Here is a 288358-nt window from a genome sequence, read left to right as displayed (position 1 = left end):
ATGGAAAAGTGTAAATACATACAAATAATTTCATTCAATCCAAACATGGTATGTGGGGCCAGGATGGGCCCTGTGATCTCCTCCATCAAGCTGCATTCCACACTGCCTCCAGCATGAGTGAAGCCATCTCCTTCCAAAGTTCCCATAACTACAGGTTCAAAGCTTCCTCCAAGGTCAGCTATAGCAAGAGCTGGTTGTGGAACACTCTTTTTGTACAACGTGAATATGTATCACTCTCACTGGTTCATAAAGAACTGATGTTTCCATAGATAGGCAGGATATTTCAGGTCAGGGGAATGCTGGGAAGAAGAAGGGAGGAGTCTCAGGAGTCGCCAGAGACATAAGAAGCAAGATGAACATGCCATGTTGAAAGAAGGTACCACCATGTGGCTGAGGGTAAATAAGAAATATGGGTTAACTTAAAATGTAAGAGTTAGCTAGTGACCAGGCTGAACTATCAGTTGAGCATTTACAATTAATAATTAGTATCTGTTTAGTTATTTGGGAGCGACTACTGAGACACACAGAAACTCTGCCCACAAGAGCTACTCTTCACACAGTCCAGTGTGGGATCAGAAGGGGCCTCTCACTCCTTTGACCCATAAGGCACCTTGCTCTGCCCTCCTCAGTGGTTCTCAGCTGGGCCCCATTTTCTATTCTATTTTTAAAAACGAGTTTCATGAGCCAAGGAGATGGCTTAGTCAGTAAGGGACTTACCACAAAAGCCTGAGGACCTGAGTCTGGGCTCCCAGTACCCACATAAACAAGCTGTGTGTGATGGCAAGTGCCTTTAATCCAAGGTGCTGGAAAGGCAGAAACAGGGGGGGTCCCTGGGGCTCACTAGCTGGCCTGCCTCGCTGAATCAGCAAGCTGCATGCTCAGTTAGAGACCATATCTCAAAACTGAAGGTAGAGATCGATAGAGGAACACTTCTAAAATTAACCTCTGACCTCCACATACGTGTGCAACCATGTGAGAACACACAAACGTATGCATATATCATACACACGCTCTTCATTTTCTTAATTTAAGTAGTCTGTAAGGAATATGGAGGAGCTAATTCACTTTTTAAAAGCCCATTGAGTCTGATAAGAGGCAACTATCTACCTAATGTTTGTCTCCTGACAGGGCTGATCAAGGGGACCTAAGAAGCTTAGCAGGAGGTGGTCTCTACAGCCAGGATGCATGCATACTCTATGATGCCAAGAAGTGACAAGGGTCGAGCTCCTGTCTCCACCCCGCCTTATCACTTTTTCTCCCTGCCCAGCCATATCACTTCTGGTTTCCTCCTCCCAAGTGCTGGGATTAAAGGTGTACGCCACCACTGCCCAGCCGCTAGTGGCTAGCTCCACACTCAGATCCCCAGGCAAGCTTTATTTGTGAGACCACAAGCAAAATATCACCACAAGGGAGTGTCCCAACCATGTAACTACCTGCAGGTTGTGCAGGGAGCTGCAGGAATTCAGCTTTTGTGAGCATCTTTCAGGCTGGGGTAGGATTTGGGGCCAGATACCAGCAGCCTTTGTTACCCAAATAAACTCAATGGCTCACCAACCCAGACTTGAAGGGAGTTATTTCTTCACTCTGATGTTGCCCTTCCTACACCATGGAGAGAACTAGTTGGTGCAGGAAAAGCACCACAGGTTACTGTCAACTCTCATTGAAGAGGAAACCCTGACTTTAGCAATGGTTCTCAATCTTCCTATTGCTTCCTAATACAGTTCTTCATGTTGTGGTGACCCCCCCAACCATAAACTTACTCTGTTTGCTACGTCATAATTGTAATTTTATAGAGGAACAGTTAGGAACAGTGTCTCAGTTCCTAAGACCATCAGAAATATGCCCCCTCCATGGCTGCGGACCCACAGCTTGAGAACCACTGCTTTAGAGGAACTGTAACATTGAATACTATGTTTGGGGGTTATGATTTCAACCTCAATGTTCAAGTAATTTCTTGTTCAGCCTCTGTTGCTCCCTATGGACCCCATGGCAGAAACCACATTGATCTTACACCCCAACTGTCAATAACTTGTTACATTATTTCATGAATAAATATTTGCAGAAATAACATGCCCTGACTATGCATGCTGGCAGAAGTCAATAAATGGAAGCTGTTAGTTTTAATGAGTAAATTCTTTTCCCCAAAAGGGAAAGCTCAAAGGAAATGTAATGAAGCAATCTTCTGCAAAGAGACAAAGCCAAAGACAGAGACGTCAATACTGATGGACAGGAAAGATGCCCTGGTTTTCTCATGAGCTTCAAAGTTTTATTTCATATGGGAAGCCTTTGGGAGAGGTGAATCCAGGCATCAGATTCTAGAATGGCAATGTTTTCATTTTAAGTATTACAGCTATGTATGAGAGATATGGCAACTATGGATGAGGTACCATATCCAAGAGATTCTCCTATGTGTAACACAATGAGGATCTCTTGCTGAAAACTCCATAGAAGCTGTGGTCAGCAAAAATGAAAAGAGTATGAAAAGCTCTAAGAAAGCTTACAATCTTACAACTCAAGTGGAAAATAAAGAGAGAGTAACAGAACACGTCTGATATGAAAAAAAAAAAATGGGGGGTGACCAGGAATCTCCAATTGGGATTAAAACTTTAAGCAGGAGTCCGGGAAAGGAAATGGGGTAAAGAGGTATCCTGAGTGGGTAGACAATGCTTCTCTCATACGATATGAATTATTAAATGAAACCTCACAGCCAGGCGTGGGTTACCTCTCTACGAGGTATTGGTCAGGAAGACCCCAGAAGTTTCCAAAACAAAATATACTGTTGCCGTTACTCTTGGTTGGCCATGTACATGATAACATCCTATTACTTAAGACACCACATGCAGTGCTGGAGAGATGACTCAGTGGTTAAGAGTATGGCTGCTCTTCCAAAGGACCCAGTTACTGGTTCAATTCCCAGAACTCACATGGCAATTCACAACTGTCTGTAACTCAAGTTCCAGGGGACCTGGCATCCTCACACAGACGTACATGCAAGCAAAAGCCAAACGTACATAAAAATAAATAAATACTTTTTTAAAAAGATACCACAGGCTTTGGCTGCAAGATACAGAGAAATCAATCTCAAAACGACGAGAAAACTTTCTTCTTGGTGGCTAACTAAATGATGCGAGGCAGGCCACAGAAAAAGAAAAGACATCAGTGGCCTTCCCCTGCACTGAACCTTGCCTGCTCTAATACTGACCTGCTGGGACAGATGTGTCCACTGGGGCGGTAAAGGCATGACTGTTATGGGCAGAAGGAACTGCTTTCTGATCTGCTTCATAGGAAGAAATTCATGACCGCTACTATAAACCTGGCCCAAGTTCATGGCTGGGGAAGTCCTAGGCCGCACTAGACGACCTACTGTTGTTCGGCTACATAGTCATCTTGTCAAATTGCCTTCTAAATGTTTATGTTGATACCCATAGACCTGGGCTACTCTCAGCATGGGTGGCAGAGGGACCTCTGAAGCTCCACCCCTCACTCAGGAGCTATTGACAGTTGATGGCTGCTGGGGAAGGAAGGATCATTTTTATTTGGAGGTGTGTAGCCACTGGTAGGTTGCCCACAGCACTAATTAGACTCAGTGGGTTATTGAAAAAGTAGTAAGGATATGATATTGGAAGGGAGGTGTGTTGCGGGGAGCAGAAGGAAGTTGAAGGGTGAAGAATTGAATAAATGTGATCAAAATACATTGTATATATGTATGAAACTTTCAAAGAAGAAATGAAAAATATTATTTTTTAAAAGGAGAGTCTATGGTTATTGTTGCTGATTCAGGCATGTTATTCCATTGGCATATGTATTCTTGTTCTGGGTTCCTTGTAGTCATTTATGAGGTCTTATGTATTACAACTAGACTGCCTTGATGTCTAAACTATTTTAAAAGGAAGGAGAATTTGCATCTTTAACAGTTTCAAAAGGAAAAGTCCAAATACAAGTCTCCCTAAGCAGAGATGACACCTGGTCACTGTCCTATCGCTGTGAAGAGACACCGTGGTCAAGGCAACTCTTATAAAAGAAAACATTTAACTCGGGGCTTCCTTACAGTTTAGAGGCTTAGTCCATTATTATCATGGTAGGGCATATGGAGGCAGGCAGGTAGGCATGGCGTTGGAGAAGTAGCTGAGAACTACATACTGATCCACAGGCATTAGGCAGAGAGAGAGAAAGACATTGGGCCTGGCATGAGCTTGTGAAACCTCAAAGCCCACCCCTAGTGACACACTTCCTCCAAGAAGGCCACACCTCCTCATCCTTCTAACCCTTCTCAAACAGTTCACCAACTGGTGAATAAGCATGCAAACATATGAGCACATGAGGGACATTCCCATTCTAACCAACACACCCTCCACTGTAGGAGCTCACAACTGACTCGGTTTCTCAATTTGAATCTGAAGTCTATTCTGAGTCAATAGAGTTCAAGCTTGCTTGCTCCAGGGCTGTGAGAAAGTCCTGATTAGCCCACAGGAAGGAACACACTATCTAACTAGACGCAGGCTGCTGATGCCAGCTGGAGGTACATTGAGATAGAAAATGATACTGCCTGCTCCTTGACTCAAGGACGGGGTAGATAACAGTTGAATGCTTGTGCTATGCATTGTTCTACATCTGTCCTTCCAAACTGTATATAAGCTGGCTGTGAAATAAACCCAGGACTGTCCGGCACTGACCGACAGTCCTCTCAACTCTTTTCTGTCTTCTTCATTGTCTCTACAATCTGCATTCCTCTACCCAGATACCCAGCTGACTGGTCAGCAGGCTCTGACATTCCACCTTGTCTTTTACCCTGTAATCTGGAAATTGTCTGTTGTCAGAAAGAAGCCAAGTGTAGGAGTCACCAAAAGTCACCCTGAAAAGCTGAACTCTCAACATGAGGAGTGCCCCTGAGCCCTGTGGAAATGACAAAAACTAGATTTTAAAAACACAACCATTTAAAGGTTTCTTAAGATGGTCCTAAATGGACACAGCAAATGAGAAGCACTTCTTCAGTACAATCCGAAAGTTTTGGCCAGAATAGCATGTACAGTAAATCCTCTTGTCCACAGCTCTGCTTTCTGTGGTTTAGTTGCCCATAGTCCAGAGCAGTCCAAAATTATGAAATAAAACATTTAAAAAAATAAGCAGATGTGGTACAACACCTTTAACCCCAGTGTTGGGAGTCAGAGGCAGGTGGATCTCTGTGAATTGAAGGCCAGCCTGGTCTACCTAGCAAGTTCTAGGCTAGTCAGGGAGACATAGCAAGGCCTGGCCTCAGAAACAAAAAGAAAACAAATTATTCTGAAATCAAAGACTGCATATGTTTTAAATTGTACGGTGTTCTAAAGAGAGTGATTAAAGCTCACATAGACCTGTTTCTAAGAACAGAATAACCTCTGTCCAGTTCATCCTACCCTGTATTCCACCTGCTTGTTGGTCACTGAGTAATCACTGAAACTGTGGTTGGCAATGCTGATGCCATGTAAAGTTGCAAGAATGTGTTCATTTCTCCAATGGTCAAAGAATTAAAAAGCATAAAAGAAAGTTTGCAAAACCAAATTTTATTTATAATGAAAGTAACTGTGCTGGAGAGGTGGCTTGGGGGTTAAGAGCACTGACTGCTCTTCCAGAGGACACAGGTCCAATCCCTAGCACCCACATGGCAGCTCACAACTGTCTGTAACTCCAAGATCTGACACTTTCACACAGACACGCATACAGGCAAAACACCAATGTACATAAAATAAGAATAAATGAGTTATTTTTTTAAAAAAGTAACTGAGAAGAGAGGAACTGGAGCCAGTGTCCACCTTTCTCCCAGAGTGTTCGGGGCCTTTGTTGTGGGTGAGGGGACCCAGTCATAGAAGGACAAGCTTTTCCCATGTTCCCTCCAGAATGGTTCCCTCAAATCAGAAGGGCTGATTGGTACAGCCTGTGTCAGACTGCACAAAACCAATCCAGATGTAAAGAGCCCACACTTTCTGGTCTCAAGGAAGAAGAACCAGGAAGTGGGCACCATCCCTGCCACCTTAGGAGATGTCAGGATGAAACTGTATCCACCTAGAGCTTCCTTCCCCTCACTAACTACCTACTGAAAGGACTAACTAATTCCTAATATCTCTCAGAACTGCACTGCTTGTGTTCAGGTAGTAATACCGTATCTCACACATCTCACACAGTAACACCACGTCTCAAAAAACTCAAAGTGTCTTTGCTATGCATTCTTTGATTCACATGCAGACATTGGACTATGTTTTTAGATCTTTTAACCAAAGTTAATACTGCAGATTTTAAAAATTAAAGGAATAAAGTCTTGCGCGTGCCCTGTGTTAGCTTTCTCTGAATATTTCATACGTGCGTGCGTATGTATGTGCGTGCGTGCGTGCGTGCGTGCGTGTATGCGTGCGTGTGTGTGTGTGTGTGTGTGTGTGTGTGTGTGTGTGTGTGTGTGTGTAAGTGGGGGTGCATTATGCGCACATGAATGTGGATGCCAGAGGACAATCATAAGGAGGATAGCCATGGGCCTCCTTCCTCAGAGTACCATCCACCTGGGTTATGAGACTGAGTCTCTCATTAGCCTGGAATTCACCAAGTAGGCTAGGCTGGTTGGCCAGCTGGTGCCAAGGATCTGCCTGTCTTTACCTCCCCAGCACTGGAATTATAAGTGTGGGTCACTGGACTCAGCTTATTTTACATGAGTTCTGGTGTTCAAACCCGAGTCCTTGAGCTTGCAGAAAAAGCAAACACTTTACAACTGAGACATCTCCAAAAAACTAATGTTATGGTTTCTACATGTCAACTTCTCAACGTGTCTTTGCAGAGAAATACAGTTGGTTTTCATGTCGATTTATCTCACTAGATTTGTTGGTTGGTTGCATTGTGCTGTCAATGCACTGAATATCCCTCTTCTCCTATCTGGTCGAAATGTCTTGTCTTTCTTTCTTGCACCCTATGAGACTGGCTAAGCTTTCTAGTACAGCATTAAAAAGTGATGAAAGCAGGTGGGCATCTCCCATGCTATCTGAAATTAGAGGGCTGACAGTCAGATATCCCACATTAAATATGGTCTCACCCATAGGTTTTGAGTGGGTACTCTTTTCATTTAAGACAATCCCATTTATTCTTCATTAGTAAATAGTTTGTATTTAGAATAAATATCATTCCCACTGTTAGGAGTCCCACCAGAACACCAAGCTAACGAACATAATATCTATGCAGAGGACCTAGCACAGACCCATATAGGCTCCGTGATTGCCACTTCAGTCTCTGTGAGCCCCTATGAGCCCTGATTAGTTGATTCTGTGGGCTGTGTTCTCCTGGTGTCCTCAGACCCCTCTGCCTCCTACAGTTCTTTCTCCCTGGGATTCCACGGACTCCAAAGGAAAGGACCTGATGGAGTTCTCCAATCTGGCCTCTCTCTCTGCCTAATGTTTGGCTGTGGACCTCTGCACCCGCTCTGATCAACGCCAGAGGAAGCCTGATGAAGATTGGGTTAGGCACCGACCTATGAGGATAGCAGGATATCATTAGGAATAATTTTATTGATTTTTTTATATGAGGGTTTGTGCCTAGTCTTACTGTAACTTGTGCCATGTTCCATTGATTCCCCCAGGCGGGTAGAGTGGACTGCTCTTTTCTGAAGGGAAATGGAGGAATAGTAGATCTGGAGGAAAGGGGGGTTGGGGGGAGGCTGGGAGGAGTGGAGGCAGGGGAAACTGTGGTCAGGATGTATTTAATGAGAGAAGAATGAAAAAAAAAAGATTAAATGTCAAATTTTATCAGATGATTTTTCTACATCCATGGAAATGGTCCTGCAGATTTTACTTTGAAGTTTAATAAAATGTCAAAAAGCAATAATTAGTTCTCTCTCTCTCTCTCTACGTGTGTGTGTGTGTGTGTGTGTGTGTGTGTGTGTGTTTGTGTGTCTGTGTGTTTGATACAGTACCTATTTCTGTGTGTGCACACATACAGAAACCAGAGGACAACTGGACAACTGTGGATGTTGTTCCTCCAGCAATTTTTTTTCTGAGTCTCCTACCAGCCTGGAACTGAATAAGTAGGTTAGGCTGACTAAACAGCCCAGCCCCAGGAATCCCCCTGCCTCCACCTCCCTGGTGCTAGAGTTAGAAGTATGCACCATTGCACAGGCTTTAACACACACACACACACACACACACACACACACACACACACACACACACACACGTTCTGGAAATTGAACTCAGGTCCTCATGCTTGGCCAACCCAGCCATCTTCTGAGGCCCCCAATGATTGGTTTTCAAAGGTTAAGGCAATTTTGCATTCTTCAGATGAACCACACATGACAATGGTGTTTAATCCTTTAAAAACATTGCTGAGTTTATTCTGCTGAAACTGTGTTTATAATGTTTGCATCTTTTCTACCAAGTGATGGTGGTGAGCTGTTTCTTCAGAGATTCTTCCCCTGGTTTGATGTCAGGGAAGTGCCCACCACACCGAGTGAACTGGAGAACATTCCTACTGCTGTTCTGCATGACTGTAAACTGGATATCAACTTCCCCAAAGCGTTTCCCCATCTATGACCCACTAATGAAGCCATCTGAGCCCGGATTTCCTTTATGTCATCAACTGGACCTGTGAGGTGACTTAGTTTATCTGCCTCATCTTCAGTGATTTTTTTTTTTTTTAGAAATTTTTGTCTTTAAAGAGGTTTGTTTAAGTGGCTGAAGGGCTGGAGACATAGGTCAGTTGGCAGAGCGCTTGCCTAGCATGCATGAAGCCCTATGTTTACTTTCTAGCCCCACGTAAGACTGAGCATTGTGATACCTTCCTGTCATCCTAGCACCTGGGAAGTGGAGGCAGGAGGACCAGCAGCCATCCTTGACCACTTGGTAAGTTCAAGGCAAGCTCAGGTTACACGAGACCCTGAACCGTCAAAACACTAAGCAGGCGAATATATCGAGATAAAGTTGCACAAAGGCCCCTATAGCTGGAATCTGACAATGTCGTTCAGCTCACTATTCATTCAGGATGGTTCGTGCTATTGTTGTCAAAAGCGGCAGCTACAGAAACATTAGCATCACCCAAGAATCACAAGATGAATTCGCACACTCCATCCCCGTCTCCCAGAGCAGATACTGTCACCTGATAGGGATGTGACAGACACATCCTTAATGGACAGGGAAATGCTGCAACTATCTCAGCCAGATGCTATCACACACCAAGTCAGATATGAGCTCCAGGACTCCCCGGTGACTTAGCTGCAGGTGGAAAACATGAGCATGTACAAGTTCCCTCCTTGGGAGCCTCGGTAATTAGCTCCTGTGTGGTGTCAGGCCCTCGTGGAGCTCTGTGAAGCCAAGTCAACTCTGAGAGCAAAAGGATGCAGAGGCAGGCCCGCCCAGTGCGGGGCTGAGGGGCCCCGTGGGGGGAGATTATCGGAGCAAGAGTTGCTGTCAGACCCGCTTCTCTCCTGTTCCCCTTGCAATACCCAAAACTCATCACAAGTCCTGGTGCTGCTGCTCCTGGGGGCATTTCATATAAAAGGATTATCCAAGCATATGGATATTCCATCCCAAAGGATCAGAATTTTTCATTTCAAGCACAACAATAAAGTTGTAGCTCCTCTCTCTCTCTCTCTCTCTCTCTCTCTCTCTCTCTCTCTCTCTCTCTCTCTCTCTCTCCAATATTTTAACCAGAGGCATAAATAAACAAGCAACTGAAGCCACACTTTTCACAAGTAGAGGAGGAAATGCGATCTAAGCCCCGCTTGGCCTCCGCACATTGCAGTCACAATGGGCTGTCAATGGGCTGTGAGCCCACAGGGATCAGGGTGGAAAGTCAGTGGTCCGCTCCCACTCCTGTGACCGCCAGCTAGCCCTGTGGCTGGAAGCCATCAGGAGGCCCTCTCTGTCCCTGCTTGCTGTCTGAAGGCAGAGTCTGCCGAGTTTCTGAAATTCACAGGGGAGCGACAGACCAATCTACGTACAAGGAAATGAGGTGGCTCCCAACGCTTTCATCTTCATGAAATGTCACACAGTCGGGGCCTTCCTGTCACCATCAGCAACACCAGCCAAGTCATCAGTCCTGCTTCCCGCTGGAGAGCTTTGTCACCATCCTGGAAGACAGATCCCAATAAAAGGCACAGCGCATTGGCTAGAAAGACGGCCTAGAGCTTCTTGCTTCTTTCTCTAGACAAGTTGTGCCAAAGGGATAGTCCAGGATTTCAGAAAATGCAGCCAATGTCTACCTGGTGCTCTAAAGAGAAAGGAGTGGTCGGGGTCTCCCAAGCAGTCGGGGTCTCCCAGGCAGTCGGGATCTCCCAGGCGGTCAGGGTCTCGAAGGCAGTCTGTGGGTGGGAGCAAGCTGACTTTGGTGAAGACATTTTAAGGGGAATTTTGCATGGATATGAGAGGTCAAGAAAATGCCAAGCTATGGAGATGGCTCAGTGAGCAATGTGCTTGATGTACAAACATGAGAACTTGAATGTGAACCACCAGCATACATGTAAAAGCTGGGCATGGCCGCATGGTGCCTAGAACTGCAATGTTGGGGGATGGGCAGAAGCTTCAGGTTCAGTAAAAGACCCTGTCTCAAGGGAGTAAGTGACTGGACACCTTATATTCTGCTCTGGCCTCCTCACAAGTGTCCACACCTTCACATATACCACACATGCACACACACGTGCGCACACAAACACACATACACACACACACACACACACACACACTAAATAAATAAACAAATAAAATAATTTTTAAAGTAAAATTAAATAAGTAAACTAAATTTTAAAAATAAACTCTTGCTGGGTGGTGGTGGCACATGCCTTTAATCCCAGCACTCAGGAGGCAGAGGCGGGAAGATCTCTGTGAGTTCAAGGCCAGCCTGGGATATAGAGTGAGATCCAGGAAAGGCGCAAAGCTATACACTGAAACCCTGTCTCCAAAAACCAAATAGATAGATAGATAGATAGATAGATAGATAGATAGATAGATAGATAGATAGATAGATAGATAGATAGATATAGACAGATAAACTGTTAGTGGGGGGGATAGCTCAATGGGTAAAGAAAGGACTTACTGCACTAGCCTGGGGACCTGCATTTGTATCCCCAGCACCCACATAAAAGGTGGTCATGGTGATGTGTGCCTGTAATCCCAGTGCTGTGAGGAGCAGAAACAAGCAGATCTCAGAGTTTGCTGACCAGACCAGCCAGTCTAGCCTGATTGACAAGCTCCAAGTTTAACGAGGAACTCAATCTCTATTTTTAAAAAAATGAATAGCAATTAGGGACACCTGAAGGTGACCTCTGGACTCCTTACATGTATACACAGGTATGCATACCTGCACATATATATGCATGTATGCAACACACACACAAACACACACACACACACACACACACACACACACACACACACACCCCGTCCTCCTCCACCTCTCCCCATTCCAGGGATGGCTCCCATTCTCCAAGAGGAAAAGGGAAATGAACCTCATGCAGCCTGCCAGAGATGGAACCACAGAAGCTTATGGGGGGTGACCCCAAAAAGCCTCTCTCCTAACTGTTCCACACACCCCACAAGGGCCACCACTGTCCTTGCCCTACTTTAAAACTCCAGCTTGCCTGTGTCCATCGCCTCTTCACGAGCCTATCTCTCTTGCTCAACTAAGAGCTTCCCCCTGCCCCATTCACACCCCAAGAGCAGCACCATGCCAGGAGCACACTGCCCCACTAAAGCATCTGAGAGTGTTCAACCAGAGATGAGACATCAACCCCCAAATCCCACACCAAGGCTTGGGGAACATCACTGAAGATGGAAGAAGAGTGGAGGAGCTGGAGGGCAGAGAAAAGGCGTGTGAAATGCTATCTTCTGGACGTTACATCCTGTTACACACACGATCTCACAGCGGTTGTGGTTACCTGCACAAGATCAAGCCAGTCAAAAACTCCAGCATGGATGGGCACAGAGCTACCAAGACCCTATTCCTAGCAGAGACACTACTGGTAGTTGATGGCTGCTGAGACAGGAAGAGTCACTTTTCTTTGGGTAACCACTGATAATTTGTCCATGCTCCAGTGGACGTCTACATGCTCATGTGCATATGGGCAGCACCAACTAGGCTCAGTGGGTTAAATTATAATTGGTTGATTGATTGATTGATTGACTGACTGACTGACTGATGGATGATTCAAGAGAATTTATGCAGAGAAACTTACTTAGCTCTCCTCTGACCCCCACATCCGGCTCCTGTAGTTTCCAGAGCGAGCATGTGACTGGACTATGCCCATTTCAGCCTCACATGGGTCCCACAGATCTTTGAGGACAACAAGCCTCTGCTATGCCTAGACTTTGCTGGCTCTGGGTCTTACTATCCCTCCCTTGAGGTCCCACATTCCAGCCACCTTTGCAGTTCAGTAAAAAAATGTTCTAAAGAGCATCCTGAAGGACTAGTGGGAAACAGCCACCTGTACCACAGGCAGGAGAGTAGAGAGAAACCTCAAACCCAGAAGGGATCACCCCTCTCTCTTTGCCATCGTATCCCCTGCACACAACTTTTTCTGTGTAACTTTGACATCAATTAGCACTTATTGAGCACCTACTGCATGCCAGGACAAGCCCTAGCAAGCGATCAGTAAAGGACCCAAACTATGAACAGTGACACATTCATACAGCTCTCATGGTAAGGGGACCTCCAGCTGGCTACAGGGCAGAGTGGAGAAGGGTCCTAAATGTATCCCAGGATGGGGTTATGTGCAGGAAGAGGAGGCAGAGGACAGGAGTCCTGCAGGACTCTGGAATAGTAGATGTTAATTCAAGGCACATAGGGAAGTGTGAGTATTGAGAAGGAGAAATGTCACAACCCCCTCCTGACAGGCCTTCCTCCAGTTATTCCATGAGGATTCAGTGATGGAATACCATGAAATTCTGTGATGAAATGTTCCATTCAGGGTTGGGGGAAGAATATTCTGTAGATATTTGTTAGGTCAATTTGAATCAAAGAAAACCATACAAAGGATCAATGGATCTAAGAGTTGAATCTTTGAAATGATTAAAAAAAAAAAAGATGTACAGACGTTTGGCCCAATTCACCAAGGAAAGCAAGAGAAGACCCAAATGAATGGAATCAGAGATAAACAGGAACTGAAGAAATTTTAACTATGTAAGGAGTACTTTAAAGACCCACACATACCATTTAGAAAACTTAAAATGACTAGGTGAATCACTAGGTTAATCTAAACCACCAAAGCTAAACCAAGAAAAGATCAACAACCTGGATGGACCAATGTCAAATAAAGAGATCAAAACAGCAGATAAAAAGTCTTCTGTCTTAAAAGAAAAACTTGCAAATTATATATAGTCACATATCTAGAAGATCATCCACCACAACCTAGTTGGCTTTATGCCAGAGATTCAGGGATGGCTCAACATACATGAGTCAACAAATGTAATAATTCATAGTAATGTGTATCTAGGGTTTTCCTGCCTGGCCCAAAGTCAGGACAAATCTCTCTCACCCACCAGTCCCACAGCTGCTCAGACCCAACCAAGTAAGCACAGAGACTTATATTGCTTACAAACTGTATGGCCATGCAGGCTTCTTGCTAACTGTTCTTATATCTTAAATTAACCCATTTCTATTAATCTATAAGTTGCCACGTGGTTCGTGGCTTACCAGTACCTTACATCTCACTTTTTTCATGGCAGCGGCTGGCAGTGTCTCTTTGCCTCCGCCTTCCACTTCCCACAATTCTCCTCTCTGCTAGTCCTGCCTATACTTCCTGCCTAGCTACTGGCCAATCAGTGTTTTATTTATCAATCAGTCATCCACAGCAGTAATGTACTTTTTAAAAAATCACATGATCACCTCAATAGCTGCAGAAAAAGCAACATGTATTCATGACACGTTAGTGTGTAATTCTTTGGGGAAGATAGCAAAGATGTGAACTACTAGCTTTGTATGCTTTCGGTTTTAACAAATACAGCCAGTTTACCAAAGACGTGGAGCCAATTACATCTGCACCAGCCAGGTAACTAACACAAGGTCTTAGTTGGCAAAGGCTTTGATTTTGTAGGCTGGATATTGCCTGCTCACTGTGGCTTAATCTGATTTATTGACAGTTTACGTAGGTAAGCATGTATTCAATTTTTTTTTTTTTTTGGCTATTTGGATATTCTCTTTCTGTGGAGTTTCTAGTTTCATTTTGTGTTGGTTTGTTTTATTTTCTCTCATCCCATTTTGTGTATACCTTTTCTAAATGATTTGCAGGTTTTTGATTGTTATATGTATTAAGATATATTCTCTTGTTTTTGTAGATGAGTTTTTATTCTCTTTTACTCAATTCCTTTAGAAGTCCTTAAGCTTGGAGACTGGAGAAATGTTGTAGGCAGTAAAGTGCTTGCTATGCAAGTATGAGAACCTGAGCATGCACCTAACAATCCAGGCTCAAAGGTGTGTGTCTGTAACCTCAGTGCTGGGGGTCATAGACAGGGGATCCCTGAAGCATGATGTCCATACAGTCTTGCTGAATGAAAGAGCTCTGAGTTCAGTGTGAGGCTCTGACTCTAAATAGATAGGTGATGACAGATAGATAGATAGATAGATAGATAGATAGATAGATACATACATACATACATACATACATACATACATACACATAGATAGATACACAGATATAGATAGATAGATAGATAGATAGATAGATAGATAGATAGATAGATAGATAGATGATAGATAGATAGATAGATAGATAGATAGATAGATAGATAGATAGATAGATAGACAGATAGAAGCAGTTAAGGAAGATATATAATGTTGACCTTGTCCTCCATTATCAAGTACATACCCAAACACCTACACATACCTACATACACACAGACAAAAAAAAAAATTTTAAGTCTTTAGTTTCTGACACATAAAACTTGCACATGTTTAGGAATAGTGTACTAGTTTCATACATACAAACAGTGTGTGATGATCCCATGCAGTTGGAATTTCTATCTCCCTTCACATTTATCATTGCTTCTTGCTTGGAGACTCATACACCTTTCTTCTAGTTCACTATAAAATATGCAATAAATTACTGTGAACTGTTGGCCCGCTCTGCTGTGCCCATAGACCACTGAAGTTATCCTTGCTATTTAATTGTATTTATTACCCATCATTCATCTCCCCCCTCCTTCTCATACTCTAGTGACCACTATTTCACTCTCTACTATCCTGAGATCAACTGTTTGGATTGTATGTATAAGTTAGAACATGCAATATTATTCTTTTGTGACTTAAATTTTAACTTTTAATGCAGCCTAGTTTATCACATTTTTCCTTTGCATCTACTACTTTTTGTTTGTTTGTTTGTTTAAGCAGTTCTCAGCACACATCTGTAATCCCAGCACCCAAGAGACTAAAGAAAAAAGATCATGAGTGCAATGACAGACTGATTTATATAACAAGCTCCAGCCCCACCCAGGCTACATACTAAGGCCTGGTCTCAAAAACAAACCAAACAACAGAAAAATAAATAGTTGGGAGAGTCAGGTGGCTCAGTGGAGGGAGGTGCTTGCCACTAAGCCTGACAACCTAAGTTTAATCCCCAGGGAACACATGGTGGAAGGAGGGAACCAACTCCTGAAAGCTATCCTCTGACCTCAACCCATGGGCAACAGCACATGTATGCTGTCCTCGCCCACGCCACCCACCCACACAAATACATTAATGTAATTTATTAAACAATTTTCAAATACAAAACAAATGGCTGTAATTAATCTTCATTTTTTTTCCATTCCTGGTATTTACTAACCCAACTAATTACATGGCTGTACTCAGCTGTAAGTCTACTGAGAAAAAGGCTATCCATGTACCCAGAAGTAGAGAGAGCTAGGTATCAGAGAACAGGAATCCTATTTGGCACACTCGGTTCCTAAGACACCAGGATTCACAGTTGTGAGCCTCATAGGAAACCAGCAAAATCCCCCAGAGAAAGCAACTGCTAGCTGTGCCTGACCCTGGCCTTGTACCCCACTTTCTCACAAGTTTCACTGGAGGCTGCAGCAGCAAGCCCATTGGCCCCATCCTGGTCTGAGCAGCAGCCTTCCCAGACTAGGCGCAGAGTGGTTGTCAGGACAGGAAGTGCCGAGGCTCTGTCACCACTTTCTTTCTCTTGTTTCAGGAGTTATAATTTTCCCTGGCAAAGCTTTGCATTGAGTAAGTCAGTGCTAAACTTATTACAAGAAAATTGCCCTTGGTAATGATCTGGACTTTAAAAATCCATTTTCCATTTCTGAAATAAGAGCTCAATTTCTCCCACATTCTATTTGTTTCATGACCCAGATTGGAAACAGTATCAATTTTCTGCCAGCATATTAAAACATAATTTTATTAACTAGTAATTGCAGTGAGACTTAGAAATCAGCAGCAAAATGCTTCTAGAGAATTGAAAAATATACATTTCTTACTTAGTTAATGAAAATTACAATTCTGTAGCTGCTTTAGGGCTCCTGTTCATACATTCTAATGCACAGTTGCATCACGGGAGTTTTCTCAACCTCTTCCCATAATTTCAGCATTGAGAAACCCAAGGTCAAAGGCAACTTGAAGACCACACATTAGCCTCATATAAGTACACTAACTGGATGAAGCTTGGTGATAATACACTTGCTTACCATGTGCAAGGTTCCAGATTTAATCCCTAATACTACAAAAGTAAATAATTAGTTCAATTTATATCAACCTATTTGAAAGTTGACTTTGTATCTGGGGAGATGCCACGAAAGCATGAGGACCCAAGTTGGGGAACCAAGCACTCAAGTAAAAAGCCAGGTGTGATGGTGTATGTACATAATCTCAACACTGGGAGGTGGAGACAGGAGGATCCCTAATACTCACTGGCCAGCCTAAGCTGATGAGCTCCAGGTTCAGTGAGAAACCCTGTCTACAATATAAGGTGAAGAAAGACTGATGGAATAATAAGTAAAACACTTGACATCAACCTCTGGCCTCCATAGGCATGCACATACAGGAACATCTACACACAAATACAACACACACACACATACACACACACACACACACACACACACACACACACACACACACACACACCAATAACTAGCAGTTTACAAACAAAACAGACATGGCTGATGAAAACTGGTCAGAACATCTCAGCGTGGGAAACAATGGGAAGAGCACAGTACCTATACACACTAGATCCAAGCACCAGCCTCACCAATGTGTGAGCTTGCAAAATCTCCCTGGGCAGAATTGCCTTGTCCACATAGTTGGAAGACTGAAATCTGATTTGTAAAATTTTTATTATATATTTTTGAGTGAAGGTCCCAGCTCCAGGGGTCCAACAGCCCAGTGAAGAAATCAATGTAATCAAAGAAATTAGCAGTGGTGGAAGGAAAAAAGCAGCATCAGGGAGCTGGGTAGTAAAATGTTGCATGAGGACCTGAGTTCTGAGCCCCAGACTTCCATTAAGAGGCTTGGCGTTGAGGGGCAGGAGAGATGGCTCAGCAATTAAGAGGACTTGCTACTCTTGCAGAGGATTCAGGCTCCTTCCCATGACCGCTTACAACTGTTTTTAAATCCAGCTGCAGGAGATCCAACATCTTCTTTTGGCTCCTTGGGCACCAGGCACACATGTGGTGCTCACATTTACATGCAGATAAAGCATGAATATACATAAAATAAAAATAAATTTTTAAAATTGTTTTTCAAGCTTGGTGTGGCTGTGTGCATCTGAACTCTCAGCACTGGAGGGGAGAAGGGAGAGTCCCTGGACCTCACTGGTCAACCAGCCTGGGCAAATCAGTGAGATTCAGGTTCAGTGAGAGACCCTGCCTCAGAAACTAAGGTGGAGAGTAACTGAGAAAGACACTTGATGTCAACACATGACCTCTTCACACAACTGTCCTCATAATCAGACATACCTGTAACCACATGTGCACACACATACACATGCATACAATATACATCCATGAAAGTGAACTTCAATCAGTATAGAGATACCAGGAAGACATGGAGACATAGCTATGTTTTGGCGGTGTTGGTATGTGCTTCAGGCTTAACTAAGAGAAGAGTTGGGGCGTAGAGCAAAAGGTATGCATGATTAAGCAGTCCTAGTCATATTGTGGTTATACTAGCTAGACTCTCAGCAAGACTACAGAGAGCCACCACCACTCAAAGATGAGATTTGGTTCCTGTCCTAGGTAATTTCTCCTGTACAACAGGACAGGCTTATCATGCAGGTATTTTCCCTGCAAGGCTCCACTATTCCTGGATAGTTTGGGAAAATAACTTCAGTTGTCCAGATGCTGCTCTTCAGGGTCTGTAACAGGATGTTATAAAAGCTGACAGGTAACAATCCTTCTAAGAACATATTGAAAATACCACAATTACTCTTATTGCTCTCTTCAGCCTTGAGGAAGAATAATAATACCAGCACTCAGTTGGCACTGTTCCAAAGCAAAACATGCCTAAGAGCAGAAGTGAGCCATCCTCTGGCCCAACGTTTAAAAATATGAGGCAAATGCAAAGTGAAAGTGGAGACGCTACATTCTACCTTGATTTTACTTACACACTAGACATCTGCAGACCCAAGTGAAGAGTCAGTGCCTCCAGCAATGCTGTTGACCATTGTACCCATGAACTTACAGAAACTGTGGTTACCTGCATAAGAGATGGCCTGGCAAAATTCCATCACAGATAGGGAAAGGGCTCATGATGCCCCACCCTTCCCTACAGAGTCATTGGTAGTTAATGGTGCTGGGGGAGAAGGAATCATTTTTTTCAATGGTGTAACCACTAGTAAGCAGCTCTTTCTCAACCCCTACCCGTGTTCATGAAAACAATCCTAAAAAAAATGCAGTGGACCACAAGCAAAAAAAAAAAAAAAAAAAATGTACATGAAAATAGAAAGGTAATTTGTTGGGGGAAAGGAAGGAACCATCGAGAGTCTGAGAGTAGTGAGAGAGTAATGGGGAGTAAAAATGGCCAAAATATATTACAGACATACATGAAAATATCAGAGATTCTACATTGCTGCTAAATATGGTCCAAAAGTGTTATGATATTAGTTGAAAAATAAATCCAATGTCCATCAAGATGCTGAACATAGGTGGTATTCCCATGAAGAAAGGAGGCAGCATCTTGACCAGGTAGGCATTGACAAATAGCATTACTGCTGAGAGAAGGTAGGTGTCCTGTGCTGGAGGTGGGATGCCTAAGGAGGACTCCTCCTTTCTTTTCCAGCATTGCTGTGGGATGTTCTGTATGTCCTGTGGGAGCCTGTTCTTGGGTTCCTTGTGGCGTTACCCAGCAGGTTTGCATAGAGGATGATTAGGACCATGGGCCTGAGTGCAGGTGTCTGAGATGGTCTGCACTTGGCTGTACTGGGGGATGGTCTGTATGTCAAGTTGCTCTGATTGGTCAATAAATAAAACCTGATTGGTTGTGGCTAGGCAGGAAGTATAGGCGGGACTAACAGAGGAGAAATAAAAGAACAGGAAGGCAGAAGGAGACGCTGCCAGCCACTGCCAGGACAAGCAGCATGTGAAGATGCTGGTAAGCCACGAGCCACGTGGCAAGGTATAGATTTGTAGAAATGCGTTACTTTAAGATATAAGAACAGTTAACAAGAAGCCTGCCACGGCCATACAGTTTGTAAGCAATATAAGTCTCTGTGTTTACTTGGTTGGGTCTGAGCGGCTGTGGGACTGGCGGGTGACAGAGATTTGTCCTGACTGTGGGGAAGGCCGGAAAACTCTAGCTACACAGCATTCCATATTTGTACAAATAAACTGGATCTATCCATTCTAAAATGAAGAACATTCTACTTTAAAAGTAAGTGGATGACTCCAAGTCAAGGCAACATCTCCCAACAGTCCCCATGGTTGGGGCAGGACCAAGGGGAAGACCAGCCCTGAAACTAGGAAGCCCTAGTTTTCTTCTCTGATGATGTGATAAACATCATGACCAAAAGCAACCTGGGAAGGAAAGGCTTTATTTACTTAAAACGTCCAATCACAATCCATCATTGAAGAAAGTCAGTGCAGAAACTCAAGCAGGGGCAGAGGCTGGAACCCTGGGCTGATTACTGACTTGTTCTCCATGGGTTTGGTCATCTTGTTTTTGTACACAACCCAGGGCCATCTGCCTAAGGGTGATGCAAGTTCCAGGACTCACAGGAAAATCTGCAGACCAAAGCAGGAGGCCCTACCTGACACAGGACAATACCTCAAAGAAAGACTCAAGATAAAGCTTCTGGCCCTATATAGCCATATCACAGAGGAAAAGAATACCTCAACTCTACCAGGATTTAATTCCCCGATGAACACTGCAAAACTAGCATTGGAAAAGAAAGAAATATGGTGATAAGAATCTTAAAAGTTAAAACTACAAAAGAAAGGGCTGGAGAGATGGCTCAGAGGTTAAGAGCACTGGCTGCTCATCCAGAGGACCCATGTTCAATTCCCAGCACCCACATGGCTGCTAACAACTGTCTGTAACTCCAAGATATGGTATCCTCACATGGCCTTACATGGAAGAAAACCACCAATGCACAAACAATAAAAATAAATAAATAATTTTTTAAAATACAAAAGAAAGAAAAGCCCAGTCGATTAACTGACTGAAGATCTGCAAGTCTCAGCCCAGAAGCATAAACATCACACAAAACAGAGACAACATGTCTCTTCTACACGTCAGTAATCCCACAATACTGGTACCTAATAACTTGGAGGAACTTTCAGACAAACAACTCAAAAGAATGCTTCTGAGTATGTTCAAACAATTCAAAGATATGAATATGCTATAAGAACAAAACAAGGAGATGAATAAAATAAGGAAGTTGAAAGAAGGTATGAAAATGGAGCTAGAACTGTTGAAGATGATCCAACTGAAATTATGTTGGAAATGAAAACCTCAATAAGCCAAATAAAAGCCTCAGTGGAAAGTCTCACCAATAGAATGGATCATGTAGAAAATAAGAGAGTCGGGGATGGAAGACAAGACAGAGAAGTTGGGTCACTCTGTAGAGGTCAATGACAATTTTTAAAAAATATGAACGGAAAGTAGGAGAAGTCTGGCACACCATGAGAAGATCTAACCTTCAGACTGTGCACAGAAGAAAGTATTCTCTATATGCTGAAGATACAGAGAATATTTTCAATAAGATTATAGAAAACAATTTCCCAGACCTAGAGAAAGAGATGCTCATTCAGGAACAAGAGACCTGACCTATCGTACTCCAAATAGACAGCATCAGAAAAGAAATTCCCTGTGGTTTCTTATGATTAAAATATTTTTTAAAAAAACACAAAATAAAGGGTTTTAAAAGCTTGAAAAGAGAAAAGTTACATCACTTTTAAAGACAAACCTATCAGAATAACTCCTAATTATTCAACAAAAACTTTTAAAGCCAGAAGTGCCTGCAAAGACGTATTACAAGTTCTGATAAGCAACCACTGTAATCAAAAATATTATACTCCATAAAACTATCTATTAAAATCGAAAGATAATTTTTCAGAATATCCATGCTGAAAAAGATTAAAAGAATTTATGGCCACTAAGTCAACAATATAGAGAATACTGGAAGGAATACTTCAGTCTTCAAGACAAGGATAAACATGCCCAAAGGTCAAAGGGAATCAATAAACAGTTCCAGACCAAGTATTCAAAAGATATCTAAGAAAACACTACAACAATAACAGGAATCAATACATAATTTCTCAACAATAACTTGTAATTATTAACAGCCTCAGTTATGCCAATAAAGACACAGACTAGCAGATTGGATTAGAAAATAGGATCTATATTTTTGTTGCCTCCAAAAAACAAACTTTACCATCAAATATAGATATCATCTTAGGGTGAAAGAATGGAAAATGATATTCCAAGCGAATGGAACTGAGAAACAAGGAAGCATAGGCATTCTGCTATGTGACAAAATAGACCAAACTAAAACTAGTTAGGAGAGCAAAGGAGAGCCATTTCATACTCATTAAAGGAAAATTTCTACAAGAAAATTTCTACAAGAAAATACTACAGTCCTAAAAATACACACACCAAACACAGGGTGCACTCAATTTCATGAAAGAAGTACTAATAGATCTAAATTCACAGAGTACCCTCAACACAGTGAGGGTGGGTGGGTGGTTTCCAATATTTCATTTTCACCGATAGACAGATCATCTGAACAAAAACTAAGGAAAGAAGCATTGCAGTTAAATGATGTCAAAAATCAAAAGGACCTAATAGATATCTACAGAACATTCCAGAAAAACACTAAAGAATACACATTCTCCTCAGCAGTCCATGGAACGCTCTCCAAAATAAACCACATATCATGACTCACAACAATCTTAACTAATATAAGAAAATTGAAATAACATCCTGCATTCTATCTTACAACTATGGAATAAAATTGGATGTCAACAACAATAGAAAGTACAAAAAGTACACAAACTCCTGGAAACTAGCCAGGCGGTGGTGGCGCACACCTTTAATCCCAGCACTTGGGAGGCAGAGCCAGGCAGATCTCTGTGAGTTCAAGTCCAGCCTGGTCTCCAAAGCGAGTTCCAGGAAAGGCGCAAAGCTACACAGAGAAACACTGTCTTGAAAAAACAAAAACAAAAACAAAAAAAAAAAACAAAAACTCAATAAAATACTTGTAAACCAAGTTCAAGATAATCAAAAAGATTATCTACCATGATCAAGTTCATGTCATTCCATAGTTTCAGAGATGCCTCCACATATGTAAAGCAACTAATGAAATCTACTACATAAACAGACTCAAAGACACAAACCACATTAGCATCTCATTCGAAGCAGAAAGAGCCTTGGACAAAAGTCAACATCTGTGGTAATATTTTGCTTGTGCTATAACAAATAAAGTTTGCTTGGAGATCAGAGTATGGAGCTAGCCACTAGTTAACCATAGAGGCCAGGTAGTGGTGGCACACACCTTTAATCCTAGCACTTGTGAGGAGGAAGCAGGAAGATCAGGAGTTTAAGACCACCTGGGCTATACAAGATTGATCCAGTCTAAAAGAGAAACAGCCAGGCAGTGGTGGCACACACCTTTGATCCCTGCCCTTGGGACCTCACTCCTTTAATCCCAGCACTAGGGAGATGGAGACAGGAAGTGATACGGCTGGATGGAGAGAGGAATATAAGGCAGAAGGAGACAGGAGCTCACTCCCTTTCAGGCTGAGGAGTTGGTGAGGTCAGAGGTGACTGTGGCTTTCTCCTTTGTCTCTCTGATCTTAGCCTGATCTCTGGCTCCAGGCTTTTATTATTAAGACCAATTAGAATTTGCACTACAAACATTGCTTCATAATAAAAGTCCTTGAGAGATTAGGGATACAGAGGACAGATCTAGATAAATAAAGAACGTATGCAACAAGTCTTCAGCTAGCATCATGCTTAGATGAAGAAAAACTGAAAGCATTTCCACTAAGATCAGGAAGAAGATAAGGATGCCCATGCTCTCCACTCCTCTCCACTCACTGTTCTAAAGCAGTAGGAAAAGAAGATATGGGAGATACAAATTGGAAATGAATAAGCCAAAATATCCTTATTTGCAGATGATATGATTCTATACATAAAAGACCCTAAAGATTCCATCAGAATTTTCTAAAAGCTGATAAACATATTCAGTAAAATAGCAGGATACAAGATTAATATACAAGAATCAGTAGCATTCCTTTATGCCAATGACAGACATAGGAAGTAAGAAATCAGGGAAATAATCTCATTAACAATAGCCTCAAAAACATCTGGGGATAAAACTAATCAAAGGAGTGAAAGACTTATGCAATGAAAATTTTAAGATACTAAAGAAAGAAACTGAAGAAGATACCAGAAGATGGAAAGAGTTCCATGGAAAGGCAAGTGCTTCTTCATGTGGGAAACATCTGACTGATGGATCAGTTTTTCACATCCATCTTACTAGGTCGACCAACTGTTCCCATTTGATGACCAGCCCTAGTTTATGTCTGTTCATCCAGAGTCATTAAGATAATTCTATTTGCTCCCAAAAGCCTCTTTCTATAAGATGTGTTATGTGGTCACCCTGCTTCAACTGTGTGATATAATATTAATTGTCCTCAAATGACTTTGGAGGAGGCACAACCATTCATCTGTTGGCAAATTGTAGTTGTTTTGAGAAATAACAGCTTTAAATCTTTATGTACTTTCAGATACACCAATTTTTACAATAAGAAAAATATTTATTTTATTTTAAACTACGTGTATGTGGGGGGTATATGCACATGAATGCAGATACCTACAGAGGCTAGAAATGGGTGTTAGAATTGTAGGAAGTTGTGAGCTACCTGATGAAGGTGCTGGAAACTAACATGGTCCTCTGCAAGAGCAGCAAGTACTCTTTCCAGCCACAGATACAGTGACTTTTGGCAACAAAGATGACCTGTATAACGAATGTTTGATAAATTCAGAGAGACTCAATGACTGATGGAAGCAGATGCAGAGATCCACGGCCAGGCCCCAGGTGGACTCCAGGAATCCAATCAGCGAGAAAGAGGAGGGTTTGTATGAGCGAGAATTGTTGAGACCAAGATTGGAAAAAGCACAGGGACAAACAGCCAAACTAGTGGAAATACATGAACTATGAACCAATAGCTGAGGAGCCCCCAACTGGATCAGGCCCTCTGAATAAGTGAGACAGTTGTTAGCTTGAACTGTTTGGGAGGCATCCAGGCAGTGGGACCAGGACCTGTCCTTAGTGCATGAGCTGGCTGTGTGGAACCTGGGGCCTATGCGCCTATGCAAGGACACTTTGCTCAGCCTGGGAGGAGGGGACTGGACCTGCCAGACTGAATCTACCAGGTTGAATTGAATCCCCAGGGAAGTCCTTGCCCTGGAGGAGATGGGAATGGGGGGATGGGCTGGGGGAGGGGGGGAGGGGAGGTGAGAGGACAGGGGAATCCATGGCTGATATGTAAAATTAAATCAAATTATAAAATAAAAAGAAAAAAGAAAAAATTTCAGAGAGACTAGTTGAAAGTATGTGACTCACAGAGATAAAGAAACTAATGCAGACACATGCCATATAACTAACTACATTTAGATCAACAGTAGATGGACCGGGGTGATACCGTAGTCAGTAAAATGCTTTCCTCTCTAGCATAAAGACCTGAATTCAAATCCCCAGAACCTTTTTTTTTTTTTTTTTTTTTTTTTTTTTTTTTTTTTTTAAAAAAAAGGCAGGTGTAATGGTTCATGCTTATAATTCCAGCACTGGGGAGGTAAAGATAGGTGTCATTTGCTGGCTAGGAAGCCTATAGGCAAACTCAGGCTGATGAGAGCTGTCTCAGGAAGGAAGGAAGGAAGGAAGGAAGGAAGGAAGGAAGGAAGGAAGGAAGGAAGGAAGGAAGGAAAGACAGAGAAGACAGAGAAAGGGAGGAAAGACAGAGAAGAGAGAAAGGGAGGAAGAAAGAAAGAGAGAGAGAGAAAGAGAGAGAAAGAAAGAAAGAAAGAAAGAAAGAAAGAAAGAAAGAAAGAAAGGAAGGAAGGAAGGAAGGAAGGAAGGAAGGAAGGAAGGAAGGAAGGAAGAAAGGAAGGAAGAAAGAGAGGAAGGAAGGAAGGAGAGAAAGAAAGAAGAGAGAGAAAGGAAGTAAGGAGGAAGTAAGGAAGGAAGGGAAGGAAAGAAGAAAGGAGAAGGAAGGAGAGAGAGAAAGAGAGAGAGGGACAAGGAATGGAGGGAGGGATGGACAGAGGGAGGGACAGACAGAGGGACGAATAGAGAATGGCAACCAAGGACTAACAGCCAAGGCTGTTCTCTGACTTCCACATGCATACTCAAGCATACATGTACACATTCATCTCTCACATGCCCCTGACACACATGAACATACACATACGCAAAATAAGTGGACAGTGAACTATGATGGTTAATTTCTTATTGTTAACTTGGCTGGACTTAAAGTCACCTAGATTGGTGAGGCATCCTTCTGGGTGTGTCTATAACAATATTTCACAGAGGAGTAAGGTCTACTTGAATGTGAGCAGTAGAAACCCATCAATGTCATCCTGGACAGAATAAAGGGAAAATATATTTTATTTGTGTATATGTGCACATATATGCTCATGTGGGAGTACATATGTGTATGAGGATACATGTATGTATAATGCATATTCATATGGAGACCAGAAGTCAAACCTGGGCATTATTCATCAGGTGCTATTCACCTTGTTTCTCTTTTAAAACAAGATCTTCACTGGCCTGGACTGATCTCCACTTAGTTACGTTAGTCTAGCTGGTGAGCAAGCCCCAAGGATCCACCTGTGTCCCTCTTCCCTTGCACTGATACTACAAGTTTGTGTCACCAGCCTGGCTCTATTTCACATGGATTCTGAGGGTAGAACTCGTCTTCCTGATTTGCAGCATTTAAATGAATGATCTGTCTTCCCAACCCAAGAATGTGTATTTTCTTGAAGAAGAGTACTTTTGAAATTGCATGTCTGTGGTATTGAATGTTTCTGATATCTACCATATTATTATCAGTTTCTGCCATTAAGCTGATCTACCAAGATGAACAGAAAATGTCTATGCTGTGAAATTTAAACTCTCATTGTTTTCCATGCAGATATGTTTCCTTAAACTTTGTGTTTATGTATTGCTTAGGAGGAATTATAAGTGTATATTTAGGATTTATTTACAACTTAAAGTGAGTGTTTCTCAAAACAGATGATTTTGGCAGCAGAGAACAGTCACACTCTCTTAGATTTAACAAGTATCAGAAATAGACAAACGCAGTTCCATCCCTTCAGTCCATTCTTTTATCAGGCTCCCTAAGGGAGCTAATTTAATTCTAAGGATCTGAGATACTGACTCCATTGTGTGCTCAGAGGGACATTACAGCTGAATGAAACTACTCATGAGGAAGCCCATCTTGTATATCTAGGAACAGTGAGATATACAAAAACTTCCTCACAAAGAAGCATCTATAAACCACAGAAGGATACAAACTCTGATTTTCATCAAAAACCCGGTGCAGGAGTTTTGTCTATAGAGAAGACAGAATATTCTGGGCATGAAGTTTTTGTCGGTGTTGGTCAGTTAAGTTCATAGTTACATCATGGGATCAATGTGCTCTCTAGATGTTATAGTCTTCACCTCTCATTTCATACAACTCGGTTCATAATATTTGGGAATTTAAGCCTCGCCCTGTGTTACATTAACTTTTCAAGGGAAGACACAACTAATGTCTAATCACTCCAAAATGGACACCAACAGCAGACCAAAGTTTTATTTCACCAAAGATCACCTTTGTGAGAACAATGAATTTGTTGGGCTTTCTTATAGATCATGGGTGAGGGCTTATTTGTAGGGTGTAGGTGACTCCAAAACAGCTATATCACTGCAAAGTGTCCTACCCCACCATAAATGGTGCCCTCATGAAAGCTGCAACATGGAATCTTGATTTTAACAAACCTCCCACTGCTTATAATAGTCTAGCATCTCTCGAGACCATTTGCAGGTTGGGGAGGGAGGGAGAAACAATTACCACAATTTAAAATAACAGTCTCCTGATGTTCTTTTACTCAAGTAACTAGAGAGTGTAAATAGCTGCATTAGCATTAGCATAGGCCTGGATATCATTATATTCATCTGTCCTGGTCACCCTGGCTGCTGGAAACAATTCCAACAATTCTATCCTGTTATAACCAGAAGAAAAAGTACCACACAAGATACCGAGAAAGAGAATTTATCTCATTCAGTGGATAGAGAAAAGACTAATGTTCTCCCTAAATAAGAGCATGATTCCATTGATCAATGTGTCTGTTTTTATGCCTCTAGCAAGCTGTTTTTATTACTATAGCTCTAGAGTAGAGCTTAAAATCAGGAATGGTGATACCTCTAGAAGTTCCTTTATTGTGCAGGATTGTTTTAGCTATCCTGGGTTTTTTGTTTTTCCACATGAAGTTGAGTATTGTTCTTTCAAGGTCTTTAAAGAATTGTGTTGGAATTTTTTTTAGGAGATTGCATTGAATCTGTAGTTGCTTTTGGTAAGATGGCCATTTTTACTGTATATTGCTTGTTGGCTATCGGCTTACTATATTTTGCTTTTATTATGTTTAGGAATGTTCCTTGTATCCTTGATCTCTCCAAGACCTTTATCATGAAGGGGTGCTAGATTTTGTTAAAGGCTTTCTCAGCATTTAATGAGATGATTATGTGGAGTTTTTTTTCTTGCAGTTTGTTTATACTGTGGATTACATTGATAGACTTTCATATGTTGAACCATTCCTGCATCTCTGGAATGAAGCCTACTTGATCATGGTAGATGATCTTTTTTATGTGTTCTTAGATATAGTTTGTGATTATTTTATTGAGTATTTTTGCATCAATGTTCATGAGGGAGATTGGTCTGTAATTCTCTTTCTTTGTTGAGTCTTTTTGTAGTTTGGGTATCAGAGTGATTGAGGCCTCATAAAAAAATTGGCAACATTCCTTCTGTTTTGATTATGTGGAATAATTTAAGAGCATTGGCATTAGCTCTTCTTTGAAAGTCTGGTAGAATTCTGTGCTGAAACAAAGAAGCCAAAATTAAACAAGTGGAAAAAAGAAAGCATCTTCAACAAAAGGTGTTGACATAACTGAATGTCAGCATGTAGAAGCTGCAAATAGATCCATATCTATCACCCTGCACAAAACACAAGTCCAAGTGGATCAAAAACTTCAACATAAATCTAGTTACACTAAAACTGATAGAAAATGAAAAAGAGCCTTGAACACATTGGCACAAGAAACAACCTCCTGAATAGAAGACCAGTAATACAGACACTGATATCAACAATTAATAAATGGGACCTCATGAAACTGAAAAGCTTCTGTAAGGCAAAGGACACTGTCAATAAGACAGAGTGAAAGCCTACAGAGTGGGAAAATATCTCCATCAACCCCACATCTGACAAAGAACTGATCTCCAAATTATATAAAGAACTCAAGAAACTAGACATCAAAAAAAAAAAAACCCAAATAATCCAATTAAAAAAATAAGATATAGATCTAAACAAAGAATTCTCAGCAGAGTAATCTCAAATAGCTGAGAGACATTTAAATAATTGTTTAACATCCTTAGCCAATCAGGGAAATGAAAATCAAAACAACTCTGATATTCCATCTTAAACCAGTCAGAATGGTTAAGATAAAAAACACTAATGACAGCTTATGTTGGAAAGGATGTAGAGCAAAGGGAACACTCCTCCACTGATGGTGGGAGTGCAAACTTGTACAACCACTGTGGAAATCAATATGAAGCTTTCTCAGAAAATTGGAAATCAATCTACCTCAAGACCCAGCAATTGGGCATATACCCAAAGGATGCTTAGTCATTCTACAAGGACACTTGCTCGACTATGTTCGTAGCACCATTACTGGTAATATCCAGTACCTGGAAACAACCTAGATGTTCCTCAACTAAAGAAAATGTGGTACATTTACACAATGGAGTATTACTCAGTTGTTAAAAGCAAATACATCAGGAAATATGAAGGGAGATGGATGGAAATAATCCTGAGTGAGGTAACCCAGACCCAGAAAGACAAAAATGATACCTACTCACTCATAAGTGGATATTAGCTGTAAAGTAAAAGATAACCATTTTACAATCCACAGCTCCAGAGAGGCTAGATAACAAGCAGGGCCCAAAGGGGGATGAGGATGCATAGGTTTCCCTGGGAAGGGGGAATATAAGAGCTCTCCTGGGTTGGTGGGGATGGGAACATGAGAGATTGGGTTGGGGATGTAGATGGAAGGAGAGAGTTAGGAAAGAGGTGTCTTGATGGGGGTGCATTTTGGGCTCAAGTAGAAACCTTGTTCAAGGGAAACTCCCACAAATCAACAAAGATGACCCCAGATAAGATTCCTGGCAACAGTGGATAGGTAGTCTGAACTGGCCATCTCCTGTAATCAGATTGGTCACTATCCCAATTGTCATCAGAGAGCCTTCATCAGTGACTGATGGAAACAGATGCAGAGATCCACAGCCAAGCACTGGGCCAAGCTTGAGGAATCCTGCTGAAGAGAGGGAGAAAGGATTGTAGTAGCCAGGGGGGTCAAGGTCATCACAAGGAAACCCACAGAAACAACTAACCTGGGCTCACAGGAGCTCACAGAGTCTGGACCAACAGCTAGGGAGTTTATGTGGAACTGACCTTGGCCCTCTACATATGAGAGACAGTTGTGTAGCTTGATCTACTTGTGGAACTCCTAGTGGTGGAAGCAGGGCCTGTCCCTAACGCTTTGGCTAACTTTCAGGAACCTATCCCTCATACAGGGTTGCCTTGCCCAGCCTTAATACAAGAGGAGGAGCTTAATCCTACCTCAATTTGATATGTCACGCTTTGTTGGCACCCATGGAAGGCCTGCCCCTTTCTGAGTCCAGAGGAGAAATGGATTGGGATGGGGGTGGGGGGTGGGGTAGTAGAAGGAGAGGAAGGAAGGGAAACTGAGGTCAGGATGTAAAATAAATGGGTAAATTTAATTTAAAAAAAAAAGAGCATGAGTGAAACTCCAGCTCACAACAGCCAAGACACCTTGTCTTTGAGAAAGCACTGGACTTTCCTACACTGGACCACCCCCACTCAAAGCAATGCTGTGTGGTGAACGCTGGCAAACTTTTATCAACCCCCTGGCCTTCACTGATAGGCTCACAGGAAAGGGTTCATATCCTGGAAACTTGTGTAGCTTTGTGCTGTGTGGTTGAACTCTGACACTAGACTGCTAATGAAAGCAAGGGTACTATACACCCCAAACAGGCTCCTCCAACCACTCTCTGTCTGTCTGCAGCCTCTATCCATGCACTGGGGAGTTGATATTTGGGAATGATAGGGAGGCTCTCGGGCTGGTCTGATACCTCACTTCTATGGACTAGGCACTGTGAGAGCAAGAAATAAAAGACTAAGGTATTAAGCCGTGCCAGTTAAGAAGCTGAAGTTTATGTTGTAATGACTAGCTTTTTCTTAACAGACAAAAAAAAAATGAGCAAGTATGGGTGGCACTCCCGCACTTAATGGTAATACCCCATTGCTGAAGATACCACACCCGGTGGTCATAGGACATGAGGAAATCATATCATCCCTGATGAAGATTCTTTCTGGATGGCTACCTTTCATAGTACTGGAAAATGCTATGTAGGCTGACTGGGTGCAGGGAGTTGGGGGGGTGGGAGGAGGAGCCATCAGTGGTCTTTCTCAGCTGGGAACCCTGTAAGCTGGAATAATGACCCAGGTGGATGGTGTCACCATGGACACAACAGCGGCACATGTGTTAGGAGGATGACCAACAACTTTCTCATTAGCTTTAAGGCCCACTCCACGGGAGGAAACGCATTAACTTAAAAAATTACTGGTACTGCAAATCTGGCCAAGAACCTGTCATTGGGAAGCTCATAGGCCCCAACCCACTTCTATCATTCTGCTAAATGGAAATGTATCAAACCGCCCTCTGAATTTGTATCTGTGTACCCACAGATTAGTGTGACTCTCAGAAGTCATCAGAAAAGTTTCTGAGCCATGGGCAATAGTTAACATAGAAACTCACAAATGATGTGATATTTCCAGCTGCTTCAAGCTGCTGCTGCCTCAGCTTCCCCCATCATGGTGGACTCTACCATTAAATCAGAACTAAAATAAACCTTTCTCCTTTAAGTTGCTTTAAAAAAAAAAAAACAGAGCAAGTAAAAGACATCATCCGCATTCCTTCTACTTAATTCCCTATGTATCCAACGGTGTCTTGTATGATTTTATGGAGGCAAAAAAAATGAATGGCATTATCTTATGCTAATGCTGCTGGCTGCACTTCGTCTCATGAATACCAAATTCCCAGTGACAGGCATGATTTCAGAACCTACTGGGTTCCTATCTCTGCTGGAGCTGGTAAAATATGTATAGTGTTGAAAGATATAGAACCATAATCCCAAAGTCGAAACTGGAAAAAGATTTGAAACTTGAGGATCCCATTAATTTTCAATTCATCAGAATTTAATCAGAAGAGAAAATTGAACACACCCAAGACAGGGGAATATTTGATTCCAATACTAATCTACTGACACATACACCTGCATGCACACCCTCTCCATCAGAAACTCACAATAGCCTCAGAGTGATGGACTACAGGCTATGGCCTATTCAACTATCAATATGTTGGCATTAATATCACTATTATCATATCTAAAACCTTACTTGTTTCACTTAAAAATTGCCTGCAGTGGCCAGGCATGGTGGCCTTAAATCCCAGCAGTTGGGAGTCAGAGGCAGGCAAACCTCTGTGTGTCTGAGGCCAGTCTGGCCTGTATAACAAGGTCCAAGACAGCCAGGGCTACACAGTGAAACTCTGTCTCAAGAAAAGAAATGCTTTATTTTTCCTACTGTGTCTTTTATCAAGTAAATTTTAAGCTAGAAAAAGATAGAGACAGAGCGAGAGCGTCTTCAAGGATATATCCTTCAGATTATACCACACTGGGGAAGGAGAATGGGAATCGTATAAGGCTGGATTTATTCTTTGGTGGAGAGGGAGCAGCTAAAATCTTGCACTAATGAGAAGCTTCCTTCATGCTCTTCTTGGTTTTATGTTATTAAACTTCATTTCCTGAAGTGAGATAAGGCAAATAGAGTTAGAAATCACCACATCGCCTGGCGTAATTGAGCTTGTGGGGCCCAGCACTCGAGAAGTTAACACAGGAGGGTTTCTGGAGTTCAAGGCCAGCCTGAGCTCTGATGTTTGTTTGGGTTTTCACTACCAAATTGGACACAAGACCTCTCAGAATGCCAGGTATAGTGGTGTACACCTTTGATCTCAACACTCAGGAGGCTGTGGTAAGGGGAGGAGATCTCTGTGACTTCGAGGTCAGCCTGATTAACACAGTGAGGTCCAGGACAGTCAGAGCTATCTAGTGAGGCCCTCAAGGTTTTAAGAAACCATAGTGAATGTCTTATGAGATAAAGGATGTTCCCCTCCAAACTTCACTGGTGTCTAATGCAGACTATCAAGAAGCCCAGGCCAGTCTCCAACTCACCATCATGACTTTGAACTTCTGATCCTCCTGTCTCCATCTCCCACGTGCTGAAATTATAGGTATGTGCCACCATACCCGGTTTATGTAATGCTAGGAACTAAACCAGTGCTCACTCAACTTCATCCATGTTGGGGAAGCACTTTAACAATTGAGCTACATCCCATGACCTTCTCTTTACTTCTGAGGTTTGAGTTTCCTGCCCGCAGCAGTAGCCTGCTGCCTGTGTCCCTTCCCCCATGAGTTTCTCAAGCTCTATGAATTCTCTGCTCCCCCAACAGATCAACGCAAGCTCAGAAGCTCACGCATCCTGAAGAGAAATCCCAATCCAGCCTGCACTGATTCCTTCCTGTGACAAATTAGAGTCGTCTAGAAAGAGGGAATCTTAACTGAGGTATTTTTAATTTCACACACAAATCTAAAAGGTTCCAACTGGATTCACAGCATTCAGCTTAATAATGCCCTAAATCTCAGCCTCTCGCACTAAGTCAGGGCCAAATGTTGGCATAAGGTCCACAACACTCCTCTGCATCCCAACTCCTTCTTCATCCTGAGATGTCAACACCATTCACACGTCCACTTTAAATCTAATGTGCCCAGACGTGAGCCTTGCAAGCCTGACCCTCTCTTCCTGTGCTCTGCTCACGAGTCTTCTAACTAAACTCCCCCTTCCCCCTTCCCCACCTTTTGCCTTCTAGCACCAAATGCTTCCTGAATATGTCCCCATTTGTCCCTGTTGAGGACTATGTCACATCAATCACAAATACATTCCTCTTTCTCAGACCCGGTGCACAATTATAAACAAGCTGTCTTCTCTTGTCACACTTCGGCACCTACAGAGGCTTTTCTCCTTGTTCAAGCACCGTCACTCTGCTTTTCTGGTCCTCTGGTCACGGGTTCTATTTATTGTGTCTGAGCAGGGAGAAGGCCCAGCTTCACACGGGAACATGCTTTTCCTGTCCTCGGAAGCTACCACAAGCAAATGGTGTACTTCCTGAGACACAGTGTCAAGACTTTTCAGCAAGTTATCAGGACCTCTTATCCGACCAAAGGCAAATTCACCTACTGCCAAAGCTCACTCAGCATACCCTTTCCTCAACGCCAAAATTCTGAGAACTGAAAGAAAAGAGCTATGAGCCCCAAATTAAATGTTTCCTTTTATAAGTTGCCTTGGTCATGGTGCTTTGTCATGGTGATAGAAAAGCACTCAGACTGTCAGTGAGGGCTTACTTTAAAAGCATAAGGATCTATGTGAGTTTGAACCCCAGAACCCACGTGGAAAAGCCAGATACGTAGCTTTCTTTTAAATACTTGTAATCTCAGTGCTGGGGAGGCAGAGGCAGGAATCTAGGGTTCACTGGCTGGCCAGATTAGCCTGTTTGATGAGTTTCATGCCAGTGACAGACCCTGTCTCAAAAGAAAAAGAGTGGATAACTTCTCATGAATGACACCTGAGGTTGTCCTCACGCGTGGGCACACATGCACAAGCACACACCAAGGAGACAATGGGTGTGAGCTGCTTGTGAGTCTCATGTTCTAGAAGCCTTTGGATGAGTTGTACATTCTTGCTGTGTTTTAAAGGATTGTGGCCTTAGACTTGTGTGCTTGGGCTACTTATTTACCCCTAAGGATATTCATAAGCTAAAGATCAGAGAGGATTTTTCGTCACGCCCATCACTGTGAGGACTCAGCTTCAGACTGCAGCCAAGGGGCCATGTCAGAGTCCAGGAAACACAAGGTATACCTTATTTTTATAGCTTCAAATATGCATATATGTTTACATACATCCATATGTGTGCATCCATACACATGTACACATCTTAAAATCAGGCATACAACACTCAATAATCTTAACAGTAGCCACAGGTCGTATAAAAAATTACATGTATGCCAGGTGGTTGTGGTGTACACCTTTAATCCCAGCACTTGGGAGGCAGAAGTAGGAAGATCTCTGTGAGTTCAAGGCCAGCCTGGTCTACAGAGCAAGTTCCAAGTCAGCCAGAAGCCCTGTCTCAAAAAAAAAAAAAAAAAAAAATCATGGGACACAGAACATCATGGACAGAGATGGCAAACAGCTACAGCATATAAAAATATGAAAATACACCGAAATAATATGATCACATTTAATCACTGAGAGACAAAAGGTACTGTGAAACTTTGATATGTGGGCCTTTGGCAAGAGTTTCGTGTACAAAGGAGGTGCAGCTGGGATTCGGCTCTGTTTTTCCCTCCCTGAAAGAGGACCTTCTCTATAGCTGCTGGGGTGGGGGCTCGTCCATCGTTATGAAGCTGAGGGCCGCACAGCAGGACAGGGGGGAAGCAAGGGCCAGGTAGGAAAGGGAAATAAGTGGGTTGAAGGCACCCCTGCAGGCTGGAAAAGTTTGGCATTCTGTGCACTGAACAGAGCTTTTTAAAAAATGTAATTCAGGGACCGGCAAGGAGAGACATCCCCAGTGTGCCCAGCATGGCATCCAGGTGAATGAAGTCAGACTTACCATTGCAGAGGGGCTGAGAAGTTGGTATTTGCTTTGATCTGGAAGTCTGGCTGGAGAAGTTGCCTAGAGATCTACGGAGGCAGTTTCTGGGCCAGGCACCCTTATGAAGGGTAGTGCTCACTCCAGTCTTAGGCTGCCTGGGGCCAAAAGAAGCAAGAAGCAGATGGAATTGGGAAGGTGTGAGGGTTTGAGATGTGGTGTAATGGTTAAGAGCACTTACTAGTCTTGCAGAGGACCCGGGTTACATTCCCAGCACCCAGAGGGTAGCTCACAACTGTCTGTGACTCCAGTTCCAGAGAATGCAGAACCCCCTTCCAACCTCCACAGGCAACAGGCACACACATGGTACACATACATACGTGCAGCAAAACAGTCATACACATAACATTTTAAAAAAGAAAGGGAGGAAGAAAGAAAGGAGAAAGAGAGAGGAGGAAGAGGAACAGAAAGAGGTAGAAGAAGGAGGAGACGACGATGATGATGATGATGACGACGACGACGACGACGACGACGACGACGACGACGATGATGATTTGGCAGAGAAGCTCTCAGAGAGAGGAGGAGAGTGGCCATAAGCCGCCACCACAGATCAGAGTGGGAGGAGCCAGAGTACAAGAAAGAGCCTGGCCAGTATCACCTGGTTAGAGCAGGGGTTTGCTTAGAAAGGAGGTTCTGATGAGAAGAAAAGCCATTGGAGGGAGCAGACAGCCTGAGCCAGCGGGAGGAAAGAGGCTTTTTTTTTATTGGAAAGCAACAAACAACTGACAGAGGATGAAATTTTTGTGGTGAGACAAAGAACAGGGCAAATTAGGAGGGGGTCAGATCTACAAAACAGAAGGGAAAGTTTAACAGGAGAATCTGAAAGACAGGGCAGGATGAACAAAGTACAACCTAAAAGCTAAGAGACATAAAGGCTCGAATGCAGGAAACCTTGGACCCTATTGACCCTGTTCCATTGTTCCAAGGTTCTTTTGAACCTGGAAATCAATCCTGTTTTCCAATAGCCAGTGGTAGCCATTATGGAGGGGTATGGCAGCCAGGCCACGATACAGCAGAAAGTTTTTTAATGTTTATTTTATTTTATGTTTATGAATGTGTACATCATGTGTGTCCTGATACCTGTTGAGATCAAAAGAAAGCATGGTATTTATAGATGGTTGTGAACCATCATATGGATGCTAGAAAATGAAGCCAGGTCCTCTATAAGAGCATCAAGTCCTCTAACTGTTAAGCCACCAGTAGGACGATTCTGAGGAGACCTGTCCCAAAGTCTCAGGAAGTTTGAGGATGGCTGATTCCTATAAAGAGGAATGAGAAAGGAGATTCTTCCAAACAGGACAAAAAGCAAAGGCATGACCCAACAATGGCTCTGTTTATTGAGAGGACAGGCATCTCTACTGCCCATCTCGAGAAAGACCAGAAGTTCAGTCAAGGGGAAACTCTCCACCTGGCAGATGGTCAGAAGGAAAATAATTTACAGAGAAAGAAAAGAAATCTTCTAAGTCACCGGAGTTGAATCAACCGTGATGGAGAGCACAAGGGAGACGTGGTCCATGTCAAGTTGCTCAAAGGAAAAGAGAGCATGAAGAAGAATGGGGATGAGAAACTTGGAGAGAAAGGAGCAGATGAGAGTCTCCATTTGGGAGCCCTCACCCCACCTCTCCCTAGGCAGACCCACCCAATGAAAGTCAGCATGAAGAAAAGACGGATGAGGGAATGAGTGACTTCGGGCAGTCTGTCTTTATTGCAGAGCCCACCGTCCCCTTAATAGCTGGGGTAGCTATAGGGAAAAATTGGGGATGGGGAAAGAAGCTGTAGTTTCTTCTTTCTGCCTGAAATTGGCCATTGTGAGACACAACCAGCCACTTAAAGAATATTAGACATCCCCAAGGGTGGCACTTTTATCTTGGGGTTAACTAATAGCTCTCTAATTTGGCTTAAAGCTATTTGCTTCGTGCCTGGTACCATAAGGCCAGGCAAATACCTGTGGCTGGAGAGGTCATAGACCCTAGAGGAGAACTACCACTGCCATTTCCCTAAACCAACACAATCTCTAACTGTGTTCTAAATACTTACCCTTTTACCCACAGGTAAGTGTAACTCTCACCCCTCATCAAAGAAGCTGCTTTTTGCAACAGATGGAAACTATTTCAAAGATCCTCAACTGGTCGAAATGCAAAGGATAAGTGGCTGTGGGCACATCTCCAGTTATATCTGAAATTTTCAAAAATCTCATCTATGTATCATGCATGTGCATGTCTGAATAAGAGTATTATGGGTATTTAGTAGAAATCTTTGCAAGTATATACTTAGATATTCTTTTACCTTCTTAAAACTTATTAACATAGTATCTTTGGGTCTATTAAATGTTTAAAAAAATCTTAAAATTCATTTGTTTGTGTAAAAAAAGTTCACTGGGGTCATAAGATAAAAGTTTTATTAGAGTTTAAAAGGTAGCATTGGATACAAAGATTTTAATTAAAAATAGCTAATTTTAAAAATTGTCGATTTCTTTTGTCTGGTAGTCACAGGTAACAAATGATAAGATGTAAAATTGTTTTATGTCAGCTGGGATGCTTCTGGGTAATGTAAGTTATAGATCTTTATTGGAGAAATAGTTAGGGACTTCTCTTTCAGAATTTACATCAAAGTCATGTCTTTGAAATACAGATCTGGGATTTAAAAATCACTAATGTTATTAAAATGTGATCTGACCAACAGTCTAACCCAAAACTAACAGGTGATTCAAAATCTGGTGTGCTTTTAGATTTCTCTTTGTGTGTGTGTTGTTTACATATATTTGGGTTTTAATACTGGTCACATTGTACAAATTGACAAAACAAGTAAATGGTCTTATTAATTAAGACTGTCAAGTTAGCCCAAATTTCTTTTAATTCATAATATAACAAAGTTTAAAAAAAATAGTCAAAAGAAGTAATGGTAGATTTCTTGGCCCCATATGGGACTCCACCACTCCTGGCCAGGACTCAGGGAACATTGCAGGAACAGAAGCAGCATGCAGCACAATGGAAGAGAGGGCACTGTAATGCTGACTTCCAGACACGACGTGGCTGTTATAATCTTGAACTCACAGCAGCTAAGATTACCTGCACAAGAGTGGGCCTGTCATAGGAAGGTAAGACTGGGGCTGGAGAAATGGCTCAGTAGTTAAGAGCCAGCTGCTCTTCGAGAGAACCTGGGTTCAGTTCCCACATGGCAACTCACAGCTGTCTAAAATTCTTGTTCCAAGGGATCTGACACCCTTGCACATACATACATGTGGGTAAAATATCAATGTACATAACATAAAAATAAATAAATTTTGAAAGAAAGAAAGAAAGGAAGGAAGGAAGGAAGGAAGGAAGGAAGGAAGGAAGGAAGGAAGGAAGGAAGGGGAAGAAGAAAAGGTAAGGCCATCACAGGACCTCACCCTACCCTGAAGACTTATATACAGATAAAAATCAATGCAGAAGGGCATTTTCTTCAGTGGTGTAGCCACTGGGAAGATGCTCCTGTAAGAAATTCTTGGGTGACCAAGAGAAGAAAAGAGACATAAAAGTAGAAATGGGACTAATTGGGAAGAGAAATAAGTTAGGAGGAGTAGAGAGGCATGAGATGAGATAAGGGGCATGATGTGGTTTGAATAAGAGTGGCCGACACAGACTAATATATTTGAATTCTTGGTTACTGGAGAGTAGCACTTTTTCAAAGGGTTGGGAGGTATGATCCTGTTGGAGGAAGTGTGTCACTAGGGGGTGGGCTTTGAGGTTTCAAAGGTCCAAGCTAGGCTCAATGTCTTTCTCTCTTCCTACTGCCTGCAGACCCAGTCTGCAGACTACCTGAAGAGCTCTCAGCTAACTGTCCCCTGACATGATGAAAACAGACTAAACCTCTGAAACTGTTAATAATCCCTAATTAAATACTTTCTTTTGTAAGAGTTGCCATGGTCATGGTGTCTCTTCACAGCAATAGAACGCTGGCTGAGACAGGGAGATAAGATAGAAATCCATTAGGTACATGTTTGGATATGTCATAATGAAGTCATTATTGTGTATAGTTAATATGTGCTAATAAAGCCAGTTTTTTAAAAAGGAGACCATCTCTAGAGAAAGCTATGGGCTAGGGTGAAAGCACGCTGAGTGATGTGCATGTGTCTCAGAAACACAATGGTGTCAGACCAGAATACAGTTTTGATCTATGATCAAATATATTGGACAAGGTGTGGATTAAACAAAATTCAGTAGACCTCCCTCCACAAGAGATCTTGAATTCTTCACTCACAGGGACAGAAACGTGACTATTGCCTCTAGTCATGAGACACCTTGAAAGAGCCACCCTAAGAGGGGTTTTCCATAGAGGGTACACAAAGCATGGTTGTCCCAGATCAAGTCCCAGTCTGCAAGAAGCACCCAAGACTCTGAGACATCAAAGAAAGAGGAAGGCAGGGGGAACTGTGCTCACTGAGAGATGCATAGGTCCGGGCGGCAGCAGGCCCAGGTCCATTCCCTCAATTTGGGTCAGAAGGAAGAGGAAACTGGCCTCCCACAGGATGCCATGCACCTGTGTATCTTAAACTAATATTAAAGCATCAGGCACATCTGTGCGACCTGGGCCATATGTGAAGCTCTGCCCAGCCCTCTTGCAGATGTGTCTGACCTTCCGACATCATTGACACAACATTGCCATCTACAAAGTTCACACTTGAGCATCTTGCCATTAAAAAAAAGGAAAGAAAGTCACAGAGAAACTCCATAATATTTTTAAGTAAGTTTATTGTCTTGTGTTGGGTCACTTTCTGGGGGTGCAAATGGCCCATGAGCTTTTGGGTTGGACAAGCCTGCAAGATGCCATCTATTGATGTCATCTGCTAGGGAACTGCGCAGGTAAATTAACCAGTGTTCCTTAGGGGTAATCGCGACAGTAATACTCCAGGTGGCTGCAGTCATGTCACTGGGTCCATGAAGCAGCCAGGTGGCCCCTCTCTCTACCCAATGCTCTGTTTGGGTCTTTCTCGAAGAGCACCTGCTGTCATGGACATGTGTGTGTGCAGCTCAGGTTCAATGGCAGCCACTGGAATCCCTTCCTCTGCCAGTGTGGTCACTGCAGGCACCTGGGGACCTGTGCATCATCAGGGATCCCTATGCGGCCCTGTCTCTGGCTCCCAAACAACCCACAATCCATGCCAGGGATGGACATCAGTGCCCTTAGGGACCATGGGAAATGGTCCCTAAAAACAGAAAATAAAAGTTGTTAAATTTAAAAGAGAAATATGAAGTAGAAAACATTCAGTGCCGGCTAATAAGAATTCCACCAGAATAGCATCTTCCCAAAGAGCAATAGCATTCTTGTGGGCATTTCATCTCAGAAGAAAGGAGCCTTATCCCGTGCTGAGGAGATGTCTCTGTTGGTGAAGTGCGAAGCACAAGGACCTGAGTTCCATCCCCAAAATTTATGAAAAAAATAAATAAATAATAAAACCAGCCAGGAATGGTAACACATGCTTGCAATCCCAGCGTTGGAGAGGGATAAACAAGAGGATCCCAGGACTTGCCGGCCAGCTTGCCTAGCCTACTTGGCAAGTTCTAAGCCAGTGAGAAACTCTGCCTCCAACATGGGAGCAGGAATAGCCAGGCACGGTCTGGAGACAGAGGCAAGTGGATCTCTGAGTTTGAGGCCAACCTGGTCTACAGAGTAGTTCCAGGTCAGCTGCTGGGGCTACACAGAGAAACCCTGTCTTGAAAGGAAACAAATTCGGGCAGAGGATAACATCTGAGGAACAATGCCTGAGCTTGTCTCCTGGCCTCTACACATTCCACACATGCACCCTCACATGAACACATACCTACACACACGTATGCATCCATACACACACAAACACACACACACACAACAGGAGACTCTTAGCCCCGAAAAACATCAGATTCTGAACAGGAGCCTTGAGCTCACAGAAAGGACAGTATTGCTTGTGTTTTTTAAGGTATATTTGGGAAATATGTAGATTTCATATCATTATAATTCACAGACACCTGTGTGTATAGTTTTAACTGATGGACAAGAGATGTATTTCCCAATGGCCTTGTTTAATGGTTCTAAATTACATTCATCTCCTTTACCGAGGAGACAATTTAATTGTCTCTTGGCAGTGAGACATTATCTGAAAATTAGTTCAAACAAGTTCCATGAACACAGCCCCATTTTTCAACCTCTTATTAATCATATTCCAAAAAGAAATGAAATTGTCTGCCTGAGGCGTTTCCAAATTCCTTCCAGTGTAGTTTTTTGATGCTTGTTTGAAAGTACTTGACAGAGTGATCCCAAAGAAGGTAGCCCACTATTTACTCTTTTGGGGCCTAGGGAAGCTGCAAGCGTCCCATGATTAAACTACTTGAACAGTCCTAACGGCTTGGCACAGACACTTGAAAGAGATTGAATTGGGCCCTGGCTGGCGATCAATTTTAAAAAGCACTAATACTGAAAAAATAAAATCACATTTGCCCATGTGTCTCTCTTCCAAAGACCTATCTAATTTCATGTTTTACGGCCTCTTAAGGACACTGGAGCTGGGGGCGGGGGTGGGGGGTGGGGGGTGGGGGGTGGGGGGTGGGGGGGTGGGGGGTGGGGGAAGGGGGGACACTAGAGAGAAGGCTCTGCGGATGAAAGTGCTTGCTGTGCAAGTGTGGGGACCTGAGTTCAAATCCCAAGCACCCACGTGAAAACAACATCTGTAACTCCAGTGCTGCGGGAGGCAGAGGCAGGAGGATTGCTGGGGCTTGCTGGTCACCAGACTAGTCCCAGGTTCAGTGAGAAACTCTGTCTCAAGGGGATAAAGGGGGAGAGAGATAAAAGAAGACAATCAATGTCTTCCTCTGCTTCAGCATGTGCACGGCGCATATATGCCCTACACACACACACACACATACACACACACATTAAAAAGAAGAACTGTAGCACAAATTGTTAAGAAGTCTTATTAGTAAAATCATTAGTGAATGCTGGAAGATCAGAGAAGCAAAACAAGCCACAGTCTCACCTTGCCAATTCCTCAGCTGATCCTGTTTCCTCAGACTGGAAGCTTCTGTGTCCTCATCCAAAATGGGTCTCAGCTGAACTGCTGCTCAAAAGCCTAAAAGCTTAACCAGGCTATATTTCCTTGTCTTCATCCTTAAATACCTTTCTGCCTCCTGCCATTACTTCCTGAGAGTCACCATGCTTGGCTGTTTCCAGTGTGACTTTGAACTCACAAAGATCCAGGCGGATCTCTGCCTCTAGGAATGCTAGGATTAAAGGTGTGTGCTACCACTGCCTAACCTCTATGTTTAATATTGTGGCTGTTCTGTTCTCTGACTCCAGATAAGCTTATTAGAGTGCACAATATTTCGGGGAGCACAATACCACCACAAAGAACAATAGCAACAACTTGGGAATGGAGCTGGGGTCCTACAGTGAAATCAACTGGGCTCCATTACTGTTGATACCATGGGTTGATAAGCATCTTCATGGGATGTAAATTGGGAGCACTTCTGTGAGAGGGTCTGTCTCCAAAAGAGAGAGCATTGCCCTGGCCACTGAGTGGTTCACCAAGTGCCCTTCCAAGGCCAGGTTCCAGAGGTGGAGCACAGACCAGCATTTTCCACCCCTGGGATGCCTACTTTCTTCCCAGTGTAAGGATGAGCCACAAATAACGCTAACAACACAGGAAGTGGACCGAAGGCCATACTGTAGGTGTGACCACAGCTCAGTTATCACCCTCATGGAGTCATGGCAGGGACATGTCTCTGCTTCCCGCCATCCCAGAACTCAGAACAGCAAGAGAGTCACATGGAAGCCACACTCTCTCCAGTACCTGTCAGAAATGACTGTAAAGGTTTTGTCTCCAAGACAAGGGGCCCAAGGCATGGTTGAAACTCAATGCAGCCAATTCAGTCTACTGCTTTGGGAAGGATTCAAGGGAGCCAGTGATCCAGAATCCCATTGCAACTGGTTAGGGCTTACCTTCTCTCATTTCTAAAATCAATGTCCAAATCTGTGCCAGGAACTGGAGCAAGTTATGGCCAGTCCTCAGTTTGGAGGAGGCTAGTGGTTAACCACCTGGCTTCCTCCTCTACACACATACCCAAGTCATCCAACAGCTGTGGGGGAAACATGGAGTCCAGGCATACACCTTTGGGAGCTCAGAACAGGGAACAGAAACTGAAAGATGCCAGAGCTTGGTCCATAAAGGAGAAACCCATTCTACTCCCTGAGAGCCCACTCTTAGACTGATACAGCCTAGTGATTCCCCTTCACACATGCCCTGGCACCCATTCTGGAAGCAAACAGTGCAGGAGACAGAATATCTTGGGCTTCCACTCCTCCGCTTGGGGTAGAACTGGTCCTCCCCATGTTTATCAGATGCAATCCTAGAGGGTCCATCAGCAGCACAGTACCCATCTGATACAGGGCTTTACCTATCGAATGCTCAGGTGCTGGATCCCTTTCCAAAAGCATTCTTCCATTCTCTTACTGTTTCATCTGTCTCTTGCCTCCCGGAAAAGGACACCTTCATGTCTGCCTTAGAGAGAAATGAGGCCAAAGCCTGAGCAAGAAAGGATTATCAAAACACTTGGGGCTTCTTCCATGATGACCGTTTCATCCCTGAATGTTACTTCCGTGGAGAGAAAGAAAGGATGATGGGCACAAGGGAGGAGAGAAAGGTGCTGGAGCAGGTGGGGAAGGAAGGAGAGCCAGGAGGGAGAGAGCGACTGCCTTCACCCATAGAGTAAGAGTCATTCCGGCTCCCGTCAGGGGTTTCGGGAAGGCTCACAAGACATGGCCTCAAGTGTCCCAGCTGGGCCACCACAGTGTTCCACACCAGCTGTCAGTGACATCTGGCCCAGCAAAGGTTGGGTCAGATGAAAGGAAAAGAGGGTTTGTGTTGGGTGAACCAACAAAGAAAAAGGTTCGAAGATGAGCTGCAATGAATCAGGATGCTCAAAATGTAGCTAAACCTGGCTTTATGGATGCCCCGCACCTTCATACACATGCATCATTCAAGTTCAACAGAAAAGTCCTAGTCTGAAAAAAAACAAAGCATCTGCGTAAACTTGGGCCCAGAGGCACATTCTCATTTGCGCCTCAACAAAATCTGCTTTGGAGCCACCTGCGGTTGGGAAGGCAGCAGCATCTGCTTCCCCTTGCTCACAGCAAGAGTATACCAGGACTGTCAGGGTTCTTGCAACCTTGCTCAGCTTTCTGCAAGCTCCGGAGTCAAAGGCTGGAAATCAGCGGCAGCCCCTGCCAACCCCAGCTGCCATGGGAGCACTACATTTCTGTGGGTCAATCTCAGGCTCAATGAAGCCGTTATACCTCTGGGCTCACTAAGGTAGACATGGAATAATGGTTGATGGGGGAATGGAAAGATATTTCATGCAATGGCGTAGCCACTGGTTTTTCACGTGCTCTGGTAAACAAACGGCTCTGATGAACTCACTGGGTCATTTTTTAAAAGGGAGCTATGTAGCAGGAATCTTAAAAGTTCTTATTAATAAAATCAAACCCGAGGCGAGTTATTGGGGTCCATGCTGGTAGATCAGAGAGACAGAACAAGCCACAGCTAACCTCACCTGGTCAACTTCTCAGCTGGTCTTGTTTCCTCAGACTGGAGGCCTCTGAGTCCTCATCCGGAATGGGTCTCAGCTGAATTACTGCTCAAAAGCCTGAATGCTTAACCAGACAAAATCTTCTAGTTTCTGGTCCTCACGCCTTATAGCCTTATATATCTTTCTGCTTTCTACCACCACTCCCTGGGATTAAAGGCTGGCTTTCTGGGATTAAAGGCTTGTGTCACCATGCTTGGCTATTTCCAATGTGGCCTTGAACTCACAGAGATCCAGAGGGATTTCTATTTCTGGAATGCTAGGATTAAAGGTGTGTGCTATCACTGCCTAACTAGTGGCTTTTCTGTTCTCTGACCCCAGATAAGTTTATTAAGGTACACGATATTTTGGGGAACACAATACCACCACAGAGCTATGAAAGTGGAAGGGGATAGAGACCAGCAGGAGGATGAGGGGACCATGGTGGAGATGTGGCATGAATATGATGAACATATATTATACACATGTATGAAAATACCATAATGAAGGGGCTGGATAGAGAGCGCAGTGACTAAGACACTTGTTGCTCTTTCAGAAGACCCAGGTCCAGTTCCCAGCACCCATAGCCATCTATAATTCCAGCTCCAGGGGATCCAGTGCCCTCTTCTTTCCTCCCTGGACACCAGGCACACATGTGGCACACATACATACACACATTCAGGAAAATCACTCATACATAAAATAAAATTTAAAAGTCTTTTAAAATATATCATAATGAAACCCATTATTGTATATAATTAATATATACTGAAAAAAACATATGCTAAATTACAAAATGTTGCAGTGGAACTAGTGTGCCACTGCAGGCTGGAATGGGCAGAGGCCCAGCACCAGGGTTTTCATCAGAAGATGATGAGGATTAGTTAAATCACATTGAAATGTTAGTTCTTGGCCATGAAGATCAGTAAGGAGCCTGGGGTCAGCCAACATCAGACAGCTACCGTGAAGAGGAACCCTTCCAGGGTGTCTTGGTCACTTATCTATTGCTCTGAAGAGACACCGTGGCCAATAAATTTATAAAAAGAAAGCATTTAACTTGGGGTTTCACAATTCCAAAGGGCTAGAGTTCATGACCATCATAGCAGGCAGGCAGCCTTGGCACTGGAGCAGTAGCTGAGAGCTCACATCTTGATCCACAAGCAGGAGGCAGAGAGAGTTAACTGGGTTCAGCCTGGGCTTTTGAAACCCCAAAGCCCATCCCCAGTAAGACACCTCCTCCAACAAGGCCACACCTCCAAATCCTTCCCAAATCGTTCCTTCAGCTGGGGAATGAGCAACCACTACATGAGGTGCTTCCTGTTTCTTGTTCTTATTTAGTAGTAATAGTTGTATGAATCAATGTTTTATTAATATATAAATCAGGATACAAATAATGGCTCTCCTTGTAGCATTTTCATGCAAACTTCGTATTTGGTTGATTCTACCCCTATACCCACTCTTCTCCCTTCTCTGCCTGGCCATCTCCCCATGGAGATCCCCTTCTACCACCTAGCAATCCCCTTGCACTTTCATATCATCTGTGTTCTATCACCCTCCCCTAAAGCCTTTTCCCGCCTCTCATGAGCCCCTTTCTTGTCCCTGACCTTTTCCCACACTTATTTCCACATAAATACATGTGTGTCAAATGGAGAAGCTAAGATCCTCATGTGATTTTGCCTTTCTGGGTCTGGGTTACCTCAAATTAAGAAAGTATTTTGCAGCTCTATCCCATCTTCCTTACAGAGGTACTTTCTAAATGAAATTGCAAGGAGGACTTTGTGCGAGGCCATGGGTTCAGTGGACTCTCCTGTGGAGATTCCTGAAGGATTTCACACAGGACAGCCCCTCCTTCCTGTCCTTTGTCTTCGTTTTGTCGGGGTGTGACACCAGTGACTTCACTGGTTGTCTTGTTTCTCAGACATGGTCTCACTAGATTATCTAAACCGGTCTTAAATTTCTGGGCTCAAGTGATGCTCCTGCCCCCAGCCCCCCGTTCACATGCTAGGACAACAGGCACATGCCATCCTTCCTGGCCAGTGATTCTTTTTCGATGTGACAGCTCTCACAGGAAAGAATGGCACCAAGTGGCCCATCATGTTTTCCTGCTTTTCCTAGGGGCTGCCTAGGCAGTGTGAACAGCTTCGTCTTTTACTCTGCCCAAGCCCACGGCCCTCAGAGCAGCTCTGGGCTCCCCTGGGAGCAGCTCGTCATGATAGAATCCCACCCAGCCCCACATCAGCCTCAGTCGTGACACTTTAATGAGCTCCCCAGGCATTTGGGATGTGGATACATACAGTCTGATGCCACATGAGACAGCCTGGCCTACAGCTAGCTCGCTGGTCTCTTGGCTCCTTCAGAACCAGGGCATCATTTTTCAGAAAATTGCTCAGCGCCACTGCAGGGCTTCTCTCCCAGGATAACCCCGACCATCCTGAACATCCAAGCACTCCTGGATGGCCTCTCTTTGGTGTCCGTGGAGTGATAGGGTCTTTGGTAACACAGACACAGATGATGGACTTGAGAAGAGAAGAGAGCTATCCCCTGACCACGTGTCTGTGCTCTGACGCCTTTAAAATGTGCTTCGTGGGGGCGGGGCTTATAGCTCAGTCAGTAAAATGCTTAAAATGTGAGCATGAGGACTTTTGTTCCCCAGAACCCACATTCAGAATGTCAAGTCTAGTGGTGCATGCTTACAATCCCAGCACCGGGGAGGCAGAGACAGATGGATCCTGACACTTGGCCAGCCAAGTGTTCCAGGCTGGTGAGAGCCTGTCTAAAATAAGTCCATGGCTTCCTGAAGAACAACAGCCAAGGTTGACATCCAGCTTCCACATACACACATGTACACATCCATACACAGGTACAAACATGTACATATCCATACACACACACACACACACACACATATACATTCACAGACAGGTACACACACGTGTACAAAACATATTGCATAAAAGCAGAAGCAATATAAGTAAAACTGTGTAAGAGGATGGAGGGAGGGTTTATGGGAGACTCATCCATGTTTCCAGAGAAAGGGCCCATCTGAAGCCAGGCTCTGTTCCAAGGAAAAACACTTTATGGCACTCAAGAGTTGTTATGGTGGAGAGCATCAACCTGAGGAGATATAGGAAGTCCAGGGAAGAGCTGGAGGGATGTAGTGGGGGAGGGGGAGTGGATATACATTGTATTCATTTTGAAATTTTCAAAGAATAAACACAACATTTAAAAGAGTGTGGTGTTGAATCAATTCCTAGACAGACTTTAGAACCAGCTGGTAGAAGACCTTCTAGGCATGTCTGTGGAAGGCTTATCTTGACTTCATTGGTTGATGTGGGAAGACTTGTCCCCTGCGGGTGTCGCCATTCCCAAGCTGAGATCTTGGACTGTATAAGCGGAAATGAGCAGCAGCGTGCATTCATCCTCCTCTGTTCCCTGACTATGGGTGTGACAGGATCAGCTGCTTCCAGCTCCTGCCTCGACCTCCCTGTCACGGTGGATTAAACCCTTGAACTGGAAACTGAAATAAACCTTTATCCCTTCCTCCAAAAAAAGTATCTTATCACAGAACAGAAAAGTAATTAAGACAAGTGTAATTTTATCTAACGTTATTTGTTGCGGGGCCTGATGCATGCTAAGCAAGCACTCTGCTACAGAGCTGTGTCTCTTGAATCCCCATGAGTCATTTGATTTCAGAAGTCCGAATTCTCCAGCAGTTCCCAGCTTCTGGACTGTCAGAAATTGCAAGAAGTCCAGTGATGGGAAAGTAGGTTAAATCAGCAGAGACAGAAGACGTTCCAGAACTACAGCGCTCCTTCTCGGAGTCTCACTTTCCGAGGGGCTGAGGTACAGCAGACCTTCCTCTAGAGGCCTGCTGCTGTGACTGAGCCAATTACCAAGACAGACGTAAGCGGGAAAGGACACCTCATAGACCTTAAAAAATAGCATCTGTCACTCATGGAGAGATCCGGAATATACAATGAGCTGGTCATGTGCCTGAGTTTGTCTTCCATCTCATAGACAAAGGCTGGACCATTTCTGGCGCATTACCTTTGATGTATATGGGCTGTGTCCTGGATTACGTCATGAGAGGCAATACAGAACAGTACACTACAGTGTAATAAACAGAACGGAGCTGGGGACACAGCTCAGTTGGCAAAGGGCTTGCCTGGTTTGTATTCTCACTAGCCAGTCAGTTGTCTAATTGGTGAGTTCCAGGCCAATAAGAGATCTCTCTCTCTCTCTCTCTCTCTCTCTCTCTCTCTCTCTCTCTCTCACACACACACACACACACACACACACACACACACACACACACACACACAAAGTAAAATACAGGACAAAATCCTGACAGCACCACCTCAGAGGCCCATCTCTCCGATGATTCTATATCCTGTTAAGTTGACAACACCATCACTATGATTCAGTACACAATATTTTCGTTTTATGATAGTACAAATGTGACCTGCATTCAGGAGAAGGTACAATACTCCCGATTTTGAACTGTCTCGGGAGACTGTGATACGTGGTTACAAGACTTTGTGATCCACTGAGTGGCAGCAGTGAGCCACAGTTCCCCCTCAGCCCAGCTATCACCAAAGGAGACAACCCACACACGGGCCGCATGTGGTGTGGCTGAGCTGCAGTGCCCACTGGGTTGCTGATTTACCAATAAGGGTTGGAGTAGGTACACAGGATGGATGGAACCCCATCGTAAATAAGGGTGTGCTGTGTAGTTCACTAAGGCTCGGCACAATACAATACAGTAGAGGGTGGGTGATGTGCTTAACTTGCAAGCAAGAGACCCTGAGTTCAATGACAAAAACCTACATTTAATTGTAGATGTAACCAATCGTATTATTAAAATAAGAAACACAGAGCCAAGGTAAAAGAGAAAAGCCGAGAGGTCAGAGCTCAGAGATAAAATCTTACCTCCTGCAGTGCTCCTAGCTTCCCCGAGAGAGGGAGGTACTTCCTGTGTCCCTGTTTAAATAATCTTTCTGTTCTGCCTTCTCATTGGTTGTAAACCCAACCACATGACTGCCTCATCACTGCCTGTAAGTACCGCCCTCCAGGTCTTAAAGGCGTATGTCTCCAATACTGGCTGTATCCCTGAACACACAGAAATCTACCTAGCTCTTCTAACCACCACGCTCTTACTATGGCTCTAATAGCTCTGACCCCAGGGCAACTTTATTTATTAACATAAAATTAAAATAACATTTCAGTACAAATAAAATATCACCACATTTCCCCTTTTCTATTTTAATAAAAAGAAAAAAGGCAAAAGGTTATAACTAACAAAAGAAAAACTATATACAAAAGTACAATAACTATATACAATATATACAAGTAACAAATACCTAAACGATGTCTAGTCCATTTGTATTTGACAAATCAGAGAAAATAATTTCCTTATCTATCCTATTTTAGTAAGTCCAAAATGTATCTAATTTACTTTCTATCCTAATTAATCTTCAACTATAACTAACTAATCTTCAACTCCCTCAGAGACCCAAGAAGGAAATAATATTAGCTAACAAAAATAAAAACAAGAAGTGCACAAAAGCAACTTCCAAAAATTTTGTGAGTCGACAGAAACAGCCAGCTGCCTGGACAGTCACCTGAGGTTTCTCCACAGTGTTGGGGCATCATCTTCAGCCTATAGGCTTATGGTATCTGACAGACTCATTTCTGAAGTAGGTTGTACACAAGGTCAACAGTTCAACCTCACACTGGGTGAGAGCAGTCCATGTATCAGAAACACCTGAATTTTACTAGTGTCATGTCATGATTCAGGATTTTAAATTCTGGAAATTGTTGATGGTTTTTGAATTTAGCTGTCCATTTTTCTTGGCTGTGTATATATGGCTTCATCTAAGCATCCCCTTCTCCACATCCCTCTATTAAATGCCAGTCTACTATTGAGAGGCGTGAGCTTTCAGTTGTTGTTCCATTGCACAACAGAAGCCATCGGCCCACTGCCTGTTCAGCTGCCTTCGAAGAAAAGGACACTGTACCTTTTCCAGATTGTGAAGGCGACTTCAGGGATGGTGCCATATTGTCCTGGCCTCAGAAGATGCCTTTTGATAAAGCCATAACCACACTTGTTTTGGCAGGAATTGGTAGTCCTTTGTTTCGTGTTCTGTCTGTCCATTTTTTCTGTTGATTTGGGATACTTTGTTGTCCAGTGGCTAACTTTTGCCACAATGAAAATTAACTCCATATGCAGTTTCTTCAATGCCCATATTTTCTCTGAAGTAGATTGGTACTGCCAGGAGCCGACATGTCTCAAAAAAGAAAAATTTTTAAGTTATTAAAACATTTTAAATGCCATATTCTGTAGATTTCTGAAGGGTTTGAAGATGACCTGTCTAAAATATATCTGCTCAATTTTTAAAACATATCTAATATGACTACAATTTCTATTGTAATGTCTAACTACTAACTTTCGTTTCTTTATATCCTAATAGTTGGTAATAATGTAAAGTATTTAAAACTAGTAATTGTCTTTTTTTTTTCTTTCTTTTTTTTTTTTTTTTAAACAAGAACCTTAAATCTAATCTCCTTTGTTTAGCCTTTTTCCTAACCCTTGACAACTTGTAACCTACCCCCCTAAATAATGAAAATTATCCCAGACCCAAAACCCATTAAAAGAACCAAAAAACCACCCGCCCCACACCACTTCTTTGGCAATGTGGATGTCATATTCTTAAAATTGCTTTCTGTTGGGTATGGGCGAAGTTATCTTTATCCTGAAAGAAAAATTTAGGTTAATTGTCAAATTCTAGGAAAGGTAACTGTATCCTTCATTATTATCCAGTCTGTGTATAAAGCCAAAGTTCAGGGTTTATCTCAAGTCCTTATTCAAGTAGTCTTTGAGACTGGATCATCTCAGCTAGTCATCTCAAAATTGTTCTGAGCACCTTGTAGTTTAAAGTTGATCTGTAGATGATGTTTGTCAGCTTAGTGATATTATTATTGTCCACGTGGAATTGTTGTTGTTGTGTTTGTTGTTGTGGGGCCCCATCTTCTTCCTGGAGATTTCAGTTGATGTTAGGCCTGGCCATGATTTTTTGCAGAAAACTGATAAGAGACTCGAACACAAAGACATATATATGCGGCTAATTGAAGCCTTTTTTTTTTTCTAGAATTAGTTAGTACTCTATATGACCATTCATATCTTAACAAAGTTTAAAATGTATATATATATAAATCTTGTAAATTTTGATATAAAATTTATACTTTAAGAAAAGTTTAAAGAATCAGAATAGAATCAAAGAGTTGAGATTAGTAATAGAATAGTCCCTTAATTAATTTGGCTTTTGTCCTGTCCCATAGCAGAAAATGGCTCTTTTATTCTGGCATGATACAGGGAGTTTGTATTTTCATTTTAACAACATGCTTGAGTTTAAAGAAGGAGAGAGCCATTCTCCAACTCCAAAGTCAGCTTTAAATTTTAATTGAACTGGGACTATTAGAAAACCAATAGTGTTAAATCTTTAGAGAAAAGCAGAAACAAACATTTAAGAAGACATAAAATTTTTTAGATAATATATACCCATACACCGTTTCACTCTGTTTCCTGGGATAGATGATTTGTCCCTTTTCTTCAGTTGTCTCATTTGTCTTGTGTTTTTCAGATTCCTTAACCTTCATTCTCCTAAAAGACAAAAACAAAAACCTTCCCCCAAGACTAATTTTGGGGATGTTCCTTTTTGGCAAGTTATTATCTGATTAAATGAAAAGACATGTGTTACAGGTACAAGTTAGTTTAAATTGGATGTTCATGCTGGTTGATGAACTATCACCTCCTCTAATTAAGAGGTTTCTCTTGTTCAAATCGAACCTTTATCAATTTTGATGGTACCCACAGCTTATCTTCTCCTATAGAAACAAAAGCAAAACCTCGTCCCCAACGTAATACATACCCTGGCTTTCATTCTGAGGTCAGCACATCCTTAAAGTATATAGGCTGATTTAATTCTGTAGTTTTTTTTATTACCCAATGTCTCTCTGCAGCTGTTGTTTCTTTTTCATTGGCATTCAGAAAATTCAAAGTTAATAGAGCATTATGCAGTCTATTTTTGGGGGTTTTTGTTACTCCTTTCTGTTTATTTAGCATATCCTTTAGAGTTCTGTTTGATCTTTCTATAACTGCTTGACCTGTAGGATTATGTGGTATGCCTGTAATATGCTTTATTTTGTAATAATCAAAAAACTGTTTCATTTTAACAGAGACATATGATGGAGCATTGTCAGTTTTAATTTGTGCAGGTATACCCATGATGGCCATAACTTCTAGCAAATGAGTGATTACAGAATCAGCTTTTTCAGAACTCAAAGCAGTTGTCCATTGAAATCCTGAATAAGTATCAATGGTGTGGTGTACATATTTCAGTTTTCCAAATTCTGCAAAGTGAAACACATCCATCTGCCAGATTTCATTCCTCTGAGTACCCTTTGGGTTACATCCTGCTGGTAATGGCGTTTGATTATAGAAGGAACAAGTAGGACATTTCTTTACTATTTCTTTGGCTTGTTGCCAGGTTATGGAAAAATCCTTTTTTAAACCTTTACTATTGACGTGATGTTTTTTATGAAATTCTGAGGCCTCCAGCACATTTCCTATCAATAATTTATCAATCTCATCATTGCCTTGTGCTAGAGGGCCTGGCAGACCAGTATGAGATCGGATGTGAGTTATATATAAAGGATGACTCCTTTTCCTGATTGTATCTTGTAATTGAATAAATAGTGAAGTTAATTCTGAAGCATCAGGGATAAATTCTGCAGTCTCAATATGTAATACCACTCTTTCAGCATACTGAGAGTCAGTTACTATGTTGAGAGGTTCTGAAAAATCCATTAATACCAACAGAATAGCATACAATTCTGATTTTTGCACTGAATTATAAGGACTTTGTACCACTTTACTTAAATTTTTTGATTTGTAACCTGCCTTTCCTTGTTTGTTGGCATCTGTATAAAATGTACGAACTCCAGATATGGGTTTTTGCCGTACAATTCGAGGCAAGATCCAATCAGCTCTCTTTATAAAATCAATTCTGTTGCTTTTGGGATATTTGCTGTTAATTTCTCCCAAAAAATTACTGCAAGCTCTTTGCCAAGGTTCACTTTCTGTCCATAATTTTTCAATGTCCTCCTTAGTTAAAGGTACGACAATTTCTGTTGGGTCTATACCTGCTAATTGACGAAGTCTCAATTTTCCTTTCCAAATCAAGTCAGAGATTTTCTCCCCATAAGTTTTTAATTTTTTATTTGGTTTATTTGGTAAAAATATCTATTCTAATATAATATTTTTCCTTTGTATTAATATTTTAGTAGGGGAATGCCTAGAAGGTAAAATAACCAAAATGCAATCCAGCTTTGGATCAATACGATCCACGTGCCTTTCATGTACTTTTTTTTTTACCAAGGCCAATTTTTTCTCAGCTTCAGGTGATAATTTTTTTGGACTATTTAAGTTCTTGTTATCTTTTAAGGTTTTGAACAAATTAGTTAGTTTATCATTTTTTACCCCAACAATAGTTTGTAGATGAGAAATATCTCCAAATAATCTTTGAAAGTCATTAAGAGTCTGTAGTCTATCTCTCCTAATTTGTACCTTTTGGGGTCTAATTTTTTGTAGCTCTATTTTATATCCTAAATAATTAATAGAATCTTTTTTTTGTATTTTTTTAGGAGCAATTTGTAATCTCCAGCAAGGCAAATTTTTTTTTACTTTTTTAAACATTCTTTTTAAAGTATCTGCATTTGAGTCAGTTAGTAAAATATCATTCATATAATGATAAATTATAGATTTAGGAAATTTTTTACGTATCATTTCCAATGGCTGTTGTACAAAATATTGGCATAGAGTTGGGCTATTTAACATTTCCTGTGGGAGGACCCTCCATTGAAATCTTTTAACCGGTTGAGAATTATTATAAGTAGGCACTGTGAAAGCAAATCTTTCTCTGTTTTTTTTTTGTAAGGGTATTGAAAAGAAACAGTCTTTTAAATCAATAACTATGAGAGGCCATCTTTTTGGTAACAGAGTAGGCAAAGGAATTCCAGATTGTAGAGAGCCCATCGGCTGAATTACTTTGTTAATTGTTCTAAGGTCTGTTACCATTTTCTATTTATCAGATTTCTTTTTAATAACAAATACAGGAGAATTCCAAGGGCTGGTTGACTGTTCAATATGCTGAGCATTTAACTGTTCTTTTACCAGCTCTTTTAAAGCCTGGAGTTTCTCTGTTGTTAAAGGCCATTGTTGAACCCATACAGGCTTGTCTGTTAACCATTTTAAAGGTAGAGCTGTTGGTATTTTTGGAAGATTATCAGTTGTTGTGCCCTGTTCTTGTATAATATGGATGGCTGGTGACCATTCAAAATAATGTCTTTTAATATTTTTCTCAGAAACATGTGTTAGTTTATGATTTGTTTCTGAGATTGGAGGGATTTTAATCTGAGTATTCCATTGTTGTAACAAGTCTCGACCCCACAGGTTCATAGCTATGTTAGCGACATATGGTTTTAATTTTTCTCTCTGTCCTTCTGGACCTATACATTCTAGCCATCTTGTACTCTGTTTCATTCCAGATAATGTTCCAATTCTTAACAGTTGAACGTTTATCTCTTGAAGAGGCCAAGCTGGATGCCAAAATTCTGGTGCAATTATGGTAATGTCCGCACCTGTGTCTACCAGACCAGACAACAAAACACCATTTATTTTTATCGTTAATTTTGGTCTCTGTTCATTAATAGAAGTTTGTCAAAAAAATTTTTTTATGTTTTTTTTTGAATTTTTTATTCTCTCTGTTTCATCATCCTGACCAGCATGATTTATTCCAATAATCATTTGGTTATTTAATCGCTCAGAGCAGGGATTTCCTCTACAGCTGTAGGAAAGGTTTGAACTGGTTTTGCTATGGGGGCCTGCATGAGGCCCCTCCGGGAGTTTCCCGAAAACTGAGGCAAAGGATTACCCTGTCTGTCCTTTGTTGATCTACATTCGTTGGTCCAGTGTTTTTCCTTACCATACCTTCTGCATACTCCAGAAGGAAGGGGCATTCTGTTGCCATTGTTCCTTGAAGAAACATTGTTTCTAGGATTGACCTGTTTGCAGTCCCTTTTAAAATGTCCTTGCTTTCCACACCCAAAACATCTAACACTCCTCAAACCTTTTGAAATTACTTTTCCTACCCACGTATCATGCTCATCAACCTCAACATTAATTGTTTCTCTAATCCAATCTTCCAAAGGTGTAGATCTTGCCCTTAACGGCCTGATTATTCTTTTGCATGCTGCATTCGCATTCTCAAATGCCAAAGCTTCAATTATTGTTTTACTAGCTTCTGATCCTGAGACCATTCTGTTTACTGCTGAAGCCAGTCTTTCTAAAAAATCTGTGAAAGATTCTTTAGGGCCTTGTATAACCTTTGTGAATGACTCATGTTTTTTTTTTGGTTCATCAACTCTGTCCCATGCATTCAAGGCTGCCATTCGACATAAAATTACGGTTTGAACATCATATAAACATTGTGTTTGTATTGAAGCATATTGGCCTTCTCCAATAAGCTGATCCTGACAAACTTGTATTCCTTTATCCCTCCATTGTGTTTCTACGTTTTTAGCTTCCTCCTTAAACCAAGTCAGAAATTGAATTCTCTGGCTGGGTTCCAGAACAGCTTGTGCAAGGTCCCGCCAGTCCTGTGGTATAATCCTATTATATGTTGACCAAGAGTTTAACATTTGTTTTACATATGGGGAATGCATGCCATAAGATACTATTGCCTCCTTAAATCTTTTAAAATCCATCAGTTCAATTGGAGCCCAGATATTTTGTGTAGCCATTTGATCAGGCATCTGCTGTACGGTTACAGGATAAATTAAGGATGACTGTGTGAAAACAGGCTTTCTTTCTGTAACCTTATGATCCAAACTTGAACAAACTTCACTGTTAAAATTAACAGGTTTTTCTAAAGCTGTTATCCTGGCACTTAAATCGACTATCTTTTTAAATAGTAAAATGAGAATAAGCATGGTGATTAACTGTATAATTCCCATAATACTAATCTTTTTATATAGTTGTTCCATTGTCAGACTGCCTAAAATTTTAAACAAAACCCAATTTTCTTCCAATGTACACAGGAAACCCATTTTTTTTTTTTAAATGTGGAAAAAATTTGTCTTTTAAATAGTTTCCTTTATGACTTACCAAATCTGTGTAGAACAGTAGAAATGCGAGCGAATTTCAAAAAAGCCACCTAGAGTCCTAGGTGTAAATCCAGAGAGAGAGAGGAAGAGAGAGAGAGAGAGAGAGAGAGAGAGAGAGAGAGAGAAACAGAGAAACAGAGAAACAGAGAAACAGAGAAACAGAGAGAAAGCAAGAGAGAAAGCAAAAGCGAAAGTGAAAGTGAAAGTGAAAGTGAAAGCGAAGGGGTAGCTGGCTAAAGCTTAAAGCCAGCCACTTGTTTCCTCTTGAGCCGAGTTAAGGATTGGCTTTACAGGCAGGGGCCCTGTTTAGCAGGGCAGGCCTGAGCTGTTTGTAGTACTGGCTTTAAGCAAGCAGCTCACAGTCCGGCCTGAGCCCAAGCAGACCTGGGCTGGGGCTAGGGAGCCGGCTGCTCCGGCTAGGGAGCCGGCCCCAAGCAGTTTTTAATGGATTCTTGTCACGTTGGGCGCCAGATGTAGATGTAACCAATCGTATTATTAAAATAAGAAACACAGAGCCAAGGTAAAAGAGAAAAGCCGAGAGGTCAGAGCTCAGAGATAAAATCTTACCTCCTGCAGTGCTCCTAGCTTCCCCGAGAGAGGGAGGTACTTCCTGTGTCCCTGTTTAAATAATCTTTCTGTTCTGCCTTCTCATTGGTTGTAAACCCAACCACATGACTGCCTCATCACTGCCTGTAAGTACCGCCCTCCAGGTCTTAAAGGCGTATGTCTCCAATACTGGCTGTATCCCTGAACACACAGAAATCTACCTAGCTCTTCTAACCACCACGCTCTTACTATGGCTCTAATAGCTCTGACCCCAGGGCAACTTTATTTATTAACATAAAATTAAAATAACATTTCAGTACAAATAAAATATCACCACATTTAATTACCAGGCATGGGTTGGAAAGATGGCTCAGTGGTTAAGAGCACTCACTGCTCTTCCAGAGGACCAGAGTTCAGTTTCCAGTGCCCATATTGTGTGTCTCACAACTGCCTATAACTCATGCTCTGGGGAATCCAGTGCCTCTGGTTTCTACAGGGCACTTGCACTCATATATGCACACACACACAAGCCTGTACACATGCACACCTGCACCCATACATACATATACACAAAAGAAAACCACGACACAATACACAACCATACAGTGCAATACAAAACAGCAAAGCACAGTGTGATACAGTCTTTAAGGACATGCAGTTCAGTCCCTCACCGGGCAACAGGACCTAACACCACACAGCGGCGCCACACAGCTCAGCACAACACGATGCAGTATTTGCTAGCATCCGGGTGGACAGAATATGATTGAAATTCTGACGGTGAGGAAGCCCCTGAACATCTTCAGTCCTCAGTTTGTTCCTGTGGAGGATGAGAACAGCAGGGGGAACCACTTCCAGAGCTTATGGCAAATAGTGGGTGGAGACCGGCATGCAAAGCTCCAGTCCCACCTTGTGTCAGCCTGCTGCTACAGGACCACTCTGTGCTTCTGGGAATGGAGCCTGTGCACAGGATGGCACGGGCTCCGCATCTGATCTCCCAGATGCCTCTCACGCTGGGTCACCTGGCCAGCGCTCACTCCCTTCCCATCCCGGCTTCCTCTCTGTGCTGATGTACCTTGGAGATGTCTAGCCGTCAGCAGACAACCTTGACCCTTCCCTGTCTCGGAAGCACGCCTGGGCCTTTTCCTGCTGTATTAGCCAAGTTTCTCTAGAGAAACTGAAACAAAAGGAGTATATATTATAAAGAGGACTTATTAGGTTGGCGGACATGATATGTACTGGGTAGTCCAGCAATGGCCTTCTGCGTGCTGCAGAGGATGAGGACTTGGTATGGCTGGGTGCTTCGGGGCTGAAGGCTCAGAGGATTCCTGGAGAGTGGCTGCCCCCAGCTTGACGTGGGAAAGCCGGGTGGGCTGAGTTCTAGCATCAGTGAGGGAAGGCAGCTGCATGGAGAGCAGCAGCGCAGATGCACTGGCCAGCAAGGACGGGAGGGCAGGTGAATGTAACGCTGCTCCTCCCTGAGGCCTCTCTGTCTGGACTGTGCTGCAGGAAGGTGCTGCCCGGTCAGAGGGGAAGTCTCCCCCTCTGTGAATCCTCCCATCAAATGGCCTCACAGACTCACCCACAGCAGCATCTCCCAGTTGGTTCCGCAAGAGGACAACCAATATCAACCGTCGTGCCTGTCATCCTGAGAGCAGTATGGCCTGAACCTCTTCTACGCCAACCCCAGAAGCTTCCCTGTCCTACAGCGGCGGTGAACTCGCCTCTCCAACTAAGTAAGCACCAAGCCTCACCGGCCGGCACCCAGCTCCACTCCTCACTCTGTATGTGTTAGAATGGGACCATTTACCATAGCCGGAAGCACTTTCCAGAGGGAGGCCTCCATCCTTCAACAGTATTTATGAGGTTGTCACCAGGTGGTGCACAAATATTCACCAAGATAAAAGGGCCTGCCTCCTGACAACTCGGCTTTACAGTGAGCTATGGGTGCAGACAGCTGGAGCTACACAGAGAAATCCTTCTGACGTGATGATCAAACCAGAACAATTCTTCCACATTTATGCACAGCGGCATCTCAAAAGTCACCCAAGAAGAGATTCTTTATGTCACTGCCAGCTCCAAGAGAGATGCCCCTAGTCACTCGGCTTTGAGCACTGCACGCCAGACCCTTGCCCTAGGGCAGGGGTGCCTAAGTGATGCACCGGGCTTACTGAGCACAGTGCCCCATGCCCAGGATCACAAACTGGTGCTGCGGCCACACCTGGCATGGCAGGTCCCTGGAGTGCTCAGGACTACACAGATGTTTTCACCACACCTGACCTTTGAACCATAGTAGAGGGCCAAGTCTCTGCCCTCTACTTCCATCCCTGGATCGCCAGCCTCCCACTCTCCCTCCCCCAAATGAGCTCATGTCAAAAAATGAGTTGCAGCCTTTAGTGAGGTCTACAGTGTCCCTCTACCCCTAAACACACCCCCAGTGGATTCCTTTTTCAAGGGGAGTCTTAAAAGAAAGCTTATATAAACAGGTAAGAGTGGTAGCTCAGAATGGGGGCCCCTGGTGCTCTGCAGTGGATGCCCTCCAAGAGGAAGAAAGGAGAGAAGGGGAGAGGGGGAAAGGTAGGTGCTCTAGCACCACACCACTCCTGCAAATCTCCTCTCCTCCATCTTTGCAAATGTTTGTCTACCATAACTGAGACTAGGCCAGTGGCGAGAGGAGCAGGGGATGGACATGGAATGTCATATGTTGGATGAAAACTCTGGAGATAGGAAAATTTAGGTCATAAGAAAGGAAGGGAAAGTAGAGGGGAAGGGAAGAGGAGAGGAGAGGAGAGAGAGAGAGAGAGAGAGAGAGAGAGAGAGAGAGAGAGAGAGAGAGAGAGAGAAGGAGGGGCGGGATGGGATAAGACAGAAGCAGGAATCTGTATACACACCCGGCCAGAGGGTACGAGCCACTGCCATCCAGATCCTGTAGAGACACCTGCTGAGGACATTGTACACAGGCACCACATAGACAGCCTCCTTAGTCCCCAGTGATGCCCACAACCCATTTGTCATCTTTCCTTTAATCTCTGCCTCAAATGCCAGGCTTGTGCTTTGTGTGTGGATAACATCCCCCACACCCCTGCCCACACTGGTCCATCATGTGCTCATTTTGATACCGTGTTTTGTCTGCATGAGACAGAGATCCTCCTGCCTCTGTCTTCTGAGTGCTGGGAATTAAAAGTGTTCATCACCATACCTGGCTTATTTTATTCTTGATAATGGCAGAGAAATTATTAGTTTTCTCTACAAACATATTCAATATCTTAATTTTACACCTGTAGTTGGATGTTTTCCTGTGTCCTGGCCAGCCAGTACTCGGGAGAAATCTCTCCCACTCATATCCCCCAAGTAAACACACAGAGGCTTATATTAATTATAACTGCTTAGCTATTAGCTCAGACTTATTACTGATTAGCTCTTACACTTAAATTAACCCAAAATTCTTATTTATGTTTAGCCATGTGGCTTGGTATATTTTCTCAGTTCTGCCTTGTCATCTTGCTTCCTCTGTGTCTGGCTGGTGACTCCTGACTCAGCCTTCCTCTTCCCAGAATTCTCCGTGTCTGCTAGTCCTGCCTGTACTTGCTGTCTGGCTACTGGCCAATCAGTGTTTTATTAAACCAGTGTACAAAAGCATTATCCCAAAGGATTTCCCCTTTTTTGTTTAATTTAAAAGGAAGGTTTTAACTTTAACATAGTAAAATTACATATAATAGAATATTTATCAAGCAAGAATTACAGTTATAATATTTAGTCTATTTATATTTTGTAAAATTAAAGAAAATATTCTGTCATCTATTCTATATTTGTGAGTCTAAAGTTTCTTATCTAACTTATCTTTTATCATAACCAAGGAAAATTATAACTATAACTGTTTAGTCTTCAACTACATCAAACACCTCAGAAAGATATAATATTAACCTAAGTAAACAGGAAGAGCATTGTAAGAACTTCCAAAAATATAGAATGACAGAGACAGCTGGCTGCCTGGATAATTACCCAAAGTTCCTCTATAATGTTGGGGCATCCATCTTCAGCCTATAGGCCTAGAGTCTTTTAGTTGCTTCTCCCTGTGTCCTATAGAATATTTGGCAGCCTCTTCTGTGAAGCAGAAACCTGAAGGACCATCTCATCTTGCAAAGTTCAGTGGTCAGCTTCCTATGGGTCCTGTATGTCCAGTCTATATAACATACTGTCAATCAGTTGATGCAAGGGTACTTTTTTGCCCAGTGGCTAACTTTTGCCACAAAGAAAACAAACTCCATAATGAGTTTATTCAATGCCCATCATTCTTCTTGAAGTAATTTGTGCTACCAGGAGCAGACATGTCTCATTGTCCAGAAAAGTCTAAGTTTTTAAAACATTTTAAATGCCATATTCTGTAGGTCTTTGAAGTGTTTGAAGATTGCCTTCCTAAGTAAAATATATCTATGTATACCTAGAAAACTTAACATGACTATAAGTTTGAGTATCATAGATGACTAATGATTAATCTATATTTCTCAACTATACACTACAATTTCAAATGAGTTGCACAAACAAAATGCTTTAAGCAAGAATAGAAATATACATATAGTATAACAAAATTAACCTTAAATTTGTATTAATAAACTAAAATCCATAGCAATGTAAAACATTTTAAGCAAGTTGTTGCTCTTTAAAAGTAGATTCGAGCTGGGCGCTGGTGGTGCATGCCTTTAATCCCAGCACTCGGGAGGCAGAGCCCAGCGGATCTCTGTGAGTTCAAGGCCAGCCTGGACTACCAAGTGAGTTCTAGGAAAGGCACAAAGCTACACAGAGAAACCCTGTCTTGAAAAACAAAAAAAGAAAAAGAAAGAAAAGAAAAGAAAAAGAATAAAAGTAGATTCAATAATATACCCTTTTATCCTGTTATATCTGTATCCTATATTTCTATACCATATTCCCCTTTCTTCTTTTAGAAAGAAATTGACTATGACCAATAACAATTTGTAACCAACAACCTAAATAAAGACAAACTTCCATAATCCATTTTTTTGGGAATGTGGGCATAGTGTTCTAGGCTACTTCTTACTGATAGGGGGCACTGGTAGTCTTATAGGGATCTTGGGAAAATTTGAGATAATGGTCAAGTCCTGGGAAGATCGGCTACAACCTTTGTTGATAGGAACCATCTGTTAAACTTCAGGAGGTCTGGCTTGATCAAATCTGATCCATCTTAACCTGGAACAAATCATAGCCTCTTGCTTCCTGTGGAAACAAAAGCAGAGCCTCCTTTTCAAAGCAACACATCCTTAGATCCAAATTTTGAAGTCAAGATATCTTTAAAATATACATATTGGTTTAACTGAGTAACCTTTACAATCAAATGTTTCTCTGTAGTTAAAAATCCCAAAGACAATATAATCCAGACTCTCTGTGTGACTTCCATCTTTATGTGGCTTATTTTTATATTACTTTTACTTTCTCTTTAAAGACTTTATTTTTTAAAACTTTCTATTTTTTATATAACTGCCTATACTCATTTTCTTCTCTCTTCCAAGCCTACATACATTTTTACACACATTGTAAACCATTTAAATTCTTATTCCATCTGAATCTGTTTTATTGTGAACCTATTGCTTCAAACTGCAGTGTGACTAGAACTGAAATGGCAGCTTTGGCTGCTGGCTCCACCCACCTCAGGTTTCCAACATGGCAGAATTATGTTTACTGCCAGCTCTCAGGGAAACATGCTTATTGCTGACTCTGTGGAGCAGTGGGTCTATGCTTCCATCTAGCAACGTGTAGCCCAAAAACCTTCTCTCTCTCTCTCTCTCTCTCTCTCTCTCTCTCTCTCTCTCTCTCTCTCTCTCTCTCTCTCCTGTACTAGCAAAAGCTAAATCCACCATGCAGCATACTGCACAGCTTGGTGATGCCTCTGTGTACTGTGGCAGGAATCTGCCATGTTGCAGGTCAAGCCCACATGCTGCTGTAAACCCACCATACTGTAACTCACAGCTTGCCCGAGAGACACAACTAGGAAACTGTTTTTAGCTCTGTTTTAGAATCTTTTTTTTTTAAGTCTCTCAGGTTTTAGGTGGAAACTCTTGCCCCAAGTTGGGCACCAAATGTAGTTGGAAGTTTTCCTATGTCCTGGCCAGTGGTCAGGACAAATCTCTCCCACTTGTGTCCCCCAAGTAAGCACACAGAGGCTTATATTAATTATAACTGCTTGGCCATTAGCTCAGACTTATTACTGATTAGCTCTTACACTTAAATTAACCCAAAATTCTTATTTATGTTTAGCCACGTGGCTTGGTACCTTTTCTCAGTTCTGCCTTGTCATCTTGCTTCCTCTGTGTCTGGCTGGTGACTCCTGACTCAGCCTTCCTCTTCCCAGAATTCTCCTCATCTGTTTGCTCCACCTATACTTCCTGTCTGGCTACTGGCCAATCAGCATTTTATTAAACCTACTCTTGTTTCCTAATTTGTTATTCTTTTAAGTGAGGAAGAACAGAGTGAGAACATTGATTTTTAATTTCATAACACCTTCAGTTTAGTGTGAATGGTTCTTTAACTAATTTGAATGTATTCTACCTATACACCAGTGTGACAGTGCTTGTGTGTTCATGAATCTGTGTGTATGTGTATGTGTGCACCTCTGTGTGAGAGTATAACTGTGTGTCCATATACATCTGTGTCTCTTTGTGTTAGTACATTTGCGTGTTCATATCTGTATATGCATGATTCTGTAAATGAGTGTGTGTGTGTATATATATATATATGTATATATATGTATATATGTGGATCTGCATGTCTATGTTTGTATATCTCTGTTTGAGGGATGTATCTGTATGTGTACCTATAGTATGCACATCACAAAAACAGACTAACGTGGAGGAGAGCCTTCACCGTGTCTTTTTCTTGTTATAATTCCCCCCTTACATGAGGAAGTTCATTCTGGGTGTATGGCTTATCTTCTGACCTTCAGTAAAGGCCACACATTGCAGACACCACTGTTTACAATCCCGTCCCACACATACTCTCAGGAATCACAATATATTCTTTAGTCGTCAGCCATCTTTGAGGTGTCTCCATACTCAGGGAGACAGTTCACTTCACTCCATATACAGGAAGACAAGCCACTCCAGTTAATCCCTCTAGGGACACTCTACTCTGAAATGGCTCACCCACAGCAGAGGTCGAACAATGGCTACTACAGCAAGAGGCCATGGTGTTCCACATCACATGGAGAAGATGGTGTTATGCTTTAAACAGGAAATCCTCTCCACAGGCTCATGTGTTTCCACACTTGGTCCCTAGCTGGTGGCACTGTTTGGGAAGGCTGTGGCACCTTCAGGGCATAGAGGCTCACTGAAAGAAGTAGATGGATCACTGAGAGCAGGCTGTGTAGCCCAGCTCTATGCTCACACTCTGCTTCCTGGCTGTGGGGCAATATGACCAGTGGCTCACATTCCTGCTGCCAGGCCTTCCCCACAGCGATGGACTGCGCCCTGGAGCTGTGAGACCTTCCTTGTTTAAGTCACTGTTGCCAGGGAATAACTAAGACAGACGGTTATCCTGAGGCCATCCACTAGCAATTTCTCCCATCTCAAATGGCTCGACCTTAACTGCGTATCTTATTATTACCCATTGCGTGGATAGTGCAACTGCTTTTCCCTGAGTCTTCTTTGACTCTGTTAATCCTTGTTTGGGCTCCAGTGGTTTGTACTGTGTGTGTGTGTGTGTGTGTGTGTGTGTGTGTGTGTGTGTGTGTGTGTATTTGGTGGGGAGAGGGGATGTGAACAAACATTTCTTTCTTTTCTTTCTTTCTTTCTTTCTTTCTTTCTTTCTTTCTTTCTTTCTTTCTTTCTTTCTTTCTTTCTTTCTTTCTTTCTTTCTTTCCCTTTTTTAATAAATGTATTTATTTTACATCCCTACCACAGTTTCCCCTACCTCCTCTCCTCCCATCCCCTCTCCCACCTCCCTCCTTGCCCTCCCTAATCTACTCCTCCTCTGTTTCTGTTCAGAAAGGGGCAGACCTCCCATGAGTGTCAACAAAGCATGGTATATCAAGTGGAGGAGGGACTAAGCTTTCCCCCCTGCCCCCTTGTTTTAAGACTGGACAAGGCAACCCAGTATGAGGAATGAGTTCCTGGAAGCCAGCCAAAGCATTAGGGACAGGCCCTGCTCTCACTGCTGAGAGTCTCACAAGTAGATCAAGCTACACAACTGTCACACATATACACCACCATCACCCTTCCCTCACGTTTTGTTTACTCGGGAGCACAGTATTTATTTCCGCTAGTTCTAAAGTGGTTCTTTGGGCCACGACCAACTTCCTTCCCATGACTGGAGATCTTCCCACTGTTCCAGTAGGAGTGATGAGCATCTTTGTGTATGAGACTTCTCCTCTTTGGAATTAGCTTTCAGGATGGCACCTAGAAATAGTGGGTCAGGGCTGGGGATATAGCTTAGTTGGTAGGGCACTCACCTAGCAGGCACAAAGCCCTGTCTCTAGCAAACCAGACACAAGGATCACACCTGTAATCCTGGCGCTTGGAAGGTAGAAGCGAGAGGGTCAGGAATTCATGGGCTTCCTCAGCTATATAGCGGGTGTGAGGCTAGCCTGGGCTCTATAAGACCCGATCTCAAGAACGAAGCGGGGAGAGGAAAAGGAGACAGAGGGGGTTAAGGGGTATACACATCAATCATTTCAATATTTGAGCTTCTCTCCATGTGCTATAGAGTTACCTGGGGAGACTGAACCTCGACCATGGAATTATCACGAGCTTGCTCTGTAGACTTGTCTATGGGGGATTTTCTTGATTAATGATTGGTGAGGGAGGGCACAATCCACTGTGGGCAGTGACACCCCTTGGCAAGTGACCCTGGGTTGTATAAGAAAGCAAGCTGAGTAAGACCATGGAGTGCAAGGTACACATGATGACTAATCTTGATTGTCAAATTGTCTGCATCTACAATTAGCTAAAAACCCAAGCAGCTTGGCCAGTCGTGAGGGATGTTTCTTGGTTGGATCATTTGAGATGGGAAGATAGGCTCTAAATCTGGACCATTTAAGGTGGAAAGACCCACCCTGGATCTGGGCCACCCCTTCCGGTGGCAGTGTATATAAAAGACATGGAAGAGGAAGCTTTCACTCTTGCCTGCTTGCTCTCACTCTCACTGGCATGATCATTGATCTTGCCGCTTAGGCATTCCTTCATCTGTATTAGAACCTACTTCTTCAGTCTATGGGACTCCAACATAGACTGAAGACCAGATGAGACCTCAGCCTTGTGGACTCAACAACTATAGGATTCTTGTGTTTTTGGACTTTCCATCTTGAGACTAGGCTGTAAGCCACCCTAATATATTCCATGTATAACACAATATTAATATAGTGTACCTGTTTTGTTCCTCTCAGGAACCCTGACTAATACAATAGCCCTGTGCATTTCCACAAGCAGTGTGAGAGGATGCTTACTACTCTGCAACCTCAAAATAGGCCCAGTGGAATCTCTGTATCCATGGTCCCTGAGCAGAGCCGGACTAGCCTGCCTAATGAGAAGCTGTTGAAGAAGCGCATTTGGGTGTGAACTCCCAGCTGTTTCAGGTGTGAACTCTGAGCTCTTTCAGGTGTGAACTCCCAGCTGTTTCAGTTGTGAACTCCCAGCTGTTTCAGGTGTGAACTCCCAGCTGTTTCAGGTGTGAACTCCCAGCTGTTTCAGGTGTGAACTCCCAGCTGTTTCAGCTGCAAACTCCCAGCTGTTTCAGGTGTGAGCTCCGAGCTGTATTGATTAGAAAGGGCGCTGCCAAGCACCTGCTTCTGGGAATCTCTGATCCTGCAGTGGGCACCAGGAAGCAGAGTCCACTGAGTAAACAAAAGAGAGTACATGCTATGTCCCGTTGGAGAGCAGGCTGTTTAACAGCAGAAAAAGTGAATTAAGCACTAGCGCTGATCTCTGTCCGCTTTCTCATGGTAGACACAGTGTGAGCAGCTGCTTCAAGCTCTGCCTGCCCAGTCTTGAGGACGGCGCCCTTGAAGTGTGAGTCAAGCGTAAATTTCCCCTTCCTTAAGTTGCTCCCATCAGGTGTTTTTATCAATGGTCTTGCACTCCTGGCTATAAACACCTCTGAGTGACCACCTGCATATTACCCTTCACCTTGCTGCCCCCCACCCCCCAAGGCCAGATGCTGTGGTCACCCACTTCACAAAGGAGGTTGCTGGGGCTGGGAGAGGATGTGAGTGGGGAACAGAGACAGCCCGGCTCTTCTTTCTCTAAAATTCTCCTTATTTCTGTACTCCACCGAACAAGATGCTGCCTCCTTGGGCTAGTGACCACAGTCCCTTACAGGCCCTCTATTGTCCTACAGGGCACATGGGCAACAAGAACAGCCAGGTCTAGGCCATCCACAGACACAGGCTAACCTCACACTGACAGACAAATGATCATCCGATAGAGGTAGCCGCCGCCGCCGCCTGCCCGCATGGAGGAGGAAGCTCATAGCCCACCCCCCACCCCCACCCCACCCCCGTGTGAACACACCTCACTTATTCAGCCTAGGGTCTACCATTGTGGCAGAAAGAGCAGGGAAGGGAGGTCCCCACTGTTAGGGCTTAGCACCTTTTTCTGAGCACCTCGTCCATCAGACACACCTTTGCACCTAGAATGTCAGCAACAGACAGGCTGACTTTTCAGGACCAGGAGGGGCGCGCAGTTCAGGTCAGGAATAGGAGTGCAGGGAGGTTCCTCCTCAGCCCTCACGCTGACCAAACACTACCTCCTCTTGTGTGCTAAGCCTCCATCCCAGCTCTAGGCCACTCAGCAGGGAGAGCTGCTGCTGAGGGACAAGAAGAGATTTTCCTGGGACCACTCTGACACCCAGTGGCAGCTTCCAGAAGTGGCAGCGCCTGGAGGAAGAACAGAGTGAACAGGAAGGTCTCTGGCTGAGGAGAAGCCCTCCCTCAACTAGTTTCTTAACTTGCAGTGGGCCCATGCTGGAGGCTGGTTTGGATTTGGGTCTGATGGGTTCTCAGAGACTGTGGGACTGTGGGGCTGGGATCCCTGGGAACCACAGGCCCAGAAGAGCAATGGAGAGCCTAGAGGAGAGAATCTGTGTACCTACTGCATGCCTGGGAGGTGGGACAACTACACACAGAGGAGGAAGCTGAAGGGAGAGGCCATGCTCATCCAGGTCTAGAAGAGCAATGGAGAACTGAGTTCAATACCCCTGAACATACACTTGCCCCACTGAGGTCCTTCCTGTTGATTCCATTGAGGAGGTTTCATCCTCCAAGTAGGTGAATGGAGGCAGCTTCTGAAAAAGGACTGAGAAGCCTCTATGGTAGCCTGATCATCATGTCTCCCCACCGGTATCCAAGGCTCAGCCAACCCCTACCCTAGGAACACATAAGGTGCCCACATGGTGTGCAGGGCTGCTTCAGAACACCCCTGTCTCATGGCCCACTGGTGATGACTCTGATTGCCAAGTTGTGCTGGTCCTCACTGAGCTGCTAGCTTTCTTGGGGGCCCAAGCTGAGTGACCTTGGTTTGAGTCTCATTGGACAGGTGTCTTTGTCTCAGTGGGAAGGAAGTTACGGTGGAGAGTGGGGGATTCCAGAAGCATCAAAATTAATGTATGAAAGAAACCAATTGCAGGAGACAACCATAACCACCCCACCTCTGCACACACACATCACCACCACCACCACCACCACCACCTACACCACCACCACCACCATTATTCCAGGCTGTGTGTAACAAAAAGCTGCATGCACAGAAAGAATGCATGATATGTGGCTGAGTACTTGTTTTGCATAGGCAAAACCCTCAATTTAATCCCCTAGTAATGAAAAAAAAAAAAGAAAATATATGTAAAATGACCCATGACCCATAAATGGTCACAGAACACACACACAAATACACACACACGCACACACAAATACATACACACATACACACACACATACACACCCTCTGGAGCCTGCATCCAGCTCCAATCACTTCTAAGCTTGCAAATGTTTCTCTCTTTTAACAACTATTTCCTCTTCTGTTACTAACCATGTATCTCTTTGTTCACATCGTTGTTCAGAGATGTGAGAACCTGGAAGCTTTGAATTTGGATTTCCACCTGTCACACCCAGAGCCAGGTAAACATAGTGCTAGGCACCCACTTCCCTTCTACTGGCTGGGTGACTGTCCCTAGGAGAGGAGGAGGGAGGCCAGGTTTGGCAGGCCTGGGTCTGCTGTGCCCATCCAATGGCAGCCCTTCGTGGTGCTGGAGGAAGGTGGGAAAGGCAGTCCAGGAGAGGACATCGCTCTGTACCTCAGGGTAAGGAACGGCAGGGAACCCCTCCTGGATTGGGCAGAGGAAGGCGTGAGTCTGAAGGACTAAGCAGGACCTGGGTTGGGAGCAGGAAGCACACAACCACCTTGCAGTGTGTGTGTGGGGGGGTAATGAAAATGTAATCCCCCCAACCCCCAGCGCAGACTCTCAGGACTCTGAACCTAGATCGTGTGTGTGTGTGTGTGTGTGTGTGTGTGTGTGTGTGTGTGTGTGTGTGTGTGTGTATGTGTGTGTGTGTGTGTGTGTGTGTGTGTGTGTGTGTATGCTGCTGTTAGTAGATGTAGAGGACAACTCAGTGTTATCCCACAGGGGCCTTCCATAATTTCTTAAGACATGGTCTCTCACTGGCCTGGCAATCACTGAGTAGGTGAGGGAGGCTGGCCAGCAAGCCTCAGGGATCTGCGTGTGCCCACTCAGCGCTGGATTTACAGGAGTGTGCCCCTACACCTAGCCTTTTCACATGGGTTCCAGGTCAACTCAGGGTCTCGTGCTTGCAAGGTAATCACTTTGCCGACGAAGCTTTGGCCACAGCCCCAAACTGACCAAGTCCCAATCCCCGCCCCCGGGGGGCTCAGGGATGGGGAACCAGCAGTTGACAGGTGCTACTAGTTTTACTGATCAGCAAATACTGTCAAAATGAAGGGTAATACAAACATGACTTCCATTAAAAGGTGAGATCATCATCTTTAAAAAAAAAACTGTGTGTGTTCAAATGCATGTGTGTATTGGGTGCACATGTACTCATGTATGTGTTGGTGTGTGAGTGTACAGGTCAGAGGGCAAGACAGCCTCCAGCGTGTGGTCAGGAACACTGGCCATCCCCTTCGAGTCTGAAACTCACCAATTAGGCTAAACTGGCTGGCCAGCGAGCCTCAGGGATCTGCCTGTCTCCTCCTCTTTGCTCTGGGATGACACAGGCACACCAAACATAGCTACTTTGCTTGGGTATTGTATTTGTGGACTTATATTTTAACCACATTCTTTCCCTTCTCCTAATTCATCGCACCTCCCTAACCTCCTCACTTCATGTTCTTCTTCTCTCTCTCAAAATAAAAGATGAAAATGTCAAACATGAACAAATTAAACCCTAAAATATTTTTAAATATCAATATAAAACAAACAAAAAACACAGAGTCTGTTTTGTGTTGGCCAAGTACTCATGGGCATGAGGCCTGCCCTGGAGTGTGATTGACACACCCAATGTCACTCCATTAGAGGAAAATGGTTCTCCTTCTCCCAACAGGTATCAACTGCAAATTATTTCTTGGTGAGGGGTGTGGCTTTGTGCTTGATTCTCCTTCTCTGTGCTGGGATTATGTAGGGCTTGGTCTTGTGCAGGTCCTACGACGTGTACTGTGACAGTCTCTTGAGTTCATATGGGCATCAGCTCCGACATGTCTGGAAGACACTGTTTCTTTGGAGCCATCCATCTCCCCCAGCTCTTCCAATCTAGACAGGGTCTCTCTGTGTAGCCCTGGCTGTCATGGAACTCGCTCTGTAGACCAGACTGGCCTCCAACTCACAGAGATCCACCTACCTCTGCCTCTCAAATGCTGGGATTAAAGGCGTGCGCCGCCGCCGCCGCCGCCGCCGCCGCCGCCGCCGCCGCCACCGCCACCACCACCACCACCTGGCAAAATGTCCTGTTTCTGTTGCTATTTGTTTTCACCTTGGAAGCTTCCCCTGAGGGAACACTCTGCTCTGCCTGGGGAACTGCAGCTGGCCACCTTCATTCCTTAGTCTGTTTCTGCTTCACGTTAAGACCCACGTTTGACGACGCTACCTTTCTGCCCATGTTAGGTCTTCTTTCACCTGCAAGCCTCGTCTGAGGGGATGCTCTGTCCTGCATCCCCCTCAGACTTCCTCCATGGGGTTTCCTTGGTCTGTTTTTGCTGGATGTTTCGCTGTTTCTTTTTGCCTGTTTTCTGTTTTATTCCTTTTGTTTTGGCTTGCTATATATTTAATAGTTTCACTCATTCAAAAAGTGTGGCTATCGTAGATCCCCTGAACCATACAGAACATTCATGTAGCCAGAGGGATTAGTTAGTAGGGACTCTCTGCCAATTTGACCTGCTCAAGCCAAAGTTTTCTAACAGCCAAGTGTGGCCACACAGGCTACCATGTGTTCTCGAACAGGCCATAGTGTAACATCAATGAAGACAGAAACTAAAATTACTGACTTTCCACTCCCCATAGTCAGCCTCTGAGCCTCATTCTCAACAGCTGTAACCTGAACAAAACTTCCCTTTCAGATACTAAGAATTTGTGAACTGGCTGGGTGGTGGTGGCACACGCCTTTAATCCCACCACTCAAGAGGCAGAGGCAGGCAGATCTCTGTGAGTGGGAGGACAAATTGAGTCTACAAATTGAGTTCCTGGACAGCCAGGGCTGTTACACAGAGAAACCCTGTCTCAAATAAAATAAAATAAAATAAAAAAATATAAACAAAACAAAAACAAGAACAAAAAAATTTTAGTGAGTTAGCAGATGGAGCTGAAGAGATGGTTCAGTGGTTAAGAGCGTGTACTGCTCTTGCAAGAAGACCTGAGTTTAACTCCTGAATGTGCATCAGGTGACTCACAGCTGCCTGTAACTCCAGCTCCAGGGAATCTAGTCCCTCTGTCACCTGTATTCATGTCCACACGCTCTTCTACAGGCACACACAAGTACACCTAACTGAAATAATAACACTCCAGGCATGGCGGCACACATCTGTAGTTCTAGAACTCACGACAGGTGGATGTCTGTGAGTTCAAGGCCAGCCTGATCTACATAGCAAGTTCCAGGCCAGGCAGGGCTACATAGTGAGACTCTATCTCAAAAATAAAAATGAAATAAAAGTAAGTCTTCAAAGAAAAAGAATGGGTGAGTTTCTTCTTTTGAAGTGGCAGTGCATCCCCAATACCTGAAGTCCTGAGTAAGTGAGAGTCTTCCTGCTGACATGTCACTATTTTCTTTTCTCCCTATGTAGTCCCCAAATGGTTTCAAATTTATAGTATTTTTGCTTCTACCTCCTTAGGGCTGGATTTAAAGGCACGTGCCACCACGGCCAGTAATTTTTGTGTGTTTAGGTGAAGATGAGCGGTTCATGTCGGGTGTCTTCCTCTATCATTCTCCGTGTTATCTTTAGAGACGGGGTCTCTCAATGAATCGGAGCTCAGCTGGGTGGTGGTGGCACACACCTTTAATCCCAGGAATTGGGAGGCAGAGCCAGGCAGATCTCTGTGAGTTTGAGGCCAGCCTGAGCTACAGAGTGAGATCCAGGACAGGCACCAAAACTACATAGAGAAACTCTGTCTCAAAAAACCAAAAAAAAAAAATTTAATCCAGAGCTCACTGGTTGGCTAGAAGGGTAGCCAGCAAGCTGGGGGGGGGGGGGGGAGAGTATAAGGGGGCCTGTCTTCTTTCCAAATCCCCAGTTCTATGATTACAGATGTCTGTAGCCATGCTCAGCTTTGGCATGGATGCCAGGGGTCTGATCTCAGACCCCCATGCTTGCACGGCGGCCACTGAACCCTCTCTCCAGCCACCCTCAACACAATGTAAAAATACAGCCGAAGTCACAACGAAACACAGTTGAAGGTTAATGATCATTTAATATTTTAACAAGTTCACTTAGAAACATACCATGTGCACACAAAAAGGGGCGGGGAGACAGGCTCTGCAGACACAACAGAATGACAGGAACGCAGAAGCAATCACAAAGAAGACCGACCGCCTGTGTTCTCTGCCTTTCATCTACATAAACTAGAAGGCAAAATGAAAGGTCACATAGGAGCAACAACACATGGAGAAAATCAGTCTGAGTCATCCTGTCTCCACCGCAGGAACGCCCTACACTCCAGAAGGCCACTGCGGGCGCTGATGACCTAAAATATGTAAAGTGGGGCCTTCTTGACGAGTGACGATCTGAGATGGATCCCAGGCTTCCCTCCTTCGTGCAGAAAGTTGTTAACTCAAAGAACTAAAAGAGCAATGAGAGCAGTCATGCACAGTGTCCACGGCCAACCTCTTCCAGCCTTGGGTCATTGTTTAAAAGGATCCATAGACATGAAATGCTCCTCAACCCTGAACAAGCCATTCCCTCCAACGCATGACTTATAAAGTGCAAAGTGACGTGGCTGAAACAACCAAAGAGGCAACATCTACAAAGGCAGGGGCTGAGGAAATGAAATGTCTGAGTCCATCTTCATACCCAGAACGTAACTTCATTCCAGAATCAAGCAACTGGTGGTAAGGACTGATCAGGCTCAACTATGGCTGCCTGTTAAAGCTAGCCCCACTGGGGTCAAGGTCTAGGCAGGACACACCCATGGGACAACAGGAGAAAATTCTGTTTCAACAGCACTTCAGGAGCATGACTCAATACTCTCTGGTTCTAGGAATCCCAGTAACTATGTTCAAAATTGATATCCCTGCGCAACACTGAAAACTGATTTAATGTCATGTAAGTAAAGCATGGAGCTTTAAGGATGATAACGTCAGAAAAAGCCATCCTTACAACACAGGATGTACAATCAACATTACATTTAATTAAAGTGACACTCTAAACCATCAGAACCATGTTGCCACATAGCCATCTACCAAGGATGACAGAGAAGCGAACTTCAACTGGAAATGGGCAGCACTGTGTCACCAAGTCCCCTAGGAGCAGCTAGAAAAACACGGTGGGTGCCGTCACAGCCACTTGGCAAATGTCTCACATGGGGATCCGTTCCAGACTTTAGCTGATGGAGAGAAAGCTGCCGAGCAGCGTAGCCAGACAGCACACATGTGCTGGGCTGGGCACAGTCCGGGTGTGCTTACGGGGCACACTCTGGAGAAACAGGACGAGGTGAGTCGGGGGTCGGGCCTTGACTGTGCGGTCCCGCCTTTGTGAAAGGGCACTGTTTAAAACACGCCAGTCACAAAGCTGGAATTAGGAGCTTTAAAACGTGAAAGGACAGAACATTTAAATATGTAGAACGTGTATTTTCTAATATTGGAAATACAATTTTTTCCCCCCAGAAAACAGGACTGTGGGCTTCCCAGAGCGTCACACATTTGGGGCTAGAAATGTTTTAAGCTTTCCTGTCATGAGTGGGGTCAGGAAGGAAAACAAGGCTGGATCCCCACTAACACGAGGGATTAGAACAAACCTCTGAGACTCCACCCAATCTCATTTCTCACTCAGAACCTGAGTTATCCCCACCCAGCTCTGGTTCGTCCCCACACTCTGGACAGCCACAGGGCCCTACCACTGCTCAGGACAAGCCTCTCTGGGAGTTATAGAGTGCCCTCGTACAGCTTGGGCCCCCAAAGGCCTGAGACAGGAACATTATAACTAAGGCTCTCCCCCATTCCCCTCACCATACTTTCTTTACAAGTAGAAAAATAGGCTATAGCCAGACTGAGCTGGCAATCAATACACCTACAGCGAACACTGAAAACACAGCCCTGGGCAGATGCCAGCCTACCTCAACCCACCTGTCACTCACTACTCTTCATTCAGCAGGGTTTAAAGGATAAGCCCCCAAATCCCGAGGCTCAAATCAATTCCTAACTCAAGACTATTTCCAATTATTCCCGGGAAAAGCAAACAGGAGAATAAAACTAGGCAGATTGCTGAAGCATCATTTTTAAAGGGAGCGAGTGCCCCTCTTCATCCTGAGCAGTCAGTCTTGCAGGTGCCTGGGAGCTACGGAGGGCAGATCACAGGGTTCTCACACCACTGCCCTGCAGGAGCTACCAACCCACAGCTATGGGGTAATATACAGTCAGGTCTAGAGTGAGATTTCACAGTTAAAGTAAAAGAAGTTGAATTCTTCTTTCCACACTCATTCATATCCTCCTTCATCAGCATTATTATTATTGGCATAGCAGGGAAAGTCATCCTTTAATTAAGTACTGCATCTAACTGAACAGAAAATGCCCTTTTGAATGGGTGTGTTTACATAAGGTCATCCAAGAGCTCCCTAAGAAAGACTTGGTGCAAGCCAGGACCCTGAAGAACTCAGGTTCTCACTCACAGCATACTTCAAGGCCTTCTCTGTGGTACCATGCAGGCCAGTCACAATCATCAGATTACCATCTTCAAAGGAACTATTTAAATTATTACGAAAGACACCTGTCACAAACAGAAATGCCCTGCAAATCAATTATTGCACACAGGACTAACAGAAGCGATGCACGGAACACCTTGAAGGCTCTAGAAGACCCAGAACAGAGACCCCAGGGCCATGCCTGTGGCTGCCCCAGCGAGCATGCCCAGGGCCAGGTCACTGTCATTGTCTCGGTACCGCTCACGGATGATGACCTGGTTGGCAGGCTGTTGTCCATAAACTCCTAGAAAAGAAGATAGAAAAGAAAAAAAAAGAGATCTTTAAGATGTAATTTGGAAATCCAACATTCACTGAAAAGATGGTGCTGTTGCAAGACATCTGATCACACGTATGAAGGTGTGTCTGTCCTTCCTCACCTGCCTAAGGCACCCTTGATGGGTTTAATAAAGAGCTGAGTGGCCAATAGCTAGGCAGGAGAGGAAAGGTGGGACTTCCGGGGAGAGGAACTGGGGGAGGGGGAGCTGAGAGGCAGATTTGCCATTGTGATACAGAGGAAGTCTGACATACTGTAATGAGGAGCAGTAACCAGCCACATGGCAGAACATAGATTAATATTAAGGGGTTAATTCAAGTTGTAAGAGCTAGTTGGGAACAAGCCCAAGCTAAGGTCACGCTTTCATAATTAATAATAAGTCTCCCTGTCATTATGCGGGAGTTGGCTGGCTATATGGTGCCCTTAACATGAACACTGTATCCACTCTTCATGTGACCAGTTTGTTCACTAGTTGCCCTTTGGGGTTTTTCACAAAAGTGTTAACAGGTGGCTCCAGTGAGTACAACCCAAAACTTTCCAAGACCCATCCCATATATGCTAAGGAAGACACTGTTGAAATTTATTAAAAAAAAAAAAAAAGATACATGATGGTCTGGAGACATGGCTTAGTGATTAAGAATACTTGTTGCTCTTGCAGAGGACGTGGCATCCACATGGTATCTCATAAGCATCCATAACTCCAGCTTCAGGGGATCTAATGCTCTATTCTGATCTCTGCGAGCATCAGAATAGAGCATTACATATGCATGCACTTGATACACACACACACACACACACACACACACACACACACACACACATACACACACACACACACACACACACACAGCCCAAACACCAACACATATTGAATAAATAAATCAAAAACTATATTTTAAAAGACGATGCATGAGGCCTACATAGTGGTGCACACCTTTAATCTCAGCATGCAGGAGGCAGGGAAAAGAGGATATCTGTGAGTTCGAAGCCAGCCTAGTAGTCTACACAGGGAGTTTCAGGCCAGCCAAGGATGCCTAGTGAGAACCTATCTAAAAGGCGAAAAGATGGTACATGCTTCTAGAGAAGAAGTTGATCACACTTCAGAAGAACTTTATTAGAAAAGTGTGGTGGCTGGGATGAGAATGGCCCCCTTAGGTTCACATGTTTAAATACTAGGTCCCCAGTCAGTTGAACTGTTTAGGAAGAATTAAAAGGTGTGACCTTGTTGGACAGAGTAAATGTGTCAGCAGAGCTGGGATTTGAGATTTCAAAAGCCCACACCATTCCCAATTAACTCTGTCTCTCTGCCCCCTACTTGTAGATAAGGATGCAAGTTCTCAGCTACTGCTCCAGCACCATTACCTGCCTGTGCCCTTCTATGATGGTCACGGACTCACCCCCTGGAAGGGTCAGCCCCAATAAACTCTTTCTTCTAAGTTGTCTTGGTCATGGTGTCTCCTCACAGCAATGGAAAAGTAATTAAGAGAGAAGTGTTACCAGGGAATGGGCTATTGCTGTGACAGGCCTGACCACGTGGGTTTTCTGGAAGAATGTGAGAAAGACTTGGGTCAAGGAAAGCAGTTGAATGCTGTAAGTAGGGTCGAAGGGGCCATGTTCATAGACACTTAAAAGACAGAGTGCTGAGAGCAATGTAGACTATGAAAGCTCAAGAGGTTTCAGAAGGGAACAGTATTAGCAACTAAGCTAGAGACTATTCTTGTGATATTTTGGCAAAGAATGTGGCTACTTTCTGCCACTGTCTTAAGAATCTTCCTGAGGTTAAACAGAAGACTTCCAGACTAATCTCATTAGAGAAGGTGATTTCAATACAGCCTAGGACTGATTATGTCACATGGTTATTTAGTGACCACTCTTACGGAGATCTACAATGAAAAAGAACATCAGGAAATGTAATGTTGGAGGCAAGGCTCATGCTGAAAGAGACAAGAGGCTAGATGCAGGCCAGATGAGGAATAAAGTGGTATGTTCAGGCAAGAACCCACCCAGCTAAGCTTCCAACTTGTAAAAAGTTTATGCAACAAATGAATGCAACAAACCAAAGCTCACAGTTAGATATAACTCATGGAGGGGACCAATTGCCATCCCAGGTAGGCAGCCAAACTTGGCAGCATCAGCCATGTGCTTTTGGCTTTAGAGTCAGGAAGGACACAGGGGCAACAAGGTAATCTTCCTCCATGTGTAAGGGAAGCCACTGAGGCCAGGCATGTGGCAGGGGAGTCCCTGCAGAGAGGCTCAGAGAGGCCACTGAGCAAAGCTGTGAAGGTGAAGCCTGGACTGAGTCAGAGACCCAAAGATGCTGGAGATGCCAGAGCCATGGAACGTCTGCCGAGGAAAGCTGCTAACAGGGAGTGGACCCAGCCCAAGAGCAGGAAGTGTGTGGCAATCCACAAAGCTAGAAGGGAGGAGCCATCTAAGCCCTCTGACATCACACACAGGGATATAGGATTTGATGTTTGTCCTGCTGGGTTTCAGTCTTGTTTTGCTTCAGTATTTCCTCACTGTGTCTCTGTTCCTCCCATCGTAGGAAGGACAATTTATTTCATACCACTACAGGCTGCAAGTATGTAAAACTTTGCTCTTTGATTTCACAGGGGGTTAAAATTAATAGATTGCCTTGTGAATGAAAAAATTAAATTAAAAAAAGGAAAGGACATGTGTAGCCAGAAGTTTTCCTGTGTCCCACCCGGTCCACAGCCGCTCAGACCCAAGTAAACACACAGAGGCTTATATTAATTAAAACTGTTTGGCCATTAGCTCAGGCCTACCACTGACTAGCTCTTACATGTAAACTCAGCCCATTTCTGTTAATCTATATGTTGCCACATGTTCTCTGGCTTTACCTGTGTGCCATTACATGCTGCTCCCTGGACAGTGGGCTGGCATCTCCTGACTCAGCCTTCCTCTTCCCAGAATTCTCCTTGTCTGCTTATCCCATCTATACTTCCTGCCTGGCTACTGGCCAATCACCATTTTATTAAATCAGTGCACAAAAGCATTATCCCACAGCAGACATGACTGCTCCTAGATACAATGGAGGAAAAAGTTTATTGTCCAGAGTGAACATGGCCAGACTGAGCCCAGCAATGGGAGGAGAGGGGGAGGGGAAAAGAGAGAGGAGCCGCTGACCAAGATGGGCGGCCTGGAGGGCAGGTAACCAAAATGGCTGGATTATATAGAAATGGGCAGCTGGGGGAGGGGCAGCTGAGCCCCTGGGCTGGAGAAGCTTAAGGCAGAGGGTGGATATGCCAGCCATACCCTGTAACAGGTAGGAACTGAGGGGTGCTGGGAGAACCTGGCAGGCAGTGTCCATCCTGATATGTTAATGTAACCTCAGCCATCTGTCCCAATTTTGAGAATAAACACCTTGAGTCTCAGAAAGGACTTGGAATTTGGACTTTTAAACTGTGTTGAGACTGAGAAAGACTATGGAGGCTTTTGAAATTGGACTAAGGGAATCTTACATTATGATGTGGCCACAAGCACATGGGGGCCAGGGAACAGAATGTGCTCGTTTGAATAAGAAAGACTCCTGTCAGCTCATATTGTAGCAGAAATATGCCCCCACTGTGAGAATTCACTCCACACACTCGGGAGAAGAAAGGGACAAAGCTCTTTACTGATAGTGGGTGACTGGCTCTGCCTAGCATCCAAGAGGAGCTGGCCATTAGTAGAAGATCCTGCTAACTTATATACACCTTAGGCTTATGCCTTCCACACATGCTGACATCCTAAAGCCTCTTTCAGGTCCCAGCCAGCCCCAGCTTACACTTTGAATAATAAAGACACAGAAGACTGGAAGTCTGGCCACTTCAGCAGATCCAAATTTACATAGCAAAGATATTACATATTGCCAGAATTATTTCAAGTCACCAGTGTTGCTCTTTTTTCCAATAGTTGTTACCCAGGGTCATCCTGTCCACCTGGCAGAACTATGCTTTTCTTAAAGAAACAACTGGGGCTTTATGGCAGGCCAGGACTTGACGGTTGTCATCCTGAGCAGCTCCCCCGAGTTACCCACGAGGGGCATATTTCTCTAACAGAGAACTGGGCCCAATGGCTGGCTGTAAGTCAAGAGCTATCTCCGGTTATGGGAATAGAGCCTATTAGCTGGTCAATCCTGGTGAACAAGCGTTTACATCCTGGCATTATGAATTTCACTTAGTTCTAACAGGCCTGGTTAGCACACTACATATCCTTGGGGTATTTGGGAGGCAGTATTCCTTCGGTAATTTCTACTTTGTGTGACTTAATGTCTCCTGAGAAGTCTATTAGTAAATTCTTTATAACATCAACTCTTTGAGTTACTTCTACATCAATATGTTTGAATACGATCCCTACTTGGTTGAGCTACTCGGGAAGGATGATGAGATAGGTCACTGGGGGTGGGATTTGAGGTTTTAAAAGCCCCTGACATCCCCAGTTAGTTCTCTCTCTCTCTCTCCTCTCCACCCCCCACCCGTGTGTGTGTGTGTGTGTGTGTGTGTGTGTGTGTGTGTGTGTGTGTCCCCTTCTGAAACTGTAAGGCTCAATAAACTCTTCTATAATAAGCTGCCTTGGTCATGGTGTCTCATCGCAGCAATAGAAAAGTTAACTAAGACAAATACAGTGCCATGACCACTGGGGAGAATGCCTTCAGTTCCTTTCAGTTCTGGGGAGACAAAGGAAGTTTCTTACTGGTAGGTTTCCAGGGGGCTGGTGGGGGTGGGGGTGGGGGTGGGCTCTATACCACCATGTGACCTAGCCTTCCTGCTCATCTTGCATTGATGAGCAAGAGCAAAAACTCCAGGCTGCCTTGGAGTTTGGAGGGAGTCAGGCTCACAGCGCTGCCAGCGGGAGGAATGCACTCAGCTGTCTGGAAGAACAGCAAGGTCTGCTTATCAATGCTGGGGAGAGAGCTGCAGGGGTGTGGCCGCTGGAACAGAGAGGGAGGGAGGCAGCGAGGACTCTCTAAGAGCTTACTGACAGGCCAGGGTCCTCTGCTTGCCAGGGCCAAACCCCAAAACAGTGCGAAAATGAGCGCACAGATAACCAGGGCCAAATCCTACCTGATAGATATGCGTGCGCGCGCGCGCGCGCGCACACACACACACACACACACACACACACACACACACACACACCGGTTTCCATGGCAACCTCCACACCATGCTTGCTGGGATTGACAGACAAATGGGAAGGATGTGGGAGTCACAGAGAAGCCTGATGAAAGATGAGTCAGCAGCCACCCATGGTGGCTCGCACCTGTAACCCCAGCCCTGGGGGTTTATAACAACTACACCAGTTGTTAACCATCTAATGTTGAGACAGGTCTCTCCCGAGGACTTAATTTTTTTTTTTTTTAAGAGTCCACTGCCCTGACTCTGTTGCAGACTTTTAGACAACGGTCATGCCTACACTAAAATGTTAAAAAGAAGCTTCTCATTCACAGTGTGAGCTAGGTACACCTGCCTCTCAATACCCCCAGCCCCAAAACATAGTTACTTGTTCAACAGATAGACATTGAAGGAGAAACCCACTGAGGATATCTGGGAACTTCAAAGGCCCCAACATCAAAGATATAATCAAAGAGTGCAGAGAATGTGGTATGTATACATTTGGGGCCAGAACGATGTGGCCCCGGAGCCAGAAGAACTCAAAGATACCATCTCTACGTCCTTAATCTACAATCAAGAATGCCATACTCTTAGGATTCTGCAGAATGAATTATGCAAGCTCCCAAGAAACCTAGAAGATAGTCTGGGGAAAATCTTCTTGTCCAAATTGCTAAAAGGTGTCACATGAATCTACAAATGTGCCTGCCTGTGCTGTGACCTGGAGAATTCTGATCTACACTTCCTCCCACGGTGCCACAGTCATCCATCCATCCTGTGCCACCTCCTTCGCTTCCTCTGCCCTGCCACCCCACCTCTGCCCACTCACCCCATTTCCTTCTCTGCTTCTACTTCCTCCTCCGTCCCCTCCTCCACCAGTACTGCTCAAATAAAACAGTCTCATTAAAGCACATCAGGCTGGACCACTCACGAAAGATAGACTCATACATGTCACAGTTAAAGATCTACTGAATGTGACATTAAAGAAGCCCCAGGAGACTAAGGTAGAAAGCAGCTTAAGCCACCAGGGAAGGATGACTCACCAGTTCCTCACTTGTAGTGAGTCACCATGAACTCTGATGCCCAAGTGTTGGCAACAAGCTAGAAATGTCTTTCTTAATTATGCCCGGGGAAAAGCTGAATATCTGTGTGGAAAACTTAGAGAGTTAGTTAGAGAGGGTGGATTTGGAGAGATGCCATGGTGCCTAAGAGTGTGCCCTGCTCTTGCAGAGGACCTGTGTTTGGTTTCCAGCATTCAGGTCCAACGGTTTACAACTGCCTGTAACTCCAACTCTGGCGAACCCGAAACCTCTGGCCTCCTCGGCCACGTGTACACTGTCCACACACATATAGATAATAATTTAAAATAATTTAATTTTCAAAAAGAGAGAACTCTTTTTAGGGGGAGAACTCTTCTCAACAATAAAGAAAACATGGAAACTGCAAGTGAGTTTTTGCTGGCTCACTCAAGAAGCACGACTTAAACTCTCCTGATGGAAACTGTCACTTTAAAAAAAAATGAATGTTTATTTATTTATCTGTGGGGGTTAGGCATGCACCACAGAACACATGTGTGTTGGGGGGGTCAGAGAACAACTTGGGGGGTTGGCTCTCTTCTTCCACTATGTGGACCTTAGGAATTGAACTCTTGGGTTGCCAGGCTTGGTGGAAAGTGCCTTTATCCACGGAACTATCCCACCAAACCTATCCCTGCCACTTTTTACAAGCACCTTTGATGACCCAAACCAATGCCAACGCTGCCCGATGTCCTGGGGTGATCCATGTAATATGCAGATAAAATCACCAAGTCTTTCTTAATGTAGTAGAGTTTTGTTGTCTTTGCTACTTTTCTGTTGCTGTGATAAAACACCATGGCCGGAGCAACCTACAGCAGGGAGGTTTAGTTTGAGCTTATGGTTGCAGAGGGACAAGAGTCCGTCACCACCACGTCACCGTCACAGCAGGAAAGCATGGCAGCAAGCAAGCACTAGGAACAGCTGAGAGCTCACGTCTCAAAACGCAAGCAGGAAACCAAGAGCAAATTGGACATGGTATGAGGTTTTCATTTATTTATCTTTTTCTTCTTCAGGGAGAGCACAAATGTAGTCTCCCTACCAAGTTATTCGGTAGAGTTTCCCACATTTGAGGAAATAGCAGGGGTCAGCACAACTGAGGTGCAATGGATAAGCCTTGTTCTGGGAAACCCACCCTCGTGATCATGGTATTTCCCCTACCAGGTTAAGTATGGCATGAGGCTTTTAAAACTTCTAACCTCACCTCCAGTGATGCATTTTCCCCGGCAAGGCCACAACTCCTAACCCTCCCTAAACAGTGCCACCAACCGGGAACCAAGTACTCAACTGAGAGTATGGGGGACATCTCATTTGAACCACCTCACTCCACTCCTTGGTCCCCACAGTCTCCTGGACATATTATAAAACAAGCTTCATCATGTCTAACTTCGAAAGTCCCTAAAGTCGTTCAGTCTTAACACTGTTTAAAATTCCAGAGTCTTTTTAGAGACTCCAGGCAATCTGTGAACAGTAACCCCCTGTAAAAATAAAAATAAATAAATAAATAAATAAATAAATAAATAAATAAATAAATAAATAAATAAACAAACATACTACTAATGTATAATGAATGGTACAGAGTATATGTTACCATTTCAAAAGGTAGGAAATGGGGATAGTGAGGAAATACTGGACCAAAGCAAGACAAACAGCACATCCCATAGTTCATGCCTGGTGTCAAAGTGCTTAGACAGCTCTCCCCTTTGCTGCCTACAAGATTCTCCCTCTCTCTCTTTCTGTGTGTGTGTGTGTGTGTGTGTGTGTGTGTGCAGCTCTCCTCAGCAGATGTCTCCTGCTGTGGGATGGTCTGTATGTCAAATTGCTCTCATTGGTCAATAAATAAAACACTGATTGGCCAGTGGCCAGGCAGGAAGTATAGGCAGGACTAACAGAGAGGAGAAAGGAGGGAAAAGGAAGACAGAGGGAGACACTGCCAACCGCCGCCATAACAAGAAGCATGTGAAGATGCCAGTAAGCCACAAGCCACATGGCAAGGTATAGTTTTATGGAAATGAATTAATTTAAGATATAAGAACAGTTAGCAAGAAGCCTGCCATGGCCATACAGTTTGTAAGCAATATAAGTCTCTGTGTTTACTTGGTTGGGTCTGAGCAGCAGTGGGACTGGCGGGTGAGAGAGATTTGTCCTGACTCTGGGCAAGGCTGGAAAACTCTAGCTACAGTCTCCAGCATCTCCAAGATTCTGGGGTCTCCAACACAACTCAGGCTTCACTTCCACAGCGTCACACAATGGCCTCTCAGGGCCTCCACGCAGAGACTACCTTCCCACGGGCCTGGCTTTAGCAGCTTTCTGTAACCATGGAAGAAGAGTCAACCATCCCTTTACTCAAGTACCTTTCGTGACTCTAACGCCAGCACCAGGAGGACACTGCTGCCAAGTCTGGCTGTCACCCTGAGATGGAATCTAGTCTCCTAGAATCACATCTGCAGCAGCTCTTGTTTGTTCCCTACCAGCTGCTGGAGCCTTGCCCTAAGGCACACTTCCCTTTAGTCCAGTGCTGACCTGGTCACTCTTTAGTCTCCTTATCTCTTTCCGCACCAGCCTCGGTTGCAACATTAAGTTTCCTGGGGCGCTTTCTCTTTTGAAACTACATTTTGTATTTCTTTCCGATCTGCTTGCTCTTCTTTATTGCAGACCTGGGTGAGAGGGAGCGCTAATAACCACATGATGCAGTCAGGATTAGTCTCACAGTCTTTTCTGCCAAAGAAATTAGTTCATGACTTTTAACGGAGCCTCAGGCAAGTTCTTAGAACAAAGACAGAAAGCAGCCACATTCTTAGCCCAAATATCATAAGAATGGTCTCTCGATCAGTTTCTGATATTGTTGATATTGTTCCCCTCTGAAACCTCTTGAGTTGGGCCTCCACAGTCCACATTGCTCTCAGTACTACTGTCTCCCAAGAGCCTAGTAGCTCGGCCCATTATGCTCTGCTTCCAACACTCAACCACTTTTCTAGGCCAAAGTTCCAAAGTCTTCCACATTCTTTAAAAAAGACAAAAACAAAAAACAAAAAACCTTTTTGGTCAGGTCTGTCACAGCCATAGCCCACTCCCTGGTACCAACTTCTGCCTTAACCTTTGTATTGATGTGATAAAACACCATGACCAGGACAACTTACAGAAGAAAGGAGTTATTTGGGGCTTCCAGTTCCAGAGGGATAAGAGCCCATCGTCCTCCTAAGGAGGAAGTGTGACAGCAAGCACCAGGCACGGTAGCTGAGACTCACACCTCAAACCATAAGCAGGAAACAAAGAGCTATGTGGATATGGTCCAAGACTTCTGAAACCTCAAAGCTTGCCTCCAGTAATGTACCTCCTCTAACATGGCCACACCTCCTAAGCCTCCCCAAACAGTGCCACCACGTGAGGACCAAGGATGTGAACATCCAAGAATATGGGGGAGTATCTCAAACCACCACAACTATGTATGAATATCCTAATATATTTCTATTCAAAGAATCAGAGTACATGCTGTGACTATACATACTGTGGCATAAAGTATATAGACAACTTTCTGGTTTTCATGATGACAAGGACCTAGTGGTAAGAGGCAATATGCAAAGTGGTATTGATTGGAATGGAATGACCCAATTTAGATTAGAAAGGCTGCTCAAGGGGGTTGGAGATGGCTCAGCAGTTAAGAACACTGATTGCTCTTCCAGAGGACCCAGGTTCAATTCCCAGCACCCACATGGCAGCTCAAAACTGTCTGTAACTCCAATTCCAGGGGACCCGACACCCATAGCAGAACACCAATGCACATAAAATAAAAATAAATAAATTTACGAAAGGCTGTTCAAATGTAACTGGGTAACTGGAGCTTGTACTACACCAGTGTAGCTATAACACAAAGAAAATGGCCTGGTTTCTGTTCACCCAGTGCATCCCGAGGTAACCAACAAGAAAAGGTCCTAAGGGTCATGCATTCATTACTACTCAATCCCAGCACTCCAGGGACTAGAGAGGAGGAACTCAAGGGGAAATCGATCTGGGATACACAGTGAGACCCTGTCTCAAAACAAACAAGCATAAATCTTCTAGGCTGTCTTCTCCTTCATCCTCCTTTTGCTGTTTATTTTGAGACATGTCTCATGCCATCCAGGACAGCCTTGACTTAACTCACAGCTGAGGAAAACCTTGAACTTCTGATCCTCCTGCCTCTACCACATCCAGTTTTATGTTGTGCTGGGACTTTATGCATGCTAGACAAGATTCTATCACCTGAGCCACATCCTCAGTCCTCTAGACTTCAATGCTGAAGAAATAAGGCAGAAAAAATACAATTTTTTTTCCCAAAAGATTTGGAAGCAAAGGCCCAACATAACCTTGAGTTATAGAACAATGAGTTGTCTCTCCAGTTTTCCTCTGACTTCCCCTCATGAACTGTAACACACATTCATCCACACACATATATACGACACACACAAAAAAAAAAAAACAAATAAAATGAATCTTTTTTTAAATTAAAATTACTCTATACCGTAAAGATACGTAAAAATCCAGAAGACCATTAAAGAAAAAAATTAAGCAAAAATCACAGTGATAAAGTGATTTGGGGTCTCCAGTAGAAAGTATAGCTCATTTAACTTCACACTGAAAAGTAAGAATCTCCCTTGTTCCCCACCCTATGCATAGACCAGGAGCAGCGGCCGGCATGAGTTACCTGCGTATGGGTACTGGTAGGGCACAGCATATGCTTGCCCATTGGCAGCATAGACGACTTGAGTTCCTGCTGGGTATGCGCCACTGTAGGGACCATAGCCATAGACCTGCGAAAAGAGGAAGTCCTGTGAGAAACACAATTCTGAAGGGCTGGTGACATGGCTCAGCGGGTAAAGGCACTTGCCGCCTGGCCTGATGACGTGCACTCCGTCCTGAAACTCACACTGTGGAAGGAATGAACAAGTCCTAAAACTCGTTCTCTGACCAGGAGTAGGGGTGTGTGGGGATGGAGAGGGGGGTGACATACATGGGAGGCATGGGGGGAGGGAGGAGAATGATGTGATTATATTTTAATCTATATACATTCATTCATACATACATACATACGTACATACATATGTGGTAATATTTTATTTGTGCTTTTTTTTTTAATTTTTTTTTCAAGATTTATTTATTTATTATGTATACAGCATGTATGACTGCAGGCCAGAAGAGGGCATCAGATCTCATTACAGATGGTTGTGAGCCACCATGTGGTTGCTGGGAATTGAACTCAGGACCTCTGGAAGAACAGTCAGCGCTCTTAACCTCTGAGCCATCTCTCCAGCCCTTTATTTGTGCTTTGATAAATGAAGCTTGCCTAGAGATCGAGGGGAAAAGGTCAGCCATTTTAAGTAAACAAAGTCAGGTAGCACACGCTCTTAATCCAATCACTTATCAGGCAGGGTCTCTGTGTGTTCAAGGCCATACTAGGGAACAGAACCAAGTGTGGTGACACACACCTTTAATCCCAGTACCAACCATAGAGACCTGGAGGTCTGTACAGACAAGGAAGTGAGGTAGCTGGGCTAAGGGCCAATGAGAGGGCAGAAAAGCAAGGCATATAAAGGTGCAGGTAAGACAGGAAGTAGCTCGCATTTGGAAGCTGCAGAGCTGGTGAGGTAAGGTTGGCTGGTGGCTTTCCCTATTTCCCTAATCTCTAAAGCTTTCACCCCTAGATTTGGCTCCGTGTTTTTTATTTAATAAGACCATTTAGAAATTTGAATACATACATACATACATACATACAAACATACATACATTGGTATCTGCCCACCTCTACAGGCGTACTATGGCATGCCCCAGATTGTACAATGGAGAAGCTAGTAACTCAGACATCCCAATGAGTGCAGACAAAAAGGGCCCCAGGAAAAGTCTGCTTTCTCTGCCCAAAGACCTGAAGAAATGACAGCCTAGCAAGAGGGAGTATTTTCAGACAGTAACTCCCCTGTTCTAAGCAAACACATATAAGAACCACCTGCAGGAACACGCTACTCCTGTCACCAAAGGTCAGAGGTGGAGGCCCTAACTAGCGTGCTCAGCAGCTACAAGCCTCCCCTGCTCCCTTAGAGTACAGCCAGAAGAGGAGGAGCGAGCAAGGAGCATCTGGACTTCATCCCGAAGACAAGACACCTACTCTAGCAGCAGCAGACTATGGAGTGGGCCATGGAGTCCACTGTGGCCGAGGAGAAGCAATCTGCCCTTGGAATCAATAAAGGCCAGGTGGGGAGTGGTGTACCGGAAGCCATGCACCTGTCAGTGGAGACACCGGAACAGTAACCGGGTGTCCTCTCCTCCCAGCAAGGTGTTCTAAGAGAACCTACGCTCCTGAGCTGGAAGCCATCCCTGGCTGTGGGCTGAGAAACTGGACTTCCACTCCCACCCAAACACACGATGAAAATAAAGCTCACAGTGTTTAAAATGTCAAGGCTCTGATCAGAAACCATTTGTCACACAAAAAGCCAAGAAGATCTCAAACAGAGTGATAACAGGAAACACCCACACTCAGACGGTAGGGATGTCAGTGGGAGGGCTGGGGTGAGCTCAGTGGACAGAGCTTGCTAGGCGTGGGAGAAACCCCAGATTCCATCTCAGCACCTGAGGGGAAAGATGCTAGAATTATCTAGAAAGAATCTGAATGTTGGGCTCTGGTATATGGGTGGTCTATGTGCAGTGTATGGGTGTGGATGCAAACATACATGTGTAGAAGTTACACATGCCTGTACATGCATCAGAGGCAAGAAGAGGACGCTACATGGTCTGCTCTCTCTCTCTCTCTCTCTCTCTCTCTCTCTCTCTCTCTCTCTCTCTCTCTCTCTCTCTCTCTCTCCTCTCACCTTATTCCCTTGAGACATCTCATCTTTTTTTTTGCAACAGTCTACTTGTTAGCCTAGAATGAACTCTCTATGTAGGCCAGGCTGGCCTCAAACTCACAAAGATCCACATGTTTCTGCTTTCTGAGTACTGAGATTAAAGGTGTGCACCACCACACTCAGCTCTGGAAAGAGTTTTAAAGTAACTACTATAAAAATGTTTCAGTCAGTAATTATGAAATGAATAAAAGTATGTGAAAAAATAAAAATGCTACCCAAAACAAAAAAAAATGTAAGAAAAATCAGTATGAGATATATTCACATTTTATATATTAAGACATAAAAAATACAAATTTTAGCTGCGCAGTGGTGGCACATGCCTTTATCCCAGCACTAGGGAGGCAGAGGCAGGTGGATCTCTGTGAGTTTGAGGCCAGCCTGGTCTACAGAGTGAGTTCCAGGACAGCTAGGGCTACACAGAGAAACCCTATCTCAAAACCCTTTCCTGCTCCCCCAAAAAACATAAAGAATACAAATTTTAGAACACGACAGGGTGTGATTCTATACAACTATAATCCCAGAACGTGGAAGTTCAGGGGAAAATGATCAAGAGTTTACAGTACACAGCCACTTGGAAATAATGAAATACTTACAAATCTAACAAACGTGTATAAAATCACTATGCTGAAAACTGTGAAAGGCTGACAAACAAAAAACAAAACACAAGCATAAAAGCGAAGAGGAGACAGAGAGAGGAGGGCAGGAAGCTCGGGGCAGGAGCAATACTTCTCTCTCAACATGATCCATCGGCTTAGGGAGCTTTTGTCGATAAACCTTGCAAGATTTTCCAGTAAACATAGATAAACGGATTCAGGGCTGGCCAGATGGCTCCCCGGATAAAGGTGCTCGCCTCCAAGCCCGTGACCTGAGTTTAATCCACAAGACCCACACAGTGGAAGGAGAGAACCAGTGTCGACAAGCTGTCCTCTGAGTTCTACCTGTGCACTGTGGTGTACAGGCACCACACACCCACACACACACACACACACACACACACACACACACACACACACACTCACACACGCGCGCACACACTCACACACACACACACATTCACACACATACACACTCACACACACACACACACACTACACACACACACACACATGCGCGCACACACACTACACACACACATACACACACACTCACACACATACACTCACACTCATATACACACAATTAAGTGTTTTTCCTTTAATTAATAAACAAATCTATAAACAAGGTGAGAGAGCTCAGTGGAAAAGAACTTGCCTAGCGTATGTGAAGCCTTGAGTTCAACCTCCATCACTCACATAAAGAAAAAGAAAATTTTACAAACAAAATTTTTGAACATGAATATATATATGTGTGTGTATATACATATATATATATATATATATATATATTAGGTCTTTTGTTTCTTTTGAGAGAGAATCTCTAGCTTAAGCTAGCCTCCTATGGAGCCAAGAACGATCTTGATCTCCTGACTCTGCAGCCTCCACCTCCCAAGAGCTGAGAGTCCAGGCATGTGTTGCTACCCCCAGTTTATGCTATGCTGGGGACTGAACCCAGGACCTCTGGCTTGCGAGGCAAACACACTGTCAGCTGAGCTCCATCACCAGCTCTAACAATTGCTTTGTTTCATCTAAGTAAAGAGGATGAGGAATATTCTGGGATAACGAGATTTTGAGTGTACTTCTAACTTCCCTGATCCTGACTCACGATTCAGAATAAAACCACAACCAAAAACAAAAGAGAAGACAAACAGAAAAGGCAAGGCAGCAGAGAGCCCCGGCTGCCCACACGGGCACCACCTCTGCTCCCTACCTCAGGGGTCGGTGTAGCGTAGGCAGCGTAGGGCGGTGGCGAGGCGGCCACTGCGGTCTCTTCAGACAGGATCGCTGAGCCAACGTAAGCCTGTGTGAGACAAGAGAGCTAGGACCAAAGGCACATTTTACTCAGCAAACCAAAGATCAACAGGCTTCAGCTCTCTGAGAAGGAAGGGCCTCCCCTGCTGTTCCAGGGGCAGTCTCCAGCCTCACTAAAACACCCTTTTAGTGCAGCAGCAAGGTGACGCATCCTGGCTCAGTTCCCAGCCGCAGCTGAGCAAGTGCTCCTGGCCTGGGAAGAGGCCAGAGGCTCCGCTGCTGCCCAGTGCCTTTTAGACCAAGAGTGACCTCTCTCATCAGTCCATCTGGTCCCGGTCAGAAGTGCACCAGGAGCATGCTCTTCCTACAGTTCAAAAACTACACCCTGGTGAAAAGGGAAAAAAAAAAAAATAGCTCTTCTTTAAAAATCCACCATGGGCAACTTACTGTGTTCGTTCTGGAATCCTGCAGTGTAAACTTCCATGCCCTGGAGAAAAACAAAAACAGGGTACGCTGAGGTAATCCAACATCCCAATGATTCTTAAAAGCGGGCTAGCGTCAGCATTCCTGGAAAGGCTTGTTTAAAGAGAGACATCTGGCCTGTAACCCGGCACTTGGGAGACTTCAACAGGAGGACTACCATGAGCTGAGGTAACATGTGCTGTACACAAAGACCCTGTCTCATACCACCCCACCCACACCAAAATAAACCAAAACAAAACCAAAAAAAGCTTCAGGCCTTACCCCAAGACCCACCAAATCATCTCTTGTTCAAGACATGAACTAAGAAAATATGTATATTTAAAGAACAGATTTATAGTCTATACCGTTGAAAGCATAATGTATACTATTTAATATTTTCTTCTCTTTAGCACATGTGAAATATTCTGTAAGTAATCTCATTAGCAGCCAACACTGGCTCAAAACCTACTCTGTAGTCTAGACTGACCCCGAATTCAAGATCCTCCCACCTCAGCCCACAGAGTATGGGAATTCAGGTGTATACCCACACCCTTCGTCCCTGCTTCATTTTTAGTGGCTATTCTATGTTCTATGATGTGAAGAGATTTCGATTGTCTTAGTTAGGGTCACTATTGCTGTGATGAAACTCCATGCCCAGCAGCACTTTGGGGAGGAAAGGGTTTATTTCCACATAACAGTTCATCATCAGAAGCAGGTAGGGCAAAACTCAAGCAGGGAGGATCTACCTGGAGGCAGGAGCTGACGCAGAGACCATGGAGGACTGCTGCTTGTCTCAAGAGAGTGTGTCAAGCTGCAATAAACGAGCCAGCACACCAGCGACATGTTTACCATCAAAAAGAATGCTCCCTGTTACCTCTGTGCTCATTTTTGTTTTTGAACTCTTGACCCTCCCACCTCCACCTCCCAAGTGCCAGGATGACAGGTGTACCCCAGCCCGGCCCGCCTCCCTTGCTGCTTCTGTAAACATTTCCTAATGATGTGATCAGCCAAAAGATGCACCCATCTCAGAAAGTAGACAATAGACAGACAGACAGACGGACAGACAGATGGATGCTTTCCCTTACTTCACTTGATAGTTGGAGAAGACAATCCAGACTTACTTCCCCATCTTTCCTCAGAGGTCTCTATAATGGACTGAATTATGCGCCTTCCAAAGACAGGGTCAAGTTATGGTCCCCAGTACCGATCGATGAGTGTGATTCACCAGAACATGGGGCCTTTACACATGAAATCAAATGAGAATGGGGTCCAACTGTAAGGTCCTCAGTCCAACAGGACCAATGAGGGCACAGACCCAACAGGAGAGAGCATTGTGACAACCGAGGAAGCCCATGTGCACCACACACACACACACATAGACATTTTAATTTTAATAAAAATGTAAAAAGAAATCCTAAAAACGTTTATCTGGGCATTGCAGCACATACCTTTAATACCAACAATGAGGAGACAGAGGTAAATGGATCTCTGTTGAGTTTGAGGTCTACACAGAGAGTTCTAAGTCAGCCAGGGCTACAGAGTCAAAATCAATCTCTCTCTCTCTCTCTCTCTCTCTCTCTCTCTCTCTCTCTCTCTCTCTCTCTCTCTCTCTCTCTCGTACACATTCATACACACATGCACAAGACCAGTGTGAATCTATCAATGAAAAGTGGCTGCTAACAGGTTTTGCCATTCACTCTGGGATCCTGCCTGTCTTGATTACAGTTCTATTGTTGTGAAGAGACACCATGACCATGGCAACTCTTATTTAAAAAAAAAAAAAAAAGTATTTACTTGGGGGTTTGCTTATAGTGTCAGAGGTTTAATCCATTATCACCATGGCAGGGGACCATGGCAGCATACAGACAGGAGCTGGGGAGTAGCTGAGGTCTCCATCCTGATCCACAGGCAGAGAGACCCTGGGCTTAGAACAGGCTTTTGAAACCTCAAAGTCCACCCCCAGTGACACACTTCTTCCAGTAAGGCCACAACCCCTAATCTTTTTCAAACAGTGCCACTCCCTGATGACTAAACATTCAAAAAATAGGAGCTGGGGGGCGGGGGGGGGGGGGGGGTGAGGAGGGGGACATTCTTATTCAAACCACCAGACTGCATGAGCAAGAGGGACAGAAATCAGAATAAAGGGTTCTAGGGAGACGGCTCAGTGGGTAAAAGCGTCGGCCATGAAGGCATAGGGACCTGGGTTTGAATCTCTGTAACTCGTGTAAAAAATTCATATGTGCAGCACTAAGAGATATAACCCAGCACTCCTATGATAGAGAAATGATCAGTGGAAACCAAAGCTCGAGGGAAAACACAATGAAAAACTGACAAGACCTGTCTCGTATTGTCTTCTGACCGCCACCCTTACGATGGCACATGTGTGTCTTTACACATATGCACATACATGTACATACACACAAGAAAGAAATTAGATCCAAGAAAAGCATCAGTTGTATTTCTCTCCTACAGTCCCAGCCTGGACTGGGAGTCCCATTCTTTTCCCCTCCTGACAAGTGGAAACGGGAGCAGAAAATGCTTTGTCACTTAATGAATCGAAATGAAATCAAAACTCACAGGCAATCGTCTGTGCTCTCCGCACAGAGACTGATGGTTTTCCCGTCTCGGCAGACGATCTGCAGCAGACAGTCTTTGGGCTTCCCATCTGGAGGCTGGATGTCTAGGAGAAACAAGCAGAATGGAGGCCCACTCCATAGCTTTTCTCCACCCCCCACCCCCCTTACACATTCTTAGAAATAACAACCCACAGAAGTGGAGAACAAGACAGTCCGTCTCGCTACATGGGAAATAATAACCTGGGGCCTCACTAAAAAACAGAAGGGAAACAGTCAAGCTGGCAGGCAAGGAAGACTCCATTTGTTCCTCATAAAGTGAGCATAAAGAAAACATGACCAACCCCAGCATCCCACATACTACACGGCTTCAAGCAACTGACCAGACTACCACATGCACCCAGTGTCTAAATCAGAAAATCAGCATGACCTAAGTGGGGGGGGGGGGGGAGGTTTCCACCTTTCTTAGGGTTGCTAGCAGTCTGGTTCCTTCTCCCAAGATAAAGGGATGCAGGCTGGGCCTAACTCCAATTTTTTTAAAAAAAAATCCATTTATCATGATGTTCATGATGGAGTGCCCAAGCCCCACTACGGCTGCCTGGACACAGCCCAGTTTGATACTGAAACAGACTCATTAAGGAAGGGAAGCATGGCAGTTCTGGGCACTGCTTACCCCGACACTCATGCCCCATGCGGATATTGATGCAGTCCACCGGCATGTGGACCTTATCCTCTATACTCTGCCGGGTCTGGTCATCATAGTAGATCAGGTGACCATCGGACCACAGGTCAAACCAGTTCTTCTTCCAGCGCTTCAAAATGGTACCTAGGGGGTGGGGGGAAATGGGGAAAGTCGGCTTTGGGTTAAAACAACAAAGGCTGTCCCCAGTGCACAGCAGACATAGAGGAAACCGGCCACCCCCACAGAATGGATGGAAACAGACGCGGCCGGGCCACTCCCATTTTAACAGCACAGGACGGCTGCCAAGCGAAGCAAAAGCCGTGAAATAAACCAGGAAAGGCAGATTGAAAATTAAGGCCGTACCCCTCCAAGGGAGTGTCAAGGAAGAGGGGACAGGACCCATGCAAAAGCCACAGGATGAAGAAGAGATCTGTGGAACATTACCACCCAGACACAACATGACTACTGAACTCATGAACAGAGCTGCTGTGGATACCTGCACAAGGCCCACCCAAGACTAGGCCTTTCAACATTCCATCATGGATGGGAAAAACATATATAAAAATTATAATGTAATGATAATGATAATAGCTTTAAAAAAAAAAAAAAAAAAAAAAGCTCAGCTTAATGCCTAAGGAGAAAACTAGAGGCCAGCCAGAGGGCTGGCAAAAGACTTGTCCTCAGGTCTGCCAAGGCGCCCATGCCTCCTGTCCCCAGGAGGTTGGGGGCCCAAAACTCAAGAGAAGGTAGCCCTCAGGGACTGAGGCTACCCTCTGAAATATCAGGTAAAGCCGGCATTAATCACTCTGTCGAGACTAAGGCTACCCACAGAGCTGGGGAGCAGAGCAGAGCTCCAGGTCTGGGAAGGGGTAACTGGCTCTCTCCCACAGTTTGCAGTACCTTAGAGTGGCAGTCTAGGAGATGAACAGCTGGCATATGAAGAACACGTATGTCCACAGCTGCCAGGTCTAGGAGACTGGACCTCAAGAACTGAGCTTCCACTGGAAACAAAAGGCCAGTGTGCCCACCAAGGCAAGTCTCCCTACTGATCCTTCACAGCCCCACATAAGACGGGCTGTTTCCCACACACAGAGGCCAGAGATGGAAGCCAGGTGTGCTCAGCCTCAGCAGCCTCAAGTCGACCCTTAATAATAAAGCACGGGACTGAGGAAAGAAAAAGGGGCAGGGACCTCCATGCTTCCCGGTTCCTATCACCTCTGTGTTTTCACAAACAGTTCACACAGCTCTAAAAGTCCCCAGAGGCGAGGCAAGGCAACAGCATGAACCAGACAGGAACTGTTTGCAAACGTGATCTGTTTTAGCAGACTCAAGTGTCTACTCACTCTGTCGAAGCAACCATCCACTCTTCACAAATGCCATCTCTTCAGCTGCAGGAGAAAGGACAGACAGGTTCAGAATTAAGAGTCGGGGAAAAGAACCGTTCATCTGGCTCAAGTGCCAACCCCCCTCTCCTCCAGGGTGAGCCCAGGTACAGCCCAAAGACATCTGACCTCACACTACTCCACATTTATCAAACGCCTCCTCCACAGGTCCACACCACCCACTGTCCCTCCCACCTCCCTGAGTCGCAACAGGCATGGGGCAGCCCCAGGAACACTGACACCCAGCTCTGATAAGGACTTAGGACTTTCCACAACACACCCAGTGTCCGGGAGACAGAGTCCAGCTACCTCAGCCTAACTCCTACATGTTCCACAGGCTAATATGTCTGGTCAGGCCTCACTGGTGTTAACTGACTGAGTGGCTAGATCAAGGCAGAAAACTTTGGGGGGTTGTTCGAATCTAGATGGTCTTTTAATAAAAAACCCGGTACCAGATACTGGGGTGAACACTGAAAGATCAGAGAAGCAGAGCAAGCCACAGCCAACCTCACCTTGCCAACTCCTCAGTCGATCCTGTTTCCATGAATCCTCAGACTGAAAGTCTCTGAGTCCTCACCCTTAACGGTCTCAGCTGAGTTGCTTTAGTTACTATTTCCCCCGCCTTATATACCTTTCTCCGCCCTGCCATCACTTCCTGGAATTAAAGGCGTGTGTGCTTCCCAGTACTCGGATTAAAGGTCTATGCCACCACTGCCTGGCTCTGTTTTCAGTGTGCCTTAAACTCACAGAGATCCAAATGGGTCTCTGCCTCCCAAGTGATAGGATTAAGTGTGTGTGCCACCACTGTCTGGCCTCTATGTCTAATCTAGTGGCTGGCTCTGTCTTCTGATCCTCAGGCATCTTTATTAGGGTACACAATATATCATCACATTGGGTCTTCAAGAAAAACACATATATTTAATTCCATAAAAGTAAGGATCTTGGGGAATAGAAAGATGGCTCAACACTTACTGTCCTTGCAGAGAACCTAGGCTTCATTTCCAGCACCCACATGGCAGCTCACAACCACCTGTAACCCCAGTTTCAAGAGATCTGACCCCGCTCTTCCGGCTTCCATGGATACTACATACACACAGTGCACTTAAACACAGGCAAACACCCATACACATAAAATGAAAATAAAAAAATGAAAACTATCTTGGGCCAGTGAGGTGGCTGAACAGGTGAAGGAGCCTGCCACTAAACCCAACAATGGGAGTTTAATTTCTGGGACCTCCCTGTCCAAGAGAATTTGTAGATTGGGTTAGCTGAAGTGGGACAGCCCATCCTAAATGTGAGCAGCACCATCCTGCAAGTTGGGGTCCCAGAACGAAGAAAAGGAAGAAATGATGGGAACACCATCATTTACCTCTGTGCTTCCCGACTACAGCTGCCTCCTAGTCCTGCTGCTCAGCCGTCCCATCATGATGGGCTGTATCCCTCCGAGGAAAGCCAAAATCAGCCCTCCCTCCCTTACGTTGCTTCTCAGGGAGTATTTGGTCCACAGCAGCAAGAAAAGTAACTAATACATCACCCTGATGCAGGGCTTTCTGCTAAGCAAAAGTGGAGGTTTGTATTTGAAACTGGTTTGTATTAGGTTCCCAGCGACGAACAGTATGAAACATTCTCCCAAGAGAGTTTCCAACAGTTACTGAATGAAATCAGCAACTAATCTCAGAGCACTGAATGTGTTCCCAGCCTCATCCTAGACACTAAAGACAAATATTGATGTGTTTATTTCATTTACTTTCTAGGTATGTATTCATGCTACAGAACCACTCATTGGGTTTAAAAAAAAAAAAAAAAAAAAAACTATTTTAAGCTACAAGAAACCGGAGGGCTGATCTGGGAAACTGATTCTAGACCAGTAGAATCCAGATTCAAAAAGGGACGAGACAGAAACACACTTAAAGACATATGAACATGTCTGTTACATGTAATGCTTCAAAAGTGTTTTCACAAGGAAAGGAAACTGGGATCCCTGGCTGGCGACAGGGCTCGGCAGGATTTTCTATGAAACATGAGAACCAGAGTTCGGATTCCTAGCCACCATCTAAATGCCATTTGGGCATGGTGGCCCGGGGTAAACCCAGCACGGGAGGTGGAAATGGGGTTCCGAGAGAAAGCTGATTAGATAGACTAGTCAAACTTGCAAGATCTGGTTCAAATAAAGAGATCCTGTCTCTCTGTCTCTGACACTTTTATTGGCTTTTGGGACCCTACTCCTCATCCTGGGTCACCTTGTCCAGCCTTAATACATGGGGAGGTGCTTAGTCTTACTGCAACTTGATAGGCCATGTTTTGTTTGTTGCTACTCATGAGAGACCTGCCCTTCCCTAAACAGAAAGGGAGGAGTAGTTTGGGGGGGGGACAGAAGAGGGATGGGAAGAGGGGCTGGGAGGAGAAGAAGGAGAGGAAACTGCAGCCAGGATGAAAAATAAATGAATAAATGTATTAAATACATATATAAAGAGACCCTGCCCCAATATATAAGGTGGAGAAACATCTCACATACATACATCTGCAAAAACATGTGCCCACACACAAATATACATACACATGCAAGGACAGAACACCCACATACACATGCAAAACTCAAAAATAAATAAGAAAAAAAAAAGAAAAGAAATTAGCTGTAGAACCTTCCTAAACAGTAGCTTCTGATGTAGGGACATCTGGTCAACCTTCAGCTGAATGCAAGAAATTCTTAATTATCCCCCAGTGTCCAGATGTATCTTTAATGCCACTGTCCTCTAGAAGGACCCAGTGCTTCTTGTGAATGAACAGGCTACCTAAGAGTTCAGAACAGGATACCTAAAAGGCCTTACTGTTAAAACACAGAGATGGGGCCAGCCAGATGGCTCAGTGGTTAAAGACACTGGCCACCAAACCTGACGACCTGAGTTCTATGCCCAGCACCTATAGGATGGAAGGGAAGAGCTGACTCTCACAAACTACCCTCTGATCTCCATATGTATGCTGTGGCAGCACAGGTATATACACACATCCACTCACCAGAGTGGGGCTGGAGAGATGGCTCAGCGGTTAAGAGTGTGTTGCTCTTACAGGGGACCTGAGTTTGATTCCCAGCACCAAAGTGGGTAGTGACACAGGACGATAATCCCATCGGGAGCTGAAGCAGGAGGACTGGAAGTCGAACAACTAACTGGTGACTAGGGTTGAAATTTTAAAATGGGATACTGCTAGAAAACGCTTGTCTTGGTTTGCTTTCCGTTGCTTCGATAAAACACTGACCAAAAGCAACATGGTGAGGAAATGTTTCATTTGCTTTACACATCCAAGGGCACAGTCCACTGAGGGAAGCCAAGGCAGGAACCTGGAGCCAGGAACTGAAGCAGAAACCATGTGAGAACTCTGCTTACCGGCTTGCTCCTCAGGCTTGGCCAGCCTGCTTCCTTATGGAACCCAGGGCCCCACACAGTGAGCAGGGCCCTCCAATATCAACCATTAATCAAGACAATACCTCACAGACTTGCCTATAGGCCACTCTGATGGAGGCAATTCCTCAAATGAGATTCCCTCTTCCCTTATAGGTCTAGGTTTGTGTCAAGCTGACAAAAATGTATGTTAAGCAACACAATGTGTTGTGGGGGGGGATGCATTTCACTATGAGCTTGAGTCCATAAAACTGAGGGGATAGGAAATGGAAAAAAACAAAACAAAACAAAACAAACAACAACAAAACTCCAGCACTATCTTTAATTCTATATCGTACCATCCTTTCACTCGCTAATTAAGATAATGGGTTGACAGGAATGTATGCTGCATTTACTATTTAAGATATTAGGATCTGCATGTGAAGACCAGACTTCTGAGTGAAGGGCTCAGGTATACTGAAACTGGTGTCAGGGAAACGCTAGGAACAGGCTTGAAGGCAACCTGAACTTGGGCTGCTAAGGAAACACCCCTTGGAGTAATGACTCTTAGGTTAACAAGCTGAGGAATGTACTGGGACTTGTTAGACGGGCTCTCACACACTGTCTGCATAAAGGTCAGAAGAAGCCATGTCAACGGGAGCACTCTGTGGCACCGATGGCTCTTCACCCAGGTCAGAGAGGATAGTCAGACTCAGGGCATACATATTCTGGAGGCACTGAAGCTGGGGCACGATGGCATGTGACTGGGCATAGGATACGGAAAGGTGTGCCATGTCTGTATTCTGGCCTCCTGAGCAATGCTCCTGGAACTCCTGCATGCGAGCACTGTTTACAAGATTCTACCAGCGGCAGCAGCGACCCCGGCCTCTGGCTGCCAGGCCAAAAGCAACGTGTGGCACCGACCAGGCCCTCCACACTGGTGAAGACAAGTTAAGACACACAGAGAGCAGGCTTAGCAAACACTGCAGATGGCTACTAATCCTGACCTCCAGCCCGACCACAAAGCTTTGGAAACAATGGTCTCTGGAGGACTGGGATTTTCTCAGGCGTCTCATGCTGGAAGGGAAAGGCTGAAGCCTGGTTCCACCAGAAGGAGGGCAAGTCTCCTGGAAAGAGAATACGTTCAGCTCTGACTTGTCAAACCACCTTTCGGGAGAGACCGATGCTCAACCAATGCTGAGCCAATGCTGCACACCTGGACCAGAACTGCTTAGCTAAGCACACTTCCTAACCTTCTACTTCAACCTAAACCTTGGGGCTGACAGAGGGCTGGGTAGTTAAGAGCAGGGCCCAGGTTCAAGTCTCAGCACCCACATGGGGGCTCACAACACATCCAGTCACAGGGCTTCCAACACCTTCTTCTGGCTTCTGAAGGTCCTATATGCATGTAGTATACAGAGGCCCACAAAATACCACGGCATGTAAAACAGAGGGATATATATATATATATCTCCTAAAGGCAGATGTGGTGGAAGGGGTATATGTGGCTTTTTCACTATCATCTGTCTGTCTAATTGGTCTATTAAGGACCAGTGGCCGTCTGGCTTGTTAGTGCTGCCATTGCCCAGGCTCCTGCCATAAAAACACCAGCATCATTACTGTCAAAGAAATAACACACACAGTATCCCAAAAAATCAAAAACAGAATGTTCTAAAATAAGAACATTCCGAGCTCTGAGTTAAAATAACCACAACCAAAAATGCGATAGGACTCGGACACGGCTCAGTGGCAGAGCACTTGTCTGGACCATGTGTACCCTGGGTTCCATTCCCCAGCACCAGAAAAAAAAAGGGGGGATGGAGAGGAAAGCAGGGAATGGGGGGAGGGAAAGAGAGAGGGAGGGAAGGGGAGGAAGAGGAAGAGGAGGCGGTGGTGGTGATGGTTATCTTTTTCTCAGAAAGAAAAAGGAGGGGCTAGGAGAGATGGTTAAAGAACTCTGCAGCCAAGCTTGGCAACCCAAGTCCAAGCCCCATTCCCAGGACCTAAAGGGGTGGAAGGGGAGAACCAACTCCCTCCCAGTTGTAATCTGAATTATATATAAAACACATACATGCCTCCAGAGTGCTGGGATTAAAGGTGTGTACCACCACTGCCCAGCTTAAATAAAAACTATAAAAGGAAAAACTTCTGCTAGGAACTAAGGCTATAGCCCAGCCATAGCAGAGCAGGGCATAGAAAAAGGCTCTGGACTCAACCTTCAGCATCAATAAATAATAAAGAAATAAATACATCGCCTGTTTATATGATTTTGGGAACAAACCACAAAGAGCAGAGAAAGAGCGTAAGATAAGTGTTTTCCAGAGCAACCCGATTCTATATTCCTTAGAAGGACTTTTCAAAGCTCCTTGGGGCTGGAGGGAGGCACAGTAGTTGAGGGCACACAGTGCTCTTGCAGAGCTCAGTTCCCGGCAGCCATGGCAGCCGGCTCACAACCACCTGCAACTTCAGCTCCAGGGGATTCTATGCCCTCTTCCGGATCCATGGACACTGCACACACATGCATGCTTTGTTGCTGTTCAAGCTCCTCAAACTAGCTGGGCTTGGTGGCGTATGCCTTTAATCCTAAAGTTCTTTCTACTGCCCAGAGGCAGGTAGATCTCTGGAAGTGCTCACACTGCTTTATCACCACAGTGAACTCCAGGCCAGCCAGGGCTATGCAGTGAGATACTGCCACAAAGAATAAATAAAAAGTAAGTAAGTAAGTAAACCCTCAGTAAAATAGACGATTGAAACTTTGGAATACTGGGGGGGGCGGGGAGCAGAAAGTGAGGAATCGCACCAAGGAGTAGCAATCTGCAAGGCACGAGACATCTTAATCAACAATGCTGAAAGCTGGGGCTGAAGAGATGACAGACAATCTGATGGGGAAAATTGAGACAATTTTCTCAACTGAGATTCCTCTTCCTAGGTAATTCTTACTTGTGTCAAGTTTACAAAAACCGACCAAGACAAGTGACCCCTTGACACACAAATACAACACTATGAAACCATAACCTTCCCTTCCGAGTTTGTCCTCAAGATCTCACAGTAACGTCAACAGCACAAAATAAAACATTTCAGTTTCTTAAAGGTCTTACATTGTCACTAAAACTTCAACAGTTAAAAGTCCAAAGTTTCTTAAATTATTCAAAGTCTCTAAAAATCAAGTCTCAGATATCCCAAAGTCTCTTATCTATGGGCTCCTGGTGAGTCTCCACTTAGGTATGGATCCCGTAACAGGACATACAGTGACATACACAAGACATAATAGTGACACACGGGGATGAACGATGGAGCATGTGGCACTCAGCATGCCAAGCGAAGACAGAAATATTTCTGTTCTTTCAGAGACTGATTCGGTCATGTATCCTGGGGTTACTCTCCCCACCCCGAGGGTGAGTATATTATTTTTCTCATGGCTCTAACAAAATAATTGACAAGGGCTGCTGAAGGAGGGGTTTATTTCAGGTTCCAGGTGGAGAGGACAGAGTCCATCGTGACAGGGAAGTCGTGGCAATGGGGACGTGCAGCACCCAGTCACATTGCATCTGTTGTCAGGAAACAGAGAGAGATGGATGCTGATGCTCAGCTCAGTTTCTTACTCAGTCCAGAATCCCAGCCCACTGGGTGGTGCCATCCACATTTAGAGTGGATTTTCCACCTTAGTTAATCCAGTCTACCAATCTAGAAACTCCCTCACAGGCAAGCTCAGAGACCTGTCTCCTAAATGATGCTAGATCTTGTCAAGCTGACAGTCGGTATTAATGATCACAGTGTGTGTGTTTAAAGTTGACTCTCGGGTTGGAGAGGTCGCTCAGAGGTTAAGAGCACTGACTGTTTCTCCAGAGGTCCTGAGTTCAATTCCCAGCAACCACGAGGTGGCTCACAACCACCTGTAATGAGATCTGGTGCCCTCTTCTGGCCTGCAGGGATACATGCAGGCAGAACACTGTATACATAATAAGTAAATACATCTTGAAAAAGATAAAATAAAATTGACTCTCACAGTACTTTTAACTTGCTGTAGAAGCAGCTACCTTGGGTTGAGTTTTTACCTGTCAGGCATTTGTCAAACACTTGTATATTTCAGCCATATTTTCCATAATCTTGTCAAGTAGATGGTATACCTTCATTTCACAGATGAAAAAGCAAGGCCCAGAAAGCCAAGTAAGCTGCCCAATGTGATGAATTGAGACAGAATTTGAACACAGGCCTTCTGGGTCCCAAGTCCATACCTAGAAACATCAGTCTCGATGAATTTAAAAAAAATATATGATCATAATCATGTTTCCTGACTTTCAGTTGCTATAACACAGTCACTAAAATTCCTCTCTCCAATTTGAAAGCAATGAGAATTACTAGAAAATGAAGTACAAGTAGGTAGATTTCATCTAGGTTGGGCTTTTTGCTTTGTTTTTTTTTTTTTTGTTTGTTTGGTTGGTTGGTTGGTTGGTTGGGTTTTTTAGTTGCTGTTGTTTTGCTGTATATCCTGTTTTTGTTTTGTCAAGTTAAAACAAACTAGAGTTACCTGGGAAGAGGAACCTCAATTGAAAAAAAGCCTCCATCAGACTGGCCTGTAGGCAAGTCAGTCTGGCATTTTCTTGACTAATAACTGATGTGGGAGAGCCCAGACCACTGTGGGTGTGGCTACCGAGTGGGTAGTCCTGGGTTGTACAAGCACTATCAATCTAATTACACCTTTCCTCTCTCAGTCTGTACTGTGTAGTTCTCGGGTAGTTGCTGACACTAATCAAACAATTCTTTAATTTGTCTGCCATCCACTAATGCAGAAGAAAGGCTGGAAAAAAGAAAGACATCACATATGAATACAAGTTAAAAGCACAGTCAAGCTTTCAGGAGTCAAGGAGAACTGACCTCCTACCTACCCATTCACCCATCTCTAGACAGTGCTCCAGGAGCAAATTTCTGTGTAGCCACTCTGACAGGAGAGGGGATGAAACCAAAGAATGTGCTATACTTATAGGATATGCTTTAAACAAACAAACCAAAAAAAAAAAAAAAAAAAAAAAAACTCAGCAAAACAGAACAAAAAAGTTCAGATTTCACAAAAGGCTAAGAGACAGTTCATAACACTGTAAACCTAACTGCTTACTGTTGCAAATGCTATGTACAGCTTTATGTTGGAAAGTCCCTTACAGGTATGAAGTCATAGAAGCGTTAACTAAACGCATGGTAGCAGGAAGCCACCGCCCATATGATACAGTACGCACAGATCTGACACTACTAACAATAGCGAATGTCAAGAGACAGGAAGAGCATATGGGAGCACTTTTATACCCTACATTTTAAGGACACGTTTGTAACACGTACTGTAGAAAGGAATTTTTACACACCCCCTGGTCATGGTTTTCTGTTCTGAGTTAACCCCTGGTCCAGGCAGCATCAGGAGAAACACAGGACTTGGCAGCCTTAAGAATGGCCAAACCCAGTTCAAGAGAGACTGTCCTGAGGAAGTGCCGACATTAAAGAGGAACGCAGACACCATAAACTTCAGGGACTAGGCAGACCTCCTGACCAGACTGCCTCTGTTTCCCCCCTCACCACACCAGCCACTGGCTGCAGCTGACTTAGCAGAGGGTGTTCAAAGGTATGAACACTGCCTCCCTCTCAGATCACATTGGCTTTCTGCATAAACTACAACTCAAAGGTTCAGTTTCCAGAGATAGAGAGGTAAGAGATAGAAAGAGGTTGGGGCAGACAGACAGACAGACATAGTGAGAGAGAGAGAGACATTGATTTCATAAATGCAGTCTTTATTATCAGGGAATTTACTTACAAAAGTGTGCTAACACCCTTAATTTACAGAACACCTACTATGTGTCTGACAGGAAGATACCTTAACCGAGTTTTGATTCCTGCCCTGAGGAAGATCAGTGGGTAATCTCTCACACACAGAATAAACATCACTGACACTACATAAACCCAGGCAAGCACCTGCCTGGCCAGAGGCTCTCTACCCAAGCCACCTGTCCTACCCATATCCTGCTGACCACCCTGAGTCAAAGCTGCCGGGGTCCAGGAAACACTCGGAACCCCCTAAGGAAGGAGCCAGCAGCAACAGTACTCCCAGCTACCTGCCCTTCTTCACTGAGAAGGCAAGCCCACAGCACAGGCTGGTGGACACACAACCATGTTTGGTCAATGATTGCTTCAGCAAACACTCATCACCCTGGGTAAGCAGCCATAGATCCCAGTTGCCACCTTACCATTTCCTGTAAAGTGGAACAAGTCACTTCCTGTACTGGTTGCCTCAAAGACCACAAGAGACCAGCCTCCCTATCCTGGTAAAATGGAACGCGCACGCACAAACACACACGCGCGCACACAGCTTCTTTGGAGGAATTAATCAGTGTGTTCTGAATTAGCCACGTAGTCTCTAGAATCCGTGACCTTTCCCTCTATTCCAAAACACTGAGAATTACTCCACTCCTTTATGAACTCTCTTTGTAAACCACTCTGCATCTAAGAGTTAGAGACAACAATTTCTGCTTCCCCCAAATAAAAATCCCTGACCTCCCAAGGTCTCAAGCTGGATAACAATGAATTGTACCAAAAAAGGAGTTACGCTTGTACAATCAAAACACCTGAAACTAAAGACCGTGTAAGACCACAGACCATGAAAGCGCAGGATAATAGGGGGCCCACCAAAGCTGGGCAACCGCAGGCGGAAGGTAACCCGAGGGTCTTAGTAAGGCAGCAGCGGTCGGTCCCTTGTGGGGCCACAGGGGCCAGAGAGAGCCCATCCTCAGCAGAGCGCCGCCACCACCACCACCTCACCCGCCATGGGGTGGGGGTGGGGGGGGGGGCGTCAGGACTAAGCGGCTCTACGGAAGATACCATTAGGATAGGGGACACTAGAGAAGGGATGCGCTGGGTTGGGGAGGACACAACCAGGGTGTGGGCCTGGAGGGAACGCGGAAAGGACCCTGGAGGAAGGGAAGGGGCACGAGACTGGACCAGACATAGGGCAGGGAAGGATAAGATTACGGAGGGGAACCCAGGGAAAGGGGGAGGGGCGCTAGGCTAGACAAAACATTAGGAAAGACTACGCGAGGAAGACAGATCAGGATGGAGACAAGGAATGGGAAAGGGGGAAGAGACAGAGACTTGGAGGGAGGGGAGGAGGCTGGAGATGGTGGGGATACAATCAAGATTCTGGACACTGGGGAGGTGCGGAGGCAGAGGCTGAGGTAATGCAATCAGGATATGGACCCCGGAGGAAAGGCAGGAGGAGCCGGCGGGGGGCGCGGATTCAATCAAAAAGGGCGACATTAAGGGGGGGGGGGGGCGTGGGTCAGAATGGAGACACTCGAGAAAGGAAAGGGAGCAAGACCCGGGGAGGAACTCTGGGGAAGGGAGAAGGAACAGGCGCTGAGAGGGGTCACCGAAGAAGAGAGCAGCGGGGACGTGAGGCTGAGGAAGTGGGCGCGGCCAGCAAGGTTGGAGTCCCCCAGAGCCAGGCTTGGAGAGGGGTGTCGGCGAAGCGGGTTACCCCGGAGGGGCGTGGAGCGGGGCCAGATGGGATGGGGTGCTCCGACAGGGGAGGTCCCGGGGAGGGGTCGCACGCGGGCGCAGTGGGGCACCGCGGGCACAGTCACCTGCGAATGTCCAGGCCGCTAGGCAGGGATCGGGCTGAGAATACAAGGTCGCCGGCTTCTTCTGCTCTTAGCTGAACGCGCAAGTCCAGGGCCTGCGTCACCGCCTCGCACGCATGCGCGGGAGGCAGGTGCCCGCCGGGATGCAGGGCTGGAGCCTGAAGGATTGCTTTTGACTGGGGCTTAGTTAGCAGCTCAAGGGCGGTTCTAAGCATCCTGATCTTGGTCTCTACACACAGAGCTTCGTAGAGACGTGCGTGACCGCCGGACTAAGGCAAGCTGAGCCTGGAACACCCCGGAGCCAGAAATGAGGACATGCGTGATCAAAAACTGAAAAATGGAGATGTCAAAACTGAAACAGCAACCAAGGAACAAAGCTGGGTGTCGTCGCAATAAGTCACATAGGATTGTTATAGCTTATAATATAAAACATATAAAGAAATAAATGAGGAAGGATTCGGGACGATAATCCCAGAACTAGGAGGCTGAGTCAAGAGGTTCATGAGTTGGAGGCCAGCCTGAACTACATAGTCATTGTCACAAAAACAAATAAACAAACATACTCACTAGGAGGGCATGGTGGTACACAACTGTAATCGCAACACTTGGGAGATGAGGTAGGAAAACAAGAAGCCCACGGTCATCCTTGGCTGCATAGTAAACTCAAGGCCAGTCTGGGAATTCATGAGATCCCGTCTCAAAAAATAAAAAAAATAAAAATAACAACAACAACAAAAAAAAAAACCTACCATACTGTTTGAATGATAGTGCCTTGTGTGTCTCATTATATTGTTTCTAGGTTGTTTGTATCTCAAACAATGAATTGGACAAGACATAGAAGTAATGGAAGTGTACATTTATTTAAAAAGAAAAATGTGTCGCATATACTCCCCAGAATGGGAACAGGCCTGAGCAAGCATAAAAACCAAGACCTCCATGTCCTTTTGGAGCATCCTTTTTTATGAGCTTGGGTAGAGGGAGGAGCAGATTCTCTGCATGGAAATTAGGTAGACCCCCTACCGTGATTGGCAGATGGGCTTAATGTTAAATAGCTTTGGGCCATCTTTAAATTGGTGGGTTGTATATCCTCTAACTTTAAGCATGTGCATACGCCCCCTTGTGCCTATACGTGAGACAGTAAACAGGAGTTTTCCTTTAATGGTTTGGTTCAAGGAAACACTTGCCCAAACTGTTTTAAGATGAACTTGTTTATCTGCCCTTCTACTATGAAATGCCGGACCCCAAAAGACCTACAGAAGAGGAGACGCTGGGTGCTGCCCCCATGGGGACGGAGACAGAGGGAAGGTGATTGCTGGTCATCAGGCAGTCCCTGTGCTCACCTGCATCAGTAGAACTAGAGACGCTGTGCTGGCTAGTTTTCTTCACCTTGACACAAACTAGAGTCATTTGGAAAGAGGAAACTCCAATTGAGGGAAAACAACAACAACAAAAAACCCAACTTCCATCAGAGTGACCCACGGATAAGTCTATGGAGGCATTTTCTTGATTGATAACTGATACTGAGGAGCCTATCCTGCTATGGGTGATGCAACTCAGGGGCAGATGGTCCCGGCTTGTATAAGGAAGCAGGCCAGTAAGTCAGCAGTGTTCCTCCACGGTCTCTGCTCCAGTTCCTGGCCTGGTTCAATTCCTGCCTTGGCTTCCCTCAGTGATTGACTGTGATCAAGATATGCGAGTCAAATAAACCCTTCCCTCCCCAAGGTGCTTTGAGTCATAATTTTTTCACAGCAATTGAAAATGCAGATGTTTTTTCTTCTTCCTACTTTCCTGCATCTACTGAATTTTCTCTTCATTTTAAGTTATACACACACACACACACACACACACACACACACACACACACACGTGTCTATATGAGAATATGCATACATAGTGCAAGTGCCTGCTGAGGACCAGTACTCTTAACTGTCCAGCCATCTCTCCAGCCCTACAAATTTTCTTTAATGAAGATGATAGATAGATAGATAGATAGATAGATAGATAGATAGATAGATAGATAGATAGATAGATAGATAGATGATAGATAGATAATTAAAATAATAGGAAGGTAATTTAAATACAGGAAAAAGTAGTATCTGAATACAGGTTGGTATAAATACGGGTTCCAGGGACTGGTGGAGATGCTGCAGTGTCTGCTAGTAAGTTTCCTGGCTTTAGTGAAATTGGCTTTGTGTCCCAGTTCCCTGCCAAGACGAGGAGGAAGGGCCACTGTAGGTGAGTGAGCACGGACATCTGCTCTCAGGCCCGCTGTGGGTGAGTGGGCATGGGCACCTGCTCTCAGAAGACCCGCTGTGGGTGAGTGAGCAGCCACTCTAGCCCACATGTGTCTGTGCTGAAAGCTTAGCTTCTAGTCTAAGCGCAACAGGGGGCAATGAGGAGCCACACTGGAATGCATACACACTCAGCTGCCTCTGCGGCCTTCGGTTTAGTCAAATGACCTCTGACCAGCCCCACTTCCTTGTTTACCCCAGTTATTAGGTAAGAAAGTGGGGTGAGACATCGTGGTGAATACCTGTGGCTTTAGTACCTGGAAGGCAGAGGTAAGAAGGTCTAGAGTCTGAGGTCCCTTCAGGACAAGATAGAGATTCCCGTGCTCAACTACACATTGTAAATTTAACTAGAATTTTAATTTCTCAAAAACGCTGCAATCTGGGACCTGTGAGATGACTCAGTGGATAAAATGCTTGGCAAATAAACCTGAGGACCTGAGTTGGGAAGAAGAGAAAAAACTCCACAAAGTTGTTCTCTGGCTTTTACAGGCACATCATGGTGTGCCCGTGCACATCACAAATACACAATAATAATAATACACCTTTGCCTCCAGCTAGATGGTTGATGTAAAAACATCATATTTTCCTATTAATTCTTTAGTTCATACAATTCACAACAAGTGAATTGACTAGGGAGACATTAAAACTCTAAAAAGTGAGTTCCCAGTGTACTTTTTAATAATGGCTGTGCTTGGGAAATGACAGAAATGTATCCTCAGGCTCTTATCACCATGAGCTTCCTTGCCTGTCTCCTAGTGATGGGTGCCCTGGAGCCTTGTTTTGGGTGGTAATCAGCCAATGGTTATGAGCATTTCTGTACACATCTTTGCAGGAATGTATGATTCCATTTTTTGCTGCAGCACAATTTGTAGGGTGAGTGTGTAGATGTATGTTTAGTTTTATATGAGGTAGCCAGACTTTTTCCTGAAGGACTGACATTCTTGGTACTTCCAGAAAAATAGATTTTTATTTTACATCTAATTGTAGATACATTGACATGATTCAAAGCTATAAAGAAAACTCTCATGAATATTATCTTTCTTCTGATTTTCCCCCTACACATACTTGCTCAGGTCCCACTTTTATGAGGGGACAGGGTTCTGTGCAGGCAATCAGTGCTCACCTGTGTGTGGGGTCTATCATCGTGTGGTGGGATAGATGTCCCTGAGGCTCAGGTATTTGAACATTTGATTCCTATTCCTTGGTGACACTGTTTAAGCAGGTTATGGAACATTTAAGAGGTTCAGGTTTTCTGGAGGAACTACGTCATTGAGGGCTGGGTTTAAGTGTTTATAGCCTAACTCCACTTCCAGTTCACCCTGTTTTGTTCACCTGATCACAGGTGGAGATGTGATCTGTCAGCTCCCTGCTCCAGCCACCCACCACCATACCCTCACCCCTCACGGCCCACATTATAGATGCTAAACTTCTGGAATTGTAAGCCAGAATAAACTCTTCCGTAAATTGCTTATGGTCATGATATTTAACACAAGAATTAAAAAAAAAAAAAAAAAAAAAGACTGCCTTTGGTTTCCTTTCCTGTTACTGTGAGAAAATACCCAGACAAAGCCAGGTGTGGTGGTGCATGCCTTTAAGCGCTTGGGAAGCAGAGGCAGGCAGATAGTCTGTTAGTCTGAGACCAGCCTGGTGTACTTAGGGAGTTCCAGGCTAGGCAGGGCTACATAGTAAAACCCTGCCTCAAAACAACAACAAAGCAAAAAAACAAATTCTAATAAAAGCAATTTAAGAAAGAAAGGGTCAACATGGCCCACAGTTCCAGGTTATATAGCCCATCATGGCGGCACAAGAACTCCAAGGAGTTGGCCACATTGTAGCCAGAGTTAAGAATCAAAGATGGAAGAATGTAGGCTGACTTCAGCTCACTGTCGCCATTTTATACAGTCCAGGGTTCCTGATGCTAGGAATGGTCCCATCCACACCTAAGATGGGCCTTCACACATGAATTAACACAATCAAGATAATCTCCTACGAAGGCATACCGTTTCCCTGGTGACTCTAGATTCCATCAGGTTGACAATTCACAATAGCCATTACAGGCTCATATCTAGATGGCTTGTCAGTTGGTTAAGGAATACTTTTGTTTGTTTGTTTTTGTTTTTTCAAGGCAGGAAGGAATAACTTTTACAGTGTGAGTTTTTTTTCCCCTTGGGATTGGCTTTGTAAAGACATCGTGAGTTACTAGGGGTCAAATGGATGACGGTTGGAGCCTATTGGCTAAAGTGTAGATTCTTCTACGGTAGTGTCATGATGCCCTAAGACAGATTAGAACGTGTTAAGGAGAAGTCTTTCAGACCATACTTGGAATGAATAGCAGCCTTGCTCAGATCATATCTTGTCCTGGGGCAGAAACAGCCCTATCCTTAGGCTGTAAAAGTTCAGCACAGCCGTTTGTCCCAGATACCAGACTAGCATCCAGAGCTTCCTGTACGTTCCTGTTGTAAAAGATGCTCTCCGGAATGAGCATGTACTTGTTGCATTTTATAAGTGTGCAATGGCTATTCTTGGTTATCAACTTGACTGCATCTAGAATTAAAATGGAGGGCACACCTGGGATGGACTTTTGCTTAATTTGAAATAGGAAGATCAGCCTTTAATCCTGAGGTGGGAAGACACACCTAGAATCTGGGCCACGCCTTCTGCTGGAAGCCTATGTATAAGGACATGGAAGAAGGAAGCTTTTACCCTTTGCCTGCTTGTTCTCACCTGGCTAGCAAGTCCATTCCTTCACTAGCATTAGAGCCTACTTCTTCGGGATTCCAGCGTATACTGAAGACCAGCTAAGACATCCAGCCTTGTGGACGGAACAGCTATTGGATTCTTGGACTTTTTGTTCACAACCAGCCCTTGTTGGATTAGCTGAACTGCAGCCTGTAAGTCATTCTAATAAATTTCCATATACGTGCGTGCGTGCGTGCGTGCGTGCGTGCGTGTGTGTGTGTGTGTGTGTGTGTGTGTGTGTAATCATTCTGTAAGTTCTGTTACTCTAGAGAACACTATACAGACAAGCTTTTCAGAAGTGGATTTGTTGGGCTAAAAGCTTTGTGTGCATTGATCTTGATACACATCTCAAATGGTCCCCTCTCCAAAACAACAATTTGGTGCCCATTTCCTGTGGCCTCACCAATAGAGGATATTGTCTTTTGGTTTTTTTAATGCTTCTCAGTCATTGGTGAAAAATCCTACCCTAACATTTGTTTCCTCAAAGTTTTGCTTTGTTGTTGTTGTAGTTCTTCTTGGTGAAATAGAATCTTGTTGGTCTAGAACTTAAAACTCACCTTGTAGACCAGAGTGCTTTAAGCTTGAGGCGATCCTCATTATCTGTGCCTCCAAAGTCCTGTGTCTCAAAATTTTAACTTGAATTTATCTTTTAGAGATAAGGTTGAGTTTTTTATATTATCAATACCTATTAGTATGTCCTTTGCTGTGAACTCTACTAATTTCTCTACTGACTGGTGGGACTGCTTCTTAGTGGCTTCTGGAAGGTCTCAGAATACTGAAGAGATTAATATAACCTTTTGTGGAATATGTTTCATTGTTAATCATATGCCTTTTGATATTGCCTAGGGTGATTTCTCCAGCCAATATTCATTTTCTTTAAATTTAGTGTGTGTGTGTGTGTGTGTGTGTGTGTGTGTGTGTGTGTGTGTGTTTGCATGTGCATGCACATGTCCATGGGGCCTGTGTGGACGTTCGAGAACAACTTTTGGGAGTCTGTTCTCTTTCACCCGCAGGGCTCTGGGGATCCACAGGTTTGAGTGGCAAGCTGTTTTACCTGTTAATCCGCTCACCTGCCTGCCCCTCCAGCCAATGTTTTTCATAGGCATTGTTTCTGGCTTTTGAGAGAAAAATTCTTTACTCCACATTTAAAAAGGAATTTCCCCATGTTCTCTTCTTTTTTATGTTTCCATGATTAAAAATTGTATGTTTTTTTTTTTTAATTTGGAATTTATCCAGGAGTTAGACTTACAATTTATACTGTTTCTGATAGTTACATTTTGGTCCTAGTACCATTTACTTTACAATCCTTCTTTACCCCAGCTAGTCATTGTTGCTTGCTGTGGCAAACTTGGTGAGAAAAGCCAGGCATGGTGGCACATGTCCTTAATCCCAGGACTTGAGAGGCAGAGCAGGTAGATCTCTGAGTCTGTGTAGTCTCTGTAGAGCCAGCTGTCATGCTGGCCGCCAAGACATTAACATGGAATTTTAGGCAAACGGTTACGATCCGTTTTGTGAAGTATGGCAAGATTTTAAATTAAAGAAGATAACACCCAGTGATTTTAAATACTTTATCAAATACCAACTTCTCCAAATTGTTTGAGTGTACTTCTGGATTTTCTATTACATTTCATTGGTTTTGTTTGTTTTTTGTTTTGTTTTGTTTTGTTTTGTTTTGGTTTTTTGTATCTGTACACTGGTGAGCTTATTGGCTGCAGCCTTTAAATATGTTTTTAGTATCTGGTAGGAAGTTAAATAGTCCCACCTTCATCCCACCCCACCCCCTGTTTTTGTTTTTTTGGATACAGGAATTCTATTTCTCTGTTTAATAGCCCTGGCTGTCCTAAAACTTGCTTTGTAGACCAGGCTGGCCTCGAACTCAGAGATCTGCCTGCCTCTGGCTCGGAAATGCTGTGATTAAAAGGCATTCACCACCATGATCCACAAATAGCCCCTCTTGACTACTCTATTCTCAAATATTTCCTGGCCCGCATTCTTTCTGTTGGCTTTTCTGCTGTGTAAAAATTGTGTGGTTTGGGGCTTGCTCTAAGTGCTTGGTATTTCCTAGATCTTGTGACAAGACACACGCTTAACCGGGTTTAAAAAAAAAAAAAAAATCTTGCGGTGGCAGTGGAATGGAGATGGGAGTTCAAAAAGAAAGGGGGGTGGAGGGTGCTGCTTGCTCATGCAGAGAACCCAGGTTCGATTCCCAGCACCCTCTTGATTCACAATCCTCTGTAACTTCCTCTTCTGACCTCTGCGGGCAGCAAGCGGGCACACAGCTGTGCACACACATACAAAACACTCACAGTCACACATTAAAAAAATGAATAAATCTTTTAAGAAGGCGGGTGGGGAGGCCCTGATTGGCTCAGAGCAGTTCCCAGCACTCACGTTGGGCGGTTCAAAACTCCAGCTGGAGGCGATCACAGCCTTCCTTTTTCTGTCCCGGCACTCAAAGCGAGCACACCCACACAGAGCTACACACTGATTCGCATCATTAAAAATAAAAATACCATCTTCGTACTGAGCATGGTGGCTGTTGCTTTAATGCCAGTCGGTATTCTAGAGGCAGAGGCGGGCAGATCTGTAAGTTCAAGACCATCCTGGCTCAAAACAAAACAAGAGAAAAGCTTAAAAGAAACAACAACATAAAACATAAAACGGAATAAACATAAAGCCAAAAACATAAAAAGGAACTAGTAAGTAAACATAATGCGAACCGACACACATCTCCTCCCGAAGTTACTACGGGCTCTAACATTTTCTACAACGCCGTTCCCATCTGGGTTTCAGCTCAAGCCTTGAGCTGAGAGGCCGGGAGCCTGGGCGCGCGCCCCAGCATCCGGGCACCTCGCGCACTCCTCCCGGAGCGCGATCGCGATCGCGCGCGCGCGCACGCGCCGCTGCGTCACGTGCCCGGCGCGCCCCCGGCCGGCGCGCGGCGGGCGGAAGTGAGGTCGTGGGCTGCGGTGTCTGCGCAGCGTCGGCGGTAGCCCGGGCCGCGGCCAGGCGAGCGGGGAGGCAGCGCGAGGCCCAGCGGTCGGCCGCCTCTGAGCGTCGTGTGGGCACTGCCCGTCGCCGAGCCACACGCCGTGCCGGCTCGGGCCGGCGCGCGCCGGTCCCGGAGGCGCAGGCCGCGGTAAGTCCGGGAAGCATGGGGGCGGCGGCTCCGGGGCGGGCGCGGGCCGGAAGTGCGGTGCTTTGTGCAGCGCCTGGTCGGGCCGCGCGGGGAGCCGGGGCGCCGCTTTGTCCGCGGCGGGCCGGCGGGGGGGCGGGGCGGCCTGTGCAGGGCCGGGGTGGGAAGGTCGCGGGCGGCTTGGGGTGCCTGCCGCCGCCGACCCAGCGTCCCCTCTCTTGGAGAAAAACGCAGGTTTCGGAGGGTCCCTTAAGCAAGGAAAGGACGTTCCGGGGGCACGGTCCAGGTTAATCTGGGGGGGGGGGGGCGAAGGAAAGGACATCCTGCTAGCGCGTCCACAGCAGGGTGTTCTCTCTTGCGGTATCTCTTGTATTGTGTGAGCTGGTGTTTAATCAGCCGCATAAATATCTTGGGGTGTTTTTCATGCAAGGTTTGCTAATGAAAGGTTCACACGTGCACATACACACATTAAATTTTATTTTTTTAAAGAAAAAGGTTGTATGGTTCCTAGTCCTTAAACTCGCCACTTCGCCTTGTGTAAGATGAGATTGCTTTGTGAAGTATGACAGGATTTTAAATTAAAGGAGATAATGGTTGGTGCATGCAATTAGACAGCCTATGAAACTTTGGTAGGCTCGGAGGTAAAGGGTGGTTTTGCTTTGACAGCTAAGATTTAAGAAATCTAGGTTATTTTCCCTAATGCCGAAGCTGCCATGGTGGAAGTTGTTCAAGATTTTGCTTAAGTCTTTCATATCTATAAAGCAGGCTTATTTTGGTAGTGTCTGTAGTTCAGTCGTGCAGCATTTTGGAATGTTTTGACATGCAAGAAAACCTTTAAGGGTGTTAAAATTAGTTGTGGCCACAACCAAATGAAAGTTAAGATCTGGTAAACAGGCACTGCAGGCTTTGAGTTGCTTGGTCGTGTGTTCACCTAGGTCGCGATTGAGAAGCAGTTGCTAGAATTGCCCTCCTCCAATCTCCTTATTGCCCTCCTCCACTCTCCTTGCCCTAAGAGTGCAAGTGACCCTCTGTATAAGGCAAGTGTCTGGAACCACAGAGGGAGGAGGAAGCTGCCACAGATTGGTTTGGGCTAACTCTACACCTGCCTTTTAAACCATTTTAATGTTAGACAGAATGGTAACATAGCCAGTGTATTAATGTGGTTTTAACCCCTGGGGGAAGAATAGCATCACAGTGCAGAGATAGGTGATTGGAGTTGAGAAAAATAAAACAAGAGCATTTTGAAAATAATTTTTGTAGATCCTGTGGCTTAAGGCAGTTGTCTCCCTAACTTGTCTTCTATCGATAGTTAATTTTTCTGGACCAGTTGAGAACAATTTCCAAGTGTGAGCATTTCAGTGTAGCAGTAGCAACACCTGCTTCTGTCTGTGTTCTGTATGTTTTTCGAGGTCTGAGTATTCTCTGCAGAAGTATGTGAAGCTGTCTTGGGAGGTTGCAAACAGCAGTGAGAGCTGAGTTTGGCGGAGTGGCGCGTTTTCTTGTAAAGATGTACTCTATCCTTGCTATCAGACGTCACTAAAACTTCCCACTATTGATTTTTCCCCCTAGTAAGTCTGTAGCTTATTTATTAGTGCCTCTGGATAGAGATGATTTAAAAACACCCTGAAATCAGTGTTGTTGCTATGAAACATTAAACTATCATAACCTTGAAAATTTTGCAATTACCACTTCAGCCAAAAACTATTGTTTAGGTCATGGTATGTTTTAAAACTCAAACTAGGCGCTGGAGAGGTGGCTCAGCAGTTAAGAGTGCTTCCTGATCATGCAGAAGTTCTTTTCCCAGTACCTGTTTCAGGCAGCTCACAACCGCCTGTATAACCCCAGCTCCAAAGCATCTGACATCATCTTTGACCTCCACAGGCACTCCCACACACGTGGCATTCACTCATAAGGCACAAACATAAATAAAAACAATACAAATCTATCTTGATTCCTTTAATTGGGGGAGTCTATTTTGTAATTTTGTTTTTTCCCATCCTGGAGCTGAGGACCTTAGGTACTCTAACCACTGAGCAGTCCCTAACCCCATAAAAACAAATTCTAGAAAACTCAAGAAAGTTTTTCATTTTAAAGATGTGCTTGTAATGATTGCTGAAGTTATAGTTGAGGAATCCTTGCAGTCTTTTCACAGGTAAGTGTGTGGTTGGTATGTTCTGGTGCAAGCGTGAAACCACCCAGTGTTTCCACAGTTGAGTCATTTCCAAAGGGAGACCTAAGAATTCTACCCCTGCATTCAGTTTGAGGTGGTGTATCTGGTCTGCACCAGCTCCAAATAGGGATTGGTAGTTGCTGTGTAACTGGCCACTGGCACCAGAAAAACAGGTAGATTGGTGCTCTGGGTCTTTGTGTGTTTGTCTTTTTTTTTTTTTTTTTTTTTTTTTTTCATTTTAAAAGTAGAGAGACACTGTATGCAGTCATATTCCCCACACATGGAAGTAAAGTTTATAAGCATTTTTAAAGAAATGCTTTAAATTACAGGTACCATTCATATTGTTATATTCTTTTGTCTTTCTAAAGATTTACATATTGGCATAGAAACACAATACCATTGCCATAAATAACAAACTACACTGTTGGGTACCCAGCCAGTGTTCACTTTTGAGCTATATCATTAAAATATGGAGGTGTTGGTTGTTGTTTTCAGATCTTTCCATGTAAATCAGAATCTAAACACAATCTACCTCTTGTCTTTAGTGTGACTCAGACACCCTCCCTCACCTGTGTTTGTACTTCTGAAGAACAGACATTTGTCCTTGACAGTGCCCTCCTTTGGGTGTGTGTGTGTGTGGTTTACCTCAGAGTCACATTCCATGTATTCCTCGAAGTCCTTGGCGTTCCTGTAGACTGGACATTAGGTATTGGCTCTGTTTGACTCTTGGAGCAGTGCACCTTGGGTGTAGAGAGTAGCACAGACTCTTGTCGTGTGAGGGTACATACAGTGTAAGTAGTTTGATGTCATAGGTTTACATTTCATGTCTGCTAATCAGACGTGCTTTGATAATTCCGAGTTAGACTTTAAATGCCTTGCGTTAAATTTTGTTATTGGGAGTCTCGTGTACTGTCTGTATTAGCCAGCTTTTTGTGAGCTCCCTCTGTGCTGAGCACTGTGAGATGCAGGGAGACTGAGCCACGCGAGGTAGTTCCCACTGCTTTGGGGCTCACAATCTTTGAGGGGAATCTCACCACTGAATAAATAATTTAAGGAAGGCTTTTGCATTTGGCCACAGACTGTTGCTGCTTTCCTTTCAGCACTCTTAAGACATTCTGCCAAATTGAAAGAGGAGCTGCAATGTTTTCTTTTATCAGTCTTGTACTAGTTTATCTGTTTCCCTTGGTGCTGGGGTAGAGCATGCTAGGCAGGCAGGTGCACTGCCTCTCGGTTGTATCCCCAGTTACGGCCTGCAGTTTTTAATTCCGCAGGACTTCTTAATCACATTAGGAAGCATGTGCCCTTCTTCGTCTCTGGAGTGACCTGACTTCCCTGAAGTGCCTCTTGTCCCTTCTCAGCTCTGACAGTGCTGCCATGGTTCCCATTGCTGCTCCTCCTTTTGGAGGAGCGCCACTACGTTTTACTCTCTGCATTCAATCCTCCAAGTGCCCTTTTCTTTTTCGTCCCTTAACATGGTTTGTTCCAAACCATCATTGATCTCAGTTTTTCTTACTCCTTAAAATAGCTCTAATCTACATGGTAAGTGGAATAAAAAAAAAAAAAAACCCAGCTACCGTAATTGGATAGCAAAGATCTTTCTGTTTGTTTCTGCAGAAAAGATTGGATGGTGCTTTTTCTAGACTGTGGACTTAGAAGGGAAAGGTGATTAGCCCTTGTTTTCTCAGTAGCCTTTACATGGCACTGTGCTGGTCTTGAACTTAATTAAGAGAGGAAAATGCAGTCACTGCTCCGAGTAGAAAATGAGTAGAAAGGAATTGACTTCTTGAGAGGTGACAGTTGAAACAGAAGCCCCACGCCGTTTAGAGGAAGGAGGATTGGTGTTTTCTTAAAGTTGACAAAACACACAACTGACTTTGCTGCTGTTGTGCCTTTGGCCCTTGTTTTCTTCATCTATAGGCCTGTACTGTCCAGTGCCTGGGAACTCACGATGGGAAGCAGGCTGGCTTTGAAATTGGAATCCTTGTCCGGCCCTCCCATATGTAATTGTAGGCTGCTAGGCCCAGACTTTATTTATGTTTTATTTTTACTTCGTGTGCGTGTGTGTGTGCAGTGTGCGTGTGCGTGTGCGTGCGTGCGTGCGTGCGTGCGTATGTGTGTGTGTGTGTGTGTTTTGGGACAGCTTTTTGGAGCCTGTCCTGGAACTCAATCTGTAGATCAGGCTAGCCTCGAACTCAGATCCACTTGCCTCTGCCTCCCAAGTACTGGGATTAAAGGCGTGAATCACCACTGTTTGGCCTATTATTTTTTGAAAAGAGCAATTTTGGGGGCTGGAGGGAGGTCTTAGTGGTTACTAACACTTCTTGTCTGGAAAAGAACCAAGTTTGTTTCCCAGCACCTTCAGCAGGTGCCTCACAACCCCCTGTAACTTCAGCTTCAGGGGATCCAACACCCTCTCTGACCTTCATGAACACCTGCATGCACATGTGTGCTTGTTCACAGCAAACTAAACAGTAGTAGTACCCCACCCCCTATACACCTCCTATTTTAAACTAAAGATAACCTTAATTTTTTTTAAAGATTTATTTATTATGTATACGGAAGAGGGTGCCAGATCTCATTACAGATGGTTGTAGGCCACCATGTGGGTGCTGGGAATTGAACTCAAGACTTCTGGAAGAGTAGTCGGTGCTCTTAACCTCTGAGCCATCTTCCAGCCCCTTATCTAGTCAGTGACTTACCAGATGAAGAATAGTACAAACTCACACTTGATCTCATTGGGCACTTTTTGGAGATACTAATGAAAATGTTACTTCTTTTGGAGATGGAGTAGAATCATAACTGTGCAAATTCTTGAACTTTGCAGGAGAAAAGATTAGTAAATGTCAAAACATTGAGCAGGTTAACAGTGTCTGGACAATAATCTTTTCGGAAAAATAGGTTTAAAAGAATAGGTTTAGTCATGATGGAGAAGTGGAAAAGGACTACCAACCCCTCCCCCCATGCCGAGTTGATCACTGGTCATGTTTTATGCGTTTCCTTCAAGAGTGACTATTCTTGTGCCATCTGTGAGTGCAGACTACGGCACCACAGTGCATGGTGCAGTCTTGTGCCCTACTTTTTTCACATAATACTCTTAGAAATCCGTTTGTTTATTGAGACAGGCTCTCACACAAGCCTAGAATGGTGTTGCCCTACTGCCTCAGACTCACAAGTGCTGGGATTACGGATACGAGCTGTCCTGCTAGGCTCACGACAGCCTTTTTTCCTAGTGGGCAATTGAAGCCAGGGCCTTGCTTGCACATTCTAGACCAGGACTGTCACTAAGAAGGACTCAGACCCTTTAAATGTCTTTAAAACAGTTGCATAATTCATGTTCTGGATCTGTTTTTATCTAACTGTGTTACAAGGGCATTGAGGTTAATTGTAGAATTTGCGCATCTTAAGTAGGGCTGTAGTCCATATCTTTTTTTTCTTAGTTCTGATGGATTGAAGAGAGTTATGAAGAAAAGACTGCTGGATCCTGACTGAGCACCTGTGGTTATTGAGCCATCCAGTGTTTATTTTCTGCTCTCTGTTGGTTGGAGCTGCAGAAAATACATTGTTTTATAGTGGACTAGAATAACATTTGCTGCCTGCTCTTTGGGACTAATGGAGAAAATTCTGGAAGCAAGAACTTGGCTAAATCACCTTTTTTTCTCCCTTTAGTTCTTGAAATCATGAATCCTGTTTATAGTCCTGGGTCTTCTGGGGTTCCCTATGCAAATGCCAAAGGAATTGGATATCCAGGTAAGCAAGTTGAATTTTGTTTTCATTATTAAACTTTGATTGTCCATGTAGCATAAAAATTTACAGTAAGCGTGCCAGTTAATTTTATGTCAGCTAGTGCAAGTTAGAGTCATTTGGGAAGAGGGAACCTCAGATGCAGAAATGCCCCCACCAGATTGCCTTTGGGGCTTTTTCTTGACCAATGGTCACTGTGGGCAATGCCAGCCCTGGCCCCAGCTGTATAAGAAAGCAAGCTAAGCAAGCCATGGGAAGCAAACCAGTAAGCAGTGCTCTGCCATGGCTTTTGCTTCAGTTTCTGCCCTGACTTCCCTTCATGCTGGACTGTAAGCTCTAAGATGAAATAAGTTCTTTCATCCTCCAAGTTGCTCTTGGACATGGTGCGTTATCACAGCAATAGGAACCTTAAGACAGTGGACAAACCTAACTTGAGTTGGGGAGGGAAGGGAGGGAGGGAGGGAGGGAGGGAGGGAGGGAGGGAGGGAGGAAGGAAGGAAGGAAGGAAGGAAGGAAGGAAGGAAGGAAGGAAGGAAGGAAGGAAGGAAGGAAGGAAGGAAGGAAGGAAGGAAGGAGATACATGAAAGAAAAGTCAAGAGGTATCTGTCCCTGCCCAGAGCTGGGAGCTCCTGTGGGTGGGGTCAAGACTGACTTTCTCTACCTCTCAGTCCATCTTGCTTTTCTCACTTTCTCAGTATTCATGAGGTTGAGCCCCTTTGAGTAGGAGCCTCATGGTCTCTGCCATATAGGAAAGCCCAGTGTGGTTTCACGGTCCCTGTTCACACCCTTCTTGGGGTTTGTCCTGGTTGAGCATGTCTTCCATCTCTACACAGGGAGGAGATCCTATGGAGTAACTAAGGAATATCCCGTATCCTCACTTTGAGTGAGTGAAGCTAGTCAGAGCTGAGCTGAGACCATCAAGCAAAACATTGGGGAACTGGGACTTTGGTCAAAAATTGCAGATGGTTGTCCTGATTGGTGACTAAACAGGAAGTAGCTATTTGTAATGTTAGAGTTTCATTGTGGGTCCTTCTCCTTTGAGTACTGATGATGGAACCCAGAGCCTTGTACATGCTACCTCCCTGTTATTGCTGACTGTATCTTTACCCCTTTGTATTTTGAGACAGGGTTTTGCTAAGTTATATAGTCTGGCCTTGAATTTGCTGTATAACCGAGGCAGTACTTGACTTTGCGATCTCTACCTCAGCCTCTGAAGTAGTTGGTGTTGGAGGCTTGTCACCATGCCCAGCTTTCATCTGGGGTTTGAAATACTTTGACTGGGGAAAAAACCATGTTGGGACAAAATTCTAAAAAAAGGGAATAAAACTGAATTTGGAAGAGGGGAGAGAAGTATTTGGCCATATTTGAAAGTGAGGCAAACCCAGCTCTCTGGGCCAGGGCATTGTAGATATCGTGTCGGCCCTGGAGGATCTTGTGTGCAAGGAGTTAGAGTCACTGGGGCTCTCTTCAGCAGTCTGTTTCTTGAGAGTGGTCCTCCCATCGAGGGCTGGGTAGAAAGTCTGTTTGCTAGTTCCACAAGGAGGCCTCTATGTCCTAAGGCTCTGAGAAGAGCAGTCTTTCCTAAGCGCTTGTAGACATGCAGGGGCATCGAGACTCTAGTTTGTATTACTTACACTTCCTAGTGGGCACATCCACGACCATGTCAAACATACTCACCCTGCTGCATTATCCCTGGAGTACCTGGCAGCAGCAAATGCAGAATTACTTTGAAGCATTTGTCTTCAGTGTAGGTTGTTTGGCTTTCCTGCAGAAAGTACTACCTGCTCATATGCAAAATTATTACAAAATATGGATGCTGTTAGGAAAAGCCACCAGTCCGAATAACTACTGCATTGGAACCAGCGGGTAGAAGCCACAGACACAAGAAGCTTAGAATACTTGCATAACAAAGAGCCAGATTTCTAAGTGGAGAACAAGATGAAGAGGGATTAAGGGGAGAGAAACAATTGAAAGTAAAAGAAATGGGGTTCGGGTGGTTAGTCCAGTGAGATCTAGAGGAATTTGAGCATAGAACACTTCTGAAAGTGAACCCAAGTACAATATAAGTAAAAGGCTAGAGGAAATAGACTGACCAGTTATGAACTCTGAGGGGCTGGAGAGATGGTGCAGTGGTTAGAGCGTGGACCTGTCATAGGGTCCCATATCAGGCAGCTCACAATTGCCTTTACTCCAGCTGCAGGAGATCTGATGCCCTCGTCTGGCCCCTTCAGGTACCTACATGTACCTGTACATACTCGAATGCACACACAAACACACACTTGTTTTTTTTTAAGGGTAAGGTAAGAGAGGGAATAGATTGGTTAAGAGCTTTGAGAATAACACATCAGAAGGATTCAGAGAAATTAGAAGGGGAAGGGGGGCAGTTTTCCAGAATTGATGAAAAGCAGTTTGGTGATAAGAAAGACCTACTGTTTTTTAAATATTAACACTAGTTTAAATGAAATAGCTGAAGAGGATCCTGGAGGAATCGAACCAGGGCAATAACCAAACACCTGTGACGTTAGTTAACCTGATAGACCTGAATTCTCTGCTTACCAGGATGGCCAGCTGTGGGTGCTGAGAAGTGCTAACATGATTCCTGTTCCTCAGACAGGCACGGGTTGGCACGCTCTGTATGGAGATCCAAGTGTAAATATTTGAGGCTCTGTACAAAGCAGCTCTGACAAAGCCTTGGTGTATCTGCTAGCCTTTGGCTGTCACTTACTGACCAGTCCTGGGTCAGAAGAATTTTAGAGTAAACCATTTTAGGTGGGGTTTTTTTTTTCCTTTTTGCTGTAAAAATCACTTTTGAGATAAAGCTTCTATAACTCTGAAGCAACCTTAAGTGCCATTTATATAGTGTTTTAGCCTTTACTCACCTTGTATGTTTCTTTGGTTTGGGTCAAATCTCCTTGATGGATACTGGGTCCTAATAGCCAGGGCATTGGGTATGGAGATTATGTGCTCATAGGATCTTGGGCCAGCTTAACTTCAGCACAAAGGCTGATGGGACAGGGAGAGAATTCTTCCCCCAAATGCTGTCGGGTGTAATGATTGTTGGTATTGTCTGCTGTTGTTGGTTCATCATTTGTTTGTTTGGTTTTAATTTTACTCTATGTGTTCAAGTGTTTGCCTGCATGTATATATATACCATGTGCATGGCTGCTGCCTGTCGTAGTCAGAAGTAGAATATGATGTCAGGTTCCCAGAGTGAGGGATGGCTGTAGCCATCATATGGGTGCTGGGAATTGAACTTGGGTCCTCTGCAAGAGCAGCAAGTGTTCTTAACCACACTGAGCCATCTCCAGACTGTTTCCTCATTTATAACACCTGGCTTTCTTCGTTTTCATTTATTCCTTGTCACCTTTTTAAAGGAATTTACTGTACTTATTTATTGTGTGTTTTACATACGTGTGCCATGGTGTACCTGGGGAGTCAGAGAACAAGTTACAGGAACCAGTTCTCTCCTATCATGTGATCCCAGCGATCGAACATAGGTTGTTAGGCCTGGCAACAAGCAGACTGTCCTGCTGGCCTTGCCTTGGTTTGTTTGTTTGTTTGTATCTGTCTGTCTGTCTGTGTCTGTGACTCAAGTGTTCTTGCCATCTTTTGGAGTAATGAAACTTATTAATCCGATCTTCTATTAGCTTGTGAACTTCCTTTATTTGTGGGGGAAGGGGGAACAGTGTTTGATCGTACAACTCAGGCTGGCCTGACACACAGCCCTCTTTTGGACAGTGATTACAGGCCATTATGTCCAGTTAAAAAAATGTCATCACACTTTTGTACTTTGCTAAAAAATTGTGTGTATTTTTTATATGCTATTGTCCACCTTAAGGCACACTGGTTTTTGTTGTTTGTTTGTTTTGTTTGTTTGCTTGCTTGCTTTGAGACGGTTTCTCTGTGTAGCTCTAGCTGTCCTAGAACTTGCTTTGTAGACAAGGGTGGCCTCAAACTCAGAGAACAGCCTGCCTTTGCTTCCTAAGTGCTGGGACTAAAGACATGCACCAACGTATTTCTGAAATACGTCATTTGAAATTGAAAAAAAAAAAAAAAAAAACTTTCTTACAGCTTATCTCTGAATTTGTGTGTAGTATTTGTGGGTGGTGTGGTGTGGATAAATGGATGGTATGGGTGTGTGTGTAGTGGGGGGGATGTGGTGTTGGGTGTGTTGATGTAATTTTGTTTGTTTCCTATAATGTCTGTTAAGTATCACAAACTTGGTATATTGAAACGATAGAAATTTATGCCTTCATGTTCCCAGAATCCAGTAGTCGGAGACTAAAGTCCTAGCAGAGCTATTTTTCCTCCGGGAACTCTGAGGAGAGTCCACTTCAGCTTGTTCCCTTCTGGCTATCACCCCATTTTTGCCTCTGCTCACATGCTTTCTTCCTCTTCTGTGTGTTAGTAAGAACGTTTATCATTGAATTTATGGCAGTCATATGTATAGTCTTTTTCCATATAAGGTCACAGTCATAAGATTCCAGGGATCTGATGTATCTTTTGGGGAGGAATCCCCCCCCCCTTTTTTTTTTTAACCTCCAACATTGAATGCAGATTTTTACATTGGCAGTTACTTTCCCTCAGACTGGAAAGATATAACTATTGCCCCTGGTTTCTATGACAGTAGTTTTTGCTTTGACTGTGCCTCTGTAGCTGCCCCCCCCCCCCAACCGTGTGCTCTGTTGTCTTTAAAATACTGTTGTGTTTTGTTTTTTTTACCATGCTGTGGTTGGATGTAGTGTTTTTGTTTTGCTCAGTATTTAAAGACCTGCTTGGGTTTGGATTTTTTCCAATGGTAGCAGTAGCTTTCTGTCCCCTTCTTCTCTTCTGTGATTCCATCCATAGTGTCTGAAAGCACTGTGTTTGTGTTTCCCTCTTAGCGCAATCTGGAGAGCTTCCTACCTGTCTGTTTCCATTTAACTGATCTTGCTAACAGTTCCTGAGTCTGTGTGTTGAGTCAGAGCATCTTGCTCTCCTGCTGCTTAGTTGGCTTGTGGATGGCTGCGGTCTCGGATTGCCTATGTTCTCTTGTCAGTGTCTTTCTTGTTTTCTGTCTTATGGTCCTGTCTCTTGCTTGGGGTTTTCATTAGTTGTTACACACATTGTATTAGAAATCGGGTTGTCCAGTTGCTGTCTTCCTTTCCCAGCTAATTGTGATTGTTCTTCTGTACTCAGAAGTTGAATGTGTATGTATTTCAGCTTGGGCAAGGTTCGGGCTTCCTTTGGCCCTCATCCTGAAGTGTGGCGCTTCCATCTAGCTGGTGTGCTCTGAGAAGCCCATGCCTCTTCAGGAAGCTGTCATACATTTTAGTAGGTTTTAGTTTTCTTAGGCCTTTGGGTGAGATAGCTTTGGAGTATGGCATGACTTAAAGAGGACTTCGGCTGGTTTCAGAGTTCTTCAAGGGTCTGATTTTTATCACAGCAGTGTTAAAAGACCACCAGAATTCATACTTATTTCTCCTGCCCATGAGAATTGACAATTTGTGCATTGTAATTTACCTTTATACAGAATGTAGTATACAATGGGAAGGAATAAGGAACACGTGTAGTATTTAGGATCATGATGTTCATGAAGGTCAAGGAAGAAAGCAATTGGGTAGAAAGAACCTCAGACTGGGTTGCTCAGTCATGGAAGTCTCGGCCATCATCAGGTACCCAGGGGCAGAAATTGGCGGTTGGAGGAGGCTGCCTTCCCCCATTCAGATTGCAGATGTTTCTGGAGAAGAGATGCTGTTGCACTTGTCAAATAATGAATGTATCTTAGGAACCATTCCCATACCAGTTCACAGAGGCTGCCCTGTACTTTCTGTTGTTTTTCATATAAATATAATAACCTGTCTTGTGGGATTTTCTTATTCAGCCCATTCCTTCTGATCAGTGTTGGTTATTTGAAGGGTTATTTGAAGCTATTCCCCAAATGTTGCAAATTAATTAGCCTTGTACTTTCATTAATAACTGTATTGGTCGCAGTGACCAGCAAGGCAGATTCCAAGAGAGTAAACACTTGCACAGCAGGACACTGACCAGCTGACTTATGTAGGCATTTTCACTGTTTTTACTCTTGGAGTGTTTTCCTCTCACAGCCTTGCTAATAGCAACATGCTATCCAGAGTCGAGTTTTAAGAAATGCTATCAGTAACCAGGAGTCGGTGGCTCATGCCTTTAGAACCAGCACCCAGGAGAAAGAGTCAGGCAGATCTCTTTGAGTTTGAGGCCAGCCTGATCTACAGAGTGAGATCCAGGACAGGCACCAAACCTGTTTTTCGAAACCCTGTCTCGAAAAAAAACAAGAAAGAAAAAAATAAATAAATAAATGCTATCAGTGTAGTTGGGGTTCATGTAAGTTGAATTGTTTTCCTCATTGGGGTTTTGCTCTACTCTCTATATCTGTGCAGGGCCCTGTGGGTTTGACTGCCAGCACTGTCTTTTGACACAGTCATGCTCTTCTTTAAGGTGTTGTCATAAAGTGACCAGTCTCATAGAAATAGTGTTTAGGATCACATGCTTCCTACCTGTCCAGCCTCTCTGTACCAAGGAGGTAGAGCTGGTGTTGAAGGTAACAGGCCTTGGTGACAGCTGGAGGCCCTTTTCAGGAAGAGCGTTAGGAGCACAAGGAGACAAAATTGCCGATCCTTGCTGCTTGGAAGCCTGCAGCCTCGCTGTTGGAAAGAGTGAGAGTCTGATCTACTGTCATTCTGCAGCCAGCTGAGGCAGTGCCCAGGGGAGGGCCTTTCAAAGTGGCCACCCAAAGTACACAAGTTTTTGTACTGCCTGGGAGATGGGCTATTTTCAGTTGAGGTCACAGTGATAAGTAGAGTGAGTTCCATATGGCTGAAGGGAGGGAGCAGGGCAGGTAAAGAAGGAGCACTGCTCCTCAGGAGGTGGAGAGGGGTCACAGCAGACCAGGTGTGTGACTCCATGCATTAGACTAAGTGCCTGTTGGTGTGTTTTCTGTTTAATTTCAGAGCATGTTAACTCACCATTAGAAAGTTGGGGTGGACTCTAGTAAGAAGCTCTGGAGCAGAGGGTTTCCTGAAGATTTATGAAGGAGACATGAGGATTTTTAAGATTTATTTGTTTGTTATGTATACAGTGTTCTGCATGCATGTATGCCTGCAGGCCAGAAGAGGGTGCCAGATCTCATTACAGATGGTTGTGAGATACCATGTAGTTGCTGGGAATTGAACTTAGGACCTCTGGAAGAACAACCAGTGCTCTTAATCTCTGAGCCATCTCACCAGCCTGAACAATTACATTCCACACCCCACGCCCACCCCAAAACAGGGTTTTTTTCTGTGTAACAACCCTAGCTGTTCTAGAACTAGCTCTGTAGACCAGGCTGGCCTCAAACTCACTAGAGATCTGTCTGCCTCTACCTCCTGAGTGCTGGAATTAAAGATGTGGACCACCACTGCTCAGCTTTGTGGCAGTAATTGAAGAGAACTATGGAATATGATCTAGTTGGTAGCACTTCCTGGCTTTTCAAAAATAAATCATTAAAAAGTGATTCCTCTCACCGGATCTCTGGTGCCTAAGCATTGTCCCGTGTGATGGTTAAATGGCGCTGGTTGGTGGCGCTGGTTACCAGTGGAAAAGTCACAGGCCACGGCAGAACCCAATGTTAGTTTTTAGAGCTTTATTGGGAGGGAAAGGGAAAGAGTGGAGAACCAGGCCTGGTGGGGGAGAGAAGGGGGGAGCAGAGCAGAGAGAGAAACACAGAAGGGGGGGTCCTGCGTCCAGCTTTTTTAAGGCGGGGATAGCCTGACCATGCGGTGAGTACTAGTTGCCAATGCCCACTGATGACGTAAGATGCTGCACATGTACAGAATCTTAACATTCTAGACTTTTTGCTTATAATAAAAAAAAGCGAGTGAATAGGAATAGGGACATCGTTTCTCCTGGAAAAACTGCTTCCAGCTGACTTGGGGGGTGGTGAGGAAGGGAGCCTTCTGAGGTAGACAGGTGTTCTGGGATGATGGGCTGTCCTGCTGTCCATCCCTCGGCGATCCTAACAATGTGGGTGAATGAATCCTGCTTGATCCGGCTTACTTTGGGCCTCTAGTGGCTCTCTCAGGGTTGATCACAGGATATTTGTGAAAATCACAGCTCTTGATGTCCAAAATGAGTAAAGTTGATAAAACATTGGTCTACTGCACATTGTCTTACTGACTGGAGAAGGCAAGTGTGAAGGCAAGAAAGAATGTAGAGGAATCCCTGAGCCCTGGCAGGGATTGCTGTGCCCTGCTGGAGTGGTGGCCCCTCCAGCACAGACCCTCAGGGTAGCTTTTGGGAGGTTGGATTGTGAAGCAAGAATATCAAGAAGTGATCTTCATGTGAGGATGGTCTGGCCTAACAGCTTGTCACCCTGTGGATCCCTGGGGTTGGGATGGCTAAGCTGGCTGGCTAAGCAGGTGCACCCTCCTCCCTGACCACCCTGTCTGCTCTTCCCCAAGCTGTGCTCACAGGTAACTTTCCCTGATAGAAGAGCACCAGTTTTCAGCTAAGGCAGGGGTTCTCAGCTTGTGAGTCATGACCCCTTTGTGGGTGGGTGTGTAGTGTGTGTGTGTCAAATGATTCTTTCACAGGCGTCACCTAAGACCATCGGAAAACAGATATTTACATTACAATTCAGTAGCAAACAGTAGTAAAATTACAATTATGAAGTAGCATCAAAAATATTTGTATGGTTGGGGGTCAGCACAACATGAGGAACTGTATTATAAGGTGGCAGCATTAGGAAGGTTGAGAACCACTGAGCTAAGGCTTTATGAATGGCTGTGTTGCCCTAGTAGAACTGCCACATAAGAGGGGCCCCAGCCGAAGGAAGAAGGTGCTTGCCTCTGAACACAACAACCTGATTTTGATCCCTGAGGCACATGTGATGGAAAGAGAGAAGGGACTTGTGCAAGTTCCTGGCACACTGGAGCTCATACACACACACACACAAAATAGTAAAATGTGATAAAAATTTAAACCAACAGCAGCAACGATGAAAATATCTGAAAAAAAAAAAATCACTTCTAAAAGTATCTGAAGAAAAGGAGCTTTAGTCAAAACCTTCACAGAACCCTTCCCTCCCAGGGTTTCGGCTCTGTGATAGAGTGCTTGCCCAGCAGTTGAGGCCTTGAGTTTTGTTCCACACACGCTGTACTCACAAAGATTGTCTCTTTGGAAGGTAGATCAGATCCTATGTTCTCTGCCCCTAGTTTTCACCGAGCCCTGAGTGTATTCACTCTGGGAGATTCCCGAGGGGGTTATGACACCACCTGCCTTCAGTCCCAGCACTTGGGAGTTCCAGGCAAGAGTCACAGCTTCAGGGTCATTCTCAGTGACATGGTGGGTTTCAGGACAGCCTGGACTGTATGAGACCATGACCATATCTCACAAAACAAAAAATAGAAAAAATCCCCAACAACATCAGCAAAACTCTCCATCGTGAGCACCCTTGGAGATACCTTTTGGCTACCTGCACAATCTTGGTAGGAAAGAGAAGCACAGCTCCTCCTAAGGTAGTTAGTAGTCAAGGCTTGGGTATGTTGGGTCCTTTGCCCTGAGGGTGTGAAGGCTTCTTGCTGTCCTACTGTCCTGCTATTAGCTTAGGCAGGAGGGGGTGCAAGGAATCCTGGACTCTGAGGAGGGCGAGGTGGGTGTCTGAGGCTCCCTCTCCTGGTGGACACCACAAGGGCAGGATTCTGTTGAATATCTTACTTGATGTGTCTGTGTGATTGTGTTTGTGGCTTTGGGTTAGTCTGACCAAAGACTGTTTATATTATTAAAAGGAACCTTGAGGCTGGAGACAAGGGTCAGAGGTTTAAGAGCACTTGCTGCTGCTCTTGGCGAGACCCTGAGTCCTGTTCTTAGCACTCAAGTAGTAGTTTATAACTTTCGTAATGTCTGCTGGCACCAGAGATCTGACAGCGCCTCCTCACCGCTAAGGGCACCTGGACTCATAGACTGCACATACAGACAAACAGGCACATGTGGAGAAATACATATAAATTTAAAAAATAAAAAAAGTCATCTTCAGGAGGGTATGGTGGTACGTGCCTGTAAGTACCAATGCTCCATAGGCAGTGGCAGGAGGATCCTGTCTCTGAGAAAGAAAACAGGCCAGGCAGTGGTGGCGCACGCCTTTAATCCCAGCACTCGGGAGGCAGAGACAGGTGGATCTCTGTGAGTTCAAGGCCAGCCTAGTCTCCAAAGCATGTTCCAGGAAAGGTGCAAAGCTACACAGAGAAAAACCCTGTCTCGAAAAACCAAAAAAAAAAAAAAAAAAAGAAGAGGAGGAGGAGAAAGAAAGGAAGGAAGCAAGCAAGCAAGCAGATGATCTTGCTTTTATATGGATTCTGGTTGTGTTTTCCCATTCTGAGTATCTTTGAGGTTAGTTAGAGCCCCTTTAGTAAGAATTGAGTATAATGGTATTGATGATCTGGGCTCCAAACTGGTCACCTTGAACTGGGGGTTAGAACTTGAGAAATGTAAAGACGCCTGAAGCCTAAAATGAATTTGGGAGTTTGAAACAGTGCCTAAGAACAAGAACAAACATCACTAACTTTTAAATACCATACTGTGACTCTGTCTTTGCAGTCACTGAGAATGTGTGGCCTTAAAACACTTATCTCCATATCAGCGAAAAGTAGGCTCTAGGGTGGGTCCAAGCTCACTTTGAACCCTGGTTCTCTTCCACTTTGTGCAGTGAAGCCAGGCAAGAGTAATGAGGTAGTTCATGATGCTGGGACTCGGGCTGACTTACAAATGATGTGATTCTGGGGTGTTGGGATTTGGAGACTCCATCTTGGATTCTTTCTCCCTTCTCCCCTTCTTCCTCTCCCTTCTTTTCCTTATGCTTAAAATTATGACTTAGCTATTCTTTTCCTTTCATCTAGACAGGGTCATGGTGCATGTAGCCCTCATTGGCCTGGAGCTCAGCCATCTACTTGCCTTTGCCTCCCCAGTGCTAGGATTAAAGATGTGTACCACCACACCTGGCTTTACTTGCTGTTTTTTGTTTGTTTGTTTTGGTTTTGGTTTTTCGAGACAAGGTTTCTCTGTGTAGCTTTGCACCTTTTCTGGAACTTGTTCTGTAGACCGGGCTGGCCTTGAACTCACAGAAATCTGCCTGCCTCTACCTCCCGAGTGCTGGGATTAAAGGTGTGTGCCACCACCGCCCGGCTACTTACTGTTCTGAGATAGTTGTTTTGGCCCTGGGATTGAACGTAGGGCCTCGCACATGCTAAGGGTGCACTCCACACTAAGTTGCACATCTGCCCCTCTATTCAGCTATTCTGGACAGTGGACTGCTGACTCAGTTTCTGCCTAGTCTTTTTTTTTTTTTTTTTTTTTTTTTCTTGTAGAATGTGAGCATTCAATTATAGATCTCACAGACTGGGTTACGTTTGTGACTTACCAAAATTCTGAAGAAAGAAGATAACTAGAGACAATTTTGTTTGAGCACAGTGTGTGGAGTTCTAGAAACAGATAAGGAGGCCTGGTGTTCAGGTGGCTGCACTTTTTCATTGATAATGAATGCTATTGTGATGTGTGTTTCCCTGCAGCTGGTTTTCCTGTGGGCTACGCAGCAGCTCCTGCTTATTCTCCTAACATGTACCCTGGAGCAAATCCTACCTTCCAAACAGGTATGTACTGCATGGCAGATGTCTTGTGTGTAGCTGGGGGAGGAGGTATGGAACTAGGATTTGTGGTTGGGTGGCTTTCTACGTTCGTAAATGAACCTGTCAGTGAGTTTAATCCAAGCTTAGCCCCCAGTACACGTAAGCTTTGCTTTACTGAGTTTCTCAGATTCTCCCGCCACAGTCTCTGGACTATATGGGTAATTCCTTGTGCTAGATACCTGTTCTTAGGATAGGGCTTAGTGCTAGGAACTGAAGACTGTTTTGTCATTGAGGTCTGTTCACAGAGCTATGGTTATATTTTAAAAAGCAAACTTTGTTTTCTGTATATAGTATATGAGAACATTTTCAGATTTGAGAAATTGCTGGTTAAAATTGAGAAGAGTTTGTTTGACTCTGAGTTGCATAAAGATTTAGTGAGATTTTTCTCCTGCACCTTCTGGTGCGAGCTGTCCGCTTCTCTTGGGCTTCACTTACTCAGGATAATGTGATTCCTTTGAGGGTGTTGGCTCATGGGAGATCTCTGGCGAGGCCGCTGGGACAGTTCTTTGCTCCATACAGCTCTAGACTCACAATTGCTTTGGGTAGAAGAGAAACCAACAGTGCCCTTCCTGTGAATTCCTTACTTGTGACTCAAAAAGTCTGCCAGCTTACCCATCTCTTCTGGGCCCAGCCTGACTGCCTTTCTTAGATCAGACCCAGAGGGAAACTGGGATTTGGTCTTTCTGCTTCAGTGTTTTTTGTCTTAGGTTCATGTCTCTGCTCACTTAAGCCATGTGAGTGTACATGGCAATGTACCCAGCAGAAGCTTAATGGTTGCCCATCTCTGGGAGACAAGAGTCTCTACTTGAACCTCCTAGCTCTTTCCCCTGGTGGCCTCTTTCTCCAGAAAGCTCCTCCCTCTTGTGATTTTTGTCTGGCTCCTTTTCACACACTTGGTCTCTGAGCCTGTCATTGAGACTGCTGTGAAACATCTTCTGCAGTTGTTCATAGTGTTACTCAGCAAGGGAGTCAACAGCTCTGCACCCTCTCCTGGTAAGGCCTTTACATTCTGTAGCTTCCTTTCAAACAGTGCTCTTGTGTGTATCACCCAACAAACTGCACGTATATAGAGTGTGCATTTCCTTTCTGCTGTGAAGTGTATCCCTGTCACAGTTGGTGTGAACAGATCTGTTTGGACACATTTTGTTCTGCCCATTTCAACTTTACTAGGCTCCAAAGAATCACAGATGTGTTTTCTTTGCTATAGATGAGTTGTGTTTTCTGAATTTTTATGTAAGTGGAATCACATAGAATGTACTTTATTTTGGGACTGGCATCTTTTACTGGGCGTAAGTACTTGGACTTTCCTGTTGTACCTGTAATTACTTCCTCCCTTCCATTGTTAGGTTGTGCCCATTATATGGGAAACATCACTTGCTTCTCTGTTGGCTAGCTAATGGCATGTGTGCTGTTTGAGTTTGGGGTTTATATTTAAAATTCATTGTGCAAGTGAAATTTTCTGGATGTTTTTAGCATAAATCTGTGTGTACATGCTTTCATGTATTTTGTTGAGTAAATACAAAGGGATGGATTAGCTGATTCTTAGTGCAGGTAAGAAACTGCCAAAAAGTCTTGCAGAGTGTCTGCTCTGAGTTCCCCTCAGTTGTGCATTGACCAGTTCTAATCCTCTGGGGTGATCAGTCCTTCCCCTCCTGCTGTACTAGTGGGTATCTAATGATTTACAGTTGTGGTTTTGTTTTGAACGGCCACCACAGTAGCACTGATTATCTTTTCATGTGTTAATTTACCATTTGACTGTCTTTGGTAAAGAGTTGTGCTTCTGGGCCTGGTCTACCAGATACTTGGGAGGCTGATGCAGAAGGATCAGAAGGTCAAGGCTACAGAGAGTGAGTTCAAGGCTAGCCTGAACAACTTAGAGAGACTCAGTTTCTTATAAATAGTGAATGAGGGACTAAAATGGAGAGATGGTTCAGTGGTGGAGAGCAGTTGTTACCATTGCAAATCTTAGATCCTAGCACCCATGTGAGGCAGCTCACAACTATCTGTAACTGTAGCTCCAGGGGATCTGATGCTGACCTGCATACATGGGTGCAGACACATAACACATAGTTAAAAATACATAAATACTTAATTTAAAAAATAGAATGAGGGCTTTGGATAAAATCAGTGATGGAGCAGTTGCCAGCTTGTGCAAGGGTGTGTTCAATCCTTCCTCACACCCTCCAAAAGGAGGGAGATATGTGTATCTTTAACATTGTATCGGTTACTAAGTTTGTTTTTAAGGCAGTGATTTTATTTTTACAGGTTTTGTTTGGAGATTTGTTTTTCTTTTTTCTGTGTGAGCATTTGTTTACATGTATATGTGTACCACCTGCATGTCAAGTACCTGCAAAGGCCAGAAGAGAGTGTTGGTTCCCCTGAAACTGGAGTTACAGGTGGTGTGAGCCACTGTGTACATGCTGAAAACTGAACCTGGGTCTTCTACAAGAGTAGCAAGTGCTCTTAACTTTTGTTTTGTTGTTTGTTTATTTTTTATTATGTGTATGTGTTCCTGTGTGAGTTTCTTTGTTGTGTGTGCACATGCCCCAGAAGCCAGAGAGAACATCAGATCCCGGATCAGGAGTTACAGGCAGTTGTGAGCTCCCTAATATGGGTTCCGAACCCAGATCTTGTGCAAGAGCAGTGTGGAGTTGTAATCACTGAGCCTGCTCTCCAGTGTGTGTGTGTGTGTTCCTGCTCTCCCTGCTTGGGGTGTCTTGAACTCCTGGGCCTCAGCCTCCTGAGTAGCTGGAAGTGAGATATACTATTGACTTGCTTAGAGACCAACTTTGTTCTGTTGCTGGGTTTTTAAGAATAATTTATCATATTCATGATTACAGAGGTTTTTCTCCTAGTTTTTTCCCCTTCTGGATGTCTTTCACAGAGCAGAAGTTTTAAAAATTTGGTAAGATTATCATTCTGTTCTTTTGTGGATTACATTTCTGATATCCTGAAAACCTGCCGAAAGCGATGATTTTCTTGCCTTTCCTTCCAGCAGTTTTGGCTGGTATGTTTAGGGCCTTGGTTCATTTGGAGCTCATTGTGTGTAGCACTAGGTTAGAGGTGTGTTTTTGTGGATTGGTGCCCACAGAGGCTGGAAAACGGCACCAGAGACCCTGGAACTGGAGTTACAGGTGCTTGTGAGCTGCCCCGTGGATGCTAGGGTGAACCTGGGTCCTGAGCAAGAGCAGTGAGTGCTCTGCACCCCAAACCATCTCCCCACCCCTTTTTCCTAGTCTACTTGCAGGTTATAGGAGCCTTTCTGTCTTAAAGGTGTGTGTGCCCGGAGTCTTAGGATGTGTGTATTTCTAGAAAGCTTTTGACATTAAAGCAAGGGGCTGGGGGTGGTGTGGCCTAGTTAGTAGAGTGCTTCTCTAGTGTACACAAATCCCAGACTACATAAACTTAGAGTGGTGGCTCATTGTGGAGCTAGAGGCAGGAGGATTGGAAATGAAGGCTAGTCGTCTTCTGTACGGTGGATTTAAGTTTTCCTGGGCTGTGTGACACTGTGTCTCAGGAAGGGAGGAGGAGGAGTGAGTGAGTCTGCTGCTGTCACTGTGTTTGAAGGCCTGTCTGTCCAGACCCCACTGGACTCTACTGCTGTCATTTTGTGGTGGCTCTTCCTGGGTGACAGTGGTACTGTTCCGTCCTTGTGGACTTGTTCCTGTGGGTGACAAGGCTCTAGTAGTTCTTTACGCGCCTGCCCTTTCCTAATCATGATCATGCCACGGATATGCCTTCTTCTTCCTCGTTCACTTTGTGCCTCTCGGGGCTAAATAAATAGGACTCTTGACCTCTGTCAGGACCTCTTGGGGTTTCTGGCCCACAGGCTATCTCAGTCCTGTGCTTTCTGGGAGCTGCTGTGGAAGCCCTTGTTCATGCCCTGGCCGGAGTCCTAATCTGGGCACTCTTGTGCAGAAGCCTGGGACTCTTGCCTTACTTTTCTTCAGTCCTTGCCCTCTTTCTTAGTTCCCACTGGCTTTTGCTGGGTATTTCCTTCAGTAGCTTCCCAAGAGATTAGGAGGGAGTCATGTTTTAGAGCCCCCCCCAAACAAAATCCATTTTCCTGCACCTGTACCCCACCTCCCAATAGTGCTCTGGATAGTGACTTAAGGTCTATCAGCCATTGCCCCTAGGATTGTGAAGGCCTCACACTGAGAAATGGCCAATATTTTTGTGTATTTGGAATGAAGATCGACTTAATGCTACATATTGAATCTGTTTATGAATTTGAATTTATATCTTTTGCCTCCTTTAAATCTGTAACAGCTTGCCTAACCTTAAAACAAACCTTTGTCCTTTTTTAAAAACTGATTTTTGTCTGTTCTTGTTTGCAGTGCTGGAGCTTGAACCCAGGGTCTTGCACATGCTAGGCAAGTGCTCCGTCTGAGCTGTGTTCTGACCCTTGTGTTTGTTTGTTTGTTGTTTGCCTTGGAGACTTCAACACTCATGTGTATGAGTGTTTGCCTGCATGTGTGTGTGTGCACCATGTGTGTGCCCAATGCCAGAGGAGGCCAGAAGAGGGTGTCAGATCCCCTGGAACTGGAGTTAGAGCTGGTTATGGGCTGCCATGTGAGTGTGGGGAACTGAACCCAGGTCCTCTGTAAGAGTAGCCAGTGCTCTTAACCTGAGCATTCTCTCCAGCCTATGCTTGATGTAATGAATCGGGTCGGACTGTGTAGCCTAGGCCAGTCTTGAATTCTCCATCCTCTCGCCTCAGCTTCCTGAGTGCTAAGAGTTAGATGTAGTGTTATACCTCTTTAGAGTTTTCATTAGAAGCAATTTCAGGTGCATACCCACGCTTGTGAGAGTGCAGTCCCTGCTTCCCCAACCCCTTGGCTCTGATTGCTACCAGCTCCGAGTTGGGATTTCATCTATACTGCCATTGCTTTTCCTGTGGTGTTTTGAAGCAGCTCGTACATCATGTTGATGATTTTTAGAAATATTTCTTAAAGCATGTGTAATACTATCATCATACCTAAAGTATTTATTATTAGTGCTCCAGTTTCCAAATGTGCCATGTATATCATGGGTGTTTATTTTTGTTTTTTTATTATGCCGTGCCGAAAGTGGGTCCTGTTTTTTAAGGCCATGTGAAACTGACTAGCACTACAAGTTCTAATGTGGTCCCAGATTAACACCTAGCATCTGTTCTCAAAGTGTGACATGCTTGAGCATTGAGTGTTGATATTTCCTTCATGTGATATTAGTGATTCCTCAGGATTTCACTCTCCCTTTTGTATTTTTGGTTTTAAGTAATGCACCCATACTGACCTCAGATCCACAGTCTCCTGCCTCAGTTTTCAGAGTGCAGGGGTTACGAAATTGTAAGTTCTGGCAAGATGGCTCAGTTGAGGTTCGTGGAAATAATGGGGCAGAAGCTAGCTTGAAACGGTTGAGTGGGAGTCAGTTATTAGCAAGGCCAACTGTGAGGTGATTGTTCTGTCAGTCGTGGTTGTTTGTGGTCAGTGAAGAACTGGTTTGACGGGGAGGGGCTTGATTTCCCTGCCCCAGCCCCCACAGTCCCTTTCTTTGTATGAGCCTTGCTCCCCACTCGGAGTTGGTTTCCCTCTCCTGCGTAGGCATTGCTGTGAGTGTTCTGCTTCCCTGTGCTTGCTACTAAAAGTCATCCACAGCAGGACCTGGCTCCGTGTCTGTGACGGACAGATGGACAGATGCTGTCCTGATTCCGTGGCGTGGCCTAGTGGTGGGTGCTTCCTCTTCTCATGATGAGAGTTTTCACTTGGAGTAACAGGTTAGGGCTGCCCTAGACCTTCCCCTTTCGGTGTCACTGGAACCTGAACTGGAAGAATCTTAAATTGCTTTTCCCTGACTTAAAAATGGTTTACAAATACGCTGTATAATTGGCATATAATTAAGCTGAGCATATTTAAAACTGCATATACCATCATGAAGCCAAAGCACTTACCTGTGGATAGATCCCACAGCCACTTGGAGAGCGAGCATGCCCCTCGTGACCCTGCTAGGCCCTGTCTCTTACAGGTGCCTCTACCTCGTGTCCTACCACCCTGCAGACCAGCCTTTACCACAGGGGCCTTGGGGGCCTAAGATCCAAGCTGTGGTGGTCTCTATGTGCTCTTCTCTACTTACTTGCTTTAAAACCCCTGATGGAAATCTGGATATTTGGCTCTCTTGGCAAAGCACCAGTATTGAAAGTTGGTGTATTTAAAACTGGTAGATATTATAGAAGTTGTTAATTCTCTCTGCTAATAATATAATTAAAACATTAAAATTTCAAATTAAAATTGTTTATGCCTGGTTCATTCTTTTAAAATTGAGACACAATTTATGTGCAAACATTCAAATATTTAGTGTGTATTTAGATGAATTTTTACAGTTGGATTTTAGTACTGTGGAGCTATCACCCAAAAAATTTTGGGACACTTTTCATTATTCTAGAAGGGCTTCCTTTTCCTCTCCCCTTCCTGATTTCTTCCAGATATTTAAAACTTTGGAATTTCAAAATATATATATGCCATGTCTGTTCCTTTCTAGGTAGACTGGGCAGTTGTTACATAGGTAAATGATCATTTGTTATATGCTGTTTCATGTCTCGCTTTGAAAATCCAATGAGGTTTGAGATTCATTGTAAGTTTTTTTGTTTTGTTTTGTTTTGTTTGTTTTTTTTTAGTGATTGCTAAGTAGTTTTATATGTCTGGATCACAGAGTCGCCTGTTGATGAAGATTTATGAGTAAGGCTGGAGAACATGCTTTCCAAGTTCTGTTGTGGACCCTAGGGGCTGTTGCTTGCATCTGAGACATGTGTCTGTAGCATGAGAGCTTGTAATTCTGACACTCCCATGGACAGCTGAGTACTCTGTGCCACAAGTTTGCACCAACAAGACCGTGAAGGCCACCATGGCCTCTTCAGAAAGCTTGTGCAGAGGTAGAATTGATGAGAACTGAAAGCTGTCTTCAGAGTACAAGTGTGGTGTTTGTTGTGTTTGGATGGTTGTACACTGCCACCACAGTGTGTGGTTGCATTCTTTTGAAAGGACCTTAATTGCAGGGTGAAAAAAATGTATGTGCCATTAATGCCAAGTTGAGCCGAGGGAGGCCATAGCACTTCTATTCCAGCAGGACAGGACATTCTCACTTTCTTCCCCTGGCCACTGCCTTGAGGTTTTCAGTCACTGACCTCTTCCTAGGGTTTCCCGTCAGCTGTCTGGCTTTCACTAAATACAGTTATCGTGGAGCTTGCCCTGTGTATCAGCAGCAGTTGGTTTCCATGGATGCACCGGAGTCTGGTTATTGGCCAGTTGGCTGTGGTCTGAACTCTCCTGGCCCTAGGGAAGACCCATAGGTCTGATGTTCCCTCAGTAGCTGCTTAGTCTGCCCTTCTAGAGCCCTTCCTCAGCTTCTGAACACATCTTGGAGCCAGGCTGCTTCCTCACCTTCTTGCCACCTGAGCATACAGCTTCTGGAAGGATTGCCTGTAGGGCTACCATTTTCTCTTCTCCTTTTGGTCATGTAGCTTTATGTGTTGTATTTCTTTTCTTTTTAAAAAATTATTTGGCTGTGTGTGTCTTGTGTGGGGGTTTTTGCATGTAAGTCCAGTACTCTTGGAGGGCAGAAGAGGAGGTTGGATCTGTGGAGCTACAATTAAAGGTGGTTTTAAGTGACCCATTGTGGGTGCTGGGAACTGAACTTGGGTCCTCTAGAATAGCAATATGTGCTCTCACTGCTGAACTGTTTCCTTGACATCTTCTCATGTCTTCTGTTTCATAATCTGCTTTTTTTTTTTTTTTATCTTTGGTGACTCACATCTTTATACTACAATGCTTTGCTGAGCTTATCGTTTGGTTGGTTTCTTTAGTTTTGCTGTAACGAGCAACATAGAGATAAGCTTGCTTGCAGTGAAGTTTTTGTGTGTACATGCTTATTTCCCTAAGATAGACTTTTGGACCTTATTTGCAGGGTGAAAAGGTATATGTGCCATTAATGCCCAGTTTAGCCGAGGGAGGCTATCACACTTCCTATGCCAGCAAGACAGGACAGGTTCTTCTGTGCATAGCTGGTCTACAGAACTTACCACTATACACACATACTTGCAACAAAGCTAAGACACCTAGGTCTCACGAGAGAGAGACAGGGCTACGGTGTCAACAGATCTTCACTGTGTTAATTAATGATTGGTAGTAGCCCTGGCTCCTCCCTGTGCAGTTGTCCTTGTCTGGCATTGGCCGGGTGAACTCAGGCTTTTCGCTTCTTTGTTCCAGGCTACACTCCTGGTACACCTTACAAAGTGTCCTGTTCCCCAACCAGCGGAGCTGTGCCACCATACTCCTCCTCCCCCAACCCCTACCAGACGGCCGTGTACCCGGTGAGAAGTGCCTACCCCCAGCAGAGTCCGTATGCCCAGGTATGCTTGGGCATGCCCTGCACCTCGGGGAGGGCTGGTTCCCTCACATCCCTACAGCCCTGGGACCCTCTGGCAGTTGTCTCTGTTTTCCCCACAGCAAGGCACCTACTATACACAGCCTCTGTATGCAGCACCCCCTCACGTCATTCACCACACCACGGTGGTGCAGCCCAATGGCATGCCAGCCACTGTCTACCCTGCTCCCATCCCTCCTCCTCGAGGCAGCGGGGTCACCATGGGCATGGTTGCTGGAACCACAATGGCCATGTCAGCAGGTGAGTCCTAGTTCTTGGTGGGTGTAGTCTGCGGCAGCCTGAGAGCTGGCTGAAATGGGGAGAGTCCTTGAAGTTCTGACCTTTGGCATTCGATTCTCACGGCTTCAGTTGTATGGAAGGACTGCCCCTCCCCTCTTCCCTTTCTCCTTTCATGAGCAAGTCAAGTAACCTTCTCCACTGTGGAGCATAACTGAACAGCGCACTTTTTAGGGAGCTGGGTGGTCACTTGGCAGTAGGAATGAGGAGTCTCAGGTAACCCTCATTTGGCTCCATCTCCAGTGAGCAGCAGGGTAGGTACTTTGTATTCCAGATGGGCCAGCTGTCTCTGTTGGTCGTGTTGCAGTATGAGGACGTGTTTAAGAAAGCTGGCTTCGTGTTGATAGAGGGGTAGCTGCTTGTCAACCCTGGGCCAGTTACGAACTGAATCAGGGAAGTGGGGTGGGGCATACCTCCATGGAACCTTGGGATTTGGTAGAAGGCCTAAAGATGACTTCACCTCTTGACCTTTCAGTATATGTAGCTGCCTTTACGTTTTCCACACAAGGTCACTTGTTCTCCATGACTAGGATTTAAGAAGGGGGAAAAAAATCAAGCCATTCCATAAAAAAGTGTTCTGGACTTCAGCATAAGAAAATCATGTCAGACATAGCACTGTGGCATTCTGTTTACTTCTGCTTAGAATCGCCATTTGATTTTTCTGAGTTTGTTGTTAAAGTGTAGAAGGCTAGCCCAGACTGCTGCCACCTGCCTGGGGACAGCTCCCGGAGGAGGGGGTGTGAGCAGCAAGCATTTACCCCACCTTGAGTTGTGGGGGTGTGGTTTAACCTCAGAGTCATGCAGGCCATTGTGGAGTGTACATGTTCATGGAGTTAGAACTCCCTTGTGCATATGATCATGTTCTTTCTTTACCCTCCTTCCTACCTCCTCCTCATGTGTGTGTCTGTTCTTATCTCTCTTCCCTCCTCCCTCCCTCCCTCCCCCCCCTCCCCTCCCTCCCTCCCTCCCTCCAGTGTACAACTGTGTTAAGTATACCCACGTTACTCTGAAGCAGGTCTCCAGAGTACTCTGAAGCAGGTCTCCAGAGTGTTCACCCTGAATTGAAAACTCCTGTACCCATTAAACAGATGCTCTCTTTTTCCTTCCCCGAGCTCTGGCATCCGCTATTCTGTGTTCTGTCTCTGAATTTGACAATCTTCAGAACCTCATACAAGTAGGAACACACACTGTCCTTTACCTCACTGGCTTTTTCACTTAGCACAGTGTTCTCCAAGTTCACTTCTGTTTCTTGTGTCAGGATTTCCTTCCTTTTGAAGAGGAGTAATACTTACTTTTTCTTTTTATAGCCATGTAATCTGCCAAAATTAGTGTGCATACTATGATCGCCAACTGCTGTGCTTATAATGCCGTTCAGCACTTGGGGATAATCTGTTCAGAGTTTTGACCCTTCTGGTTCAAGACCATTCCTCTTCCCCTGTGTCTCCCTCACAAGGAATCCAAGTCATGTGCTTTTCAGAGGCCACATGGTGGAGCTCTGCAGGAGAGATCACCTAAGTCTTTTGTGTGAAGTGTTCTCTTTCTTCCAGGTACCCTGCTGACTGCTCATTCTCCAACTCCTGTGGCCCCTCACCCAGTCACTGTCCCTACATACCGAGCCCCAGGAACACCCACCTACAGCTATGTGCCCCCTCAGTGGTGATTACCCTGCAAATTCATGTAAGTACTAGTGAAGGATGCTGGCTGGCTGGGTCCTGGTGAAGGTGCATTTCCCTGAGGAAATGGAAAACTGACCTCAGATTTAAGCACTATTCCAGTTTGCTTCTCTGTTCCTGTGATAAATCTGAGCAATAGCAACTTGGGGGAAGGGAGGGTTGGTCCGGCTTACAGTTACAGTCCACCGTAATGGGAATCCAAGGCAGGAACTGAAGCACAGACCATGGAGGATGACTGCTTACCGACTTGCTCCGCTACCTTCCTTATACATCTTAGCTCACCAGCCCAGGAATCAACCTCCAGACCAGACCTCATTAATTAGCAATCAAGAAAATGCCACACAGACATGTGCACGGGCCAGCCTGACACAACAGGTCCTCAATTGAGATTCCCTCTTGCTAAGCACTAAGAGAAAGGCGCACCCACTCTTTACTTGGGGACAGTGCAGAGCTTTCTGTTTTTATTCTTACTGGGATGTCCCAAAGCAGAGGAAGAAAGGAAGCCATTGAGTGTTAAGCTGTTCCTACTGCATCTTGCTGCTTCTGTAATGGGAAGGTATCACCCTTGTGTTTGCTGCAGTTTGTAGGGTTCCAGTTAACAATGGGGGCATATTGTGCAAGGTGTGTCTGTAAGGTAGGGGAACCAGGGGCAGCAGTTCTGGCTACTGCTGCCCTCTGGAGTAGTTGAAGCAGAGGTGCCTGTCTGACTGTCTGTCGTTCTTTCCCAGGTTTGAGGATGGAGCTGTGCAGTCACTTCATTGAGTTCCACAGCTGGTGCTGCAGGCCTTGTGCCTCCAACCAGGACTTTCTTCTTAATGCTCTCGACACTTAGCTAAACACGACTGCGGCCCAGCCCAGCAGGCCCCAGCTCGCTAGTCTCCAGCTAACTCTGGGGGTTGGTTTTAAAGCAAATCCTGTTTTGTGGACTGCCTGGCACATTTTGTAGCTAACTGTAATGATAAAAAGGGAGTATCACTCTATTCTAATCCTATCTAGATGAATGCATGTTTATAAAAACAAACACAGAAACAAAGCTTGCTCAATCTACCTGCAGTGACTGATGCAAAACCATCATATGCAAAACCCAGAGGACTGGCCCTGTTCTGCAGCCTGTGTCACTCATGTGCTGTTGTAGTGTGTGCCCGGTCTCCCAGTTACACGTGTGCACGTGAGTGTCCTCAAGGAGCATCGAGCACTGGAGGGATTCTTGGGGTGATGGGGGTTGCCAGTTAGGGACACAGACTTGTAGTTTTCAGCGACCTGTTTTCTTTTTGGCACTGACGAACCTGGAGGGAGCTGCAGGGACTGGGAGAGTGTGAGTCTCTGGTGGCAGCAGAGCAGCAGCAGGTATAGTAGGGTCCCCTCCTTCATTCTAGCTGACATGTGGTCTGAGAAGCAGGCATGTACCTGAAGCCTATCAGGAAATAGGAGCGCTGGGTGGCCAGTACAGCTGGGGTGAAGGGTGGTCTGTGTGTCAATAGAGCAGGGTCTCTGCCGGCTGAATTTCCACTGTGTGTCTACAGGACAATGTTTGGGTGTCTGTTGGGAAAGTCCAGTGCAGAACTAAACTATCTTCCTAAGAGGGAAGACGTCAGAGAGGAACAGCCACACTGAGGTGTCTTTTGCTCTATTTCACTTAGGGAATCATCCCTTTCTTTCCCCTGGAAAAATAATTGAGTCTGCTAAAAACACATAGGCACTGCTGTATTCACCCCACAAAGAAGGGCAGAGACTTCAGCTGTGTGCTGTGGAGAATGTTGTATATTTAAGACTGGTTAAAAGGGAATAAGTGTATTTTTAAGTTAGTTCCTCGTGTTTGTTGTAGAGAAGCAGGGCTGTGATTATGTCTAAAAATGTAGAAGTAATGTAGCTTGTCCCGGGGTCATCAGGTTCACCTGATGATGACCTGTCCTCTGTCTAGCTGGGGTGGGGCCTAGAAAGCCTGCATAAATGTCCTGTGAGCCTCCTTTGCCATCTTTTTGTGTGGCTAACGGCACTCAGCACCGAGCACATGTGGAGAGTGGAAAGGGCCAGGCCGTTTTGGACTGCGCTTGCCTGTCCGGATCTGTTGTGGGAGAGATTTTTGAGTGTGTAATCTGAGCATGTACATAAGAAATCAAGAAGGTTCTTTTTGCCTGTATATGCCCAACTTGAATCTGTGAGAGTTTCTGTTCAGTGAGGGTCAGAAGGGCAAGGCATGAGGACCACTCTGGAGTCTGTCAAGTGGGGGTGTGTTTTGTTTTTTCCCCATTGAAGTGCTGGGGTTTTGGTTGGAAGGCTGCTTGTCTCTGGCAGCTAGGTCAGGGCTTCCATGTTGGTGTGGAGGTTGCCTCATTAGCCATCAACTTGGCTAGAGGGTGGGTCATCTGAACAGTGAGACTTTGGAAACCTTATTTTTATAGTAGTGCTCTTCATAATTTGTTTTTAGCATTTTATTTTTTAAGGAGTTTTGGAAAATTTCTGCATGGATCAGTGTAAACAGAAGAGTTCTCATTCCTAATGTCCATGAACATAGAATGTTTATGGATGAGTATGTTTAATCACCTCATGAGCACTTAACCGTGTGTGTGTGTGTGTGTGTGTGTGTGTGTGTGTGTGTGTGTGTGTAAGTAACAAGAAAGCACACAGTGCACAGAGACAGAAACATTTGATGTAGGCACACAGCTTGTACCTGTACTTCATGTTGGGATTCCCACCCTTGTGGATGGTTTGCAATGTGGCTGGATCCAAGGTTTCCCCTGGACCCAACAGACAGAAGGTGGTTTTTCCAAGTGAATAATCAAAGATCAGTGGAACAAATGTACCCGTGATTTTTGCATGTGTTTGAAAAAGTCTCCTCACACACTCCCAACTAAACGTATCTATCTCCCTGCCTCTAAAAGGTAGAGTTATTTGCTTACGACAGGAAGTTATCAAGTCTTTGGGTCTGCTTGCAGCTGAACACAGTGTGTGTTTCCACGGGCCCTGAGTTCTCAGGAGAAAGGAAAGTGGGGTGGCATCCCCTCCTGCTGATTACATCAGCTTCACACACTTGCCCTGTAACTGTTAACACATCATTCCTTTTCTTTCAAATTGAATTGAGTGACTATCAGATACTTCTGTATTATACAACGCATCTGTGTGGAAGTCTTTTCTGTTTTGAAACCGTTAGGACATCAGCTGTGGAATTTGCTGGTGAAAGATCTCATCTGTCAGGTGAAAATAACAAACTATCACAGGTGGTGATTTCAACAGCATTCAGTTTCAGTAAAATTAAGGAACAGAACTTGGGTCAGTATTCTATTACACAGCTGCATAGTTATCCCAAAAACATTGAGGAACATTCCAAGAAAGTGTGCTTTTTATGTGCTTAACATTCCCAACTAGAGTCCTTCAGCTGAATTCTTTTAGAAGGTAATACTGGCAGGCAAAGGGCCTGATATCTGAACTTGACATCATTGTTAAGGATAGATATATAATTTTTTAAGTTTATTCTCTGCTGCCTCCCCTGAGGCTAGGGATCTTTCTTCCTCTGCTGCTGCTGCTGTTTGCAGTTTAAAGTTGGGTAGAGTTGTTGAGTGTTAAGGAACCTGCGAGCTCCCGGAGAAGTAGGGCCACCATCAGGAGTGGGCTAGTTAGGTGACAGGCTACATGGAAGAAGTGTGCTTCAGAACATGTCTCCTGTCTTGTGGTCTTCCTTGGAAGACCCATTGAGTGGCTGTCAGCCCACAGTTAGCACACTGGAGAGCAGCTTGTGCTTGTTGCAGAGGCGGTATTTCTGGCAGGAGGGAGGTCCTCAGTTCTGGACTGGCTACTGAGTGCCCACCTTTCCTCTGCCGTGCACCGGTGTCATTGCATCTGGTTCTGTTAGCCTGCAGTGCCAGGAGGCTGGAGGAACAGATTGGGTGTTTCTTGGGCATGCTACAGTGAGAGGAAACTCATTGGGGAAGTTTGAGCTCACCGGCCTCTCACTTGGACCTTTGTGAGAGGGCCTGTGCTTGAGAGAGGCTGGCTGGCATAAGCCTTAACCATTGGGGCTGCTTCCCATTTCCTCAGCTCTCCTTTCTGAATATTGGAGTACAGTATTACTGACTGGGCCACCTCCTCTCATTCAGCAGCTGACTTCTGTAGTTGTGGTATACCTCTGCTGGATGCACAGGACCTCCTAGGGCGCACTGGCAATTGTGGCAGCTGCTGGTCCTTTCCTCTGGTGCTTTCTGAGGGTTGCTGGAGGGCAGGAGTGCAGCTGGCCGAGCAGTGGCATGCAGAGCCTACGCTCCTGTCCAGCGCACCTCCCAGGTTTGCGTGTTTCCTGAGTTGCTTATCCTGCCCAGTCTTCTACGTTGATGGACTGATAGATACCCAGAAAGGATAATGTGGTTTCTGTAGGAACAGTTAAAATAATTCCCCATGTCTTAGAGGATTCCTTTCTTCCCTACCCCTCTTCATTTGAGAACAGAAAACCTGTGGAATAAATCTTACTAGAATTATGGGATGGGAGGTAGCAGCTTTTCTGTCTAGGGACTACAGTAGTTGTACATGAGAGGTGAGGACCTGATTGGTATAGCAGGCAGCTCCCAGGGAAGGGCAGTGGGTGGCTCTGGTGCAGACTGTTGGCAGTATAATAGACCAGTTTAGGTCACACTGGGGACTGGCTCCCAGCAGGGTTAGTGTGGCAGCTGGAGGTCCCGAGGAGCCTGTTAGGCTGTGACTGAACAGAAAAGGTTCTTCTTTTCTTAAACTTTTATTTTTAAATACTCTTTTTTACACTGTTTTCTTGGTACTTTTTTTATGCCTAAGTCAGCATTGTCTTCCAGTGTTAAAGGCATCCCTTGCCTCTTCATTGAACTTACGTGTCAATACAATAGGAATGGGCAGACTGTCCATCCCGAGCCAGTTCAATTAAATGTAAATTCATACTGTTTTAATTTTTTATGCAATCTGATGAGTAGATGAGCTCAGATTTAAAATCCTTAAAAGCACGTTTATTGTAACAGGAATTGTTATGTATTAATACTGCAGTTTTCAATAAAGATTGACTTGTGTTGCATATTCTGATTGTTTTCATGTGAGTTTTGTCAGAGGCAGTGGCATGACAGGCACACGCTGCCACTTCTCCCAGGCAGGAGAGTGCTAGGGGTTGGGGTGAGGCTGTGTGTTCAGCCCTCAGTGGCTTTGGTGGAGAGGGTCCTCCAAGGTGGTGTAGGAGGTGTAGGCTTATGTAGCTCCTCATTAGCCTCCTGTGCCCCTCAGTTTAGTAAGGGGGGATGCTGAGACCCAGAAATAACACGGAGCCCATCCCTTAGCTCACATGCCAATTACCTGTATACTCTGGGAGGTGGGAGGGAGTCTGTGCCTACCACCATCCATGGCTCCCTCACTTGCTTTCCTCCCCCTTCCTTCAGGCTTCGGTAACAGAGAGCCTAGCCACCTTAGCCCACCTCTACCAGGAGCCTTGCAGCTGCATCCTAGTGAGCAACACTTCCCTAGGCTGAGAACAGAGTAGCTGATGGAGAGGCAGGGTACCAGCCCCAGGAGGGATGGGCCAGCACATGAAAGGAAATTCACACATACGCCAACAATTGACCAGCAGCCAGGTTACTTTTCTTAAGTTTCTTTATGAAATTAAATGTGGTTTCTGGATTAAAGAAGGTACAGTGCAAGAGTAACTGACCATGCTTCTGAATCCTATGGGCTCTGCACTACATGCAGGCCTGGCTGTGTGCCCCACGAGGAGTCAGTCCATGCTAGGCCACAGAATTCAGTCCTTATGGCTTCTCACACTCACTAGGGTAAGGCAATCTTTCTGTGTCATTAACAATTCTCCCGATTCTCCATTGTTAGAGAAACAACATGACAAAATCGTAATGAACAGGGGCTGGGTATGTGTGCAGCCACCCCAGCCATAGGGGACTGTCACTAACCTGGAACCAGGCACACAGCTGACTGTACAGTTTTGTTTTGTTTTTTTCTCATTGCACATGTCACAAAGAGGGTGTCTGGCAGCCAGCAGTGTCTAGAGGAGCCAGGAGGCCTAAGGACAGCTATGGGTAGTTAGGAGTGCAGAATTCCTGGTTCCTGACCTCTGAAGTTGCAAGTGGGCTGGGGGCCTGAAAGGAGAAATAGCAGAGGGCGACACACCTGCTTTTGCAGGTGGCTCATGGCCACGGACTTTGGTCTCCTGCCCACCAAAAACAGGAGTGCAGATTAAGCTTTCCAAAGAACGCCTGGAGCAAATGAGCCTTGTTTGCACAGCCTGGCCGGTGGTTCTGAGCTGTGCCTTGCAGGCTTACCATTGGTGGAGGCCCTGTGCAGGTCCAGAGTATAGGCAGAGGCTGGTACCCGTGCGTCAGCAGTGGGGAAGAGGCCAGAGGCGGGGCCCAGACTTCATACAGCTCTGATGCTGTACCTGTTCACTTCCAGTTTCCAAAACAGGTAGAAGGCCTGATGGAGTAGGCCTTGAGGGAAGGCTGGGTCCGCAGAGTGCCGCCAGGTTGTCCGGTACGTGCTGGCTCACTTTCGGAAGGGTGCCAGTCGGCTGATGCTGTGCCAGAAGTTAGATGGCTTCCGCCTAGGCTCGGCTAGCACCAACACCTGCTGCTGGGGCCGGCTGGCAGGCAAGGATGGATGCTTGTGGCGGGTCAGGTACCCTGGCCTGCCAACAGCTGGGCAGGGAGAGACAGCAGGGGTCACAAGATAGAAGACAAAGGGTTTCATCTGTGGCTTCTGTCGCAGACCCTTCACGGGGTCGTTTGCCACACAGGGTCTGCTCTCCAGGGGGCTAACCACAACCCACAGGACCCAAGTTATCAAGAGCTTCTGGCCTGATCCTGGCCTAGTGCAGCCTGAGGGCTGGCCAGGGCCACTGTCCAAGGTGTGGGATGTCCACCTCCATCTATGGAGATGGAGAGATGGCTCCCTCCCAGGCAGCTGTGATGTGCCTATCAGCAGCCTGGGAAATTGATCAATGTAACTCCTGGTGCCACTAGGAGGTCAGAGGCGTCAAGCAGAAACTGTACTGACCAACAACTCCCAAGTCTAGAGCCCTCATCACCTTTGGAAACATACACCTTTAAAGGGCAGTGGACATCTCCCAAGGATCCAGATAGCTAGCTGGCATTGCTTTTGAAACCAGAAGGAAACATAATCAAGGCTGGAGCTGCCCAAGGAGTAGGATGGTTCCCCATTTACCTTTAGGCTTCCCTGTGGCCTGCTGCTTGCTGGCGTTCAGCATGGCCTGCTTCCTCTGCAGCTCAGTGATGGAGAAGCCTGGGGGAAGGGCACACGTGAGATCCCACCTTGCCTTCCTCAACTGCCCACGTGCCTCCTTGGAGGGCTTCCTGGTCCAGGTCCTGTCTTCCCGGTGTCTCATTCCTATCCCACTTTAGACAGTGGCATGCCAGGGACTGTTCCCTCGCCTGCTCAGCCACCCTGTCTTGCCAACCAACCCACCACTTCGTTTCTCACCTTGACCCCGTGCCCCCTTCCCATTTCTTAATCTAGCTTCTTTACACAGCCGTGGAGGCTCTTTCCCAAACCAAAGCATGAAGCTGGGGAACCTAGGAACAGGAAAGGATGGGAAAGGATTCTGTAGGACCCACCCCATGTTCTCCCAGGACTTGAGCTGGCTGGAAAGGGGCTTCCCTTGGTCTCAACAGATGGGCACATTAGAGTGAAGCACTCTTTTCACACCCAGTCAGTGAGGCTGACCACAGAGGAAGGGAGGACATTTCTGCTAGAGGGCTAGGCACAGCAGAGCCTGTACCAAGAGGTTCCTGCAGCCTCACCCAGCGCTAGGTGTGATCTCATTCTCAAGTTGGCCCTGACCACCTGCTAGGTGGGCCCCATAGGCTAGGCAAGGCCCAGGAGGGTTTCCCACCTGTCTCCTGGTCCAGCCGCACCTGCTCCCTCTCCCTGGCAAAGGCCTTCAGCCAGCGCTGCTTCTGTTCTGGTTTCCTGGCACACAGTAAGTGGCTGTCGCCCGTGGCACCACAGTACAGACGGAAGGCATTCTTGACGCTCACATGGAGGTCACGGTCCTTCCCATCTTCCACATCCACCACCTCCAGGTCATCCATGTCCAGGCGGCCCTTGTAGTACAGCACGTCCCGGCGGAGCAGGTCCTAACCAGATGCTGCTCTGAGCCTTGGCTGCCCAGCAGCCTGCATGACCACCTGGTCACGCCCACTCCCACCCCCAGCCCCTGGCTGACAGGACAGTCTTGCCTTTGAGGTGCACATGGACGGGCAGGCAGAAAGCCTCAGAAATGAAAGCAGCGGCCCACGTGGTAGGGGAAAGCAGAGAGAACAAGGAAGGCTCTGTGCATGGGGCCATCGTGCCACGGTTTGAAGGAAGCAAAAGCTAGCAATAAAGAGGCTAGAGGCCGCTGGGATCAGAGAACGCATGAGACAGAAGCGGAGGCTTGCAGGGGGAGACATGGTCTGAGGAGCAGGCAGGGACCAGGTCAGGATGGAGGGTGTTCTCAACAGCACACTGTTGCAACAGCCACCCGGTGTCCCTGGGCTCCCTACCGAGAGCCAGTCCTAAGGGCCTGGCTGGGGCTCCTGGAGACACGAAACGACCAGGGTAGACTGCCAGGCCCTGGGCTTCCAGACGAGAGCCCCAGCCCTTATTGCTCTGCTGTATGAGACTGGTCTGGCAAGGCAGGGTGGTTTGGATACCTTTTTACAGTAGATGAGCTGCCGGTCAAAGAGAAAAAACATTCTCTGCTGACTCTTGGCTTGAGGCTGTGTAACGCGGGTCAGCTCCCCCGAGTAGATGAGTTCCGAGCTCCTGACCAGGAGATCTTCCCCCTGAGTGGACCCCAAGGAGAGCCGTGAGGTGAGTGCACCCGACCTCGGGCTCTACTTCCTGCCTCTGTGGTTGGTGAGACTTCTTCCCACTGTAGTCTGCATTGTGGCAGGCCAAGGTAAGAGGGCCAACACTCTTAAAGCCCAAGAGTCCTTGGGGCCCTTGAAGGGGAGGCTGTGGGGGGTGAATAAAGGCAGACTTGACCCATCCTGTAGAGTAGAACGTCACTGTAGCCGTTGGCCTCGAGGCTGTTGAACTCTGAGAATTTGATATGCCACTCTAAAGTACACAGCGATTTCAAAGAGTATGAAAACCATGTAAAATAGATTCGGATATACTGAGTTAAATAAAATACTAAAAAGTCTGTTTCGCTTTTTCGTTTTCATTTTGCGTGTGTTGTGTATGTCTGCGTTCACATGCGTGCTTATGGATGAGTGTGGGGGCCAGAGGTCAACACCAGGTGTCTCAGTCGCTTTCCATCCTTTTTTAAAACTTTTATTACATTTATGTATGGGGGGGAGGATAGGGTGGATGCACACATGCCACAGCAAGTGTGTGGGCGGTCAGAGGACACCTTGTCGGAGCCTCTCTTTCCACCACGTGGGGCCTGGAGACTGAGCACAAGTAGTCAGCTTTGGCAGCAGGCACCCTGGCCTGCTAAACCGTCTCACCAACCCGTCTCTACCTGACTGGCTCAGACAAGATCCTTCACCGAATTCATAAATGCAGTTAGGCTGCGATCCTCCTGTCTCTAAGCATTTAGGACTGGGACAGGGGTGTGTCACCACACCTGGCTCTTTATGTGGGTGCCGGGAGCCAGAATTCAGGTCCTCCTGCTTGCTCACACGGCAGGCGCTTAAACCACCCGAACCGTCGCCCCAACCCCACTTTTTTCCCCCCTTTTGGAAGATGGCTACTAGAAAGTACAGAATTCTAGACATGGCTCACATGATCTTTTGAATGGACAGTGCTGCTTTAGAGAGAGAGAAAAAAAAAAAAACCAGGCTTGGCAGGAACTTGCCCCTGCAGCTAAGTGTGTTTAGGACCTGAAACTGGCAGTCTGGTGCTGCTGGCAGCTGTCCATGTGGGGATGACTGTGCTTTCCAGTCCTTGGCCAAGCATGGGCTCAGAACCAGTCTGCTGCATTGTTCTGCTCCCTGACCCAAGGGTTCGGATTCAGTGTAAGGGTAGGGCCTAAGACTCTGCTTTCCTGTGGCTTATTCTGGCATGCTTTCACTTAGTTTCTTCTCCTGACAGCTGGCATGGTATAGCATGGCTCCATAGGGGTAGAGAGTAGAGGCGGCTAGTTGCTGGGTGCAGAGGGACAGAGTCCTCCTACCCCCATGCCTCTAAGGAGCAGGAATGTTTAGTCATCAGTTTACTTGTTGCTTTAGAAGGCAAAACTGGCAGATACATGGGAATGAGCAATCCAGAAAACCTGACAAAGCCTTGACATGGGGAGATCCATTTCTAGTCCTACCATTGGCTCTGAACTCAACTGTTGAAAGTTCCAGAAGGTATCTAAAACTTAGCAGTCCAGCCTGTCCCTGAGGGCAGAGAAACAGACCAAGATGTCTTAGAAACACAGTTCCTTGGGTTAGGGCTGGCCCTAGGCTGGCGATGGCTAGAAGGTGTGTGGAAGTGCACACAGGAAGGAGACCATTAGGTGCCAAGGTGGAGGCACCACCCAAGAAAGGCCCAATGCAAGAGAACCTGTCTTCCACCAGCTCCTGGGAGTGCCGTGACTCCCTGCTTCTGTCCCCTTCTGGACAGGAACAGTTTTCAAGCAAGGACCCCCACAGCATTTTCTGGGCACTGGGGCCCTCACCTCCCAGTCCTCTATGGAGCTCTGCCACTGAGCAATCTTGTCGATATTTTCAAGTCTCCGCTTCCGTTCATTGATGAGCTGGGCCACGTTCTTCATGGCATGCAAGGCAGCTTCAACGTTCTTAAAGTCCCTGGGGCAGAACAGACAGAAGTGTGCGGCGAGCCGGAGAGCAGAGAGACCCCTCCATGTGAAGTTGCAACCTCTCTCTGGGCTGTTATCCCTTGGCCACAGCCTCACCCATCAAGTCCATAGTCTCTCTCCTCCATAACTGGCAGGTAGCACAGATTGATACTCCACTGATGTCTATCCTCCTCTACTCCAATACAGCTCAGGGTGATGGGCTTGCTTTACCCTAAGCTATGTCCAATGCCCACAGCAGTACCCAGTATTCTGCAAATGGTACCCACACTAGAAATCTTCAGTTGGCTGGCTGACCGCATGCAGAGCCCCAGGCAGCTCCCCTCACCACCTTGTACCCTCTACCTGTGCTGGGGGTGCGTGTACTTGAGCAGCTCCGCCAACTGGAGGGGATACTTGCAGATCTTCTGCACTGGGGTCAGCAGAAAGCCATCCAGGGAAATGTCAATCATTCTTTGCAGCAGCCGACAGGCCTCGAAGAAGTACACGTACTTGCTGAGCTTGGTGAGCCGGGAGAGCTCCACACAGGCGTTGGGGTGGTTGTTGCAGTACTCAGAATAGATCTGGAAGTCGGCTTGCTGGGGGCACAGCGGAAGGTCAGCGTGGCTGTCTCCTGTTTCCCCAGGCAACAGGCCGCAGCCATGGGGTGAGAGGGACAGGAGCCTCTGCATTTGTTTTAGGGACTGGTTCTACCAACTTCGCTGGGTACAAGCTATGGGCTGTCGTTCCAGGGATGGGAAAAATCTGCGATGTATGCATGCCTGTCGCTGGAGCCACTCAGCTTTCCCAGCAGGACTCCCAGGAGATATTCTAATTATGCATCTGTTTTTATTTTATTATCTTTTAACGAAATCAACGGTGCTAATCAGGAAGGGTTATCAAAGCTAAGCAAGTAAGGCCTTGGAAGGTGGAGAGACTCCCTTGGCTGCTTCAGTATTGGACAGGACAGGCTCTGCCCAGTAAGACTAGCAGCTTTGATCTGTGAACCTGGTGTGGAAAATTCTGGGAAGAGATGAAGCAAGGGAGCCATGTATAAAGGCATCGCAGTGGGGGTGGGGGGCAGAATGGGCCCAGGCACACTCACGTGTTCCAGAAAACAGGCACCCAGCTCGCTCAGGTGTGGCCTCTCTGTGTTGAATTTCTGCTCCAAAGCCTTCACAAACGCCTTCTGGCAACGGTAGATGTCCTCGATATTCCCGAAGATGGTGCGCAGCTGCTCTTCACTGAACATATCCTCACGCTTCCGGCACTGTCGGACATAGCCCTGGAGGATGGGGCGGGGCCAAGCTCTCCAGGGACCCACCTGTCTTACCCTTCCACATGCCACGCCCTCCACACCAGCCCACTTCACCACCCGACCCCACCCACCCTATCAGCAGCCCTCACTTCTCTCTCCCAAGCAAGCCCTCCCCGCCCTCCTCACCTCGCAGATGTCCCGAAGGTGTTTGATGTAGTCCCTCTCAGTGCTGAGGATCTCATTGATGACATTGGTACGCATCTGGTCCTTGCAGCTCTGGGCCTCTGCAACGTTGTCATCGGTCTCTCCAGCCCCGGCCCGCGGGGCCTCATAGTTGTCCGCGGGCTCATCCTGGTTCACCCGCAGCTGGACAATGCAAAGCTGGTTAGTGCCATCCACCCTCCAGTCGCTCTCTGAGCTCTCTGCTCCAGGTCATCATCCAGAGCAGTAGCTCCCACAGGACACACAGGTCCAAGGGCACATCTGCAGTGTCCCTGCAACTATCTCCTAGGCACAAGGCCAGGGTAGGGGACGGTGGGTTTGATGACCACAGCTGTTGTCAAATTCATTCTTGTTCTCAGCAGGGACTGGAGCAAACACAAGGTATTTCTGAACCAGACCTACTCATCCTAGGGGCTCTAGGCACAGGGATTCAGGTGCCTAGGTAGAGGCCTTGCTAGATCACTAGCCTGTTAAGTTTAGGAAAGGGTGGGGGTCTGCACAGGAGGGGTTCCTGAGTACCTGGGAATTCCGTCCCTCTGCTGTCCTTTGGGAGTTTGCATCAACTGCCCTCTGGTGACCAGATGCAGCCTAAGGTTGGAACTGTGTCTTCTGCTCTCTTGGGTATGGTTTCATTGTCTATGCCTCCTCCCAGGTTTCTATCTCTTAGGGCTGTGTGTGTATGTTGCGTGTTCCCCACACACCCCAATGAACACGACAGTCATGGGTGGAAGGCATTGGTTGTTTGAAGTGGTGTTATCTTCAAGCATCATAGTCTTACATTTCTGACCTGCTCTTCTCTCTGGCCCCCGGAGGGCTGTGGAGCAAGAGCCTGGGAGTGGGGGACTGAGCAGAATGTCTGTGTCACAGTTCTGACCCCCTCCTCCCACCCAGTCTGAGGCACCAAGTAACAGCAGAGCAGAGAGAAAGTGGTCCATGCTCCATGCCTGGGACTGCAGAGCTGTTTGGGGCTTGGACTTCTGATCAGAGCCAAGAGTCTTCAAAAGGCTTGGGGAAAGCACAGACTGGATCCATACCCGTACAAAGCTGGCAGGGAACCACCCCTCGCCATCTGCGACTCGGCCCCACCACCATTCCCTGTTGGTGGCATCCATCACTTCGATGACATCCCCAGCTTTGAAGCCCAGTTCCTGGTCATCCATGGTGACATGGTCCCACAGGGCTTCAGCGCACACCACACTGCCATCACTGATGAGCTGTAGAGAGAGCCAAGGCAAGTGAGTCGGTGAGGCAAGATTGTCGGTACCCTGCCTCTACCCAGCAGCCCTGGAAGCAGGGATCCTGACCTGCTTTACAGGGAAACTAATGAAGTTTCCCTCCAGGCCAGCGGCTCTTCTGGAGCAGCGCTGTGTCCTGGGTATGTCTAGACTGTCCAAGCTCAGTGAAGGAACCTAAAGGGAACTTGAGCACAAGATGAGATTGACTGTCACATGGGTCCTTCCCTGTTCAGCCATACTTTCTTCAGCTGTGGGGTCTGGATTCAGCCTCGGTGCCTTACACTGAGAGGCTGGACTGGGTGGGGCCGGGGCATGCGCTGGAACATGGCAATTGGCAGCTGCCACCTGCTAGGCAGCTGTCTCCTAGGCAGCCATTTAAGAGAAAGGACTTGCTCCCTCTGCAGGTTCTTATGGACTTGCCTGGCCTGTGAGGTCACCCAATTAACAGTACTGTTTTACCCATGGCAGTGCCCATCACAGCAGCTGGGTCATATTTGTTGTGGGTTTTTTTTTTCCCTCAAACCCTTGAAGAAGTAGTCACATGACACCAGGGCTCCTTACAGCTCAGACACCTATACCAGCTGAGGGCCGGTCCTCAGACTTTAGCTCCTGAGCCCCAGAGGTCTGTTTTAATCACTCCACTGCTTCCCTTTCTTTCCCAGGCTGGAGAAGAAACAGACAATTATCATAGCTGCTGACTCTAGCAGGTAAAGCCTCTGCCACGTTCTATCTGGCTGATAGCTCTACGTACTGGCATCTTTCTGCCAAGATGACTGACTCGTGAGGCCCCTCTCTCCACTGTGTGGTCTGCCCCTGGCCCCTTCCAGGTGGCCCCGATGGTTGGAGCTCTATCCTCCATCCACAGCTCCTGCTTTTCTGTTTTGAAGGCTGTTTCCTGCTTTATGAATAAATGGCTCTGAGGGCTTAGGGCAGCAGACGGTGGAGTAGGGGATGCTTACAGCCTCCTTCCTGGCTAGCCCAACAGGGAACTGGCTGGTGCACCTCCAAGCAGGTCCCCTCACAATCCAGTCCTGCCTCTCAGCTGCTCTACACCCTGTGCACGCTCCTTCGACCTCCCTGGATACTTCCATATCTGAGTCCTCGCATCAGTCCAGGAAAAAGGAGTGTTTCCCAGGAAAATGAACAACATCTCTTCCCAGTGCCAGACATTGTCATAGAGCTCTCTGTGCCCAAAGTCACACAAGGATCTCAGCACAGAGCTCTGGGTTGTTCCTGGGGGACAGCAGACCTCCAACCTCTGGGCTCACTGTCTCTGTAACAATGACTTTCTGCAGATAAGTCTGGCTGGCACACATCTGGTATGAGACGGGAGGACTCGGCAAGGCCACAGGAGGAGCCAGTCTGCTGCAGGCCAGGAGCCAGCACACCTTCTGCAGTGGGCTGTCATGTGAAGCCCTGAAGGATGCATGGGGCAAGAAGAGGTGGAATTCAGTGAGAAAGAACAGGGGAATGTGCCTGACCTGGGGTCTGTAATTCAGGCCACAGATTTGGGGAGGTAACCCACATACTCAGCGTGGCCCCCTCTGTCCCTGGATTCCCTCAAATGAGCATTGAAAAGAAGGAAGGGAGGGAGGAAGGAAGGAGGGAGGGAGGGAGGGAGGGAGGGAGGGAGGGAGGGAGGGAGGGAAGGAAAAGGGAGGGAGGGAAGGAAAAGGGAGGGAGGGAGGTCCCTCTCCATGGCACTGACCACCTTTTCCTTTTTATTCTACAGTCTGGGTTGACCCTGTGGGTTCTACACTGTGGCTGGGACAGCTATTGAGGGTGTGGGACAAAGAGGCGGGGCTTTTCAGAGACAAGGGTCCTGGGTAGCATTAGGGACAAGTCCCACAATGGCTCTGCCCAGTCACGTGGAGGCCTGTGGAGTGGGGAGGAGGTGTGGGACCTTGACGTTGCTGCCAAACACAAGAAAGCACCAGATAGACACGCTGCCGCGTGTCCGAGCAGATCCTCGGAGCTCCTTGGGTCTCCCATCAGGACCCCGGCAAACAGAATCTCCCCTTCATGGGTATCACAAATGGAAGGCTCTAACAAGCTCCAGCTCTGAAATCAACCATTTTCATGTCACTGGCGAAACAAAATGTGGCTCCAGAAGGCGAGAAACACATTTCAGAGAGTATCAGAGGCCAACCCCAGCTTCCGCTGGGTTTATTTCTCTGCAGAGCCCCTCTCCGGGCCCTACCAGGTGCACCAGCTCCTAAATCCCACACTCCAGCTGCCTCAGAGGACGGGATTCCAGGTGGCTTCCGCCTGGCAGTAGGAGGCAGAGGCTGGCTGGCTGCCTCTGAGGTGGAGGGGCATCTGGGGGCAGGTGGGGCTTGTGCCAAAGCCCAGGTAAGTTCAAGACTAAGATAAGCCAGGGGGAGGGGCAGAATTCCTGTGCCTCTGATTCTGGCTGGTTCTAAGGGAGGGTAAGGCCTCCAGGCTGTGACTCAAACGGACCCCTGTGGACCATTACCTCCCTTGTCATATCAACCCTCCTACTCCCTCCTGTATTCTTCTCCGGTGCGGGGTGGTGGCACCTTCCCTCCAAGCTGGCCCTGAACACCGGATGTGGTGGGAGGGTGTGTTCAGAGCGGCTGCTCCCAGTCAGCAGCAGCTCTGCCCTAGGAGACTGACAGGCACTTTTTAAGGCCTAAAATAACAAAAAACGCAGGTATCACCTGCAGAGGAGCCCAGATATTCTCTACAGGCCTCCTACAGCCCCCACAAAATTCATGCCCTGCGGTGCTACGCACACCCATTCCAGACAGCCCCCGCTAGCAGGTCACAGCTCCCCCACATCTTTCAGTTAGAGACCCGCCATGTTGCCCCACCCCCTCCTCCCCAGCCTCGAAAACTGATGAAAAGGCCTATTTGGGCACGTGTGCCACCACGCCCCTCAGTTACCCTCCCTGTGGCATCCTCGGGGGCACCCCCAGACCGGCCTGGACAGTGAGCACATGGCGGGGGGGGGGGAGAGGAAGGGGGAGTCCTCCCCTCTGCGTTCCTGCTGGTGACAGCGGCTGGAAGGTGCCACTCACCCTGCGCGGGTCCCCTGCAGTGCCAGGCGCGCTCGGCTCAGCGGAAGGCCAGGAGGAATATCAGCACGGCGTTGATGAGGACCAGCAGCGCCAGCACAGCCGAGACCACCACGCGCTGGGCGCCCGGGGGCAGGTTGCAGCGCAGCAGGGCGCGTAGGGCACCGCCAGGGGTTGCGGGGCCACGCCGGGGCTGCGGGGGCCTGGCCATCACGCCCGGCCTACCTCCGGGCTCCAAACGCCGGGAGATCCCAGCTCAGGGCTGGAGCCGGAGGCGTCGGGAAAGGAGGCGGAGCTGCCGGCGCTCACCCGCCAGGCTCCTCCCTCCCAGCTCCCAGAGTGAGCCGGCATCTAGGGCTTTCGTGGAAGCAAGGCGAAGGAGCTGCAGAGGGGGGTAGGGGGTGGGAGGGGACCTGTTAAAAGTCGCGTGACGGGGTTGCTGCGGCTCTGAGATGCGTTATGATCTGCCCTGGGCGCTTCCCTGGGAGAGGTCAGAAGATTCTAATATCCACGCAGTGTTCACAGACAGCCATGGGAGTCCTGGGGGGTGCCTGGGGACCTAGCCGACCCAGGCATTCTCCAGCGAGCTGAAATGCTTGGCAAGGTTGCTGTGGGGAGGGGTGGGCTAGGAGTTTTAAATACATTTATCTTACATTGGTGACCTTGAAATTCTGATCTGCCTCCCTCCGCCTCCTCAGAGGGAGGATTACCGGTATGAACCATCATGCTTGGTTTATGTCGTTCTGGGGATCAAGTGCAGGGCTTCACCCTTGCTAGACAAGTACGCTCCTCTCTGAGGCAAACCCCCAGAGGACCAAGGGTTCTTAATTCTAATAAGGCTGTCTCGACACCCCGGCACTCACTTCACAGATGAGTAATTCTGCCTCTGTAACATCTGATAATTGGATGTCACACAATTACCCAGCAAAACAGGGTGGGTGGTAGGGGGTAGGATTTGAACCTGGGCCTGACTGATCGACCTCAACCACCAGAACGGGATTTGGAGCCTCTGGACAGGCTGCCGTCTTCCTCACTGGCAGCACCAAACAGAACCCACAACCTCAAATGGGCAGAGGTCTCGGTCTTCCCAGCATGCCCCCCTGAGACTGGCTGTAGTTTTGTGGGATGAACACACAGCAGAGGAAGCATGGTGTTCGTGTGTGGGTGACTATATATTCAGATCTCCTAGTGCCTGTGACCACCCTGCTGAAGAGCCCAGGTGTGTACACATGTGCTCCTATGTGCAATGTGCATACACGTGTGTCTGTGAGGAGGGACACTTCTGTGGGTACATGTGTGGGTTCTCTGTGCATGTACTTGTGTGTATGTGTGGGGGCCTGTGTGGATTTGAAGGGGGCAGTCTACCTTCTGCACTGCAGGCTCATCCTCAACCATCTATCTGGGGTACTGCATCTACTCAGTTCTGTAGAAAATCTTGGGTACCAGGTTTGTTCCCCCATTCCTCAAAGGGCCTAGGGAACATGGTGGTTTGAATAAGATGTCTCCCATCGTCTTGGAGCATGTGACTACTTGACCCCCATCTAATGGCACTCTTATAGGAAGCTTAGGAGTTGTGTCCTTGTTGGAGGAATTATGTCACTAGAGGTGGGCTTTGAGAGTGTAAACACTTGCGCCATTGTGCTCTCTATGCTTCCTGCTTACAGTTTGAGATGTGAGCTCTCAGCTGTCCTTGCCGCCATGTCTGCCACCTGCTGCCCTAATTCCCTGGCATGATGGACTCTTAGCCCCTACAACTACAAGTTCAAATAAACTCTGTAAATTGCCTTGGTCATGGTGTTGTATCACAGCAATAGAAAACTAATATAGGGGGACATTAGAAGACACCTAAAGGTCACTGCCATTCCATTCCTAATTTTCCTCTAAGGCTGGGGACCTGCCCTCTAATGGAGTGAGACTGGGAATCCATGACTTGTGCCACTGTTTTATTGTGCACTTGTGTTTACATAGAGAGGAGGTATCCTCTGCATCCTTAGGCACCTTAGCACAACAGGCTGAAGCACTGTGGGGTCTCTGACATTGAAAAAAAACATGCAATCTTTTTTTTTTTTTTTTCAAGACAGCGTTTCCTGAAATGCTGTTGTAGCTTTGCGCCTTTCCTGGATCTTGCTCTGTAGACCAGGCTGACCTCGAACTCACAAAGATCTGCCTGGCTCTGCCTCCCAAGTGCTGGGATTAAAGGTGTGCACCACCACCGCCTGGCAAAACATTCCATCTTTGAAGGAAGTTCTTTAAGACTCAGAAGGTAAACAATTTAGAAAACTTGGTAAGCATACAACTCATAGTTCTCAAAAAGTTCCTAAAACATACAAGATTCAAAAGGCCCAGGGTTACATAAGTAATAACAATTACTGGGGAGACTCTCTGACCAGCTGAGCTGCCCACAAGTCCTGCAGAGAACTTCAGGGCTACAGCTTTCTTGAAAGTCATCATACATGATGCACCTGCTTTTGAGTCAACTATGCTCCTGTGTGTAAGCCCAGTACGCTCACTGATTTACTTAGCTAGACTTTGGGTTTCTTTGTTTTGTTCTCAGTACCCCATCTGAGGCGAGTATATGTTTCCTCACCTCAGATCCTTAGGTAAAGTCTCAGAGCAGAACTCTCTTCACTGCTCTGCTAGATCTAGAGAGGCCCAACCCCAGCTGTGGGCATGACCTTCACCTCATGATAGGAACAGAATCACCCAGAAGCATGGAATAGGACAAAAGGCCCTTGGATTGGGGTTGGGTTGAAAACTAAATGGGGATACCACCCTACCCAGGTACTCCTGGCTTTGTGAACACCAAGAGCTCAGGGTATGTCTGGAATAACAATGGCTACAGCTCTTCTCTGTGTGTTTCATGACCCCAAACAAAAACCAGCTTGATGGTAAAAGCTCAGATGCCTAGGCTGGTGTGCCAAGGTGGCAGGACTAACAGGAAAGGGGAAAGGAGACACAGATGTCTGAGGTGGGGGAGGCTGAGCCCCAAGTTCTATTATTTTGGGTAATAATGGAGGGGCGGGAGCTGCTTTGGAAGTGTGACCACCATCTGGCTTGACAGCTCTGGGCTCACAGGGCAGCAGGGGTCTGAAGGGGACTGACAGCTGCTCCTTCCCTGTCTCAGGGAGCTCCTGGGGCAGTTGGCTACCCAACCAACAAGGGTGGTCACAAGACAGTGGGGCACCAACAGGTATTAGGCTCCTCCTTCAGGCTGGGGAGTGTGAGAACCAGGCCAGGCCCAATGTGTCTGTCATTACAGGAGCCAGGGGAAAGACAGAGTCACTTGGAGCCAGAGGTCAGCAGACTGCACAGTGAGGTGGCCGTGGGTCCTGCAGTACCCTCACATGTGCCACACAGTGCCAGGGGAGGGATGCCGAGCACCCTCGGGAGACACAGTGCCCTGGGATAATTCTGCTTCCCACCGCTGTGTTGGTCTCATGGTCGACAGCACTCTTGTTTACATTTTAAGTTTGGATGACACATTCCTTGGCTCTTCTCTAGTGTCTGTCTGCCTTCTAGTTTGGGCTTCTGGCAGGATGACCTACAAGTCACCTGTACTCTGCTTCCACCCTAGAATTGAAGGATCCAAGCAGCTATGTGCACATGTAACAAAGGGAACCCTGGCATCCCAATGTTCTCCTCTGTGTGGGGTGCAGCTGGAGCTAAGAGGAAGTTTCGGCCATGGCCTGACCCAGAGGGTGCAGGCTGCCATGCATGGGTGGTTAGGGGTTTACAGGAGACCTTAGTTCCCTCATCCACCTCTCCCAAGATCATTGCACACACCAGTAGAACTGAAACTCGGTGGAGATGAAGCCATGCTGGGTGGCCATGGAAAGGGAGGGACGTATAAAGATCCACAGACAGACACTTCCTACTCTTGCCAGTTTGGAAAAATCCTTGTGCTGAGGATAGACTCAGACCAGGCAGCAGGCATCACAGCGAAGCCTAGCATAGCTGGGCAGGATAGGAAGCACAGGCATGCCCAGACCCAAGTCACGGGCATCTGGAGAAGGCTCTATGCAGGACAATGCTGTTAGGAGAGAGACGCTTGCAGGAACTGAGGACAATTAACTGCTTCATTTGCTGATTCATCCTGCAGATGTTGAACAGTCCCAAGGGGCCAGGAGCAAGTATGTGAAAAGAATACAGAAAGACTAAGACCCTGCGCCACTTTTTCATGTTCCTTGGGGCACACAAAAAGACACGCATCATATACACAGCCCACTCCTGCACGGTCAGCCCTTTGCAGGAAGGACTGGACTGTGCCTTCTACACATCTGCATGCTAGGGCAGGCACATTGCCTGATATACAGCAAGTGCACAGGCCACATGTGACATATATGTTCAACATACACAAACCTACACTATACCCACGATGTACACACGTGTGAGTAAGCAATGCAGTCACTCCCTGGGTACCTAGAATGCAAACTGCCTCTCTGATCCTCATTTTTCAACCACTCTCTTGGCTAGAGGGTTTGGATCCCCCCACCCCCCTGTAAAAACTTGAGAAGCCTAGGGGTTTTAGAGATGGCTCAGTAGTTAAGAACACCTAGTGTTCTTGAAAAGGACCCAGGTTAGATTCCTAGTATCCACCGTTGGTGCCTTATAACCACCTATAACTATAGCTCCAGGGAATCTGATGTCCTCTTCTGGCCTTTCCTTGTATATCTACCCATACTTAGACACAGACACGTCCTTAAAATGCTTTCTAAAAATCTTAAAGAAATTGACAAGTCCTTTTTTTTTCTCCTAATGGCAGCATGAACATGAAAGGTTCACAATATAGAACATGACACCCACGTCTTAGAAAATACAAGTGAGTATGTGATCTATGGCAGTCCAAAAATCACCGAGGACGACGTTCCTCTGACACCCCCTGCGTCAACAATGTTCAAGGATGAAGTTCAGGTTAATGCCCAACAGAGCTTCCTGCTGGGTCCCTACAGGCGCAGACAATGCCCGAGGGGTGGGAAAAGGCTACCCCCAGGAAGGCAAAGGGGCTAACCTATCACCAGCAATCACCCCCTGCATCTTTTCCGAGCCTCTGGTAAGAGTCTACTTGATGCCTTTTGAAGGCCAGAAAGCACACGATCTTTCTTGACTGTATCCCTAGAGACACAATTCGTTGGGTTGACTAGCCAGAGGTTTGTTCCTGAAATCTGGGGGACATGGCTGCATGCCTTGCATGCCCTTCCTCTGTCTCCTTTAGAGACCCACTCCTTGCTTTTTCCATTAGGATCTAGATGTACTGGTGGTTCCTCTGAGGTAAGCATTGTGGAGAATGTACCCAAGTAAGGAGGCAGCCTTTTCCCTGCACAGCCCACTGCATCGCTGGAAAGAGGCTCCCATCCCCAACTGGCTGTCCCCTGAAAGACCTTGAGCCAACAAAGAAGTAAACTATTTTAAGGAGTGCAGTTGGCACTTACAGAACTTTTCAGGACACAGCTTGTCCTATCCTCAAAGGCCTTTCCCACATGCACACCACCTATGCTGGCTCACAGAGCCCTCTGCACATCACCTCCACTGCATCAAGGCACACCTGTCTCTTCCTGGTTCTTATATAGTAGTCCTGGCTCTGGAGTTTCCTTAACCGGAGTTCTGTGCCTGAAGTCCTTGTCTAGAGATGAAGAGCTCAAAAACTCAAGATGTACCTTTCTACAGTTTCACCCTGGGAAGGAAACGCGTAGCTATAAAACACACGAACCCCAGCCATGTAGCATGTCAGGTGCATGAAGGAGCCTGGGTGCAGGGCCTCCTGAGAGATCTGGGCTTCTCTGGGTCTTGCACTATGGTCGTCATTTTTGAGATCTGCTTAGAACCGGCCACAGCAAGTTATGGTCATATTTCCCGACTGTCCCCATGCCGCTTCCTGGTCATCTCGTATCAGAGAGAAGGAAATCAACGTTCAGTTGCCTACTCCATGCTCCATACCACACACACAGGGTACCTGGGATCCCCTTCCTGGCTCTGAGCCCAAGGTGAGGAAGGATGAGAATATGCCATCAAAAGTGTTCATGAGGGTCAGTTACAGAGAAACACTGGGGGACTGGGAGTATAGCTTTGTGGTATAGCATGTACTTAGCATTCCCAAGGCCCTGGGTTCAATCCCCCAAGACCCCTTCCCCACACATGCACACAGACTTACTTGTTTAATTAGAAATTTTAACTTATTTGCATGTTTTTTTCTCTGTTTCACAGATTTTGCATTGGGTGTTATCACCAATAATATGTGTGTGAATATGTGCATGTGTCAGTGAAAAGGCACGTGTGTGTGTGTGTGTGTGTGTGTGTGTGTGAGAGAGAGAGAGAGAGGGGGGGGGAGAGAGAGAGAGAGAGAGAGAGAGAGAGAGAGAGAGAGAGAGAGAGAGAGAGAAAAGGAAGAGGAAAAAAGGTTTCTTAGCAACCTTTCAAGAAGCTACTCGAGGACCACCAAAATAGTACATACAGCTAATGCTAAGGCATTAGTGGTGAGTTTCTCTTGAGGAGGCCACGCCCACACTTGGTTATGTGTCTCTTTCTGACTGAACATCCCTCTTTCCCCCTCAGCACCCACACTTAAGTTTATATTAAAATATTTCTGGACTCGGCTTCAAACAGCCTAGGCCTGAAATTCTTTCCTGTGTTGGAGCCATGAATCTAGGTTTGGCTTGAGCTAAGGTCCCTAAAAGATTCGGGGGACACCTCAGGCTGCTGAGGGTGACAGTTGGAGCTGTGTCTTTGTCCCCTCACCAGTGACAGGTCTACTTGCCATCCACTCACAGATCTCACACCCAACTGTGAATTATCTGCTAACGAAAACTCTTTGGGAGCGTGTGCAACCATTTAATGGAGAGCCAAAGCTTCAAAAGTTCTGTCTTAAAAAATATTAGTTAACAGCTGGCTAGTGTGTGTGTGTGTGTGTGTGTGTGTGTGTGTGTGTGTGTGTGTGTGTGTGTAGGGCAGCTGGATAGGAGGAACAGCCTCCAGAACTTTGTAGCACAGTGGAGTAGCCCTGGTGCATTCAATTAAGAATAAGGACCTGAGTTCAAATCCTCAGCACCATGTAAGAAGCCAGGCATGGCTACATTCACCTCTAACCCTAGTATTGCAGGGGCCCAAACAGGCAGATCCTGAGCTGGTAGTATCTGCATGTGTGGGTATTAATTCATAGGTACCTGTGAGACCCCCACCCCCACCCCACAGAAGAGCTTAAAAGAGGGGGCGGGGTGATAGCTCAGACTGTAAATTGCATAACATACAAACATGTGGACAAAAGTTGGATCCACAGAACCCATGTTAAACCATAAAGCCAGGTGTGGTGGTTTGGATGTACATGAGATCCCGGAGCTGAGGAGGCAGAGCCTGTTGGACCCCTGGGGCTAGCCTGCCAGCCAGCCTAACCTACTTGAGTACCTCCAGGCCAGTAAGAAACCCTGTCTCAAAAATCAAAGTGGCCAGCGACAGAACAACAGTCGAGGATACCATCTTGCCTCCATACACATGAGCACACATGTCCGTCTGTACAATATGAACATGTACACACAAACACTCAAAAGAGCTACTGGCTGGGGTTCTGAATTAATTTCCCAACATAAAAAAATCATAAATTGGGCCGGGCGTGGTGGCGCATGCCTTTAATCCCAGCACTCGGGAGGCAGAGGCAGGCGGATCTTTGTGAGTTCGAGGCCAGCCTGGGCTACCAAGTGAGCTCCAGGAAAGGCGCAAAGCTACACAGAGAAACCCTGTCTCGAAAAAACCAAAAAAAAAAAAAAAAAAAAAATCATAAATTTTTAAGGTCATAGGTATGTCTATTACCTGTCATACTGTAAATAAATACAACATACACAAGATGTACCAATTAAAACTTGAAAGGAGAACTTGTCATGGGAAGCAGTTCTGCCCAGATGACATTTCTCACTAATTTCATCTGCTTAGCTAGGAAATAGAAAAACCTTTAAGTGGCACATGGTTGTCATAGCAACAGCAAATAGGCTAAGCTTGTGTCCATAGGAGGGAGACCGGCTTATCGGTTCTCCCTTGCTTCATGCACAGTCTACGCAGAATTTGTTGCTTGAGCTGGAATAACAGGAAGACCTGGTCATTCTCTCTGCCAGGACTATTGCCTGGAATTGCTCCTGCTCATTCTCCGCAAACCCAAGGAAGTTCTGCCTTAAATACACTGTGCTATAAACGCCTCACTGTGGGGGTAACAGCCACGGGATAAAGGGGGCTTTGAACACAACCTGACTCCCATGAGCCTGCGGAGAGGCCCTCCTTCCACTGGCTGAGCCTCCTTGACACTACCTCATTGATGGCCAGTTGCTCTCCACCTCCTCTCGGGTGGCTGTAGTGGTGCCCCGAGTTGTGAAGCTCTTCATACAGGTCCTCCTCACTGCCTGTTTCCTCTGCGCACACGGTGTCCAGAGTTCCATCGGGCATCCCTGGAAGGGGAGACAGCAGCAGGCAAAGAGCGTCAGCTTGGGAGGTGGAAGGAAGCATGTGGCAAAGGAACTGGGTGATTGGAGGACAGGTGTTACTTCTTCGGGAGGAAGGAGAAGGCCAGGAGCTACTCTGTCAAGCCATCCTTGCCTGCTGGATGGAAAGCTCCAGTCACTGACCTCAATACTGGGCCATAACAACCTGGTAGACAAGGAGACGCCAGGGTTGGCTGGGACACATCATCCAAGAACTCTCTATCTGAGTTCAATTAAAAGCTATTTACCAATATACATAAAGGGCCGTAGAAGACTGAAGAAAAACAGTTACTCTTTGGGGGCCTCTGAGATAGCTTATCCAGTTAAGGTCCTCACTACCGGTCCTGACCACCCAAGTTCAATCCCTGGGATCTATATGGTAGATTGGGAGAACAAACTCCTATAAGTTATCCTCTGACCTCTACATGTATGTCATGGGCCATGCATGCGCGCGCGCGCACGCGCACACACACACACACACACACACACACACACTGTGATTTTTGAGGCAAAAATCTACCTATTTTTTGTTTATTTTTGAGATTATAATTTAATTATAACATTTCTCCCTTCCCTCCCTTTTCCTCTCTCCAAACCCTCCCATCTACCCCTCCCAGCTTGCCTTCAAATTCATGGACTCTTTTTCCCCACTAATTGTTATTACATGCATATATATTTATGTATACATAAATGTATATATGTTTACATCCATACTAAATATAACCCATTGGGTCCATATAATGTTACTTGTATGTATGTTTTCAGGGCTGACTGTTGGGCCCTGGACAACCAATTGGTGTGCTTTTCCCTGGGAAAGATCACCTCTCTCACTCACAGCTTTCCTCGGTTGCCTGTAGTTCCTTGTGTAGGGCTGAGGTCTCCTGGGCTTTTACCTGTCCAGTTTGGCATGTCTAGTGGTTCCATCCTTGTTCAGCTCACGTCTGGGCAGTCATGTGAGACTTTATGGGTGTGGACTTAAGGTTGCTTCTATCATTACTAGAAGACAACCTCACAGCCAACTCCCTGATTCTCTGGCTCTTACAGTCTGTCCGCCTCTCTTCCGCAATGTTTCCTCAGCCTTAGGTGCAGGAGTGTTTTGTAGATGTATTCCTTGGGACTGGGCTCCACAACTCTGCATTTTGATCAGCTGTGATTTTACAGGTTGATTTGTGTGGTAGTTTGAATGTCATTGGCCCCCATAAGCTCACAGGAAGTGGCACTATTGGGACATGTGGCTTTGTTGGAGTAGGTATGGCTTTGCTGGAAGAAGTGTGTTACTGTGGGGGTGGGCTTTGAGGTCTCATATATATACTCAAGCCATGCCCAGTGCCCCAATTTACTTCCTGTTGCCTTTGGGTCAAGATGTAAGCAAGAACTCTCAGCTCCTCCAGCATTATTATCTGGAGGATAATATTATCTGCCTGCATGCTGCCTTGCTCCCCATCATGACAGTAATGAACTAAACCTCTGAACTCTAAGTGAGCCATCCCAATTAAATGTTTTCCTTTATAGGAGTTGCTGTGGTCATGGTGTCTCTTCACAGCAATAGAAGCCCTAACTAAGACAATTTGTATGCTGCCCTTTTGTTGAATTTGGTTAAGAGCTCTTTATTGGTTCCTAGCATTCATGTTGAGTAGCTCCCAATGACCTGTAACTCCAGCATGCAGAGAATTTCATACCCTCTTCTGGCCTCCATGGGCACTGCACTCAGGTGCATGTACCACCTCCCATAGTTAAAAATAAATAGACCTTAAAAGAAAGGATACTCAATGTCACTAACCATTAGAGAAATGCAAGTCAAATCACAGTGATCTCTCCCACATCACATCCTTAGGGGGTTGTTATAAAAGCAATAACAATAACAAAAGATGGAAGAAAACTGAGGAGGATGTGGAGGAGCTCGACCCTTTCAATGTTTTTAAAAATTATAGTGCCGGGCGGTGGTGGCGCACGCCTTTAATCCCAGCACTTGGGAGGCAGAGCCAGGCGGATCTCTGTGAGTTCGAGGACAGCCTGGGCTACCAAGTGAGTTCCAGGAAAAGGCGCAAAGCTACACAGAGAAACCCTGTCTCGAAAAACCAAAAAAAAAAAAAAAAATTATACATAGCTGCTGGGGAGAACGCTCTGCTGGTAGAGTTCTTTCTGTGCAGGCATGAGGACCTGGGTTTGATCCTCAGGAGCCACATAAAATAAAGAAAGTCAGGTATAATAAATATAATAAAGAAAGAAAGGTACATTCTTATAATCCCACTGCTTGGGAGGCAGAGGCGAGTAGATACCTGACTAATTGGTATGCTTCAGGCTCAGACAGAGAGACTCTGTCTCAAAAATAAAATGGAGTGATTGAGGAAGACACTTGACAGCCTCATAAGCACATGTGTATGCCCACACAAACACATATACCACATATATGCACACAACACATAAAGTTCACATATAATCTGTGGTGATATTTTGTGTACCCTGGTAAATTTACATGGGGATCAGAGGACAGATCCAGCCCCTAGATTAGACACAGAGGTCAGGCAGTGGTGGCACACACCCTTAATCCTATCACTCGGGGAGGCAGAGATCTGTCTGGATCTCTGTGAGTTCAAGGCCACACTGGAATCAGAGCCAGGTGGCACACACCTTTAATCCCAGTACTGGGAAGCACACACACCTTTAATCCCAGGAAGTGATGTCTGGGCAGAGAAAGGTATATAAGGCGTGAGGAAATAGGAACTCACTCTCTTTAGACTGAGGATTTTGTAGAGGTAAGGACTTGTGGCTGGCTTGCTCTGTTTCTCTGATCTTTCAGCTTTCACCCCAATATCTGGCTCTGTTTTTGTTTTTTGTTTTTTAATTATAAGACCATTTAAGATTCTTGTTACAATAACCTCATGTATACCCTCTGTCATGGCTGGTTTCAAATGTCAACTTGCCACGATTGAGAACCACCTGAGTGAGGAGCCTCAGTGGCAGAGTTATCTTAACTGACGTGGGAAGACCCACGTCAAGTGTGGGAGGAGGCGTTGGTAACAGCCCAGATAAAAGGGGGCTGGCAGAAGATGATTCACTTTTTGCTCCACTGGCCTTGCCTGTGGCAGATGAGTTAATTACCCTGTGGCTGCTGCTGATTCCTTCACAGATCTCAGAAACCAGCTTTTCCTGGGCCTCTCCGGGAACCCTCCAGGTTTTCGGTGCCAGATTGGAAGTGTGGAGGCACGCAGGCTCCTGAACTGAGAAACTACCGCGTTCTCGACCTCTTGAAAGCGAGACAGCTGTGTTGCTAAATTGACCATATTGCATAAGCTAATTTAATAAATTCTTTACAGTCATTCTATCGGTTTCATTTCTCTAGAAAACCCTGACTAACACAGCACCATGGCATCAGAGATGTTGATGGACACTGGTATACCAGCATCTGTGACACCATTATTCCAGATAGCCCCAAAAGGGAAACAACTCAGCTCCACACTGCAGAGGACTGGGTGTGGGCAATGAGCACACAGTGCAGTACTGTGCAGCCTGGAGAAGAAATGAACCTTGAAAACGCCATGCTAAGTGGGTTCGGTGACACACACACAAGAACCCATACTGGATGACCGCACTTAAAGACAGGCAAACCTGTTTGTTTATTTTTATTAAAAAAATATTTTTATAGCCTGACCGCTGTTTCCCCTCCTCTCCTCACAGTCCCTCTCTCACCTCCCCTCTGCTCCCGCCCCATCTACTCCTCCTTTGTTTCTCTCCAGAAAAGGGCAGACCTCCTGTGGGTATCAACCAAATATGACCTATCAAATTGCAGTAAGACGAGGCACCTCCCCTTGTATTAAGGCTGGACAAGGCAACCAAGTATGAGGAAAAGGGTCCCAAAAAACAGGCTAAAGAGTGAGAGATAGCCCCTGCTCCCACTGAGTCCCACAAGAAGACCAAGCTACACACTATAACATATATGCAGAGGGCCTAGATCAATTCCAGGCAGGCCCCCTGATTGTCGGTTCAGTCTCTGTGGGCCCCCATGAGCTCAGGTAAGTTGATCCTGTGGGTTTTCTTGTGGTATCCTTGACCCTTCTGGCTCCTACAATCCTTCCTCCCCATCTTCCTCAGGATTCCCTGAGATCTGGACAGGCACAAACTCTTAACAGCAGAAAATAAATACGAGTCCACCAGGAAGTATGGGACGGGAGAACAGAGAACTATTGCTCAGTAGCCACCAAGCTTTATGTGTATGCGCATTTTCTGTGTGTGGACATGTGCGTATTTGAGTGCTGGTGTCCTCAGAGAGCAGAAGCATCAGATCTTCCAGAGCTGGAGTTACAGGCGGTTGTGAGCTCCTTGATGGGAACTGAACTCAGGTCCTCTGCAAAAACAGCAAGCGCTCTTAACTCCCGAGGCATCTCTGGGGCTCCAAGTTCATGTCTGAAGACATGAGAAAGTTTTTGGAAATATATAATGGTGATGGTGCTGCAATATTGTGAAAATAATTTGTCATGCAGAACAGAACTTAAAATGGTTAAACGCCCCACTTGCCTTAACCACCCTGTCCATGACTTCCCTTCCTGATGCCGCTGTCTGCTTGGTGCCATGTGTGAAGAGCCTGGGAATCGAGTTCCAATCTTGTAACATGAGGCTGTAAGGCCCCAACTACTTCATAAAGTAATTTCAAGGGCTGGGGTGATGACTTAGTTGGTGGAGTACCCATTGCACAAACATGGGGGTCTAAGTCTGATTCCCAGCACCCACATAAATGGCACACACCTGTAATTCCAGAGCTGGGGAGGTGGAGACAGGTGGATCCCTAGGGTTTGCTGGTCAGCCAGCATTGATTAAGTGATAAGCTCCAGGTCAGGAAGAGAGCCTGTTTCAAAAAACCATGGCTGGAGAGACTGGCCAGTGGTTAAGGGTACATATCGCTCTCACAGAAGACCCAAGTTTGGGTCCCAGCACCCATGTCAAGAAGCAACAATTGCCTGCAATTCCAGAAGATTCTAATGCCTCTGGCTCTGTGGGAAACTGCACTCATATACATATAACACCCCATCTCCCACCTCCCGGACTAAAAATAAAAATAAAATAAAATAAAATAAAATAAAATAAAATAAAATAAAATAAAATAAATGCATGTGGGGGCTGGGCAGTGGTGGCACATACCTTTACTCCCAGTACTTAGGAAGCAGAATCAGGTGGATCTCTGTGAGTTCGAGGCCAGCCTGGGCTACAGAGCAAGATCCAGGACAGGCAACAAAACTACACAGAGAAAGACCGTCTCAAAAAAAAAAAAAAGCATATGGGAAGCTCCCAAGGAACAACACCCAAAGTTGTCCTCTGGTTTTCACATGTGTGTGCACACACGTACAGGAGTACCTATGTACACATGTACATGGTTACATGAACACACACACACACACACACACACACACACACACACACACACACGGAGTCAGTGGGAAACACCATACTCCTGTAGTAAATGTAGCAAGATTTTGGGCACCTGGGAATTTTAGGTTTGGCAAATTCGGAGTGCCAAGGACGAGAACAGTTATCTCTGTGGTGCAAAGTCTGGGTCGTGGCTATGATTTTTCGCTGAACAGAAAGCGCTGACCTCGGCACAGTATTCTAGAGCCCATGCCTATGCGGTACAGGGAAGTCCTGAGCTTACCTAATTACAAGCTCCAGTCAACAATACAGTGCTCTGTGAGGACGCGCCAGGCCATGAGATCGTCTGATGAACATTTCCATTATTTATACCCCTTGCTTGGCAGTGCCACAAAGCATGTCCCAGTTATTTTGATGACAGATTTTTATGAATGAGTGTGTGTGCGTGCACGGGTGTGTGCAAGTAGGCCTGAGGATAACCTTGGGTGTCATTTCAGGAATCTAGCCATCTCCTTTGAGACAGTCTCTCATTGGCCTGAAGCTCACTAAGTATCCTAGGCTAGCTGGCCAGCGAGCCCCAGGGATCTCTGCCTCCCCAGTGCTGGGAGTACAGATGTGTGCCGCCACACTCAGCTTGTTAATGTGCGTGCTGGGGTTTGAACTTGGGTCCTTGTGTCTGCTATCTCCCCTGCTTCTGTTTGATTTTTTCTGATGTCCACAGGACACTTGGATCATGTGACCCCTCCACTGAGTACCCACAGTCACACACACACTGTTCTGGAACTCACTTTGTAGACCAGGTTGACCTTGAACTCACAGAGATCTGTGTGTCTCTGCCTCCCAAGTGCTGGGATTAAAGGCATGCGCCACCACAGCCTGGTATGTCCTCTTTTTGTTAAGATTTCAACGTAAAACTTGTCTCCCTGGGTCTGGCTGACTTCGTTTAACACAATGCTCTGCAGTTCTACTTACTTTTCTATAAATGACACGATTTCGTTCTTCTTAATGGCTGGGTCTCTCTAAATAAGCCAGGCTGTCCTTGAACTTTGAACTGCTGCTCCCTGAGTCTCCTGAGTGCCAGGAATACAGGGGCTAGGATTCTGGCCCCCTCTTGACCCCTCAGGCAGAAAGTCACAAAAGCAAAAACTTCCTAACTGTCGTCATCTCCTTCCTCTCCTTCTCTTTCTTCTCCTTCTCCTCCTTCTCCTTCTTCTTTTTTTGGTTTTTCAAGACGGGGTTTCTCTGTTTAGTCCTTGCTGTCCTGGAACTCGCTCTGTAGACCAGGCTGGCCTTGAACTCAGAGTTCTGCCTGCCTCCCAAGTGCTGGGATCAAAGGTGTGCGCCACCACAGCCTGGCCAACAGTCCCCTTCTATTCTCTTTCTTTTCTTTTCCTTCCTTCCTCCCCTTTCCCCCCTCTCTTCCTCTTCTCACTTCCCCTGAAGTGAAGGGCTGCTTTAGATACCAGCCCTTCCCCCTACTCCTTCTGCTCTCCTACATAAGAGAGCAACATGCAAGATTTGCCTTTATCCTTTAGAGTGGCTTATTTCCCTTACCACAATGACCTCAAGTTCTAGAAGTTACCCTTGACTCCCGTCACGTTCTCACAGTTCACATCCACACCAATGAGCAAATCTTCCAGCCCTCCCCTTTTCTAAAATCCAGAACCTAACTATGTCTTATCCTCCCTCTGCCAACCTCTGGAGCAGGTCATGTCATTGTCTTCAGTGTATTGGAGAGCCTTCCAGCCGGCGTCCCCACCGAGCTGCTGACCCACTCTACAAACAGCCTGAATGCCTGTCATACACAGCTGGACCATGCAATCTGAAGGCTCCATTTATCTAAGAGTGTAAGTCTTTCTCATGACACCCCACGAGGGTTGCCAATGTGGCCTCCTTGCCCTCTGCACCTGTTCATCCCACTTCGGCTCCACAAGCTCCTGACCAAGCTGAGTTCGTCAGTGTCGATGAAAGTCCGAGCAGCCACTATTGCGGCTAGTGTATGCGTTAGGGATGGAGATATCGAGTGCCTGCTTAGCAGGCAGGCATCCCTGGGTTCAGCTTCCAGCACAGCATTAACTGGGTATAGTGGTACAGGGCTACAACTCATGCACTCAGGAAATGGAGGCAGGAAGCTCAGACGTCCAAGGTCATCCTTGGTTCTTCAGTGAGTTCAAGGCCAGCATATGCTATAGGAAACTGTTTCAAAACAGTAACAACAGAGCCAATGTTCTCCCAGGGGCGTCACTGAGGGATGTGTTTGTGGTCCTGATTCAGGGAATACAAGCCCTCGGATACATGCAGAAACATGCAGGATTCACACAAACTGCATCTTGCTCGTCCACTCCCCTCCCTTTCCTTATTGACTCTGACGCTGTCTCTTCAATGGGTACATCCTTCAAGATGAATGAAGCAATTTGCTCAGGGCCGTTTTTGTCTCCTTGTCAAAATAGTTCTCATCACTCTCCTGGGCATGGCGTTGAACAGTGAGGAGACTCAGACCAATTCTCCTGCCCAGACTGAGTTTGGTTGGGGTGGAGGGCTAGTGAACTCCAGGGTGAGAAAGTACCAGGACTATTAGTTCCACTCTTAGGGGATAAAAAATTAAGAAACGTTTTCACTGGTTCCTCTGCCATCCAATTTTTGTTTGTCCTCATTTAAAAATAGAAAAGAAAGAAAGAAACAATTGAAGCTGTAAAGGCTTCCCTGGGCTGTGGAGGAAAGGGCAGGAGACTGATACACACCTGGGTCCAACACACACAAACATCTACTCTCCGAGTCTTTTGTCTCTGGTGTGACTGTGTGAGTGTGTGGCATGTGCACATCTTCATGCATGTGTGCACATGCATGTGGCGACCAGAGGACAGTGTTGGGTATCTTCCTCAATCACTCTCTACCTCAGTTTTGAAACCAACAATACATGATTCTCCTGTCTCTGACTCCCCAGTATTGGGATTATAGGCACACACTGCCAGGCTTGGCATTTATGTGGGTTCTAGGAATTGAATTAAGGTCCTTTATCATTTCAATAATGAGTAAATAAATAAATATTTCAATAATAAATAAACAAATAAATAAATAGAATTTTTTTTTTTTTTTTTTGGTTTTTCGAGACAGGGTTTCTCTGCGTAGCTTTGCGCCTTTCCTGGAGCTCACTTGGTAGCCCAGGCTGGCCTCGAACTCACAGAGATCCGCCTGGCTCTGCCTCCCAAGTGCTGGGATTAAAGGCGTGCGCCACCACCGCCCGGCTATAAATAGAATTTTTTAAAAGAATAACATAACAGAATCCAGACACTTTATAGTCTGTCATTCAGTAACTAAGATATAGTCCTGGGCTGGATAATGGCTCAGAGGTTAAGAGCACTGGCTGTTCTTCCAGGGGTCCTGAGTTCAATTCCCAGTAACCATATGTTGGTTCACAACCATCTATAATGAAGTCTGGTGCCCTCTTCTGGCATGCAGGTAGAACACTGTATACATAATAAATAAATCTTTAAAAAAAAAAAAAAAAGACATAGTCCTGTAGTGGTCATATGAACAAACAGGAAAAGATGGTGGGTAAGAGGGATGTACTTCAGTCATTCAGAAACAGCAGGGCTGAGCACGGTGATACGCACATGTAACACAGCACTGAAGAAGCTGAGGCCAGCCCAGGCTACATCGTGAAATAGTGCTCTGTCTCAATGAAGTAAAACACCTGCTGTTCAAGAATAAAGATCTGAGTTCGGGTCCCCAGCACCCATGTGCAAATATAGGAATGGCAGTGCATGTCTGTAATCCCAGTACCGGGGAGGTAGAAACACCTGGATCCCTGGAGCCTTGTGGCCCACAAGACTCACCACACCCACCAGCCACCTCTGGGTTTGGCGGATAGATCCTGACATCAACTTTGGGTTTCCACATGCATGTGTGCACAGACACACTTATATCCATGTATACCCCCATACATGCAAATGTGCATATACACACATGTACAACACACATATGGTGATATTTCATTTGTACTAAAATGTGATTTTATTTGTATGTTAATAAAAAAAGTTGCCTGGGGGTCAGAGCTAATAGCAAGCCATAGCAGAAGCTGGTTGGTAGTGGTGCACACCTTTAATCCCGATCACATGGCAGACAGATCTCTGTGTGTTCAAGGATACAGCCAGCATGGAGACACACGCCTTTAATCTCAATACCAACCATAGAAGACCTGGAGGTCTGTATAGACAGATAGTGACGAGGAGGTCATGTGGTTGGGTTTACAACCAATGAGAAGGCAGAACAGAAAGTCAATAAAAAGACAGGTACACAGGAAGTAGGTCTCTTGCTGAGGGGAAGGATGAAAGTGGCAGCGAAGGGTAAGAAAGTCTCAGCTCTCAGCTACTGCTCTGACCTCTTGGGCTTTTAACTCTCCATTTGACTCTGTGTTTCTTAATTAATAGGACTGTTACATCTACACACACATACATGAAAATGGAAAAAGAGAGGTGGAGAGCAGTGGAGGAAGACGCCCAATGTTGAACTCAGGCCTTCATACACATGTGCACCCATACACATGAACACATACATACATGGTCACCATACACAAACTGTTACACACAGACACACACATGTGCACCACCCTACACATACACACACAACAAAACACAGCAGTGCTTGAATACATTTTAAAAAACCAAAAAACTAAAAAAAAAAAAAAAAAAAAACAAACAAACAAACCCCACAGCCTTCCAGAACACAAAGGAAGAAGAAATAGCAAGGAAACTGATGCTGTAACCAAGTAGCAAATGAAAATCCCAGAGCTGGGAAGCACAGCTTCCGTGACGAAAATACTCACTGCACAGGCGTGACAGCAGACTATTAACAGGGAAGAGAGGGAAGCCAGAGGTGGACCTGGCCCTGAGGGTGTTTGGCAACTCTGTGGGATAAAGATCCCTTCCTCCCACTATGCTGATGAAGATGCCCCCTCCAGTCATTGGACATTGGGGGTTTAAAAGGGTGCATTCAGTCAAAATTGCTTGTGAATGGTTCCTGGACAAACTCGCGGATCACCACTGCCCACAGCCGGTTCTGTTCTCCCTCATGAAGCCCATTAAATGCACGGATGTCTGCTTCTGAGAGACTGGTGTGAAAGCCATCAGTGGATGGACATACAACTGTGTCCGGCATTGCATGTCAGGCTGGGCTGTCACATGGGGCTTCCTCCTCAATGTTTCTGCACCTTAGCACTGGTCTAGCTGCTGTCACAGACTTGCCAAGTTGAGGCAGACTGCTGCCCAGTCAGAGGCTAGCCCAGTCTTGACACCAGAGTCTGCATAGTCGGCGTCAGCATGAGCTCAGAGGCGGATGGGTCATGTTCTTTCTCCCCAGCCGGTCAGTCTAGCAGAATGATGGCTAGACTGCTTTACCCTCCTGCCCTGCAGCAATTCAGTCTAACGCCGAGTCTCATCCATGAGCACGCACTGAGTGTCCTGGCCAGGACTCTGCTTAGAGCTGCAGAAACAGTGTGAGGTGGCTGGGGAGATGGTTCACTCAGCAAAGCGGCTGCTGTGTGAGCATGAGGAGCTGAATGTGGACCCTCAGCACCCATCTAAAAGCTAGGGTGCACGCCTGCAACCCCAGTGCTGGAGAAGTTCTTGCCGGTCAGCTAATCCTGCTAAATGGCAAGCCCCTGGTTCAGTGAAAGACATCATCTCAAAAATCAGTACAAAATAAATCACAAATGATGGCTCCCAGACTGGAAAGCAAAGAGAAGCCAGCATCTAAACAGAGATCATGATGCACCAGGCATTCCCTGTGTATCATTTGCTAGAATGCCGAGGCTCAGAATACTCACATATGACAGCATGACCTTGACCTTAAGGCACACAGTGCTATGCCTGATGGTCCTTGGTTGCCTGGCCTGCCCATCATCTGCAGCTGATGCTCGAGGCAGAACTGAATGTTCACCATTAAGGCTATGCTCACTAGCCCCAGTCACTAGAACCACGATACCATAGTGATGCTGCAGGCTGGCCAAAAGAAGGGATATTGGCTTGCTGCACCTTGGGTCCCCTGGCCCCTCTACTAATGTCTTGCGTGGAGTTGGGGTATGAAAATATCTATTTAGCAGAGGTAGTCATGAGAAGCCCTGTTTGTTTATTCATGAAGAGTTCTCCAGAGCTGGGGCTGGTGGTGCACACCTGTTCTCTCCGCCCGCCGGGGGCTAAAGCAGAAGGATCGTGAATTTGAGGCCCAGCCTGGGCTACACAGGAAGAACATGCTGACAAAATAAACAAACAAAAAGGAAATCACCAAGACACCCCAGATCGAAAGGCTGGGATGGATGCCCCATTCTAAGGACACACTAACCCGCAATGCTGACAGTCAGGCGATGTTGAAGGGCTCACTCCGTGTGTCCCACAGCAAAGGCCAACATCATGAAGAGCTCCCACGGCTTCAGTGATGCATTGCAGGGGTAAGGAGACGTGGATGAGCTGGGCTTAACTGCTGTACCCAGAGCTTTACATGCAGAACAATGCCCCAAAGTCTCCCTTTTTTTTAAAACATACTTTAAGCATGCAAGTTTTTAAACAATGAAGCCTTCTGTAAGTTTCCTATGTACCTTGTCCATTACTGAATTCCAGCCATCCGGCAGAGGCCTTGACAGACAGCAGACACCAAACCGAATTAACAGAAACTAAACACTCAGAGACACATAGGAAGGACGACACTCCCATGTAGCCGTCACAGAGACTAAAGCAGTAAGTACCCAGTGAACTCTTTTAGAACCATAAAACAAACAATCTCCAAACATTTGAAAGCTACCATCAAGCTCTCGGTGGCCCAATTAGTTCAATACTGCATCCTGGTCTACAATAAGGCACACCATTAAGGGAATCTTTTGAAAAACAGGCTTAAAGTGGAATGTTTTCCAAGTTGATCATTTGCCTTTGTGCCAGTCCATTTTTTTCTGATGGTTTATATATCCTAAGGTTTAAACCATTTCCCTTGAGAGCTAACTGTAATTTCAGTTTCTAATTCGCTTCTAAATATGAAAAAAAGAACAACAAAAAAACCCTACCCAAAATGAATCGATGCCCTAAAATGTGTATAAAATAGAGAAGTTACCATAAGAGAAAAATGTAAGCAAATCAAAAAATGAAAATGGTACTTAAAAAAAAAGTCTCCTTAGGGTCTGGGGAGAGGGTTCTGTGAGTGGCCTGAGCTTGACCCCCATGTAAAGCCCGGGCAGGGTAGCACACATCTACAATCCCAGCATCCCTTTGGTAAGATCAGGAGGTGGAGAAGGGAACGTGTGGGCCAGCTAGCCTGGTGAATGCAGTGGCCTGCTGTGGGACGGTCTGTATGTCAAATTGCTCTGATTGGTCAATAAATAAAACACTGGTTGGCCAGTGGCCAGGCAGGAAGTAGGTGGGACAAGGAGAGAGGAGAATTCTGGGAAGCGGAAGGCTGAGGCAGAGAGACACTGCAGCCGCCGCCATGACCAGCAGCATGTGAAGACGCTGGTAAGCCACCAGCCACGTGGCAAGGTATAGATTTATGGAAATGGTTAATTTAAGATAAAAGAACAGTTAGCAAGAAGCCTGCCACGGCCATACAGTTTGTAAGCAATATAAGTCTCTGTGTTTACTTGGTTGGGTCTGAGCGGCTGTGGGACTGGCGGGTGACAAAGATTTGTCCTGACTGTGGGCAAAGCAGAAAAACTCGAGCTACAGTGGCCAATAACAAGAGGCCTTGTTTTAAACAAGGTAGAAGGTGAGGACTGATACCCAAGGTTGTTCTCTGACCTCCACACACATAGGCACACATGCATGCATACAAGGAGGTGGGGAGGGAAGGGAGAGACATTAAAAAGAAAGAAAGGAAGGAAGGAAGAAAAAAGAAAAGAAAAAGAAGCTCCCAGCACTTTTGGCTCAGATGATTTTGTGTGGGAGGCTAGCAGTCTTTTAAAGGATAGTTCTAAACAGACAGTATTTGAAATTTCAAAATCATCTACACAACAACAGAATTCTTATAATTTAACCAGCACCAACCGGTAGCAATCTAGGTGTTAAGTGCTGGACCGAAGGGCAAAATAGGGTGGGGTGCCCATGGCGAGCAGGACTGGACTGTGCCTGGCAACACAAGCAGAAATGTGAAGTACAGCAGATCTCTGCCCATGATAACAGCAGCCTATAATTTAAAACTCCACTCCTGGAGGCTTGACACAGTGGAACACGCCCTTCATCTCAACACCTGTGGAAGCTTGCAGATCTTTGTAGCTCATAGCCAGCCTGATGACCTATATAGCAAGTTCCAAGCCAGGCAGAGTTACATAGTGAGACCCTGTCTACAAAACAAATAATCTGCTCATGAAGAACAGGAAGAAAAAGCTGACATGAAATATGTGTGTGAAGGGCTAGGGACATAGCTCAGTTGGTGGGAGGCATGAAGCCCTGGGTTCCAACCCTAGCACTTTGTGAACTGGGCTCAGTGGCACACTTCCTGTAATCCTAGTGCTCAGAGGTGGTGGCAGGAGTATCTGAAGTTTGAGATTATCCTTAGCTAAATGGCCAGCCTGAGGCCAGCCCGGAACACAAGAGACTTTTTGTCTCAAAATATACATCCGTGTATTTGAAGTCATGAGGAAGCCATAGAGATTCAAAAGAAATTCAGAAGACATAGTCAGGCATGGAAGCCAAGTGTCCATGGTTATCATGATACAATTTTATGAAAACCTCTCTTGACACCAAAAGACTGAGCTGCTGGGCTTCACAGCCACATTAGCAACACACCTTCAGATCACTTAAGACTATGTACCTAACCTGCTACCCTACTGTTTAAGCTTCATCTGCCCTTAGGAGAACAACGAAGGCCTTGGATTTCCCATGCAATCACTTTTATAGCCCGAGTCAATGCACAGCTTTAATCTTAGGTTATGTACTTTTCCATGTCCCTGACCCAGAGCGGCATGTGTATATGTATGTGTGCTGTCGTACTCATTTGCTGAAGGCTGAAGGCAGCCAACAGGTTGGAACCAATCTTACACCATAAATATCCACCATAAATGTTGGAAACAGCGCACGGGTATCGCTTGTATCAGCTGTTTGCGTACTGCTTGCTTTTCTGAGCGCCTCAGGGTCTGCTGATGTCAGTCACATGACTTCTTCTTTTGTAAAGCTCTGTTCAAGACTTTAGCAAAGCATCCCTCATCCTTTCCCCATGCCACGCTTTCTGTGTTAGTCAATAAATACGGAGCAATGCCCTTTGATAGGGACAGACATGGGGACAGTCATCAGCATTCAGGCAGGCATGGACAAATACAACTGACAGACTGCAGATCGGCCAGTAACCCCAACCTACAGACAGAAGGGACTGGGAGAGAACCAGAGAGATCAAAATTGGGCTCACTCTTGGTCAAATTGCTCCAAGAGGAAAAGCTTTGTTTTCATCCCGTAATGTGTCATCAATGCACTTTGGTGTTCTCTGAGGTACTCTTGGAATGTGATAATCAATGAACATGGCTGCCCCTCCCCGGGGACAGAGAATTCACATGGCTGCCCCTTCCTGGGGACAGAGAGTGCGGATTCCTTATTAAAAACCAGAGGTGGGGCTGAGGGACTGAACAAACTTGTAACAACTTAGGAAGAATGTTGGAGAGCAAGGAGCTTAATTCAAAAGTGACCTCCCCACCCCAACCACCCAGGGACAAGCATAGAGCACCTTGCTTTGTGTTAGGACCGAATGGAGATCAGTGGGGAGTTTGGTTAATGAAGGACCTGCTTAGCTCTGGGTCCTGGGAGACAGAACTAAAGGAACCCTAACCACCAGTTACTTCACAAAAGCAACTCTGAACCCTCTCCAGAGAAGGAAAATAATATCCAGAGCCATAAATTACTTTCATAAAGTATTCTGCAAACACTTTGCTCATCCTTTAATACAGAATGAACGGGTGCACATGGAGGGAAGGCACCATGATGAAAAGGACAACTCCAGTATTTACAGGTCCAACCGAGTCCAGGCAACAGAAAGAAGAGGTCCCGGCCATAACAATGGGTTTCATTTAAGTAGATAATGTAGTCTGAGCACCTTCCCTCTATAATCTCCACAAACACTTTGCTCTCTCCCTCTCCATCTTCCATTCATCATCATCTGTTTCCATCGACGGATTTTTCTTCTACATTCATGTCATGTATACATACCTGGTTTTATATATCTATATGAAATCTAGGATCCATAAGTGAGAGAAAATGCATGATATTTGTTTTCCCAAGTATCCCTTAATTTGCTTAATCTGATGGTCTCTAATTGTACCCATTTTCTTGCAAACATAACTTCATTCTTCTTTATAGCTCAATGAAATTCATGACATAAAACATATCTTCTTTACCCATCCCTCTGTTAAAGGATGACTGTGTTTATAAAATTAGTGCAATAAAAATGGATGTGCCGGGCGGTGGTGGCGCACGCCTTTAATCCCAGCACTCGGGAGGCAGAGGCAGGCAGATCTCTGTGAGTTCGAGGCCAGCCTGGGCTACCAAGTGAGTTCCAGGAAAAGGCGCAAAGCTACACAAGAGAAACCCTGTCTCGAAAAACAAAAACAAACAAACAAAAAAAAATGGATGTGCAAGTAGCTTCCTGGTACATTGACTTTGAATCCCTTCAGAACATACCCAGGGGTGGGATATCTAGGTTGTATGTATGAACAAAAATTCCTGGAAAGAAGCTGTGTCTGAAAAGGCTAATTAGAATTTCAGTGATGTGGAGAGGTTGGAATGTTGCAGGTCCAGAGCCTAATTGCAATTTATCTTGGGCCATCATTAGCCCACTAAATAGCCGCTCTTTGCTCACCTCTGCATCTAACCCAACACCTTGTGAAAAACAAAAACCTATGGAATGTATTAACTAAATAAAACTCTAGTTTCCACCAATCAAAGGGCTAAGAGTGCTGTCAGACTGTATCCATGGCCTATAGCAGCGCTCTCCCCATCTTGTTATAACCCACCTCTCCAATGTGCCCGCCAATGTATTTGAACAGGGACATGCTTTATGACTTTCTTTGTTCTATTACTACAAAAAGCTCATGAAATTGCTACCTCATTGGAAAGTGGTATTTGAGGAGACCTAACAATCTGTTCCCAGGCCATGTTCATTCATATTTGTTTCCAGAATAAACTGTATCTTTGAAGCAAGAGCTATTTCATTCATTCACATATGGTAGGTCTTATTTTTGGTTTTCTGAGGAACCTCCATATTGATTTCCATAGAGAACTCATTGATACTTCCACCAGCTACAGTGAATGGCCACTCCCTATCACAAGTACTTGTTATTACCTATTTTCTGAATGATTGCCGTTCTGATTGGGATGAGTGGGAATCTCAATGTAATGGGGTCTTGCTTTTGTTTTTGCCTTCAAACAGTATGTTCTATCTATTTATGTTCCCTTTTGTGGAATACTATTTTTTTTTTTTTTTGTGGAATACTATTTTAAGATGTGCTATATTTGTTGATGCTGTGGAACATTTGTTTAATGATGCAAAGATGTGTTGTATTCTTTTATGTTGCATTTGTTTAACTCTGTGAAACTGTGTTACTTTGCCTGTCTAAACACCTGATGACCTAATAAAGAGTCGAATGGTCAATAGTGAGGCAGGAGAAAGGATAGGTGGGTCTGGCAGGCAGAGAGAATAAATAGAAGAAGAGATTGAAGAAGAAGGATCTAAGAATAAGGAGAGGAGAACTCTAGGGGCCAGCCACCCAGCCAGCCACCCAGCCACCCAGCCACCCAGCCACCCAGCCACCCACCATGGAGTAGGACTGACAGTAAAATTACAGAAGTAAGAAAAGGAAAGAGCCCAGAGGCAAAAGGTAGACGGGATAATTTAAGTTAGGAAAGCTGGCTAGAAACAAGCCAAGCTAAGGCTGGGCATTTATAAGAAAGAATAAGACTCTGTGTGTGATTTATTTGGGAGCTGGGTGGTGGGTCCCCCAAAGAGTAAAGAGTAAAAAACAAACAGCTACATTTCACTTATGGCTAATGAGTCTAGCTTCAAGAGGTGAAAGACAAGACGGATATTTGCGGCAGAGAAGTGAGGCCAAATGGAACAAATGGAAACTTTGGAGCAGAAGAAATGTCAGTAACCAGAGGGGGCAAGACAGTCCAATGGTTAAGGCCACTGGCAGCAGAAATCCACACAGGGAAAAAACACTCCCAGCAGTTGTCCTCTGACCTCTGCATGTGTGCTGTGGCATGTATGTGTCCCCACATAAGCACACAAAATAAATACATGTAATTTTCAAAAATTCAGTAATTCGAATCAATAACTCAACGAATGTGATTTTTAAAATATAGGCTCTCACTCTGTAGCCCGGGCTAGCCTCACACTTGCAGGGATCCTCCCCCTCAGCATCCTGATTATTGGGATTACAGGTATGAAAGAGCATGCTCGGTGGTCAGTGAATGTGTTTAACCATAGAGTGGACGGTTTAAAAGAGAGAGAGAGAGAGGTCCAATTGGAGTGTTCAGCCTGAAACAGAGATAGAGAAAAGGATGCCAAGTGCAGAAGAGGGAGGAGCTGCAGCCTCTCTGGTTCACTCAGAAGGTGTGGTATTCGTTAAAGTGTCAACGGGACACACTTAGAATCTCCTGGGAAGGGAATCACCATGAGGTATTATCTTCATTGGGTTGGCTTGTGGGCATGTCTGGGGAGGACTGCTTAAGTTAATTGATGTGGGAGGACCCAGCCCACTGTGGGCAGCACCATTCCCTAGGCAGGGAGTCCTGACCTGTCTAAGAGAGGAAAAATCAAGCAGCAAGTGAGCATGTGTGTATTCATTTCTCTGTCTTGACTCAGAGGAAATGTGACCAACTATTTTGAAGTTCCTGCCCTGACTTGCTCCCAATGCTGGACTGTAAACTGAAAATGTAAGTTAAAAATATTCCTCATCTCCTTACTTGCTTTTTTGTCACAATATTTTATCACAGAAACAGTGAAACTAGAGTAGAAAGTCTATATGAATTCAAGCCCCAAAAGAAAGAGAGGAGGGGACCATGTTGGCAGTGGTGGCTGGAAACTTCCCAATGCCAGGAACAGATACCATGCCATTAATTGGGGAATCCATAGAACTTTACAATGGTTAAATTAAAACCCACAAGTGAGGGCTGGAGAAACGGCTCAGAGGTTAAGAGCACTGGATGCTCTTCCAGAGGTCCTGAGTTCAATTCCCAGCAACCACATGGTGGCTCACAACCATCTGTAACGAGATCCGGTGCCCTCTTGTGGCATGTAGGCAAACATGCTGGCCGAACATTGCATGCGTAATAAATAAATAAATCTTAAAAAAAACAAAAACAAAAAAACCCACAGGTGAGCACATGATTGATACTAAAGAAAAACAGGAAGAAAAACAGGAAAGAGAATATACTACAAAGAGTCTGAAGAGACAATTTGACTTCCAAAGTGCAAAAATTAAAACAGCAGCTGATTTTTTTTTTTTTTAAAAACAGGAACAATAGAAACTGTACGACAAAGCAACAATATTGCTACAAACTGGCTCCTGAATGTTCCACAAATGCCCAGAGTTAAAGGCGAGGTTCTCAGCCTGTGGTGCTTCTAGGATCTGGGACCCAGTTGGAGGATGTTAGATAACTGGGGGCATGCCCTTGAAGGGGACACTGGAGCTCTGGCTTCTCCCTTCTTTCTGGCATATATGTTCCCACTATGATGTGTCTTGCCATAGGTCCAACTAACCAGAGGGCAAGTGTAAGCTTAACCAGACCTCTCCCCCTTTCAGGTGTTCACCTCAGTTCATACGTCACTGTGACAGAAAGCTGACCAATACGCGGTTGGTGAATGTCAACAGGCAGACTAAGGAAATGAAGGGATTTAGGTAAAAAACCACTTTCAGGCAGTCTGGGAGAACTTGACATCAGCAGATCCGCCACAGAGAAAACACTAGACCTGGTTATTCTGACTGACTGTCAAGGATCACAGATAGGAAAGGCAAGCTGGAGGAAGGAATAAAGACAAGGAAAATACCCGTCTCTGGGGGAATATAAAGATACATGGACTCTACAAAGTAATAATGTTTTGTTGAATTAAAATAGACAAGAGAGGGTCTGGGGAGACGGCTCCATGCTGAGGAGCACTGGCTGCTCTTCCGGAGGAGGAGGACTCAGGTTTGTTCCCAGCACATACACAGTGGCTCACAACTGTTTGTAACTCCAGTTCTAGGGGATCCAATGTCCTCCTTTGGCTTCCTCAGGTACCAGGCACACAGGGGTGCACAGATGTACGTGCAGGCAAAACACCTATACATATAAAAAAAAATACACAGAGAAAAAATATACACGAACAATTGGAATATATAACATCTATGGTCTGTAAGTTGGAGGAGAGAGTGGATGCATCATCCAGGAAGATATTAAAAGCATTTACTTATATTAGACTTATTTGAAATAGTGCAGGCTCTATGATGTAATCTCAGTAAAAAAAAAAAAAAAAAAAACACCTCAAAATAAAGTAGAATTTTTGGATGTAGGGATGGTTCCCAAGGCCTTGCATACACTAAGTATATGGTCTACCACTGAGCGACTCCACTGCCCGAAAAAGAAAATATTCTGAATGACAGTTTTAAAACCTTAAGAATGAAAGTGTGTAGGCTTTAGATTTTGTTAGAGAGGAGAAAGAACAACAGCATTTTAATTTTAGCTGTGCTCTTAAATGGCAGCTTATTTGAGCAAAGAATTCTTAATACTCTATTGTTCCACTATCTTCTAGATTCCACTCATCTGGCTAATTAGTAGGTTTCAGTGTCACCGCCCCATTGTGTCTCCCCCTCTGCTTTCCCCTCTGTCTGCTTCCACAGTCTCGTGAGTGGGCACTGTGGCTGGTGCGGAGAAGATCTGCATCTTCTAGCAATTTGGGAAAAGACACAGACATCCATTCTTTTCAGCGTTGCCTCTTTGTACAGTCCCATCTCCAACATCAACTAGACTGTGAATGTTTTTCACTTTCCCTGGGTTATCATCAAACAGGGTATGGTTCTTAGGTTAATTCCTATTTTATAGTCTGAGTAGATGTAAGTTGGACCCCAAATCAAGGCAAGGCATGGCCTTGATTTCTCTCTCTCTCTCTCTCTCTCTCTCTCTCTCTCTCTCTCTCTCTCTCTCTCTCTCTCCCTCCCTCCCTCCCTCCCTCCCTCCCTCCCTTCCTTCCTTCCTTCTTTCTTTCTTTTTTTGAGACAGCGTTTCTCTGTGTAGCTTTGGAGCCTTTCCTGGAACTCACTCTGTAGCCCAGGCTGGCCTCTAACTCACAGAGATCCTCCTGGCTCTGCCTCCTGAGTGCTGGGATTAAAGGCCGCCGCCACCGCTGCCGCCACCAGGGTGGACCCTGATTTCTAACCCTCAGCAGGACAGCAGAGTCTCTGTGGGTTGAGTGGAATTGGGTACCCTTTCGGCACCCCCAGCACAACTTTTAGAGGATCCTAGTCTTGAGTAAAAGCTTCAGTTCAACCTTGAGGTCCCAAATAGAGGACAAAACTCCAGCTGCTGCTTCCCAAGCCAAACACTCCTCTCCTCCCCATCTATGAGTTTTACATCTCTGAAGCCAACCATTTATGGATGAAATATATTTGGGGGAGAAAGAAGAGAAAAGCTTCTATCTGTACTGAACAAAACACACAGCCTATTATTATTGCCATTGGTTGCCCCCCAGAGGTGGAAGGTGAGTTCCTATTGCTGAAGACACCATGCTCTTCAGACATAGGGCCCAGAGACTCCTGAGCTGGAACTGACCTGAATGTGTCCTCGCTAAGGACTAGCTTTCGTGGTACCAGAATGCAACATATGAATTTCCAAAGGAGGGAGGCAACCAACAGTTCTATGTAGTATGATGCCTGTGGACCACATCAATGCCCAGCAGGCCAGACAGCCCTAAGGGTGCAGCAGCAGCATGCAGACCTTGGTGGTACCCAACAGCTCTCTAATTGGGCTTAAGACCTGCTCAACAAGAGGGACCACACCTGGTACTGAAAGCCTAACTAACTACTCTGTGCTAAATTGTGGTTATTGGAGGAGAATCTACAACCACTAATTTGCTGAACCAGCATAATCCCTAACAACAATCTATAAACATTTGTCCTTCTATTCCCAGATAAGCGTAGTCTTCAACCCTCATCAAGGAAAGTTCTCTTTGCAACAGACGGAGACCACCACAGAAAACCACAACTGATCAAAATGCAGGGTTGTGGAGTCCAGTCCTAGTGGATACATAAAGGAAGCATTCCCGTACCTAGGGCTCAAGGAACATTGTGGAAGAGAGGTTGGAAAGGTTTTTGTTTGTTTGTTTGTTTTTTGGGTTTTCGAGACAGGGTTTCTCTGTGTAACTTTGGAGCCTTTCCTGGAACTCACTCTGTAGACCAGGCTGGCCTTGAACTCACAGAGATCAGCCTGCCTCTGCCTCCTGAGTACTGGGATTAAAGGCGTGCGCCACCACCGCCCAGCCAAGTTGGAAAGATTTTAAGGGCCAGAGGATTAAAGAGTTTCCTGTGAGACTGCATCTCCTAGTAAAGTCAGACACACCCAGAAGGTCTTACTGACATGACTGTCTAAACATGAGTTGAACATGGACAAAAACAATAGACACGCCAACGTGGAAGGGGGAAAGCCCAGGAGGCCTCAACCCTACACAAAGAACGACAGGCAACTAAGGAATGCTGATAGCAGAGAAACAGTCTTTGCTGTGCATTTAACAGCATATGAGAGTGTCAGTGTGTGTGTGTGGGGGGGGGCTTTTTAAGTCCTCTCAGGTCGCCGTCCTATAAAATTGAAGATGATAATTTCATTAATGCCAAGAGACAAAACACAGTTGAACTGCAGATCGTGGGTAGCATGCACCCCAAGAAGCTAACAAAAATGATTTAAATCTCCACTTTAACAAACAAATTAGAGGATCTTGCTCTGTGGAGTGTCAGATTGGACAACACCTCCTCTGCGCTAACCACTACCCACTATGATGTGAAGCTTCTCTGACCAAGGCTAAGAGCAGCACAAGTCTCTGAATAGAGACATCTAGAAGGGAGTTTGACTACATGACCATTTAGGAAAATAACACCAATAGGTTCTCCATATGCTGCTCCAACCTTGGGTTTGACCATATTTCAGTACCGTGAATATTTTCTTAAAAAAAAAAACCTTTATAAACATTGTATTTTTTTATTTATGGGAAGGTAGTAAGTATGGGTGTGTGTATGTCACAGCATGAGTGTGGAGGTCAGAGGACAGCACACAGGGATCCGTTATCTTCTTCCACCCTGTGGGCCCCTAGGGATCAAACTCGGGTCATCAGACTTCACAGCAAGCTGAGCCCCCTCGTTCCTCTCCCTTCCTCCTTGTCTCAGCCTCTAGAGTGCTGGATTACAGGTTTGTGCAACGCGCCCTCCTGTTCTTCTTGCCCACACCCAAAATACCTCTCTTTATAAACATGCTACAGGTATCTTTAAACAGTTTAGAAGAAATGCTTTCTTCTCGGCCACAGACTTAAGGGAAAGGGAGAGAACAGTGATAAGTATAAAGTACTCTACATTTTGGATATGGTTCATTTTCATTAGAGAGGAAAAAAACAGGTAATAAAACAAACTGCTACAAAGCTTTGTGCAAAGCCTTCACTTCAGTTCCTTGTACGGGGGGATGTGGATTCAAAGGGTTTAAGGTGAAAATATTGATTGGCCATGATAACCAGGTGACAAGACCCTAGTGCTGAAGACACCACAGACTTCGGCTGCAGGACATTGGGGAACTGACCTTAAACTAGCCAGGAAACTTCTTCCCTGCTGGCTAGCTTTCACGGTGCTGGGAGGTGCTATTCAGGCTGCTGGGGAAGAAAAGACATCTGTTGTCTTACCCAGTGATGGATCCTGGATGCTACACTAGAGACCTAAGAGGTGAGATGTGCTCACCGGTGTAATGGTGGTACGACCGTTTACGGTGGTAACCAACTGCTCTCTTGGTTGGAGCTGAGGCTTCCTCCACAGGAGGGAACTCAGGCCTGCTATTGAAAACATGGTAAGAAACCTAAGGAGGGAGAAGTCACAGGCCGAAAGGGGGGAACCTACTGATGTTATTTTCCTAAATGGTCATGTAGTCCAACTGCTGTCTGGATATTTATGTCTCTATCCCTAGATTTGGGCTGCTGTCAACCTTGGTCAGAGAAGCATTCTCCTATAGCGGGTGGTTCATGAAGAGGGGGTCCTGTTCAGAGTGCTGAGAAAAAGCAATGGTATCAACCTTCCCCCACAAGGCCTAGGGAAAATTAAGGGGACAGAAAGAATATGAGAGCCGGAGGACAGGGAGGAGGTCTGTTAAATGCTGTTCTACAGACATGGCAGGACTGCTCCACTCAAACTCACAGCGGACGTGGTGCCCTGCCTATGACCTGTACAAGGTCAAGCCAACAGAAAATTCCAGCACAGAGAGGGGAGGGTCTCCTGAGTTCCCTCGTAACTGAAGAGCTACTGGCTACTGAAGGTTGCTAGGGGACAAAAGTCACTCCTGGTAGCTTCCTGGTAGGCTGCCTACGTCCCCTTGGATGATCCCGCATCCATGCACATCTGGACAGCACAAATGGGACACAATGGGTTATAACAACACAAAAAGAAGGGGACATGACGTTGCAGGGGGCACCCACTCCAAATGGAGTTGGAGGGAGGGAATAGGGGAATGGATATGGTCATGAGACATTGTGTACGTGTATGCAATTTCCAAAGAATATTTTCTTTCACTAAAGATATAACCCTTACAATCAAAACACAAAGAATCTGAAATGCTCCTATCTTGATTCATCTGAGCTGTATGCATAGGGCACCAAATATACACACAAAAATCTTCCCAACACTACCAAACCCTTAAAGCTCTCACGAAACCCCCATACTATACATCCTGGCCTCAGTAAATCAGGGCAGCAGGTGAGCTCATTGATGGGGCCTAACAAACTGTCTGAGGACCCCACAAGGCCCGCAGAGAGCTTCCAGAGAAAGTGGGAATGCTCTGGACCAGCTAACTGCATGGGATGGCTCCCCACCCAGCTAACCCCAAAGAAGGCCTTTTCCTTTGCTTCTCTGACTCTTCAGTGTCCTCGGAGGGTTTCTAAGGAGCATGTACGTGGTGCCCACACCAGTGCTGTGTGGTGCGGGGACAAAGTGTGTCGATCACTGCTAAGCTGCAGAGACAAACCCTGGCCCACTGCAGGACACAGGCATCCCACCACTACAACTCCTGAACTCTCTTTAAGAGGACAGGGAGGAAAACAGGGAAGGCAATCCAGGAGGCTCACAGCCACGCATTCATCCAGGGGCAGCTTTGCCTCAGAGCACTGCCTGCAGAGCCTCCTCAGGGTGATCAACAGTGGGGGGCTCTGCAGGGAAAACTCGGGGGTCCCGGGTGCTTACTGGCACTCAGAGTCCCTCGTCCACGGCAAACAGATCTGCCTCATCTTTCTCTCGGAAATCCTTCCACACACTCCATGAAATTATTATCTGCCGCCTATATGCCGGGCATGAAATTGGATGCATTACACATATAATCATGAGCTCCCCCCCAACACCCCCCCCCCCGGCGCTCTCGCTTGCCCAGTATCATGCTATAATGTCGATTTCACAGATGAGAGGTCTGAGTGCAGAAATCAGGCCACTTGTCGAATTGTCACAGTAAGAGGTATGGCTGGGATCCAAGGCCAGTGTCCGTGTAGCTCCCAAGTCCAACATCTTCCCTATATTGCTCCCTGAGCAAGCATGTTGGCTACAGCAAGGTCGGTGTCTACAATGAGCCACTGCGAGACTACAAGCAACAGCCCTGCTACCAGTCACCTAACAGAGCCTACGGCGGTACCACGGCAGGTATAACAAATGAAAGAGAAGTGGAAAGGAAGGGAGAGAAGAGACGGCTCAGTGGTTGAGGGAGCCAGCCGCAGAGGCAGGAGGACTTGAGTTCGCATCCCAGCGCCCATATGAAATTTTGGACACGGTTTCTCCTGTGCCGGTAATGCCCGTGCTGTGGGAGGTGGAGACCGGAGGATTGCTGGGACTTGCTGGATGCCAGCCAGGTTCAGTGAGAGACTCTGTCTCAAGGGAACCTGGTGGAAAGTAATAGAACATGACACCAGACATCCTCCTCTGACCTCTGCCAGCGTGGGTGCACTCATGAATACACATACACGCACAAGTGCACACACGCACACACACACACACACACACACACACACACACACACACACACACACACCACTACAGCCACTATCACCACCACCACCACCAGCAGCAGCAGTTACAATATCAAATGGAAAATTCAGGGAGCTCACTGGGCTGGGAGAGACGTGATGGCACATTTAAGGATGCTGAGTTCCTAGCTGCTATTCAGGAAAGACCAAGCTACCTCCCCAGTCTCCGTGCAGGTCCCGAGGTTCTCCTGATGATAGACAGAGACAGAGAGAGAGATGTCCTAGAGCCAGCTGGACTATAAAAGTGGCAGCAAGGGAGGTCCTGGGTGTGTGTGTGTGGGGGGGGGGGGACTGGAGATGAAGCTGTTTATTTTCTCTGACCCTCACGTCTCATCTCTGTGAAATCCCATTTTCCAGGGTGGGACTGGGGATAGCTGCGGTACGGAATGAATGAATGAAGCAGAGGACCTGATGAAATGATGGCCCTGGAGGTGAGCGTCACTCTAAGCTCTGCCCCCGAGGTCACCATAACAACCCTTTGCTGCCTCCTGTGCACATAATAGCTGTGCTCCCACCCCCATGAGGCTCACACTCCTCCCAGCCAACTGCCAGCCCGTGCTGTTCAGTACAGTGCCTCTCCTATTTCAAGGCTTCAGCAGCGTGTCTGGGCTTCACTGTCTACAGTCTGTCTTCTCCCCTTCCCCATGTGAGGAGCGTTTGAAGATGAAGCAAGCTGTGCAGCAGATGCCTCTGGGAGAGGAGTCTGGCTGGCTCACAAGGGGTTTCAGAAGACCACACACAGTGAGGCACCTAGGTCCTCCCCTGGGCTCTGGAGTTGGAAGGAGACAGCCTGGCTAGGTAGATAAGACTTCCACGGCTGGCCCTGTGCACTGCGAGCTTCCCCAGGTGATCTGAGTGACTGTTTTCCAGAGAAGGTGGAGATGTGGACAGAGAGAAATCAAGAAACACACACACATTCACACATATGCACAGATCTAACATATTCATGTGACATAAGCATCACATACATTGCACATACATGCATGCCATAGATACATACCACCCATTCACATCACATATGCATGCCCATTACTTACACATGTACATACTACATGTGCATGCACATACTATACACATGTACATGTATACATTACACATGCACACAGCACATACACAGCACATACATCACATCTACCACCTACCCACAGCACACGCATCAGACACATTTGCATACTGTACATTTTGCATTGCACACACACATACCACACATGCATACACACATACCAATTATACCACACAGCTATATCACACCAACCTATGCACACCACACACATTACTTATTACATACACATGCATACAGACTACACATACCTCCTCAGACCACATATACACATACAACCGCTAAAACTTTCTGGCTTTCTGTGGCAGGCAGCTCTTCTGTTTTCTTATGTTATCGCTCCCTTGCTGTGGACTTCTCCCCTCCTGACTACTGTACCTCCCATTTTACCTTCAGTGTGTTTCACCTTCAATGCATCAGGCTCCTGGGCCCAGAGGGAGCTGTGTGTTTCTTTTGCTGAGCCTTTCTGGAAGGAGGTTGCCTCCACACTTCCTCCCCCCTCACAGGGAGTCATTTGCTGGCTGATTTTCATGCATCATTAGGAAGCCTGTCAGAGTCTATCACCTGCCTGCATAACTGCTCCTTCCCCTGGGCTGAGAGCCCCAAGGAGGCACAGGAACATGAAAGGAGCTAGCCCAGCATTTCCCCATGTGTGCCCCAGCGTTCTGAGACACATGCACCCTCACCCAGGATGTCTGTGAGCAGATGAATCTTCAGAGCCTTCCAATGCACGTAAGAATATTACAGGAGCCAAGCCACTTAACTTACATTCTCAAACGTATTGACTCGTGGATCCCTTTCCCCCACTCAACACCCCTGCTAAGATTAATTCATCTATTAATCTTAGGCTCCCGGGACCCTGCTGTGGAAGGCATGGTCTGCAGGGGATATTGTTGGCAAGCAGTGAAACCTTTAGGAGAAATGGCCTTGTGGGAGGCCCTTGGATGATGGGTTCTTTAAGAAAGACTGTGTGAGTCCCTCCTCCGACTTCCTGCCTGGCTACCTCGGCTCTTCTACTTGAGCATTCCCATCATGGTGTGGCCCTACTGTTTGCTGCTCTCACCAGTAACCAAACGGGGTTAACCAGTGTTGGACCCTGACCCACCCACACATGGCTCAGCAAGCCCCTTGCTCTCTGTAAAGCCTGCTGCCTCGGCCATTTTGATACATTAGTGCAAGGCTCGGCACTACGCTCCTTGAAGATTCGTGCTTCGAGTTACACACCCTCGTTCCACCTCCAAACTCTGCCTAACTCCCTAAGCACTCATTTCATTAGGTTCCCTCAGACAGTAATGTTCCGAGGCAGACAGGACAAAACACATAGAGATCGGGCAGAGTCACAGTCAAATCTCAGCAACTGGACCAACAGGCTCTGTGAAGTGACGCCATAGACGAGTCCCTTCCTCCCCATGTGACAGTCCCATAAACAGAATCAGAGCTGCAGGGGGGACGGAGAGAAAGAGTCATTCTAGGTACCTCTGTCCCCTCCCACTCTACGTTATGGCTCAGTGGTGCAGTAGCGCCCTCAGTGTGGAGTGCTAGGGGCAGTGTTCTAGGGAGAGAGGCCCAGGGCCAGCCTGGGAAGCCAAGATCCCTAGAGCAATTACCTGCAGGGTAATCAATGCTTTTGAATGACCCAGGCATTTCTTTCTTCTTCTTTTTTTTTAGGGCGGGGTTTTCACTTTGTGACTCATGCTGGTCTGGAACTTGCTATGTTCAGATTACAGTGGACTCCCACTGTACTCACATGCCCACCTCTCATCCAGGTCTTTTTTTTTTTTAAAGCAGGGTTGGTAAGAACATAGGTTAGTAGACGCAGAAATGACTGTCATGAAGTCAATGGCTGTCATATACTCTACACCCCTCAAATGGGAGACAAGGGATGCTGCCAAGGACCACATGAGAAAGCACCCAGTGAGCCAGAAGACCAGTGTGGGATAATGCAAAGAACCATCCTTGGAAAGGTGAGGTTGGGTAGGGAGGCCCGTTAATATGGTCTAGTCTGATCATGTCAGTGGGCTGTGAGCCATAAGGGCTCTCTAGAAGTCTGAAATTTCACTGTAGAGTCCTTGGGGGCAGAAAGACAGGCTCAGCACAAGTAGATTCCACCAAGGGAGTGGGTTGGGGCGCAGGTTGTAAGCTGGTTGATTTGCATGGAGTTATGTGCTGTGGTGGATACTTGCTGTCTCTAAGAATTTGCCCCCTTTAGCAAGGCTTGAAGTTGTTCGAGTGCCATGAAACACACAACACTTAAAACAGATGAGCAGAGTCAGCTCCTCCTGATGACCCGGGGAGAAGAGGGTGAGGGCTTGGGCTTTGGCTCAGTTGGTGGGTGACTGTTTAGCATGCACGAAACCTTGGATTTGATCCCCAATGCTCCATAAGACTAGGTGTGGCAGTACCCACCTCTGACACCAGCACTCAGGAGGTAGGCGTAGGAGAATCCAAGTTCAAGGTCATCCTGGGCTATCTAGTAAGGTGGAGGGCAGCCTTTAAGAGACAGGAAAGGAAGGTAGAGAAGAGGAAAAGGAAAAAGGGGGAGGGGAAAGGGAAGAGGAAGGAGAAGAAAGAAGAGGGGAAAAGGAGAGAAGAGGAAGAAGAGGCAAAGGAGGAGGAAGAGGGATGATTAAGTCAATCTCCAGGGACAATCACATCGCACACTGTCAACACAACCAAGCAAAGCTCGGCACTGTCCTCCCCACCCCCAGCTGGCTGGTCCCGACTACATGTCTCAGTGAGCGTCTCCACCCCTCAGGCTTCCAAGTCAAATCCCAGGAGCTATGGATGTCTCTACACTCTCTTTGAGGCTCCTTGGGCCCCTTTGGGGAGGGCTGGATGCTGTGAAGCTGTGGTGGCCAGGCTTCACTAGGATCCACTTCCCGTCATGGTCTGCATCTGATGGGGACGGAGAAAGATGGGACCCATAGGCTCACATATTTGAATGCTTGTTTTCCAGTTGGTGAACTGGAAGGATTAGGACGTGTGGTGGCCTTGTTGGAGGAGGTGTGTCACGAGGGGGTGGGTTTGAGGTCTGAAAAGCCCACAACAGGCCCAGTCTGGCTTGCTATCTGTCTCCCATCTACAGATCAGGATGTAAATAAACTCTCAGCTACTGTTCCAGTGCCATGCCTGCCTGCCTGGCTCCCCACTCCCCGTCAAGATGATCTTGGACTAACGCTCTGAAACTGTAAGCAAGCCTCCAGGATTAAATGTTTTCTTACATAAGTTGCCTTGGTGTCTCTTCACAGCTAATAAAACAGTAAGGAAGACAGAGTCAACTCTGGAGGGCCATTCTCCCACTGTGGCACCCTGGGGAGCTGGCCTTAGGCCACGGCTAAGCTTCACCCTTTGTGCTGTGGGATTCCTTCTCTCTGGCTCACAGACAGAGCTTTAACACACCCTCCACTCTGGTTCTGTCTGGTCTGTTCCCTGGGAAACCTCAACCCATCACTGATCGGCCGACACCACCACCTGGCAATGCCAACACATTGTTGAAGTCTCTCTCTCTTGCTTCCCTCCCACACCATGCTTGGTATATAACCAGGACACTGTCCTACAGTGACTGGCCAAGGCTCAGACCTGGCCGGCTGGGCTCTTAACACAGCTCTGCACTCCTGGCAGAGGTGCCACCTGCAGGGGCCTCTCTGCCTGGGGCTTTGGCGTGGTGGTCCTTCTTCCTCAGGTATCTCTAGAAGATCACATGCAGAAGATGGAGAGAGCCTTGAATGCCAGCACCCCCTCCAGTCCCCTCTGCTTTGCTGCCTGCATCCCCCCCCCCCCCGTCCCATAAAATGGCGGGAAGCCTTTGTTCAGAGCACCCTCAGCAGGGAGAACATGCCCCACTCCCTACAGATATATCTGACCTTTCCTGGCGCTGTTCTGTCCCTATAGGGACAAAGGAACAGCGGAAAAACATCAGCACTTCTGCCTTCTACCTGCACTGTTGTCACGAGGGGTTTGAGGTTAGACCATTACCAGTCACATACTCTATGGGAATGTCTTAGAGCAGACCACAAGGACTACAGTGCCTACAGTTGCAATGAGGGGGTTGAGGCTAGACCATTACCAGTCACATACTCTACAGGAATGTCTTAGAGCAGACCACAAGGACTACAGTGCCTACAGTTGCAGTGAGGGGTTTGAGGCTAGACCATTACCAGTTGTGATGGTTAACACTGACTGTCAGCTTGACAAGACCTAGAATTACCTAAAGCATGCCTCTGAGGGATTATCTTGATTAGGCTAATTGAGGAGGGACACCATACCTTAAATGTGGGCAGTGGCATTCTTTGGGTTGGGGCCCTGGAATGAATACAAAGGACAAAGCTATCTGAACTTTGGTATTCATCGCTCTCTCCCTCCCAAATGCAGGTGTCATGTGACTAGCTTCCTCCTCAAACTCCCATACCACGACTTCCACGCCAGGCTGCACTGTACCCTGGAACTGTGGACCAATAAGCCCTTTCTTCTGTCCATGGTTTCTTTTGCCAAGGTGTGTCTTCACAGCAACAGAAAAGTAACCCAGACACCGGACACGCCGCAAGAGAATGCCTCAGTCACAGTGCACACTGCAGGTATCATAGTGGTCTTGTGAAATCGTCATGGAGCTGAAATCTCCCTTTGCCCGGGGACACTGCCGTAGCCCCTGTGATAAGAGCAGGAGCTCAATGCGTCACTTGAAGTTTGTGGTGACCCACTTTGATGCTCAATTGATAGACTCTATCAATGGATCACAGACTACACCGTGCTGGATAATGCTGATAAAGCATGCCGCTGCTTCCGGACTTCCTTGTAAGTGTTCCCGTGTTACTCTAGAGTGGTTTCCTTCTGCTCATGAGCAATGTTGACCTCAGAGCAGCATGTGGTGTGGAGATGATGCTTTTCCCTGCTGTACTGGGCACTGGACACTCGGCAAGCATCCTCCTCCTCAGCCACAGCCCTCTATTTGCTTTTTATTTTGAGTCAAGGTCTCCCTAAAGGGCCCAGGCTGGCCTCCCACTCACTGTGTAGTCCAAGCAGACGTCAGTGTTCTCTCGGCCTCTATTTCCTGAATAACTAGAATTACAGGCCTGCAGCACCAACCCCGGCATTACCACAACTCTTAATTGTGGTGTTTCTTTTTGCTTGATCGAAATATTCATTTTGATTTTTCAAAAAATTTGTTTAAAAAATTCTCATACAATACAACTTGATCATATTCTTCCCCTCCTCCAATTCCTTCTAACCAAAAAACATAATGTTTATTCTCTCTCCCTCCCTCCCTCCCTCCCCCTCTACCCCCCCTCCCCACCAAACAGGAAAACAACAACAAAAAATCAAAACAGGCAAACTAAAAAAAAAACAAACAAACAACCACATAAGACAAAACAAACAAACAAAGCAAAACACACACACACACACACACACACACACACACACACACACACACACACTATCCCACAGAATCTGTTTTGTGTTGACCAACTGCCCCTGGGCATGGTACTGGCCCTGGAGTGTGGTTGACATGCACAGTGACATTCCATTGGAGAAAACTGATTTTCCATTTCCCAGCAGGTATCACAAAAGGTTTATTTTGATTTTTAAACTTATGCAGATCTGTCTATATGAGCATGTTCTCAATGATGCCTGCAGGGGCCAGATGAGAGCATGGAATCCTCCAGAGCTGAAGTTGTAGGAGGTTGCAAACCAACCAGTGTGGGGGCTGGCAACCATTTTGTAACAGCAACAGTGTTTTCAAATGCTGAGCCATCTCTCCAGCCTCTCTAATCTTGGGTTATTCTGTTCACCATAGTGCTGGAAGCAACAGGCTATACTATACAGGCGATCAACCACACCACATACAGACACATACAGATATACAGTACAGCCTAGATTTTTTATGTATGTGCAGAGGGTGAACATGTATGTGCATGTATTTGCAGGCATGTGTGCAAACGCATGTGTGTATTGGCCAGTCTTAGGCATCACTCCTCAGGAGCATGAGTTGCACACCTTGTCTTTTTAGACAGGGTCTTTCATGGTCCTGGAGCTCGCCAATTAGGCTAGGGTGGCTGGCCAGCAAAACCCAGAGATCCTTTGCCTCTGCCTCCCCAACACTGGGATGATAAGCACATGGCACCACTCCAGCATTTTTACATGAGATGAAAGGTTTTGAATCAACTGTCTATATCCACATACTGGAATGTAGTGGGTAGCCATTCCAGCTTTGATCTGGAAGTTCCAACCCCCATTGAGGCTTTGGTAACTGACACGCCTACAAGGCAGGGCCAAGGGAGGACCATGAAGACCCGAGATGCGCCGGCTCTCTTGGTTCCTGGACACTGGACACTGGAGGTAGACTGAGTTCTCCAGAGAACACCACTGGACAGCATCACACCTTTCCCAGACCCTGTAAACTATCCCTTCACTTGTAAGTTACCCCACAAAATAAACCTCCCTTTTAACTATGTGGAGTGGCCTTAATAATTTCACCAACACTGGGAAAACAGAGAAGTACCAAATAAACCCAAAGAATGAGGAATACAGAAAGCAATAAAGGTTAAAAAAAAAAAACAGAGGTCAGTAAAACTAGAGCTGGGAAGGACACTCAGTGGGTAAGGTGCTTGCTGTACAAAATGGGAGCCTAAATTCCGATTCCTAGCACCCACATACAAAGTCAGGCATGGCAACATGGACCTGCGACCCCAGCAGTGGGAAGAGAAGATGGTGGTTCTCTGGGGTTCACTGGTCAGCCAGCCCAGCTGAATCAATAAGGTCTGGGTTCAGTGAGAAACTGTCTCAATAAGATATTACGAAATAAAAGAAATACCTGATATCAGCCTCTGGCCTCCATATGTGCCTGCATAAGCATGCATACTCAAGCACATCTTCATGAAACCCCCCCCACAAAAGACATTCGTGAAATTAAAAGCAGAAAACCAACAGAGGGAAAAGTTGGCTTTTATATGGAAACTTATTGCTGTAGTAGTTTCCTAAAACACACACACACACGCACACACACACACACACACACACACACACACACACACACACACACACACTACCTATATAAGTCTCCCTATAAGGAGGGGAAATACCCCTAAAGTAGATACCACATGCTAGCAAATAAAAACCTCAGTACCAGGATTGGGTTACATAATTTTGTAGCTGTTGGTCATATGTTTGAATGCTCAGTTACCAGAAGTAGCATTATGTGAAAGGACTAGAAGGATTAGGAGGTGTGGCCTTGTTGGAGGAAGTATGGCCTTGTTGGAGGAAGTGTGTTGCTGGGGGCGAGCTTTGAGGACATGCCATGCCCAGCAGGTTCGTGTTTTCTCTCTCTCTCTCTCTCTCTCTCTCTCTCTCTCTCTCTCTCTCTCTCTCTCTCTCTCTCTCTCTCTCTCTCTCTCTCTCTCCCCAGATCAGGATAAAGCTCTGAACTAGCTTCTCCAGGACTATACCTGCCATGCCTGCCACCCGGCTCCCCACCAGGATGACAATGGACCACGCTTCTGAAACTATAAGTAAGCCTCAGTTAAATGCTTTCCTGTATAAGAGTTGTTGTGGTCATGGTGTCTCTTCACAGCCACAGAACAGGGACTAAGACAGGTCCCATCCATAGACTCCCAAACACCATAAGGCTATTGCCATTACTCTTAGTTATCTTCCAGACCTTGACAATAAGACCCTAAGGCTGAAGACACCACAGATGATTTGACTCATAAACATGGCAAAATCAAGTGGGTACTAACCTGGAAGGTTCAGCCCTATGGACTAGCTTTCATGGTGCTGGGAGGTGCAATCATGCCACTGGAGAACAGAAGTAATCATCAGTCTCACCCAACTGTGAGCACTATGAGCTAGAACAATGACCGGCCTGGCTAGAGATACCAATGGGTGCAACAATGACGTGGATGTTATGTGAGTAACAACGCTTTCTGATTGGATTTAAGGCTCACTCCGTGAGATGAAAGCCATACCTGGCACCATTAAGAGGATCACAAACTCATGGCTAGACAGGTCAGAGACCCCAGGGGAGAATCTACTACTATTACTGTGACAAATGCACATAGTATTAAAATGACTCCTAATGACTTACTGCTCTACCCATAGACCAGCACATTTCTCAACCCTCATCAGAGAAGCTTCTTGCATCTGGCAACTAACACACAGACCCACATCTGGTCAATGTGTAGAGATTAATAGACTCTGGAGTGTTCAGCCCTAAACAGGACATCTATACTACATCTCTCCTCCCAAGAGCAGACATTCTTTGCAGAAAAGAGGGTACAAAGATCTGAAGAGCCAGAGGTGGTAGAAGAATTCAAGGAAAGAGTGTTTTCTGGACATACCAGGGAAGCTGCACATAAAAATGCACAGTGATTGTGAGCATGCACCAGACCTGCTTAAGCTCAAGGTAGGAAAAAAAAATCCCAATATGGAGGGCAGATGGAAACACAATCCCTTCGCTGATTGACATCTGACAGCAGATGGGAGAGGGAAAAGTAAGTTTTCTTTGATGGTATGACCCATTGCAGACTGACCACATTCCCAGGAATGGTGAAAACTGCCTGTCATAAAAGCACTTGGGAGGCAGAGGCAGGAGGGTGCAAGCTCAGTGTGGCTACAGGAGGTCCTGCCACAAACACACACCTTTAGACCCCTGTCTACAGCCCTCAGGTAATGGCCTCTTGGCTCCTGGCTGCGCCCATCCTGTCCTGTGTTCTGGACTCAGATCCTGAGGCCTTCCAAGCACATGGCTGTTGGACTTCTTTTGGATTTGTGTCCTGAACGGCTGGTGATCTCTATGAACAGAACAGTTGTTCACAGACATGTTCTTACCAAGTGGAAGATGCAGAGAATCCAGAGTTTGAGTTGTTTCCATTTGTCTGTCTAGAGTGCAAATCAATGAACAGTCTTGTGCCTACCAGGAAAGTCTATCCAGGCAGGCGAGCATTCTGTGTTCACAGAGGGGCTGCAGTTGAGACTACATTGAAGCTACACACTTTCTGTGACTGTTGTTTACATGTCTGCAATTCAGCAAGGCCTCTTCCTCCCAGTGAACAGTGGTGGAGCAACTACCTCATTCCAGGTAGTATCCCCAAATTTGATATAAAACCCCTCACTGTTCCAAGTGGCGTGCAGATAAACAAGCACTCGGGCAAAATGAATATTCTTAAAATTACCAGGAGTTAAGGATATTGATCTTCAAATGGCTAAGCAGGGGAAACAAAACAAAACAGAGAAAGTGTGCAAGAAATAACTTGAAAAATTTAATCACTTTGTGGTCACACAGTTTACTTAAAATGTTGATGAAAAGACTAGTTTAATTGTCAGTCTAACAAATACTGCTGTATCTTGTAATTTTTGTGTGTGTGTATATAGTATATATGTGTGTGTATGTGTTTGTGTGTGCATGTGGAGGCCAGAGGTTGATGGTGGGTTTCTTCCGCTACTGCAGTCTGCTCTTCTTTTCCAGACAAGGCCTCTCACTGAATCTGTTCACCAAACAGCTAGACTGTCTGGCCAGCAAGCTTTAGGGATTGTGTTGGCTAGTTTTATGTCAACCCGACACAAGCTAGGGTCATCAAAGAGGAGGGAATCTCAACTGAGAAAACGCCTCCATAAGATCTGACTGCAGGCAAACTTGTAGGGCATTTTCTTAATTAGTGATTGATATGGGAGGGTCCAGCCCATTGTGAGTACTGCTATTCCTGGACTGGTGGACCTGGGTTCTATAAGAAAAGCAGGTTGAACAAACAATGGGGAGCAAGCCGGAAAGCAGCACCCCTCCATGGCTTCTGCATCAGCTCCTGCCTCCAGGTTTGAGTTCCTGTCCTGACTTTATGATGAACAGTAATGTGGAAGTGTAAGCCAATTAAAGCCTTCCTTCCCCAACTTGCTTTGGTCATGGTGTTTCACAGTAGCAGTAGAAACCCTAAGACAGGGATCCACTTCTCTCTCCCTGCTCCCAGTGTTAGGGTTACAGGTATGTGCCACTACACTTGTCTTTTAGGGGGATGCTAGGGATTTGAACTCAGGTCCTCAAGCTCGTGCAGCCACCTCTCCAGCTCCTCATCTCTGGTTTACTAGTGATGAACATATTTATAGATTTTTTATTCTACGTGCATATGTCCTTCTTCAAGTTATACGGGCTTTCTGATGGAATAAGCTAGAATTCATGCTTATGATTATAAAATGAATATTTATGTTTAATCAAACTGAATCATCATCCTGGCAAACCTTCCATGGTGAGGTAGAAAGGCAACTTGGAAGATAATTTCTGCAATTTTCAGGTAAATTAAAACTCTGTGCTAACTAATGAATACTGAACAGATGCCAAGGTCATTTCAAAGATAAAATCCCGAGCTGCTAATTACTAACCATATTTTTTCCCACACTCTTTCCACTGTCCTAATGTTGCAAGCAGGCTGTGTGTTCAGTCAGTTAACGAATGTTTTTACCTTTTTTTACTTTGAGATGTACTGGGACAGCTGCAGAAACATGAAAGTTGTATAGTTCTCTCCAGAGAATTATTTATTATGCTCATACCTGCCCACAGCTCGATGAGTATTTATTTATCATTCATTTATTTAGGCAGGATGTCACTAATGCCCAGGCTGGCCTTGAACTTGCCACTGTCTTCTTGCTTCAGCCTTAAGTGCTGGGATTGCAGGTATGTAAATCACTGCCAGCCTAGTGAGTTGGTAAGTAATGTTTTGAAAAAAAAATTATACTTAGTATTTATCTAGCATTAAATTTAGTATTAATATTTAATATTTAGTATTAAATGCTATATTGGTTTCAAATGAAAGAATTTGACTTTTGCTCTGTTAAAAGTAGAATTTCTCTGTTCCTAATACGCAGTGGTAAATTGCTGTTACTTTCTGTTTAATAATCCCGGACACCAAAAATTCAGAATCATCTCTTGGCTCTATGTTGATCTTGCTATGCTCTTTATAATTAAAACAAACAAATAAATAAGCAAAAATAACCCTAGAAGTTTCTGACGTAGGAAAGAGTCAAGATCCTTTACAACAACCACATTTATTTTAAAATATTTTATTGTCAAGTTGCTTAAATAGGTAAACAAGGTGATGACTAGGTGAGCAAGTGTGGTTGCTGCCTAGGTACGAAGATCTGAGTTTGAATCACTAGCATGCACATAAAAAGCTGTGCATGAGCCTATCTTAGCAGTACTCTGGGTACAGAGACAGGAGGACCAATGAGTTTTGTTGGCTGCCAGCCTCGTTTTTGGCTCGGTGAGAGACCCTGTCTCAGGGGAATACAGCAGGGAGCCAAAGAGTAGGACATGGAACATCTTCCTCTGACTCCTGCATGTGCAGAGGTGCACATATTGCCATATACAATCACACACAGACACACACACACAGCAGTTGAGCATTCTTGGTCACTCCTGACCCTATCTCAATCTGTGTTCAAACTTGACAACTTTTAATAAAGATGAAGTACTAAATGACAACTTTTGCACCCATGTCTTTGAGATTTTCCCAGAAGACCTATGGAGAGTCATAAAGTATTTATTCTTTCACCCTGTAAAGGAAACTAATACTGAAATTTGTGTGAGGTGCCACTCTTGATGGATGGCCTGGGAAGAGATGCTCAGCTTTTCCTAGGATGAGGCTGGATGGGTAAAGTGATCAATATTTCAGGAACTATACAATCTAGTGTGTTTCCTGGACACATGGGGGTGTCCTGGCTGTCCATGAGATAGGATGTCACTTGCCAGAGTCCTGGTGCTGCTGTGGGTGGCATCAAATAAAGGAACGGGGTCATCAACCATCATGTCACTCACTTGCAAAATACTGGCTGGGTCTCACCTTGGCCTCTTTAAACTTGAGTCTAGCTTTTTTACCACTCAGTGGTTTACCATAGTGAGTTCCCGTCACTTCCCTAGAGATTGCGAGGGCACACAGTTGTTCAGCCTCATTCCATCCTCACGAAATCTACAGCTGCCCTTCACTTCGTGTTAGTGTGTCCTGACCACGTGTGTCCTTGCATATTCATGACATAGCGTGGTTTAACTTTCTTCAGAACTTTCCATTTGAAATCCACCATTGTATTTGTTGTTTTTCTGTTGCTGTGATAAAATACTCTTTAAAAAGTAGGTAGGGGGCTGGAGAGATGGCTCAGAGGTTAAGAGCACTGCTGGTCTTCCAAAGGTCCTGAGTTCAATTCCCAGCAACCACATGGTGGCTCACAACCATCTGTAATGAGATCTGGTGCCCTCTTCTGGCCTGCAGGGATACGTGCAGACAGAACACTGTATACATAATAAATAAATGAATGAATGAATGAATGAATGAATGAATGAATAAATCTTTTTAAAAAAAAGTAGGTAGGGAAGAAAGGGTTTGTTCTGGCTTACGGTTCCAGAGAGGGCTCATCACAACCACACCCAGGGAAAGCATGGTAGCAAGAGTGGGAAGCTGGCTGATCACACCACACACACAGGAGTCAGGGGGAAGGAACAGGGAGCAGGGCAAGGCTATGCAACCTCAAAGCTCATCCACCAGTGACGTACTTCCTCCAGTAAGGTTCCGCATCCTACAGGTTCCAAAACCTTCCCAAGAAGGTTTGGAGATCAAGAGCTCAAACCCAGCCGGGCAGTGGTGGCGCACGCCTTTAATCCCAGCACTCGGGAGGCAGAGCCAGGTGGATCTTTGTGAGTTCGAGGCCAGCCTGGGCTACAGAGTGAGATCCAGGAAAGGTGCAAAGATACACAGAGAAACACTGTCTTGAAAAACCAAAAAAAAAAAAAAAAAAAAAAAAGAGTTCAAACCCATGAGCCAGTGAGGGACTCTTCTCTCTCAGACAGCTACAATGACTAACAAGGTCATTACAGCCACTGACATCCTTCATGCCTCATTCATAAAACAGCTGCCTTGCTGCCGTCTCATTCTGAGGCTTCAGCTGCCAGCTTGGACGTTGATCCTTCCACAAGAAGATGGGCTCAGAGTTACGTGAAAAGGATCCTGCCAGGGGTTTTCAGGTGCAGGCTCCTAACTAAGCTAGGAATTGGAGAATTCTAGCGGAAAATTGATGGCTGCAAGCAGGATGGGGCTGAGTAAGAATTAAAGAAGACCAAATGATGGGGTTGAAGAGACGGCTTGGTGCGTAAGAGCATTTGCTGTGTAAGCATGGGGACCTGAGTTCAGTTCCTCAGCACTCACATAAACAAACAAACAAACAAATATACAACAACAACCACAAAAACCCAGGCATGGCGCCATGTGGGGGCAGTATCAAGGGGACCACGGGGCTGGCTTGGCCCTCCTAGCTCGAGATTCAGTAAGAGACCCTGTCTCAAAGGAGTGAGAAAGAGAACAGTAGTCCTCTGGCCGGGCATGTGTGCCTGCACACACATGCTCACATATGCACTCCACCTCTATGCACACGCACAAGGAAAACCAAGGAGCTGAGAAAGGATGACCCTGGTTTTTATTTAGAATACTCTTGACATTTCAACGCAGTATTTCTGAATGCACAAAGAGCTCATTTTAAAAATGAATTATCTTTAACTCACCAACAGCCATTCAGACCTTGCTTTTGTAAACGGAAACCAGCATTTGTCTACGTGATACGTTTTCTCTCTTCTTTACCACCCCCAAGCCAGAATTTGGGAATTCTTCTTGACTCTCCTGAGTTTTGTGAAAACATAATTACAGGTTCAGTAAGAAATCTGTCTTCCCTCGTGAGTCCTCACATCTCCTCAAGGATCTGTATATAGTGAAAGGTAGCTGGGGGAAGGATGGATGTTTTCTTCAGTGCTGTGCACAGCTCACCAGCCCTCTTGTAAGCAGCCTTAAAACCATCAGATCACACACACACACACACACACACACACACACACAGAAAGGCAGAGAGACAGACACACACAGAGACACAGACAGGCAGACAGACAGACAGACAGACACACACACACACGCACGCACGCACGCACGCACGCACGCACGCATGCACGCACACACAAATTGTCATGAAAGTAGAAAGAAGGGGATAATGGAAGTCGGGAGTGAACAAAAGAGAGTAGGTAATGGGATGAATACGACTGAAGATATTGTCCATGTGTATAAAAATATCATAGGCTGGGTGTTGGTGGCGCACGCCTTTAATCCCAGCACTTGGGAGGCATAGCCAGGTGGATCTCTGTGAGTTCGAGGCCAGCCTGGGCTACCAAGTGAGCTCCAGGAAAGGCGCAAAGCTACACAGAGAAACCCTGTCTCGGAAAACCATTATATATATATATATATATATATATATATATATATATATATATATATATATATATCATAATGAAATCCATTGTGATGTATGCTTGATAAACACCAATGTTTAAAAACAGTCATGTTCTCCTTGTTAAGAGGACATCTACGGAAGACACTGAATACACAACCCCACAACCCAAGCTGAAACAGCGTGTTTGAGAACGATGCTCTGTTAAGTAAAAGCACCTGGGTGGGTGTAAACCACTCTAGCAGCCGTTATGGAGAGCACCTACAAAGCCTCCCCGGAAATGCTCGCCTCACAGGTTCCCAGCTTCACAGTCTAGAAAGGGAAAGCCACGCTTCCTAGCAGGCTGGGAGAGCTTAGTGTATTTTGGAAACACCAAGAAATGAAGAATCTTGGCCTTGAGATGGCTCAGCTGATAAAGCTGTCCACCACCAAACCCAAACACCCGAGTTTGATCCCTGGGGTCCACATGGTGGACGAGAGAAAGACCCCTGCGAGTTGTTCTCTGACCTCCAACACGGTACTATGGCAAGCGCATGCCGAGGTACACACACAAAATAAATAAATAGATGTAATCTTTTTAAATGAAGTGTAAATACTCAGAACGTTGATCTCAAAGCAAGAACAAATGGAATTTACAAAGATGTATAGGTGCTGCAGTTGGTGTCTGGAGGGAAGTTCTTGGCTTGGCTTCCTACCTGTAAACGGGAAGATTCCATATTGTCAGGATTTCAGTTTTTCCTAAACTACTTCACAGGCTAAGTGGAAATACCCATGGAAAGATTAAAAAAGGTACAGAATAGCTGAAATAATATGGAACAAGAACAAACTGAAGAACCACACTCCTACAGGGCTTTTGAAAATGGTACTGCATTAGTTATTTTTCTGTTGCTGTTACAAAATGCTATGAACAAAGACAACTTAAGGAAGAGTTTATTTTGACTTACGGTTCTGGAAGGATCAACACCCACAATGGCTGGGAAGGCATGGCAGCAGAAAGCTGAGAGATCACATCTCAACCGTACACAGGAATCAGAGAGAGTAAGCAGGGAGACAAGGCTATACAACACCCTCAAAGCCCACCCCAGTGACATACTTCCTTCTGCAAGGCTCCACATCCTGAACATTCCTCGACCAATCCAAACACCACCACCAGTTGAGCAAGTGTTCCAATACATGAGCCTATGGAGGACACTTTTCACTCAAAACACAATAGGTACAAAAAGAATCAGTGTAGAAACGATGATCTCTTCCTTCCTGCTGTGGTCTCTATGTAGCCCAGGCCGCCCTCCAATTCTCAATCCTCCAGTGTGCTACCATACAGATGTGTGCCGCCACACCCAGCTGAGAACAAGAAGTGGTTCTACCACCTCCAGTGTCTACGGTGTGCCCTGAGCAGGTATTAACACCACCATTGATGTATCAGCAAGCAAGGGCCTGGTAAACATCCACCTGCGCCAGGCATGCAGCTGGAGTTTGCAGAAGAACATGGAAGAAGCGTGAGTTCCCTCTGCAGAAGAAATCACACAACACAGGCCGGGTCTCAAAGCCCACGAGGTGAGTCGGTCAATCTGCCCAGCCCTGGCAGAGAACGATGTTCATCAGATGACATATCCAGAGCAGGGATGAAAAAGCCACAGCCAAGTGACAATGAGGTGACAGCTGAGAGCTCCGGAAGCTGCCGGGCTGGGGGTGGGGATAGGGGCGAAGAGAGGAGGGGGCAAAAAGGGGCAGTGGGAATTCCACCCTGGAATCCACATTCCTTTCTCAGATGCTTCTCATGGGGTCTCCACAGGACGATTGGGGACGTCTCAGTGGAAAATGTCTACACTCGACACTTAAAGTTTGGGAAGTAAGAAGGTCCTAAAATTCCTACGTGTTTTCATCAGTAATGCCATCTGCACTCACTAGTCAGGTGCAAATCCAGGCTCCATTTATTATTCTTATGTGTCTTTCTGGGAACTTCCAAAACCAATTAGCAATAATGTAATTGTGCGTGGTGGGTGTTTTTTCTCCTTGAGACAGAGCCTTATGTAACCCAGGTCTGCCTCAAACTTATCGGACTTGGGGTGCTGGGGATCAAACCCAGGCCTTCGTGCATGTTAGGTAAACACTCTACCCAAGGAGCTACATCCCAGTCCCTGTGATTAATCTGACGATCTGCTAAGAAATTCCTTCCTGGCAATTGTCTTTCAATTATCAGGCACAGGCTTCGTCACAGAGCCATATAACCAAACAGAAAACAGCAGGCAACGAGTACCAGCTCTCTGGGAGTGTCCAGCACAAATGGACACCTCTAACCTCAGTCACGGGGCTTCACAGAGTTTAGTGGGCAAGGCTTATGGAGCCTTGAATGTGAAACGTCCCTCGAAGCCTCTTATTTTGGACACTCATTTGGTGGCTTGTAGAGCTACTCTGGATTGTATGGAGCCTTTTGGGAGGTGGAAAGGGGCCAGAGGAAGAAGTTCACTTTGGGGGGGGGGTTGTGCGGGAGGGGGCTGGGAAGGTTATATCCGGCCACTGTTTGCAGCCTGCTGGCTTGCTTCCCGGCCAGCTGTGATGTGAGGAGGCTTTGCACACACTTCACGGCCATGTCCTCCTACCAGGACATCCATCTGCCATCGCGAACCCAAATAAACCTTTAGGTTGCGTCTACCCGCTATGTTATCACAGAGACACAGGAAGTGACTGACATAGCATCGGGCATTTGTTGCCACAATCTTAAAATCATTTATAATTCATTCCTTATTCTCTCTGCCCTTGATTCTATAGAAAACCAGTGACCAAATGAACGCCATACTGAAGGAACCGGGTCAGGTCAACGTTTACTTGTAGTAGAGGGGACAAAGTGAGTTCATCTGTTTAGTTAGAGAGAGCACCACCAACCAGGTCTTGCTCAAGCTAAACTGTGATGTTGCCCCGCCCCCAAGAAAAAACCCAAAGGGAGGAGTCATGAACCTCTTCCTGAGGAACGAGGAACGGTAGGTAGCTAATGATGGATGGAGGAAGCAAGACATTTTTTTTTCAGTACTGTAGTCACTAGTAAGGGGCCCATAACCCTGTACCCATGATCCTGTGATTCGGTGAGCAATCCTAATCAAAGTCATTGGTTCATTACACACACACACACACACACACACACACACACACACACACACACACTGGTTAAATCCCCCCCCATCTTTTTGCCTATCTCTTCTATCCTGATATTGATTTTCTCCTCCCCACTTGAGACATAAACACAGACTGTGATTTCAAATTCTGTTTTGTTGTAACTGCTGAATTCATAACCGTGGAGAATGTGTGAGCTGCCAAAAACCACAATTCCAATGTGCCTACTAAGCCTGCTCCACACCCAGTGGAGACCCATCACATCACATCAATCCGGTCTCTTAACAGTTCAGACAGCCAGTCACGGCCGTTCACTGATCCTGTGCAGGCCTTGAAACATGCTCATTCCTCTTTCCTTCTCCCGTCAAGTGCTGCGCCCTAGCAATCTTCCTCCAACCAGATCTCTTCATCTAAAATGAGCATCTATAGCGCATCACTGAAGGGCATGTTTTCTCAGTTCTTCCCAAGGATGGCACATAGGTAGTCACACTGTAGGCGGGAAGAGAATTAATTCACTGAGTTCTGGGGCTGTCTCTGCGATCGGGGGAAGTTCTGCCTAGGAATCTAGATGAGCAACTGTGATGCTGTCAACATTTTGCACAGATCCAAAGCATCCAGAGAAGGACCTTCTCATTTTAGCTCCCATTCCAGGTCGGGTGAGGCTTGATCACCACAGCAAGGAATAGGGAGTGGGGGGTGGAAGTGGAGCAGGAAGGATGTGAAAGTGACTAGAAACGCCTTCCCGGTACCTCTGGATGCTGCCTACATATGCTGTCTTGTCTACATACCTAGCAACACCCTTCCAGATACCCCAGTGGTCCTGTGTCATGTGGGGGATCTGGCATTTGCTTCTGGGTCTCAAACAACCCTGAAGCATAATGTGGCTCTCTATTCTGCTGTCACATGTTGCTGGACAGCTCAGACACACACACACACACACACACACACACACACACACACACACACACACACACCAGAAGCAGCCCTGTGTCATGGTTTACCTTGGCCCCCACTCCTGGCCTTCAGGTAGATGTCACCACTGTCTCTGAGACTCATCACCCTGCCCTAGTGTTCCAGACTGGACTTGAGGGCCCTCGGATATCAGGATGCCTAACGCATCCTGCCACCTCTGCAACCCCGTTCTGTCTGACTGGTATTCATATGCCTGAGACAGAAAGACAAGGGAAGGGGCACAGGGCAGCCCGAGTCACTGGGTCATCAGAAAAGAGAGTCTGGGCCGGTTCTGCAGTTCTAGAAGCCAGAGGAAACATTACCTTCCAACTTCAAAAGACGAGATTTGCTTTGGGGGAAAGACAGCAGAAAGGGCTGTTTGCCAAATTGTTTAAAATCTCTCTTAGGTTATTATCTACCTTGCTACTCTCAAAATAGGTTCTATTTAAGCTCAAGAGGACAGAGAGTTTCTGGGGAAGTCATCAAGGCATAGGAGGCCATCACAGTAGAAAGTGTGAAACCTGTAGCCCAACACACCAACAGTTGGGATATCAGACTTTTCTGAACGACACGTGTCTGTTTTGGGAGAGCACAGATGGGAGTCGTGGAGTCCTAAAAACAAAGGTCTGACATCTTTCCTGCCCTTTTCCAAGTCTACTAGCTACAGAACGAGGATCATGTCCCTCCCTCACGGTCTTACCACTCTGCTCCGGCAATTTTTATTCCACTCCTCCCCAGTACCGTCCTTGCTATGTCCTGGAGGTGGGGGTGGAGGTGGGGGGAAAAAAGGGGCCCCCCCCGCTGCCCGCACTGTCCCTTTACTCCCGTCTGGCTTCAATGCACACTTCAGTCTCATCCCTACACCTGGGTGGGGCCAGCAGTGTTCTCAGGCTGAGTGCCACCGGACAAGGAATAACGGGCACACCACCTCCCTGATTTCCCAACAGCCACTGTCTTCCTTCACAGCACCAACTCACTGCGGAGTGTGCAAACGCTGAAATAAAAAGAAACCGACCCAACAATTAACCAAAGACAGATGACCACCATCCACGAAGTCGCTCTGGACTTTCTCACTCCTTACTGAGGTCCAAACTCTTCCTCCCTGTTAGTACCCAGAATTCTGCCCTTCAGGTACATCGGGCGCACTAGGGGGCACACAGGACAGGGAGACGCCAGAGAATCCCAACAGGAGAAACTTCACTCTTGTTTCAGAGCGCCCAGGATGCACCAGGCTGGGCGACTCCATCTGAGATTGGGACCCACACACTCCCCAGCAGGTGGCTGCCCACACGGACAGGGGGCAAGGGGCTGCAGTCAGTCAGACACTTGCCGTTCAAGCTGGGGTCTAGACGAACCAACTTCCAGTCTCACCTTAAGCACCCCTGTCGGCAGCTGCAGCAGGGACGGGACAAACAAGGAGTCCCCTGCTAGAAGCTGGTCAGAGAAGGGACAGGTGGTCGGGCAGCCATAAGCAAAAGGCTGCAGAAGGGTAAAAGCCGTGGGGAAGTGGGGGTCAGGAGATGGGAGGGGAAGCTGAGAAGGGCGAGGGGAGGCTGCGGCGAGGCCGGAGGGTGCGGGAGAGCAGGCGGCGCCCTTACCCGCCGAGGCCGAGCGCAGGCTCTCCAGGCTCCGGGAGCGCGACGGGGCGCCGCGCATGCCCGCAGCGCGGCCGCCGCACACCACGCCGCTGCTGTCCGAGTCGGAACCGGGGGAGAGCCCCGTGCTGCTGCTATTGCTGCTGCTGCTGCTGCTGCTGGTGCCCAGGTCGCCACTGGTAGGACCGCTCGACTCGCTAGAGCAGCGCGGCGCCCCAGGGCAGGCGGGCCCGAGCTCCAGCCACAGGCCGGCGGGGTCCGGGGCAGCATCCCCGCCGCCGCACGGCCGTGGCTCCGGGCCACCCGACATCGCGGGGCTCCGCCGAGCAGGCTCCAGGGCCGGCCCCGGTGCGGGCGCAGGACCCCGTGTGGGCGCTGCCGAGCGGCCACCCCGCAGGGCGCAGAGCGCGTGGGCCCCGCTGCGGGTCGCCGGCCGGCCGGGCGGGCGGCGCGCTCTCGCCCGCGCGCACGCAGACCTGGGGCGCGGACGCGGGCCCCGGGCCGCCCTGGGTCCTCACCGCGGCCGCCAGCACCGGCGCGCGGGCGTCGGGGAGGAGGCGGCGCCCTGCTGCTTTGCGGGCGAGCGCGAGGGCGGCTAGCTCCGCAAAAGCTAGCACGGTATCTGTGAGGTGCAGTCAAGGGGCCCCCCGCAGCACTAGATGACACCTGGGGCCCCACAGCTGCGCACGCTGGCCTGGGGACGCGCTCGCTGGGCGCGCCCTCGTGCACAGGTGAGCGGCCCCACTCCGGACAGCAGGGGTGACATGAATGGGCCCTTTAAAATAGTGTTACAATTCGTGTCAAACAGTTTGACATCGCGGGAGCACGGCGGCATTTTCTGACACTCTGGGGCCTTGTGTGCGTTCTTGGAGTATGCCTGGAGGATGAGAAGCCTTCACAGCAATAACTAATTACGAAATCAGAGGCAAGATGGTGGGAACCACGTTGGTCTCATCTGGAGGCTGAGAAGTGTGAGGGCAAGTCCTGAGAGAGGTTGATCATTAGCTATTGACTCTCTCTTCCCTTTCTCTCCTCCCTGTCCTCCCTCAGCAACAGCATTCTATGTTCTTGGGAACTAGATCCACTCCAAAGTTCTACAGGCATTTCAGATGAGAACAAACAGCAAAGAGCAGGCTCTTGTCCTTGCATCGGAGGCCTTATTTCTTGCGGCCACCTCCATCCCTAATTGGCATGTGCTCTCTGCTCCACACCACCAGGAACCTTGTATGTTCACAGATCCCAGTCGCAATGCCCTGGACACTCAGGGATGGCAGCCTTTGGGGGTTCTCAGTTAGTTACCAGCTCTGAACGATTCTGGTGTTCAGTTTCACTTGATGGACATTGGAGAGTGTCTTATCCATGTCTCTGGTCTATTTGACTAGTTTGGGGGATGTGGGGAGAGCTTGTGCACTCCCTGGTCCCTTTATACCCAGCTCTCATACTTCAGACCCTGTCTCCATTCTTTCTTGACCTTGGGAAGAGTAGCTTCTTGCTTCCCCAGTTCAGTCTGTCTGCACGGAGAATCGCCATCTGTGTTCTCCTAGGCTGTCCTCTGAAGAAATCGACAAGAAGGGCCCTCTGCTGTCCTGTCAGCATGAGTCACCCTCCCTCCACGTTGCCATCTGTGCACAAGGCTTGCGGTTCTACCTCTAAGGTGGAGGCTGGTTGTTTCTCCATTACTCTGTGTATGGAATTCAGCTACAGGCTAACCCACAGAGCTGCCAGAGGGAGCCTGAGAATATAAACCACATCAGGTCATTCGCCTGCACCAGTTCCTTCCAAGGCTTTTTTTTTTTTTTTTTTTTTTTTACACCCCAGATGACCCCCTAAGACCTACATGCTATGGCTGCACTGATTGCTGTACCACCCCCACGCCATCACCCCTGTCCTTTACTCTCTCCGCTCCAGCCACAGTGGCTACCTTGCTTGTTCTCTTTGCCTCTGGGCTTTTGCACATACTGGAGCTGAGTTGCTCTTCTCTCTGCTGTCTATGGTATTGGTTCCTCCTCACCTTCCACATCTCGGTGCATATCCTTCCTCAGCTAGATGACAATAAACTTGCTCCCACTGGATAGCCGTCTCCTGTTTATCCCTTTTCTGACACAGGGACATGACACCTTGCCCAGTAGTATTCCCAGAGCACTGGCCACAGGCTCCATGTTCCATGAGCAGCTGTGGAGGGATGGATGGGACCTGGAGCTGGGCAAAAGGCCAGCTAGGTAGGAGAAGGGGGGGTGTCTTTACTCTTTCAGGCCAAGACTTTGAGGAGACTGGAGTATATTCTTTGAGTGTATGGTGCCAGGGATGCATGTCAGGCGGCAGAAGCTTGAGCGGTCTAGCTTATATAAGCTAGCAAACACCACATTCCCTACAGGGAGTCCAGTTCCATTTCAGATCTCCCTGAGACTTTAGTGGATTTCAGGTGGCCAGTCTCAGCTGTACTATGGGGAAGGATGGAGGTTCCTGGAGGTGAAAAGTCCAGCATGGGAACGAATCTGGTTTTTTTGTTTTGTTTTGTTTTGTTTTCCCCACCACAGCAATGATGACCATTTGTCTGTAGGGTAGAAGGAATCATAGGATGATCATAGGATGCTGCTGCCCCACTGTGAGGAGATTCCACAAGCCCACTGTTACGGTTTGAATAATGCCCCCATCTGGTGGTACTGTCTGCCAGGTTATGGGACCTTTAGGAGGCAGAGCCTTGCCAGAGGGATGTGGGTCAGTATGGGGTGCCTTTGAAAGTCTAGGAAGTCTCCAGTCCTTTCCTGCTTCATGTCCACTGGGGTCCTCCTCCACATGCTTGTGCCTCGATGATGCTCTGCCTTCCACCCGGAATCCGAGCAGCCAAGGATCGAAATCTCTGAAACTGTAAGTAAAAATAAGCCCCACCCCCTCCGGTTGCCATGTCAGGTCATTACTGAAAGTCTGACAAGCCCTTTGACATCTGTCAGTCTTATAGGCTTCATTCCCGATAATGTTAAGGTGGATGGGAAAGTCCCTTGCCATCGCATAGTAGGTCTACACATTTTTCAATGATGCATGTGGATAGTGTGTTTGTGCATGCGAATACATTCATGTGTATGTTTATCTGTCTGAATTAACAGTGACATCAGCATGCATCAGAAAGCTCAGCACAGAGGGGCCGGTATGGCTTGATGAGGTGAAAGGTGGAAACAGACAAGGTCGGAACCTGTCTGAGCCTGTAGGTCCATTTCTGTCCAGTCTCTCTCACAGCTAACCCAGTGTGTCGGTTTCCGCTGGTCAGAAAGAAGCAATCTGGATTTCAGTCTGGGCTGACTCTTCCTGGCCTTGACCTTGGGCAGATCACTTCACTTTCTGGATAGCAAACAGATTTGTTTTCTAGCTAGTTCTGTGGGATAGCTGTGGGACTAACTGGGATGATCTGTGATAGTTTATGATGGTTGTCAGCTTGGCAGCGCTAAAATCGTCATGGAAACCAGACTCTGGACATGCCCGTGAGGGTTTTGTAGATTAGGTTAATAGAGGTGGAAAGACCCAGTCTAAATGTTGATGACACCATCCCATGAGCTAGAGTCCCAGATTGAATAAAAAGGAGAATACAGCCTGAGCACCAGCCACCGTGGCTCTCAATTTCCTGACTGTGAATGCAATATGACCAGCTGCCTCACACCTGCTGCCATGCCTTCCCCGCCATGATGGAATGTGCCCTTGAACCATGATCTAAACAAGCTCTTCCTTAAGCTGTTCATCACCAGGCATTTGCCACAAAAATAAAAAAGTAACCGATCTTAAATGTGCAACACCTGAAATATTGTCTGGCATTTAATAAACATATATTAGGCACGCTCCAAGGAATCTCCACAATATTACCCAGTAAGTACTATTATCACCCACGTGTTACAATTAAACTTAAATGAAATGGTGAATAAGCAAAGGTCATGTTCCCAGGGAGCAGTGGAATTGGCCCAAGGCTTCCCACCCTTACTTGGACCATTGTAACTATTATTTCCCTTCTTTTCCCTTGGAGGGTTCCCAGACCCTGGAGTATCAGCATCGCCACCACAGGCAAGTGTTACTGTGCACCTGATGTGTGCAGCACAAAGCACAGCCACTGGAGCGATGACCAAAATGTTAAGATATGGATTTAGACAAGATGTGACAAGCATTGCCATCCCATTCATTTCCTCTGAGAACCTCAGGTTGTAAAAAATAGGAGACTGGAGCCAAGTTTAGGGCAGCAAGCAAGAATAAGTTCTATGACTCTAGTATAAAAGTTATTATAAACACCTAGATAGCCTCTGGAGTCATGGTCGGGAAATAAAAATAAAGAAAACAAATTCAAGACTATCAGTTGACAATTCAGTAAGGAAGGTGCAGTCTGTGGTACCTGAACCCAAACTGCTCCTTCCTTGCTGTTTGTAACTCAGTGAGACTTAGCCTTTGGTGGTGGGCCTGCCTCAGCCCACAGCAAAGGTTCCTCTAGAAGCAGGATGTCAGCATTTCCCAGGCTCCTGCAGTTGCCCATGGCTGAGTCCAGAGAGAGTGAGTAAGTAGTGGGATTTCTTCTTTGGCCCATAGAGAATACATAGCAGGGCTAGTTAGTTCCACGCCAGGAAAAGCAAGCTCCGAGGACTTCAGCTACTGCTGCTCCCCTAACCCCTGGGTCTGAGCATATCACTTAGAGAAGCTTGCTGCTGTGTCTGCTCCTGTATCTAGAGCCCTGGCTCCAAGAAGCTTCTGCCTTAGGGGGAAAAGCTGGCTACATAACAGTACCATGCGCCTTCCCATAAGGGACTGATTGCATTTGTAACAGAGCAGGGGGAAGTTTAAGTCTAACGGTGCCTTCAAGGACAGTAGAGGTTTTGTGGAGGGCCTGGGGAGTTCAAGGATGCAATGAGATGGACTAAACTAACTCCACTAGAGAGAACTGGATCAAGACAGCTAGAATGGTCTGCCTGGAGTCAAACACCAAATCCTGACCCGAGAACACATTCTTTCAAACAAACTAGAATTTGATTGGGTGATTTAAATAGTATTTGTCTTCCAGGAATGATACTGGAAATAATAGAGCAACCAGCTGCCACTTAGCAGAGTTTAGTAATTTGGTAGAGTCTGAGAAGAGAGTGGAGACAGCCCCAGCCAAGCCACTGTCATCTGGTAACTGCGGGCACATGAGAGCTGTACCTCCTGAGCCTATCAGAGGCTTCGTGCTGTGGGAAGGAAGAGAAAGGTCCCTAAAACAATCACCTAGTTATTAAGCAAGGAAATGACAATATCAGGTCTAGTCAGAGAGCAGTGCTCAGCGTTGGTACAACACACTGCTTTAAATGTCCCGTTTCCAACCAAAAAAGGAAACATGTGAAGGAACAGGAAAGTATGACCCTAGTGAGGAAAAAGCATCCAGACTACTGATACTTCATGTGAGAGTGGCCACATATCATTTGTCAGGAAAACAAAAACCAAAAAGCCAATAACAACAACAGTAAAAACCATGCAGCCATTGTAAATCTGTCCACAGAACCAAAGGAAACCATAATTAACAGAAGATGATATCATGTCACACTGATGCTCAAACAGAAATCATGTTAACAGGACCAAATGGAAGCTCTGGAGTTAAGCACAAAAGCAGCAATACATTCACGAGGAGGCTCAACAGGAAGTCTGACCTGCAAGAAAGTTCCACTGGCTGTTGAGAAGAATGTGCACACTGCAGATGTTGGAGGGAATATGCTGCGGTGACTTTTAAATCATTTGATCTGTGGTACAGACTAATTCTGAAGGCTCTTAGCTGTTTTTTTTTTTTTTGGTCTGGATGGCCCAATGTTTGATGAGAGGTGGGTATTGATTACCTATGGGGATTATATCTGGATCTATTTTGTTTATTTGTGTGCAATGGCATTTATTTCATGAAATTGGCTGTAACAATGTTGTGCTGTATAAGTGTGTGTGTGTGTGTGTGTGTGTACTTGTTATATCAGGGGATGCAGAGATGGCTCAGCAGTTAAGAGCACTAGCTACTCTTTCAAAGGACCTGGGTTCAATTCTCAGCACCCACATGCATCTCACAGCTGTCTGTTACTTCAGTTCCAGGGGAGCTGACACCTTCACACCAATGCATGTAAAATAAAGTTAAATAAATGATAAAGAAATTGTTCTATCATTGTGATAGATTGACCCCTTTTGATGTATGTAATGGTGATCTGTGATTCTTCTGACTACTTTTAGTTTGCTGCCTGCATGTCAGATATAAGTACAGATACTCCTACTCATTTTTTTTTTTTTTTGTATTGCTACTGGCCAAGAATCCAGTGGTGGAGAAGGATGAGCAAATGGCAGAGTTTCACCTACTCAGGCCAAGGAGGTGGTAGTCAAAAAAGTGCTTACTATGGAAGCTAGAGGACCTGAGTTCAATCCCCAGCACATATAAAAAGCTGGGTGTCATGGCATGTGTTTAAAGTCTCAAAATGAGGAAGGCAGTGATAGGTAGACCCCTGGGGCTTACTGGCCAGCCAGCTTTACTTAAGGGGTGATTTCTAGTTCCCAGTGAGAGATGCAGTCTCTAGATACAAGGTGAACAGCAGGCAAGAAATGATAGTCAAGGTTGACCTCTACATATACGTGCTTTCGTACCCACACACATAACACAAAGCTTTTGGAGAGAGAACTGTGAGAAAGAATAGCCTTTCTCTTCGGATAATTCATTTTCAAAGCTGGCCCTGACACTTGAACTCATCTTCTTATACACTGAAAGCTTCATAATCGGCAGGTATTTCAGTGCATTGTTTGAATTCTTTGGCAGATAAATTTGTGCAGAATAAAAATAATTAATGCTGTTGTGACATGGGTCCCTACCTTGAGCACACGCCAAAATAATAATTGTCGAGGTTGGAGAAATGGCTCAGTGGTTAAGAACACTGAATGAGCCGGGCGGTGGTGGTGCACGCCTTTAATCCCAGCCCTCGGGAGGCAGAGTCAGGCGGATCGCTGTGAGTTCGAGGCCAGCCTGGGCTACCAAGTGAGCTCCAGGAAAGGCGCAAAACTACACAGAGAAACCCTGTCTCGAAAAAAACCAAAAAAAAAAAAAAAAAAAGAACACTGAATGATCTTAGTCTCAGGATCCAACACCCTCTTCTGGCCTCCAGGAGCACCGGGCACACACACGGTGCACAGACGTACACACAGGCAACACAGCCATACACATCACAAACCAATGAACTAAACAGTAATTGTCATAATGAAGATGATAACAACGGTGATGCTTCGTAGCCAGGGCTGGAGCTGGCTACACTCTGTTGGGTGAGAACTTATGCTTCCTCTCGATCTCTCTCTCTCTCTCTCTCTCTCTCTCTCTCTCTCTCTCTCTCTCTCTCTCTCTCTCTCTCTCTCTCTCTCTCTCTCAGTTCACAAAGGAGGGATGCTTCAGCCACCTTGTCTCACAGTTAATGTGGGAGACTCTTGGGTCTCAGGATTTAGCTTAGCTAAGCTTTCTTTTTCTTCCCTCAATTATTGCTGCTCCGTTTCTTGCTTTTCTGCCTTCCAAACCACACACCGTTTAACTCCTTTTATATCTTTTTCCTCCTCAGTCCTGGCGGGAGAATTTCTGTTTCATCTCCCTTTACTTTTTCTCCTGGTCTTACCTGTGTCCTCTGCCCTCACAGGACTTGTAATTCATGGTCTAGTCTCTAACTTTCATACATACTTTCCAGGGCCCTCCTGGAGCTTAAGGATCGTCTCTTGCTCATAGTTTTTCGGCTAATTTTCAAACTCATCTGCTCTTTTGATGGACAGGTTTATTTTTCATTGGCTTAGGGCTCACCAAGTAGGCTAGGCTGGCTGGCCAGTGAGCCCCGCTGTCTCTGCCTCTCCGATGTGAGGATTACAAGTGTGTACAACCACATTAGGCTTTTCACTTGGGCCTCAAACGCAGGTCTGCACTTCTTACTTTTCTCAACTGATCCATCTCCATAGCCCCTCCCACAGTTTCTAAGTAGGTCCCTAACTTAACAGAGGGATCATGAGAGAAAAAGGGCTTTTCCTTAGAAGGCAGATAGCAGATACTTTTTTTGTGACTTCGCTTGTTGTGAGTTGACGATCACAGCCTCCACTTCACAACGCAGTCTCAGCAGACCCATTTGCTGACAGAAAGCCCAAAGCTTGCCAGGGACCAGTGCCCGGCACGCACACATTGGGTTGTGAGCTCAAGGCCTAGGCCTGCTCTACAGCTGCCTCCTCAGCCAGCTGTGGCCTCCTGTGGGCAAATGCCGCTTTTAGGGTGGACCACCCCTCACTCTCAGTGGCCTTGACTAGCGGCCTGGGTGCCCCCACCCCCGCCACACCTGGTAAAAGGGAGTGTGCTATTTTTCAAGTGTTTTTGTTTTCTTTTGCTTTTTAACTCTGCTTAGAGCTTTGCCCTGATTGAGCCATCTTACAGACCTGCCTCCCTGGAAGCCAGCTGAATGTTTCTGATTGCATATAGATAACTTGCACCTGCTTAGGACTACAGACTCTAGAGTCAAGACTTTAGAGTCTGTCCATCTGTCAAGAGCCTGGGAGCATCTCTTAGCACCCAGCCCCTGCCTGCAGATATGGTTAAGGAAGATGACACTTGTGCTGAAAAAGGTTGGGCTTGGCTCACTTGGGGCCCTCTGCCCTTCTGCATGATTCAGCCCTTTTGTGGATGAATATATAATGTGATGCTGTTCACTGTAGTTTTGGGAAAGGAACCAAGAGGCTGCTGATGTAAAACTCATGGAAGGGAGGTCCCGCTGGCTAGATTTGAGACAGCACACTGCATGGGTGTTTTCTCTATAAATGTTTACTGCAGACTACTCACCAACCACATGGCATGGAACCCCCGCTTCCTCTGAGACCTGTAAGAAGGGACCCTTGCTCTGCCACATAGGTCTCTCCCCATAGCCCCCACCATGATGTTTTTTCCCCCGATGTTAATTACTCTTCTAATACATATCTTACCCCAAAGAACAACTCAGTGTTCCTCTTGAAGCCAAACCTAAGACCTTTCAGAGCCAGGCCTGGGGACTCAATCATAGCATCTGCACAATGCTGATCATGCCCCTTCTTTGGGTACCAGGTAGTCCTTGATAGTTGAAGGGATGAGATAACCATCCATCCCTCTCAACCTTAGAGCTGCTTCTCCTGACAAATAGACACAGCTCTCACAACACTCACCCATGTCCTTGACAGCACACCCAGGGATATGACAAAAGAAAAGCATAAAGCTCACCAGTATCAGGCATGGGCTCTGGCCAGCCTGTGCAGTCCAGTCCCACTGGGGCACTCTGGGAGAGCAGGTGGCTTCTTCTAGGGAGGTGCAGAGACTCTGGAGAGGTGACGATTGTCTTCCTCCAGCACTGGGGTAGGAGGCAAGAGGCAGAAGGCAAATGAAGAGACAGGCTAGTATCGCCAATTCCTAACTTCTTTAGCTGCCTCGACTCGTTCCAGTGAGCAGCATCCACAGCCAAAATGCACAGTACTCTAGGAGGTACAGTTTATACCAGATCTGTGGGGGAGGTGTCTCCAGGAGTCTGAAGTGTGTGAGAATAGATCTACAATGCTTGGTGGAACAATTGCCTTCAACTATGTGGAGGCAGGTCTGTAGAGGAGGCTTCAGATACCACCCTACAAGCTGGCCAGCCAGATAGCCTTATATTTCTTCCCAAACAAAACTGTTGATTTTACTAAAAGTACTTCTTTGCGGGGGGGGGGGGGGGGGGGGGGGGTAATAAAATGCAGTTCATAGGGCTTGGCAAGATGGCTCAGTGGGTGTCTCAGTGGTACTGCAGGCACTTGTAGACTTGGTCTGACGTAGCAAACACCCAGTCAAGGCCAGCGAAAACATGTGGTCTGAACTTAACTGGGTCAGTTTCCAGAACAAGAGCAGAGTCCCCTAGCATAATGCTTGTGATATCAACCGCCAACTTGACAGGTCTAGAACCACCTTGGAGACAAATCTCTGGGCATATCTGTGAAGGATTTCTAGATTGGGTTCATTGGGATGGGAAGAACCGCCCTAAATGCAGCCATCTTATAGATTGAGGCTCCATTCTGAGTAAAAAGGAGGAAGCAAGCTGAGCATTGATTTCTCTGTTTCTTCGCTGTGGGCATAATATGACCTTAATCTCCCATTGCCGTGCCTCCCCCTCCATAGTGGATTTCTTTCAAACTCTAAGTGGAAACAAATCCTTCCCCTTTCAGTTGCTTTTATCAGACATTTGGTCACAGCAGTCCTAGAGGAGAGTGAAAAACCTGATGCCAGAAACTGCCAAGAAATAATGGCTAACACCATGAAAGTCACTGTGGTAGTTCCTCGGAAAGCTGGGAATAGATCTACCTCAAGATCCAGATATACACCCTTGAGCGTACACCAGATATACCACTCTTGAGCTTACACCCAAAGGACTCTACATCCTACTGCAGAGGTACTGGTCATCCATGTTCATTGTTGCTCTATTCAGAACACCCAGAAGGGGAAACAGCCTAGATGTCTGTCAGTGGATGAATAGATAATGAAAATATAGTACATTTACACAATGGAATATTACTCAACTGTTTAAAAAAATACATGAGGTTCTCAGATAAACGGATGGAACTAGAAAAAAGAATCATCCTGAGTGAGGTAACCCAGACTTCAAAAGATAAATATGTTTGGGCTTTTTATTTTTTAACATCACTGGCTCTTTGTATATTATGGTTTCCAATTTTGAGTTTTGGGGTGGTATGTGTGTGCATGTGTATTTCTTATGCTTTCTTAGCTTTTGTTTGTTAGTTTGCTCCTTTTATCCTTGTTTGTTTGTCTTTTATATTTACATGTTCTCTTAGGAGAGAGAGAGAAAAAGAAGGAATGGAGTTGGGGAGGAGCTGGGAGGAGATGAGGGAGGGGAAAATGTGATCAGAATATATTGTAAAATAACTCCATTTTCAATAAAAGTAGAGTAAAAACGATGTATGGTAAACACACACACACATACACACACACACACACACACACACACACACACACACACACACAAGAAATAATGACTAAAACCTTCCCAGATGATATAAAAGACATTGACATATCAACACAGGGCTCAGGAAAGTTCAGCTAAGAAATACCAGTCTGTCAGTTCCAAGGGGCACTAAAAGCAAGCAAACAGCTTCGGAGACTTATTGGTTTATGATTTAATTGTGTGTGTGTGTGTGTGTGTGAGAGAGAGAGAGAGAGAGAGAGAGAGAGAGAGAGAGAGAGAGAGAGAGAGAGAGAGAGAGAGAGAGAGAGAGAGAGAGAGAGAGAGAGAGAGAGAAGCGAGCTTATATGCATGCAGATGTCTGAGTAATCCAGAAGAGGACATTGGATGACGTAGAACTGGAGTCACAGACAGTTGTGAGCTGCCTTATAGGGGTGCTGGGAACCAAACCTAGGGCCTCTGCAAGAGCAGCCAGTGCTCTTAACCACTGAGCCATCTCTCCAGCCCCTAAATAAGCAGCTTTGCAAACTAAAGACAAAGACCTTTGAAAGCATTTAGAGGCTGACCAGCACAAAGCAATAACCAGCCCAGTGATGATGAAGTCTTCCTGGAGAGCAGGCTAACTGCCTTTATAAATGAGTCTTGGGGGGCATTTCTCTAGGCTCCACTTCCTCTCTTGCTTGGAATGGGCTCCAAGAGGGCATTTCATCTCCAATAACAGCGATATTCATTCCCTTCATCTCTAGACTCACAGCTCCTGAACTGCTTTCTAGACTCATCTATTTGTGTGAACCAGAAGTGCCTTGGAGTCGGTGAAGGCAAAACTGAATTTTCAATTCTAATCCCAGTCCACATCCCAGGTACAAATTGTTGTTGTCCCTTCAAAATTCATCTGCTCAGCTCTGGTGCCACTGTGCTGGTGTAGGGAGGGAGCAGAGCTGCTGAGAGATAACCAGGTCAGCAGAGTGGAGTCATCTTCGATGAATCTGGATCCCTATGAGAAGAGGCTCGGAGAGCTAGCTGTACAATAATACAGTGAGAATTCAGCTACCTGCAGCCCACAAGAGGACCCTCATAGCAGTCCAGCTATGCTGGTGAGCAGAAGCTTGCTCTCTGCAGAAAGGGAGGAGACAAGCCTCTGGTGAAACTATGGGCTGCTCACAAATGTTGCAGTGAGAAGAGAGGAAGAGCTGAAATGCCCAAGTCTAGAATGCTGAGGAAGGTGCATGTGAGCTGTAGCTGGGTGTGAGGTAACCAACCAAGATGAACTGAGAAGAGGAAGGATGAGGTTTGGAGCCAGTGACGTCAGGCCAGCTGCCCCCACTGAAGCCCTTGAGGAACACATGTAAGGCACTACTGTACTTTCTTTTTTCCTGTCCACCAGCAAAATGTTTATTGTCTTTTTGATATACCCATTAATGAGGGAAAAAAACTATTCTTGAGGCAAGATCTCTCATTGCAGCCCTGACTGTCTTGGAACATAGAGATCTTCCTGCTGGTATTGAAGGTATGTGCCCCTATACCTGGATTGAAAAACAAAACAAAACAATTCTTTATATATCATGTAACTGGCGATTTCAGGGGAGGGGCATGAGATGCTCATGTGAGGCCATGCAGGGCCACAGTCACTTGCAACAGTGGAGTCCAAGCCAGCATAGCAGACTGGGTAGAAGCCAGGGCCAGACCACACTGGCTTACAGGGGTCTTAATAATATGGAGTTAATGAAGTGCATCTGGGTTTTGTATGACTCAAGTTTGCTAAGAAGCAAGTGTCAAAAACAGAATGGAGCGTGGTTCTTCATTTTCTCAGACTTGAAGAGTGAGACTAACAGTTGGATTTTCTTATTCATTGTGTGTGTTTGTGTGTGTTATTAACTGGATTGAACCTAGGACCCACTGCATGCTAGGCAAATTCTCTACCACTGAGCTATAACCATGTCCTTCTTTTTACTTTTTGTTTTGAGACAGAGTTTCACTAAGTTGCCAAGGCTAGCCTTGAACTCACTCTTAAGCCCAGGCTGGCCTTGATATATAACAACCCTTCTGCCTTAGCTCTCTGATTCACTGGGATTACAAACCAACTTGGTTTCCCTGTTCTCCCTTTTCCTTCCTAAAATGCAGACTCATAAGGACATCAATCTTGAAGACACAAACTGACCAATAGAGAAGACAACTCAGACAAAGGGAACAAGTACAGAATCCAAGATCAAAGAGGAAGACAATGTACAGAATTATATATCCGTTCAAATATATACTAACATGATTTATCTATGTAAGACGAGGCTGAGACACTGAAGAAACCATGCAACAATGTTTGGCATTACTCCCGCCCCCCCCCCCCCCCGCCATGCACTTTAGATTAAGAAAGACAATATGAGGAAATGGAAAGAAGAAATTATAAAATTTTAAACAATTACAAATGAAATTCAAGGATTGGGGGGGGGGAGCAGGGAGAGCAGGGATCCTGCTCTCTCTCTCTTCCTTCCCCACTAATCTTTTCCCACCCAGTCATCTGCACGACAGCCTAGAACTGAGTGCATGGTCAGGAGATGGGTACATTGCCATGGCCCTTCCCCTGACATGAGCATCAGTAAACCTGCCAGTCATGCTTAACGAACGTTGGGATCTGTGCGGTGAAAAGGGCGAGAGAGACTGCAGCAGCATCTAGCTTTCTTGAGCAGTCCTCACCCTGGCTCTCCCTGCCATTAACTAAAAGGTGGCAGTCAATAAGATCCAGGACAAACTGCTGGTAGCTAGATTAATGATTCGGGCCACCAAAACCACCTTGTCTTGCATTTGTTCGTCGGTCAGCCCTGGACTAGAGCTGGGTGAGCGATCCCCAGAAAGATGGAGTTCTCCCTCTGCCTCCCCTAAGCCCTCTTCCCAGCCTCCACCGTGGTGAGGTCCTCTGCCAAGAGCCTGCTGCCGCGGCTGTGCAGTCCCTAAGTCCCTGAGACCTTTTCTCCTTGCTCCCTAACATACGCCTAGAATCTCATTACACCCGAAGCAGCCTCCATATGGGCATGACCCAACCTGCTTCCTCAAGCCCATCCACTCTGACGCCAGAGCAGCTTTGCGGCAGCCAGGACCTAACTGGAGGCCCAGGAAAGAGGGTGGCGTCAAAAAACCTCCATGGCTATCTTCTTCAGCCCCACCCCCATTCCAGGAAGACTCACACACACACACACACACACACACACACACACACACACACACACACACACACACACACACACAAGATTCTGTTGCCTGAATGTATGATCCTCAAATCCCAGACTTTCTCTCTCCCTTTGTATTACATATGTTCCTAGTTTTACAGAGTGGAGGCTTGGCCATGGGCCTTCCTCATTTTTGGTTTTATGATGAACAGCATGGTTATATCAGGTGTAGGATTTTTGAGTTAGAATTAGCTTATGCACATTTGAATCTGTTTTAGAATCTGTTTTAGAGAAGCTAAATGACCCTACCAAGGCTATACATCCGCACTGCTAAGACTGAGTAGAACTAGAGCCCAAATATTTTGACTCCGAAACCAGTGCTCTTTCCACTAACCTATAATACTTTCAAAAGCAACACACTGGAAGAGAGACTGTATCCATTATTCATGAATAATGTTCATCAAACTTTATAACCCTTGATAACCAGGACAAACTTTTAGAGGTAGTGGGCAAAGAAGGTAATGGAGACACTGTAGGCAAGCAAATCCCTTTCCTTTCTGAAAAATCCTTTTTTACTACCTCTCCCCATGATACAGCACAGAGCCCTAAGGGGCAATACCCTTAGGTGCACAGAGAGTGTGTCTCTCTCCTTCTGTCTTTCCCAACATGTCATCTCAGCCGTGGGACACTGAGACTGCCACACTGCTCCAAGACTCAAGACTGTCCAAGGAATTTCTCCGCCAAAAGCAGGGCTCACATCTTACGTGTCTCACCATGGAAAAAGTCGCAGCATTACCGGGTCCCGATCTTTTCTATTTCTGGGTCCCTACCTGGGTTCCAGTGAGGGTGTGCATGTTTCAGTGTAACCAAAGAAATGACCTCAGAGAGCCTATCCAGCTGGCAAGCTGAGCTCTGACAGGTAGGTGCCTATTCCCTGCCTAAAATATATAAAATCCAGACTAGGAGGGAGAAGGGGCTCACGGTACCCCGCAAGCTTGCCAGTGGCAAGGGGGGGCTTTCTGTGGTGCAGAGCCTGTGGGGTGGGGGTGTGCCACCAGTCCCCAGGTTCTTGTCCTGTACTTGGCAGCTGCTGCTCCTCCATGGCCTTGGCCATGTTGTCTCCTGAGTCAAAGCACATTCCCCCTTTCTGGAGTTTCTTCATGAGAGCGTTGGAGCCTCCAGGCTTTTGTCCTAGGCTTGGCTATTTGGCCTTTTAGCTCTGCCTCCTCAGCTCTCTCAGGGAGAATGCCTTCTTTCTCCCGTGAGGCCTGTTTCTCCTTGCCAATCTCCTCTGCAGGGTTCTCTTGTTATTTCTAGGGCACGGTAGGACCAGGACTATGGAGTCAGCTGAGAAGGGGAGGGGGAGAGGATGTGGGGACAGTCTTAGCGGCTGCTTCCACTCCTGTCACTGTGGTGGCCCAGTCCCCCATTGTCTTTCCTCGTATCTTTGCTTCTAATGAAGCCAATTTCAATAGACCAAGATATCTTCACACAAGATTCCTCCACCTAGGAGACCATTCCAGACCACCCCAGAGACAAGGAGCTAAATAGGATGTAACCAAGAACAGCTTCTTTTGGTGGCCACCAAGAACAAAGAGCGCTTAGTACAATTAACAGCAGACACCTGCAAGGTCAGAGGGGAGTAACTCCAGCCAAGAGACAACAGCTAGCAGACAGTCAAGGCCAACAGCAAATGAAGTCATAGTCAGAGATGGGCAGGGTTGGGTACCAAGCAGCCCTAACTGGGTGGATAGTTTAGAAACATGGTCAGGATCGTCCCCCTGGTTGGTGGGAGATGCGTTGAGTGTGTGGGCCCTCTGTTGGCATGGCCCACAAGAATGAACCAATCTCAAAGTTTCTACTATGGCCCTATAAAAGCCCCCAGGCACAGAAGCCCAATGGTTGTGTCCATCTCCCTTTCTCAGGAGTTCCTCTCACTTTCCCTTAAGTTCTCACCTTTATTCATTTCTCACTTTCTGTGATTGTCCTTAATAAAGCCCGCTTCCGCTTAGCGTCAGTCTCCATTGGTGTGGGACAGTGAACTTGAAGCCTCTGTCTCAGGTCAACCTTTGATAACTTGAGTATTCAGCGTCCTAGGTCCTTAGGTTATGCACAATGGTGCCGTGAAAGGACCCATCACACTAAAAGACCTGGTATCACTGGCACTCTGATTCTGCATTTCTAGCCTCCAGAGGTAACTGTCTATGGTGGTTGGAATGAGAATGCCCCGCCCCCCGCAGAGGTTCATATATCTGCATGCTTAGTCCCCATACTGTTTGGAAGTATGGCCTCGTTGGAACAGGTGTGTCCTTGGAGGAGGTGTGTCACTGGGAGTGGGCTTTGAGCTTTCAAAAGCCTATTCCAGGCCTATAGTGCATGTCTGTCTGTCTGCCTGTCTGTCTGTCTGTCTGTCTGTCTCTCTCTCTCTCTCTCTCTCTCTCTCTCTCTCTCTCTCTCTCTGCTGCCTGTGGATTAGGATGAAAACCCCTTAGCTACTGTGTTTCCAGTGTCATGCCCGTCTGCTTCCTGCCATGATGATCATGAACTAACCCTCTGAAACTGTAAGCAAGTCCCCAATTAAATGCTTTGTAAATGAGAGTTGCCATGGTCATGGTGTCCCTTCCCAGCAGGAGAATAGTAACTAAGATACTGTCTGTTGTTGGGAAGCCACACATTCTATGGTGCCAATGTGAAGCAGCCCAAAGCCTGCGACACCAGGCCCTGTCTACCTTATCTCAGAAAGTGACATCATGATTCCTCTGCTCAGCTGAGAGTCCAGCTGGTAGCCAAGGACTCATTAGATTCTTTCTACCACTCCAATGGCCAGTCATGGTCAAGTCCTGAAGGCTAATTAACAAATACCAGACGAAGATCATTTAAATACATCTGTGCTCTTCTCAGAGAGAGGCTGTATCACATGGTGGTTAAAATATGGACTGAAGCCAGACTTCCTTGGTCCGAATCCTGCCAGCAGTGTCTCTTGTTATTAATGTTGAATAGTCATTTCCTTCATTGAAGCATTCCTGCCCAGAGCAACTTAGAAGATTCAGGAATATGAAGGAAAAGTTCTCATTAGTTATGAGACCATTACTGCAACATGAGTCTGTTCCTTCTTTTTCCTCTTCTGTGTTTATCTGCTTGCCTGTGTATGTGTGTGTGTGTAGATGTGCATGCGCACATTTGCACAGGTACACATACACATGTGTATGGAAGCCAGAGGTTGATGTTAGCTGTGTTGCTCTGTCACTCTGAACTTAATTTGTTGAGGTGACGCTGCTTTGCTGATCCTGGAGCTCACAGATTGGCTCCACTGGCTGGCTGGAAAGCTCTTCGGATCTATCCGTCTCCACCTCCTCAGCTCTACAGTTACAGACATGTGTGGCCACACCTGGCTTTTTATGTGGGTACTGGGGATCTGAATGTGGGGATCATTATGATTGCTTGGCAAGCACTTCCCCCACTGAACTATCTCCTCAGCCCCATGGGAAGAGTTATTTTAAAACGAAGTTAATAAGTGAGCTACAACTGAATGTAATAGGTTTCTGTCCACCTGTAGGGTGACCCTGACTTAGGATGTTCCACTTTATAATTGTATGAGAGGGATGCATCCATTTAGTGGAAACAGCCTGTGAATTGAATCTGGATCTTTCTGTGGGCTGGTGGTAGGCAGCACAACGTTCTCTGGTGGTCACAGGAGAACAGATATGCCAACATTCCCTGTCACTGCCTTGAGTACAATAGACTGGAGGGGGGCGCTTAGTTGCCGTTTTAGAGGTGTGATGGGGCTATATCATGATGATCTCATCTAAGTCAAGAGCCACGTTCATTCCCAAAGTCCCTGACATCTTCCTGGAGGCTCTGGTGTCCATCTGAGTTATTATGTCCTAGTTGTGGGCTATAAGGTCAAACACTGGATCGGTGAGGGCTGAGCAGTTGCTGTGATGGGGAGGGAGCAAGGACCCAGCGAGTTTCTGGTTGTACTCTGGGCCCTGTGAACACTACACACTCACTCTCCTGTGAGCCACAGCATCTCTGTCCCAGTAGCACTTTTGTAGTTAAGATGCTATTTGTCTTACCTGCGTTCATTGTTAGCATCCTTCTAAAACAAACCGACATCATCAGCACTGAAGATTCAATTTGCCTCATAACTGTTGTCCCATACAATTCTTACTGGGTTTTTAGCTACCATTTTTTCCCCATCTATATCCTCAGTTTTACTTATCCTTTCAGTCACATAATGAAGTGGAAGCCTTAAAATAAACACACACACACATCACCTTGGGAATCTGAGAATCATGTATTTGGTTTCTTTTCTCACATGTATTTTGGTTTGCACTTTCTTCTAAAACAAATTTTAAAGTGATACTGGAGAGATGCTCAGTGGTTAAGTGCACATAATGCTCTTGCCGAGGACCCGAGTTCAGTTCCCAACACCCATATCGGGTAGTTCACAAACACCTGTACCTCTAACTCTATGGACCTGAAACCCATTTCTGGATTCCAAGGGTACCTGCAAATACACACACACACACACACACACACACACACACACACACACACACACACACACACACACACCACATACAAACATAATTTTAGAAGAATAATAAAAATATTTTGAAATATTTTAAAATATTTGAAATATTTCCCTTGCACATATCTGTGTGATGTAAAGTGACATCAGGGCTTTGTTTTCCAGTGCTGAAGGTAGAACCCTTGCACATGCAAGGTGAACACTCCACCACCCAGCTTCTTCCCCAGGCCTGTGTTTCCTGACAGGGTCTCACTATCAGCTCAGCCTGGCCTCAGACATCTGATACCCCTGCTTAGCCTTCTGAGCGCTGGATTGCAGGTATGAGGCGCCATGCCCAGGCTGATGTTAGGTTTTGAACAGAATGTAAGATGATTAAATTCAGCTAATTGGCCCATCTATCACCTCGAATATTTGACATTTTTATGGGAAGAATATTGAGGTTTATTTTTTTTTTAGTGACACTGGACTTTCTGGCACCGGGGGCTGGCAAGGTGAAGGCACCTGCTGCCAGACCAGCGAGAGCTGACTCCTGCAAGTCGTCTTTGGATCTCCACATACACAGCTTGGCACATGCCTGCATGCCCTAAAGAAATATATGTAAAAAATTTAAAGCAACATATGACACCCAATTATTCACTGTGCTGAACAGGAGATATAAAAATCAAATTTATTCTTCCTATATAACAGGATGTGTCCCTTGGATTATCCCCTTTCCAGTCCCCGCAGCCCCTTCCTCACTGGTGACCATCATTCTGTTTTGGGCCTCTATGATTTCAGCTGCCTTGGCATAGACGTATTCGTGAGAACACGTGGTATTTGTCTTTAGTATTGGACTGACTTCACATCTCATATGGTTCTCCAGTGCAATCCTTGATGCGACTGACATAAGCCGCTTCCTTTTCAGAGGAACAATATTCCATCGTGTGAATGGGCCACCTTTTCTGTATCTGTTCATGTGTTGATGGACATTGAATTTCTGATTTGTCTACTGTGACTACTGCTGCAGTGAACAGTGGTCTGCAAATGTCGGCTGAACAATCTGATTTCAAGTCTTCAGGTAAATACTAAGAAGTGGGGGGTTTGACTCAGGGTTTAAAATAGTTCTATTTTTAGGTTTTTTTTTTTTTTTTTTTTTTTTTTTTGAGGAACTTCCATCCAGTGTTTCATGGTGGCTGCCTAGTACAAATTTTTACCAACAGTGTGGAAGTAAGTGTCCCATTTCCTTCACATTCTCGCCAGCACCTGTTATCTTTCGGCAACCAAACAAAACAGAAAACAAGTTGCAGTGAGGAGAACCTGAGACCATGCAGCCGCTAGAGAGAGTGGGAAGGTAACAGTGCGGCCAAAGTGTCTGTCAATCGGGCAGTCTACCTGAAAGGTAATCACAGAATTCCTATCCGGCCCAGGAATTCTACTGCTAAGAACAGAAAAACGTGTATTCAAACAAGAACTTGTATACCGTTCCTGGAAATAATATTAACAGTAGCCAGAAATTGGAACCAGTCCAAATGTCTATTAATGAATGAATAAACAAATGTCTACACATAATAAAATAGTCAGCATAGAAAGGAATGAAATCCTGATAGGCGCTAAGACTTGGAAACACCTTGAAATCATTGCATTAATGAAAGACGCCAGACATTCACATATCATACAATTCCATTTCCATGAAATGCCAGGATGGACAGATCCATAGAAATGTGAAGCAGATTTGTGCCTCTCAGGGCCCAGGGAAGGACAGTGGGCACTGACTGCTCAATAAGTATGGGGTTTCCTTTATGATAATGAAAATATCTTGGAAAAAGATACTGTATTTTTGGGAAAACGGATGGATCCAGAAACATAGTGAGGTACCTCAGACAGACAATCCTGTATGTTTCTCTTATCTGTGGACCTTAGCTGTTAATTTATGTATGTGTTTGTTATGGAAGTGAGTATGGGCAGAGGCTGGGAAAACTAGAAAGGGCCATGAGAGGGGGAAGTGGAGGTTAAGGGAAGGAGGATGGAGGGTAGCGGAGCAGGCAGGATGTGAAAAGGGAAAGGGGAAAGCTGGGCAGTGGTGGCTCACTCCTTTAATCCCAGCACTCTGGAGGCAGAGGCAGGCTGATCTCTGTGAGTTCAAGGCCAGCGTGGTCTACAGAGTAAGTTCCAGGACAGCCAGGGCTACACAGAGAAACCCTGTCTCAAAAAACCAAAACAAAACAAAGAAAAAAAAAAAAGAAAGAAAGAAAAGAAAAGAAAATGGAAGTGGGAATTCTAAGGCAAAAGGGCACGGCAGTGGGGAGGGAGGTTCGGGAGAGTGGAGAAGGGGTCACCGGAAACAAAGTGTGCTTGAGAATGGCACGATGGAACCTATTGCTTTGTGTGTTAATTCAGAAACCAATTCTTTTAAAAAGCAAACGATAAGCCTTGGGTTTAGACAGAGAAATACTTGCAAAACACTGTGAGTGGACTAAGCCAGACTTCAGGGATGTGTACGTCACAGATACATGACAACAATCTTATTGTTTTATCAAGGGAAAGAAAAAAATCAGCAATATTGAAAATCGAGAAGGTATGTTGTAAAGACTGTGAAGTCCCTTTTTTAAAAAAAAAAAAAATTGTTGCATTTGATTTATTTGTCCTGTGTGGGGAGCTATGAGGACTGGCAGGAAGCAGTTCTTCCTTGTATAATGTAGGCCCTAGGAAGTGAGCTCAGGCCATCATCAGGCTGGGTGGCAAGAGCTCTCACCTGCTGAGCCTTCTTGCTGGCCCACGTGACGTCATTTTTAACAGCTGTCAGTTGTGTGTGAGTATGTATGAGATCAAACGCTGAGCACTGGACAGGGACAACTCACAGAGGAGGAATATGGAGCAGTGTTTTGGGAACTCTGGAGCAGCTCCTGCTGGGCAGCGTCTTTTTCCACCACTACAGCTCAGTCTAGAATGTCCTCAAGTGCCTGTGTGTTCAAAGGCTTGGTGGTCCTCAGCTTGGAGAGCGTGGAACCCTTTAATAGTCAGAAGCCAGAAGGCTTCATGAGGGATACCTGCAAAAGGGAATACGGGGCCCCAACCTTGTTTTCTACCTCTTCCCAGCTGCCACGAGTTCACAGGGTTTCCTCTGCCACGCACACCCACTGTGATATACTGAGCTACCACAAACCGGAAGCAACAGGGACTGAGACCTCTGCGGAAATGGCAAAATAAAACTTCCTTTTTTCTGTGTGCATATTTGTGTGTAGGCATGTATGCATGTGTACATGTTTGTGTGAATGCATGTGGTGTGTGTGTGTGTGTGTGTGTGTGTGTGTGTGTGTGTGTGTGTGTACGCGCGCGCAGGGGTACATGTGTGTGTGTACATGTGTCTAGGGGGCCAGAGGACAATCTAGAGTGTCATTGCCCAGACATTTGTCCATCTTGTTTTTTGTAACTGGGTCTATCACTGGCCAATGTGGCTGTGCTTCCTAGTGGTCAGTGAGCTCCCAGGAATCCACCTGTCTCTGCTTCCATGCAGCTGGATTACAAACATGTCATCAAGCCTGTTTTAGGTTTTTTTTTTTTTTTTTTTTTAAATGTGAGTTTTGGGAGTTGAACTCAGGTCCTCAAGCGCTTTACTGACTGAGTTATCATCCCAGCCCCAACCCTCGTGTCTTCATCTATTGATTTCCTTATCTCAAGCATTTATGACAGTAATGGGAAGCCAACTAACACACAGGTTCACACTGGTCAGCATCTGTGACTCAGGGGACCAAGGGTGACAAATGTCAGTGCGGGACAGGGTCAGGAAATGGCAGGCACCCGGGTCATGTCAGGAGATGCCCGGCCTGTGGCCGGCTTACCTGAACTTGGTCCAAGTGTGCTGTCCCTGTACACGTCTTTCTCCTGAGCTGCAGCTGCTTCTCCAGCTTGCTCCTCTGCGTCTTTTCTATCCAGAGGTCATCCAAGCTGAAGTGTGAGTGCCGAGGGGCCCTCGTGAGCTGTGAGGGGACCTCTCTGGGGACTTGCTCTGTGGAGTTGGAGGGTAGGGTCCATGTCACTACTTCAGTGGCAGACAGCAGCCGCTGAGTAGGCTCTGCATAAGAAGTTTCCTGATCACAGGAACAGCTGGACTTCTTGTCTGGAGATTTTTCCTGGGCAATGTAGCTCTGGAGAACAGAGACCATGTTGTCAAAGATCGCAGCAAGGGTCAGTCAACTGGGGATGCTGCTCTTCCCCCAGAATCTTTCAGATATAATGCGTTGTTTTGACTTATTTTCAAAGTAAAGGTTATGATGAGATACTTCATTCACAGTCATTTTGAAAAGTATTAAGATTAGACACAAAAATAAATCTTGTTACTGTTTTAATGTCTACTTGCAAGACCATTTCAAACAAGAAAGGCTTCTGATTTGATCAAAGATACTTGTTAAAGTACCTAACGGACTTGGCATGCCCATTAGAAATAACTTGTGTGTGTGTGCTGACACACATGGGCATGTGAATGTGGAGGTCAGAGGTCAACTTCAGGGGTCACTCCCTAGAAGTGGTCACCTCGTTTTCTGATACAGAGCCATCACTGGAACCTGGAGCTCACTGATTAATCTGGGCTGGCCGGCGAGCAAGTCCACTTCCCCGGTGTTGAGATTACACATGCATGCCATCATGCCTAGCTTTTGTGCGTGGGGGTTCTGGGGACTGAATTCAAGTCCTCATGTTTGTGACAAGAGCATTTTCTCAACTGAGTCATCTCTGCATCCCGGAGCTTTGGCTCAAGCTGACCACATTCTAGTCACAGTTCTCACCTCCCAGCCCCTCTCACCGGCTCAGTTCGGGGCTGGCATTTAGGCATCACAGCTTCAAAAGAGAACCCGTCCGCAACAGAGGAATAGTTGGAATTTGTGTTCACATCTCCACCATCTGTTCTTTGAAATCAACCCATGACCACTGGGAGAAGAAACTATTTTATTCTCATGTTCATAAAAATGAACCATTAAAAGAAAAACTCACTCAAAAACTCCCTGTAATCGGAGTTACTCTACACAGGGGTTTATACTTCTCCAAGAAGCCATAGACTGCCAAATACAAAGCCATGTATCAGACAAGGGCTGCCTCCCCTCAAGTTGTTAGAGGTGTCCAGAGACCTCCAAACAATGTAGGCTATCACCATGGCTCTTTGTTGCCCTCTTGATGTTGAGACCCTGTTGCTGAAGATACCACATAGACTGGTCACAGTATAGGTGGAGAAGTCAAGTTGGTACTGACCAGAGGCTCTCTTCCTGCTGGCTAGAAGGCACTACGCAGGCTGCAGGGGAGAAGAGTCATCAGCAGTCTTACCTGTGACCTATCCTAAGGACCAGTGTGGCAAAATATGCCCATGGGTCCAACGGGGGCACACATGTTATGGGGGCAACCAACTGGTTTCTGATTAGACTTGAGATCCACAGTACAGGAGGAAATATGTGCTTGGTACTGCAAATATGGCCAAGAACCCATGGCTGAGGCGTTCTCTGGCCACTTACTATTGTTACTTCACTAAATGGACATAGAATCACACACTGCCCTCTAAATTCACATCTCTCTACCCGTCAATTAGTGCAGCCCCCCAGACTTTATCATATGTTTCTTTGTGTAGTGGCTGGAGGTTAATGCAGAAATACAGCTAGTCAGAGCACAGAGAGTGTCAGAAGAATGTTCAGTTACAGATGGGACATGTATATCACCCTCCAAGGGCCATGGACCATCACAGGAGAGGGACTAGAGGTTGGGGAGGTCTAGAGCCAAACCATATCTTCTGTACAGGACAGGGCCACTGCTCTCATGAACTCACAACAGCTGTGGTTGCCCGCACAGGACCTGCACAGCATCAAGCCGGTCAACGCTCTGGTACAGAGCAGGAAGGGGTTGTGAGCCCCACCTCTGGCTGAGGGCCTATGGACAGTAGATGACTTCTAAGGGGGAGAGAGTCCGTTTCCTTCAAGGGTGTGGCCCCTGACAGGTTGATCACACTCCCGTGGATGGACCCACACCTGAGAGTATCTGAGCAGCACAAATGGGATTCTTTGGATTATTAAAAGAAAAGAAGAAGATGAATTTGGGAGGGGTCTGGAGGTGGGGGGAGAGGAGGATCTGGGAGGAGTTAAACTAAGGAGGGGATGAATATGAGGAAAATACACTGTATCAAATTCTCAGGCCGGGCGGTGGTGGCGCACGCCTTTAATCCCAGCACTCGGGAGGCAGAGCCAGGCGGATCTCTGTGAGTTCGAGGCCAGCCTGGTCTACAGAGCGAGATCCAGGACAGGCACCAAAACTACACAGAGAAACCCTGTCTTGAAAAACCAAAAAAAAAAAAAAAAAAAATTCTCAATGAATTAATGAAATATATCTTGAATTACATGGAAATTAAAGGAAAAAAAACTTCATCTGTGGGCCTGGAGAGATACTTAAGAACACTTACTGCTCTTGCAGAGGCCAAATTTGGTTGCCTGGGTGGCTCTCACAACTGCCTTTAACTTCAGCTCTAGAGGGCCCAGCAATCTCTTATAGACTCACACATGCACACCACACACGTATACATATAATTTAAAACCATCCAGTTAACTGCTTCAACTCCAGTTTCTGCTGGATGTTGGGAACACTGGGTTTGATGATGTCATCTCTTTTCTTTGCTATTTATTCCTTTACTTGGAAGCCTCACCCAAGGGGATGGGGGGGGGTGCTATACTCTGCCCAGGACTCTTGAAGGAGAGCTCTAGCTGGCTGCCTTAAGGAGTTTCCTCAGTTGGTTTCAGCTGGATGTTTTAAGTTCCTGACTTGATGATGTTTCTTTTCTGCTGATATTTGTAAAAAAAAAAATCTGGGCAAATAGAGCAGAGAGCCCTTCTCCAGAGATATTGAGTTATGTTTGATCCTGAAGCAAAAGTTATTATACTGATAGAGCTCTCATTGGACATGAAGGAATTCTTTCAGGCATTTAGAACAGAAGCAAGGGTGACTGAAGGGATTTCAATGAGGCAAAGTTTCTCTGCCTCACGTCACTTGGTGAAATGCCTATACTAGGAGACCAGTAGACTGGCAAAATGTATGTATACAACGTAATGCCTGGAGCTGTCCTTTAAAAATCAAATATACTACATATATGTAAAATCGAACTTTGCAAAGTATTCAGGCGGCCCAGAGACCTTCAGAAGAGACCAGAGGAGTGATACACAGAAAAAGTAAAGTGGAGATATAAGCTATAGTCCACGAATATTTTAATTTGTGTGTGGTGTGTGCATACGTGGTACATATACACGTGTGTAAATGTGTGGACGTCCTTAACAAGGCTACCACACCTGCTCATCCTTCTCAAACACTTCCACTCCCTGGTGACTGAGCAGTCAAATAGATGGGCCTATGGGACCATTCTTATTCAAACCATCGTAGATATACATGCAAAAACCCTTTAAATACTAGCTAAGGTAATTTAACAGTGTATTGAGAATCATATGCCACAGTTAAATGGGATGTATCCAGTACTCAAAGGGAAGGTCAGTATTTAAAAAATCAGAATGGTACACATTTTAATAGGTTAAAGAAAAATCACATGAATATATCGATAGAGGAGAACTAACGAAAAACAATACCTACTCAGGTTTGAAAAGAAAACTATTAATGAGCTAGGAAAAGAGGGGTGGTCCTTAACCATGATGAAGGATATCTACAAAACCCTATGGCAAACATGGCTGGTCTTGAAAAACTGTCTGGTTTTCTGCTATGACTAGGGACAAACCCTCTTGCTCCAACCACTGTGCTTAACACAGTATTGACCCTTCTAGCCATGGACATAAATAAGAAAAAGAAATAAAAAGGAAATCTGTATCTTTGTAGATGACATGAGGTACAAGTTGAACACACAGATCTGTTACCTTTTTCTATATCAGCAATTAATATGCATAATTGAAAATTTAAGATACAATGCCAATCACATTTCAGTACAAATAAAATATCACTATAAATCACTTCAAATTATGAAACATATGAATAAATCAAACTAAACTTTTCTAAAATTGATAACTATAAGACACTGAAATACCAGAGAAGATCTGAGTATGTAGAGACACTGTTTTATCAATTAGAAAATTCAGCATAGTAAAGACTCTGTTATGTCCCAGTTTACACACTGCTTAATTCTACTCCTACCAAAGTCTGAGCAAAGCCATTTGCAGATGAAGTTAAGATTTTCTAAACTTTATATGGAAATGCAAAGGAACTAGAATAAAATAATTTTGAGGAAGAGAAAGTGTGAGCAACCAATTTACTAGGTTTTAAGACATTATTCAATGATAGTCACTAGGATAGTGTGGAATTGGGGACATGATGGACACAGATCAAAGCAACAGAATAAAAACATATGAGTGTAGCCTCATAAGTACTATTCAAGACCTGTAGCTAATGTTGTAAGCAATTCAGTGTTGGAGCAACTGACTACCCACAGGCAGAGAAATGAACTTCTTCCTGAATTTCACACCTTAACAAAATTTTCTCAAAATACAGAAATCAGTATGGAGGTTCCTCAAGAAACCAAAAATAGCCCTATCCTACTATATGACCAGAAAGATTGCAAGCCAACATGTCACAGAGACACCTGTGCCTCAATGTTTATTAAAGCACTGTTCACAAAAGCTAAATCAGGGACCAAACTCCGTCCATCAACAGAGGAATGGATAAAGAAAATGTGGTTTGCATGCACAATGGAATTAAATCAAGACAGACAACAGTTTCGTGTTTTCTCTCCTCTGTGGGTCTAGATTTTGTACAGGTTTATAAAATCACATATGAACAGATGACATGAAGGTAGAAGGGAAACTGTTTAGGGGACAGAGGGGGCTCATGGGGGGAGACAAGGGAGAGGGGGGTAGCCGGGCATGAACGATGCCATGTGCTCAAGGTACATTACGTACTTGCATAAAGATTGTGTATGTAACCCAGTGCAATAAAATACAAGACTAAAAATTAATAATAAATTTCAATGTGAGAGAGAACAGAAGAATGCATGGGAAAAAACATTTGGGAGTCTCAGGGGTGGTTAAGAATCCTAAGACATTACACTAAGAGCATGACCTAGTTTACATGATTACACCAAAACTAAAGCTGGATTGCCTCAAAATTAAAAGATTTTAGCTGGTTTTCCCCCACTGGCTTGCTCTTTTTTTTTTTTTTTAAATATATGTGTTTAACTGAAATAAAATTAAGTTGCTTTCCCCCTTCCTTGAAAAGGTCTGTTTGTAAGAGGTTCTATTAGGAAAACAACAGGACCAATTGCAGACAGAGAGAAACAGCTGGAAATCACATATAAGACTTGAATCAAATATCAGCATTTTAGAAACTCAACTGTCTAAACCATAACAATGTAACTAGAAAATGGGCAAAACACATGCGGGGATATTTCTCTCAAGAAGGTAGATGTAGCTGGATGTGGTGGTGCAAGCCTTTAATCCAGCACTCGGGAGGCAGAGTCAGGCAGATCTCTGAGTTTGAGGACAGCTTGGTCTACAGAGCGAGATCCAGAGCAGCTAGAACTATACAGAGAAACTCTGTTTCCAAAAATTAAAAAGACAAACAAACAACAACAACAATAAAAACGAAGGTAGATGTATGGTAAATAAGAGAGAAAAAAAAAAAAGTTCAGCAGCCTAGCCCTGGTGACAGGCACATGAAGATCAAAATGAAGCCCCCTTGCATGGTGATTAAAATGGCATGGTGATTGGTTTCACACAGTGACAAGAGCAAGGACAGCAGCATTTCCCGTTCATTGGTGGTGATATTGCGAGATGTCACAGACCCTCTGTCAGGTCACACAGGCAGGAAACATGACTCTGAAAACATACCTTCCAGGCAGCAAAGCCCCAACCCCAGAAGGCCACAGGCAGGGCAAAATGACACACATCTCCACGCCAGGCCCGGAGGCAGGCAGACCACTGTCGTGTAGAGTAAGTCACACACTGACTAATTCCATCATTTCTCCTCCAGATGTCCCTGATCTAGAAAATGTCACTGGAACCCTCCAAACACCCAACTCAGTCGGGAACCACAAAACATACTGTCCTTTACTCTGATTTGATGGTCGCCTGATCCTGAACCCACTTCCTATAGCACAATGACCCCTCCCTCCTCCCTCACAAGGGACCGTCTAAGAACAGGCTTCACTCTCCCTGGAGGGAGGAGCCGAAGCTTTACCTCAGTTCCTCTGTCCATCTGCATGGTCATAACAAACCTCTTGTCCGCAGGAGGATCAGATCCTAAGCCTCTCTCAAGCCTTGTTGCTATCCTCAAAAACCTGACACCCAACAGTTCAGCAATTCTTTTCTTCTTTTCAACTGTTTATGGTGTGCATGCATGTATGTACATATGCATGCATGTTCGTGTGTAGGTACACATATATGTGGGGTTGCATGTGAAGGGTTGAACTGATGTTGGGAGTCACCCTTGGTCACTCTCGAATCACCTTATTCATGTTCTTTTTTCTTAATGTGGGTCTCTCATTTAAACCCAGAGCGTGTGGATTCAGCTAGTCTTACAATCGGGTTTGCTCCCGAGGTCCCCTGTCTCTGCCTTCTTCCAAGGCTGGAATTTCAAGTAGGTCACCACACCTGTTTGGCCTGTCCATGGTTTCTGGTGATTCAAACTCCAGTCTTTATGCTTACACTTGACCGGTCGGCCATCTCCCTGGAAGTTTCTTAAAATCTAAATAAGTGTTTGTCCTGTGACCTGACAAGCACACCACTGAGCTTTCAACCTGAAAATGAAAATACGTGTCCCCCAGAGTGCTGTGCATAAATGCTGGCAGGACTTTTACTTGTGATGTCCCACATCTGAAAGCAGCCCAAATGTCTTTTAGTGGATGAATAGTTAAGGATAAAATGTTACTTAGCCATAAAAAGGGATTATTGGTAAATGCAACAAATTAGGCAGATTTCAAAGGGCTTGTGCTGAGTATAAGAAGCCAGTCTCCAAAAGTAACATTTTTGCAATTTAACCATAGACTAGTGCTTGAAAGGAGTTCAGCCAGGGTCACAGGGATATGAGTATAAAGGAGTTTAGCCCAAGGCAAGAATTGTGTGTCTTGCTTATGATAGTCCTTACATGGCTCTATCCATGGTATAGAACAGAAACTGTGGAAAAATAGATTGAACACCGCTCATATGAAACCAAACATCCCAAAAGTTACAAAACCTGAAAGATTTGAATCCTGATACTATGTCTCAAATGGCAAATTCTGTATCTGACCTCAGGAAGTCACAACACAAAGGAGCACAAACAAATGAATGACCTCCAGGTTGTGTGAGTCGGCCATGACACCAGCGAGTTCTGTGCTTTTCATTTTATCGTATTTATGTGTGTTTATACACGCCCATGCAGGTGCCCTTGGAGGGCTGCCGAGGGCTTTGGATCCCCCCAAAGTTATAGGTGGTTGTGAACTTCCTGAGGGTTCTGGGAACTGAACACCAGTCCTATGCCGGAGCAGCAAGTGTTCTTAACCACTGAGACCTCTCACTGGCCCAGCCTTGAATTTCAGCTTGGGTGTCATCCTCAAGCTGTCTCCTTTATGTAGATGGCAATATTCTAAAACCACGAAGGTAACTGAACCTTGACGTACCTTTTGTGTCCTTACTGTTGACTTTTCAACCTTATTTGTGTGGTGTGGTGTTGTTCTGTTGTTGGACATGACAGGTTTAAACCACCTTCCAGATTCTGTGTTCTTCCTTGTGCTTTGTTTTCCCTGAAGCTTTATAATGCCGTATTATAATTGGTATTTGAGATTAGTGAATTACGTTTCCTAACTCTGTCTTTTAGTACTTGAATTTTTTTTTCAGTTTTACTGTAAATCTAATACAAGTGTGTGTGTGTGTGTGTGTGTGTGTGTGTGTGTGTGTGTGTGTGTGTTAAAGATGTAGCTCAGTTGGTAGAGTGCTTGCCTGGCATGCATGAAGCCCTGGGTTCAATGCTCAGCACCCCGTAAAACCCGTAACACTTGGGAAGTGGGGGCAGAAGGATCAGGAGCTAAAGGCCGTCCTTGGCAACACAGCAAGGCCCCGGCCAGCCTGAGCTACATGAGACTTAGTGTCAATACACCAGATCTAAAGGGCGGAGGAGAAGGTTCAGTGGCTTGAGGTGCTTGCAGCCATGACTGACCACCTGAATTCAATCCCTGAACACTGGGGAGGGAGAGAGCTGATTGTCCTTCGATCTGAAGCATGCCCCGTTACACACACACACACACACACACACACACACACACACACACACACACGACATACACACAGACACAGAGACACATACACAGATATATAGACACACAGACACACACAGTCATACATAGGCATACACACACATACACAGACACACACAGACACATACACAGACACAGACACACAGACACACACTAAATAAATAAATACATTTAAAACCATGACAACACTAACCCCAGGAATCACCCCTCCACTTGCCTTAAGAGGTAAAGAAAGAGTTGCTCTCACCAACAGCTCACTTACCTCACTCCCAGGAAGGTCCCGAAGGAAGGGCGCTGTGCCCAGGCCGTGGTGACACTGGCATGTGTTTGTGCTGTCTTCCTTCTGGTCGTTCTGGTTTAGAGTTTGCAGAGAGAGTAAGAGGCTTGCCCTGGCCTTGCTCTTGGGCCGTTCGGAGACCTCTGAACATCGGTTGGCGTCCCTGTAGCTTCTAAGCGAGACCATGGAGACGGCACTAGTCCTGCCCCCAAGGCAGAGATCTACCCTCTGAGCCCCAGGCATGGGGCTGGTGGGCTTGGGGCTCGTGGGTCTACAAGGCATGCCTTGGTGTTCATAGGCCAAGTGGCAGGCAGAGCTGCAGGGGAGTGTACAACCGATGCCAATGGGCTGGGCTCCAGGGCTGGTGGGGGAAGCCAGCCAGGACGGCTCTGGGAAGATCCCCGAAGACAGGCACCGGCTGCTTTCCTGGGTAGCAGTGGGTTTAATGGTCGGTTCGCTTTTCCTCCTGTGTTCCGGAGAAGCCAGACAGCTGGAGGGCGGAGTTGCAGGAGACTGTAGGGGTGTCCAGGACTCCACACACACATGGCTGTCGGTGCTAACTGCCCACTCTTCACAGTGGCCTCTGGTTGCCGGTGGGGGAGAGCAGAGGGGTTCGGGAAAGTCTGGTCCTGGAACCCCACTCACTAACGAGGGCCTTTTGGAGCCTTCCACATCTTTGATTCTCAGAAACGTGCGCCAAGAGCCCTGGCCTCGCCTGCGCTTCTCTTTCTCGCCTTTGCCAGAACCGGCGTTCGTTTTCTCTATAACTTTGGCCTCAAAAAAGTTGGTAAAGGTCTTATGGGCTAAGGCCAGCCTTGCCCTGATCTTGCTCTCCGTTGTTTTCAGTCTCTTGACGTTGCAACTTTCCGGGGAAGGTCCTTCGCCACCGAGGCTCCCTGATCTCCCCACTCGAGTCTCTTGGTGTGTACCAACAGAACGGGCCTCCGGAGGCATGCTCTGGTGCACGTGGTGCAGAGGCAGCTCCACCTGGCGGGCTGCGAACCATGGACTCTGGGGCACACCTTCCTCAGGACTGGGGCAAGCTGGGTTCAGGCCCTCTGAGGTCAAGACCGGGCTGCAGGGTGTGTCCCCTCCGGGGCTCTCCTCAGACCAAGACCTGTCCGTCCTTAAAGGGGTCATCTGGACAAAGGCAGGGTGCTGCTCTGACTCCTGTGCACCCTGCTGAAGCCGGCCGCAGGGTCCCTGGAACGGCCTCATTGTGACTTGGGCCGAAGCCAAGACTCCTGAATGGGGGACCTCTACCTCACCGGTCCATGCACCAGAGACTTCTGCGTCCTCCGCAGCCTCTGTAGCACACTCTCCTTGTTTGAGTTCTGGGCTGGGCGACTCCTGGTTCCCCTCGGGGTGGATGCCCAAGCCCGAGTGTACACACTCAGACCCCTGGCTCAAGGTTTCCCCGAGCAGCTTCTCCTCCAGCGTCTCCTCTGAGCTCAGCGTGTCATCTGAGGCAGCCCTAGGGACCAGAGCTCTCACAAGCTCTATGCCTCCGGCCAGCAGCTGAGGAGCCCCATCACCCGGCCCTGCTGCGGGGCATCCTGGCAGTTCACACTCACCCCCGCACATTGGCATTTCTGAGGCCCTGGGAGACTCACAAGCTGCGGTGCCGGCGCCTTGTGGAGAGTCGCGTCTTTCCTCCGGGAAATCACAGGACTGTGATTTTTGACCACAGCGGGCCTTCCTCGTAGAGGTCTGCTTGTGTTCCTGCTTTACTGCTATCATAATGAGTTTGCAGCTGTGCTTAGAGGTGCCATGGACTTTGGGCACCTGCTGCTGGCCAGAAGTGAAAGGCTCCTTGCCATCCCCGGTTCCCTGTGCACACTCATTCCCAGGGCTGCAGTAAGATATTTCCACAGTTGGGAAATCCAAAAGACTCTGCAAGGCATTTCCCCTGCACGGGAGGTCTAGAACCACTGCGCCGGCTGCTTCTGGAGGATCAATTACACTTGGTCTCGGGGTGGTCTTTGGGGCATAGGCACTATCCCTCGCTTCCGAGGAACCCACTACATTCCACACAGGCATCTCACTGTGGCTGCCGCTGTGTGGGAAGGGGGAGGCCCTATCGGGCGGCTTTCTCTCCTCATTGAGAACTCGCTTTGATGAGCAGGTCTTGGTCTGGTTTCCTGTCTTGGCAAGGATCTTTTGCAGGCACCTTTGTTTACTGATAGCATCATCAGGCTGGACACCTTCGGGCTCCTCAAGTCTGCTTTCTGGGCCATGCCCTGGCTTGCTTTCAGCGGGTCCAGGCACTTCCTCTTGGCTGCCAAGCTTCAGCAATTCTGAAGTAAGGTGGGAAGGGTCTGGGCATGACCTAGAAGCCTGTTCTACCTGGTTTTCCAGTGGGAGACCTACACAGGGTGTGTCTGGAGATGTCCTTTTAATGCTACAATCACTCGGCTTGTGCTCTTCCCGCAAAGGAGGGACCCTGCTTGGAGAAGTGGAAAGTAAATAAGACCGCTGGGTGGGCTCAGGGGAAAGAGGGTTAGGAATGATTGGGTGGTCTGGTTCTACTTCTGTCCCTTCCTTCCTCAAGTAGGACCCAAATGTCACACATTTCCGCTTCAAAGGCTCCTTAAGGCAGCCCAAAGGAAATGCTGCTATAGAATGAGCCCTAACCAGGCTCTTCACACGCTGGCAAAGGTGTCTTTGGGGTGTCCTGCCATTGGCACCAAGATTTTCTGGGACGCTATGATGACATTTGATGTCTACAAGGCAAGGTGTGCCCAGTCGTGGTTGGCAGGCTACATCCAAGCAGGAATGAACCCAAAGTAAGTCTGTGCCCACTGCGGGCCTGGGGCCAGGGCCCTTCTTTGTCCTGATCCACAGAGGGAAGTCATTGTCCCGTGGGCCTATGTGAGGTAGCTCTGCTGCGCCAGCCCTGCCGTGGATGTGTGGCCAGCTCTGACCTAGTTCACAGTGTTGGAGCAAGCAGGGCCAGACCACGGGGACATCCAGATAGCCCCCAGACCTGGCCTTTTGCAGCTGGGGACTGCTGCTGCTGCTGGTGGCCCTCTGGGAGAAGGACTCGGCCGCTGGCACAGACTTCTGCACCAAGCTGGTCACACAGTCACAGAGACTCTCTTCATCCCATTTTGCAGCAGCAGCAGCAGCCGACGTGTACAATTTGCTTTGGTGAGACTCTTCCTTCAAGCCTGAGAATAAATCCAGCTCTTCCTCTATATGGAACCCTTCAACACAAGCCAAATGCTGCTCTTGAGGAAAACTAGCTGCTGAGCCCCCAGGGCATCCCCAGCCTGCTTCTCTATCTGCAGAGGGGCCACACGGAGAGGGGCAGACTCCATCCGCGAGGTCACCAGGCAGGGACTCTACCTCAGAAGCGCTTTCAAAGGGGTCTGTTTTTGTGTCTGATCGACTTTCACTCTTGTGGGATAGTGTCTCAAAATCCTCAGGGTCTATTTCCTGGTGCCATTCCTGGTCCTCTGGGTCTGCAGGGGGCGGGTGGAGTTGGTGATCCTCTTCACTCCCACCTTCAGCTGGAGGAGGCGCATCTGACTCTGCAGTCTAGAAGGACAAGAAGAGAAGAATCAGAGAAAAGTCCCCAGGACTTTGGCACACACATTTACACCATCATGCATGCCTAGGAGGAAATATCCTTCATCCTCTCCCACATAGCCCTAGGAAGGAAGGGAAGTGGGATCTTGTGTTAACACAGAAAAGAAGCATGAAGGGCTGAGGAGAGGGCTCAGAGAGTGGAGCTTCCCATGCAAGCCTGGCAACCCCTAGTCTGGATCTCTGGGACTGATAGAAAAGCCAGGTGCAGTAGCTCAAACCTGTCATCCCAGCATGCCCATGACAAGGTAGGAGGCAGAGGCAGGGGAATAGCTAGAAGCTCAAAGTCTAGCTAGCTTGGTGTAGGCAGCAATTAATAAGAGAGACCTGATCTCAAACAACGTGGAAATTGAGAACTGACACCCAAGGTTGTCCTCCGACTTCTTCATGCGTACTGTGGTACACACATACCCTGGCCCCAAACACGAACACACAAATACACAAACATGAACAACCACTGTGCATTAACACTGTATATTTATGTGTGTGTGTGTGTGTGTGTGTGTGTGTGTGTGTGTGGGAAGGGTGCAGAATTTTAGGAGTCCTGACTAGATTCAGGAACGAGTGCCTGTGCCACTCATGGCCTGGGGAAATGACGGAAACTTGGATGGCTGAGTGCCGAGTCCAGTGTACCCTCACCCCTTGAGGCTATTGCATGTACTCTGACATCCCCCCCCCATGATGCCATTTACAAAAGTTATGCTTGAGAACGATGGAGTCCAGTTACATTTTCAAAAAATCACATACACAAATCTCGTGTTTTAGGTAATTCTACAGTTCTGTGTTAGGCTGCATTTGTCGCTACTGTGGGCCATGTGCAACCTACAGGCTGCAGGTTGGATACATTTGATACAGGCTGCCCCCCTGAGGGAAAGAAGCCAGGCCCCAAAAGATATATCACAGAATCCGTCCATGTCAAACTCCAGGGCAGATTAATCAAGACTCGCAGAAATCAGATCCCTGGCCCTCGGAAGGACTGGGAAGGGGAGAATATTGGCTGGGAAGGAACAGGGATTTTTAGGGGGAAATAGATCTTTGTAGGCAGATTCCTTTTTCACAACTCATATCTGTACCCTATAAATGGATGCACAGGATTTCATGGCTTAGAGAGTGGATTAAGAAGTGTATAGGCTGGGCATGGTGGCACATGTCTTTAGTCTCAGCACTCACTGGAGGCAGAGGCAGGGGGATCTCTGTGTTTGAGGCTAACCTGATCTACATAGCAAGTTCCAAACCAGCCAAGGCTATATAATGAGACCTTGTCTTTAAAGGGAGGGTGGGGGTGTAACTAGAGGGCCGGGAAGATGGTTTAGTTGGCAAAATGCTTCCTTTGTAAACATCAGGGCCTGAGTTTGATTCTCCAGAAACACACACACACACACACACACACACACACACACACACACACACACACACACACAGCCAAGTGTAGTGAGCAGAGACAAGCAGATCCATGGACGTTCCCCGGGTGAAGTTCTAGGCCAGTGAGAGACCCTGCCTCAAACAAAAAGCCAAGCAATGACACCTACATGTGGATCCCAGATGTAGCACTCACACACACACACACACACACACACACACACACACACACACACACACACACAAACACATGAATGAGAGAGACAGAGAGAGACAGAAAGAGAGACAGAGACACTGCAGGGGGGGGGTTGTGGTTCTGCCGCTTCTGCCAAGTTCTCTTTCTTGTTCTCAAAGCTGCCTTGAGCATACACAACATCCCATGTCTGTAGTCTCAGTCATTCTCAAGGCTTCTTTTGTTTTCTTTTTCCCCCTCTAGCTATGCGAACCTAAGAAACAATTCTAAATGTAAGAGCATTTACTATAAGCCACCGGGCTACACAAGAACCAACAGAACCAAGGCTAGACATGTAGTATTCTGTTTCTTCTTGCTGGATACCCCACACGGAAGGGTGCTTCTCGCCGTGACTCATACAGCATGCTCTTGCTTACTTCAGCTGCGAATGCTCTCACGGCCTGCGCTGCCTTTTGATGGCTTTGTTTTAACTTGTGCGACATTTTCTCCCCATAGTTCAGGTTTGGCCTCATTCCTTGTTTACTTTTTCTTTTCTCATCTTTGTGTGTGCGTGTGCATATAGGTGTGTGTATGCATTAGTGTGTGTATATGTGTGTGATGTATATATGTTTATGTATTCCTATGTGCATGTTTGTGTGTATGTGTGAACGTGAGTGTGTGTATGCATTAGTGTATATATGAGAGAGATTTATATGTGTGTGTGTGAAGTGTGTATGTTCATGTTTGTATTTGTATGTTAGTGTGTGTGTGTGTGTGTGTGTGTGTGTGTGTGTTTGTGTGCGCACGTGCGCGCGCGCCTGTGCACCTGCATATGGAGGTCAGAGGTCATCCTCAGATACCTTTCCTCCAGCACCTTCTACCCTTTTTGACAAAAGCTGTCTCACTGGCTGTGGCCTCACTGATTCAGCTAGTGTGGCTGTCCAGCAGATGCCTGTTTCTGCCTTGCCACTGTTGGGATTTTGACTACAGGCACCATGCCCGATTCTTTATGGGCATTGGATTTGACCTCGGGCCATCAACAGCACTTCGCCAGTGAAGGTATCTCCCAGCCCCTGAAGATAGATTTTTAAGATAATTCCACCTGGGGCTGAGGAGACGGCCATGGAGACCCAAGTCTGGGTCCCCGGCACTCACATAAAAGAGACTCAGGGAGAGACCTTATCTCAAGGGAGTAGGGCACAGACTAATAGAATAGGACACTAGACATCCCCATCTGGCCTACACACACACACACACACACACACACACACACACACACACACACACGTAAAATAAATACATCCATCTGTTGAAATTTATACATTTTTCTATAAATATGTATAAACCACTTCGTAGTTCTCAACATAAGTTAATTAATAGCAAAATTATAGAAATAAAAATCACAAAATAAAAACTATTGACTCTCATATGAAATCTAGGCTATGACCTAGGAATGATTGTAAGTCAATTTTAGAGGCAAGAAATATTCTTTTGACTGTGAGACTCAGAATGTTCTAGATGGGGGAGAGGATCAGATTCCGATGGTCTTTAAAAGGCAGGCTTTCCACTTTCTCTTGGGCAGTGTACTGCCTCAGACACTAAGGCCAGAGTTTGCCTTTTCTCCTTTCATGAATGCTGAGCTCTCGTGAGTATTTGCAGAGCTGAGCTGAGAACATGATTTCACAGAGGTAAGAGTGGTTGTTGGGGGACAGCGGGGGACGGGGACTCCAGCCCTCCCCCTCCCCCACCTCAGCTTCTTCACAGGGCCTCTCTCCAGATGGCACTGGAGACAACACCTCCCTTCACCCGACATGAATCCCACCACATCTCTCCTCATCTCAACTCAAACTACAGTGACTTTTAATCTTCACACTTCCTCATCTACCACTTCCTCTTTAAAAAAAAAAAAACAGTATTTTCAGATACACTATTCCCTCTAAACGGCAATTTCAGCTGTATGTACAGGTGATGTGTACTGGTGCTTGGGATTGAAACTCACGACCTCTTGCTCGAGCGGCAAGAACTCTTACCCACAGAGTCTTCTCCCCACCCCTACAATCCAGTAGCTGCAACGTAGAGTATTTCAATGAACTCAACAACTGTAATTTTTTTTCCTAATTCCCATTATGATGTCCTATTTGACCCAAGATTTATTAGAAGAAAATTTTAGTAGTCTTTTTTGGTTTCTGGTTTTTATTTAATACGCTGTGGCCTGAGATGTTACCTGTATGATACAAATATTCTGAAATGAGCTGAAACCAGTTCTACCGCATGGTGCCAGGCCCTAATGTCATAAAGGCCCAGAGGGTTTTGAGGAGAATGACTTGTGTAGAAGTTCACTGCAGCACTTGCTAAACGCTCATTAGGGGAAGCCTGTTGGCTGTATGTAAATCCCTGGTGACTTGACTAGTTTCCCTCTGCTATGAAGAATGCTGAGTGAGGATCTGTCCATTTCCTCTTTCAACCCTGTCATCATCCATGTGCATACTGCAGCCTTACCTCAGTCAGTAGGGACCAGCTCAGCACAGTCTTCCTGGGACCTTATTCTTTACTAGGACTTCTTGTCTTAATAGTACCTTTTCCTTTAAAGGCTGCCTTCCCATACCGTAGTTGGCTTTCTACTTCCCTTAAGTGTGTTTTTTTTTTTTTCATAATCACATATAGCTAGGTTTCCAAAATTCAACTTTTCAGTCACTTTTTAAAATTACTTATTTTTTTTTCATTTTTATGTATAAGTGTTCTGTCTGCATATATGCCTGCACCACAGAAGACGGTGTCAGATCCCATTAGAGATGGTTGTGAGCCACCATGTGGATGCTGGGAATTGAACTCAGGACCTCTGGAAGAGCAGCCTGTGCTGTTAACCACTGAGCCATGCCTCCAGCCCCCATTTAATCACTTCTATGAAGAGTTTAGCCATGAGGACTTACGGTGATGACTGACATGTCTGGAACACGGTCTCTACCCCGTTCCTGCTCTCTGAACCCCATCTTTGTCTGTCCTAGGAACACAGAGTGGACGCTCAACAATGATCGGATAAAAGGTTGAGTTTTAAGGGATACCGTCCTTCATCTCAGGTCTGGGTGCTTTGCAGCCATCTTGTTCTCGATGGTTCCAGAATCACAAGTTCCTGCTCCTGCAGACATTGAGTTGCTTTCTGGTCCCTCACTACAGGGTCAGCTTGCTGGAGCTAATGACCTTCATATCGCCAAGTTGAAGGCTTTTAGGTCTTTTTGCTGTCTCTTCCTCTTGCTTGTATGTGTTGTATTTGGTGTATGTGTCTATGGATGTGTGTGCATGTGTGAAGGTATGCATGCACCTTTATGTGTAAAGGCCAGGCGCTGACACAGGTGTCTTTCTTTTTTCAAGTTTCCACTTCTGTTTTGTTGTTATTGTTGCTTTGGGGGTTTTTGTTTTTGTTTTTTTTTTTTTTTTTGGTTTTGTTTTGTTTTGTTTTGAGACAGAGTCTCCCTATGTAGTCCTGGCTGTCCTGAAACTCACTATGTAGACCAGACCGCCCTCAAACTCAGAGAGATCCTCCTGCCTCTGCCTCCACCCTCATTTTTGAGGTAAGATCTCTCATGAACCTGGAACTCATAGATTCGGCAGCTGGTCGGTGAGCTACAGAGACACCACTGCTCTGCCTCCCCGCACTGGAACGGTAGGCAAGGGCCTCCACACTCAGCTTTTGATGTGGGAGCTAGGGATTTGAACTCAGGTCCTGCTGCTGGCACCGCAAACACTTTACAGATGGAGCCGTCCTCTCAGCCCTCCTCCCTCATTTAAACTATTGAGACATAACTGGTATAAGGAAACCACACAGATTGCAAGTTTTAACGCTCACTTGGGAAGCTCCAGCTGATTAGTGCTGGTTGTTAATCGTTCCCTTTAGTCCCTCTGCGGCCCTCCCTGAACGCCCCGGCTACCACCCCCAGATGTTCTTTATATGAATTCTGCCACCACAGGTCACTTTGTTGTATAGAAATGTTGTCTTGCAGCCTGAATTTGAGGGTGGGAGATGGGCTGGTCTTTCCTGCTCAGCGCAGTTATCTTGAAATGCATCTGTGTTGCGACACAGCTCAGTATTCTGTCCCTTTTATCGCCAATTCATTGACTCCCCCCCCCCCCCGCCGTGTGTGTGTGTGTGTGTGTGTGTGTGTGTGTGTGTGTGTGTGTGGTCTCACGTGTATGTATATGCATATGCATGTAAGTGATGCACAGGAGGACTAAGGTTGATGTCTGGTGTCTTCATCCAACACTCTTTGCCTTAGATGGAGGCAGGGTCTCTCAGTTGAACCCAGAGCTCATTGATTCTGCTGTTCCGGCTCGTCAGCTTGCTCTAGCAATCTATTTCCACTTCTCGCTCTCTGGGACTACAGGTGGCCAGCATGCCTGCCCAACATCTGCTTAGGTTCTGGGAATCCAGAGTCTAATCTTCCTGGCTGTGGGTGTTGCTTTCCCCACTGACCCACTTCACTGGTCTCTCTAGGTCACTTCTGTGTTTGTCAGATGAATAAAGTGCCAACCTGAGATCACGAAGATTTCTCCCTTCATTCTTTCGAGGCTATCTTAGGCAAACGAATGCCCCCTCTGTCAGAAGACAGTTTCATCTTAGTTCTTGAAACCTGCGATCTTACCTTTCATGGCAAAGAGGGCTTTGCAGAAATGACTAAAGGACCCGGAGGAGGAGGAGGAAGCTAACCTGTAACGTCTCTGTGGGTCCTTATGAGGGAAAGCAGGCAGGAGTCCGGGGAGGTGTGGCAATGGGAACAGAAGCCTGGGTGTTCAGGGAAGGGCCTTGAGCCAGAGAACATGGGTGGGAACATTCCTAAGAGCCGATGTTTCACCCCAGAGCAACCAGAAGGGAACAGCCCTGCCTACACAGTACTCAGAGAGACACTTGTTGGACTGTCTGACCTGCAGAACAGAATGACAATGAACTTAAGTTGTCTGAGGCAACTACGTTTGTGGAAACTTGTTACTATCACAATAGGACATTGACAGGTAGACCGGCCATGGTCTTGCCTTTATCTCTTCTCCCTCGGTCTGTCTCTCTCCCTGCCCCTACTGCGTGTGTGTGTGTGTGTGTGTGTGTGTGTGTGTGTGTGTGAAGATCTTGCTATGTAGCCTAGGCCACCCTTGAACTCTTGACCGTCCTGTCTTGGCGTTCCAAGTCTTCTGCCTCATCCTGCCCCAGCGAACTCTGTCTCTGCCTCGAACAGTGACGGAGTTACAGGTGTGTGCAGTCACGCCTGGCTTTTTAGATGGGTGCCGGCATCTGAACTAAAGGCATCATGTTTGCACAGGAAGTACTTTTTTTCCCCATTGAGCCTCTCACAGTTCTAAAAGTGTGATCTTCTTGAAGAGATTAAACACAACAGAACAGAAGAGATTCCTGTAGAGGGAAAGACCGACAGGGTGAAATTCACAGTGTTTGCTCTATGGAGGGTAGTGTGGGGCAGATGAAAGGACAAACTGAAGACTGGGTGACATGTATACACATGTCTGTATGACCAAGTTCTAGAGTTAACAATATATAAAGAACACCCAGAACTCACTAACAAACATAAGTGATTCGGTTCCCATTTTACGACACGTGATGCATAAGTGGGAATAAGCACATGAAAAAATAGTCGGCTTTGTCTGCCAAAGAGAAATCGAATTAAAACCCCACCACCGCTCATCTGCCGGAAGGGCCAAAATAAAAAAAATAAATAAATAAAACGGACAACATCAGAGTGGATGGGAAGGACTGGGCTGCCCACACACCTCTGGGGGCAGCTGTGGGGGTACTTCTCCCTCCTCTCTGTCTCTCTTCCCACACCTCCAATGACAGCCGCAGACCTTGGGGCTCATGTGCAAGCTGAACAGGCTGGAGGAATGTAGTCCAGCTTCTGAGAACCAGGAGGCAAACATGTCAGCCTGTACGCTTTGACTTAAAAGAAGGAGGCGATGCGGACTTAGCTCACTGTACTTCCTATGCAAGCAGGAGGACCAGAGTTCAATCCCCAGAACCCATGGAAGAAACCTGGGCATGATGGCAACTACTTGTAATCCCAGTCCTGGGGAAGCAGGGCCAGGAGGATCTCTGGGCCCCCTGGCCAGTTTGCCTAGCCTTCTTGACAAGGTCTTGGCTAATTCTAGGCCTGTTTCAAAAAGAAAAGAGATTGGTGGCTCCTGAAGAATACCACCCAAGGTTGACCCCTGACCTCCACTGGCACCTACATGCACAGTGCAGCAGTAAACAACCAAGAAACCCTGCACTGAACAAGGTGGGAAGGGCAGGACCAAGGCCTCCACTGTTGTAGCATGTGTGTGTCACACACACACACACACACACACACACACACACACTCACACACACACACACACTCACTCATGACAGTAACCAATAGAAGGCCCTGATGCTGCTGAAGACCCACCCCCTCTGACTCACTTCATTTCTTCTTCCAGGGATGGTCTGATGTCACCCCATTCACAGCATGAGGTGGCTCACAGGAGCACTCAGTCACCACAGCAAAAGCCATGAGTCAGGAGTCTAGGGACCCTAAGGCATGGCCAGCAAGTTAAAATGCATATGCCCAGAACACCTCCTCACATGCCTTCTCTGCTGTCCTTAATTTCCCCACTCTTAAGGAATTTAAAGTATAAAGATTTTGCAATGGGAAGTGCAAATTCTGTCAACTCTGCACATTTTCATCGGATATAGATGGCTGTTTCTTTCAGCAATAGGAGAACACTTGTTTTTGCTCTTGCCTCTGGAGTCTTAGATAAGCAATCTGCTATCATGTTTTGAGGGATATTCGATTATGAGGGAGCTTTGTTAGGAATAAGAAGGAGCTTAGCTGGAAGGGTATATAATATAAAAATATATATTATATATATGATTTAGATATATAATTTTGAAAGAATAAATACATTCAAATTAATAGATAAAAAGAAACAACAAAAACCAAACACTATTTAAAATGATCTTACTTGGAATGCTGCTGTTTTTGCTGTCCTTAGTTTGTGACACTCAGTCATAGTCCATCACATTCCAGTCTGCTCTTTCTCTGTATTTCTGCTCTTACTCTGTCTTGGCACAGAATTCTTCTTGTTTCTCCTATTTGGGGTTCAATTAACTACTCTAATCTATAGCTGTATAACTTTTGTTAAACTTAAGACATTTTCAGCCATCACTGTTTGAATATTTTTGGGCTCTTCATTCCAGCTCTCCTTGGAGACTGAGGACACGGGAGACCCCTGCTGTGATTCCCGCACACACCACTAATGCCCTTACGAGCTCGTCCATTTAGTTCAGGCTGGACAGATTCTATGGATCTTCCTTCACAATCACTTACTCAGCCCATACCTTCCCCACACTGCCTCTGAAGCCATCAGCAAGGATTTTGTTCCATCCTGTATTTTAAAGTTTTCAACACATTTTTATTAGAAAAAGAGAATCTCACCTCTGCTACCGTTTTTGCTAGGGACAGAGAGTGGATTGGGTACATCCTTCTGGAGGTATGTATCCTTTGCACACATGGATTTATAGTCTATTTTTTAAAAAGACACAGTCGGAACACTCCATTCTCCTTGCTTTCATCTTTTAACAGTTCACAGGGACAATTCCATAACCACACGGCCAGTGCTGCCTGGTCCTGTGGAGGGCCGCTAGGATTCCCCGATGGCTACAGCATCATGTTCATGCCAACTTTTCAAAAAGAACCCTTAAGTTGTTTGCAATCTTTCATTATTACAAAGAAGGACACGTGGAGAATACATTTCTATAGCGAGAATTCTCCAGCCAGATGAGAAGTGTAAACTTTTCGAGCGGCAAAGTAATTAAAATATACAAAAAGTGCACAAAAGTAACATTGTAGTGCACACAGCATTAACCATCTCAATAAAGATGATCACATTTAGTAAGAAAAAAGGAAGAGAAAGTAATAAAGAATGAAATAAATAAAAGAGAATTTCTGTTTTTCTATTCCTTGTATTTTCTGTATTTTATTAGTTTCAAGAAAATCCGTAAGTGCATGTGGATACATTTCCCAATGGCTTTTTTTTTTTTTTTTATGGTTCTGCAATTGAATTCAGGGCTTTGACCACACTAAGCAAGCATTCTGTCCCACTGAGCCATGCTCCCCGCTCTCGTGACACATTTTAGCCGGTCTCGCATTCATCTAGGTGGGGGTATGTATTCCAGGGCATTTGGGGTACTCTATGATATCATAGACAGTGGGTCTTTTTTTTTTTTTCTGGAGCTGAGGACCGAACCCAGGACCTTGTGCTTGCTAGGCAAGTGCTCTACCACTGAGCTAAATCGCCAACCCCTAGACAGTGGATTTTAATTAATCTGATTTTTAGTAGGCGCTCCCCAGTTAAAGTGTACTACCAGAGCCTATTGGTTTCTACGTTCAACTTCTGGGTGGGTCCTAAGGACACAGGCCAAGAAAAATGGAGCCCCGATTCATTCTGCCATTTTGCCTGGAAGTGACGGCTGCTGCAGGGAGAGGTGGAGTTGCAGGCTCCATCTTGGCCTTGAAGATCACAGACAAGAGGCAAGAAGAGTGCCATCCAGTCCCCTCTCCATTCTTTGACTACTCCCTGATTGTGAATGAGGCAAGAAGGAGGGTGCAGGGCACAGTAGTGAATCACAGTGGGTGTTACCGCCGCATACCATCTCCTCTCATTAAGCCTACTGTAGTTGGCTGAGGGCAAGGCTCTGGTTCCTCTGTCCCTGTGCAAAGAAGTCAGAGTCCACTAGCTTCCACCCAACTGAGCAGGGGGTAAGACCCTGACACTCCCACAGGGGAATGCCCTGAGAGAAGCACAGGGGCACTGCCTGCTTCCTGGGAGAAGATAGAATGTCAGCTAGGTTTTTGGTCCTGCTGAGACCATGGGACAGGGAGCATGGCTGTAGGTGTTGTTTGGCTGGCAGCTAGGAGGCAACCGGCTTTCCTAGGCCTTTTGTGGATTGCTTTTGTGGACTGTTGTTTTTGTGGACTATTGTTTTTGTGGACTGTGATTAGAACTTCTCTAACATGTGGGATCCCAAGAGGAAACTAGAGGATTAGTCACTCAATTCCTGAGGTCTCTGAGCGGTTGCCTTCTTCTTCTTCCCTCTTGGGTGCTTCCTGCCTGTGTGCTATGTTATGCCTGGTTCGTTGTGGTGAAGATGTTGGCGGAACAAGAGTGACTCCATCTTTAGTGGAATCAGAAGTCTTTTTAAATGTCTCTAAGCAACATTTTCAGTGGAAAGGTGTGCTAGCTAGTTTTATGTCAACTTGACCCAAGCCAGAGTCATCTGGGTGAAAGAATCTCAGTTGAGAAAATTATCTCCATCGATTGGACTATGGGTATGCCTGTAGTGCATTTTCTTGATTAATTATTGATGTGGGGGGGGCAGCTCATTATGAGTACTGTCATCCTGGGGCTGCTAGTCCTGGGTTCTATAAGAAAGCAGGCTGAGAATCCATGTGGAGCAAGCTAGTAAGCAGCACTCCTCCAGGGCCTCTGCATCAGCTCCTGCCTCCAGGTTCCTGCCTTGAGTTTCTGCTCTGATTTCCCTACATGAAGGATTATGACCCTTTTCTCTCCAAGTTGCTTTTGGTCATTTTTATCAGAGGAACAGAAACCTAAAATGAAAAGATGAAAATGTTCGGGGTGGTGGTGGTGGCGGCGGCACTCGGGAGGCAGAGGTAAGTGGATCTTTGTGAGTTTGAGGCCAGCCTGGGCTACAGAGTGAGTTCCAAGAAAGGCACAAAGCTACACAGAAAAACCCTGTCTCAAAAAACCAAAAAAAAAAAAAAAAAAAAAAGGAAGAAAAAAAAAAGAAAAAGATGAAAATGTATAAAGGTTACATTTTTCTTATGAAGATCTTGGATATACTTTTAAAAATATGTTCTTCATATCTGGCACATAAAAAAACACTAAAAAATTCTTTGTGTATGAAGGCATACAAGAAACAAATGTTACACTTTTTCAAATTTAATCTTATATGCATATATTACATGTTATTGTTTAAAATGGTCTAGACTCAGAAATGCTTGTTTGATCAATAAATAAATGCAACCATGGCTACCCATATAGTTGCTAAGAATAGCAACTACAATTTTATATGCTATTGTGATTCTCAATGACTGCAATGCCTGAAGGATTCTAAAACTGCTTCTGGTGCCAGATGAAGTGAGTGCATCTCCTACTCATCAAGGTTTGTTGAACTGTTCCATGCAAGGAATGGTCCTTTTCTGCCTCAGTTCTGAACTTAAGCAACTCACTAAGCAAGAAATACATTGCTTGTACAGATTACGTCAATGTTTTTTAAAAACCTATTTTTACTACACCAAGGAAAATATGTACTCCGTTTCTCTCCAGGCCACGCACGAGGAGTATAAATAAGGGGCTGAGGAGATCGGTTGGTTGTTAAAGTGCTTGTCATACAAGCATGATGACCACCCCCCCCAGCATCCACTGTAAAACTTCCGAGTGTGGTGGCATGCACCTGCCATCCCAGTGGTGGATGAAAGGATTCAGGCAGGTTCTGGGGCTTGCTGGCCAGTCACTTTAGCTAATCACATTGCACCTGCAGCCAGGAAGCTTCGAGAGATGTTGGTGCGCAGCTCTCTTTCTCCTTTTTATTCAGCCAGAGATCCCAGCATCTGGGATGGTGCCATCCACAGTTAGGGTGGGTCTTCTCACGTCAGTGAATTTCATCTAGAAACCCCCTCACAAACATGCTCACAGGCTTGTCTCTTTAATAATTCTGGACCCTGCTGGGCAGTGGTGACACACACCTTTAATCCCAGCACTGGGAGGCAGAGGCAGGTGGATCTCTATGAGTTCAAGGCCAGCCTGGTTTACAGAGCAAGATCCAGGATAGGCACCAAAACTACACAGAGAAACCCTGTCCTAAAAAAACAATAATAATAATAATAATAATAATAATAATAATTCTGGACCCTGACAAGTTGACAATCGATATTAACCATCACACTCCATGAACATAATTTATTACTTGACAAAAAAAAGACTTTGTAGATATCATTAAGGAAATGATTCTGCTGGCCTTAAGATGCAGAAAACACCTTGGATGACAGGAGTGGCCAATTGTAGCCACTGTGAGCCCAGCAGCTGGCTCTCTTGCTACAGCATATCACGGTGCTCCAGGAAGAATAAAACCCTACTCTACTCTCGAACAGCAGAAGTATGGAATTCACCACAGCATCATTTTTGCACACAGCCTCTTCCACCTGAGCCAGCAAAGGTGGTTAGAGCTTTACCACAGTTGGAATCTCTAGCTTCTGTCACATTGGACTGCCTTTGAGCATGTGATCAGCTTGGCCCCACCCAACAAATCCAGAGTGAGCTTTATCTTAAGGCCAGGTGATTAGTAACTTCAATTACACCTGCAAGATGCTCTTATCTAGTATATCATACTCCTGGGCATGATATTGGGAGGTAATGAGATTCCTGTGTATCATGGCAGGCAGCCACGATGCTGCTATTGCCTTCACATCCAAGGAGCAGACAAAGAGAAATACTAGCAGGCAGTTTTAACAGCATGGTTAAGTGTCTGCCAGCGTGGCTGGTTCTTAAAACCATCTTGGAGATGGAGAGGACACCTCTAGGTATATCTGTGAGGGCATTTTGAGTAAGAATCAAATGAAGCAGTAGACTGGACAGATCTAGAATAACCTAGGGATAAGTCTTTGCGCACACTAGGCGGGAGTTTCTAGATTAAGTTAATTGAAGTAGGAAGACCTGCCTTCGCTGTGAGCAAGGTTACTCCAGGGGCTGGAGACTTGGACTGTATAAAATGGAGAAATGAACTGAGCGTCAGAAACACTCTCCTTCTGCTTCCTGACTGCAGATGCAATGAAGGCCTGCTCCCGTGCCTTCCTGTCCATGATGGGCTGTACCCCAACTCTGAATCAACAGAAGCCCTTCCTCATGCTGCTTTTGTTTGTCTAACGTGTTTCCTCCTTACAGGACACTGTTTATTAGGAGTTCTGTAGTACTTGCAGGGAAGAATGTGCGTCCTGGGGTTGGTAGACGTTTCATCCTTCTGGGTCTTATTTTGCTCTAGCCTCCTTAGGTGTTTGGTTTCCCCTACATGCTTCAGGTTTGGGCTCTGAGAAGCTTGCGGTCCGTGCTCTCTCTCCACCACTGTCCACACCCACCGCCTCTCTGTGCCCCCGTGAGATCTGTAAAGCGGAGGTGGTACCCATCAGTTGCTCCGCGGGGTAACAGAGTGAATGACTAGCGTGAAGCCTGGTGCTGACGGAGTTCAATTGAAGTTAGCGCTTAAAATTTCTCAACAAAACCCCTTTCTCTCCCTCTGGTTTGCCATGCATTGATCATTCTAGTTGAAGTCAGCGCTTTTGACTGACTTTTGATTTTTGTCTCACCAGTGAGAAAAATAACCCATACACGGGCATCATACCAGAAGGCCAAAGTTCTGCCCTGATCGTCTCTGCCGCCTTCACATCTACTGATAGCGTCAGAACTGCTTATGGGCAGTGATGACCAAGATGGCCGCTAGGTAAGGTTCAATACACAGTGCTGGGCAGCTCTGGTACTGTCGTAGGGCAGTGCAGTCCTTCCCAGTGCCGCTCACCCCTTAGTCCTGAAAAGTGTGCAGCTTCAGTCTATAGTGTCTCTTCTGCCTGTCACCTTCCTGTCCTGCCCACTCCCTCATTCTCATGGAGACCAAGGGGCCTGACGCACGATGTTTGATGTGATATCCAACCAGGACACTTAACACTGTTCCCCGACTCTTCTCCTTGACTAACAGCTCAATAGCTGAATCCGTGCCGTCCCCCATGCAGCCCTCCCAGCCTAGAGACATGCTCATATGCCCCTTCTTTTAGAATATGTCTGAACAAGTAGTCACTGTCTTGTGTTGGGTCTGAGCTCCATGCCAGGCCCCGAGGCACTAGGAGCATAAGCCAGATACAGGGGCAAATCACATCTTCACTCTCAGCTTTCTGACCTTTGAAAGGACACGGCCCTTCATCTCAGTCCCAAACCTGCAAGGTCCCCATGACCCAAAGTAAAGGTTTGGAATGATGACTGTAAACACATCAGAAAGATGCCAGTACACTACCTATATCTACCACCACGCCTGTAACAGACTTCAGAAGACCTATCCTATTCCCGGCTTAGCTAAGGATTCAAACTGAAGATTGTAACAATACCATCTCTAAGCCCGTGGACCAGGGAGAAAGTATGAATAAAACAAACAACTACTCTACAAACAACAGAATATTTGCTTTTCTGATTTGTAGCATCTTTAAATATTAATTACAGCCTACGCAGATGTAAGCCTATTTTCGTCCTGCCCTTGTATACATCTTCAAGCGTGTGTGCCAGACAGCACAGAGGAGCACTGGGTGTTTACCCCTGAAATGCAAACACAGCTGCAGGAAGCCTTGTGTTCACTGTCTCATTCGGTCTCCCCCTGGCTCTATGTGCTATCTTCATCTTTAGTCCTTAAATAGCAGCCATATCGTATCTCAGAAGAATTTAGACTCTTGTGGTGGTTTGAATGAGAATGGCCCCATAGGCTCATAGATGGAATGCATGGTCACTGGGGAGTGGCACTATTTGAAAGGATTAGGAGGTGTGGCCTTGTTGGAGGAGATACATCACTGGGGGTGGGCTTTGAGGTTTCAAAAAGCCCATTCCAGGCCCAGAGTTTCTCTGTTCCTGCAGCTTGTTGATCAAGATGTAGGACTCTCAGCTCCTTCTCCAGCACCATATCTGCCTGCATGCTACCATGTTTCCCCGATACACTAATGGACTAGACCTCTGAACTGTAAGCCAGCCCCAATTAAATGCTTTCTTTTATAAGAGGCTTTGTTTGTTTGTTTGTTTGTTTGTTTAATAAAAAAGTCATGATATCTCTTCACAGCAATAGAACACTGAGTAAGACAATGCTAATGTTTAGAAAGTCACCAGCCAGTGGTGTGCCTGTGGTAAATGTGTAGCTCACCTGAGCCTTCCTATAAACTGAGAGGAGAAAACTATTCTACGTACAGTTGTAAGTGAAATGAGCTAGTACTGGAAGCCAGGTAAAAGCACACGCCTTTAATCCCAGCACTTGGGAGGGAAAGGAAGGTGGATTCCTCTGTGTTCCAGGCCAGCCTGGTCTGTGGAGCAAGTTCCAATACAGCCAGCCAGGATTACACAGAGAAACCCTGTCTCAAAAAACAAACAAACAAATTGATGAACTACTAGATGTAAGATAGCCTGTAAGTGGTGTACACTCAGCAGCTCTTAGAGCTTTGCCCCTTTTCTTTCTTTCTTTTTAGACATTTTAAAACTTCATTTTTTTTATGAATGAATACGTGAGTGAATGGGGATGGGGGTGAGTGTGTGAGACCGCTATCTAATGGAAGTCAGAGGACGAGTTGCCAGGGTCAGTTCTCTCATTCCAGCCATGTGGGTTCTGGGGGCTCGAACTCGGGTCGCCAGCCCTGGTGGCAAGTTGCCTTCCCCTGCCGAGCCGTCTCATCATCCCTCCTATTTTCTCTTTAAACTAGCACTGTTATGAAGCTTGGGACAAGCTAGGCAATGGAACACAAGTCCATGTCTTTGCCTTCAGCTCAGGGAGCATCATGCTCCAGCACAAACACCCCAGCTCCACACCTGAGGCCTCTCCTCTGTTCACAGAGAAGTGTTCCCTTCGGTCAGTCAGAAAGCGACGAAAACTATTTTATTCCAAATGAATCTGGCCGCACAAGTCAAACACCTTTAGATCTCTAGACAAGCAGCTGACGGACAATTCACGAGTTAAATCCAGCCTGACACCTTTTCTGTGAATCTAGTTGTATTGGACACACTGGCGCATATGTTTTTTGTACGTTACAGCTGCTCGGGCCACTTTTCTAACTAAACTGCTTCCCACCCCACCCCTCATGATTTCTGTGTTGAAGCCCTAACTCCAAATGCGCTTGTATTTGGAGGTAGGGCCTTCAACAAAATAATAAAGGTTATCCTCATCAGGTGGGGCCCCAGTCTGATAGGCTTGGTGTCCCTATAAGAAAAGAAAGGGCAGGAATGTTTGTGCACAGGCTAAAGGCTGTGCAAGGATACAGTGGGAAGGCGTTATCTCTACATCAGAAAGAAAACTGTCACCAGAAATCGTCCCTGAATAGCATCCCAACCCCAGACCTCTTGTGCGTCTGGGCTGACCCGTCAGTTCTTCACTGACTGAGACAGACTACAGAGGCAGGGCTGGAGCGCTATGAAGACATCCCGTAGTCAGCAAAGCCTACGAGGTTTCTTATCTAGCCTGTCGCAGAGCAAGCTTGCCAATCCTCGATTTCAAAGTTTGTCGTTAGGGGCCGGGGAGACGCTTTGGTGGGCCAAGTGCTTACTGTGCAAGCGTGAGAACCTGAGTTCACATCCCCGGTACCAAATGGTGCGATGGCACGTACGTGTAACCCCAGCACTCAGAGGTAAAGACAGAGGGATCCATGGGGTTCGCTGGCCAGTCAGGCTAGCCAGTTGTTAAGTTCAAGGTTCAGCGAGAGACCCTGTCTCAAAAACTACGGTGGAGAGCAAGCGGAGAAGATACTAGCATCCATGTATGGCCTACATATGTGCGTGAACTCACACACACACACACACACATAAAGTTCATAGTTAAATTTCAATATACACTCAGAAAACAGTAATCAGGTGTGTTTCTTTCCATTATATTATAGCTTTCCATCAGGTCATTCCTTGTGTGTGTTTTTATGCCAGCTCTGTAACCAGAATACCAAGTCACAGCCATCAAGCATGTGCTGAGTATTGCCCTTGGCATGTAGTAATGGGGACATGTTAGAAGCAGTCCCTGTGTCCAAAGAGCCCATGGGAAGTCACCAAGGCTTCTGTGAAACCCCATTATTCTGTGTACTGGGGCCCAGAGGGGCTCTGAACAGCACAGTTCATCTCTCTGTAGAAGCCTAGTGTCTTGGTTTCCTGTCCAGGTGCTATGACTAGCCCAACAAAAGCAACTTAGGGAAGAGAATTTATTTGGCTCCTGGTGCACATTACAGTCCATCGTTGCAGGGAAGTCAAAGCAGCCAGGATTTGAAACATCTGGTCCCACTTGCAGTCAGGAGCAGAGAGAAGATGGATGCATGCATGCTTATGCTGAGATCACTCAGATCCCTTCCTCCTTTTTATGCAGGATTCAAACCCAGGGGACAGCACTGCCCACTTGAGTCTGTGTTTTTCCTCCTCCGTGAACGCAGTCAAGACAATCCCCCACACACCTGTCCACAGGCCACAGCCTCATCCTCACTGAGACTCCAGATGATTCTATACTGTGTCAAGTCCCAAGTTAAAACCAATCATCACACCCGGCAAGGACTGAGTCCAAAGCTGTAGCTCCAAGATGGTAGAAAAGGGACGGCAGTCTAAAGGCACATATGTGGTCCTATCCCAGCAGTACAATCGTACACCATGATCCTGGGGTTTTAGACACACTGAAAGTGCCTGAAATAAAAATGAGTATGCTTATGATGCTTACAGAGCCACAGGGAATGGGAAGGTAGCAACTGACCCCCAGAAACTAAAAATGTTAGAAATGAAGGGTACAATAAAAAGCTTAGAAATGCAACACAGGGATGCTCCGTGTAGCTTTGGAGCCTGTCCTGGGTCTCGCTCTATCAACCAGGCTGGCCTCGAACTCACAGAGATAGCCTGGCTCCACCTTTCAAGTGCTGGGAGTAAAGGCGTGCACCACCACCGTCGCCACCCAGCGCAATACATGACTTGAAAAACAAATTCACTGGATCAAGATAGGCTGAAAGAAACTTACAAGTTCTCGTGGACAGAGGAGAGTGATGGAAATGGTGGAAGAGAGGGTAAGAGAGAAAAAAAGGAGAAGCTGGAGTAGTCAGCTCAGGCCGCAGTTCCAACGGAGAGGGAGAGAAGACAGCAGGACCCACCCTTGGAAGGAAGGGCTGAGGGCTGAGAATTTCAGACAGCTGGGAAAGCACACCCATTCGTACGTTTACAAAGCCCGACGAGTCTCAAGCTGAATCAGTAAGGAAGGAAATCTATTTCTAGATAAACGGAGGCAGGAGAGAAAGGCGGAGTACAAGTGGGAGGCCTGAGAAGAGAAAAGGAACCCCCTCACTCTGGAATCGGGTCGGAACTGCTTGCCAGCAGCCAAGCGAGAACGCTGCCAACACAGCAACCACTTCCAGCCGTTCTCACGTCCCAAGCTGCAAACCTACGATTTTCGAGGAATCTCATCAGAAATCCCATGAAACAATATGTGCCTGGTGGCTTCTGGCTTTGCCTTATCGGATTATAAATCCATGTAAAGCAACTTCAGCGCTGCCTCATGTATCTATCAAAGCCAGAGCGGGCGGATGGGGGGTGGGGTGGGGGTGGGGCCAGGGAGACGATGACATAGAGGGAAGAAGGATTCTTGCTTTTTGAGACTCTTGTTTGAGAAGCCACAGTCACACTTTGAGGTGCGTCTGACTTTCTTATGCGCCCCTTTCTCTCTCTTAACGCCCCTGCTTAAGCATTTACTAGTGTGCTAAAATAGGGCTGCAGAGACAGCTCAGGGGTTAAGGGGTTAAGCATGCATACCGCTCTTCTGGAGGACCTGCTTGGTCCCCAGTACCCCTACATTGGGTGGCTCACATAAGCCTATAACTCTAGCTCTTTGGGATCTGCAGGCATCTGCACATACATGGCATGCACACACACACACACACAATTTAAAACAATACACATATTAAAACATATTTAATAAAAATCTCCAACATATAAACCTGCTAATCCTAATTTATTTGTGGAGAGTAATAGTTAAGGCTACAGATCCTGGATTGGTCTGAGTCCAGGTCTTTAAAACTCTAGGGTAGTAGTTCTCAACCTGTGAGTTGTGACCCCCTGGGGGATGGAAGGACCCTTTCACAGGGGTCACATATCAGATATACTGCATATCAGATGTTTACATTACTATCCATAACGGTAGCAAAATTACAGTTATGAAATAACAACAAAAATAATTTTATGTTTGGGGGGGTCACTGCAACACAAGGAACTGTATTAAAGGGTTGAAGCATTAGGAAGGTTGAGAACCACGGCTCTAGGAGAATCTTCAGCCTACCGATGGAGCAGACTGGAGCTGTGTCTCTATCTCCTTGTTGCTGACAAAACCAGAGCAAATACGAAAAAATCTCAAAGGAGTAGGTGGTCAGGGCTAGAAAGATGGCTCAGGGATGAAGAACACTCCCTGCTTTTCTAGAAACCTGAATTCAGTTCCAGCATCCACATCTGCTGACTCACAATAGTCTTTAACTCCGGAAACCTGATGGGCACCTGAACTCATGTGCACATACTCACATGCAAACACACACATCTACACACCATTTTAAAATAATAAACAATAAGTCTCTAAAAATGTTTTAAGGGGGGCCCCTTCAAAACATCATGGAGCAGAGTAGGAGGAAGAGTACTTGAAAAGAATTGGCTCAAAGCAGCAGCAGCAGCAGGAAAAGAGGTAAACGTCCACAATGCTGAAAGAAAATAGCTACCAAACAAGATGATGCTTGTTGTAGCTTCGCTGAAAAAACAAAGTCCCCTATAGCTCATGTATGAACAATTGGTCCCTAGTCAGTGGAACCTTCTTCCTGTTTGGGGAGGTTATGAAATCTGCAGGAGGCAGAGCTTTGTCTAAGAAAGTATACCACTTCCTGAATTAACTCTTTCTCTCTCTTCCTCCCTCCCACTCTCACTTTCTCTCTCCCTCCCTCTTCTTCCCTCCCTCCCTCCTTCTTTTCCCCCTCTACACTTCCTGTGTGGGGATAAACATAATCTCACTGTTTCCTGTTTCTGTTACCATACCTTCCCTGCCGTTATGGACTCCGTTGCTTTGGAGCCTTAAGTAAAATAACTCTTCCTTACGCTGCTTTTAATCACGGTATTTTATGACAGCAACAGAAAAGTAACTAATACATAAATTGGTATCAGGAGTGGGGTTTTGTTTTTGTTTTTTGCTGTTAAGAACCTGACTATGCCAGGTGGTGATGGCACACACCTTCAATTCCAGCACTCAGGAGGCAGAGCCAGGCAGATCTCTGTGAGTTCAAGGCTAGCCTGGTCTACAGAGCAAGATCCAGGACAGGCATCAAAACTACACGGAGAAACCCTGTCTCAAACAACAACAACAACAACAACAACAAAACACACACACACAAAAAGAACTTGACTATGTTTTTTGTTTGTTTTTAATTTTGTTTTTTGGAACGTGGAAGACTGTGGGACTTTGAACTAAAAAAGTCTGTTGAAAGCTGTAAGCAGAGCTTAATGGGTCATTCATTACACTAGCTGCCTGGAAGACAGTAGTACTGAGAGTAACATGGATGGTGAAGGCCTGGCTTGTGAGGTTTCAGAGGGGACCAAGAACTCTATTAGCAACCAGGGTAGAAGCTATTTGTGTGATACATTGGAAGCCCTAAGGTTGCAGCCTCTGTGAGCCATCACCTGTGGGGGGCGGGCTTTTCATCGATGGGAACTGAATCTGAGTCTTCCCTGCCTCTGTAAATGACCCTTTACCTATAAACTCTTGGGTTCATCACCTTGGATCTTAGTGTAATCACTGCTTTGGCCTGTGCTTGGTTCCCTATCTAGGGTGAGTAGACACGCGTGTGTCTTGTCTCTCTGGAAAAAGTCTCACTCAACACAAATTGGGGCCAAACACTAAAGGAATAGTGGAACTAATCTCTAACTTCTAAACAACAAGAGAAAAAATATTCAATGATTGCAAAATTCATAAGACTGACATTATGTGGACTATGTTCTCTGATCCAATCTAATCAATCAATAAAAGGGACCACCTGTTTGTGTGGGGGTGGTGTCGATGTGCATGTGTGTGAAGATTTCTAGAGGCCAGAGGTTGACATTTAGGGATTTCTGGAGGTCAGATGTTGACATTGGGTGTCTTCCCCTGAGTTGGTCTGTAGATCAGCAGAATATTGACCAGAATTCTGGTAGGCTTTGTAGAAATTTTAAGGAGACTCTAAAGTTTATATGGAAATATAAATGTCTTAGACTAGCTAAATCAATACTGAAAAGAAAGCATACATTTAGGGTACCACTCTGCCTGGCTTGGGGTTTTCCAGAACTATAGTGTTCAAAGGAACATGATTTGGTGTGGAGACATTAAATGGAGCAGTGGGGCCAAATAATGGCCCAAAATTAAGCAGTGTAGATTTACCAATTGTTGGCACCAAAGGAATTCATTAGGGAAAAGTGTAGTCTTTCAATTGATGGTAGAAGAGATACTACACATATACTTTTAAAAAGTTTATCAACTGACTTAACCACTAACAGAATTAAGCCAATATTGAAATCTTTGGAGCATTTGGGAGGCTGAGGTAGGAGGAATTCGAAGCCAATCTGGACTACATATCAGAACTCTGTTTCAAAATCCCAATAACTCAGTGTGAGCATGCTTGCCTGGCACGGGCCAAGCCCTGGGTTCAACTCCTGGAACCACAAAACAAATACTGAAAATACCATTTTCTGCCAAGGAAACTTCTAGCTATTTTTTTTTTGTTGTTGTTGTTTTGTTTTGTTTTACCAGACATTCAAGAGATAAATAACCAGAACCTTATGAAGTCACTGAACTCGAAGCTCACGGATTCAGCTAGCATGAATGGCCAATGAGTTTCATGGATCTGTCTCTCTCTGTACTCCCTCCTCCTCCTCCTCCCCCCAACACACCTGGGTGACAGGTACATGCTGCCACATCTAGACTTTAAAGGATGCTGGGGAACTGAACTCATGTCTTCGTGCTTGTATGGCAGGCACGTTATGAACTGAGGCATCTAGCCATCTCCCCGGTCCCTGTCTGTGTCAATATTCCTCAGAGAGTTTAAGTTAATAATAAAATGGTCACATTCCCACACGTTAGCTGATTGAAACCCTCCAAATAGCATCCTTTAAGGAAGTTCTCATTGGCCATGTAAGAAAGAAAAGACAAGGAAATTCAGAGAATTATCTGATCCCCATGGACAGAGCAAGCTATGGCAAAGCCACTGGCTAGGACCACGGGGAGGGCCATCACACCAGAAGCACTGGATAGCTACCAGCTCTCAGCTGTGTGCTAACCTGTGCCCATTAGGATTCCTTGCTTCCCCCCACCAACTTGAGGAGAAAACCAGAGGACAGGCTGCTCACACTGCCACCTTAAGGCCAGTCTGCAGAAAACAAGAGAGAAGAGAATGAGACCTGAACAGAATGCAGTGATTTGAACCTCTGGCTTGCAGATCTCAGGGAGGCAGGGAACTTGCTGGCCCCCGAAGAGTAACCCACTAGCTGATTCGTAAAAGGAGAGCAAGCAGAATGAATCTGTTATTCTGGGCGAGAGGTGCCGGGAAGGCCAGGACAGAGGCGGACAGCAACATCAGCATCCTCCATGAAGTTGGAGTCTGTATTCCAAAGCAACTTCCTCTAGACTTTCACCTCTCGGGGCAAGTGACTAGAACAGCTTATCACCACCAGAGGGCGCCAGAGCTCTCACAACAGCTGTCATTTATTGGGGAAAACAAAACAAAACAAAACAAAACAAAAACCTTGCTGAAGGCTACCCTGGGGAACTCTGGCTGTAGGGAGTCCAAGGCAATGTCACCCTGTAGCCAACACACCACCAAATGCCCTACCTTCGCCCTAGCTGCAATACAGCTGGTTTCTGTTGTCTGCTCATGTGGGGTTCACTTTTTCTGATCCCAAGACGTGGACTGGAATATTGAAGACTAACTGAAATCACATTCATGTCCCCGTTAGCTCCACCCTCTGAGGCTAAGGAGAAAGTGGCCAGTGCCAATCTCTCTCTTTCTTCATGAAATGGGAGCAATGGTAATGGCGGTCTATGTTGCACCCACAGCAGCTCACTGAGAGACCCACAGTACCTGCCTCTGACATATAGGAAGATGAGGCTCAGATCTTCCACCTTATTCTCTGTGTGTAGTGTATCCATCACTCTCCGCCTCACTCCTTCCAGACAGGGTCTCTCACAGAACCTGGATGTTGCTGGTTTTCTAGTGAAGCCAGCTGGCTAGCAACTCCCAGGGATCCTTTCGCGCTTGGCACGCTGCCACTAACACTGGAGTTGCAGACACATAAGGCCACACCCAGCTTTTCCACCAGTCTGGGAACCTGAACTCAGGACCTCATGCTTGCTCACAAAAACTCTTCTCTACTCACTGAACCAATCTCCCCAGACCCGTTTTATCTTTTGAAAACCAGTTTCTTACTGACCTTGAAGCTTGTTGATTTGTCTGGACTGGTGGGCAGCATACCCCACTTATCCTCCAGTCTCCCCTTCTCCGGCCCTGGGATTACAGACACGCACCACCATGCCTGGCCTCTAAGTCTGACTTTTTTCTTTTTAAATTAATGTGGGAGCTAAGAATCAAGCTCACTTCCTCAGCCTGGTTTGGCAACCTCAGTTCACCAACTGAGACATGGAGATGTTTTAATAACCAGCAGAGAACGGGCTAATTCTCTTTACTGACAACGTGAACTGACAGAAACAGGCACCCACTGGTCCTTCCGAAGCAGAGCCCACTGCCTGCTCTGTCTAGCCTTCCCTGCCGATACAAACCAGTGTCACATTGTTGCAGTTGATGATTTGCATCAAAGCTGATGCCCAGGACAGGCCGGGACTCTCCTGGGGCTAACACAGCTGGCGGGACTAACAAGGTCTGATCTGAAATCACAGCTGAGCGGCTCCTATTGCTGGGCTGTTCTTCTTTGAAGGTCTAGTGAGCAAGGGAAGATGAATGAGCCTCCTAGCCAGAAACAAGGTCACTCTGTTTCCTTTGCTCCGGTAGCAGATGCGGGAAAGTGATTTTTCATTCACGGGGCTCTGGGGGTCTTTTCCCAGGGTCTGGGAGAGCGGGGCTCAGTTTGCTGGAACGCTGGCATGAGTTCCTCAAGTTGGGGTTTAGAGAATAGGACACTCTGTCAGGAACCTCTGGAAAACGCCACAAAGTTAAGTAGATTTTTTTTTTCCTCTACGGACTTACTGAAGCTTTTATTCATGAAGGAGGTTTTTGTTTTGTTTTGTTTCCTCCGGATATAAGACACCAGGGTTTAGATAAGTCTCCTGTAGGCTGGGAGATAACTTAGTGTGGGGGTAAAACATTTATATGCATGAAGATTTGAGTTTAGTCCTCAAGTCTACATGAGAGGAAAAAAAAAAAAAGCTGGGTAGCAATAAGTGTTACAACGGTACGTACCTATAATCCCAGCACTGAGGAGGCAGGAAAAGCAAATGCCTGAGACTCACTAGCCAGCCTGTCTTGCACTCTTGGTGACCTCTGTACCACCAAGAGACTCAGTCTCAAAAAATAAAGTAGAAGGTATCTGAAGAACAACAGCCGAGGTTAATCTCTCTCTCTCTCTCTCTCTCTCTCTCTCTCTCTCTTTCTCTCTCTCTCTCTCTCTCACACACACACACACACACACACACACACACACACACCCATACACAATCTTTATCTGAGATAACCAACAAGGCCACAGAGCCTCTTCTTGGTCCCCATTTCTGAACAGCATCCTGGAGCTGGGGTCTGAGACATGTTCCTCTTCAGCTGAGTGGTCTCCATCCCTGCCATGATCATTTCGTCTTATCCACTTTGACGTGCCCCTCCTTCCTTCTGAAGTGTCTGCCCCTTCTTGTCCACTCAGCTCTCCTTGAGACCCTGCTCCTCTCTCAGATGCGAAGTCTCAGCCCATCAAAGAGGAAGAACTGTGTTTACCTCCTATGAGCTGGGGAGGAAACACCATGCCAGAGGGGGAGAAGCATCAATAATTCTGGAAGGAACCCTGTGGCAAGCCTCCTTACACATAGCAGCAGAGGACGACGCTTCTTCTCAGAGGCATAGAGACTTTCACATGCCCTCAAATTCCTCTTCAGTTGAACGTTCCCAGAAAGGTAAATAATAGCTTCCCAGCTGCTGCCAGGCAACCTGAAGGCCGAATGGTTCCCGTCTGCCAGATTAGGTTGCTAAGGGGGAACCTCCTTCAGGCTTTCTGTGGACGCTCATTGAGACTGCCAAGAAGCAGTGCCAGCCCCAACTGGAGCCTCTGATCCCTGAGGTTGATGAGCGAAAGAAAGCACATACGAAACATTCTGTACCCTTTCCCTCGAGGCTTTGAATCAGTAAGACGTGGTCCTTTCCAGCCTAAGACAGACTATGAATACAGCGCCTGAGCACCCTCCTCGGCCAGGGACAACGCATTCCCTGGAGCTTGCCCACCCACCTAACTTCCTTCCCTTCTCCCACTTTGCTTGGATGTGAAAGCCGTTGTTGGGGCCGGGGACATAGTTCCGTTGGTGCTTGCCTCATATGGGAAGTCTGAGGACTCAAGTTTGATGCCCAGAAGACACGGGCACACCCACGCAAAGCCAGGTGTGGTGGGACACATTTTGTAATCCCTGCGCTGGGGAGTCTGAAACAGGCAGGCGGATCCCTGGGGCTTGCTGGGCAGTCAGCCTGGTCTACTTGGTAAGTGAAAAGGCCTGCTTCAAAAGACAAATTCAACAGTGCCTGGGGAAAGCCACTCTTTATCGGCCCCTGGCCTGTATACATATGTGCACACATCTGTACGTTTGTGCCTGCATTCCCTCTCCTAGAACACACACACACACATCATCATCATCATCATCATTCTCTGCTAACTTCCAGGCACTTGTAAATTCTAGACACAGCTCTAAATGGCCACTCCATCTCCACTGATTAGTTATTCTAGTAAACTTGGCACAACCTCGAGTCACCTGTGGAAAAGGATGACAAATAGAATCACCTCCATCAGATTGGCCTGTGGCTATGTCCATGGAGCACTATCATGATTGCTAATGGATTTAAGAGGCCCCAGCCCACTATGAACATCATCACCCGGTAGGTGAGTCCGGGCTATGTAACACAATCAGCTGAGCACAAGCCAGAAGGAACAAGTCAGGAAGCAGCTTTCCCTCCATGGCTCCCCCTCCGCTCCTGCTTGAGTTCCTGCTCTGACGTCCCTCGATGACGGACTGTGGTGTGGAACTGGATGCCAAGTAAACCATTTCCTCCCCAAATTACTTTTCATATTATCGCAGTAATAAAAACAAAAATGAAAACCTTCCACATGTCAGGCAGGACTGAACAGCCAACACCCATCGCCTCCCCGGAGTAGGGACCAACTGCCTACGAGGATTCCTTGCTTATCTCGTGATGTTTCCTCATCTGATCAAAACAGGCAGCATCCACCCAGCCATTGGAGGCAGAACCCAAGCCTTTCTTGTCCATCCACATGCTGACTGCCACCCAGCCCCAGTGCTTTTCCACTGGAACACAGATCTTCCCTACAGCTTCCCTACTCTACAGACTCTAGCCTTTACCCACTAGCCTTCCTTGTTACCAGAGAGACCTTCTAAGCCCCAAACCTGGCAGTTTCCCTAATATATCCTCATCCAATTGATACCTGTAAACTGCTTCCTTGAGATAACCTGCTTCATGACTTCCTAGTTATGGTTTTTATTGCTATGATGAAACACCATGACCAAAAGCATGCTGAGGAGGAAAGGGTTTATTGGGCTTACATTTCCACATCATCGTCCATCACTGAAGGAAGTCAGGACAGGAACTCAAACAGGGCCAGAACCTGGAGGCAGGAGCTGATGCAGAGGCCGTGGAGGGGAGCTGCTTACTGGATTTCCCTTCATGGCTTGCTCAACCTGCTTTCTTATAGAACCCAGGACACCAGCCAGGGATGGCACCATCCACAATGAACTGGGCCTTCCCCCCATCACTCACTAATTAAGAAAATGCCATGCAGTCAGATCTTATGGGGGCATTTTTTTTTAACCTAGGACACCTCCTTTCAGGTGACTCTAGCTTGTGTCAAGTTGACATAAAACTAGCCAGCACAGTGACCCTCCAGGATGACCACACCTGAGACCCAGAGCCAGAGTTACCTTTCATGAGAATAGGGATTGGGGACTGCGGTTCCTGAAATGGAAGATGAGCCTGGATATCTACAAAAACCCCCAGAGGACAGATGAAGGGTCCTTGGGGGCTGATGAAGGGGTAGAAGTGGGAAGGCATGGTAGGATGTGAGAAGCAGAGAGTGAGGATGTGGTCAGCCGTACACGGAAGCCCATCAGTGGTCAGTAGAGAAATGAATGTGGCAGGAAGTGGATTCTCCCTCAGAGCCCCATAGATGTCTGGACTTCAAGCTTAAGACTTCAGATTTTTATTCTTCAGAGTTCTAAGAGAATACACTTGTTTTCCACAGCATTGCCAAATCTGTAGTAATGTGCTCTAGCAACCCCAGGAGAGTAATTTATTCTACATAGAATCTGCAACGAAATTCACACACAACAGAATGCATGTGTCTGACTCCTGCTGCCCCATATCACCTCTATGCTCTGTTGTATATAATGCCCCAAATGCATAAAATCCTTTGCTTCTGTTCCCTAGAGATGCAGACTTTGTCATATCTATAATACCCTTCCTTCTTTAATATCCAGTTAAGAGACAGCAAAGTTCTAGTTCTCTGGGAACCCTGGCTTGCTTCCTCTTACCTGCCACCACTGCCAATATCTAATGCCCAGCGTACATGACTGTTGTATAACAATTTTCTCTGAGTTGTAACATTACATCCTGAAGAGAAAATCATGAAGACTCCAGAAGTTTGGGGCTGGAGATAAGGTTCAGTGCATTTGCTAGTTTTCCAAAGGACCGGAGTTTGGTTCCTAGCTCCAACACTGGGTGACTCACAACCATCTGTAATTCTAGTTTCAGGTTTCAGGGCATTGGTACCCTTTTCTGGCCTCCACACACATGGCACACACACTCGTGCACGCACACACACATACAATTTCTTTAATGACTCAGGAATTTCTAAAGGGAGGTTCATTAAGATTTAAGACATAAACAACTCACAAGTCTTAGGAAGTCCCTGAAACTGACCAGATGCACAAGGCCTCTTTCTCCCCAAGGTTCTGAAATAATAAGAGAAGAGACTCTGCAAACTGGAGAGCTGCCTGCAAGTCATGCAGAAAGCTCCAAGCTTGCAGCCTTCATGACTCACCTCCCATGTTGGGTTGGGTTTTCAGTGACACAGCTGCCTTTGAGTCACCCCTGCTTCTGTAAGTAATACTCACACTCCTGAAAGTAACCCCAATAAGTTCGCTGGGTCATCAAGTTGGACTATAGTGGTATCATTAATTTGGCCTGTCATTAGTGCCCTATCTAGAATGAATAGATTTTTGTTTACATCTCCCCAGAAATAGTCACACAACAGTGACCACCTGCTGTCTCCAGTTACTCTGATTTTATTTTTTTATCAGAGCCTTCTGTATTGAGATGTACCTGGGACATAAGTGATTTGTGTGTGTGTGTGTGTGTGTGTGTGTGTGTGTGTGTGTGTGTGTGTGTGTATGTGTGTGTGTACATATGTACATGTCGTAATTTTTAGATAAGATCATGGAGCTCTGTCTTAATCAGTGGTTTGATGAGCTGATGAGTTAAATATCTTAATAAATGATTGAGAGATAGTAGAAACTGTACAAAGTGGAGCCTGGTTGGAGGAAGTAGGTCACAGGGGTGTGTCTTTGAAGGGCGCATCTTGCCTGGATCCTGCCTGTCTTCACTCTACTTCCTGAGAGCTATGACACAGGCAGCTCTGCTTCACCAACCTTGTCATGAAGAGCTGAAATCATGAGCTAAAGTGAACCCCTCACCCTTTTCACTCTCCCAGGCACTTGGTCACAGCTACAGAAAAGTAGTAAACAATGTACAAAATCACTAGCATGGCAGCTAATGTTGGTTGTCAACTTGACCACAGATGGAATCAAGCCCAAAGTGCTGCTCACACCTATGAGGGGTTATTCCTGGTTGGATCATTTGAGCTGGGAAGGCCTACTCAGATCATTTGAGGTCAGAAGACCCACCTTAAATCTGGGCTACCCTTCTGGGGGCAGCCCAATGAGAGGACACGGAAGAAGGAAGCTTTTGTTTTTAGCCTGCTTGTTCTTAATCTCACAGGCAAGTTCATCTCTCCTGCTGCTGGGCATTACTTTTCTGGCATTAGAACCTACTTCTTTGGGATACCAATGAATACTGAAGACCAGCTGAGGCATCCAGCCTGGTGGATTAAACAACTATTGGGTTCCTGGCCTTTCCAGCAGGAGACAACCATTGTTGGACTAGCTGGACCACAAACTGTAAGCCATTCTAGTAAATCCCTTGATAGATAGATAGATAGATAGATAGATAGATAGATAGATAGATAGATAGATACATACATACATACATACATACACACATACATACATACATACATACATAGACAGACATATAGGTAGATAGATTTATTGTATCAGTTCTGTTTCTCTAGAGACACCCAACCAATACACCTGGCATCTGTAAGGGTCTAGGTTCAATCTTCAACACAGAAAAAAAATCCTCATGGGAGCTCTGTCTCCAGGTGGAGATGGAAAAAGCACACCCCACCCTGCCTCTCTGCTGAATGTGGCTATGAAGCTGAATGCTCTTCAAAGTAAATAGCTAGAGGAGGCAGAGGACTGACCCTATATCACAGAGAAAGAATAGGTGAATCTGGTTCTCATTCCTGTGATTCCTTATGTCTCAATAGAGGTCACAACTGAAATTAGAAAATATTTAGAAACAAATGGATACAAGAATAAAACACATGAAAAAGAGCCAGAGCCAATGAGATGGCTCAGTAAAGGTACTTGTCGCCAAGGCTGACAAACTGAGTTTGTTACCAGGGACCACATGGTAGAGAATCAATGCCCAAAAGTTGTCTTATGACCTCCATATTCACTGTGGCATGTTTTTGCCAACACACATATGCACACACATACAGTAAAACAAATATTTATAAAAACAAGGAGCCATACCACTGATATCATAGATACAAAAATAAAGATGCATTATGAATATGTCTGTACCCATAACTTTAATTACTTAGATGAAGTCCTATTTAAATGGGCACAAAGATAACATATCTGTATCAACCCATGCAGAGATAAATGTCATATATAAATGAGCATTACAAAACATCACCATGCCCAGATAGTTTCACCAATGAAGTCTAGCAAACATTTAAGAAACAAATGATACCAGTTCTTTACAGTCTCTTGTAGATAACAGAAGTAGAGGAAACACTACCTAACATCCTATGAGGTCAGCATTACAAAGTCAGAAAAGATGTCATCATAGCAAAAATCCAGAGACCATTATCTTCCCTGTACACAGATGCAAAAGTCCTCAATAAAAATTAGCAAATTAAATCCACTAATGTATAATAGGAATTATACACCATAACTGAGTGGGATCTATGCCAGCTATATAAAGCTGTCTCAATATCTAAAACTCAACTAATGTAACCCATCATATCAATAGGCTGGAGAAGAGCGACCAGATGATCATGTCAGTGGACAGAGAGAGGGAGCATTTGACAAAATTTAACATCATTTCAAGTGAAAACTCTCAACAATCAGAACAGAGGCATTTCCCTTAAACTTGATGAAAAACAAACAAATTACAACAACAAAACACCTACGGACAACCTACAGATAACATCACAATTGAGAAATTAGAAGCTTTGCTCCTAAGAGTACAGTGCCCGGTCATGTCAACAGTGGCTACTTCTCCCCTTCCTATTCAATACCACATTGGATCTTCCAGCTAATGCAACAAGGCAAAGAAAGGGAATAAAAACTCATAGAAATGGAAAAGCATGAAATTAAACTTTTTTTCACAGTTGTCATGATGGTTTTCACAGAAAATTCCAAAAATACTAGACAAAGTTCCTAACAAGCTAGTTTGCAAGTTAATGAGACACATGGCCAACAAAACTAAAATCAAAATAAAACAAAAACCCTATGTATCGTAATAGCAATATATAACCAGAAATGGACACATAAACAACATTCGTGATGGCTACCAGAAGCGTACATGGACAAATAGTGCCACAGTCCTGGCCACCCTTCCAGGTTCTCCTTATGTTCCCAGAGCAACAGCTCCACCCATGGCCGTTGGTTACACCTCCCCATTCCTTCTGCTTCCTTCATGGATTCCTTTCCCAGTGACAGCTTTTACCTGGGGGGTAAGGGGTGGTCAAAGCAAGATCCAGATGACAATAATAACTCCAGCATCATAGTTTTAACAGGGCTCCTTAGTTGAGTTCTGCTGGATGTTGTAAACATCGATTTGATGATTTTCTATGTATCTGCTGCTTCTGTCTACTACTTGACACTAAAACCCAGGTCATGGTAAACAACTCTATGCACTGTATAAGTTATAATGACTTTTCATGTTTTATAATAAGGTTTGCCTGTAAACTTACAAACCCTCACAGTTTAACAGTATATGCACAGGCAATATTAATCCATTACATTCTCCTATGAATATATTGGATTAAGCTTTCCTTTATTAAGGTGGCTTTGAAAAGCACTACTTTCTAAGCCAAACAACTGCCATCTTCATAAGACCAGCTGTGTCTGCTTATAAAAGATCATCATGGCTGGTTTTATTGGTTGCTGATGTTCCTTTATAGAAGGAGGGGTCAGGAGGGTCATCGGAGCCTCACCTGAGTACCCAGTCATCCTTGCTGCCCTCCATGCTGTCTGTCTTAATTGCATGTAGCCTCACAGTGTGGGAGGAGCCAGAGTCTACAGGCTGTAGAAGGGGCTCCACCCACACAACTATGAGGAAGCCATCAACAATAATGGGTGAAGACATTCCAGTAAAGCTGCTTTTGAGGCACCCATACCTCTGTCAGTAACTCCCCTGTGAATAAGCCCAATAACTTGCTGGGTCCTCAGGGTGAACTTGGGTGGAATCAGATTTTGTTTTATCATTGGGACCTTATGCTTACTCACCCACCCACCCACCCCCAGGATAAAACTCTCAGAAAAGATGGTAAATTTGTTAACTATTCTCACATCTCACAGAATTAAAAAAAAAAAAAAAAAACAGTAAGTGAAGGGAAATGTAAGTAGGATGTAATAATGGAAATTTGTTTATTGTTTTTTTGAGACAGGCTCTCACTATGTAGCCCTGGCTGTCCTGGAATGCACTATGTAGACAAGGCTGGTCTTGAACTCATAGAGGTCCACCTGCTTCTGCCTTCCAAGTGCTGGGATTAAAGACATGTACCACCACACCTGGCTAAGAATGAAAAAATCTTTAATAAAAAGGGAGAAAAATTAAGATGGGTGGAATGAAAAAGAAAGCTGAATCATTTAAGCAAGTTACAAAGGTCTAAGCAAGTCCCACAAAGAATGAGAATTTATGTATATGAAGTTAAAATTTCTAAGGTCAAAGTGCAATTCATCAATATCAATCTTCTGCTTAAGTCAGTGGAGTTACTGTTCTGCTCTTCCTAGCAATTATGAGGATTGGCTTAAAGAACAAAAATGTATATTTAATCAAAGTTTTTAAAAAAGTGTTTGAGATTTTTTTCCCTAAACTTATCTAACTATTATATATCAATTAAAAGTACCAGAAGCTGATCTTCTGCATCTTATATAACTGTACACAGCCAGAGGAGCCAAAAAAACAGGACAATGGTTTGCCTCTTGCCCACTGTAGTGGCTCGAATGAAAATGGCCTCCATAGGCCCATAGGAAGTGACACTATTTGGAGGTGTGGCCTTGTTGGAGTAGGTGTGGCCTTGTTGGAGGAAGTGTGTCACTAAGGGGTAGGCTTTGAGGTCTCAGATGTTCAAGTCAGGCCCAGTGCCATGCTCACTTCCTGCTCGCCACAGATCCAGATGTAAAACTCTCAGCTCCTTCTCAAGCACCATGTCTGCCAGCATGTCCCCCCCCATGCTTCCCACTGTGACAACAACAGACTCAACCTCTGAACTGTGAGCCAGACTCAATAAATGCTTTCCTTTATAAGAGTTGTGGCGGTCATGGTGTGTCTTCACAGCAATAGAACAGTGACTAAGACAGGGTCTTTTAGATAAACCCAGTGGAGGGGTACCCTGACTGCCACATCTGACACCCCCTTTCAGCTGAGAGAAGACACAATGGTAGTTAGGGTTACCTCTTAGGGGTGGGGATGATGTAACAGGAGTTTAAAATCAGCTAGATGGTCTAGGGTGAAAAGATCCCCAAAGAAGAGCAGCCAGTTTGTCTCTTGACTGAAAGCCAGGAATGTTGGTAGGTCTCCACGGCAGGATCATCCTTGCCAGACACTGGAGATGTCGACAGTGTTTTGTGGGCTCTGAACTCTGATATGGCTTCTAAGTGGCTCTAAGGTTACCCTTAAAGAGGGGACGTATTATGGTAATAAGGATAGCAGTGAAGGCCTATTAAGAGAAAACTCCTGCTCAATAGAACAGAATCTCTGGCCTGGTAGAGGTCTAACATTCCAGGTAGGGTAGGTCAATTGTCTGGCCAAGGGACACCCCTCACCCCCTCCAGGAAGGCAGGATCACCTTAAGCCATGCTAAAGAGATAGCTAGATTAATTCATTCTTCAGGTTAGGGGCTTTCCCAGGGACTCCCTGAAATGACTGTCACCAAAGAATCTTGTCACTTACTGTTAGCAGAGACTTCAGGAAGTTAGCATATGCTAGCCGAGTTCGAAAGGGTGTTCGACCATAAGTGAAACCATTTTTGTGTAACCTGAAAACCATTGCGTGTGACTTGGAATAATGTAATGCTTGCAAGATAAGGAGCCAGCAACAAGGCAGTTCCAATAGGAACCAAGCCTACGGCAGGCTCTGATATGTTAACGAACCAACCCCGCGATAACTCAGTATGTTAAAGAATCATCCCTGAGCTTCAAGCCCAGATAGCACAAAATAAATAAATAAATAAATAAATAAATAAATAAATAAATAAATAAATAAATAAATAAAAATAAAAATAAAACAACAAAAAAAAGCTAATGCCCATTGGAAGAATGCAAACAAAACAAAACAAAACAAAAAACTCTGGAACTTTGGAGGCGGCTCCAGGGTGGCACTGCTGTGCTCCTGAGACACCGTGTCTCAAGCCTCTGTGCCGATCCTCAGAAGCAAGGGAACCGACCACTGTCTGACTCTAGCTCCTATGACCTTCAGGTTTCTGGCACCCTCGCGGAGTTCACACATGCCCGTCTGTTAGGGTTAGCCACTGGCTAAAGTTCAAGGGTCTTCTGGAGCTTCCAACAGTGCCATCTTCCTGGCCTGCCACAGCTGATGGACCTCCCTGCAGCCAGACTCAAAGCAGTTCAAACTCCAAAGTGTTCTCACAGGACAGGGGTAGGATTCCCTAGTATAGACGGTGGCATTTCCTGCCAACTTTTCTGGCTTGGTGAAGCATCTGGTTACATGAGACTACCGTAATCTTTATAATAGCCCAGTATTGAGAGGAATGGTCGAGTGACTATAAATATGGGTGACCAAGCATATTCAAAAGGCAAATCTCTTGTGGCCATCATAATTGCCAACCCCCTTACAGTCTACTGACCCCACTAGTCACAAGAGGGGGAAATGAAAATTGCTTGCAGGGTTATTTTCTCTTTTGTGTTCCTTTGTGGGTCGATGAGAATATTTTTTTTCCTATCACTACTAAAAGAAGAAGGAACAAGAATTTAGTTGGTGTGAGTCCACCATATTAGAAGTGCCCATGGCTACTTAAGGTCTCAGGAAGTTTCTCTTGGGAAATAAAAAATCAGACACTCATAGGCAGACTCTCTAGGCAGGGTTCCTGCCATTTTCTTTTTCAGCAACTGGGAGGAAGGGGGAGAGGAAGGAAGGGAGGGATGGGGACAAAGAGAGAGCTCTAAAGGTGAGCATTGCCTGAATGATCGCTAAATTTGGTATCAGGAGCAGTAACCGCTGACACACCTCTCCAGCCCCATTCACCTTGCTTTGAAACAGGGTCTCACCCCTTCACCTGGAGCTTGCTGATTCGGCTAGGTGGGCTGGCCAATGAGCCTCAAGGATCCGCCTGTCTCTGCCTCCCTTGTAACTGTGTGTATAAGCACTCTCCATTATACCTGGTGGGGTAGTTGGGGAGGGGGTGTTTCTGGGCATTTAATTCAGATCCTCACACTCATGTGGCAAAAATTTTACCCTCTGAGCTATCTTTCCAGCCCTTGACACTCACTTTTTAAGCGTTATAACTTATTGAACTATAATTCACATGTTGAACAAACTGCCCATTTCTGGGCACTAACTGGTTTAAATAAGTTGACAGGCTTGTACAGGCATGACCTTAGCCTGCTTTGGAATACTTCCACCGCCGCTCTGTACTAACGCCCAGACCTAGCAACTGCTAGTCTGCCTTTGCGTCTGTCTGTTCTGGAAAGTTCCTACAAAAGGAACTACGCATGTCGTTACTGGCTCTGGTCAGTAGCACTGGGTTATTTTTGAGTCTCCTCGGTGTTGACACGTCTGTCAACTCATCCCGTTGCTAAAGAGGATTCCATTGTGTGGAGGTGCCACAGTCTGCTTATCTTCCCCACTGCTCAAAGATACGCGGGGACTCGCGAGACGGCTCTGTAGTTAAGAGCACGTGCTGTGTACACATGAGGACCCGAGTTCAAATCTCCACCCCCCGGATAAAAGCCCGGCACAGCTGCAGAGAGCCCCGCAATCCCAGTGCCGTGGCAGGCAGAAACAGGAAGATCGCTGGACCTTTCTGGCTGATAGCCTGGCTCCAGGCTCAGTGAGAGAGCTTGTGTGAAGGGATTAAGACAGAATGACGGACGCCTGACCTGAACACACACACACATATACCACATACAGGTCAAAATGCACACAAAAGGCACTTGAGCTCTTCAGAGTTTGGGACTCCCCTTGCTGAAGTAACTAAGTATCCAGGAACAGGTCCCTGTGGACATATAATTTCCTTTCTCTTGGCTAAAATGGAATGGAATAGATCTGCTTGGTCGAGTGGTAACTTTGTATTTAGCTGGTGAACTGTTTTCCAAAGTGCACGAACCATCTTACAAAACCCACCAGGAATGTGCAAGGCTCCCAACTTCTCTACAAGGTACCAACAATTGCTGGTGTCTCCATTACAGCCATGACAGAGGACATGGAGGGGCATCTCACCATAATTCTTGTTTACATTTCCCAGTAACATATGACCGTGAAGGAATCTCTTTGTTTATTAGTCATGTGTATGATGTCACTGCAGAAGTGTCTTCTTAAATCTCTGCCTACTTTTAAATGGAGCTGTGTTGTTTATATTCTAGATGCAAGTCCCTGTCAGATAGTAACTGAAAAGATTTTTCTCCCACTTAGTAGATTGTCTTTTAAGTCTTTTTATAGTGTTTTGTGTACTGTGTACTTTTTAAATTCAAGTCAAGTCCACATCAACTTCATTTTTATTTTCGTCATTTCTGCTTTTGTGTCACATCTAAAAGCCATTGTGCAACCCAAGTCACAAACATTTAATGTTTTGTTCTCTGACGCCGGGCTTTATAAAGTTTATTTTAGCTATTTAGTGTCACTGAAACTACATGTAAATTTTAGAAATTTTTTTTTCTACCTTAGACAAAATCTATTGGGATTGAAGACATTGTATTGAATCCCTGCAGCACTCTTGGAAGTGTGGACATCAGTCCTGGAGCACTGAAACGGGTCAGTGGAGCACTCTAGGCAGTGATGATGTCAGTCTGTGGAGCACCCTAGACAGTGATGTGTCAGTCTGTGGAGCACTCTAGACAGTGGAGCACTCTAGACAGTGCCAATGTCAGTCTGTGGAGCACCCTAGACAGTGGTGACATCAGTTTTTGAGCCAGGCAGTCCTGAAGTCAGTTGGTAGAGCACTCTAAGTGGTACTAAGGTGAGTTTGTGGAGTACTCTAAACAGTGATGATGTCGGTCTATGGCGCATTCTCAGCAACCCTGACATCTCAACAATATTAAATGTCTTCATTTACAAACAAAATGCCTTCCCATTTATTTGTGATTTGGTAAATTTCTTTTAGCAAAGTTTAATTATTTTCGGCGTATAAGTCTTTGAAACTACCCCCAGCTTATGTGGTGTGAGATACAATAATTATGTATAATATATAATGTTATATAATAATATAATGTGGTATTCCTTAACAGTGGATCCAAAGGAAGGGTACACTCATGTGCTGCGTGCGCCCTGCCACCACGTCCCAGCATCTAGAAGATAGCTCTCCTAGGACAGTGAAGGACGAGAGCAGATGTGCCTGCTCCTGGAAGCTTGTTACCCAAATGTCCAGCCCCTATGTACCTCGCCCAGGTGACAAACTGAAGCGCAGACCTGGCTAGCAGACACAGAAGTTTCTTTCCTAGTCCTTATGAAACTCAGGTTCAAGACCAGCCTTGGTATGTGGTACATGATTGACAGCTGGGGAAAAAGTCCTGAAGCCAGTATGATACTGTGAAGCAGGCAGTGCATTCCAGAGAGAAGGCCGAGGCCAGGCTAAGCGGTGCAACGTGCCCAGGGTGGAGCATCCACCTCATGGCAGCAGGGGAGACTGGCACTCCTTATTCAGCCCTACTCTGTGTTCCTTATTCAGCCCTGCTCTGTGCTCCGCCTGCAATACTGAATTTTCCATCCCTGCTGCAAACTACTGTGGGAAGATTCTCAAGGTGGGCCTTGGGATAGGTGCAGGACACTCCAAGGGACTTTTGTGGTGCTGTGCCAACCTGTATCAGTGGGGAAGGCTAGGCAGGGCTAAGGGCCTCTTGAACTAAAGAATGGAATACATATGGCACTGATGCCTCAACATGGCTGTGGTGACCGAAACTGGCAGCCCTGACCCGGAAGCATTAGGCTGCTGACACAGGACAACTCTTTCCAGGAACCTAAGTCACTTCTCGGGTTGTCCTGGGCAGGCCCAGAACCTCCACGGGCAGCAGCCTGCTTTAAGCCTAGGAGGCCTTTATGACATTGCCCTGGCTTCTGAGAATTTCCCCTCTCCAGCTATACCT

General features: G+C 46.0%; 4 protein-coding genes and 1 non-coding gene across 14 annotated transcripts; 1 reads left to right on the top strand and 4 right to left on the bottom strand.

Moving 5' to 3' along the window:
* Positions 1-73765: 73765 nt before the first annotated feature.
* Plekhb2 (pleckstrin homology domain containing B2) lies at positions 73766-107668 on the bottom strand. 3 transcript variants are annotated; one of them, XM_006990214.4, is made up of 8 exons: positions 107545-107668; positions 96510-96554; positions 95158-95310; positions 94489-94591; positions 91897-91936; positions 91409-91498; positions 87412-87517; positions 73766-76513 (listed from the first exon to the last, which is right to left on the bottom strand). In XM_006990214.4, the coding sequence occupies exons 2-8, from the start codon at positions 96544-96546 to the stop codon at positions 76377-76379; spliced, it is 666 nt and encodes a 221-aa protein (XP_006990276.1). In that variant the 5' UTR covers positions 96547-96554; positions 107545-107668; the 3' UTR covers positions 73766-76376. The 3 variants fall into 3 exon arrangements, with proteins under 3 accessions (XP_006990276.1, XP_076414585.1, XP_076414584.1); XM_076558470.1 differs by lacking the exon at positions 107545-107668 and adding an exon at positions 106592-106735; XM_076558469.1 differs by lacking the exon at positions 107545-107668 and adding an exon at positions 97061-97144.
* Positions 83742-83900, bottom strand: LOC121824901 (U1 spliceosomal RNA). Its single transcript, XR_006066907.2, has one exon. It is a non-coding gene; the product is annotated as a U1 spliceosomal RNA (small nuclear RNA).
* A 4917-nt stretch (positions 107669-112585) lies between the features above and the next one.
* Positions 112586-148689, top strand: Fam168b (family with sequence similarity 168 member B). Of its 7 annotated transcripts, none has more exons than XM_076558461.1 (8): positions 112586-112723; positions 121544-121624; positions 133177-133257; positions 137631-137666; positions 141534-141676; positions 141753-141951; positions 143535-143664; positions 144389-148689. In XM_076558461.1, exons 2-7 carry the CDS (start codon positions 121555-121557, stop codon positions 143645-143647), a joined length of 642 nt encoding a protein of 213 aa, XP_076414576.1. In that variant the 5' UTR covers positions 112586-112723; positions 121544-121554; the 3' UTR covers positions 143648-143664; positions 144389-148689. The 7 variants fall into 7 exon arrangements, with proteins under 7 accessions (XP_076414576.1, XP_076414582.1, XP_076414578.1 ...); XM_076558463.1 differs by lacking the exon at positions 112586-112723 and adding an exon at positions 115505-115710 and having other exon boundaries at positions 141774-141951; XM_076558460.1 differs by lacking the exon at positions 112586-112723 and adding an exon at positions 115525-115710.
* Positions 148690-149237: 548 nt separating this feature from the next.
* On the bottom strand, positions 149238-215553 carry Arhgef4 (Rho guanine nucleotide exchange factor 4). 2 transcript variants are annotated; one of them, XM_076558458.1, is made up of 11 exons: positions 215159-215553; positions 168435-168571; positions 156910-157089; positions 155840-156019; positions 155501-155680; positions 154762-154994; positions 154279-154408; positions 152321-152452; positions 151519-151762; positions 150831-150908; positions 149238-150304 (listed from the first exon to the last, which is right to left on the bottom strand). In XM_076558458.1, exons 1-11 carry the CDS (start codon positions 215463-215465, stop codon positions 150153-150155), a joined length of 1953 nt encoding a protein of 650 aa, XP_076414573.1. In that variant the 5' UTR covers positions 215466-215553; the 3' UTR covers positions 149238-150152. The 2 variants fall into 2 exon arrangements, with proteins under 2 accessions (XP_076414573.1, XP_076414574.1); XM_076558459.1 differs by having other exon boundaries at positions 214932-215175.
* On the bottom strand, positions 160189-160359 carry Smim39 (small integral membrane protein 39). Its single transcript, XM_076558468.1, has one exon. The coding sequence runs from the start codon at positions 160357-160359 to the stop codon at positions 160189-160191; it is 171 nt and encodes a 56-aa protein (XP_076414583.1).
* Positions 215554-288358: the final 72805 nt, after the last annotated feature.

The sequence above is a fragment of the Peromyscus maniculatus genome, chromosome 21 (assembly GCF_049852395.1).
Source record: "Peromyscus maniculatus bairdii isolate BWxNUB_F1_BW_parent chromosome 21, HU_Pman_BW_mat_3.1, whole genome shotgun sequence".
Lineage (NCBI taxonomy): Eukaryota > Metazoa > Chordata > Mammalia > Rodentia > Cricetidae > Peromyscus > Peromyscus maniculatus.
The sequence above is the reverse complement of the archived record's forward strand: the minus strand, read 5'-3'. Positions and strand labels throughout refer to the sequence as shown.

Excerpts from the sequence above, each read along its gene's own strand:
- Plekhb2 (XM_006990214.4), bottom strand. The coding sequence starts at position 96,546 with ATGGCATTTGTGAAGAGTGGATGGTTGCTTCGACAGA. Across the intron at positions 94,592-95,157 it reads CATGGGGCATGAGTGTCGGG|ACATCCAGCCTCCAGATGGG; the intron begins GTAAGCAGTGCC and ends TGTTTCTCCTAG. Across the intron at positions 91,499-91,896 it reads AGGATTCCAGAACGAACACA|GCTTACGTTGGCTCAGCGAT; the intron begins GTAAGTTGCCCA and ends TGTCTCACACAG.
- Fam168b (XM_076558461.1), top strand. The coding sequence starts at position 121,555 with ATGAATCCTGTTTATAGTCCTGGGTCTTCTGGGGTTCCCTATGCAAAT. Across the intron at positions 141,677-141,752 it reads AGCAGAGTCCGTATGCCCAG|TTGTCTCTGTTTTCCCCACA; the intron begins GTATGCTTGGGC and ends ACCCTCTGGCAG. Across the intron at positions 141,952-143,534 it reads CACAATGGCCATGTCAGCAG|GTACCCTGCTGACTGCTCAT; the intron begins GTGAGTCCTAGT and ends TCTTTCTTCCAG.
- Arhgef4 (XM_076558458.1), bottom strand. The coding sequence starts at position 215,465 with ATGTCGGGTGGCCCGGAGCCACGGCCGTGCGGCGGCGGGGATGCTGCC. Across the intron at positions 154,995-155,500 it reads GTGCCTGTTTTCTGGAACAC|CAAGCCGACTTCCAGATCTA; the intron begins GTGAGTGTGCCT and ends CTGTGCCCCCAG. Across the intron at positions 152,453-154,278 it reads GCTCCATAGAGGACTGGGAG|GGGGAAGATCTCCTGGTCAG; the intron begins GTGAGGGCCCCA and ends GGGTCCACTCAG.
- Smim39 (XM_076558468.1), bottom strand. The coding sequence starts at position 160,359 with ATGGCCAGGCCCCCGCAGCCCCGGCGTGGCCCCGCAACCCCTGGCGGT.